This window comes from Papio anubis, chromosome 15, assembly GCF_008728515.1.
Source record: "Papio anubis isolate 15944 chromosome 15, Panubis1.0, whole genome shotgun sequence".
Taxonomy (NCBI): Eukaryota; Metazoa; Chordata; class Mammalia; order Primates; family Cercopithecidae; genus Papio; species Papio anubis.
The window spans coordinates 59,057,955-59,346,312 of NC_044990.1; the positions used below are offsets into that span (position 1 = coordinate 59,057,955).

A 288,358-nucleotide genomic window follows, 5' to 3' on the forward strand; every position below is an offset into this window, starting at 1 on the left:
GGTTCAAGCAGTTCTCCTGCCTCAGCCTCCTGAGTAGATGGGACTACAGGCACATGCCACCACACCCAGTTAATTTTTGTATTTTTAGGAGAGACAGGGTTTCACCATGTTGGTCAGGATGGTCTTGAATTCCTGACCTCAGTTGATCTGCCTATCTCGGCCTCCCAAAGTGCTGAGATTACAAGCACGAGCACTTTAAGGCTTACTGCACTAAATTCAATATTCCAGAGAGAGGCCCCTTCTCACTCGTGCACTAAGGAATTGTGACAAGTTTACCGTGGGAGGAATATAAAGTGTGAGAATCAAGTTGGGAGGAAATGAGGCTGGAAAAGTAAGCTGGGGACAAATCATGAATCATTTTGAGCCATGCAAAGAAATTTTGGATTTATACTATAGAGGCATAAGGGTTATTATGGAAGGCAATAACAAGAATGGCTTATTATTTGTGTTATTGTTTGAAGTTTAGTATATTATTCCTATATTCCAGTGTGAAATCTTAAGTATACAACTGGATGAATTTTTGCATGTATCTTTACCCCTCTAATCAGCACATAAGTCAAGATATCAAACATTTCTGGCACTCCAGAAGGCTCCCTCAGTCAATAGATAATTTCTTACCTCGTGGGTTAGCTCCATTCTGACCCCTAACTTATGTTAGTTTTGTCTGTTCTTATATCTGTATTTTCAGAAACATGCAAAATGTTTCTTATAGTGTTTTTCCATGTGTATTTGTTAGATGAATAAACGAATGAGAGAGAAAAGGACAAGGCAAAGAATCCAAGATTTCTATTCAGGAGGCTAATTTCATTAATCCATTTTTTTTCTTTCATTTGTTTAACTGATTATGAACTTGTCTAACTGAACTTCATCCAGGTCATAAGTTTTGTCTTTTACATGAGGATATAATTAAGATACTTAGTAAAATGATATAACGAAATTGAGATAAAGTATAACTATGAAATTTCTCTAAATTGCCATTTTAGGAATTTTGTCAATATATAATTTTATTTTCATAATTTGTTTATAACAAATCATTTGGGGTCTTTAATATACCCCTTCAATTACTGATAAATTGTCTATATAATGAATGGTGGAAATTTTTCTGAATTGTGTTATTTATATAATAATCTCTTTCATCTAGCAGTGTCTAGAACATAAGAAAAAACTATGAAACATGTTTGATGAAGTAAACTGAACTGTTGCAACTTAATCTTTTTTTATTTGAATTTTTAGTTGACAAAAATGATATATACTTATGGTGTACAATATGACGTTTTGAAATATATAGACATTGAGCAGTGGCTAAATCGAGCTAATTAACACATACATTACTTCATTTATTTTTTATAGTGCTGAGAACACAATCTGCTCTCAACAATTTTCAAGAATGCAATTCATTCATATTGACTATAGTCATGTTGTACAATAGATTTCTTATTCCTCCTAATTAAATTTTGTGTCCTTTGACCAGTATCTCCCTGACCTACCCTCTGAGTCCCCCCCTTACAACCTGTGCCCCTGATAATCACTATTCTAGTCTCTACTGTTTTTTTCCCTTTCAACTTTTGTTTTACGTTCATGGGAACATATGCAGGTTTGTTACATAGGTAAACTGTGTGCTTTGTATACAAATGATTTTATCCTCAGGTAGTGAGGACAGTACTCTCACCTTCTGCCATGAGTGGACGCAGCCTGTGGCCCTTGCCAGGTGCAGATGCCCAATCTTAACCTTCTGCAAGTAATTCCAGAGACCTGAATTGGGCTAAGATGAAAATGAGACAATGCACAGCAGTAATATTTAGAAGCAAATATCAGCGGAAATTGATGGTGTTTTGGGTGCAAGGAGTAAAGTGAGTGAGATAAATAAATAAAAAGATAATAAAAAGACATAACAAATGTCATGATACAGACAAGCAGGGAACATTATGTAAGTTGAGGGTAAGGAATTTAATCTATTTCAGGGACACTGGGTATGGCTAAGGAGAAGGAGGCATCAGATTTACTCACTTGAAGGCTGTTAAGAGGTGGGCCAGTTGCAGAATTTTAGTGGATTTTAGAGACAATGAAAGAAAGCTGCTTTTTAAGATCCTGGTTGTAGAAGGAGAACAATTGCTCTGAGGCAATGGCTAAAAAATCATGAAAAGCCATGGAAGGGATTTTTAATGTAATGGTAGTGAATAGAGACTATGTGCATCCTAAAGTGGAAGAACCATGAGAAAGTGAGAATAATGCACAGAAATGATGGGATCATCTGTGGATCGCCATTCTGGAGAAGATACATTTCAGGGTGCAGGGTATGAATAATCTGATTACTGCTTCCTCTGCTCCAGGGTAAACAAGATATGTATAGGTGCAGCTGTTGGTGAGGAAGCAAGAGTTCAGGAATGGGTTCATAAGGGACTCAAACTTTTTCTGTGATATCAGAAGAGAAATAATCTTCTGTGAGGTGAGAGCATGTTGAGACAGAGAACATGAGGGTGAGGACAAAATTTTGAAATGGCCATTCAAGGAACTAGGAGTGGGAGCTTATTCAGAATATATAATTGGATGACTAAGTCATTTTGAAAGAACATATGAAAATGTATAATATAAAGTTTTGTTGGGATGATCTAATAATCTATATGGTTGTGTGAGTGTGTATATATATTTAGATGTGCTGGGCATCCAGAGCAGTTATTTTGCCAGGATACATTGAAAGAAAACAAAAGTAAAGATGTGGAGGGTTATGAACCATTGAAGATGGGGAAGAAGGTGGTACCAGAATTTTTTTGGCAAGCAAAGACAGATAGCAAAATTTTAACGACCAAAAATTGTCTTTTTCTGAAAAAAAATAAAAGGATATTGGGGTTTCGTTGGCTGAAGTGAAACAGCAGTTGCAGGCTGACCATGGGAGCAGTTGTAAAAGTCAAGTGAAAGTCAAGTCTTTTCAGTTGAGGCAACCAGCAAACTCTAAAGGTCTTAGAAGGGTCATCTATATTAGTTGGGGGTCTCTCCAAATTATGACTGCTATAGTTTGGATATTTGTCCCCTGAAACCTCATGTTGAAATTTGATCTCTAATACTACAAATGGGAACTAATGGGAGGTATTTGGGTCATGAAGGCAGCTCCCTCATGAACAGATTAATCCCCTTCCTGGGGGAAGTCACATGAGTGAGATCTCGCTCTCACTCTATTAGTTTGCAGAAGAGCTGGTTGATAAAAGGAGTCAGGCACCTTCCCTCTTGCCCTTGCTTCTCTCTCACCAAGTGATCTCTGCACACGCCATCTCCCTTCACCTTCTGCCATGAGGGGAAGCAGCCTTTGGCCCTTGCCAGGTGCAGATACCTGAAGGGGTGGCCTGCCCCTCCACACCTGTGGGTGTTTCTCGTTAGGTGGAACGAGAGACTTGAGAAAAGAAATGAGACACAGAGACAAAGTATAGAGAAAGAAAAAGTGGGCCCAGGGGACCGGCACTCAGCTTACAGAGGACCCACACAGGCACCGGTCTCTGAGTTCCCTTAGTATTTATTGATAATTATCTTTGCTATCTTAAAGATAAGGGAGTGGCAGGACTAGGATCATTTTAGGGAGGAAATCAGCAGTAAGACATATGAACAAAAACCTCTGTGACATGAATAAGTTTAAAGGAAAATGCTGTGCCTTGAGATGCATATGCAAACATCTCCATAAACCTTTTAGCAGCATTGTTTCATCCTATCACATGGGAATAAACCTTGGACAATACCTAGCTTTCCTAGGCAGAGGTCCCTGCGACCTTTGGCCGTGTACGTGTCCCTGGGTAGTTGAAATTAAGAGAATGGTGATGACTTTTAACCAGCAAGCTGCTTTCAGGCACTTGTTTAACAAAGACACATCCTGCACAGCCCAAAATCCATTAAACCTTGAGTCACCGCAGCACATGTCTCTTGCAAGGACAAGGTTGGGGGCAGGGTCACAGATTAACAGCATCTCAAATACAGAACAAAATGGAATCTCTTATGTCTACTTCTTTCTATATAGACACAGTAACAGGCTGATCTCTCTTTCTTTTCCCCACAGATACCCAATCTTGAACTTTTGCAGACATCAGGATCATGAGCCAAATAAATTATTTTCCTTTATAGACTACCCACCCTCAGGTGTTCCTTTATAGTAAAACAAAGTAAGACAATGGCACTGAGGAAAATTTGCTTTTGAAAGCTTTTTTTTTTTAAAAAAAAAGACATTCTTTTTTTTTTTTTTCAGTGTCACGATTAGCCTATTACATTTAGCAATCAGCAGCATGGGTGCAAAAAAAACCTACATTAAAAATTTTGTTGGAATGCCTTATGTTTTCCACAAAGCAGGAACTAAAATAACCTGGTATACAATTAGTTACAAATATAGTCCTTGAGTCTTTTGCCCATACACATGAGTATTGTCTAAGGCATGTCTTTATGGCAGCTATGCCCTGCCACCACAGGGCTTGGCTGAGTTCACAAATCTGTTGTAAACTTAGCTTTCCTGTCACTTCTCTGGCTCTTTTCTCCAGCTAAACTTTGTTTCCTGACAGAAATTAAAACCTTCTGCCACTGTGATTAACTACTGCTGCTATTGGAACAATCATTGTAGCCACTATGGTTTTGTGGTTGGGCAAAGTTTTGACTTCCACCATTAAAGGGTCTAGAGCTTCTGCCCCCAAAGTTTTCTCCCCTCGTGGCTTCAAAATTTAAGGATTGCTTATTGTAATTGCCAAAATCCTTGTAGTTTCAACCACCTCTCAAACTGATCCCGTCATTATCAATTCCATTATAGCCATGCCCACTGTCACTATATCCACCACCACCATGATTGCTACCAAAACCTCCTTGACCGCTGTGGTTTCCTCCATGACTCAAGTTGTCATCCCCATCGAAATCACCTCCACAACTTCAACCAAAGCTTCCAGAACTACTTTGACCTCTTTGACTGGATAAAGCACCAACTATCTCTTGTTCAGACAGAACTTTTTTACTTCACAGTTGTGGCCATTCACAGGATGGTATTTCCAAATGACAGTCTTATCCATGGAGGCATGGTCATCAAAGGTTACAGAACCAGAGTCCCTCTTCTTGCCATTGCCTCTGTCAGTCATGATTTCAATCACTTTAATGCTTACATACTGTTCAAAATAATTATTTAGGTATTATTTTTCAGTGACTTCTTTAACGCCACCAATAAAGATCTTTTTTTTTAATTTTTAATTTTTTATTTTTTTACAGTTAAGCAGGCCCTTGGTGTTTGAGAATCTTCTCTTGAGACAACCCTCTTTGGTTCCACAACTCTCTCATCCACCTGTGTGGCCTTGCATTCAAGGCTGCATCCACCTCCTCCACAGTGGCATATGTGACAAACCCAAAGCCTCCCAAGCCTTTGGATCTCTTACTGCTGCGCAGTCCAGTAAGCATTCCACATTGCTCAGAATGGCTTCTCAGAATCATTGGTTGTTTTAAAGCCCAACCTTCAAACAGATGAAGAGCTTCCTCAGCTGTTTAGGCTCTTTGGGAGACTCTGACTTAGACATGATGGCAGTGGGAGAAGAGATTTAGAGATGGTTTCTCTGTGGCATTCACCAGTAGAAGGCTTGAAAACTTAAGTGTCAAAAAGTAAAACGTAATGCAACACTCCATGAAATGGTATTGTAAATCCTGTATTATTTGGCTTCCTGTGCCCAAGGTTCTCTTAAGTAACAGTAGGGAAAAATAGATTCCAAAAAAGGATGACAAACAAAAATAAATGAACAAATGAATGAATGAATAATGGTGGGTCTATGAGGGTAGTGGAAAAAAGAGAAAAGAAAGTTTTGAAGAGATTCTCCAGGGTTTGTCATGTTTGAATGTCCACTGCAGTTCTGCCAGCTCCTGACCAATGAAATTTGGCCATGCTAATGAATCAGATTGCTCATCAGTAAAATAGAGGTGATATTGCAACTATTGTATATGGTAGTAGTGACAAATATCACCTGTTACATACCTAAAATAGTGTATGGTAGTAAGTGCTTAAGAAATATTAGTATTTATTATCATTTTATTATTTATCTAACTCATAATTAAGATGACAAACACTGCAAAATGGAAAACAGTTCATAATAAAGCCATATATATGTATATATATACACACAAATATATATATCAGTATTTATAAAAATGTTTCCTTTAATCATGCAAATAATAGGGTCTTGGTAGGCAGTCTCTTTCTATTTTCCACAAATTCAAAGCATTGTTTTGAATAGATTCAAATAGATTTTTGATATCTGCAAGAATCACCAGCAACAGAATCACCAGGACACAACCTAGCATTTCAGAGTTAGAATCCTTCTGCTAGAAAGTGGAAGAAAAGGAAAGATGTCATTTACAATGTTGATTTTAGGGACAGCTCATTCATCTCAAAGAGATTTGGCTCCCTGCTCTCAGAAAATCTTGGGATTAGGCTTTTTTGTCCTCTTTCACAATTGCATCCTTTTAATAAAATGAATGTATCAGGAGAAGAAATAGTTATAACAGTAATTTTTAATTATTATTTAAGAAATATATTTCCTGGAAATAATTGCTGCCAATTTTTAAGGAAGTTGAGGCTCAGATTTAGATAAATGGAATGAAGAGACTGCTCTTAACACTTTCAACAAAGTTATAAATATGCATATTGCTGAAGATCTAAGATTATTTTTAATTCAGCAGAAAGAAACTGTACTGCATTTACTGCCATGACATGCAGTGCATCTAGAATTGGCCTGGATTAGCATGCCTTCCCTAGGCCTGGATTCTTTTCTTAGGAATGTTGAGGGGGATTCTGCTTACTGTGGGAAGAAAATTTTCCTTTAATGATGAATTTATCTACCAGATTTTTAAAAATACATATATAGTTTTGGAATTTGTTGAGTAGGTTGTATTCTCACTATTCTTGGTACACTGACTGTATCTCCCACATTTAGCCTACCACCTTACCTCTCAAAACAATTGTTACCATGTGCCCAAATAGTCTTTCTCCCAGTCATTATCAGTGTGTAAGTCATCTGAGAAGTGATAAAAGGAAGTCTTTAAAAACTTTAAGTTTTCCATTTTGAGAGGCTGAGGCGGGTGGATCATTTGAGGTCAGGAGTTCAAGACCAGCCTGGGCAACATGGTGAAACCCTGTCTTTACTAAAAATACAAAAATAAGCTGGGCATGGTGGAGAGTGCCCGAAATCCCAGCTACTCAGGAGGCTGAGGCAAGAGAATTGCTTGAACCGGGAGGCAGAGGTTGCAGTGTTATGAGATCACGCCACTGCACTTCAGCCTGGGTGATAGAGTGAGATTCCATTTAAAAAACAAAACAAACAAACAAAAAAAAAACTACGTTTTCATTTAGAAAACAGTTTTTCAAGAATGTTGTGTGATTTCTTTTTTTTTTTGTATTATGAAAGCAGATGGCCTTATGCTATAAGCACATAATCGTGACAACAGAATCCTCCTTCATCACTCATTCACTTAACAAATGTAATAGTACTTATTAAGCACCACCAAATATCAACATTGTGGTAAACACTGGGTTTACAAGGATGGAAAACTTTCTTGCTTTTGAGGAACTTAAGATATGGTTGGCTTCTAGTGTTGTAAGCAGAGAGGCACATTTGCAAATTATTTAAATAGATTAATATTCTTTAAGAACTTATGGCAGATCATCCATATACCTTTTACCCTTAATATTGTAAAAATTATATTATTTGCAATATTAGAGCTAAAAATATTTTTATACCATTGTTTTCTTAAACAAAAAAAGTTATGAATGTACACCTGATTATAATTAATTCAAAATAATACAAAACATACTGGTTAAAGGATGAAAAATCTTGCTTCTTATTTTTCTTTCCTTTTCTCTTCAGCTTTCTTGGCCAAAGGCAAAAACTACTAATGGTTTAGGTGTATTCTTTGCAAGATTTATTTAATGAGAATGAATGTCTTGGTGTGTGTCTTCTCATCCAGGAACATGAGATTTTGCTGCATTTAGATATTTTTTCTACTATATTTTCTAATTTCTTGTTGCCAATGAATGGAAAAGTTATTTTTGGTTTATATATTTTCACCTTTAGCAACATTACTATCTGCTTATATTTTTTCCAATATTTCTAAATTGAATCTCTATATGTTCTAGAGAAATATAAATGCCATCTATACATAATTATATTATCTTTATTTGCAGTGTTCATTATTTTCTGTTATTGCACCTCTTGGATCTCGGGAACAATGTTGAGAAGTAGTCATGGCATTTCAGTCAAGACTTGGTTGCAAATAGCATATATTAAACTTAGTTAAACAGTGGAAGCTAATATGAGATTCACACAGTTGCAGAAAGAAAAGTCATCGTAGCTTGGCCTGAAGAGCAATCAAAATTAGTAACTGAAATTCAGCCAGCACTTGTCCGAATAGCTCAATTTTTAATTTTCCCTCACTTTGGCCTCCGTTTCTACAGCTATTGACTTCCCCTCTACTGATGGGGACCATAGATACAGAGCTCTTCATGTGTCATATCTCAAAACTTTTGGCTACCACTTGGGATTGAATGTTTCTTCAGCTTCAGTTTGAAAACAATCCAGAAAAGAATAATGATTTTCTTGGCTTACCTAAGAGTTTTAGCCTTAAACAATGACCTAGAGATTGGTGGCACCCTTTACCCCTACCATATACTTGTCTTGCTGTGGGGAGAAATTCCCCACAGAAAAGAGTTATTTTCTAGATGAAAGGAATAGTGCTAAGCAAACAAACAAAAGATATTCCCTGTAGTGGATGTCCTCATCTTTTTGATGTCTTTAAAGAGAGGCCAGTCACGATGGCTCACACCTGTAATCCCAGCACTTTGGGAGGCCGAGGCGGGTGGATCATGAGGTCAAGAGATCGAGACCATCCTGGCTAACATGGTGAAACCTTGTCTCTACTAAAATTACAAAAATTAGCTGGGCGTGGTGGCGTGCGCCCGTAGTCCTAGCTACTCGGGAGGCTGAGGCAGGAAAATCACTTGAACCTGGAAGGCAGAGGTTGCAGTGAGCTGAGATCGCACCACTGCACTCCAGCCTGGGCAACAGAGTGAGACTCCGTCTGAAAAAACATAAAAAAAATAAAATAAAAAAAATAAAACAAATAAATAAAGGGATTGCAGCAAATATATGTTCGTGTAGTGTGATGTGTGATAATTGCTATAATTTTCTGGTTGATACATTTTATAAAATAAGGAATTGGTGTTAAATATGTATATAATGTGTTTTCAGCATTTGTCTAGATCTTTATATTGTACTTTAAAGTCTATTTTATTAGGCCTTCTTTAACTTACTTTTTAATGATGTTAACAATACTTTTATTTTCTTCATTTTGATGAAACCACTTAACTTGAGATCTACCCTCTTAACAAAGTTTTAATTGCACAACACAGTATTATTAACTATAGGCACAATGTTGTGTAGGGGATCTCTAGAACTTATTCATCTTGCGTAACTGAAACATTATACCCATTGAATAGCAACTGTCTCTTTCTTTCCACCCTAGTCCCTGACAACCAGCATTCTACTCTCTGTTTCTATCAGTTTGTCTATATTAGACATCTCATGTAAGTGGAATCATGTGGTATTTGTTCTTCTGTGCCTGGCTTATTTTAGCTAGCATAATATCTTCCAGATCTATTCATGCTGATGCATGTAGCAGAATTTCCTTCTTTCTTTTTGAAGTCTGAATAATATTCCATTGTATATATATGCCATATATTATTTATCCACTTATCTATTGATGGAACCAGGTTGTCTTTATACCTCGGTGATTGTGAATAGTGCTATAATAAACATGAGAAAGCAGGTATCTTTTTGAGATCCTGATTTCTTTTTTTTTTTTTTTTTGCTATATACTCAGAAGTGGGATTGCTGGATCATATGGTAACTCCATTTTTAATTTTTTGAGGAACCTCCATATTGTTTTTCATGTGGCAGCATAATTTTATACTCCCATGAGAAGTGCACAAGAGTTACAATTTCTTCACATCCTTGCCAATACTTCTCATCTTTCTTTTTTAATAATAGTCATTCTACAGGTGTGAGGTGATATCTCATGTCATTTTAGTATGTAAAAGGTTTTAAACAGGACGAAGTTTCTCTTGCTTTAATTCTTGCTTCCTCTGCTTTATTAGTTTTTCCTCATTTTTTTTCCTCTTCTCCTTACTCCTCCCTGTCCTCCTTTTTTTGGCCATTTCCTCCCTCTCCGAAGCTTGACAAACTATAGGTTTGGAAAAAAATCTCTTAAAAGATCTGTTCTGATAGTTGTTGGGGTAAAATTTAACCAATCATTTCAATCAAAAGGTATGAATAACTGGAACAATTTCTAACTTTTTCAGCTGTAAATTTAGTAGCAGTCAGAGACGAAGAAAGCTGCAACCTGGACCAGAACACATGAACTCATATTCCTCTTCTCGTCTTGTAAAAGCTGCAATCCTGTTGTGGCTCAGAGTCACCTGTAAAGTACCTATAGTGCAGGTGCTATAGAAGTATATCAGCTGAATAAAGCTGCTAGCGTCTGTTTAAATCATTTCAACTACTTTTTTTCCCACCTGACAAGCACAAATAATATAGTTTATAGTGTTCTGAGATTCATAGTGATGAAGATTATTGGCATTCCGGGAAAAACTCATTATTCTAATTCACAGCAGGACTGGATTTTTTAGACTTTATTTGTATTTTTGTATCTTTTTTTATCAATGGGATGGGACTACACTTTTTTTTGTAATACTAACCGTTTACATTTTGTAATACAAGATCTTGCCAACGTTAAAGGGTCTTCTGTATTTTCTGTCCTATGAAAGATTATATCATGGGAATTCACTACATTTTGATGTTTTTAAGATACTTGGAAATAAAGCTGTTGGGGGTTGATATATTTTTAAAGAGAGAGTTTTTAATCTTCTATGATTTTCTGGTCATATTGAGTAAATTTTGTTACTTCATATTTTCTTCAAAACTTGTTTTTGTTTCTGAATTCATAGATAAAAATTGCATGTAGTAATCTCCCATCATTTATGAAATGTTTTCCCATGTAGTTATGCTGCTTTTTTCATTCTTAAAGCTGTTTATTTGTGATTTCTTACTTTTTTGTGGAGGCAAACATTTGGTTTGTTACACTAAACTCTTCAAAGAAGCAGCTATTGCTTTTGTCTATTATTATTCTTCTTACTGTTAGATTTTCTACTTGATTTATTTCTGCTTTTATCTTTATTAACTCCTCTCTGTGAGTTGTGCCTTATTTTATTTTTCCTTGATCCTTTAATTTTCCTTGATCCTTGAATTGAATGTCTAATTAATTTTTTTAGTCTTTTTTGTTTTCCAAAGTATGTGTTTTGGATTATGCAAATTACTCTTAGTAGCACTTTAGCTCTATTCAGCAGGCTTTGATATGTAGTACTTTTCTAAGTAACTTATAATGTTAAAATTGATATTCTCTGTAACCCTACTGTTATGTTGAAGTGTATTTTATATATTTAAGAGGATAAATTTATTTTGTATACTCTTTGTTTTTCATTTCCAACAGCCAATATTCTGGCAAGATGTTTGAAGCAAGTGTGAGTCTAGTTTAAATGATCTTCCTTCAGTTTTGTGACACTTTATGTGAACTGTTACTTTGTTTTCTTTTCTCAATTCTCTTTGTTCTCTTTCTCTGGAACTACTATTATATGGATGTCCAAATTGAGTCTAGCTTCCATGAGAAAGCTTCTCATGCTATTTCACTCTTTTTCTTTTTTGACTGCCTTCTGGGGGAACTCCTTGGCACTATTACTAGTTAGCTTTCTAATTAAATTTTAGCTAAGTGCATTCTGCTGTTCACCTATCTATGATTTTTTTTAAAAAATTAAGCAATAATTTTTGTCATTTTAATTGCTTTGATTATTCCTTTCTAAATGACAGTGTTTCTCAGAATGCCAAGCTTTATCAAATTTCATTGTGGATACTCACCATAATTACTTAATCTTTAAAAAAAACTGGTTATGTGATTATTGAATATAGTAATTCTGTTTAGTATATTTAGTTATTTTATAACTTTGCTTTCCTAAAATACTCAGAGATTCATGATATAATTCATTTTGTATATAAGTATCTATGTTATTAGTTTTGTTAGATTGAATATTTATTATAAGCTTCAGTTAAAATTATGTTTGTTCAGTAGAAAAAAATTTTTCTAAGTTTGTAGTTATGTTATTTCTCTGCACTTAAAGTTGTTTGTTTTCTAACTTTTAAAAAATAAGATTTGGCATAAAATTTTCTGTGATATTAGACTCTTCAAAGTACCAGTCTTTGCTGAAAAATACCAGTACTTTTAAAATTGCTATTCGATAAAAGAAGCCTGGTTTCTCTCTCTCTCTCTCTCTCTCTCTCTCTCTGTCTCTGTGTGTGTGTGTGTGTGTGTGTGTCTGTATACATGTGCAGTGGTAATATGTCCTCTAGAATGGAGATTTCTAGTCTCTTATTTTGTTCATAAACTACTTGGGGCAATACCCTGACTCTCTAGATCGTGCACTTCGTTTATGGTTTCCTAGGCAATCAGAAAACTCAGTTCTGTTGATGTCAATATTTACCTGAGGAAATTCTGACATTCGTCACCATTAAGATATATCTTAATTTATATCTCTAGATGATAGCCATGATTCATTCATTTTCCTAACCATCACTGCTTCTGGTCAGTAGTAATTCTGGATTCTGGATATAATCTTCATCATCATCATCATCATCATCATCATCATCATCAATCTCTCTCTCTCTCTGTATACACATACACACACACACACACACATATATATATATATATATATATATATATCTCCATCCATCCATCCATCCTTGGGGGTCTATCTGCTTTGTGTGACCCAGGAATCTTCCAATCTTCCACTCTTCTGGTCAACTGAAGGTACCCTTCCAGAATTTCCAGTTCTGCTATTGCTTATTTCTGTTTCTTATATGTCTTTAATAATTTCAAAGAGATTTTTGCTAGAAGTAGAAGAAATTCATGTATTTATTTATCAATCTTGCTAAATGGAACTATACTTGATCTATATTTTTACCTAGTAAATATTTCCGTTAGTGATAATAATAGTTTTAACAAGTTCTGATAATACAAACGTTTTCTCAACATTTCTTAAATTACTTAAATTACTGCAAAGATATTTAACCTCATATGACTCTGGCTAAAATATTTATTATTCACTCCACCATGGGAATCCTTCTAAGGTTGACTTTGATTTTCTTAGACTTCTTAATAAAAGGGGTTGGAGAGATACTAGATGACAAATAAAATGTGGAAACTTTTTTACTTATAAATGATCCTGAGACTGTCTCGCTCCATCATTGTTGGCCAATGCTATGTTGGGCAAGTTACCAATCTCTGTATGCTTCTATTTGGCCATTGAGTTAGATCAAGCGATGCTCTTCAAAATTTAGCATGACTATGAATCATCTGGGTAAGTTGTTAAAATGCAGGTTTTGACTTGTAGATCTGAGATATAGCCTGATCATCTGGATTTCTAGTAAGCAACCAGGTCTTGCTGCTATTGTTCGGTGGGGCACAATTTGAGTAGCAAAGATCTAAGAAATAGGAAAAACTGAAAATAAATGCATTCTATTTCTTTCAAGCTATATATACGCCAATTAAATTGACCACCTAATAATATACAAAGAGTGCGTTACAATCTGTGACCCTCATTTCTCATCTGCCCATGCTCTCTCTTCTGTTCTCAGGGCAAGATAATCTCATACTATAGATGATATGGTCTGACTCTGTGTCCCCACCTAAATCTCCTCTTGAATTGTAATCCCCACGTGTTGGAGGAGGGACCCTATGGGAGGTGATTCGATCATGGGGGCGATTCCTCATGCTGTTCTTGTGATAATGAGTGAGTGCTCATGAGATCTGATGGTTTTACAAGGGGCTTTTGCCCCCCTTCGCTCTTCACTTCCCCCTCCTGCTGCCTTGCTTCCCTGTCACCTTCTGTCATGAATGTTAGTTTCCTGAGGCCTCTCCAACAATGTGGAACTGTAAGTCAATTAAACCTCTTTCCTTTACAAATACCCAGTCTTGGGCAGTTCTTTATAGCAGCATGAGAACAGACTAATACAGTAAATGTGACTGGTGATAAAGTAACATTAATGATATATCTTGGACCATAGTTTGATTTCAACTAGACTTACATTATAATTATATTCCTCCTCACCCAAGGGAGATCAGCCTAGATCTTATAGTGACTCTTAGTGTGTATTGGGAGAAAGCAGAAGGTGTGTTATCATTGTCTTATCCCATTGTACTATTGTCAGAGGAGGGGCCTGGATTTCTATGATTCCTCTCCCCCAAGAGGTTGTATTAAAGTAGGAACTTTATTGCCTATGGAGTTCTTACCTCTAAGGCCTCCCAGAAGGACAAGTGTCTTACTTCCTGTTGGCCCAGCAGCTTTAACTTTCTAAGTGACAGGTTTCACTTACCTTAAGATGCTTGATGGCCAATTTGGAATTATTATCTATTTTGTGATCAAAGTACTTGTTGTTAGTAAACTGACAGGATGTTTGTTCTCCTTTTTTCTTAAATCTCTTAACACCAGGAAACAACAAACAGAAAATTTGAGACATTCCATGTAAAACCCCATAACACTAAAGTCATAATTTGGAGTTTATATATTTACTTCTATATTGATGTGTATTCTTAAGTAATTTTTAGGCTTGTATTTTTTTATTCAGACATGAATTGTGAGTTCTTTTTTCCAGGGATTGTGTCATTGTATCTTTGGTACTACTTATATATTCAGTATGTTTTGTATACAGTAGGATTCATTTTGTATTTTTGACTGAGTTTTTTTGTAAATTAGTTTAGTAAATACTTTCAGAACACTCACTGCTACCAAGGCATACAAAGAATGACCACAGTAAATTCCGACAAATTGACATGCAGGATGATTATTTGACAATGATATTGATAGTTTTTCCCTCACCCTAAATGTCACAGAAAAACGTAGAGCATAATTGTATGGTAGTTGCTTCTGCTAGGGGTGTGTGTGTGTGTGTGTGTGTGTGTGTGTGTGTGTGTGTGTGTGTGAGAGAGAGAGAATTCAAAAGCAGATAACGTCTAGTGAGCTACAAGTAGCAGAGCTCTTGAAATAACTCTTCCTAAATTATATATCCTGCTTAAAATGATGAAATAAAATTTAAAATGGAGCCTCCATGTTTGTGGACACTTAAAGTGTGGTAATAAAAGCTAATGTGAGGTATCCAAGGTCATGGCAGTGAAAGGAAAGAAAAATAGCAGATAGCACATATGAAAATTACTTCAAGCAATAATATGAAATAAAAGAGAGAGTGACACATTTTTCATCGGGGAACATAAGAACCTACTAAATCCAGTAAAGTCCTTGAATCTTATCAAATTCAGCTTTCTAAAAATCTACTCAGAATATTTCCACATCTCACATCCTATGATGACTCTTTTGAGAACGCAAAAAAGTGGTTGCTAAAAATGTCATTCATTTGGATAATTCTTTTTTTCAAGTACTCCTTTACATTTGATGGCTCCCAAGTAATTGTCACGAGCATCTCTTCTACTATCAAAATGTCACGACAATGGATGATAAATTGGATAAAAACCTACCCTTGGCATAAAAGGAAGGTAAATAAACAGAATAGAATATACACATATCTCTCACCATTAACACCCATATCTGTTTTGTGCTGATTTGGAGCAAGACAGTTTTCTACTAAGCCAGAGTTGTCTGCGCTAATCTAAAGGGCAAGGCAAAGAAAAATGCAGTGACGGGTGGACACATTGGGAACTATAATGTTTGCTGGAATATGTCCTTCAATGAAGGAGTCCTTGGTCAAAGTCTCAGTTCCTGACTCATCAGCTTATTCCCTTAATAGCTTGGAGTCAATGATTCTTTCTGGAGCATGCAAAATCTGTCTATGGAGGTCAGTGCAAATGGAAGCATATGAGGAAATAAACTCCCACGCCTTAGTTTTTATTTTTTCTGGCTGAACATTTGTTCTTGTCTTAGAATCAGGAGAGCTAATATCACAGGAAGTAAAAGCTATTTCCTAGACTGGTGTATTGCCCAATACCACATCCTGAAGTGCTGAGAAGAGAAAGAACAGCTGGGAAGGTACTAGTGCCAGCTGCTAGAAACCTATTTCCATGATTTTTATGATCCAGAGTAGGAAATTGGGGATGTAAGAGCTGCATGGAGACTTACGCAATACAGGGACCATATTTTTAAAATATCTCTATAATTTAATCCTTGGTACATTGCCCAGCACACATGAGAGGTGCTCAGTAACTGTTACTGAATGTGAATCAATGATTTTGTATTCGTCAACCTGACCTTTCACTACCTGGAACAGCTAATGTGATGATAAAAACATGGAATATTGTGTTGCACACACTTTATTTGTTGTATAAACTCTAGGGACTCTTATTATTTAGATATTTACATCATAAGAAAAATCTACATCTTCTCTGACCTCAGTATCCTTCAAGGTCTATCTGAAATCTATAAAAATATTTTCTTTTTACATTTTCTCATTTTAAAATAATCTTTCATGTAGACTCATTACAGGCCTTTTGAAAACCTAAGCTAGTCATCTTCATTGATTTCTTCCCATTTATATATTCAGTTAGTTCTGAAAGAATCGGCATCACTCAGAATGATTTTTTTCTCATAGAAACACTTTACCTTGTTCACACTTATTATGTTTGTTTCATTAGTCTGTCTGTTGATACAACTTTCATATATTTGTCAAGAAAATGATACTCATTAATCTATATTTCTCAGCTTTTATGATTTTTTGAATTTGATTCATATTAGCAATTCCACAGTCCTACAGCATATTAGAAGTGGATAATAACTTTTAACTCTTAGCCAAGAGCTTCATATTTACATATTTGTATTTTTCAACCTCCTTTCATGGATATCATACTACTACTGTATGATAGAGTGAACCTTATACTCAGTCATATTTTTTTCAACTTCTTTTTATTTTTCAACGCATTTTGTTCCATAGTGATGGTGTCTTGCTATGTTAGCCAAGCAGGTTGGTCTCAAATTCCTGGCCTCAAGCTTCCTCCTGCCTTGGTCTCCCAAAGTATTGGAATTAACAGACATGAGCCACTGCATTCAGTCTATTTTTTAAACCCTTAACAAATATTTAGGAGTAAATATCTGTCAGATGTTTTTCTCAAGAAACACTAAGGCATGAAGTTGAGTACCAGTCTGCACTAGCCTATTCTGCCCATATTTCTTTTTATTTTTTAATGATACACACAAATGTCTGGCATACTAAATAGTTCAGTTACTTTTGTTGTTGGTCCTTCTTCACTGGAATGTAAGGGCCATGTAGGCAGGGACGTAAGACTGCTTTTTTTCATTGATTGTTATGTATTATATTCTAGAATCTAGAACAGTGTTTGATGTAAATAGTCCCACAAGAAATATTTATTTAGTAAATAAAGTGTCTTTTTGTTCTATTAATTTCTGAGCATGTCTTCTACATATTGATCATTGAATGTCCCCTGCTATCTTTTTCCTGTTGATTAATTGATTTTTTTTAGATTAGTTTTTGTATCTCTCTGTGCTTCCAGCTGGTTCTTTTCTCCCTTTCTTTTGAATATTTTATAGATTTTTCATAACTTATGTCATTAAAACAAAATTTCAAAGAGACTTGGGACAAAGAAAATAAATCATTATTTTATTTTGTCTCGTGTACCATCAGCATCTCGTAAGATTCAGTAAGTCTGTAAGCCAAAAAGTATTGCTCATTTCAGAAAGGAACTACTCTGATTCCTGGAGTAGAGTACAGTAGAAGAGTAGAGTGAAATAGCTGGAATATCAGCCACTACAGGATTGACGGAATCACCACTAGGCTTAACATGACAGCCATGCCTTCTCCTTGAGAACTTCTATCCTTTTTTTTGGAGTTTTATGTCTGGTTTGTAACATGTTTTTCAATCACTGCTGATAGTTTTAGACTGGTTATTTTCAGTTCAAATGTGTCACATAAAATGAAATCAAAGTTCTTAAACATTAACATCTACAAAAAGGGGGGAGATAATTAAAAAATAATGTATATAAATTCTCATGAATATTACAAAATTCTGACTTTTAATGCTTGGTCACTTTAAATGACAGAATTCAAAGTTGTAAAAAGAACCCCTTGACTTAATCCATTCAAAATCCTTTAAATATAAATCACCAGGATCTAATCAAATTGGCTTCCTTGCAAATAACTTGAGTTAGCCACTTAAGATTCAGCAGGATTACACTAAACCCTTGATAAGGATTTACACTCCCAAAGCACAGCAAAGACAAATAGTTAGAGTTAGACAAATTTACATGCATACCTAGAAGTAACTGATAATCAGGAGTATAAGCATGGGAAATAGATATTACTATTCGTTTCTTTGCCAATTTCTCACTATATTTCTTCATTCAAGCCAGAATTGCATTGCTAAAGATTCCACTGTGGCAAGTGAAAAGATGAATGGAATTTAGTTCTCTTTTGTGAGCTCTAAGAGGAAAGAGAAAGGACACAGTAAAGCTTTTATTGATCCAACTCCAAATCCAGTGTGTCTAACTAGGAAATTGTTCATTCAGATGAAAGCCAAAAAGCATCTCAGCCTTAATGTGGCTGAGACAGCAAAACCAATTCTGAACACAACAGCTCTGCTTAGTAAATGTTCAAAGGAGAAAAAAAGACCTTTATAAATTCATAAATGATATTAAGAATAAGAGATATGTAGCTTATACGTTATATCCCTTTTATGATATACCCAAAGTGAAATAAGTGTTTTTGCTGGTAAAATAAAAATGACTATTTTCTTTACCCATTAAAAAGAAAATATTATCTTACAAAAGCAATGATTCTTCTATAATGGTTATTTTGAATATCACAATTTATGCCTGTGACCTAATATTTCTTTCCAAAGACAGGATGGATTTAGTCTCCCTATTAATCATATTTCATCCCATTTCTATAAATTGTTCCTGTGCATATTTAAGAGTAAGTCTTCACCAATGTTTGGGTTTTTATGGGCTGATAATTTTACCTACTGCTAACTTCCAAAAAGAGCATAATGCAATATTTAAATGGTTTTTTTAATGACTCGTTCTATGAGTATTTTAAAATGATTGATTGCAAGATGCTATGAATAGAAAACATGCCAATAAACACATATTTCTTAATAGATTCCTTGGACAATGGATCAGAGTTTCTTAGTAATTGTCGATCTTCCATTATTAAAAATACATTGGCTCCAGATACACACAATATGGCTTGTTTCCATTGTATATCTCTTTGGTATTCACATATTGAATACCAAAGAGATAAGATCTTGATTTAGTTCTTGTCAATCAATATAAGCCTTTGAAAATATATTTTTCTAATAGTCACTCCTCATATTGAATATGTCATCTTACCTAATTTATGTTTTCATAGTAATGTACTATATTCTCTGATATTCTTCAGGCAATGTCTATTAGGGAATGGGGTAATCACAGAAAATCCTTTTCTGTATTAATCGTGAAATAGGTACAGCTTGGTAAGTATTTCAGATTTCAGTATAAGGTAACCAATATCACTTAAATCTTTGTCAGATGATGAGTTTACCTATACTAGCTGGAACTTGTTTTATAGATGCAGATATCTTTTTTATTTCAATGAATGAAGACTTACAAGCTAGATTCTGGAACGTTGTACCAATAAAAAAATCATAATAACTAATCAAAATGAAACACAGGCTTATATTGTATGCCATATTTATTTGCTTACTTGCATACAAATTTGAAAGAACAGATTATCTTGCCAGCTACTTAATCTAATGGTGTGTGTAAAATCATCAATATAATTGGACTGTATCTGGACTATTCTGAAATGTACATCTTGTAATCATTATTACAGTCGAAAGAACTGATTTGATTGCTGTTACTTTGTTGAAGATTCTGTGGCCAGGTACAATTGTATTCTGAGTCATTATAGAATGTAATTTTGTATTAATCTGTTAGGAGGTATGAAGTACATGTATAAGTTCATATTTCTACAAAAATTATTTTTTATTTTTGTGGGTACACAGTGGGTGTATATATTTATGGAATGTAATTTTATATTAATCTGTCAGGAAGTATGACATATGTATAAACTCATTTTTCTAAAAAAATTTTTAATTTTTGTGGATACATAGGTGTATATATTTATGGGGTGCATGAGATATTTTGATACAGGCATACAATGCATAATAATTGCATCAGGATAAAACGGGTATCCATCACTTCAAGCGTTTATCCTTTGTTTTACAAACAATCTGATGATATTCTTTTGGTTATTTAAAAATGTACAATTAAATTATTGACTATTGTCACCCTGTTGTTATCAAATACTAGATCTTAGTCATTCTTTCTAATTATTTTTTATACTCATTAACCATCCTCACTTTCCCTCACCGCTTTACTACCTTTCCCATCCTCTGGTAACCATCGTTCTGCTCTGTATCTCCATGAGTTTAATTGTTTTAATTTTTAGCCACCATAAATATAAGTGAGAACATGCAAAGTTTGTCTTTCTGTGCCTGGTTTATTTCACTTAACATAATGACCTCCCATTCCATCCATGTTGTTGCACATGACAGGACCTCATTCTTTTTGTGGTTGAATAGTACTCCATTGTATATATGTACCACATTTTCTGTATTCATTAGTCTGTTGATAGACATTTAGGTTGCTTCCACATCTTGATTATTGTGAATAGTTCTGCAATAAGCATAAGAGTGTAGATATCTCTTCAAATATACAGATTTCCTTTCTTTTGGGTAACCTACCAGTGATACTGCTGGATAAAAGGTACCTCTTTTTTTGAGTTTTTGTGAACCCCCAAAGTGTTCTCCATAGTGACTGTACTAATTTAGGTTCCTCGCAACAGTATCTGAAGTTTCCCTTTTCTTCACGTCCTTGGCAGCATTCATTATTGCCTGTCTTTTGGGAAAAAGTCATTTGAACTAGGGTGAGATCATATCTCATTGTAGTTTTGATTTGCATTTCTCTGATGATCAATGATATTGAGCACCTTTTTCTGTACCTGTTTTCCATTAGAATGTATTCTTTTGAGAAATGTCTATTCAGATCATTTGCTCATTTTACAATTAGATTTTTAGTTTTTTTTTTTCATGTTGAATTGTTTGAGCTTGTTATGTATTCTGGTTATTAATCTTTTGTCAGATGGGGAGTTTGCAAATATTTTCTCTTATTCTGTGGGTCATCACTTCACTTTGTTGATTGTTTCCTTTGCTGTGCAGAAGCTTTTTAACTTAATGTAAACCCATTTGTTCATTTTTGCTTTGGTTGTCTGTGCTTGTGGGGGAATACCCAAAAAGTCCAGAAGAACTCTGAATTACCAGAGACTTGATCTCTCTCCTTACTTTCTCCCAAATAAATAGAGTCTCTCCCTTTGTGCTGAGCTTCCTGGAGCTGGGGGAGGGATATAAAGTGCCCCTGTGACAACTGCCACTGGGACTGTGCTGGGACAGACCTGAACCACACACAGCACTGGGTCTCACCCAAGGCCTGCTGTAACCACTACCTGGCTACTGTCTATGTCCACTCAAGGTCCTAGGATTCTGCAATCAGCAGGTGGCAAAGTCAGCCAGTCTTGTGTCTTTCCCTTCAGGGACAAGCTTTCCTCTGCCCTGGGTGGGTCCAGAGATGCCGTCTGGAAAGCAGGACCTGGAGTCAGAAACTTTAGGAACCTACCTTGTGCTCTATTCTACTGTGGCTGACTTGGAATCCAAGCCAGAAGACAAAGTCCTTCCCACTCTTCCCTCTCATTTCCACAAGCAGAGGAGTCTTTTCCCAGGGCAACCCAACACAGGCCCATAGGGAGTAAGGCTAACACTGATGTTCACTCAAGGCCCAAGGGCATGAAAGTTACTAGGTCTGGGACTCACCCTTCCAACCCAGGGCAGGTCCAGAAATGCCCTCCAAGAGCCAATACCTAGAATCAAGGACCACAAGTGCTTGCTTGGTACTCTACCCCGCGGTAGCCAAGTCAGTACTTAAACTGATTTTTGTTTCTCATGAAGGTGCCTTTTTTGTGTAGATGGTTGTTAAGTTTGGTGTTTCCGCAGGGAGGACAATCAGTGGAGGGTTCTGTTGGGCCATTTTGCTCCACCTCATGCTCTCCATATATAAATTCATTTTAAACTTCATATTTAAATATTGGCATTTTAATTTCAAAATAAGTACTGTTTTGTTTCTTCAATTTCTACTTTATAGTTCAGTTGTGAGTTCCTATATCACTTCTTGCTCTGTTATTTATTTATTTATATTTTAAAATTTCTGGTTTTGCTCTTGCTTCTACTTGCAACATCCCTTTATACACTCTTTTGGGTTGTTACTTGCCAGTTCAGATGCTATCTTACCCAGGAAATATTAAAGTTCTATACTAGAGCCTCGTACTTTATTAGTTCGAAGTATTTCTGAGTAGCAGATCATATTTAAATGATACATCATTGTTCCTATTTCATCTATCCACTCCTCAAAGCCGGTGACTATTTTAATTAATATCATATCTCAGTGCTTATAACAAGGCCTGTCCATAAATATTGTCAGGAACTGTTTTATTAATTTTGTTTTTATTCCTTACTTTAACATCTTTATTATAAAATCAAACACAAATACAGAAAGCCATACAAAACACATATATAACTTAATGAATTATATTAAGTTGGGCACAATTGTAATTACCACCTAGGTTACAAAATCAGAAATGATACCAGCCGACCAAGAAGCTCTTTCACTTGCCCCATCTCAATCACAAAACCCTCATTCTCTCCCAAACTAACAATTATGGTGATCACCTTTTTGTTTTTCTTTATATGTGGTCACATAACTATTCATTCTTAGACTTTATAGTTTATTCTTGCTAATTTTAATTTGTTATGTTTCTTAATCTACAGGTTCCCCATTCATTTATTTCTTTTCCTGCAAATTATTTGTTCAAGAACCTAGGCTGTTTGACCTATAATGTTTCCCATATTCTGGTTCCGCTGATTTTAAACGTTTAAACATTTAAACATTCTTCTGTTCTCTGGTTCCTGCAAATTGGCATCTGAACCCAGAGGCTTGATCAGACTCAGATTTGAACCCTTTGACAGGTTTATAGTTGATGGTGTATTTATATGTAATTTCTGGTTTTCACATTTTTGCTTCTTATGTTCACAGTTATTGAGGCCCAATGCCAAGATTTGTTGATTTATCATAGGTTGAAAAGATGGTAGCATCATTTTTATTTGATTAAAATATGTAAAACTGCTTCTCTCTCTGTATATGTTACTCATTGATACATTTCATATAAGAAAAGCAAAATGAATGCTCTATTTTCTTTTTCATAGTTTTCTAGGTAGTGAATTTGTTCCTTATCCTCCAAAATTGGCCAGGGAGATGTTTAAAATGATATTGATAGTTCTACAAATAACTACATATTTAATATCCACCAGTCTTTACATCAAAACACTCTTTTATTCATTATCTAAAGTTCATTTTCTAGTAGATACCTCAGAAAGACCTCACTGCACAATAGTTTCTGAAGTCTTGCATGTTATAACAGATTTTCTGTACTCTTGTTCTTGATACTTAGCTTTTCAGCATGTAAGTTCTTCACTTGCTTTTTCTTTCCTTTGCTATACTGATAGCTTACTCTTTTTTTTTCTTCTTTAAAGCTTTTCTAATGACCGTCTTATTTTCTTTCTCTTATATGTCACTTGATCTTTTCCTATAGATGATCAAATAATTTTTACTGTTTGCCTTAGGAGCCAGTGATTTTATTACAATACATTTGAATTCTTGAAATCGATTTAGTGAGAATTAACACTTTTGAGTTTTATTTCCCATGAACATAGCATGTCACTTCATTTATCTGGGTCTTCTTGATTTCTTTTATCAGTGTTTTATAGTTTTTAGCATGTATAACTTGCACACGTTTTGTTAGGTTTCTATAAAAATATTTCATAATATTTGTTGTAATTGTAAATGGTACCATTTTAAAAATTCAATTTCCAATTATTTACTGGTAGTAGATTTTAACACAGTTCATTATTATATATTAACCTTTAATGCAGCAATGTTGCTAAATTCACTGATTAATTCTCTGAACTTTTTGTAAATTCTTTGAGATTTTTTAAATGTAAACTATCACATGCAAAAATAGAATTTTTTTCTTTTGAATCTGGGTGATTGGGTTTCATTTTCTTGCACTGTTGCATTACCTATGATCTCCAGTACAATGTCAAATAGGAGTAGTAAAATCAAGAACTCAGTCCCTTTCACAATAGCCACAGAAAGAAAAATACTTAGGAATACAGCTAACTGTAGAAGAAAAATATCTCTAGAATGAGAATTATAAACCATTGCTGAAATAAATCAGAGATCTCACAAACCAATGAAAAAACCATTCCATTCTCATGGATAGGAAGAATCAATATTGTTAAAATGGCCATACTCCTTTAAGCAATTTTCGGATTCAATACCTTTCCTATCAAACTACCAGTGGCATTCTTCACAGAATTAGAAAACAGTATTCTAAAATTCTTTTGGAACAAAAAAAAGAACCTGAATAGCCAAAGCAATCTTAAGTAAAAAGAACAAAGTTAATAGTATCACACTACCTGACTTCAAACCATACAACAAGTCTGCAGTAACTAAAATAGCACGGTACTGGTACAAAAATGGACACATAGACCAATGGAATAGGTAGAAAACCCAGAAATAAAGCCATAAACCTACAATTATCATTGACAAAGCCAGCAATAACAAACACTGTTCAGTAAATGGTGCTTGGATAACTGGCTAGCCATATGCAGATGAATGAAACTGGACCCCTTCTTTCACCATATAAAATGATCAACTCAAGGTATATTATAGACTTAAATGTAAAACCTAAAAATATAAAACCCCTGGAAGAAAACCTAGGAAATATCATTCTGGACATCAGCCCTGGCAAATTCATGGCAAAGACTCCAAAAACAATTGCAATAAAAATAAAAACTGACAAGTAGGACCTAATTTAACTGAAGAGTTTCGGCACAGGAAACTACCAACAGAGTAAGAAGACAACCTACAGAATGGGAGAAAATATTTGCATACTATGCATCTAACGAAAGTCTAATATCCAGAATGTATAAGGAACTTAAATCAACAAGGTAAAGACAACCCTATTTAAAAAATAGGCAAAGACATAGAATTCTCAAAAGACATACACACGGTCAACAAGCATATGGAAAAAAAGTTTAATATCATTAATTATTAGAGAAATGCAAATCAGTACCACAGTGAGACACTATCTCACACTAGTCAGAATGGCTATTACTAAAAAGTCAGAAAAATAGCAGATGCTGGCTAGGTTGTGGAGAAAAGGGAATGCTTATATACTGTTGTGGGAATGTAAATTAGTTCAGCCACTGTGGAAAGTTGTCTGAAGATTTCTCAAAGAACTTAAAATATAACTACCATTTTACCCAGAAATCCCATTACTGGGTATATACCCAGAGGAATATCAAGCATTCTACCATGAAGATACATGCACTCATGTGTTCATCACAGCACTATTCACAACAGCAAATACATGGAATCAACCTAGATGCCTTTCAGTGGTGGACTGGACAAAGAAACGCTGTTACATATATACCGTGGAATACTATGAAGTCATAAAAAAGAATGAAATTATATCCTTTGCAGAAACATGAATGAAGCTGTAGGTCATTATCCTAAGTGAATTAATGCAGGAACAGAAAACTAAATACCACATCTTCTCACTTATATATGAGAACCAGCCTTGCATATTTCAGAACAAACTCAACTTGGCCATGATATAATACCATTTTTATATATTGCTAAATTCAATTTACTAGTACTTTCTTGATTTTTGTATGTATGATTTTGAGAAGTATTGGTCTGTAGGTTTTCTATCTGTTGGTATGTTTGGTTTTGGTATCAGAGTAATTATGACTTCATAATGAGTTGGAAAATGTTCTCTCTGTTCAATTTTGAGTAAAACTTGTAGTACCCATTAAATACTTGATTAAAACTTGTGAAAGTTTGAGTAAAACTTGTATTACCCATTAAATATTTGATAAAATTGCCCAGTAAAGCATCTGTTTTGGGAATTTGTTGCCGTTGCTGTTGATAGGTTTTAACCATAAATTTAATTTATTTAATAAATATAAGATTATTGAAATTTTCAATTTCTTCTTGGTAGTTAGAATCTCTCAAAGACCTTTCAATTTAAGTTATTGTATTTATGGTCATAACTTTATCTATAATATTCCTTTATTTATCTCCTATTACCTGTAGAATGTGTAGTGAATGAGGATGTCCCTCTTTTATTTCTGACATTACTATGTCCATTCTCTATTTTTCTTGGTCAGTCGGTCTGGTATAAAGTTAATTGACTTTACTGATGCTTTCAACAGACCAGCTTTTAGTTTCATTCACATTTTTCCTATTTCTTTTTATTTTAGATGTTACTGATTTCTACTTTTATCTTTATTATTTCTGTCTTTTGTTTTCTTAAGTGTAACTTACCTACTTTTTAATTTGAGGAACAATTTTAGATAATTATTTGAGACATCTTTCTAATATAAATGTTTATGCTATAAATTTTCCTCTGAGCAATTCTGTAACTTCATCCCACAAATTTTGTTTAGTTGTATTTTCATTTTAAGTCAATTTTAAACATTTTCTAATTTTGGGGGGACTGCTTCTTTGACACATTAGTTATTTAGACTTATTTTTTATTTCAAAATATTTGACGATTTCCTGTCTTTGTTTATAAATTAATTGTATTCTGATGAGAGAACAAACTTTAAAATCAATTGCATTTTCCTTTTTTTGGCCGAAATGATTGTCTATCTTGGTGACTATTTTATATGTACTTGAAAACGATGTACATTTTTCTGTTGGGTGGAGTAACCTAATGTCAAGTAGCTTATTTGTTGTCTACTTATTCTATCAATTTCTAAAAGAGGAGTGTTGACATTGTCTTCGACTATAAATATGCTTTCACTCCTATAATTATTTTTCCTGTGTAATTTAAAGCTCTCTTTTTAGATGAGTACACAGTACATTATTTCTTCTTATTGAATTGTACCTTTAATCATTACGGCTTTGAACTGTGCCATTACAGCAGAGAACTGTGGGTTCTCTATTAATTTTTATGTGGAGATTGAAGAACTCTGTACTGTCTTTCCAGAATACTCCAGAAAGGTTTTTACATGAATAAAATGAGCAGGGATATTGTAAGCCTATAAGCTGCCTCTCTGAGAACTAGAGAATATATATTTCCTCTCACTGTGCACACATTTTCAGATACATATTTTTGTGAGAAGATAATTCCTTTGTGTGAATTAGAAACAAGTGCCTCTTTTTCTAAAGTACCCCTCTTCCATGCACACAACTTGGTGTGAAGCATCAGGCTAGATATTTGCTCCTGCTCAACCTGAATCTAGGTGCTCTTGTGCTTTAAAGAAACTGCCCAACCATGCATGTCTAAATGCAGTGGCCCTGGTGATTATTCCCAGTCAAGATATGAATAGTTTATGCTCCAATGTTATTTTCTCTGTGACAGCCTCATAATAATGATACATAAAGTATGAAAAGGAACACTAAGAAGTCTTAGGTGGGATCAAGCATAACATAAACAATGTTGTGGCCACAAATGAAACAGTAATTTATGAGAGTAAGAAAAATTCATGTATGGGCTGTACAACCAGCATCCTGTGGTAGTCAGGAAGTTACTCCTGCAGGGTCATATGAAGTAAGTGTTCTAAGTGAGATGGTAGATGTGAGCCAGGCTCACTGCATGAATACAACGATTTGGTTGGCAGTGTTCCCACCTCCCACCTGTGAAAGAAACTTGAAAAAAATTCTTCCAGTTGCTTTCTGGCTCTGTGGGCTACAGGAAATGGTGAGCCTGGGGACATGAGAGGAAATAAGTCAGGATCACCAACAGAATCTGAAACTTATTTGCTGCTGGCTCAGAGACTTGATATCTGCAATACCTATAATGTCATTACATGGCATAAAAGATCACACTTTTATTTTAAAATCTAGTCCTGGTCTGTGGATCTGAGGATGAATTTCTGTGACCCTACAGAAGTGTACTCCTAGTTTCTTCTGCTTGCCTCCAGATGTAGAGTACAGCAAGCTCTTAGCTTATGCTTATTTACCATTTTACAGCTTTATTTTGGGAACTTTGGGAAATTGTGTATGTGAATGGTATATTAAAAAATGATAATGGAATTATGTTTATGTAGGAAAATGTTCTAGTTCTTAAGAGATGCATGATGATGTATTTGGTATCATGTAACAATGACATCAAATGCCATGGTGTCAAGCAACAATGTCATGCAACATGGTGTTATTGCAGACATTGTTGCAAATATGAAACAATGTCTGCAACTTCCAGATGATTTAGTAGAAAAACTTATTATCTGTTTATCTATAGCTATTGGTCTAGCAATATCTATTTGTCATCTTTATCACCATCATCATATATCTTTTATCTATATACACAAAGATAAATACAGATGAAAGAATATAGATGTTTATTATAGTATTCTTGTGTAGATTTTAAAATTTTCAAAATAAAATGAATACGATAAGACAAAATAGGACCTGTGAGGTCTCTGAACATACTTTTTTTGTTTCCATTTTCTGGTCACAATCCTACTTTCCAGGATAACCTCATTAAAACCTTTGTAAATATAGTAACCTTCTTTTTCTATTGTCTCAGTGATATGAGAACCCCAAAATGACCAAGTGACTGTTTCAACCTTCAGTTTAATAAAATGGCCATTGTGTCCTCTTGGGCAAGTATTCGCAAGGGCGTGTAGTCCACCAACAGAAGACAAAGTTTAATGAGAAGAAGAAATGCTTTATGAATGGATCATTTGCGATTATAGTTACAGAAATCCTTGGAGCAGTGCAGCTTTATCATGAGAGGAACAACAGTGTACATCAAGAGCTGATTTAAAGCCTACACCACTAAAGGATCAAGCCCTCAAGGTCATTCTATCCAGACTAAACCATAACTAAATATTCAGTAGACTATTCAACATTTTCTAAGGCCAGCTATTGGGTAAATAAGCTCCACATCAGGATTTTATGGCCTCATTGCTTTTGAGAAAAAATAAATTTCTACATCAAAAATCACGTTGCATAGAACTAAAATAGCAATTAGAAATTCATTGATGGTAGTCTTGGCAGAAGCATTGCAAGCATGGGAGTCAAATTCATAACCTGAGTTTTGGTTTAGTGAAGATAAACTACCAACATTTCCCTGAAGGAAGATGTCCAACAGAATATAACTGCCATTGACTAATGCCTTCTGTGAAATTGTGGTTTAGTGTTAATCTCTGTTATTTGGTAGGCTGGATGATCAACAATGGTTGTAGCCAGATATCAATCAATCAAAAAAATCAATATTTTTATTTCCATGTATAATCTCCATCTGTGCCTCCATGGCTACTTTGTACATTAGTCCGTTGAGCAAGTGGCCGGGCTAGCTGGACAAAAAGCAAGTTGTTATTCACAGAATATATTTTTCCATCTGATGGATAAAAGCCTTTATTACAGTGGATGCCCATGGGTAAACATCTCACTGGACACAAATATTCTTACACTTTGTGCTCATTCCAAGATTCTATCCACACACTATTCTCCAGAATTCTATGTCACCAATTTGCTAATCTTGTTATTTCCACGTCCTTTGATATTTGAAACATTTGTTAGCCACTCCCCAATAATTGATATAGATCTATCTCTAGACTTCATTTATTTTAGATGAAGTGAACGATCAGTTATCTATCATCATTTTAGCTCATAAGGAATGTTTGCCTTCACTACTGTCTTTCAAGTCCACCACTGAATAACTGTAATGCTGCAGCTATTTGCCTCTGGCTGGCACCAGCAAAGGATCACAAGGACAAGAGGACATGTTGAGAAGTCATAGGTAATGGTTGTGGCCAAGACGTTGATGCAGCAGAAGTGAGTGCCTTGTGAACCTACAATACCTGCTTATGCAACATGCCTGTGCTTCAAGATTTGCTTGAATCAAGTCCTGTAAATGCCACTCTTTCTTGATAATGGGGGGCTGTTGTGCACATCCAAATTTATAAGTTGGTATTTCAGCCAACATCCAGTTCATAATAGGCATTTTAATTTACATGATTACTTAGTATAGCAGTGCCCACCATTTATCCTCTGTCAGGCATAGAAATTTTCAAGGAGGTGATGAAAACATTTGGAAACCATTGGTTTTGGAGGATCATAAAGGTCTGAGTGAAGGCAACTTTCACTGAAAACTGAACCTGCTGCAGAGGGTTTTTATTTTTTTTTGTTTGTACACATTTATGGGATACATGAGAAATTCTGTTACATGTATATAAAGCATAGTGATCAAGTCAGAGTATTTAAGGTGTCCATCTCCTGAGTATGATACATTCTTGCTAAGTATAGTCATCCTACTAAGCTATTAAACATTAAATTTATTCCTTCTATCTTACTGTATGTTTCTACCCCTTAACACAGTTCTTTTTATCCCCCTTTCTCCCCTCCTTAACCTTGTAAGTCTGTTATCTATCTTTCCACTCTCTACCTCCATGTGATGTAACTTTTAGCACCCACATATGAGTTAGAACATACAGTAGTTATCTTTTTGTGCCTGTATTATTTCGCATAAGAGAATGACCTTTAGTTCCATCCAAGTTGCTGCAAATAACATGATTTCATTCCTTTTGTGGCCAAGTATAATTCAGTTGTGCATATGCCATATGTTCTTCATCCATTCATCCATTAATGGACATTTAGGTTGATTCCATATGCTTGCTATTGTGAATAGTGTAATAAACATGCAACTGCAGGTATCCTTTTGATATATTGTTTTCTTTTCATTTGGGTAGATACCCAGTAGTGGAAATTCTGGACCAAATTGTAACACCATTTTTAGTTTTTTTGAGAAATCTCTATTCTGTTTTCCACAGTAACTGTACTAGTCTACATTCCCACCAACAGTGTATATAAGTTTCCTATTCTTCACATCCTCGCCAACATCTATTGTTATTTGTGTTTTTAGTAATGTACTTTGTTACTAAGGTAAGATGATATTTCTTTGTGGTTTGATTTGTATTTATCTGATCATTAATAATGAGCAGTTTTCCATTTGTATGTCTTTGGAGAGATGTCTATTCACATCCTTTGCCTACTTTTTAATGGTATTACTTGTTTTATTTTTTTTTTCTGTTGAGTTATTTGTATTTCTTGTATGTTCTGGATATTAGCCGCCAGTCAGATGAATACTTTGAAAATATTTTCTCTCATTGTACAGATTATCTCTTCAGTCTGTTGATCATTTCTTTTACTATGTGAAAACTTTTTAGTTTAATTCTTATTTATTTATTTATTTATCTATTTTTTTTTTTTTTTCCCAAGCTTTTGAGGTCTTAGTCATAAGTTCTTTGCCTAAACCAATGTCCAGGAGAGTTTTTCTTAGGTTTTCTTCTAATTTTTTTAATAGTTTTTGGTCTTACGTTTAAGTCTTTAATTCATTTTAATTTGATTTTTTGTATATGGTGAGAGTTAAGAGTCCAGTTTCATTCTTCTGCATATGGCTGTCCTATTTTCCCAGCACTGTTTATTGAAGAAGGTTTCCTTTTCTCAAAGTAAGTTCTTCTCAAATTTATGGAAGATCAGTGGACTGTAAATATGTGACTTTATTTGCAGATTCTCTCTTCTGTTTTGTCTGAATATTGCTTTGGGCAATATGCAGTGTGGTCATTTTGACAATATTCTTCCAATCCATGAGCATGGGATAATTTTCCATTTGTCTGTGTCACCTCGATTTCTTTCATCAATGTTTTGTAGTTTCCTTGTAGAGATCTTTCACCTTCTTGCTTAAACTTTTTTCTAAGGTGTTGTTTTGTCGTGATCGTAAATGGAATTGCTTTCTTTCTCAGCTACATCATTATTGGCATTGAGATATGCTACAGATTTATGGATGTTGATTTTGTATTCTGTATCTTTGTTGAATTTATTTATGAAATCTAAGAGTTTTTTTGGTGGAGTCTTTAGGTTTTCCTTGGTTTAAGATTATATTATCAGCAAAGAGGAACAATTTGACTCACTCTTTTCCTGTTTTTTATTCCTTTTAGTTGTTTCTCTTGCCTAATTGCTCTGGTTAGAACTTCCAGTTCTATGTTAAATAGGACAGGTGAAAGTGTACATCTTTGTGAAGGAACTTAAGGAACTGATTTTACTGTTTTTGTTGGTTTTCTTGTTAAGGAACTTAAGATTGGATTAATTAGGTAAAAAAATTATAGTCAAATATAACACACATTGTCTACAGAATTCAAAGAGGTCTACCAAAGACCCCTAAAAATTGAGTGCAAGATGTAACAACTTCTCTTAAATTATTTTACTGTAATAAAGTACATGACTTGTAATTCACCATTTTAACCATATTAAAGGATACAATTTAGTGACACTTAGTACATTCACATGTTATACAACTATCACCACTATTTAGTTCCATAACATTTTATATATCTCAAAGTATTTTCCAATTTTCTTCATGATTTTTAAAATTTGAAACATATGCTGTTTAAGAGTGTGTTGTTTCATCTTTATATATTTGTAAATTTTGTAGTTTTCCTTCTGATCTTATTTCTGATTACATTTGACTGTGATCCATAAAGATATTTTATAGTATTTTAACCTTTTAAAATTTATTGAGACTTGTATTTTGACCTCATATGTAGTATATTCTGAAGAATATTGCATTTGCACTTGACAGGAATAAGTATTCTGTTGTTGGATGACCTGTTATATATATGCATATTTCTGTTGGGCCTTATTAGGTTTTAGTACTGTTCAAATTCTATGTTTTCTTAATAAACTTGTCTAGTTGTTTTATCATTTATTAAAGTAGATTATTGAAGTCTCCAACTATTGTTGTAGAATTGTCTATTTCTCTCTTCAATTCTGTCAGTGTTTCTCACATTCATATATCAAAATACACTTTTATATATTCACAGTGGGGTCACCGTTTTAAGTTATATATAAATGTTATATTTGCTTATAATTGCTATATCTTCATAATGGGTTGACCTTTTTATCAATATATAATGCTTGTCTTTGTCCCTTGTTATGACTTTCAAGTTAAAGTCAATTTTATCATAGAATAGTCACCTGAACTCTCTTTTGGCTACTATATCCATCAAATGTCTTTTTCTGTCTTTCACTCTCAAATTATTTGTGTCACTGAATCTAAAGTGAGACATTTTTAGATAGCATGTAATTGGATAATTAAAAATTTCTTCCACTCTCTGCCTTTTAATTATAATCTAATCTATATTTATTTGAATTAGTTACATATAAGAACCGCTATTTTGCTATTTGTTTCCTATGTGTCTTATGTTGTTTCTATTCTTCATTTCCTCTCTTACTGCCTTCTCTTGTGTTTACTTGATTTTTTTTTTGTTATTAATCATTTTCATTCCCTTTTTATTTCTTTTTGCATATGTTTTTCATTTTTATCTTAGGAGTTTCTATGGATATTACAAATAACACATTAAGCTTATAACAATCAAGTTTGAATTGATATGAAGTTAACTTCAATACTATACAAAACTCTGCACTCAAATGGGATTGGAGGTACTACACAAAACCTTTAGTATTCCCGTAGTTTGGTGTTTTGTCACTTATCACATCTGCATTCATTGTGTGCCCAATAATTTCAATTTGTTGTTATTTTATGCTTTAAAAATCATATTGAAAATTAAAAGTAGATGTACAAATCTAAACTACAATAACACTGCCTCTTATATTTGTCCAAGTGGTTACCTTTACTGGAGATCTTTATTTCTTCAGATGGTTTCAAGTTACTGTTTATTGTCTTTTCATTTCAGTCTCCCTTTATCATTATTCTGTAGTATAGGTCTCTTGGTAACAAACTTCCCCAGCTTTTGTTTACCTACAAATATCTTAATTTCTTACTCATTTTAAAGAAAACTTTGTCAGATATAAAATTCTTCGTTGACAGTTTATTTCAGCACTTTAAATATACCATCCGACTGGCTTCTGTTATCCATGGTTTCCAATGATAAATTGGCTATTAATCTTATTAAGGAATCCTTGCACATGATGAGTCATTTCTATCTTGCTACTTTCAAAATTTTATCTTTGTCTTTATCTTTGCACAGTTTGATTACAGTGTGTTTTGTTGTGAATCTCTTTAGGTTTATTATGTTGGAATTTGTTGAGTTCATGAATGTGTAGATTCACATCTTTCATCTAATTTCATGTTTTCAGACATTATTTTTCAAATATTCTTTCTACTCTTTTTGCCTCTCTTTTCTCTCTCAGACTCCTATAATGCATATATTTGTCTGCTTGATTGTGCCTTATTGGTCCCTTAAATCTATTCATTTTTCTTTATTCTTTTTTATTTCAGCTCTTCATACTGGATCATTTTTATTGTCCTATATTTAACTGCTACTTTCTTTTATGTGATCAAACCTGCCTATAAACACCACCTCTTCTAGTGATTTTTAAAAATTTCAGTTTTTGTAATTTTCTACTCCAGAGTTTCTATTTGGCTTCTGTTTATAATTTTCATCTATTTATTTTTATTTTATATTTTGTGAGAAATCCTTCCCTTGTTTTTCTTTAGTTGTTGTCCATGGTCTCTCTTAGCTCCTTGAATTTAGATGTGGTTATGAAACATGCTTTAGACACTCAATGTGAATGGGAGTTATGTGTGACACTTCTAGGCCTCTAAGATCCAATGTACAATGGAAAGGGACAAACCTCACAGAATAATGAGTCGAAGTGTGTGGAGAACAATACACAAAGGAGCTGTGTTCAAGGAGAAGAATTTATCTGTTTATGGAACATTCTCCTCCATCAGGGTAATTGGATTGTAAAGTGTCTGCACAGTATATTTCAGAATTATGCACACTCTAATCTGTTTATTTCCTACCTCTCCTTTTTAGGACAAAGATTAATTTTTGAGGTCACCTTCTTACCATTTCTCTCTCTTTTTTTTTTTAATATCAGGAGTGTGCAGGCCAAAAAATCATGTCTTTTTAGTTCATTTTGTTGTTGTTGTTTTCATTCCAAGGCAGATGTCATGATGTTTAGTGGTGGGAATAGGTAACATTCTGATCAGGTAGCAGTGCTCTGTGAAATGGGAGACCAGTACTGAATAAGCTCTGCACCTGAGGTATTCTCTAAATAAATTGGGTGGCTTGGTAGTTCACAATTTTGCAAGTCAGGAAAAGCCAGTTTTGAATGTAATATAGAATGCCATGTATCATCTCCTAAGGGAAAGACTATCATGCATCATACAGAAGGCTTTCTCTGCAAACTTGACGCTATGACTAGATGGGACTTTTAGGCTATCCCCTTTGAGTATATTTTAAATGCAGGAAAGAGTGATCCAAATATTGGGGACTAGAAGCTTAGATTGGGGTTATTATTGTGGCTAATTACAATTATATTCCAGCTTTCCTTTGGTGTACGTGTTAAGATTGCCTTCCCTTTCTATGTGAGTGGAAATGATGTACATCTTTTAGCAGTCATTTCATTATTCACTATCATCCTATTTTCCTACCAAAATAATTGTGAAAACAAATGTTGAAGTGAGCATGTATCAGACTTATTCTTTGTATGATATGCATTGAATATTTGGTGTAATCAAGAAATAAACTCTTGTAGCATTAAAACAATAAGGATTGATTTATTTTGCACAGCATCTTAAGGTAATACTGGCATTTATAATATTTAAGGGTGAAATCTATTATCCAATAAATGCATCCAAATAAAGTTCTCAGAAAGGTATGGTAAAGGAGCTGGTGGTGAGCAATGAATATATTAAAAAAAAACAGAATCAAAAATAAATACTGCCAAAATTATGGCTTAAGAGGAGAAAATAAACATTGGAAATCTTGATAATATAAAAATAAGAACATAACATCTAACTAACATGAGATTGAGGAATAGCAAGAGAGTTCCTATCTTAATTTTTTTTTTTTTTACAGGAAGTGAAATAATGTATACATTAAACATGTTGCTAAAAATAGCTAACTTTATAATATTTAAGATAATATCTCTTGTGTTGATAAAACATTCATTTAGAGTTTGGAAATTATTTGTTTTTAATTAAGTTCCCCTTCTGTTAATTTCCTATGAAGTAAAAAATAGAATTTAATTTAATTTTTACTGTAATGACATGTGTACTGTATTTCAGGTCTTATAAGACCATGTTTATCCATTCCTTAGTCTTTCCACCTGTCTACATGTCTGCTTTCTGCCCATCTGTCCTTCTATTTGTGTATCCATCTAACTATACATAGTGATATAGAGATATGCCTGAAATGTTATTCATATTAAACTTATAGGTGGTATAATTTATAGTAATACTTTTTTAGATGTTTGTACTTTTATGTATTGAATGCCTTTTGTCTTTTTTTTTCCCAAGACTATAAAATTTGAAATCTGAAAATGAAAGACAAATTTCTTGACCTCAAGTACCTTACAGAAGTTACATAGTATCACAAGTTCCGGTCATGTTTTAGTTTCTCTTCCATAATTTTAACATGCTGGAAAAAGAGATTTTGCAGGGAAGCAGTAAGATCTGTTAGACAGGAACCAGATCTAGTGTTTTTTTTTTTTGAGACAGAGTCTCACTCTGTCGCCCAGGCTGGAGTGCAGTGGCGCGATCTCGGCTCACTGCAAGCTCCGCCTCCCGGGTTCACGCCATTCTCCTGCCTCAGCCTCCCGAGTAGCTGAGACTACAGGCGCCCGCCACCTCGCCTGGCTAGCTTTTTGTATTTTTTAGTAGAGACGGGGTTTCACCCTGTTAGCCAGGATGGTCTCGATCTCCTGACCTCGTGATCCGCCCATCTCGGCCTCCCAAAGTGCTGGGATTACAGGCTTGAGCCACCGCGCCCGGCCCAGATCTAGTGTTTTATGGTTTGATAGAATACATGGAAATAATACGAGAAGAGACTGGGGGGAGAGGTAGAAGCATGTTTGAAACCACATAGTAATTCAGACCTTGAAAATAACTATTCTCTAAGGTTTCAAGTTCTCTTCACTTCACACCTAATTTCTCAGTGAATACATCCACATTTTGAGTCATTGGACTCAGGAAATCAAATTATTACTAGTCTGGTGATTAAATTGCTCTATCCATCTGCTAGTATATTGTCATTATTCTTTGAGCTTTGCTTGATGATAACAAAAATTGTAAGTCACTTGTATTAAATCCAGGCAATGATTGTATAAAATCTTGTACAAAAAAAATGAATGCTTGAACTTGTTTTTTTTTCTGTCTTAAAAGCAAAACAAAATATGAAATGCAATATAATCAAGTTTAATATTGGAGTATATTTTCAGAAATGGTGTTGTCCAAAGATGTCTCCACACAGCTGGACTTTTTCTTGGATGCTCTTTTGGTTGACATTGAATCCACAGAGATTTCTGGCTTCATGGATGGCCAAACACTGGTAAGGTCATGATGTTCATTTAATTAGTGTGACTGAGTCTACTCCCAGAATAATTTTAATGTTTTAAGTGCACTTGTCAATCTTCTTTATTCACTAAGAATCTTTGTTATTTTAGGATAGATTATTTCTAAAGTTACAGAACAATAATTGTGGTTATCATCTAAAAAAGTTATTCTAAGTTATTTGTATGATATACACAAAATGATATGGCTGAAATAAAAAATATGGTGAAGTTATATTAGAATCTTATTCTCCTTTGCTTGCTGTATCATTGTTAAATAATATGAAAAGCAGCCTCATTGTAAAACCAGCCTTTCCACTTTATTAATATAAACAGAATTAAGCTTTATTTTAAAAAATCTTTAAAATATTAAATATTTAACTACTTAATATCTTTAAAATATTAAAATATTATTTGAATGCTTCCTATTTATACAAGGTAACATGTAGAAGGTCTTTCCCCTCAAAGCATTTGCCATCTAGCACTGTTTCTCCACGTAAATAACACAAACATGCTTTTTTCAAGCTCTCATAGTATTTTGTATCTTTTTTCAGAGTTTATTCACTCTTCATGGTGTACTTATTTTTTAAATAATTTATTTAATGTCCACCTTTACGGCTAGACTCTAAACTCCATGTGGATGAAAAGAGTGTACCTTTTGTTAGTGTCATATTCCTAGCGCCTAACAGAGTGATGAGCACATCACTGACATTCTGCATAGAATTAATTACTGACTCATGCAGACTGTGCGAATTGTTACAAGAGGTACAATCTAAAGAAAGAGTATTAGGGAGGTATACATTCCTGTGTGGATTCTGTGTTCATTTGGAAAAGTTGGTTCAGATTTAAATGACTTGAAATTGGAAAAGAGAGAGTGGATAGGCCAAAAAAGAATAGCATGTTCAATGTTTTGAGGCAATTCAGGAGGAATAAATATTTATGAAACAGTGAATTACTCAGGACCACTAGAACCTGTGTTAGTCAGGAAGTGGGAGTGTGGGGTGGCAGTGAGACCTTGAAAAGAACACTTGAGTCAGATTATTAGAAAACTTAAGGAATTTTAGGTTTTTATTTAATAAATGTTGAGAAATTTAGGGGGATTGTATAATTTTGGTTAAGTGGCTAAAATAAATTACATTTTAGTCATATATCTTCCCAATTTAAAGAAAGAAAACATTGTTTAAAGGCAAAATAAACTTTTTTAAGATCAGAAACTGTAAGTTTTAGCCTTGGTAAGTAGAGTAACTTCCATAGTTCCTAGCATGTTTTAGGCATTGGGCATATATTCCTGATTAGATGTTCATTTGAATTTGTTAACTGAAATAATATTCTGAAAGTGATGAAGTGATTCGTGCTTTGTACAACAGGTAGGTAAGATATAGGTAACTAAGATAGATAAGAAGACAATAATTTAACAGTCATTAGATGAATAAAAATTAATATATACACATGAACAAAAAAACAATGCACACACTTAACCACACACATATAGACAGGAATATACACAGACATACCCACAGAAGTACACATTTGCACATACAAGTACATGCACACGTACACAAACACACACACAGACATCCACACACATATGTGAGAAAGACAATAGGTAAAATATTAGGATCATGCTGTAGAAAACACAGACAAAACTCACAGAATATCAAGGAAGATAATATCAGAAGGGCAGACAAAGAACAGATGGAAGATAATTTGCAACAAGTTAAAAAATAATGAGTTCATTCTGTGTGATGAAGGGTTCATCCTAAGCAGATTATCACATTGTAGGCAGATTTCCCAAACTCATATTGTGCATTGCCAAATACTTACCCATCACACACTACCTACACTAGAATCTGGGCCTGCGGACAGTTGGCATATATTTACCAAATATTATAATGTTTACTTTTTCCCTTACAAAATCAAATGCCTGTTTTAAAGAAAAGGAAAAATATAGAAAAACAAGAAACACAATCCATTGCCAGAACCCAACATTAAGTATACTAACAGTTGGGTTTTAAAAACATTTTCATTCTAATTTTTAAATCTATACAACAGGTGTTTCATGCCAACTTGTTGGGGCAGCGCTCTCTGAGGTGGGCGGCTTCACAAGTGTGGTCCACTCCAGGTTTTAGAATTTGCCACTTGTTAGAGCCCGGTCAGCCCGAGGTGAAGGAGGAAAAAACGGGAGGAAAATGGCGGCCAAGGCCGCACCGGCGGAGACAGCAGCGTACGCAGGGAGTGGGGCCCCCGCCAGGCCGGGCTGGGAATAGAATCTGTCCCCAGCAGCGAGGCTGGCACTGATCCCCTCCCAGTCATGGCCACTGAAGTGTCTGTGCCCAACCGTGAGGCCGACGCCCAGGAGCCCGCTCCTAAGGCAATGCCGCTGCTGCCGCTGCGGGGAGCTTGCCCCGCAGCCTGAAGGCAGAGGGGCCGGAGCTGGAGGCTGAGGGGAAGCTGTCGGAGAGAGTGACGGATCTGAGACAGCCACGCCTCTCAAGAGTCTGACCTTACCCGCCTTTGCCTGCCTTGCCTCCGAAGCATCCCAGCTCCTGAGGAATGCGAGGAGACTCGGTATGCCTCCTGCCGCAGCACCTGGGGACTCGTGCCGCCGTCGGGCAGGGGCGGCGAGGCGGGGACTTCTTGGTGTCGCAGCTGACCCCGGGCTCGGAGGTGCAGGTCACGCTGCATTGAGGACGTGCTCATCTTGTCGTCCTTCCTCGGGTAGACGCTCTTCTCCGGGGTCCTCGTGGATCTGTTCAAAAGAGACCATGAAACATTTGGTGCCATAGCCCAACTTTTGGTGGGAAACATATACAGCTCTTCTGGTGATGCTGTTTGGGCTCGCATCCCTGTGACAGTATTTCCCAAAAGGGACTATAAAGATAACCCGTAGCCATGTAGCTTCAACCTCATACATTCCAAGAAGGGATGGAAGTCAAGTGTGAAGTGAATGGTACTGTTCCCAGTGACCTTTTTCCTGCCCTACCTCGTGTGCTAAGCTTGCCTGAAAGCCTGTGGACTTCCAAAACATCACCTCTTTCCCATGAAGGACCCCCTTATCCTCCCTGCTCTATCAGAATCCATCTAACCAATCAGTACCTCAGCCCCCTCCTCAGAAAATTAAGCTACCCAAACGAAGATATTTGGGGAAGAACCCACTTCAATAATCCCATTAAACTGTGACCTAGGCAAGTCGTATGTGATAAATGTTTAAAAAAAAAAAATGCTGTTGTTGAAAATAAAATTAGAAAAGGTAGTAATGCAAGTGACTGCTAAATATGACAGTAAAAAACGGAGATATGAAAATGTACCTACTGTGAACAAAAAAGTAAAAACTGGCCATAAAGTGGATGGAAAAACCCAAAATGAAAGCCAGAGAAGAAATTCTGTGGTTATGGTTTCAAATACTGCTCACAGAAGAGGCAGAGTAGTAAATGTTTCTGCTCAGGTAGATAGGTCAAAAGCTCAGTTAAGTACTAAAAATCTGCTCCTAGAGTAAGAACATGGATCATGCAAAAGCTCAGGGAATTGTCAAAAATTGCCAAGGAAAAGGCATAAGAGAAGCAAACTGAAGCCTCTACTCCAAAAATGCACATTCGAAAGTCCATTTCATGGGTCAATATCAGAATCCTAGTCAGGTGCCCTTCTGCCCAGGTTTCATTTAAAAACACAGAGGTACAGGAATGAAGAAAATGACTCTTCTCTGAAGACAGGACTCGAGGAAGTGTGGAGTGCAGAGATGGTCCCCAACTCCAGTCTTGCTGCACCTCTATGCGCTCACCAGGTAAAGGCCTTCTGAAAATCAGAGTCCCTGAAAAGGCCGGGAAGAGGCCAGCAGTGAGAGGTTCAGGACCCAACTGAAATGCATGCTCCTGGTGAACTGGATGAACCATAGACATTGGACAAAAAGGGCAGCAAAAGCATTATCTTTGGACTTAAACCAAAAGATATCTGACACTTCCCATGCATCAGTGTGTAGCATTGATAGCATAGATGATTTGAAATCATCCAACTCTGAATGTAGCTCCTCGGAAAGCTTTCATTTTCCTCCAGGCAGCATGCATGCACCTTCCAAATCCTCACTTCCTTCTCGTCAAAGGAAGAGGAAAATTTCAGTAATTCCTTGAAAATGAATCTTCCAAAATTGTCTCTAAATGCATCATACCACATGGCAGGACCATATGTGTTGGGGACATTGTTTGGGCCAAGATACATGACTTCCCTTGGTGCCAGCTCCTGTTCTTACTAAAGATAACGGCCTTTTAGTCCTATAGGAGGACTGTATTTTATGGTTCAATTCTCCAGCATTTTTTTTCTCTCTTCTGTACCTTTCTCACTTTTTAGAAAACTTCCAGACACACTTGAATAAGAAGAGAAGGGGCCTGTATTGCAAGGCTATTACAGAGGCAGCTAAAACTGCCAAGCAACTGACCTCTGAAGTAAAGGCTCTGTTGACTGTTTGAAACATAAACACAGTAAGGTAGGCAAGACCATTGGAAGTCGTCATAGATTTTCAGTCTGTTTAGGAATAATTTCTACTACATAACTTGGCCAAATTGGAGAGAGATTGCACTGAATTGGCTATTTTAAAAAATACTTACCTTATAGCCATTTTTAGACTCAGAAGCTTAAACTGAACATGTAATCAAAATTTTGTCTTAAGGAAGTGAGATTTTAGGAATATTTTTCAGTTTTGAAGTCTAAAACCATTCCAAGGCATAGAAACCATAGCCTCAAATTGAAATTGAATTTTCGTGACGACTGTTACTTGTTATTTGTACCTAATACCGTGTGTGTGTGTGTGTCTATGTAAAGTATAGCCTGTGACTATGGAACATGGACACAGGCTGCATATTGGGGATTGCTGTAAGGGCTGGTGAAGTGCAGGAATAGTGTGGATATTTAACGACTACTTATTTTTAATGTATTTTTATTTCAGTAGCTTGAGGGGTACAATTGGTTTTTGGTTACATGGATGAACTGTGTAGTGGTGAAGTCTAGCATTTTATTGTGCTTGTCACCTGATTAGTGTACATCAAACTGTTGGGGTGATCAGACCCAACACCAGGTCGTGGGGGCAACAAAGTTAGGCAGAGTCAAGGAATTGAGAAAAAAGACAGTTTGAGAAGTAAAGTGGGACCAGGGGGCCATCACAATTGTGGAGGCTGCGAAGGCTCCAAGCTCTGGGAGTTCATGCTATTTATTGGTAATCCAACAAAGAAACAGGTGGTGAGAATGTGGTGGTCAAAAGGGCAGGTGCACGATCTACAGCTGTGATGGTTTAGCATTTATATGGAACATGTTCTGCTACTTGAGATAATGGGAATACAATTGATCCAGGAGCCTAGGAGGGCTAGAAGCAAGGAGCCAGCAAGTCTAGACACATTCCAGAGGACATTATGCAAGCCCTGCCTTAACTTTCTTCCCAACACTCAGCTTTTTCCCAACATCAAACCCAACATGCAGTTTTTCAGTTCTCATTCCCTACCACCTTACCCACTTCTGAGTCTCCAGTATCCATTATACCAGTCTATATGTCCTTGCGTACCCATAACCTAACTCCCACTTATGAGTGAGAACATGCTGAATCTGGTTTTTGATTCATGAATTACTTCATTTATAATAATGTCCTCAAGTTCCATCCAAGTTGTGCAAAGACATTTCATTCTTTTTTATAGCTGAACATGGTGTGTGTGTGTGTGTGTGTGTGTGTGTGTGTATATATACACACATCACATATTATTTATCCAGTCATCGGTTGATGGGCACTTAGGTTGGTTCTGTATCTTTGCAATTATGAATCACGCTGTGATAAACAAACATGTGCTGGTGGTGTCTTTTTGATACAGTGGCTTCTTTTCCTTTGGGTAGATAATAGTGGGATTGCTGGATCAAATGGTAGGTCTACTTTTAGTTCTTTGAGAAATTTCAATACGGTTTTCCATAGAGGTTGTGCTAATTTACATTCCCACAAACTGCGTGGAAGCATTCCTTTTTCCTCACATCAACACTAACATCTATTGTTTTTTAACTTTTTAGTAATGGCCATTCCAGTTGGGGTAAGGTGGTATTTTTACGCTTTAATTTGCATTTCCCTGATGATTATTGATGTTGAGGAGTTTTTTCATGTTTGTTGGCAATTTGTATATCTTCTTTTGAGGAATCTCTAGTCATGTTCCTTGCCTACTTTTAAATGGGATTATTTTGTTTTTCTCTTACTGATTTGTTTGAGATCCTTATAAGTTCTGGATATTTGTCCTTTGTCGGATACATTGTTTACAAACATTTTCTCCCATTCTGTGGGTTTTCTGTTTACTCTGATGATTTTTTTTCTTTTTCTATTTTTTTTTTTTTGCTATGCAAAAGCTTTTGTTTAATAGGCCCCATTTACTTATTTTTATTTTTGTTGCCTTTGCTTTTGGGGTCTTACTCATAAATTCTTTGCCTAGGCCAATGTCCAGAAGAGTTTTTCCTAGGTTTTCATCTAGAATTTTTATGGTTTTAGATCCTAAATTTAGATCTTTAACCCATCTTTAGTTAATTTTTTATGTGGTGAGAGATAAAGATCCAGTTTCATTCTTCAATATGTGGCTGTCCAATTTTCCCAGCACTGTTTATTGAATATAGTATCCTTTTCCCAGGTTATATTATTGTATGCTTTGCCAAAGATCAGCCAGTTGTAGGTGTTTGGCTTTATTTATTGGTACTCTATTATGTTTCATAGGTCTATGTAACTACTTTTATACCAGTACCATGCTGTCTTGGTTACTGTAGCCTTGTAGTATAATTTGAAGTTGGGTCATGTTATGCCTCTAGATTTCTTCTTTTTGCTTAGGATTTCTTTGGCTATTTAGGCTCATTTTTGGCTCCAGATGAATTTTGGGATTGTTTTTCTAAATCTGTGAAAAATACTATTGTTATTTAACATTTTTATTAGAATTGCATGAATCTGTAGATTGCTTTGGGAAGTATGGTCATTTTCACAATATTGATTCCCCCAATTTATGACCATGGGATGTATTTCCATATGTTTGTGTCATCTATGATTTCTCTCAGCAGTGTTTTGAAGTTCTCCTTATAGAGATTGTTCATCTCCTTAGTTAAGCATATTCCTAGGTATTTTATTTTTTTCTAAATATTGTAAAAGGGATTGAGTACTTGATTTGAATCTCAGCTATGTCATGGTTGGTGTATAGCAGTGCTACTAATTTGTACATTGATTTTGTAACCAGAGACTTTCGTGAAATCATTGATCAGATCTAGGAGTCTTTTGGAGAAGTCTTTAGGGTTTCTAGTTACAAGATCATATCATCAGCAAACAGACTTTGACTTTCTCTTTCCCAATTCTGAAGTCCTTTATTTATTTCTTTTTCCTGATAGCTCTGGCTAGGACTTCCAGTGCTATGTTGAATAGAAGTGGTGAAAGTGGGCATCCTTGTCTTGTTCTGGTTCTTAGGGGGAATTCTTTCAACTTTTCTATGTTCAGTATGATGTAGGCTGTGAGTTTTTTATATATGGATTTTATTATCTTCAGGTGTGTTCTTTCTGTGCCTAGTTTGTTGAGGATTTTTATCACAAAACAATGCAGGATTTTATTGAATGCTTTTTCTGCATCTACTGAAGTGATCATATGGTTTTTGGTTTTAATTCTGTTTGTATAATGTACTTAATTTATTATCTTGTGTATATTGAATCATCCATGCATCCCTGGAATGAAACCTACTTGATTATGAAGAATTACTTTTTTGATGTGCTGCTGGATTTAGTTAACTAGTATTTTGTTGAGGATTTTCGCATCTATATTTATCAGGGATATTGGTTTGTAGTTTCCATTTTTTGTTATCTCCTTTCCTGGCTTAGTATCAAGGTGATACTGGCTTCATAGAATGAGTTAGGGAGGATTCCATCCTTTTCAATCTTTTGGAATAGTTTCAGTAGAATTGGTACCAGTTTTTCTTTGAATGTCTGGTAGAGTTTGGCTGTGAACCCATCTGGCCCTGGGCTTTTTGTGTGTGTTTTGGCAGTTTGTTTTTTCAATTACTGATTTGCTCTCACTGCTTGTTATTTGTCTCTTCAGGATTTCTATTTCTTTCTGATTCCAGCTAAAGAGGTTCTAAATTTATCCATTCCTGCTAGATTTTCTAGTTTTGCATAGAGGTGTTTATGTATACTTGAATGACCTTTTGTATTTCTGTGGTGTCAGTTGTAATGTGTCCATTTTTATTTGTTGCGGGAAGTCAGGGACTCCGATGGGAGGGACTGGCTGAAGCCATGGCAGAAGAACATAAATTGTGAAGATTTCATGGACATTTATTAGTTCCTCAAATTAATGCTTTTATAATTTCTTACGCCTGCCTTTACTGCAGTCTCTGAACATAAATTGTGAAGATTTCATGGACACGTATCACTTCCCCAGTCAATACCCTTGTGATTTCCTATGCCTATCTTTACTTCAATGTCATAATCCCATCATCTTCATAAGCTGAGGAGTATGTATGTCGCCCCGGGACTCTGTGATAATTGTATTAACTGTGCAAATTGTTTGTAGAGCATGTGTGTTTGAACAATATGAAATCTGTGCACCTTGAAAAAAGAACAGGATAACAGCAATGTTCAGGGAACAAGGGAGATAACCTCAAACTCTGACTGCCAGTGAGCCGGGTGGAACAGAGCCATATTTCTCTTCTTTCAAAAGCAAATTGGAGAAATATCGCTGAATTCTTTTTCTCAGCAAGGAACATTCCTGAGAAAGAGAATGCGTCCCTGAGGGGAGGCCTCTAAAATGGCCACTTTGGGGGCAGCTGCCTTTTACGGTCGTAAACAAAGGGATGAAATAAGCCCCGGTCTCCCGTAGCACTCCCAGGCTTATTAGGATGAGGAAATTCCTGCCTAATACATTTTGGTTAGACTGGTTGTCTGTTCTCAAACCCTGTCTCCTGATAAGATGTTATCGATGACAATGCATGCCCGAAAGTTCATTAGCAATTTTAACGTCGCCCCATCCTGTGGTCCTGTAATCTTGCTCTGCCTCCATTTGCTTTGTGATATTTTATTACCTTTTGAAGCATGTGATCTCTGTGACCCACACCCTATTCGTACACTCCCTTTCCTTTTGAAAATCATTAATAAAACTTGCTGGTTTTACAGCTGAGGGAACATCACAGAACCTGCCGACATGTGATGTCTCCCCTGGACACCCAGCTTTAAAATTTCTGTCTTTTGTACTCTTTCCCTTTATTTCTCAGACCACCCAATGCTTAGGGAAATAGAAAAGAACCCACGTTGAATATCAGGGGTGGGGTTTCCCTGATATCTATTTCTCATTGAGTTTATTTGAGTATCTCTTCTATTCTTGGTTAACCTAGCTAGTAGTCTATCAATTTTGTTTATCCTTTCAGAGAACCAGCTTTTTGTTTCATTGATCTTTTGTATTTTTTTCTTTCAATTTCATTTAGTTCTGCTGTTATCTTTGATATTTATTTTCTTCTGCTAGCTTTGAGTTTGGTTTGTTCTTATTTCTCTAGTTCCTTGAGGTGTGACATTTGCTTGTCAGTTTGTCAGTTTGTGATCTTCCAGACTTTTTGATGTAGGCATTCCATGCTGTAAACTTTCCTCTTACCACTGTTTTTATTGTATCCCACAGGCTTGATAACTTTTGTCACTAGTGTCATTCATTTTGATAATTTTTAAAATTTCTATTTTGATTTTATTTTTAATCCAGAAATAATTTAGGAGCAGATTGTTTAATTTCCATGTACATGTATAGTTTTGAGGGTTTCTTTTCGAATTGATTTCTAATTTTATTCTGCTCTGCTCTGAGAAGATATTGGCTATTATTTCAATTTTTAAAAATTTATTAAAACTTGTTTTGCAACCCATCATATGATCTATCTTGGAGAATGTTCCATGTGCTGGTAAGAAGAATGTATAGTTCACAGTTCTTGGGTAAAGTGTTCTGTAAGTATCTGTTAGATTCCATTTGTTCTAGAGTGCAGTTTAAGTTCAGTATATCTTTGTTGACTTTCTGCCTTGATGATTTGTCTAGTGCTGTCAGTGGAGTGTCAAAGTGCTCCACTATTATTGTGTTACTGTCTATCTCTTTTCTTAGGCTTAGTAGTAATAGCTTTATGAATCTGGGAGCTCTACAGTTAGGTGCATATATAGTTAAGATTATTAATATATTTGTGTTGAATTGATCCTTTTATTATTATATGACTTTGTCTTTTTTTTTGCTTAAATAATTATTGTTGCTTTAAAGTCTGTTTTATCTAGGAATAGCAATTTCTGTCACTTTGGTTCATATTTGCATGAAATATCTTTTTCCACCCCTTTATCTTGAGTCTGTAAGGATCTTTTACATTTTAGATTTGTCTCCTGAAGATAGCAGATATTTGGTTTGTGATTCTTAAAAATCCATTCTGCTAATTTGTATCTTTTAAATTGAACATTTAGGCCATTTACATTCAATGTTAATATTAAGATGTGAGGTTATGTTCCAGTGATCATGTTGTTACCTAGTGACTTTGTTTCCTTCATTGTGTTATTGTTTTGCAAGCCGTTTGAATTTTATGCTTCCAGTGGTTCCATTCTGTTGTGTTCCAACCTTTTGTTTCAAGATACGTAACTCCTTTTAATGTTTATTGTAGGGCTAGTCGGGCATTGACAAATTCCCTCAGCCTTTGTTTGTTTGAGAAAGGCTATTTCTTCATCATTTATGACACTTAATTTTGTTGGATACAGAATTCTTGGCTGACAATTATTTTGTTTATGGAGACTAAAGATAGGACCCCAAATCCTTCCTAGGCTTGTAAGATTTCTGCTGAGAAATCTGTTAGTAGTTCGATAGATTTTCTTTTAAAGATTACCTGATATTTTTGTCTCACTGCTCTTAAAGTTATTTTCTTTACGTCGACTCCAGATAGTCTGATGATTATATGCCTTGGTGATTTCTCTTTTTTTTTTTTTTTGCAACGAATCTCCTAGAAATCATTTGAGCTCCTTATATTTGAATGTCTAAATCTCTAGCAAGATCCAGTAAATTATACTCGATTATTATTTCAAATAGGTTTTCCAAACTTTTTGCGTTTTCTTCTCCCTCGGGAACATGTATAATTCTTAGGTCTGGCCAGTTTACATAATTCCATATTTCTTGGAGACTTCATTCACTTATTTTCAATATTTTTTAAAAAAATTTTTGTCTGGTTGAGTTAATTCAAAAGCCTCATCTTTGAGCTCTGAAATACTTTCTTCTACTTGGTTTAGTTTGTTTTTAAAACTTTCCACATCATTTCATAGTTTCCTAAATGTGTCTTTCATTTCCAGAAGTTCTATTTCTTTTTCTCTGAAATATCTATTTCTTTAAGAAATTTTTCATTCATATCCTGAATTGTTTTAAATATTTTTAATGTTGACTTTCACCTTTCTCTATATCTCCCTAAGTAACTTAATAACCTTTTGAATTCTTTATCTGGTATTTTAAATATTTCATCTTTATTTGGATCCACTGCTGGAGAGTCCAGAAAGATAATTCTGGTAATGTGAAAAACAGGGTTCTGTAACATCCCCTGAAGATCACACTAACTCACCAGCAATGGATGCACTAAGCTTCACAAATATGCTAAAGGATTAACTGAGAGTGACAAAACCAACATTTAAAATATGGATACAGTGGCTCACTCCTGTAATCCCAGCACTTTGGGAGGCCAGGTGGGTGGATTGGATCACAAAGTCAAGAGATCGAGACCATCCTGGCCTCATGGTGAAACCTGGTCTCTACTAAAAATACAAAAATTAGCTGGATGTGGTGGCACATGCCTGTAGTCCCAGCTACTTGGGAGGCTGAGGCAGGAGAATTGCTTGAACCCAGGAGGCAGAGGTTGCAGTGAGCCGAGATCCTGACACTGCAAGACTCCATCTCAAAAATAAATAAATAAATAAATACACTATTGTTTATTTAAACACATATAAATATAATCAATTCTATAGTGACACATAAAATACTTCTATGTGTATTCTCAGTAAGAAGGGTGAAAAACTCTTTTCTCTGTTTACATAGGCTCTGGCTTGGAGTAGGGAGGATAGTGGGATGCTAAAGACAGTACCTGAGTTAAGATTATTAGGATCTGATATGCAGGGTAGGTTTGATTGTAACAATTTCTCTCTCTTTTTTTTTGTTTTCATCTGAGAATACCTTGATTTTTCTTCCAGTCCTGAAAAATATTTTGCTGACTATAGAGTTCTGGGTTAGTAGTTTATTTTTTTTTCAGTTCTTAGAAAATGTGTCACTTCCTTCTAACCTCTGTGGTTTCTGATAAAAAAATCCATTGTAATTCAAATTATTTTTCCCTAAAGTGTAGTTTCTGTCTCATTGCTTTCAAGATTTTTCTTTGTCTTTATTTTCCAAAGTTTGAGCATTATGTGTTTTGCTGTGATTTCTTTGAGTTATACTGTTGTCATTCATCCAGCTTCTTGATTATGTAGATTTATTTCTTTTGCCAAATTTGGAAATATTTTTCACATATTTCTTTAAGTTTTTAGTTCCACATTCCTTATTCTCTTCCCCTAGAACTCTGATGACACAAATGTTAGCTCTTTTCTTTTTGTCCCACAAGTCCCTCTGACTGTGTTTATTTTATATTTTTAGTATATTTTCTTTCTGTTGCTCACATTTGACAATTTATATTTTCTATCTTCAAGTCCATTAGTTGTTTTGTCTTCCCTCTCCATTTTGTTTTTGAACACATCCATTTATATTTTTAAAAACAATCATATTTTTCATTTCTTAAATTTCTATCTAGTATTCTTTATATCTTCTCTCTCTTTGCTGAGATGTCCTTTTTTTTTTTTCTGCTGAGTCTTTATGTGTTTTAATTGGTCGAAGCATGTTCATAATTGCATATTGAAGCAATTTTATAATGATTGCTGTAAAGTCTTTGTCAGTTAATCCTAATATCTCTCTCATCAGCATTGACTTCTATTAATATTTTCTTCATTCACTTTGATAATTTTCTAATTCTTAAAGTAATCAGTGACTTTTGTTTGAAACTTGGAAGCTTTTGTTATTATGTATGATACTCTGGATCTTATTTAAATCTTTGTTTTAGCTGACTTCTTTGACACCACTCTTTCAGGGGACAGTTGGAGAGGGGGAATCAATGCTGTTGCTTTGTAAGTGCTGTTAGGTGAGAGAGGAAATCTAGGCTCCCTACTCAGCCTAATAACATCTGGGGAAAGTTTCTCATTACTGCTGGGCAGAGATGGGAATTCTGGCTCCCCAAGTGAAATCCACTCATACTTTTCTGGCTAAGATGGCTAGGAGTGCCTCTTTACTGCTCCCACATTCCTCTACTGACACCGTGGAGAGAGTGACCTCATTTGTCAAGGAGGTGGTGAGAATACTGACTCTCCACTAACCCCTTCAGGCACCACCCTCAGCAGATAGAGGAGGGGACACCTTATTATTACTATTAATAGATGGGAGTAGATAGCCAGATTCTTCTCTCTGACTTTGTTGATGAGGAAGGGGATAAGACTACCATTTTTCTTTTGACGTTTGGCTTGAGTCAAGCAGTTATTGCTGAAGGTGTCTTGCTAAGTTGCCCATTCTGTTTTTTTTCTTTTCTTTTCTTTTTTTTTGTTGTTGTTATTGGTGTTGTTTTGTTTGTTTAGGAAGAGTAAGATTTTTCTGTGGCTTTCATTTTATTTCACTTTTCCCGTGTCTGTTGGATTGCCAGCTTCTTCAGCTCCAAGTCTGGGATACATGTGAGGAACTCACCATCATGGTGTTCTTTGCGTCCTTATGTTCCTAGCTGCTAGCTGTTCTGACTTTTTTTTTTCCTATTTATCAGGCTTGCTCTGTTTGCTTTTGTGTAACAATGCCAGGGTTTTTAGTTGTACATTGTGGAAGAATAGGGAAATGTTTGCCTACTCCATTTTCTCACATGACAGAATTGGGCAAATAGATTTTGAGAAAAGAATTTGAGTTTATTAATGGAAAAGCAGAAGGCTGAAAAGTTACTTAGTCTGAATGTCAATTGAAACTCTGTGCAGAGATTGGTAATCAGTTATCTTCATTTTCACTCAGAATTATCAAGAAACATACTGAAAGCTGTATATTAAATCACAGTAACAATTATCTGACCAGTTTCTTTAAGAGGAATTTGTTAAATAGTCTTTGTCAGCAATTCCTACAAATAGAACAGGTTTTCATTGGATTCTGCTTAAATAATCCAAATCAAGTTGTAACTTGAAGAAGACTTTTAAGATATTTTTCAATCCTTTATTGATATAGGTAATAATAAATCTCTTAACATGTTATAAGTGTTAAATAGGCATTTAGTTGCTTTACTGAAGATCTTCTGTGTGGGTAACATTGCCTTTAAAGTATAATTTTAAAGGCAACTTGAGTTTATTTTATTTCCTTATATTTCTTTCAAAGGGTAAATAGTTCCAGCCCTAGAATAGAAATGCATAATTTCCTGGGACTCCTCAGATGAGTAGCCAAAGGGAGAACTGCTTGACTACATAAAATTTAACATATTTTTAAGCAAAATCATACATATCCAAATGTGGGTTCTGGCAGTTTGGGATGTCATGTCACTATGAGGAATTCCCAAAGGGACTCTGAAACGCTCATGGAATTACTGTGTTACAGCAGTAAACACAGTAGGCATAATTTCTCTATAGTCATAACAAAGTATGATCTGTGTGATATACTTTGTGTAGTAAGTAATACGAGTGTAATATAACAAGACTAATTTTGCTTAATTTTTAACTGCACCATGTGATAAAATATAGCCAAATTGTAATTATTTTCATGAAAATATAGATAAATTCCAACATTTAAAAAGCCTGTAATTTGTTGTAAATTTTGAAGCTATGCATGTGATGTGTTCTTGTTTATTATATATAATCAATTATGAGAAAGTTAAAAAATAACCAAATATTCTAGGAAATAATTGTCTTTTTGTGTGTGAAGAAACCAATCATCCAAAAAAATATTTCCAAGAAATATGTCCTGCCATGTTAAACTAAGCATTTGCATTGTTTAATTCAGTAGTTGCAAATCCCAGGTTCATGGACCGAGATTCTATCTGTTGGTGCACCTTAATCTGCTACTGTGTTCCACAGTTATTGAATATACCCTTATCTGACATCGTCCCTTAGAAAATGCAGCTTGTGAACACCAGATGAGAAAATATACTTGAATAACAGGAAAATCTAAATCTACTCATACTGGACCAGTAACACTAATTTTATTTTTTATGTCGAGAAAATTTGCACAATTAAATGGAATAGCTGAGGTTTGTATAAATGGTAAATACAATGAGACACTTAACAAAGTCTCTGGTCCTAATCTGTTATAGGCATCTGCCCCCAGAACACATCCACTTGTGTAAGATACTGTTTGCTTAAGTTAGTATCCAAAAGTGTAATACTATCCTTTTTAAAATTTTCCACATTATGTATATTTTCACTTTGCCTAACCCACTTGGCCTTAACTCACAGTTTAAATTAATATTCATTGAGCACATATACTGTCTAAGACAGTGTACTATTTCTACAAGACATATAGGGATGAAGTACACGCAAAGCCTGACTTCAAGAATTCCAGTAAGTGAGCCTCCAAACCCCACACCACCTTAGTGTACATTTATCTCTCATTCTAAACACAAAATGAAAGGAACCAGGAAAAATGAAAATCTATTAGCACTAAGAGAAGAGGCTACGCAATAGCTGAGTAGGTCTGGGTAAAGAAGCTGTTTTGGATTGATGAGAATGAGCCCAACTGATTCCCTTACAAGAAAGTCTAAACCACAGATCTTGTTTTAATCGTTCTGATAGCCTCGGGGGATTCCTAACTAGGGAATCCTAAACCCCTAATGAAATACTTTCTTAGACTGAAATGATGTTGAGCCCTGAATGGGTAATGCCATTAGGCTTGAGAATCTATTTGTTGCCATAGCCCATTACCAAGTGAATAATTGTGCAAGGGAGAATCACAAACACAGCTTGGAAGGAAAAAGGAGAAAAAAATAAAGAGAAAGGACACAAGTTATGTCCTTAACTTGACTAGTAGAACCTCAGAGGAAATATTCTTGGTGGTGTGAAATCTTAGACATTTTTTACTTCTTTGGTTAATTCCTAGGTATTTAATTTATGTGTGGCTATTGTAAATGGTATTTTAAAAAAATTCTTTTTCACATTGTTCACTGTTGGCATATAGAAATGTTATTTATTTTTGTATGTTGATTTTGTGTCCTGCAACTTTATCAGTTCTAGTAAGTTTCTTGTGGAGTCTTTTGAGTTTTCTAAATATAAGATCATATCACCTGCAAACAAGGATAATCAACTTCCTCCTTTCCACTTTGAATGCTCTTTCTATCTTTCTCTTGTCTGATTGCTTTGGCTAGGATTTCCAGTACTATGTTGAATAACAGCGATGACAGTGGTATACTTGTGTTTCAGGTCTTAGAGGAAAGGCTTTTAGTTTTTCTCCATTCAATGGGATACTAGCTGTGAGTCTGTTATATGTAGCTTTTATTATGTTAAAGTATGTTACTTCTAACCCCAGTGTTTTGAGGGTTTTTATCTGAAGGGATGTTGAATTTTATCAAGTGCTTTTTCATCATCAATTTAAATGCTCATATGGGTTTTGGTCCTTAGTACTGTTGATGCAATGTATCATCACATGACTGATTTGTGTGTGTTGAACCATCCTTGCATCCTAGGGATAAATCCCTCTTGGTTGTGATGAATGATCTTTCTAATATGTTGTTGAATTTGGTTTGCTAGCATTTTGTTGAGGGTTTTTGCATTAGTATTCATCAGATATATTGGCCTGAAGTTTCTTTCTTTTTTTTTTTCTTTTTGATATGTCTTTGTCTGGTTTTGGTATCAGGGTAGATACCAAATTCATAGAATGAATTTGGATGTATTCCCTCTTTTTCAATTTTTCAGAATAGTTTGAGTAGGATTGATATTGGTTCTTCTTTAGATGTTTGGTAGAATTCAGCAGTGAAACCATTAGGTCTTGGGCTTTTCTTTACTGGGAAACATTTTATTATGGCTTCAATCTCATTATTTGTTATTGGTCTGTTCAGGTTTTGTATTTCTTCTTGATTCAATCTTGGTAAGTTGTATGTATATAGGAATTTGTTCATTTCTTCTAGATTTTCCAATTTATTGGCATATAGTTGCTCATAGTAGCCAATAATAATACTTTGAATTTCTTCAGTATCAGTTGTAGTGTCTCCTTTTTCATTTCTGATTTTATTTATTTGGGCCTTCTCTCTTTTTTACTTAGTCTGGTTAAAGGTTTGTCAATTTAGTTTAACTTTTCAAAAGTACAACTTTGTAACAATTTTATCTTTTGTTTTGTATTTTTTTCAATTTCATTTATTTCTGCTCTGATCTTTATTATTATTTTTTTTCTCCTACTAGTTTTGGGTTTGGTTTGTTCTCGCTTTTGTAGTTCTTTAAGATACATCATTAGATTGATTTTTTGAAGTTTTTCTTATTTTTTTGTTGTAGGCACTTGTAGGTACAAACTTCCCTCTGAGTACTGCTATTGCTGTATTCCATCGGTTTTGGTATATTGTGTTTTCTTTATCATTTGTTTTTAGACATTTTTCAATTTTCTTCTTAATTTTTTCATTGATCCACTGGTCATTCAGGAGAATATTGTATAATTTCCATGTATTTATATATTTTCCAAATTTCCTGTTATTAATTTCTAGTTTTATTTCATTGTGGTCAGACAATAGGCTTGATACATATATTTTTAATGTTTTAAGACTTGTTTTATGACCTAATATATGGTCTATCCTGCAGAATGATCCATGTGTTGAGGAAAAGAATGTTTATTCTGCAGTCCTTGGATGAAATGTTCTGTAAATATCTATTAGATCCATTCGGTTTATAGTGCAGATTATGTCTGATGTTTCTTTGTTGATTTTCTGTTTGAAAGATCTGTCCAATGCTGAAACTTGAGGGTTGAATTCTGTAGCTATTATTGTATTGGGGACTATCTCTCTCTTTACCTCTAATAATATTTCTTTCTTTTTTTTTTTTTTTAAGAGACTGATGTTTATTTTCTATCAACCATTTTTCCATGTTGCTTAAGAGCCCGTGCAAGAACAGCTTAAGACCATTCAGTGGTTGCTCCTACCCATTCAGTGGCCTGAGCAGTGGGAGCTGCAGACCAGTCTTCCGTGGCAGGCTGAGCACTCCAGTCTTCAGTAGGGAACTGCTGAATAGGCACAGAGGGCACCTGCACACCTTCAAACCAGTCTGCAACCTCAGGCTGAGTAGCAGTGAACTCAGGAGCTGGAGCAGTCCATTCACCCTGAAATTCCTCCTTGGTCACTGCCTTTTCAGCAGCAGCCTGCTCTTCTTTTTCAATCTCTTCAGGATCTCTATAGAAGTAGAGATCAGGCATGACCTCCCACGGGTGTTCACGGGAAATGGTGCCACGCATGCGCAGAACTTCCCGAGCCAGCATCCACCACATCAAACCCACTGAGTGAGCTCCCTTGTTGTTGCATGGGATGGCAATGTCCACATAGCGCAGAGGAGAATCTGTGTTACACAGAGCAATGGTAGGTAGGTTAACATAAGATGCCTCCGTGAGAGGCTGGTGGTCAGCCCTGGGGTCAGTAACCACAAGAAGCCGTGGCTCCCGGAAGGCTGCCTGGATCTGGTTAGTGAAGGTTCCAGGAGTGAAGCGGCCAGCAATTGGAGTGGCTCCAGTGGCAGCAGCAAACTTCAGCACGGCCCTCTGGCCAGTATTCCTGGAGGATATAACATTGACATCAGCAGGGTTTTCAATGGCAACAATGGCACGAGCCACCAGCAGAAGCTTCTCCCAGGTCCTCTTCAGATTTATGATGTAGATGCCATCACTTTTCCTTTTATAGATGTACTGCTCCATCTGGAAGTCAAGATTGGTGCCACCTAAGTGGGTTCCTGCTGCAAGGAACTTAAGGACATCCTTCTCCTTCATTTGCAGGACATCAAGGGCTCCGGACATTGTGAAAGTTTCCCTTTAAGTTACGACGGGAATCCAGAACAACGCCATATGGACCCCTCTGTAGGTAGCGCGGAAAGGACCTCTAATAATATTTCTTTTATACATCTGGGTGCTCTAGTTTTGGGTACATGTATATTTAGAATTGTTATATCCTCTTGCTGTAGTGACATTTTTACCATTATATGGTGATCTTCTTTGTCTCTTCTTGTAATTTTTGTCTTGAAGTCTATTTTGTCTGATGTAAGTATGGCTACTCCTACTCTTATTTTTGGTTTCCATTGGCATGGAATATCTGTTTGTATCCCTTTATTTTCAGTTTCTGTGTGTCTATATAGGTGAAATGTATTTCTCATAGACAGCAGATCAATGGGTCTTGTTTTTTTTATTCAGTCAGTATATGTATTTTGATTAGAGAGGTTAGTCTATTTACATTCAATGATACTGATAAGGACTTACTTTTGCCATTTTATTGTTTTCTGGTTGTTTTGTGGTCTTCTCTTCCTTGTTTCTTTCCTTCTTGTCTTCCTGTGGTGAAGGTGATTTTCTCTAGTGATATGATTTAATTTCTTGCTTTGAAAATTTGTGTATCCATTATGTTTCTTTTTTGGTTTGAGGTTGCCATGAGGCTTGCAAATGCTCTTATAACCCAATATTTTAACCTGATAACAACTTGACACTATTTGCATAAACAAACAAGGAAAAAGAACACTAATAAAAACTCCATGCCTTAGTTTTATTTATTTATTTATTTATTTATTTATTTATTTATTTATTTATTTATTTATTTGAAGACGAGTCTTGCTCTGTCATGAGCTGGAACACAGTGGCGTGATCTCGGCCTCCTGCAACCTCCAGCCTCACACTGGGTTCCAGAGTGATTCTCCACCTCCAGCCTTCTGAGTAGCTGGGATTATAGGCATTAGTCACCACGCCTGGCTAATTTTTGTATTTTTAGTAGAGACTGGTTTCACCATGCTGGTCAGGCTGATCTCAAACTCCTGACCCCATGATCTGCCCACCTCAGCCTCCCGAAGTGTTGGGACTACAGGCATGAGCCCCCATGCCTGACCCCATGACTTAATTTTATCCCCTTGCTTTTTAGCTTGTTGTTGTTTCTATTTATATCTTATTGTATTGACTGTGTCTGGAAAAGTTATTGTAGTTATTATTTTTGATTGGTTCATCATTTAGTCTTTTTACTTAAGAGTAGTTTATATACCACAGTTATAGTGTTATAATATTCTGTGTTTGTAAAATACAAAATTCTGTGTACTTACTATTACCAGGAAGTTTTGTACCTTCAAGTGATTACTTATTGCTCATTAATGCCTTTTTCTTTCTGATTGAAGTACTCTTTTTAGCATGTGTTATAGGACAGGTCTGGTATTGGTGAAATCCCTCAGCTTTTGTTTGTCTGGGAAAGTCTTTATTTGTCCTTCATGTTTGAAAGATACTTTCACTGGCTATACCATTCCACAGTAAAAGCTTTCTTCCTGCAGTACTTTAAATATGTTATGCCACTCTCCTGGCCTGTAAGTTTTCCAGTGAAAAGTCTGCCATTAGACATATTGGAGTCATTGTGTATTAGTTGTTTCTTTTCTCTTGCTGCTTTTATAGTCAATCCTTTCTTTATCCTTTACCCTTGGGAGTTTGATTATTAAATGCCTTAAAACAGTCTTCTTTGGGTTAGGTCTGCTTGATAGTCTATAACTTTCTTGTACTTGGATATTGATATATTTCTCCAGGTTTGGGAAGTTCTCTGTTACTGTCTTTTCTTTCTACCCCTATCTCTTCCTCTACTTCCTCTTTAAGGCCAATAACTCCTAGACTTGCCCTTTTGAGGTTATTTTCTAGATCTTGTAGGCTGGCTTCATTGTTTTTTATTTTATTTTATTTTTTGTCTCCTCTGTATATTTTCTTTTTCTTTCTTTATTTTATTTTATTTATTTATTTAATTTTTGAGACAGGGCCTTGCACTGTCACCCAGACTGGAGTGCAGAGACACGACCTCAGCTGACTGCAACCTCCACTTCCCACGTTCAAGTGATTCTTGTGCCTTAGCCTCCCAGGTAACTAGGATTACAGGCATGAACCACCACACCTGGCTAATTTTTGTATGTTTAGTAGAGATGAGTTTTCACCATGTTAGCCATGCTGGTCTTGAACTGCTGGCTTCAAGTGATCAGCCTACCTTGGTCTCCCAAAGTGTTAGGATTACAGGCATGAGCCACCTCAGCTGGCTCCTCTGTGTATTTTCAAATAACACTGATTCTTGCTTCTGTTTGACCCATTCTGCTATTGAAGGACTGATGCATTCTTCAGTATACCAGCTGCATTTTTTTCAGCTGCAGAATTTTTGCTTGATTCTTTTAAAATTATCTCAGTCTCTGTTAAATTTATCTGATAGAATTCTGAATTTCTTCTCTGTGTTATCCTGAATTTCTTTGAGTTTCTACAACAGAGCTCTTTTGAATTCTTTGTCTGAAAGGCCACATATCTCTGTTTCTTCTGGATTGGTCCTTGGTGCCTTATTTAGTTCATTTGGTGAGGTTATTTTTTCTTGGATGGTGTTGATGCTAGAAGATGTTCTTGGTGTCTGGGCATTGAAGGGTTAGGTATGTATTTTAGTTTTCACTCTCTGTGCTTATTTATAGCCATCCTTCTTGGGAAGGCTTTTCAGATATTTTAAAAACTTGGGTGTTGTGATTGAAGATGTATCTCCTTTAGGGGACACTGGAAGCCCAGTAACACTGTGGTTCTAACAGACTCGTAGAGGTACTGCCTTAATGGTCTTGGACAAGATACAGAAGAATTCTCTGGATTACCAGACAGAGACTCTTGTTTCCTTCCATTTCTTTCTCTCAAATGTACAGTCTCTCTCCTTGTTCTGAGTTGCCTAAAGCTGGAAGTAGAGTGACACAAGCACTCTGTGGCCACCACCACTGTGACTATACTGGGTCAGAACTGAAGCCAGCACAGCACTGGGTTTTACCTAAGGCCTGCTGTAACCACTCCCTGGCTACTACCTATATTCACTCAAGGCCCTGGGGTCTATAATCAGAAGGTGGCAAATCCAACCAGGCCTGTGTCCTTCCCTTCAGGGCGCTGAGGTCCCTTCAGCCCCGGGTAGGTCCAGAGGTGTCATCTAGGAGTCAGGGACTAAAGTCAAAAACCTTATAATTCTATCTGGTGTCCTGTTGTATTGCAGGTGAGCTGACAAACCATATGATACGGTCCTTCCCACTCTTCCCTCCCCTTTCTAAAGGCAGAGGAGCCTCACGTTGTAGCCACTAACACGCCAGGAGGAGTACTGCCAGACTACTGCTGATATTCCCTTAAGGCCCAAGGTCTTTTAAGTCAGCTTGTCATGAATGCTGCCGGGCCTTGGACTCACCCATCAGGGCAGTGAGTTTTCCTCTGGCCCAGGGCAGGTCCAGAAATGCAGTCTAAGAGTCATGGAGTTGGGGACTCCAAGAACCCACTTGGTGCCCTACCGTTGTATTATTCAGGGTTCTCTAGAGGGCAGAACTAATAGGATAGATGTATATATAAAGGGGAATTTATTAAGGAGTATTTACTCACACGATCACAAGGTGAAGTCCCACAGTAGGTCATCTGCAAGTTGAGGAGCAAGGAAGCCAGTCCAAGTCACAAAACTTCAAAAGTAGGGAAGCTGACAGTGCAGCCTTCAGTCTGTGGTCGAAGGTCCAAGAGTCCAAAAGCTGAAGAACTTAAGTCTAATGTTTGAGGGCAGGAATCATTCAGCACAGGAGAAAGATGTAGGCTAGAAGACTCAGCCAGTCTAGTCCTTTCACATTCCTCTGCCTACTTTTATGCTGGCCACGCTGGCAACTGATTAGATGGTGCCCACCCAGATTGAGGGTGTGTCTGCCCCTCTCAGTGTACTGACTCGAATGTTAATCTCCTTTGGCAACACCCTCACAGACACATCCAGGAACAATGCTTTACATCCTTCAATCCAGTCGAGTTGACACACTCAATACTAACCATCACAACCCTCCTCTGGCCATGCTGGTACCTAAGGTGAAAGACAAAGTCCCCTTTTCCCTCTGCTTTTCTCAAGTGGAAGGAAGTTTTCCCCATAGCTACCACAGCTGGTTATGTGTTGAATCTCACCTGAGGCCATCAAGTCTCAGAGGCTCATCCAAGGCCCTTGATGTAGTCCCTGGGTATTGCTTCTGGCTACTCAGGGTCCAACGCTCTTCAGTTAGCAGGTGATGAATGCTGCCAGGACTTGGTCCTTTCCTTCAAGGCAGCTGATTCCCTTCTGTCTCAGGGAGCTAGGGCCTGAAACAGGAGCTTCAAGACTCCAACTGATGCCCTATCCTGCTGTGGCTCTGCTGTTATTCTAGATGTAAGGCATAGTCCTCCCAACTCTTCCCTCTCTTCTCCTGAGGAGGAAGGAAAGGGTCTCTTTTGGAGCTGAGCTGTGTAGCCTGGTGTTAGGGAAAGGGTGATGCCAGAACTCCCTTCTGTGCCCCACCTGGTTTCTCAGTATATCATGTGTACCCCCAGTCCACTGTCTCTGGGCCTAATTCAGCGATAGGACTCACCTAAGAGTTGCAGTTCTTACAGCCCAGACTGCCTTTCAAGTTTACTTGGAGACTCAGAGTGCTGTAGCCCTCTGTGCAAGGTTTGCAGGCACACAAGTTCAGTCTCCTGGGATCAGTGATTCCCCTCTGGCTAGAGCTGGTTTAAATGCTTCCCTTGTGGGCAGGCATCAGCTGAATTTGGTCCAGTTTCTTTTTCTGCTCTAACAGGACAGAAGTGTGTTCAATGCCTCATAATTGCTGTATTCTCCCTCTCCTGGTGCCCAGAGACGCTCTCTGCACCACCCCACCACTGTTGCCAGGGGTGAGGGAGGAGTGGCATGGACAATTCAGGACTGCTTTTCCTATCTCTTCAGTGCCTCTTTCAGTAATATGAACTTGGAACCAGGTACTATATGTGTTTATCTGATTTTTGGTTCTTATGAAGGTGTTATTACTGTGTAGCTAGTTGTTAACTTGGTGTCCTTGTTGGGGGACAGGCAATCAATGGAGCTTTCTATTCTACCATCTTTCTACTAGTTTACTGTTTAAATGGAAAATAAATAAATTGGTAGCCAAATAAAATCTTTAAAATATTCCAGTTTTAGGCCAAGCATGGTGGCTCACACTTGTAATTGCAACATTTTGGGAGGCCGAGGCAGGGGAATTGCTTGAGGCCAGGAGTTTGAGAACAGCCTGGGCAAAGACAGTGATGCTCTGTTTCTACAAAAAATAAAAAAATAGATGGGCATGGTGGTGTGTGCCTGTAGCTCTAGATACACAGGAGGCTGAGGAGAGAGGATCACTTGAGCCTAGAAATTGTAGGCTGCAGCAAGCCATGATTGAAACACTGCTGTCCAGCTTGGGTGACAAAGTAAGACTCTGACTAAAACAAACAAGCAAAAAAAATGTGTGTACACATATACACGTACACACACACACACACACACACACACACACGTAGGAGGATTTGGATGATCAAATGAAGTTAGGAAATGCAAAACACGTTTTTTTTTTTTTAATTTTACTTTAAGTTCTGGGATACACGTGCAGAACGTGCAGGTTTGTTACTTAGGTATACGTGTGCCATGGTGGTTTGCTGTACCTATCAATCCATTATCTAGGTTTTAAGCTCCACGTGCATTAGGTATTTGTCCTAATGCTCTCCCTTCCCTTGCTCCCCAAACCCTGACAGGCCTTGGTGTGTGATGTTCCCCTCCCTGCGTCCATGTGTTCTCATTGTTTAACTCCCACTTATGAGTGAGAACACATGGTGTTTGGTTTTCTGTTCCTGTGTTAGTTTGCTGAGAATGATGGCTTCCAGCTTCATCCGTGTCTGGGCCAAAGACACAAACTCATTCTTTTTTATGGCTGCATAGTATTCCATAGTGTATATGTGCCACATTTTCTTTATCCAGTCTATCATTGACAGGCATTTGGGTTGGTTCCAAGTCTTTGCTATTGTAAATAGCAAAATAAATATATGCGTGCATGTGTCTTTATAGTAGAATGATTTATAATCCTTTGGGTATATGCCCAGTAATGGGATTGCTGGGTCAAATGGTATTTCTGGTTCTAGATCCTTGAGGAATCACCACACTGTCTTCCACAATGGTTGAACTAATTTACACTCCCAACAGTGTAAAAGCGTTCCTATTTCTCTACATCCTCACCAGCTTCTGTTGTTTCCTGACTTTTTAATAATCATCATTCTGACTGGCATGAGATAGTATCTCATTGTGGTTTTGATTTGCATTCCTCTAATGACCAGTGATGATGAGCATTTTTTCATGTGTTTGTTGGCTGCATACATGTCTTCTTTTGAGAAGTGTCTGTTCATATCCTTCACCCAGTTTTTGATGGTGTTGTTTTTTTCTTGTAAATTTGTTTAAGTTCCTTGTAGATTCTGGGTATTAGACCTTTGTCAGATGTGTAGCTTAAAAAAATTTTCACCCATTCTGTAGGTTGTCTGTTCACTCTAATGCTAATTTCTTTTGCTGTTCAGAAGCTCTTTAGTTTGAATAGGTTCCATTTGTCAATTTTAGCTTTTATTGCAATTGCTTTTGGTATTTTAGTCATGAAGTCTTTGCTCATACCTATGTCCTGAATGGTATTGCTTAGGTTTTCTTCTAGGGTTTTTATGGTTTTAGGTTTTACATTTAAGTCGTTAATCTATCTTGAGTTAATTTTTGTATAAAGTGTAAGGAAGGGATCAATGTTCTGTTTTCTACATATGGCTAGCCAGTTTTCCCAGCACCACTTATTAAATAGGTAATCATTTCCCCATTTCTTGTTTTTGTCAGGTTTGTCAAATATCAGATGGTGGTAGATGTGTGGCATTATTTCTGAGGACTCTGTTCTGTTCCATTGGTCTATATATCTGTTTTGGTACCAGTACCATGCTGTTTTGGTTACTGTAGCCTTGTAGTATAGTTTGAAGTCAGGTAGCGTGATGCCTCCAGCTTTGCTCTTTTTGCTTAGGATTGTCTTGGCAGTGTGGGCTCTCTTTTTTGGTTCCATATGAAACTTAAAGTAGTTTTTTTCTAATTCTGCCAAGAAAGTCAATGATAGCTTGATGAGAATAGCCTTGAATCCATGAATTTTTTGGGGCAATATGGCCATTTTCACAATATTGATTCTTCCTATCCATGAGCATGTAATTTTTTTTTCCATTTGTTTATGTCCTGTCTTATTTCCTTGAGGATTGGTTTGTAGTTCTCCTTGAAGAGGTTCTTCATGTCCCTTGTAAGTTGTATTCTTAGGTATTTTATTCTCTTTGTAGAAATTGTGAATGAGAATTCACTCATGATTTAGCTCTCTTCTTGCTTATTGTTGGTGTATAAGAATGCTTGTGATTTTTGCACATTGATTTTGTATCATGAGACTTTGCTGAAGTTGCTTATCAGCTTGAGGACAAAACACTAAAATCTTATTTTGAAGATTCTCAAATGCTCATTGCAGTGTCTCTCAAACATATTTAACCTTAACCTTATGTGAATGTATATGCACATGTATACACTATGTAACATCTATCAATAATCCTCTCTGTCTAATTTTCTATATAAAACATCTTGCAAAATGCTGTAAAAATATCTGTGTATATTTCCCTTATCTGGGATAGAGCTACCCTTCTGTTTTTAATGTTCTATTTGCACACAGTTATTAGATATCTACTTGATATCTTTCTTGATATTGAATCTTAAATAGAAAATACTTGTTTTTCTATGCTCATAAGACTTCTGACATCAAATGTGTGAGTTTTCCACATCAAACAATTCTCTAAATTTCTTTAAATGACAACTGGATGTCCTACAATTTAATTCACTGCTAACACTAATTACCTGGAGTTAGCACAGACATCAAAGTTTAAGGGTTTAGTCCTATAAGGCTGCTCCCTCATGTCAGATGCCAATTTTGATTAGCAGGACCCAAGGTTTCCCACACCTGTGTCTGATTTGACTACAAGTTGGGCTTCTCACAACCCCCTCTTCATATTTGGTAATTTGCTATAATGTGTCACAGAACTCAGGGAAACACTTTACTTACAATTACCAGTTTATTATAAAAAAAAATTACAAAGAATACAAATTAACAGACAGATTAGTTGAAGATGTACATAGGACAAGGTCCAGAAGGGTTCCTAGCACAGGTGCCTCTGTCCCCATGGAGCCAGAGTTTGTCACTTCTCAGCACGTAAGTGTGCTTACCAACCCAGAAGCTCTCCCAGCCCTGTCATTTAGGCTTTTTTGAAGTTTCATTATAGAGGCATGGTTGATGAAATCATTGGCCATTGGTGATTGACTCAATTCTCAGCCCTTTTCCTCTACCCAGAGTTTGGGGCATGGAGCTGAAAGAGCCAACTTTCTTATCTCATGGTTAGTTCCTCTGGGAACCAGCAGCCATCCTTCAAGAGTTGCTTTATTAGCATAAACTATGATTGAAAGAGGTTTATTTTATATGAAAGGCACCCTTACCCTATCTTCCAGAAAATTCCAAAGGTTTTACAAGCTCCATGCCAAAAGCCAGGGATGGAGACAAAATATATATTTCTGATTATATCACAATATTATGGAACCCTTTGTTTTTCTGATGAGACATATTTTTCTGCTGAAAGGCAAAATAAAAGCATTCTTTAAAATTTTAGTATTTGAAATTTTACAATAACACTTTCTTGAGAAAGGAGAATTGGATTTCAGTGATGTTTCTAATGCTCAGTTCTTTTTGCTTCAACAGAAGAAAAAATAATTATCATGATGTCTCCATAGCAGACAGTGATTTATTATTGACATTTCTTCCCCTTATAAAGCATAACAGTTATAATCTCATATTAATACCATCTTCTTTGGAAATATGTATATCATAAGTTTTCTAATCTTATGGAGGTTAATATTAATACAGTGTAAGTCATGGTTTAAAGAAACTGTAGATTTGGTAGAAGCTTTGCTATTGTAATATCTATACACAGAGGTACCACTTTACTATTAGCTCTGAAGTGCTAACATTTAGATAGTAATTTTTCTGTATGCTACATCACGATTAAATAAAACTGATGACAAAATGAAAGAAGAAAATGTGGAATAACATTGTATTTTATATAAAAGTGATATCTCTGCAATCTTGTAAACACAAACCTTACTTATTTATTCTTTTGCAATACCAATAATCTCTAAGGCATACAGTGACATAACATATTGATACCTTTTGAATATAGTATTAGAGAGAGTTATGGTTTTTCAGTGTTATACTCCACATCTCATGCCATAGATCTTGAATTTTGTCTTTAATTGTTAGATTTATTTTCTAATTCGTTGAAATTTATATGATTTATACATGTATAGATTTTAAAAATCAAATTAATAGTCTCATAATGAGAAATAGCAGTCATTTTCCTCCTCTCTCACAACCCACTCATGTGCCTCTCTTTCTCTACAGAATCAACTACATTTGACTCTTCTACATGTTTCCCTGGTATTTACCTACATATTTCTACATTGTAAATCTATACTGATATTTATTGATTATATACATTTTCAGTTGATTTCTTGCTGTGAAAGATAAGGACTTAATTCCTTCTTCCCATCTCTACTTCTAATATATTTATTCATCAGTATAACTATATGATACATAGGGGCTAAAACAATAATCAGTCTTTAAATTTTTATTTTAAAAAAAATATGATTATGCAATATCACTATACCATAAGCCCCTTGAGAATAAAGTGTTTTATTGTTTTGTTTCCTAATGTATCTTAAGCAGTTGAAGAGTACTTAGAACAGAATACATGTTCCATAAATAATGAATTCATAGTTTACTCTTGACCCAAACAATCATCATGATTCCTTTTATAAATAACACTTTGTTTCTCAGATATTTATTTCTTGCATCGTATTTTATTGGCATGACTTTCTATACATGTATTTATTTCTTTTTTTAACTTGTACTTTTTAATGAACAGATTTTGTTTTTTTGAACAGTTTTAAGTGTACAGAAAAATTGAGCAGCTAGTACAGAGACCTCCCATATATCCCTCCCTCTTGCACACTGTTTCCCCTATTTTTAACATCTTGCACTAGTGTGGCTCATTTGTTACAATTGATTACCCAATATTACACATTATCATTAATGAAAAACTATAGTTTAACATTGTTTTCTTTCCCTATATTGTACAGTTTTATGTTTTTTTACAAATGCATAATGTCATTTATTCAGCATTAAAATATCATACAGCATAGTTTCCCCATTCTAAAAATCTCCTGTGCTTCATCCTTGTATTCATCCCTCTTCCCACTCCACCTGAACCTCTGTTAACCATGGATGGACAAACTTTTTAATATTGTTTTATCCAGGATGTCCATTGAAATCACACCATATGTACCCTTTTAGATTGGCTTTGTTCACTTAGTAATATGCCTTTAAGTTTCCTCCATGTCTCTTTGGGGCTTGATAGTGCATTTCTTTTGACCACTGAATAATATTCTGTTGTATGGATGTACCAGAGTTTGTTTATTCCTTCATCCATTGGAGGACATCTTGTTTTTTTTCAGTTTGGGTGATTATGAATAAAGATTCTACAAACATAAATTCTAGAAGATCTAAGGTTGCTGTTGTTGTTTTTCTGCAGATCTCCATCTCACTATCTTCAATATACCTCTCTAGTAAAAACAATTTTCTTGATAGATTTGCTTCTTCCCATTAACAAAGTACTTTCCTTCCTTTTTTCTTAGGATGGATTCTGTTTCCTGAGTTTTGTGTTTGTGATGTTTAATTTTAGTCTCAACTTTACTGGATCAAGGGTTTCCAAGATAATTGGCTAAACATTTCTGAGTGTGTCTGTGAGGCTGTTTCTGGAAAATATGAGCATTTGAAGTGGTAGAGAGCAAAGCCAATTGCCCTTCACAATACAGGTGGACATAGGCACCATCCAGTCCACTGAGGGCATGAATAGAACAAAAAGGCAGAAGAAGGGAGATGTTTTTCTATCGCTGCCTGACTGCTTGAGCTGGGACATCAGTCTTCTTCTGTCTTTAGACCGGAACTTACATCATTGGTCCTCTTATTCTTAGTTACACCACCAGCTTTCCTGAGTCTCCTTGCAGAAGGTAGATCATGTGACAGCATCCATAATTAAGAGAGTCAATTCCTTATTATAAATATCTTTCTATATATCTATACATCTATCTGTCTATATCTATATGTCTATCTATATCCTATTGGTTCTGTTTCTCTGGAGAACCCTAACTAATACAGTGTTCTTCTTTTTCCTTTGTTTGTTTTATAAGAGTATATTTTCCAGTAGCTTCCTAAGAAAGTATTTATGGAAAATACATATTTTTTATTGCATCAATGTCTGAAAATATCTTTTTTGTACTCTTAACAGTTTATCTGGATAATTTTTAGTTTCTTCTCTTCATGTATATTTGACTTGTAGTATTGCTATTGAGAATTCTGTTATTCATTTACCTGATATTTTGTGATCTCTCATTTTTTGTCTTTGTAAGTTTTTAGGATATCTTTTAATAACTAGTGTTTTGAAATATGTACAATGTGCCTTGCTTGGGTTCATTTATTGAAAAAATTTTCAATGAGAGGCCAGAATAATCTAATAGCATTTCTGGGGAAAAAATGTGTTGTATTTGTCCTTTGATAATTTCTTCCCTTTTTGCTTCTCTATTTCTTTGTATGTAGAATTTAGAAGTTAGAGCACCTGGGCTGATCATCTAATTCTATAACTTTTTATTTTCTATTATAACTTTTTCTGTTAACACTTTTTAAGATTTTGGATAATCTATTTTAGTTTTCTTTTTAAATTTTGGATAGCATATTTTTAATTACCAGGAGTCTTAATTACCTTTGATGTTCCATTCTATAGCTCTCAATTCTTTTTAGTATCTTCTTTCTCTACAAGGTAATTAACAATAGTTTTACTTACCTTTTTGTTCTTTGCCCAGCAATGTCTTTGTTTCATCTAAGTTCTTATTTATTCATGCCCATTTATTTAGTCTTTGAGCTATGTGTGATGAAGTATGCAACAAGTTAATGTGGATCAGGAACTCTGTGCATGTGAGAAGTGTTTGTTGACTTGTGGGATTCTCATCTGGGTGATTTGGTGGCAAGCTATTTCTTCTACTGGAGTGATGCTAAAATGTGTGTGTGTGTTGCTTTTGTTTTCAATTTCTTCAGATAAAAATTGTTTAGCTCTATACCTAGAAGGTTGAATCCTTCTTAGTGAGAGTTCTGGTAGGGTGGGGAAGGAAATTGTAGAATCTAATATTTAATATGCAAAATTTGTATTTTTTTTTTCTATTTTGAGACCTGAGCCACTCCTTCATCTTTACTTTATTTTCGTGTTGTTTAGGTCTCAGGCATGAAATTTCCCTTTCCTCTCCAGCACACAGTAGTTGAAAAGGGGCTAAAAGCTCTCTCTTTTCTTGAAACCCAGTTTTCACTGAATGTCTTTATATTTTCTGTCTTAACATTCTGCTTTCTCTAGATCTCACTCTTGAGTTTATCTGTAATTCTCTGTACGTTTGTTCACTGTTCAGTATTTTTTCCCAAACATCTCACTTTTGTTAATTCACTTGCTACTTGTTTCCCATATTCAAAAGTTTGTTATAATCTTTGGTCTACTGTTGTCTCTTCTTGTACCCTTTTTGTTCTCGTTAGTTTAAACATTCAAAAATTACTTTACCTTCATTTTAGTTAAGATTCAAGGGTTAAGGAATAAGCACATATAGGACAACAACAATGTTAAAATAAAGGAGGCTTTCTGGTTCTTTTTCTCAGCAGTCCTTTTGTGGTTCCCATCTTTCTTTTCTTCTGGACACAACCACTCTTATTAAATAGACTTAAACATCATCTTTGTCAATAAACTGCATAATAATATGAACTATTTTAAATTGAATGACATTTTCGACAATGAATGAACTCAACTGAATGTTATGAGACAGCATTCGAGGTAATTATTTAATTAATGAAAATGAAGTATTGCAATATTGAGGGACTTGAATACATGTTGATGGATACTATGGATAAGAACTATGTCTCAAAGCCAGCTCAGGGCAATTCACATTTTCAAAAAATGAAATGAAGTATTTTCATTGCTTTTTTTTTTTTTCTCTCTAGCTTTGCATCTTGATTGAAGCAAAGACATCTGTCTTTTCCCAGATAGCAAGAACTTTGGTTGCTGTGGCAACATATTGACTCGGGAATTTAAAAATAAAGGTGGCTCATTTCCAAATCATTTTTTCCCCCTTCACGAAAAAGCCACACACTGGTAAGAAACTTCTACTGGAGCCTTTATAATCAATAAACCTATTGTTTGCTGAAGGATTATATCCCAAAACTTGCATGTTAAGTAGGTGAGAATGTGTACATTTGGCTTTCATACACTTTTAAACCATAAAACACTGAACTACCTCATTTTTAACAAGTTTTCTTTCTCTCTCTCCCTCCCCCTTTTCCTTCCTTCCTTCCTTCTTTCCTTCCTTCCTTCCTTCCTTCCTTCCTTCCTTCCTTCCTTCCTTCCTCTCTATTTTTTGAAATTGTTATGCTGAGAACCTGGGTGGGTACAGAAGGAGGAGGGGCAAAGGCAGTGAAAGAAACCCTTCAAAGGCCTTTGCGGAGGCAGAGCCTGGTTGCTAGGGCTTGAAAAGATTGTTATTTGTAGCTAACACAAAGTTATTCTAAAATGCACTCAGCCTTAGAAGTAAACAAGTTCTAAATTTTAAAGAGAAGCATGGATTGAATCTTCTGACACATAAAAATAATCTTTTGACATTTTGGAATGCACATATATTTGTGCATTAAATTTCATAAAATGCCAGGGAAAAAAGAAGGGAGTTAATTTCTTTAAATTGAGGACATATACCTCAAATAACTCACATGTTTAAAAACACCTGAAGTTTTAGATTATTTATTTCAAAAATTTTATTTTCTTGTGAGTCTTGTAGTAATATAGAACTCATCAAAATCAAACCAGCATGATAGGAAAATAAATGTGTGATTCTACTTTAGTCTTATTTATTGACTTGTTTCCAAATCTAGAGCCTTGCGATTTGTTTACTTTTCATTTGTTTCACAAATTTATATAAAATAAATAATATTTGCTAGATGAATTAGACAGTTAAACTTTTTAAGATAGAAATTATTTAAGTTAGTTATACAATTATTCCAAATTGTGCTAGAGGACTGGGTGGGTATAATTTACATAAAACAAGTAATTTTAACATCACAATAAATTCAGTAAGAAAAGGAAACAAAAATGATGTTGTCTTTATTAACTATTAGCTGTATGATTGCAGTTAAATATTTCCAAAGCTATTTATTGGCCTAGAACAATATAATTAAATAATTATTTTTGAGAACCTCTTAATTTAAAAACTGGCATTTTGAAGTAATGATTAAATGTTAACACAGTGAAAATATAATTTTAATCTTTCTCCTTTTCACCTTTCTGGTAAGGATATAGGCTGTCATAATGCAATAAAGAATTTGTGATACCTCGTTAGGGATTTTTAAGGTAGAGAAGAATGGCAATATATTCTCCCCTAATGCATAAGAATTGTGGAATACTAAACTCACAAGCCCAATCTCAAAACTTTATTATTTTTTTTCCCAAGAAGCCCCTAATGAGTGCAAATGATAACAAAAGTTTTCTCCAGGCAAAGTTTAATGGATATAACAAGAAGATGCTTGCATAAAACACTAATTCCTACCAATGTTTCTACTATGAAGGAATTCAGTACAAATTCTTTAGGACCCGGGATCCCTGGTTATTGAAGGTATGGAGACCATTTATAATGATTTTCAGAAGGTAGAAAAAGAATTGACCATTTATCTGGTTTTGCCCTTCCTCTTTCTTATGTTCGACCCCATAGGCCCACTGTCTCAGGTCCTTTCTAGAGGTTAATGGCACTCAGAGGATCTAGCTTTATTTCTTTCATATTCACCTCACTATATGAATTTCCCATTAATGATTTTGTTTTTCTTGATTCTTTATGTTATTAGATCAGGGACCAAGCTGCTAAAGTAAAAGATACCAGGGAGAGAAGTCAGGAAAACTCACCCACTGAAATGAATTAAGAGAAAATGTATCTATACTAACTAGAGGTTCAGAAGGTTAAAGGCATTTAAAAAGTGCTGAACTTACTCTGTTAGGAAAATTTTCCAGAATTATAATGGATGGAAAAAAAATAACAAAACAGTCCCTTAAAGAACCTAAACTCTGGTAGCATTGGCATTGGCCATTTTACCAGCCAATCAGCCTCAGGGCATGGTGGAAACATTGGTTGGAAGGATACATTGATGTTTTGAAGACTTCAGGAGACACCAGAGAAGATATCATTTCACCTATACATCCTCCTAGTATAGAAGGCAATGATAATTGATCAGGACTATTCTGAGTAATGTCAATTCCAAATAATTCTGGCATTTAAAAATTTCCAAGATGTTTTTAATGTTCCAAGAAGCTTCATGTAGAAAGAAATTCTTACACATTTTTAACTGAAATAGACACACATGGAATAGAAAAAAGAAAGACATCCACCTGGCAACTGGCAAAATCAAACCAGTTAATCTATGAGTAAATTATGTCACAGTAAGATTACTTTCAAATCAAGCCACATCCTTATTTTTAGTGCTCTATTATATTTATCTTTATTTGCAAAGCTTTTTAAAATAGCATTATTTTCAAGACAGTTAATTTAAAAAATTATTGCTACCTGACATATCTTTGCATACTAGAATGCAAGTTCCTTTAGAGCAGAGAATCTATTCTTTTCTTCTTCTGCCTTCTTCACTCTCTTCTCCTTGTCTCTCTCTTTTTGCATTATGTATTTCCAGTACTTAGCATGGTGTCTAATATAACTTAGATGTGATTGTTAAATGAGGGAATGCCTTGAGAATGTGAGAAATCATTAAAAACTTCTGTACTCAGGGAGATTATGTATTTCGTTTTTATTGATTTAATTTCTTCAATAGGTAATAAATGTAGGAGGTGTACAGAAATCAGAAAATATTCTACTCATCAAGAATGTGGCAAGTTGCAACTACAAAATGAAAATAGAAACAGAATAGAAATATCAAGATAAGGGACAACTAAGAGACTAAGGAAATATGACAGGTGATGTACAAATTTTTTTGTATTTATTTGCTATACTGGTGCAAAAATAAAAATGGTTGTCTCACTCCTACCCTGGTATATCATCCATTAGTTGGCACCAGCCCCAAACTAAAAACATGTTTTATTAGTTTCTTGTGTTCCTTTCAAAAATTATATAAATTCAATCAAGTATAAGTACAATTTATATCTATCTCACATAGTTTGCTTTATTCAATTACTGTGTCTTAGAGATCTTTCCAAATTAGCATATCCTTTTGTATGCAAGCTGGAATGTTTCAGTTTATGGATATAACATAATTTATTTATAAGTCCTGCATTGATAGATACTTAGTTATATCAGTTCATTCTCGCATTGCTATAAAAAATACCTGAGACTGGATAATTTACAAAGAAGAGAGGATTAATTGGCTCATGGTTCTGCAAGCTGTACAGAAAGCATGATGCTGGCATCTGTTCAACTTCCTCAGGAAACTTAAAATCATGGTAGAAGGTGAAGGGGGAGCACTGACATCTTACATGGCAGGAGCAGGAGCAAGAGAGTGAAAGTGAGGTGCCCCACACTTTAAACAACCAGATCTCATGAGAATTTACTCAGCATCTTGAGGATAGCATGAAGGGGGTGGTGCTAACCCATTCATGAGAAATCCACCCTCACAATCCAGTCATCTCTTACCCGGCCCCACCTCCAACATTGGGGATTACAATTCAACCTGAGATCTGGTGAGGACACAGATACAAACCATATCATTTGGCCCCTGGCCCCTCCCAAAGCTTATATCCCTCTCACATTGCAAAATGCAATCATGCCCTCCCAGTAGTCCCCCAAAGTCTTATTTTAGCACTGACTCAAAAGTTCAAAGTCTAAAGTCTCATCTGATACAAGGCAAGTCTCTTCTACCTATGAGCCTGTAAGAAAAACAAAAACAACAACAACAAAAAAGAAACTAGTTACTTCCAAAATACCTGAGGTTATAGACATTGAGTAAACATTTCCATTCCAAAAGGGCAAAATCAGCAAAGAGAAAGGAGTGACCGGCCACATGCATGTTCAAAACCCAGCAGGGCAGTCATCAAATCTTAAAGCTTCAAAATAATCGCCTTTGACTTCATGCCTCACATTTAGGGAACATGGGCACTTGGATGTGCCATTGGCTTGACCATCCCGGGATGACCCAGTGAAGACTCTGTGTGGGGGCTCCACACACATTTCCCCTCCATACTGCCCTAGTAGAGGTTTCCTGTGAAGGCACAACCCATCTCAGCAGGCTTCTGCCTGGACATCCAGGCTTTTCAAATATATTCTCTGAAATCTAGGTGAAGGCTCCCAAGCCTCATCTCTTGCATTCTGCACACCCACAACATTAACATATAGAGGCCTCCAAGGCTTACTGCTTGCACTCTCTGAAGCAGTGGCTGGACTTATAACTGGACCCATTTAAGCCACAGCTGGGACTGGAGCTGGAGTGTTTGGAATGCAGGGAGAAGTTTCCTGAGACTGTACAGGGCAGTGGGACTTCAGGCCTGGCCCAGGAAACCGTTCTGTCTTCCTAAACCTGTGGGCATGTGGCTGTAGGGGCTGCCTCTTAGATCTCCAAAATGCCCCTGAGGCCTTTTCCCATTGTCTTGGCTATCAGCACTTACTTCCTTTTTTGTTATGCAAATTTAAAAGCCTGCTTGAATTCCTTCGCTGAAAATGGGCTTTGCTTTTGTACCACATGGCCAGGCTGCAAATTTTTCAAATGTTTATTTACATCCTGCTTCCCTTTAAATATAAGTTCCAACTTCTTTATTTGCTCCTGCATCTGTGTATAGGCTGTTAGAAGCAGTCAAACCACACCTTGGACACTTTGCTGCTTAAAAATATCTTCCACCAGATACCTTAGGTCATCATTCTAAAGTTCAAACGTTCACAGATCCCTAGGGTATGAACAGAATTCAATCAAGCTGTTTGTTAAGGCATAACATGGGTGGCCTCTGCTCCAGTTCCCAATAAGTTCCTTATTTCAGTCTGAGACCTCCTCAGCCTGGACTTCATTGTCCATATCATTATCAGTATTTTGATTACAACCATTTAATCAGTCTTTAAGAAGTTCCAAACTTTCCTTCATCTTCCTGTCTTCTTCTGAACCCTCCAAAATCTTCCAAACTCTGCCCATGTGCCTACACCACAAGGGCCCTGGGTTTCAAGAACAAAACTGGGTGGCTGTTTGGGCAGACACCAAGCTAGCTGTAGAAGATTTTTTTTTTTTTTTTTTTGTACCCCAGTGGTGCCTGGAATGCCAGCGAGATAGAACTGTTTACTCCCCTGGAAAGTGGGCTGAAGCCAGGGAGTCAAGTGGTCTTGCTCAGTGGATCCCACCACCATAGAGCCCAGCAAGATAAGATCCAGTGGCTTGAAATTCTTGCTGCCAGCACAGCAGTCTAACGTCAACCTGGGATACTTGAGCTTGGTTGGGGGAGGGGAGTCCACCATTACTGAGACTTGAGTAGGTGGTATTCCTCTCACAGTATAAACAAAGTCAGTGGGAAATTCAGACTGGACAGAGTCTACCACAGCACCGCAAAGCCATGGTAACCAGCCTTCCTCTCTAGATTCCTCCTATCCGGGCAGGGCATTGCTAAAAGAAAGGCAGCAGCCCCAGTCAGGGGCTTATGGATAAAACTCCCAGCTTCCTGGGACAGAGCACCTGGGGGAAGGGGTAGCTGTGGGCACAGCTTCAGCAGACTTAAACATTCCTGCCTGCCAACTCTGAAGAAAGCAGTGGATCTCCCAGCACAATGCTCAAGCTCTGCTAAAGAACAGAAGACCTCCTCAAGTGTGTCCCTGACCCCTGAGCCTCCTGACAGGGAGACACCTCCCAGCAGGAGTCGACAGACAACTTATACAGGAAAGCTCCGGCTGGCATTCGGTGGGTGCCCCTCTGGGACAAAGCTTCCAGAGGAAAGAGCAGGCAGCAATCTTTGCAATCTGGTGGTGCTACCCAAGCAGGCAGCAATCTTTGCTGTTCTGTAGCCTCTGGTGGTGCTACCCAGGCAACAGGGTCTGGAGTGGACCCCCAGCAAACTGCAATAGACCTGCAGAAGAGGGGCCTGTTAGAAGAAAAACTAACAAACAGAGGTAATAGCATCAACATCAGGAAAAAAAAAAGGACGACAAGCAAAAACTCCGTTCAAAGGTCACCAACAGCAACAACCAAAGTAGATAAATCCACAAAGATGAGGAAAAACCAGTGCAAAAGGGCTGAAAATTCCAAAAACCAGAATGCCTCTTCTCCTCCAAAGGATCACAGCTCCTTGCCAGCAAGGGAACAAAACTGGATGGAGAATGAGTTTGACTAATTGACTGAAGTAGGCTTCGGGAGGTGGGTAATAACAAACTCCTCCGAGCTAAAGGAGCATGTTCTAACCCAATGCAAGGAAGCTAAGAACATTGATAAAAAGTTAGAGGAATTGCTAACTAGAATAACCAGTTTAGAGAAGAACATAAGTGACCTGATGGAGCCGAAAAACACAGTACAAGAATGTTGTGAAGCATACATAAGCATTAATAGCTTAATTGGTCAAGTGGAAGAAAGGATATCAGAGATTAAAGATCAACTTAATGAAATAAAGCATGAAGACAAGATTAGAGAAAAAAGAATGAAAAGGGATGAACAAAGCCTCCAAGAAACATGGGTCTATGTGAAAAGAACAAACCTACATTTGATTAGTGTTCCTGAAAGTGATGGGGAGAATGGAGCCAAGTTGGAAAACACTTCAAGATATTATCCAGGAGAACTTCCCAACCTAGCAAGTTAGGCCAACATTCAAATTCAGGAAATGCAGAGAACACCACAAAGATACTCCTCAAGAAGAGCTACCCCAAGTCACATAGTTGTCAGATTCACCAAGATTGAAATGAAGGAAAAAATGTTAAGGGCAGCCAGAGAGAAAGGTCGGATTGCCCACAAAGGGAAACCCATCAGATTAACAGCAGATCTTTCTGCACAAATCCTACCAGCCAGAAGAGAGTGAGGGCCAATGTTCAACATTCTTAAGGAAAAGAATTTTCAACCCAGAATTTTATATCAAGCCAAAATAAGCTTCATAAGGGAAGGAGAAATAAGATCGTTTACAGAAAAGCAAATGCTGAGGTAGGTTGTTACAACCAACGCTGCCTTACAAGAGCTCTGGAAGGAAGCACCAAATATGGAAAGGGAAAACTGGTATGAGCCACTGCAAAAACAAACCAAAATATAAAGACCATCAACACTATGAAGAAACTGCATCAACTAATGGGCAAAATAACCAGGTAGCATCATAATGACAGGATCAAATTCACACATAACAGTATTAACCTTAAATGTAAATGGGCCAAATGCCCCAATTAAAAGACACAGACTGGCAAATTGGATAAATAGTCAAGACCCATTGGGGTGCTGTATTCAGGAGACCTATCTCATGTGCAAAGACACACATAGGCTCAAAATAAAGGGATGGAGGAATATTTACCAAGCAAATGGAAAGGAAAATAAAGCAGGAGTTACAATCCTAGTCTCTGATAAAACAGACTTTAAACCAACAAAGATCAAAAAAGACAAGTGCATTACATAATGGTAAAGGGATCAATGCAGGAAGAAGAGCTAACTATCCTAAATATATATGCACCCAATACAGGAGCACCCAGATTCAGAAAGCAAATTCTTAGAGACCTACAAAGAGGCTTAGACTCCAACACAATAATAGTGGGAGTCATTAACACCCCACTGTAAATATTAGACAGATTAATGAGACAGAAAATTAACAAAGATATTCAGGACTTGAACTCAGCTCTGGACCAAGCAGACCTAATAGACATCTACAGAACTCTCCACCTCAAATCAAGAGAATATACATTCTTCTCAGCATCACATCACACTTATTCTAAAATTGACTATATAATTGGAAGTAAAACACTACTCAGGAAATGCAAAAGAATGGAAATTATAACAATCTTTCAGACCACAGTGCAATCAAGTTGGAACTCAGGATTAAGAAACTCACTCAAAACAACGCAACTACATGGAAACTAAACAACCTGCTCCTGAATGACTACTGGGTAAATAATGAAATTAAGGCAGAAATAAATAAATTCTTTGAAACTAATGAGAACAAAGATGCAATGTCCCAGAATCTCTGGGACACAGCTAAAGCAGTGTTTAGAGTGAAATTTATAGCACTAAATGCCCACAGGAGAAAGCAGGAAAGATCTAAAATCGACACCCTAACATCACAATGAAAAGAACTAGAGAAGCAAGAGCAAACAAATTCAAAAGCTAGCAGAAGGCAAGAAGTAACTGAGATTAGAGCAGAACTGAAGGACATAGAGACACAAAAACCCCTTCAAAAAAATCAATTAATCCAGGAGCTGGTTTTTTGAAAGAATTAACAAAATAGACCACTAACCAGACTAATAAAGAAGAAAAGAGAGAGTAATCAAATAGATGCAATAAAAAAATGATGGAGAGATCACTACTGCTCCCCCAGAAATACAAACTACTATCAGTGAATACTATGAACACCTCTATGCAAATAAACTAGAAAATCTGGAAGAAATGGATAAATTCCTGGACACATACACCCTCCCAAGACTAAATCAGGAAGAAGTTGAATCCCTGAATAGACCAATAACAAGTTCTGAAATTGAGGCAGTAATTAATAGGCTACCATCTGAAGAAAGTCCAGGACCAGATGGATTCAGCCAGATTCTACCAGAGGTACAAAGAAGAGCTCCTCCTGAAACTATTCCAAACAGAAAAAGAGGAACTCCTTACTAACTCATTTTATGAGGCCAGCATCATTCTTATACCAAATCTGGCAGAGACACAATAAAAAAGAAAATTTCAGACCAATATCCCTGATGAAAATCGATGCAGAAATCCTCAATAAAATATTGGCAAACTGAATCCAGCAGCACATTAAAAAGCTTATCTACCACGATCAAGTTGGCTTCATCCCTGGGAGGCAAGGCTGGTTCAATGTACACAAATCAATAGACGTAATCCATGTTATAAACAGAACCAATGACAAAAACCACGTGATTATCTCAATAGATTCAGAAAATGCCTTTGGTAAGATTCAACATTGCTTCCTGGTAAAAACACTCAATAAACTAGGTATCAATGGAACATATCTCAAAATATTAAGAGCTATTTATGACAAACCCACAGCCAATATCATATGGAATGGGTAAAAGCTGGAAGGCACCCCCTTTGAAAACCAGCACAAGACAAAGTTGCCCTTTCTCACCACTCGTATTCAACATAGTATTGGAAGTTCTGGCCAGGGAAGTCAGGCAAGAGAAAGAAATAAAGGCTATTGAAATAAGAAGAGAGGAAGTCAAATTATCTCTGTTTGTAGATGACATGATTATATATTTGGAAAACCCCATTGTCTCAGTCCAAAATCTCCTTAAGCTGATAAGCAACTTCAGCAAAGTCTCATGATACAAACTCAGTGTGCAATAATCACAAGCATTCCTGTACACCAATAATAGACAAACAGGGAGCCAAATCATGAGCAAACTCCCATTCACAATTGCTACAAAGAGAATAAAATACCTAGGACATAACTTACAAGGGACGTGAAGGACCTCTTCAAGGAGAACTACAAACCACCGCTCAAGGAAATAAGAGAGGACACAAAGAAATGGAAAAACATTCCATGCTCATGGATAGGAAGCATCAATATTGTGAAAGTGGCCATACTGCCTGAAGTAATTTATAGATTCAATGCTATTTCCATCAAGCTACCATTGACTTTCTTCACAGAATTAGAAAAAGCTACTTTAAATTTTATATGGAACCAAAAAGGAGCCCATATAGGCAAGAAAATTGTAAGCAAAAGAAGAAACCTGGAGGCATCACATTACCTGACTTCAAGCTATACTGCAAGGCTACAGTAACCATAACAGCATGGTATTGGTACCAAAACATATATAGACCAATGGAGTAGAACAGAGGCCTCAGAAATAACACCACACATCTACAACCATCTGATCTTTGGCAAACCTGACAGAAACAAAAGATGGGGAAAGGATTCCCTATTTAATAAATGATGTTGGGAAAACTAGCTAGCCATATGCAGAAAAGTGAAACTGGACTCCTTCCTTATACCTTATACAAAAATTACCTGAAGCTGGATTAACGATTTAAATGTAAGACCTAAATCCATAAAAAGCCTCGAAGAAAACCTAGATGATACTATTCAGGACATAGGCATGAGCAAAGACTTCATGACTGAAATAACAAAAGCAATTGCAACAAAAGCCAAAATTGACAAATGGGATCTAATTAAACTAAAGAGCTTCTGCACAGCAAAAGAAACTGTCATCAGAATGAATAGGCAACCTAGAAAATGGGAGAAAATTTTTGCAATCTACTCATCTGACAAAGGTCTAACATCCAGACTCTACAAGGAACTTAAACAAATTTATGAGAAAAAACAACTCCATCAAAAAGTGGGTGAGGGACACAAAGAGATACTTCTCAAAAGAATACATTTAGGCAGCCAACAAACATGAAAAAAAAAAAGCTCATCACTGGTCATTGGAGAAATACAAATCAAAACCACAATGAGATACCATCTTATGCCATTTAGAATGGCAGTTATTAAAAAGTCAAGAAATAACAGATGCTGGAGAGGATGTGGAGAAATAGGAAGGCTTTTGCACTGTTGGTGGGAATGTATATTAGTTCAACCATTGTGGAAGACAGTATAGCGATTCCTCAAGAATCTATAACCAGAAATACCATTTGATCCAGCAGTCCCATTACTGGGTATATACCCAAAGGATAATAAATCATTCTACTCTAAAGACACACGCACATGTATGTTTATTCCAGCACTATTCACAATAGCAAAGACTTGGAACCAACCCAAATGCCCATCAATATAGACTGGATAAAGAACATTTGGCACATATACTCCATGGAATACTATGAAACCATAAAAAAATGGATGAAGCTGGAAACCAACATTCTCAGCAAACTAAACCAGGAACAGAAAACCAAACACCACATGTTTTCACTCATAAGTTGGAGTTGTACAATGAGAACATATGGGCATAGGGAGGGAAATATCACATACCAGGGACTGTCAATGGGTGGAGGGGCATGGGAGGAATAGCATTAGGAGAAATGCCTAATGTAGATGACAGGTTGATGGGTGCAGCAAACCACCATGGCACACGTATACCTTGTAACCTGCACATTCTGCACATGTATCCCAGAACTTAAAGTATAATTTAAAAAAATATAAGCCCTGATATACTACTTTTTGTCTGAATAATGCTAATAATATACAGCAAATATCTTAGTTGTTGTCTTTAAGCAGCAGAACCTGAGGCAAGTATAAAGGTAAGGATTTGATCTATTTAGAAGATGCAATTCAGGAGCAGTTAAGGGAAGCAAGGAAAGATGAAAAGGAATGGAGTCCATTGCATTACTGTGCTGGTAACTGCCCCTTTATCTACTGCAGAAGCATAGAAAGTCCCTCAATAGACCTGTGGTATGAAGGAATTCACCAAAGTTTATGGAAGAGAAGTTAACAGAAGGAAAAAGGAGGAGGGATTTATCTGCTTTACTGTGTCTCATATGAAGTTTCCTATTGTTTCATTCTCACCCCATAGGGATAAACTCCCTTTCACTGCACGGACTGCATAGTCACTCACATGGAGGCTACTTGTGAAGCCAGATAACACACACAGAAATGCTGAATTTTTTGGAGTCTGGCAGCAAACAACGAGTTTGCCAGTTCTGAGGTCCTAATCCATGGGGAGAAAGGAGACAATCAGCAGCACCTCAGAGAGTAAGAAAACCCAAAATAATTTTATTCTTTATGTTTGACTGCAGTACATACAAAGAGTTTAGCTTATTAGCTTTTCAGTGATTACCTAATATTAGCAAATCTCTCAGAGTAATTCATTTCAGGAACAAATTACAATAAAGCAATGCGTCTATATCCCTTGAAACAAACAAACAAACAAACAAAAAAAAGAATTTGGAAAAACTTGGCAGCCCTTCTGCATTTTAAACAAAAGTCTGTATGAAGAAAAATAGAACAAAAGTATATAAACATTATGTTAAAACTACTACAAACCAATAGTAATTAGCTTAATAAATATTAATGGTGTTAAGCAAGCTGTACAAATTGAATTGTTTTTGAAGTTATATCTGAATACAACAAATGAAGTAATATAAATCAGATATAAGGATTATTTTAAATTTTATATATTGTTACATACCTATGAAAATCTCTTAGAAATATTTTGAAGTTTATAGGGAGAAAAGCAACTAATTAAATTTAGAATTTATAAGACATTTGTATATCATAGCAGAATACATAATAAATATGTAGAAACCAATAACTTTCCCCAATGGTAGTAATAATCAGTTAGCAATAAAAAAGAAAAAATAAAATTTAGACCCCCACATTAAGGGCTAACAGTTTACAGAGTAAGATGCTGTTCAGTATATTCAAGGTACAGGGACAGAAGTAAGTATAATCAAAAGAATAACATTTTTCACCAATCCTGAGAAGATGAAAATTGTTGCGTTTATTTAGATTTTGTTTACACTGTTACATCTAAACAACTTCTTCATGAGAGTGAATGTACATATTGAACCTTTTTTGGTTCTTTCTTTAATAGCATTAAGTGTATTAACATCATTTTAAACAGCTGAACACACGTATAGTACTTTTTGTTGACCTATACTAACACATGAATACTGCAGAGCAATCCTAGGGGTAGTATGGGGGAAAGGAAGTAGAGAAATGCCTTCACTGCTCTCTGTGAAAAATAAATGTCTTCAACGTGATATGTTTTCTTAATTTTTTAAATTTTATAGGCCAGAAGAAAAGCTTAGATATTTTCATATTTATTATTGAATAAGTAGGGATTGAAATAGGATAGTAGCCATAATACCAATTAATTGATAAAGCCAATAAATTAATACTGCTAAAAATAGACTCTTACTCCTTTTAGAGTTTGTTTAGGCATTCCTAATTTCCACTTCTACCCTCTCAAATATCTGAATGTTTTCACATTCTTAAATAAGGAGCCAGTAGAAAACCAGAATCCTGCACCATTGAGTATAGAGTATTAAGGAATGAAAAAAATTAAAGGCACATATTAAAAGGGTCACAGCATAATCCCTAGAAGTGTTTAATTTTGATCACAACTGTACCCTGAAGACCCCAGGAAATGATATGCTTTTTCCCACCAGCAACACAGTCACTTGAGTATTTCTTTCACACCTCCATTGAAAAAAAAAAAGACCAGGCATGCAGCTTAATATTGTTATCTAAACCACACAGGGTAGTTTATATTTTGCACAGAAAACCTAAATAATAAGTCAAATTTATTTTTACAAAAGTAATTTATTTGTTCTACTAATAAAAATAATTATTGATCATTTGTGCCAGTCACCATGCTAAGCATTTAAACAAAATGATCTCATTTTAACTCCCAGTGACCCAGGACGTTACTGTCCTATTTTACAGATGAGAATAGTGGGGCTTATGGAAGTTGGCTAACTGTATACACAGCTAGGAAGTGGTGGCAATACGATTCAAATTTAGATTTAAGTCCAAAGTTTTAAGTTCTAAACTGCAATGCCACAATGCCTTTTGCATAGAAGACTTTTGACTCTAGAGAATTTAAGTCAACTCATTTGTTTACATCGTCAAAAATTAAAATTCCAGAAAAACTGGAATTTTTAGTATTGATGGAAATTCACTGTATAGATTGATCACCCTGCCAGAAATAGTTCAACAAGCTGACTATTTCTATGAGCTTCTACAACTGAAGAGAGGTCTATTCCTTGTAATACCCTTTTTTTTAAAAAAAAGAAAAAAGATCCCAATTTTAGGACAATTCTATTAGTGATGGTTAATTAAGAATAAAACTAAATTCTTAGTTACACAGAAATAGTCTGCCCAACTGAATAAAATTCCTGATATTTTTCTCTACTGAAAGAGTGTAAAAAACAAAGCAGTTAGCCCATTTCTTCAGTGTCATTTAAATTGCATTTATATGATAACTTTGGAGTGAAAGCGGAGCTCATGTATTAATATTTGGCCCTATGTAAATTAGACTATAAATTTAGTAAATAAATTATTCACTTTTCGCCATAGTTATATTTGTTATGGAAGAGAAATAATAGTGGATAACTTTTTGAAAAAACACTTTTCTTGATTTTTTTTGTATCTCTTGGACACTACCATACTTAGGAGAGCATTTATCTTCCTGCACACTAGAAAACTCATACCCAAAGAGAGGAGAGAAAAGTCACTTATAGCCCTCAAGCTGCAATAGCTGCAGGCTGATATGATGTCATTAATACATCTCAGAATGTCTAGTTTTTAAAGTAATTCTAACATGCCTTGTATACTGTGACTATATTTAAGAAATTGATTTGGACAACTCCAAAATCAAACATCTTGATAAGATGTATAAGTCAAGGATAATAGTTATTACTTCTTTAAAAATCTCTTACAATAAAAAAAAAAAACTATGTTTTTGGCACAAATTTAGTTAATGTGGCATCATAATTCATTTAGTCAACAGATACTTATGGGTTTTTTGCGCCTTTGTATATTGCATTGCACTATAATTAGGGGTCAAATATTGATTTTGTGATTGTTATTTTTCATGAAATAAGTAGATTATATTAAATAGTTGTTTTTAGTGTAAATAACACATTAAGAAAAGATAATGATGTAATTATAGAGCTATGACATTTTCAAGCTACTTTTTCAATTGAATATATTCTGTTCTTCTCTGAATCTATTACATTTGAAGCCATTTAAACAATTCTTTGCTTTTTTTCTTGTTTATTTCTTCATTGTAGTATCTGACAAATGATAATAACCAAATTAAAACCACTTGTAATTCCAAGCATAAATTAAATGAATGTATAGTTATGAAATGAATGTATTCTTCAGTTTCAGATTCGTTGAACTGAATAGAGGCTTCTACATTTTTTAATGCATTTTTTTTTTTTAGGAGTCTTACTGTTACCAAATTTCCAGTTTCAAATTTGTATGTTTAAGTTTTATTACTTAAGATTTTGTTGCCTTTTCTCTCTGCAGCTGCACTCTGAATTACTGTGTCAGTTCAGGCTTATAAATCCCAGATGAAAAGAATGAAATTTTTTTTTGTTATTTGCTTTATGCCAGTAGTTCTTAATCAGAGGCAATTTTCACCCAGGGGATGTTTGATAATGCCTGGAGACATCGTTAATTGTTACTAAAGTTGAGGAGGGAGGGAAGAGTTGCTACTGACATGATATAGGACTGGGAAGCTGCTAAACCTCCTACAATGCACAGAAGAATTTTCTGCATCAAAAATGATCTGATACAAGTATCGATAGTTTCACTGTTGAGAAATCTTCTATATATAATATCCTTGATTTTTCATTCTAAAATTTAGTAAAATGATGAGTTAAATTTAATGATTTTTGTCATGATTAGCATGGTGAGGGATGACATGAGCCTCAAAAGTCAAAGGGCTCTTCCCTGGGAATAGAAAATCAAAAGATGACAATAACACATGTGAAATAGTTTAAGTTTCAGTAAGTTGGAATTAAAACTTTCAGGTGTTCTTTAGAACAAAATCTTCGTTGTCTCCACACAACTGCTAGCTAAGTGCACTTAATTCCAATAGCATGAATCCCATGGCATGTGGAAAGATGAGAACGAGCAGTGTCCACTTGACTGGCACATATGTTAAACAAGATCTTAATGTTTTGTAAAAAAGAGGAGATTTTTATTAAGGCAAGGAGAGAATGTGAACATGATTGAAGAGGTAGAGCATACAGATTAAAGCTATTTGAAATGAAAGTAAGTTTGGGGAGAAAACAGTGAGTATTGTTGAGAGAGAAGTCGTCCTCTGTAGAAGGATAATAAGAACATGTAGCTTATTTGGGGATGGTCTTTCTGTGCTGCTCAGGGTGAGGGGTCAAGGGCTAAAGAAGGTTAAATGTTTCATAACTAAATAATGTCATCAAGATACAGAAAAATAAATTACTTGGATTGCGATACCAGCTTTTAAAAATTAGCTGAATTTTTCTAATTGATTATTTCAGCTCATAGTGGTGGATGACAGCAAATGAAGGACATTTTGGCAAGTGGCTCAGCATGAAAGAGATAATGGGCATAGTTACCTTGATTGTAACTGGAAACCTGAAAGATTCAATGCGAAAGCAACTTGTTCCATAACATATTTCTTGCACAGGTTGGCTTCATGATTTTGGCACCTTGAGGCAAGCAGGGCAGCTTGAGGGTGCTGGGAAGTTTAGGTTTTTTAGCTATTTTTTAAAAATGGTGACAGCTTTATGGGCTGGAAGAAAATGTTTATTGGGTAGAATTCTCCCTAAGTGGTTGAAGAGAATTTTAGACATTTATCTCTTCCTGGCATCATTCAAGTTTTTGATATCTGGGAATGGGGTAAGGAGAAAAGTCCAGTTTTAGGACTTGAATCAGAGACAAGGATGACAAAGAAACAGGGAGGGCTTCACCATAGGAAAGTAAGATTTGATAGCCTCACTCTCAGAAAGAAGAAGGAAGAGTGCTTAAATTTAGGAAAAGCACAGGGTTTGTGATCACACATCTAGTATTACATTTTGAACCAGATTATCCAATGAAGTGGACCAGCCCTGAAGCTCTTTCTCATATTGGTAGGATGTGACACTGGAATTAACCTTCAAGTGGTGCTCCAGGGGCAGACTGAACCTTAAAGGGGCATAACATGGGATAGGGTGGTTGGAGAGGGACTGATGTCTTTTGAATACCAATTAATTGCTAGACACTATCCTAAGTGCTTTTGGCATGCTATCAGATTAATGAGATACATTTTTTTAAGAGACATTTTACTGATGATAAAACTGAGAAGCAGTAAATGGCATTATTTACATGTCTAGCTTTTTGAAAAGACTAAGAAACTTATCTCTGGGAAAATAAGGCAAAGACTGACAATGTGTACATTGTTTGAAGGTTTCTTCCGCTTTAAAATGCTTCTAATAAGCCTGTTTGGTTTTTTTTCCCTTATCAGGAGGTTAACTCACATGAATTATTTCTTAGTCTGCTAATTATCCAGATAGTTGGTTCCTCTTTTTCTCTTTGTGATTAATTATTAGTATTTCTCTAGAGCTCACCTGGCTAATGTTCTTTTGTTTCTCTCATAGGCATCACGCTAATGTCTCCAAGTGGTCAGTGATGTGTGGTTTGTGCTATCACCTTTAGAAAATAAATCTTAGCTCAACATTCTCCAAACTTTCAGATGTTTTTCAGGACAAAAATCTTTACTGTTTCAACACAATTGAAAGTGAAGCACGCTTAATTTTTCTGTTTAAATATATATTCCAAAGTGACTCAATCATATAATAAAAGTGTTTCTGCAGTCATTAGTCATTTAGCAAACAAAAAAAAAAAAAAAAGAAAAAAGATAGAAAACATACATATTGCAGAGTAAGACATATTACAGCCATCAAATATTAAAAGGTTTGGTGTAAAATATTGCAGTTTCACAGTAAACATTTATATATAGGTAGCTACTATTTAAGACAGCTCAAGCTGAGGGATACATGGATGATCTTATTACATTTAAGTATATTCTTTGGATAAAACACTAAATATGTGATATATGCTTTATATAAAATACATAACTATTTATTAATACCAGAAAGAAACATGCAATAATTTTAGTAATGTACACACAAAATCTCAAAGAGGAACTATCTGGAGGAGTTTTAAATAACACTTATTGTCTGTCTATCATATTTTGAAGACTGTTAGCATAATTATTGTTGTAGTAATACAATTGTATTACAAAGTTTACTGATTCATTTACTCTTGGGAAAAACTATTCTAGGCACAAAGTTCTATATAGAATGAATTAACTTCATGTATTAGTCTCTTCAGGCTGCTATGACAAAAATAACATAGACTAGAGGTAGTTAATAAGCCAACCCTGTAAATTTGTTTCTCAAAGTTCTGGAGGCTGTAAATCTGAAATCATGATGCTGGCAGATTCAAAGTCTGTTGAAGACTGGCTTCAGAGATGGCCGTTTTTCATCATAATCTCACATGGCAGGGGAGGGATCTCTCTGGAGTCTCTCTTTTTATTATTATTATTATTATTATTATTATACTTTAAGTTCTAGGGTACGCGTGCATAAGGTGCAGGTTTGTTACATATGTATACTTGTGCCATGTTGGTGTGCTGCACCCATCAACTCGTCAGCACCCATCAATTCGTCATTTACATCAGGTATAACTCCCAATGCCATCCCTCCCTCTTCCCCCCTCTCCATGATAGGCCCCGGTGTGTGATGTTTCCCTTCCCGAGTCCAAGTGATCTCATTGTTCGGTTCCCACCTATGAGTGAGAACATGCAGTGTTTGGTTTTCTGTTTTTGCAATAGTATGCTGAGAATGATGGTTTCCAGCTGCATCCATGTCCCTACAAAGGACACAAACTCCTCCTTTTTTATGGCTACATAGTATTCCATGGTGTATATGTGCCACATTTTCTTAATCCAGTCTGTCACTGATGGACATTTGGGTTGATTCCAAGTCTTTGCTATTGTGAATAGTGCCGCAATAAACATACGTGTGCATGTGTCTTTATAGCAGCATGATTTATAATCCTTTGGGTATATACCTAGTAATGGGATGGCTGGGTCATATGGTATTTCTACTTCTAGATCCTTGAGGAATCGCCATACTGTTTTCCATAATGGTTGAACTAGTTTACAATCCCACCAACAGTGTAAAAGTGTTCCTATTTCTCCACATCCTCTCCAGCACCTGTTGTTTCCTGACTTTTTAATGATCGCCATTCTAACTGGTGTGAGATGGTATCTCATCGTGGTTTTGATTTGCATTTCTCTGATGGCCAGTGATGATGAGCATTTTTTCATGTGTCTGTTGGCTGTACGAATGTCTTCTTTTGAGAACTGTCTGTTCATATCCTTTGCCCACTTTTTGATGGGGTTGTTTGTTTTTTTCTTGTAAATTTGTTTGAGTTCTTTGTAAGTTCTGGATATTAGCCCTTTGTCAGATGAGTAGATTGCAAAAATGTTCTCCCATTCTGTAGGTTGCCTGTTCACTCTGATGGTAGTTTCTTTTGCTGTGCAGAAGCTCTTTAGTTAAATTAGATCCCATTTGTCAATTTTGGCTTTTGTTGCCATTGCTTTTGGTGTTTTAGACATGAAGTCCTTGCCCATGCCTATGTCCTGAATGGTATTACCTAGGTTTTCTTCTAGGGTTTTTATGGTATTAGGTCTAATATTTAAGTCTCTAATCCATCTTGAATTAATTTTCGTATAAGGAGTAAGGAAAGGATCCAGTTTCAGCTTTCTACTTATGGCTAGCCAATTTTCCCAGCACCATTTATTAAGTAGGGAATCCTTTCCCCATTTCTTGTTTTTCTCAGGTTTGTCAAAGATCAGATGGCTGTAGATGTGTGGTGTTATTTCTGAGGACTCTGTTCTGTTCCGTTGGTCTAGATCTCTGTTTTGGTACCAGTACCATGCTGTTTTGGTTACTGTAGCCTTGTAGTATAGTTTGAAGTCAGGTAGCGTGATGCCTCCAGCTTTGTTCTTTTGACTTAGGATTGTCTTGGCAATGCGGGCTCTTTTTTGGTTCCATATGAACTTTAAAGCAGTTTTTTCTAATTCTGTGAAGAAACTCATTGGTAGGTTGATGGGGATGGCATTGAATCTATAAATTACCTTGAGCAGTATGGCCATTTTCACGATATTGATTCTTCCTATCCATGAGCATGGTATGTTCTTCCATTTGTTTGTGTCCTCTTTTATTTCACTGAGCAGTGGTTTGTAGTTCTTCTTGAAGAGGTCCTTTACATCCCTTGTAAGTTGGATTCCTAGGTATTTATTCTCTTTGAAGCAATTGTGAATGGAAGTTCATTCCTGATTTGGCTCTCTGTTTGTCTGTTACTGGTGTATAAGAATGCTTGTGATTTTTGCACATTAATTTTGTATCCTGAGACTTTGCTGAAGTTGTTTATCAGCTTAAGGAGATTTTGGGCTGAGACGATGGGGTTTTCTAAATATACAATCATGTCATCTGCAAAGAGGGACAATTTGACTTCTTCTTTTCCTAACTGAATACCCTTTATTTCTTTCTCTTGCCTGATTGCCCTAGCAGGAACTTCCAACACTATGTTGAATAGCAGTGGTGAGAGAGGGCATCCCTGTCTTGTGCCAGTTTTCAAAGGGAATTTTTCCAGTTTTTGTCCATTCAGTATGATATTGGCTGTGGGTTTATCATAAATAGTTCTTATTATTTTGAGATATGTTCCATCAATACCGAATTTATTGAGCATTTTTAGCATAAAGGGCTGTTGAATTTTGTCAAAGGCCTTTTCTGCATCTATTGAGATAATCATGTGGTTTTTGTCTTTGGTTCTGTTTATATGCTGGATTACGTTTATTGATTTGCATATGTTGAACCAGCCTTGCATCCCAGGGATGAAGCCCACTTGATGATGGTGGATAAGCTTTTTGATGCGCTGCTGGATCCAGTTTGCCAGTATTTTATTGAGGATTTTTGCATCGATATTCATCAGGGATTTTGGTCTAAAATTCTCTTTTTTTGTTGTGTCTCTGCCAGGCTTTGGTATCAGGATGATGTTGGCCTCATAAAATGAGTTAGGGAGGATTCCCTCTTTTTCTATTGATTGGAATAGTTTCAGAAGGAATGGTACCAGCTCCTCCTTGTACCTCTGGTAGAATTCAGCTGTGAATCCATCTGGTCCTGGACTTTTTTTGGTTGGTAGGCTATTAATTATTGCCTCAATTTCAGAGCCTGTTATTGGTCTATTCAGGGATTCAGCTTCTTCCTGGTTTAGTCTTGGGAGAGTGTAAGTGTCCAGGAAATTATCCCTTCCTTCTAGATTTTCTGGTTTATTTGCGTAGAGATGTTTATAGTATTCTCTGATGGTAGTTTGTATTTCTGTGGGGTCAGTGATGATATCCCCTTTATCATTTTTTTATTGCATCTATTTGATTCTTCTCTCTTTTCTTCTTTATTAATCTTGCTAGCAGTCTATCAATTTTGTTGATCTTTTCAAAAAACCAACTCCTGGATTCACTGATTTTTTGGAGGGTTTTTTGTGTCTCTATCTCCTTCAGTTCTGCTCTGATCTTAGTTATTTCTTGCCTTCTGCTAGCTTTTGAATGTGTTTGCTCTTGCTTCTCTAGTTCTTTTAATTGTGATATTAGGATGTCAATTTTAGATCTTTGCTGCTTTCTCTTGTGGGCATTTAGTGCTATAAATTTCCCTCTACACACTGCTTTAAATGTGTCCCAGAGATTCTGGTATGTTGTATCTTTGTTCTCATTGGTTTCAAAGAACATCTTTATTTCTGCCTTCATTTCATTATGTACCCAGTAGTCATTCAGGAGCAGGTTATTCACTTTCCATGTAGTGGAGCGGTTTTGATTGAGTTTCTTAGTCCTGAGTTCTAGTTTGATTGCACTGTGGTCTGAGAGACAGTTTGTTATAATTTCTGTTCTTTTACATTTGCTGAGGAGTGCTTTACTTCCAATTATGTGGTCAATTTTGGAATAAGTGTGATGTGGTGCTGAGAAGAATGTATATTCTGTTGATTTGGGGTGGAGAGTTCTATAGATGTCTATTAGGTCTGCTTGCTGCAGAGATGAGTTCAATTCCTGGATATCCTTGTTAACTTTCTGTCTCTTTGATCTGTCTAATGTTGACAATGGGGTGTTAAAGTCTCCCATTATTGTTGTATGGGAGTCTAAGTCTCTTTGTAAGTCTCTAAGGACTTGCTTTATGAATCTGGGTGCTCCTGTATTGGGTGCATATATATTTAGGATAGTTAGCTCTTCCTGTTGAATTGATCCCTTTACCATTATGTAATGGCTTTCTTTGTCTCTTTTGATCTTTGATGGTTTAAAGTCTGTTTTATCAGAGACTAGGATTGCAATCCCTGCTTTTTTTTGTTCTCCATTTGCTTGGTAGATCTTCCTCCATCCCTTGATTTTGAGCCCATGTATGTCTCTGCATGTGAGATGGGTCTCCTGAATATAGCAGACTGATGGGTCTTGACTCTTTATCTAGTTTCCAGTCTGTGTCTTTTAATTGGAGCATTTAGTCCATTTACATTTAATGTTAAGATTGTTATGTGTGAACTTGATCCTGCCATTATGATATTAACTGGTTATTTTGCTCGTTAGTTGATGCAGTTTCTTCCTAGCCTAAATGGTCTTTACATTTTGGCATGTTTTTGCAATGGCTGGTACCGGTTGTTCCTTTCCATGTTTAGTGCTTCCTTCAGGGTCTCTTGTAAGGCAGGCCTGGTGGTGACAAAATCTCTAAGCATTTCTTTATCTGTAAAGGATTTTATTTCTCCTTCACTTATGAAACTTAGTTTGGCTGGATATGAAAGTCTGGGTTTAAAATTCTTTTCTTTAAGAATGTTGAATATTGGCCCCCACTCTCTTCTGGCTTGCAAAGTTTCTGCCGAGAGATCTGCTGTTAGTGTGATGGGCTTCCCTTTGTGGGTAACCCGGCCTTTCTCTCTGGCTGCCCTTAAGATTTTTTCCTTCATTTCAACTTTGGTGAATCTGGCAATTATGTGTGTTGGAGTTGCTCTTCTTGAGGAGTATTTTTGTGGCGTTCTCTGTATTTCCTGAATTTGAATGTTGGCCTGCCCTGTTAGGTTGGGGAAGTTCTCCTGGATGATATCCTGAAGAGTGTTTTCCAACTTGGTTCCATTTTCCCCCTCACTTTCAGGCACCCCAATCAGACGTAGATTTGGTCTTTTTACATAATCCCATACTTCTTGCAGGCTTTGTTCATTTCTTTTTCTTCTTTTTTCTTTTGGTTTCTCTTCTCACTTCATTTCATTCCTTTGATCCTCAATCGCTGATACTCTTTCTTCCAGTTGATCGAGTTGGTTACTGAAGCTTGTGCATTTGTCATGTATTTCTCGTGTCATGGTTTTCATCTCTGTTAGTTTGTTTATGGCCTTCTCTGCATTAATTATTCTAGTTATCAATTCTTCCACTCTTTTTTCAAGATTTTTAGTTTTTTTGTGCTGGGTATGTAACTCCTCCTTTAGCTCTGAGAAGTTTGATGGACTGAAGCTTTCTTCTCTCATCTTGTCAAAGTCATTCTCCATCCAGCTTTGATCCGTTGCTGGCGATGAGCTGTGTTCCTTTGCAGGGGGAGATGCGCTCTTATTTTTTGAATTTCCAGATTTTCTGCCCGGCTTTTTCCCCATCTTTGTGGTTGTATCTGCCTCTGGTCTTTGATGATGGTGACGTACTGATGGGGTTTTGGTGTGGGTATCCTTCCTGTTTGTTAGTTTTCCTTCTAACAGTCAGGACCCTCAGCTGTAGGTCTGTTGGAGATTGCTTGAGGTCCACTCCAGACCCTGTTTGCCTGGGTATCAGCAGCAGAGGCTGCAGAAGATAGAATATTGCTGAACAGGAATTGTACCTGTCTGATTCTTGCTTTGGAAGCTTCCTGTCAGGGGTGTACTCCACCGTGTGAGGTGTGGGGTGTCGGTCTGCCCCTAGTGGGGGATGTCTCCTGGTTAGGCTACTCAGAGGTCAGGAACCCACTTGAGCAGGCATTCTGTCTGTTCTCAGATCTCAACCTCTGTGTTGGGAGATCCACTGCTCTCTTCAAAGCTGTCAGACAGAGTTGTTTGCGTCTGCAGAGGTTTCTGCTGCTTTTTGTTGTTGTTGTTTAGCTGTGCCCTGTCCCCAGAGGTGGATTCTACAGAGACCTGCAGGCCTCCTTGAGCTGCTGTGAGCTCCACCCAGTTTGAGCTTCCCAGCTGCTTTGTTTACCTACTTAAGCCTCAGCAATGGCAGGCGCCCCTCCCCCAGCCTCGCTGCTGCCTTGCAGTTAGATCGCAGACTGCTGTCCTAGCAATGAGGGAGGCTCCGTGGGCGTGGGACCCTCCTGGCCAGGTGCGGGATATAATCTCCTGGTGGGCCCGTTTGCTAAGACCCTTGATAAAGTGCAGTATTGGGGTGGGAGTTACCCGATTTTCCAGGTGTTGTGTGTCTCAGTTCCCCTGGCTAGGAAAAGGGATTCCCTTCCCCCATGCGCTTCCCAGGTGAGGCGATGCCTCGCCCTGCTTCAGCTCTCACTGGTCTGGCTGCAGCAGCTGACCAGCACGGATTGTCCGGCACTCCCTAGTGAGATGAACCCGGTACCTCAGTTGAAAATGCAGAAATCACCTGGCTTCTGTGTGGCTCGTGCTGGGAGCTGGAGACTGGAGCTATTCCTATTTGGCCATCTTGCTTCACCCCGCCCCCCTGAGTCTCTTTAATAAAGGCACTAGTCCCATTTATGAGGGCTCTGCCATCCACATCTCATATGCCCCACCTCCTAGTACCATTACCTTCAGATCTGGATTTGAACATAAGAATGTTGAGGAAACACATATATCCAGTTTATTGAATAATCTTCCTTATGTTGAGGAAACACATACATCCTTGTTTTTACCCAGTAAGAACAAGGCATATAATATCTGAGATAGGCTGGGTTTTAGAGACTCTGTAGACAGGGCTGGGGACTGTGGAGAAGTGAAAGCACATGTCTGATCAGTGGTGGCATTAGTTACTCAATTCCTAATGATTTTTGCCATTTATGAATAGGGAAGCAATGTGACAGATCTCTGCTTTTTTCAAGCAAGATCATAGCTTGATTTTTTTTAATGTGAAATTTTCTTATTTTTAAAAGTTGTTTCTAGTTAAAACTATGTATCTATTTCCTATTTTCCTTTTTACTTTATGTGAGAAATAAGTATAATATTTCTAAAATGTAAAATTTTATATCATCTTTCTTCTTGACAGAGATTGTATATTGTTTTACAATTCATGATGTCTACACTCTTAATTTAAATTTATACTTTCCTGAAATCATAACCAGTATGCATTTGTAGTGAAAAAATACATGTTTCTGGGCCAAAAATTATAATGTGTTAATACTGAATGTAGTATGAAACCTGTATTAGTTCGTTTTCAAACTGCTATAAAGAACTACCTAAAACTGGGTAATTTATGAAGAAAAGAAGATTAATTGACTCACAGTTCTGCATGGCTAGGGAGGCCTCAAAAAACTTACAGTCATGGCAGAAGGCAAAGAGGAAGGAGTTACGTCTTACATAGCTGAAGCAGGAGGAAGAGAGTGAAGGTGGAAGTGCCACACACTTTTAAATAACCAGAGGTTCTCCATGGGGACTCTGACCCTGCAGCAGCCTTCTGCCTGAACATCCAGGCATTTTCATGCATCCTCTGAAATCTAGGTGGAGGTTCCCAAACCTCAACTCTTGTCTTCTGCATACCTTCAGGCCCAACACCACATGGAAGCCTCCAAGGCTTGGCACCCTCTGAAGCAATGGCCCAAGCTGTACCTTGGCCCCTTTTATCCTTGGCTGGAGCTGGAGCAGCTGAGATGCAGGGTGCCATGTCCTGAGGCTGCACGGAGCAATGGGGCCCTAAACCCAGCCCATGAAACCATTTTTCCCTTCTAAGCCTCTGGGACTGTGATGGGAGGGGCTGCTATGAAAATGTCTAAAGTGCCCTGCAGACATTTTCCCCATTGTCTTGGGTATTAACATTCTGCTTCTCTTGTGCAAATTTCTGTATCCAGTGGCTTGAATTTCTCCCCAGAAAATGATTTTTTCTTTTCCACCACATGGTCATGCTGCAAATTTTCCAAACATATACTCTACTTTCTTTTTTTGTTTTCTTTTTTTTTTTTTTTTTTTTTTTTTTTGAGATGGAGTCTTGCTCTGTCGCCCCGGCTGGAGTGTAGTGGCTTGATCTTGGCTCACTGCAAGCTCCACCTCCCGGGTTCATGCCGTTCTCCTGCCTCAGCCTCCCAAGTAGCTGGGACTACAGGCGCCTGCCACTACGCCCGGCTAATTTTTTTTTTTGTATTTTTAGTAGAGACGGGGTTTCACCGTGTTAGCCGGAATGGTCTCAAATCTCCTGACCTCGTGATCCGCCCATCTCAGCCTCCCAAAGTGCTGGGAGTACAGGCGTGAGCCACCGTGCCCGGCCTTACTCTACTTTCTTTTTAACATAAGTTTCAATTTCAGACTGTCTTTTTGTGAACACGTATGACTGTATGCTTTCAGAAAAAGTCAGTTCACATCTTGAATGCTTGCTGCTTAGAAATTTCTTCTACCAGATAGCCTAAATCATTTCTCTAAAGCTTAAAGTTCCACAGATCTCTAGGGCAAGGGCAAAATGCCACCAGTCTTTTTGCTAAAGCATAGCAAGAGTCACCTTTATTCCAGTTTCCAATAAATTTCTCATCTCTGTCTGAGACCACCTCAGCCTGGACTTCATTGTCCATATCACTGTCAGCATTTTGGTCAAAACTGTGCAACAAAACTCTAGGAAGTTCCAAACTTTCCACATCTTTCTGTCTTCTTCTAAGCCCCCAAACTATTCCAACCTCTTCTAAGCCCCCAAACTCTTCCAACCTTTTCCCATTATCCAATTCCAAAGTCACTTCCACATTTTCAGGTATCTTTATATCAATGCCCCATTTCTGTCAGTACCAGTTTTCTGTATTAGTCCATTTTCATACTGCTATGAAGAACTACCTGACACTGGGTAATTTATAATGAAAAAAGGATTAATTGACTCACAGTTCCACATGGTTGTGGAGACCCCAGGAAACTTACAATCATGGCGGAAGGCAAAGGGATAGCAAGTCATAGTGGCAGGAGAGAAAGAGAGTAAGGGGGGAAGCGCCACACCTTTAAACCATCAGATCTTATGAGAACTCACTATCACAAGAACAGGATGGAGGAAACTGCCCCTGTGATCCTATCACCTCCCACTAGGCCTCTCTCCTGACACATGAGAATTACAATTCAAGATGAGATTTAGGTGGGGACATAGAGCCAAACCATAACAACACCCATGATGGGAAAAGTTGGAATTCACTTAAAATTTTGTCAATAATCATACACTAGAATTTCTCATTTCTAGTGTATCATTAATTTCTCAAAAATAGTTCAATTTATTGAATCAACTACATTGTTGATTAAAAGTATACCAAAAGGAGTTTTGAAAATGCAAAATATATCTACCTGCTTCTTTTAAAAATTACCCTTGTGAAAAATCGAACAAGAAACACAATAACAAATGACGTATTTGCTACAATTTGTCAAGATCTATAATCCCCCCAAGTTTAAAATGGAAATGGTAAATGATACTACAAAGCAAAAGAAGGTCAAAAGTAAATTTTTACAGAGCATGATCAAACCAGATGCTGATTTATTTTAAAATCATAGAAAATTAAATAGTGAGCATAACCCTGGAACATAAAGCTGGGGAAAAGGGCTGGACACAGGTAGATTATTTGAAATTTTTTATTGGAAGAAGTTAGACCTTCAGGTACCTTTATCATATGCATTTAGATTGCTTGCATGTTTTCCTTCCTTAGGAGAGATTATATATTTTATCTAGGGAAATTTCACTTGGATTACCATAAAATCAGTTTCTCTAGACAGAGAGGAGGATAGACATAAATGTCTAAGTAAAAATATGAAGTCATATAAATGTCTATATCCTAAACATTAAGACTTATAGCTCCCATTCCACACCTATGTCACATTTGCTGGTAGCCTGGCAATACTCCAGACTGGTAATTAAAAGGTCCTTCTCTGAAGAAGTTTAATGTTCCAGATAAAATACCTCCACATTCTGATGTTTAGAAGTTTCCAAAACATAGGTTGGACATCAGTTTGTTGCCCATTGACGGCATATTCCATACTCTTAGAACTTGTACTCAGCTTTAATGCCTAATTTATGCATGTAAGTTGACAATAAATGGTCACCAAAAATACGAGAAAAAAGGGGTCCTATCCCTTCCACTCGATCACATTAGAATAGAATGCAGAGTGCTGTGCTTCCAGTGGAGGCCAGATAAGTTTCTACTGGACCAATCTCTCATTGATATAACTATATACTTTGGACAAAATATTTTTAAAGCTATCCAAGGGTATTAGAGAGTAAACAAAAGCAAGAAGATACTACAGAAGACTTCACACTTGGAAGAAAGAATGGTACGAAGTAATTTCCCGTTTTTAAAAATGTCTTTGTGCTAATTTCAGGGTGAAGTCTGCAGTAAAGGGTGATTACTTAAGACTGTATGTTTTAGAAAGTTTTTTTTTTTTTTTTCTGTGTAAAGATTTTTATTTTTAAGGAAAGGTAGAGTTGAATGCCCTTCAGTGAAGCCAGGAAGTCCTTTTGGATAAGAATTTGGAAGAAAAAAATAAATATAATGTCCTGTAAAGAAACTGTTATGTTTGCATAGGTATATAAATGATAAAGAAGTTAATTTTATGAAAAACTAACTTTATTATTTAAATCAAGTAAACCACTATATATTCCTGTGCACCATACTCTTCTCTAAATGCTTCACAAATATTAAATCATCTAATTAACCCTATGAGTTGGACAATCTTAAATATACATCTTACACATGAACATATGAAAGTACCAAGAGGTTAAATAACATCCTCAAGGTCTCAAAACTAGCAAGTGGCAGAGCCCTCTTGGGTTCCGTTATGAATAGATAATCTAGTCAAACAATACTTCCTTCTCAATTTCTTTCATAATATTAATATATTGTACAACTTGGGGCCATGGCAATGTCTCAGTGCAAAGATTATGAACAGATTCTCCTTCACTCAAAACTTTGATTTGCCTAGACAAGGCTCTTTTATTTTTTGGCTTCAAAACTACTAAATTCGGGGGCATATGACATTGCTAAAGAAAAATTACCCAATGATACCTGCTAAACCATGGTAAGGGAGACTTCATTCAGGACCATGGGGATAGGTATAGGGACCACTGCAATAGGGTCTTGCAGTTGGGGAGTGTGAGTTCAATTCTGAATACAGTGTGGGCAAGTGAGAATTTATAGACAAGGTGCAGACTCCAAGATCAGTGGATGGAAAATTACTAAGAGGAAACTTCAAGGATAAAGGGGATTCTGGTTAAACTGACCTAACAGAATTTTTGCTGAAAACAGGCTGGAGTGATCAGATGGTGGATATGAAGAACCTGATTAGACATTGAGGATGATCAGATACCAAGGATGGGGCTCTGGGGTTCTTACTAAACTAACTTACCAAGATTCTTTCCTAAAACTGAGTTTTACAAGGAAGTATACAGATGGGCCTAGGAGAAGTTTCAGAAGCCTGACTAATGTATGGCCAAGCAAAGAATCTTTGTTGATATTTAATTAAAATGCCAGACTCTTTTCCATGCTAGGTCTTATCACAAATGTACTCTGCATTTGTTTTGTATATTATCACTTTACACTGAACTTGGGCCAGTGACCAGCCTTGGCAGGAGCAAAGGGTTGGGTTCCTTGCGTGACCTCTGTAGACCCACTAGGCACTTTGCTAGCGCATCTGCAAGCAGAGCCCTCTCCCTCATTCATCTTAGAGTTCACCAGCCTTTCATAAGCTTTCCTTTTCTCAGGCCTTAAGAATCTCCCAGATTTCTTTGATTGCTAGTCCCTTTCTGAGAGTCGCTTCTCCACCTCTTCCTGCCTTTTGTCTTTCCCTTTCTTTTTTTTTTTTTTTTTTTCTCTTTTTCTTTTCATCTCTTTCCTCACTACCCTTCACACAGAGACTTAAAGGTTGCCCCACCACTTGGCCCACTGCCAACTTAGCAGTTCTCGGTAATACACTAGGTTTCCAGACTGTTTGGTTCAACTGCTTTATTTACATGTATATATTTCGCCCCCCCCGACCCCACCTCCCCCCTTGGGAGAGCCCTTTGTGGTGAGAAAAGTCAAGTTTATTTTTGTACAGGGTGAATGTTTCACAACCTTCTTGGTAATACAAGATTTGTGTAAAACACTTTAACTCATACAGATTCTATATTTCCTTGGCAGGGAGAAAATGTATAAAATAACAAAGGTATCCTATCCCTCATAATAAACACAATATAAAAATCATGTAGTAAATCACAACAAAATTATACAGAGAGAGAGAAAGAGAAAGAGAAACTTCAGACTAATTTGGTATTAAAGTTATAGATTAACCTTAAGGAAAGTTAACCTGAATTTCTGAAGGCCTATAGTCTAATGAGAAAAAGGTCTGACACCTTTTAAATTTTTCCATATAGTCTCACCTTTTATATATTTTTAACACTAAAATACCTCTGGATAAAAATACACATGCATTCTATTTGTATAAAGTACTTTTCCCTTTAATGAATGCTTGCAATCTACAATGATAGGCAAGTCAGGTATAATTTTTCTCTTTGTTATTGCACTCAAACACTCATGCAAAAATAGTAAAATGTTTTATTTTTCTTTTTTTCCTTTACTGAAATTGGTGGCTTACATCATACTGAGGGGCCCACATGAATATTTGTTTTTAAATTAGGACCATATTCTCAATTCGCTACACAATAAAGGGATTATACATTTAAAAGAACTGTATGCAATCAAGAAGAAATTTTAATTAATCACAAATAGAACTGGCCCAATGGAAATAATTTGACCCGACAGTTTGAGGTTTGATCAGCACAACACAGAGATTAAGAAGACTTTTGACCTGAACAGAGTCAGAGTTGGTTCAGTCTGGAACTTTAGAAAGGGAACACTAATGGGTTCAAATCACACAATATCATTGTTTCCCATAATGCTACCATCCCATTAGCAACCAGTGAGAAACTTGCTTAGTTTTCTGTAGAAACCATCCAATAGCATATATAGCTCTGGTCCACAATGAAGCAACAGAGATTATGCCACAACAAACTATACTCTTTCTCTCATGTTCTCTATGTGCAAAAACTGAGCCAGCTCCTTTGAAGCACTAATTGACTGTCGGTATCAATTAGGGGCCTGACTGCTTTCTAACTTACATTTATGTCTCCACAGTAACCACGTTGGTATTTGGGGGAGATTGGGGGTACTTACTGAAAAGTTCTTAAATATGTACAGCATAAAAGAATAACTGAGATTTTGGAAAAGCTAGTTAGAACAGGGCCCAGCAATTCTTAATTTTTAACAGCGTCTTTGTGTTGAAAGTTGAAAGTTTTACTAAAATGGAATTCTTTATTAGAGTAGCAATATCAATATATAAATAAATGAATTATACAGCAAAATATCAGCCCAAGAGAAAGAAAAAACTTAATAGGAGCACTGAGAGTAAAGAACTCCAATGATGACTTCTGTCATAAGACGAATGGATAAAGAAACATGACATAGAGTAAAAGACAGAGTATGTGATGGGAAGAATTTGACTCTAATGCTAGAGAAACCTGAGTTTGCTTCTTGCTTGCCACTTGTTAGCTGGTATAACTTTTAGAAACTGAGTCCCAGTTTTCTCATATATTAAACTGATATATTGATGTCACCTTTGCAGGTATGTTGGGGGAAATTAAATTAACTAAAGCATATAGAAGACAATGAATCATTTCTGACATAGTAGGTGCTCTGTAAATATCAGGTATTATTATCGTCATCATGTCAGGACCTGGAAAAGAGAAAATACAAGTATAATATAAATAATGCCTAACACTGAAAATAAAAAACTCATCACTTTGAAAAAAAAATTGGTAGACTTATTCTGTTACCTCACATACCAAACTAAATCCAATGCATTGAAGTTATGATAAGAAATTAGAAGAGTAAGTGCTTTTCTAACAATCAGAACAGAATGGAATCTGAAATAAACCTGACTGTGGATAACCACCTATCAGATTGTTAGAGATAGGATGATGCCTATATTGAGATAAAATGGACCTAGAGTTTTTATTAACCAAGATATTTTATAGTTATAGTATTTCTCATTAAAAAGAAATCTATGGATTGGTGGACTTCCTGAAATTATTATAGGATAAATATTAATAATTAGTTCACAGCTATATTGCAATGACAGAAAATACACTTACTAATCTATAAGAAATGAAATTGGTATAGAATTACAGTAAACAGGGATTAAAATATCTGGGGTACTTACTATTATAGTTTGATATTTGGGAATTATACATGATATGCATCAAGGAATAGTAGCAATTAAACATTCAGCCATCAAAATGATGAACAAATAATATTTAAACATAGAGTTTATACAGTTTCCAGATTACTAAAATGAAGGGATCACTGAAATTTTACTGAAAGCAAATTGTGGCCCTTGAACATTGGTTAATAACAATTTTCATGTTATATTATTAGAGTTTTGGAAAAGATCGTTCTTTAGAAAATCTGTAAATGGCACAACAATATGTCTATTGTAAACAAGAAAAATACATAATTGCATTCACTCTATGACTAATTGAAAACTTGTGTGATAAGCCTGTTTAATAAAACTTTACATAATCAGAAACAAGATACATTATTCTCTTCTTGCTCTGCTATGAAGAAATACCTGAGACTGGGTAATTTGTAAAGAAAAGAGTTTTACTTGGTGCATGGTTCCACAGACTATACAGGAAGCATGTCTGGGGTGGCCTCTGGAAACATACAATCATGGTGGAAGGCAAATGGGAAGCAGGCACATCTTCACATGGCTAAAGCAGGAGGAAAAGAGAGATGAGATGACAAATGTGCCGCACACTTTTAAACAACCAGATCTTGTGAGTACCTACTCACTATCACTAGAGCAGCACCAAGGGGGAAATCCACCCCCCATGATCCTATCACCTTCCACCAGGCCCCACTTCCAACACTGGGGATTACAATTGACATGAGATTTGGGTGGGAACACAGATCCAAAAACAAACCATATCACAAGATGTTTTTGATCCTGTTGGTAGGAAACAACCACAAGGTACCAGTGCAGATTATTTCTTCACTTCAGAGAGAACACTTCAGTTTAGGTTCTGAAATTAAGCATGCCATTTTCATATAACAAATGCATAAGTAAAAATTTACCCTGAACCATCAATGATTCAATCATTAATGATTCAATCATTAATGATTCGGTCAATGATTCAATCATTCACTGATGATTATGAAAGCAAGAGGTAGGGTGCTTTAATATATGGATCATGAGACTAAGTGGTAAAAAGTAGGTTCTAGTCATGATTCTGACACTCGTTAGGTCTGACATTGGGAAAAATCACCTAAAATCTTTTATTGCAATTTCTTCATTCATTAAATTACAGCATTGGGCTATATAATTCCTAAGGTCCTCTCAGATTAGAAATTTTTCTAATCTCAAATGAATAAATCTTTGGTTACAATCCATTATCCTAACTAGGATCAACTGTTATTAATTGTAATATATTTGTACAGAGATATGTAATTTATTAGAACTCCTACCGAAAATTCCTAACTCCAAAAATGTTATATTGTGTTTCCCTGCCAATGGGGGAAGGGGATCAGAGCTTGGAAACAATTTCCTTTATAATCAAAAGCTTTAGGTTTCTCTAACTCAGATATTTTAGTTAGAAAATTGGTGAAGCCAAATCTCCAGTCTGATTTCCTTGGCTTTGCCAAAAGGATAAAGAGATTCACTGGGCAAGTCGGTAGTGTCTTTTCCCCAGGACTGCTGTAAAGCATCATGATCTTTGCTATGTAACTTCTCCTGAACCCTTCTTTAAAATACAGAACCTACTGACTTCCTTAAGTTTAAGGTCAACATTACTCATTGAAGCAACTCCAGATCTGAAGAGAGTTTCCCAAATGCAAAAGTTTATCTGGGAGAAGATAGATATTTTTAAACATAATTTAAACATTACCTCTATGTTGTTCAAGACTGTGATATATTGATTTCCTCATTGTACTTTTTTGTTTATGGGTAATAGAGTCATTGAGAGAAAGTATTCCTAAACAAAGAGAAAATAAATAGCAATGCATAATAGCATAGAAAAACTTACTAGTATTTTATGGTTGAAAGATATCTTTTTTCTCTAAAGTTCTGGCTTAAATTTTTCTTAGTATTCGTTAATTTCTTCTGATTTAGAATTACTTTGAACTATACTTCACTATAGCTTCCTTCTACAAGACTCAGACAATGCATAAGATTAATAAAAATCTGCTTATTACACTTTCACATGTCCAAACCCAAACCAATTGCGGGTAATAGTAAAGAAACATTGGTATTGACTTAAAAGACTCATAGTTTACTCTCTGAGTCTGGGGACATTCTCATTGTGTGCGAAGACCCTGGCTTTGCAAAAGAGGGAGGATAATGAATTAAATTAGAAGGGAATAAGATGGGAATAGTTCTTAGGAAATTACCTGATAGATTTGTTTCTCAGTTGTGCAAACCAGAGAAAGAAAACCTGTGGGATAATTGGTATAAGCAAAGAGCATTACCATCATCCATCTCCCATTCTGAAAACAATATGTAGTTTCAATGGAAAAACTATTCTCTAGATCTGTGCTTCTTAAATTAGTTACACAATTATAAAAGAAAGCATGATTCTTTGAAGTTTAGATGAAATCTTCTGATTTCATAGGATATTGTGAGCCAATTATGCTATTACTGTTCATATGTCTATAATAGCATAGGATATGCTCTCAGGAACACAATGTATACTATATTTATGTAGTCAATATAATTAGAACCCAGAGAACCACTTAACCCATATTCAATGGTCTTAATGCCTAGAATGTGGTTTCTTTTACTCCTGCAGAATAAAACATAAAAAATGTAGAGCTTCAAATTTGTTTAACAAAGGGAGGATGTGGTTAATCTTTTAAAAATCATGTATGTCACATATTTTCTGAATTTTATAAAGAGTATTAGGCAGTGATTAAATAAAAGATTGACTGCCACTACTTTATACAAATTGAATGCAATTATTCAAACCATTCAGTAACATTAGCAGTAGAATGTCCTGTTTAGAGAGCTTTATAAACCAAGCTCAGGCCAGGTGCTTTAGCCGGCCATGTTCAATTTTCAGCCTCTGGTTGTGCACTTATACAATGCATGAGAATTAGTTGAAAGGATTAATATTTTAGATATTCAATATAGTTTTGTAAGTTGATTTGGCAAAGGACTGTATCACTTTATATTGAATTTACTTGCATTTTGGTATTGTGAAAACACATAAACATCTCAACATATGTTAGTAAAAGAAAAGATAGAAACAATGGTTTTATACCTGGCACTTAGAAGCCATCACATATCTGAATAAGATATCTGAACCCCATTTTTAATGAAATTTTAGCATGTTATTTTGACACTTCATGTATTATCCTCAGGGCCCCCTCCGATGTGAACTGCAGCTGCATTAGAAAAATCCCATATTCGCTGATAGCATCCCACATCACATGATCAACACGTATTTCTCTAATATTCTGCCTCAGGTACTTCTCAGGGTTCTGTTCAGCCCATATGGAAATGCAGTCTGAAAGCTTGGAGGGACAATTTTCTGTAATATTCTATGTGGGTCTCAGCTGACAAGATGTAAAAGGCTCAACCTTGTATTGACTCTTCTGCTGAATCTATCTTACTATCCCTGTTTCTTCACTTATTCTCCCTTAGTTTGCTTCCATATAAACTACGTGCTTGTTTTAAGCTCCATTTTTTTCATGAATGCAAAGGAATATGAAAACTTTTTAAAACTTATAATATTAATTATTTATTCTTTAAACATTTATTGAACCCCTATAATGTGCTAGACCCCGTGGTAATTCCTGGAAATACAAGGAGAAAAATGATCATTTCCTGTGAGATCAGGTAGAATATAGCCCAATAGTAAAACATGATACTAAGTGAAATCGTCATTTAGGGCTATGATAGACCCTCCATGGAGGCACACAGGATGGGAGTGCCTTTTTTATAAAGTAAGGGGGAGAATTTAGGTATAGTGGAGACTACATAAAAGGAATTGAGACTTGAATTAATATAATTCTAGGGCATGGAGCAGGAGAAGGCTAGAAAAAGAAGTCAGAGAAAAGTTAGAATATAAAATAATCTTACATGCTTGTCCCAGGAAATTTAAGAAATTTTCTAAGAGTGTGGGAGAACCTAGAAAGGTAATTTGGAAATAGATAATCAAGTATATTATTTCTGGGTTTGTTAGATAAATGAGAATAAGTAAATTAATCTATTCTGTGATCCTAAGTTGTTTTAACTAAAGACCAACATGTATGTTGAATGTATGCATTAAAACCTGTGTACTAAGGTTTATTACCTAATGGAATAAAATAAAGAGCTCAAACACAACTTATTTTGCATTCTGAATGGATTAGGGTAGCTGAATAAAGACTTCAGAGCAGGCACTTTAACGACTTTGGTTTCTATGCACTAATATGTCATGTGGACATAGCTATTAATACAAAAAGAAGACAAACATATCCTTTATAACAGTGTATACATGCTCATCTACCTTTTTAGGCAAGAACAATTTCCAAGGCTTGATTGCCTTCTAGAGAAGACATTTTTACCTTAATTTAACCATAACACCTTGGAGAAAAGTTTCTTGAAGATGTATACCTATGTGATGGGCATGTTAGTATGTCTATGTGTGTCTATGTGTGTCCAGGAGAAGAATGTGAAAACTGTAGACCATGGGAAATATGAGATAACATACCTTTACCACACAATGGTGGAGGGACCTCAAAGGGGAATACACTTGGCAGTCCATTCCTCACAAACCTCAATCCCCATGTGTTCTCATTTCAGACTCCAAAACTCAAAACTGTGGAAGTTGTAATACCGTGTGTTTCTGAGACAAGTTTATTTTTCTGGATGAAAAAAGGGTTGTCTGGCCTATGCTGTCACATCTCTGTTGGTAATGCATGGAGTATCCTGAGGGATTTGGAAGTTTAAATCATGAAAAATTGAGGGAGGAAGATTAGAGCAGAGTTCAAGACCAGGAACGCTAAGGAAGGGGCACAGCATTGTGGGAAAGGATGTGAGAATCCAGCAGAAGTGCTTAGTACAGGCATGGACCACTGTGGAAAGTAAGGAGTGACAGGGGCTGGACATGGTCGTTGATGCCTACAATCCCAACAGTTTGGGAGGCCAAGGCAGGAGGATCTCTTGAGGCAACGAGTTGGAGACCAACCTTGGCAACATACTGAGACTTCGTCTCTATAAAAATTTTAAAAATTGACCAGATGTGGTGGCATACGCCTGTTGTCCTAGCTACTCAGGAGGCTTATGTGGGAGGATTGATGGAACCCAGGAGTTTGAGGCTGCAGTGAGCCATGATTGCACCATTGCATTCCAACCTGGGCCACAGAGCAAGGTCCTGTCTCTAAAAATCAAAATTAAAACAATAAGAAATTTTTAAAAAATGACAGGCAGGTGCCAAGATATGTGAAGCTCCTTTGATTTTTGGTTACAATTATTACTCTCACAATTATATATCTTTATTATTTGCCATGCCAGCTCCTTATTGGTCAGTTGCTAACTCTAATAGACAGGAAAGATTAGAGAATTCTTTACATAAGGCCTCACATATAATTGCTGCTCATTGTATGTTAGTGGCATCAATATCTAGCTTAGTTATCAATTAAAATAAGTTTGTGATATCTACGTGCAACAGATAACCAAAATATTCTTATCCATTTAGCAGCTAGGCCTCTACATTCCTTGTGTCACTCTGTGCCCTTGCAGCCACAGTGTCAAGGCCTATGGCTGCTCATGGAGTGCTGACAGACTCGCATCCAGCAAGTCTTTGTCCTTTCATACTTAACACATAGAAAGATGATATTAAATGGATAAATCATATGATTTTAAAATAGTACAAGTCCAGTTTAACGGGAAGTGTTTTCTTGAGGAAGCTTTATTCTTAAAAAATTTCAGTTATAGACCATTCTTTATTGGAACTTATACATTCCTTTCTATAGTTATTTTGGGAACAGATAATTTTCTTTCGTCACTTGAAGTGACTAGGGAATGAAATATTATACTCTATTTAGCATAACTAAATTAAAAGTGGTGGAACTCTTGGAATGACAATAAATAATGTCTATATGTATTGTCCATATGTGATAGTCATTAAATTCTGCAAGCAAACCACTAAGGCACAGTTGAATGAAAACACATTTTAATACTTACTCAACTCCTTACTGTTGTGAAGCTGTGACCTGATACCTTCTCTATTATATCCTAACGTTTTTAACACCTAACTCAGAAGAATGCTTTGGTAATATAAGGAAACCAGTTTGAAATAGTCATGGTTTAATAAATGATGCTGTCTTCTAACTTCCATTTTTGTTGAATAATTTATTTAACAAGATATCTCTTTATTATGTATTTGTCAATTTTCTTTTACTATGGTAACTATAATTTGGATATCAAAATATGTAAAATTCCTAATGTATTTAATAAGATCTATTGTTTTGCTAAAATCATTTTCAATTTATATATTTCTTATACAACAGACCACACTACAGCATTGAAATTTATACATAGGTAGCGTAAAGCCAGAATAATAAAACGAAGGTGAATATTATTAAATGAGCAATATAGAATCCAGATTTATTCAATATAATTCCAGAAGACTTTCTTTTGGAACAAAAGATGGCAAATTTTCATGATTTGGTTCATGTTATGTCTTAGACTTGCTAATGTAGAAAATTTGAATATATGATTTGTCAAACATTGATTGTATTGTTTTAGCATCTCATAACTGGAAATTTGACAAATTGAAATGGTAGTTGAATATGACTTTGATAATGGATTGATATTTTATATCAAGACGTTATTGACTCTTGCTAATAATTAAACACCCACATGCAAGATACTGCTTTAAGCACTGTAGAAGATATTTTTGAAAACCAAACCTAAGACATTAAATAAAATTGAAATGACAAAAATCAAGGTTTAACGGAAAGATACCAGATTTGCAGAAGTGTGGATAATTGTAATCACATATGTATTTAGTATAAATTTTGCTTTCACTGATCTATTTTTTTAAATTTTACTTTAAGTTCTGGGATACATGTGCAGAATGTGCAGGTTTGTTGCATAGGTAAATGTGTGCCACGGAGGTTTGGTGCACCTGTCAACCTGTCACCTAGGTATTAAGCCCTGCATGCATTAGCTATTTGTCCTGATGCTCTCCCTCCCCTCCCCTTCCCCTGACAGGTCCCCGTGTATGTTGTTCCTGTCCTTGTGTCCATTTGTTTTCATCATTCAGTTCCCACTTATGAGTGAGAACATGTGGTGTTTGGTTTTCTGTTCTTGTTTGTTGAGGATGATGGCTTCCAACTTCATCTATGTCCCTGCAAAGAATATGATCTTGTTCCTTTTTATGGCTGCACAGTGTTCCGTGATATATATGTACCACATTTTCTTTATCCAGTCTATCATCGATAGGCATTTGGGTTGGTTCCATGTCTTTGCTATTGTGAATAATGCTGCAATAAACATATGTGTGCATGTATCTTTATAATAGAATGATTTATATTCCTTTGGGTATATACCCAGTAATGGGATTGCTGGGTCAAATGGCATTTCTGGTTACTTGAGGAATCGCCACACTGTCTTCCACAACAGTTGAACAAATTTATGTACCTATGGGTAGGATCTATTAAAGCCAATATATAAGCTCATTTCAAATAGGGAAATTCAAGCCTTCAGTTTTCTAAGCGGGAAAGCCACACTTTTAAGATAAAAAATTACTTTTTCAGAAATCTCACAGGAGTTGGAGACAGTGACGCTATTTTGGAAGGTATAACAATTACTGTCACAGAGAATGATTTTAATTCCCAATAGATGTGGCATTAACACCTTCCATGAAACATAGCAACTGTTTACACCAGTGCACAGCAACAAAACACAACAAAAAGCAAGAACTTGCTTCAAGGTTCAGATCTTTTAAACTATTTTAAGCAAGTTGGATTCATGGAAGTCATTTGCTTGGAACAGTTCTGTAAATGGCAAATAAAACACTCAGTACACATTTGAATTGCTTAATCTCAGTATTTGTAGTCTGAACTATGGATTTTAAAAAGTAGTTTGGTATTCCCCATCCTACCAGATTCATTGTATATTTACAGCCAGATATAAATTATTTTTTTCTTTTATTTTTGAAGTCATAATTTTTAACTAGTTTCTAAGTTTATATTTGAAAAGAAAATAAACATAAAAACTTAAAGTAAAAAAACATGACTAACTCTGCCCTTTGTTACCAAGTCCCATATCGCATGGTCTGATGGAATTAATGGCTGTTCATGGTACACACTCCAACCCCATTTACAGCTTATAGGAGGCCCTATGGCTAAAGGTGTCCTGAGAACTGCTTGACAAGGAAAACCCAAGGTATCTAGACTAAGGCAGAAGGTTGGATGAACTTTGATTGTTTATTCTTGGGCCATCTTTCTCCTTTCCTCTCTGTTCTGTGTCTTGAACACACCCAAAATTCTTCAAGTTGGCCCTGTGAAGACATTATTGCCACCACAAGTGGACACGAATACTGCAGATTCACTGTGAACCCACTGTCATTAGATGGACTGTGGGCATTGCTTCCGGAACCACTTGGCAATTATGTCAAAACCGGGACATGACTGTGACTGCTGCTACTGGCTTACCAGACTGAGGTCTATAAATCCTTGGTTTCCTTGCCTTACCTGTTTCTATTCTAAAATCTGTGAAGGGTGACTATCTGGCAGCTGATTTCATGCATTCTTGCCTTCCCTGTGTAGAAAGTTACAAAATATCTTGCATTTTCAATTTCAGTTGTGGGAGGTGTTCTTAGTCTTTTAAGGTTGGGGATTTCCTAGGCACAGAAAAATGCAGCCTAAGATAATAAAAAATGTCCACTCTACCTCTTTTGTGATAGAGTGGAAAAGAATACTGGACTGGAAGTCAAAAGACAGACTTTACACCTAGCTTTGGTCACTTCCTTAGTGGTTTAACTATAGTTAGTGTTATTATTTGAGATCTTGTTTTTATTATTATAAAATGAGATTAAAGCACATAACTTTCTAGCTCCCGTGTGATACCCTTCTATTACTGATTCTACCTTATCTTAATCTGATGTGCTTGTGTACTCCTCCTATCGGTTTCTGTGATCTTTAAGAATGACCGTACATTGAGAATTTATCACTAGTGACTTGGTAAGTGAAAGAGTGAAATTAATATTAAAATTAATATACTTACCTAATTCCCATCCATTTTTACTATGGAAATAAATTTTCAGAGTACTCGAGAAATATAATAGACTGTTTTTTTATTTTAAATATTTACCTAAAGTGTTTTGTTTCATAGATATGAACAATATCCAAGAAAGACACACCATTGTCTGGAATGAGCCATCAGAATTGAGAAAGAAACAGAATGAATTGTTTTGTACATAAATTTCTATATATTTTTTTGTGTAATTTACCTATGTAACACTTAGTGTCTGTCAGTGTGATGGGGAAGATGGAGCTTACACTTGTATGACTATTAGTGTGATGGGGAAGATCGGGCTGAATCTAAAAAAAAAAAAAAAAAAAAAAAAAAGACCTTACCACTTCTCTCTGTAATCTTGCTAGGGCCCAAGGATGGAAAATGCATAGAATTTAAGGCAATAATAGTACATACTACTTTGTGCTGCTCACATGTAGGTTTCAAAACCAATAATTATAGCATGATTTTCCTGGACTATCTACTCTGTTTTTCACACATGAATCATTAGGAGATGTGGGGAACCTCCAGGATTTTTATCCTGCCCATCCATCTCCACCTTTGGTTTGCTTTGACAAGATTTGTGAAAGGGACTTCAGAATCTTAAGCCAATATCTTACTTATGCAAAGGTAAATCCTTGCGTTAGAAATAGATTAAAACCAAAATGTCCAATTAATGAGCATCTAAATTTAGTGGTGATAGGAGATTTTTTCTTAGAATCAAGATGACTTCCCATTAAAAGAGGCATACGTTTTTAGATTTTAGATTTTAGATTGGCAGTGTTAGACAGATCTGAGTGTTACAGGACTGGCTGTCCAGATTCTATTTCTTCCCTCCCTCCCTCCCTCCCTCCCTCCCTTCCTTCCTTCCTTCCTTCCTTCCTTCCTTCCTTCCTTCCTTCCTCCCTCCCTCCCTCCCTCCCTCCCTTCTTCCTTCTTTCCTTCCTTCTTTTTCTCTTCTTCCTTTCTACCTTCACTAACTTACAGGAGCAAAAAAGGCAGCTTTGGCAGGATAAACATTAGGAAGGGCTTATTGTGGTCCACCCTGAGAACCATTCTATAAATTACTCCCAAATAAACTCTTGTTTTGTGTGTGTGTGTTTGTCAGGGAGTGGGGCAGGGGTGGAGGGCAGTGAAGAGAGGATGAGAAAGGGGATAAATGGAAAAGAATGAAAACTGTAACCATAGTAATCTGTTTGCCTTGTCTCCAGAGCATCTAAAGATGCTTCTATGGTTGTCTGTCCTGGCTAAAGACTCCCAAATAGTATTAGGTAAGTGTGAGTTCAGATTTTAGCCACAGGGCATGAATTAACCCACAGGAAGTGCAGTAGAGTTAGTTAACAAACAAAGATAAATGGAAACTCATGCCTGTGTCACATAAATAATTTTCTGCCTTAATATCAGATAGAGGAAAAACTCAACCAAGTTAATACAAACCCCAAAACTCATCCTTCATGGAACCATCCAAATTGGAGTCAAGTTTAATAAGAGACAGAGGAAAACTGCCAGAAATAAACATGCCAACGTTGTGAGTGAAACAAAAACTATGGTTGAGATTTTTGGAAAGTGGAAAAAAAAAAAAAAGTGAGGCACTGGATCATTTTTTTACACAAAATCAAACATTTGATATTGCACACAAATAACAATCCATCTGGAAGGGAGGAAAAGGGAAGATCAATGGCAACATGTTTTTCCTTTAAATAAAGGAGAAAGACGACCAATTTTAAAAGCATGTTGAAGTTTACAAATACTATCAAGACATCCATTTAAAGAGGTTAGTGGTAAAGCTTTCCTAATACAAGGATATTATTTGCGTAGAATAATATTTGCCCTTCAAGTTATAACAGTTAACTCACTACCCAAAATATTCAAATTTGAGGAAATGAAAGATTTATAGAAGGAGCACAGTTAAAGTTGATATTGATCCACACAGAACAACTTGGGCAACAAATACAGGTAAAACTCGAATTTGGACAGGACAAATTTCTATTTCAGGTATATGTTGTAGAGGGTTTACCAGCTGAGCAGATGTGCAAAAAGGTGTTAAATTCAAAGAGAAAAGTTAAAAAAAAAAAAAGGCACTATGAAGATTCCAAGTTATAATATTCTTGCTTGTCAGAACAAAATCACTGGTACTGAGCATTGGAATTTACTGTATTGTTCTGAAATTTACCTTAGAAGCTCAAGTGTTAGTTTTAATGATTCAAGGTTAAACCTCTTACATAACTCGTTTGCCCTATCTTGCTGGTTACCTTCTGTCATGAGCCAAAGAAAGTAACCGAAGATGAATGAAGCACCAGAGGAAATTGAAAGGGTCTCAAAAGCTCAAGGAAGAGCTGACGTAATTCTCCTCCTTTCCAATTGTCATAATGCCAAGTTCAGGTTAAGGGTGAAAAGAAGGGCAGAATAACACAAAAACTTGGTTTTAATTTTCCTTGTCAGAAATAAAAATAACTTATTAATAAGGTAATAGTGGGGCAGAGGTGAGGAGAGAACCATGCCATTTAGGTGTTGGTAAGAAGAAATAAGAAAATACAGTATTTCCTAATAATTCATTATACAGGGGTAAAATTTTAATTAAGCAGAATTATTAGAAACTTTACTGGATTTACATTTTTATTAACTGTGGCTTGGGTAATGTGTATGAATATTTTGCATATATTGGCATAGGTTTTTTTTGGTAGAATTTCAGTGTTACTCTATGTGGAGTTTCATTAGGTAAAGACTTTTAGCATTCATAGTTGAAAACACAGGTAATATTTAAAGGAATCATTGACTTTTAAAAGTGATACTTTGATAAAATGGAATTCTATACTCTAGAAAAATTGTGTGAAATAAAGACAAGGTGAACATATCTAAGACTGAGAGATTTAAACAAGTGCAGTGGAATCTAATGACTTTTGAGGTAATGTTGAGAAAATTTGTGATATTACTTTCAAAAGCTCCACCTTATTTCACTCGCACTTTTTTTTTAATGTTTACATTCACGGATACAAATCAGTTTTGTTACATAGACAAACTTGTATCATGGGGATTTGTTGTACAGATTATTTGATTATCCAGGTATTAAGCCTGGTAACCATTAGTTATTTTTTCTGATCTTCTCCCTCTTCTCACTCTCCACCCTCTGAAAGACCCCAGTGTGTGTTGTTCCCCTCTACGTGTCTATTTGTCCTCATCATTTAGGTCCCACTTGTAAGTGAAAACATGTGGCATTTTATTTTCTGTTCCTGTGTTAGTTTGCGAAAGATAATGGCCTCCAGCTCCATCCATGTCCTGGAAAAGACATGACCTCATTCTTTTTCATGGCAGCATAGTATTCTGTGGTGCATATATACCACATTTTGTTTATTCAGTCTATCATTGATGGGCATTTAGGTTGATTCCATGTCTTTGCTATTGCGAAGAGTGCTTCAATGAACATACATATGCATGTGTTTTTATAATAGAATTATTTGTATTCCTTTGGGTATATACGCAACAATAGAATTGCTCGGTTGTATGGTATTTCTGTCTTTAGGTCTTTGAGGAATTGCCACACTGACTTCCACAATGGCCGAACTAATTTACACTCCCACCAACAGTGTATATGTGTTCCTTTTTCTCCACAACCTTGCCAATATTTGTTATTTTTTGACTTTTTATCAGTAGCCATTATGACTAGTGTGAGATGGTATCTCATTGTGTGTTGATTTGTATTTCTCTAATGACCAGTGATATTGAGCTGTTTTCTCTATGATTGTTGGCAGCATGTATGTCTTCTTTTGAGAAGTGCCTGTTCATTTCCTGTGCCCACTTTTTAATAGGGTTTCTTTTTTTTTTTCTTGTAGATTTGTTTAAGTTCCTTACAGATGTTGGATATTAGACCTTTGTCAGATGCATAGATTGCAAAAATTTTCACCTATTCTGTAGGTTGTCTGCTTATTCTATTGATAGTTTCTTTTGCTGTGCAGAAGCTTTTTAGTTTAATTCAATCCCATTTGTCAATTTTTACTTTTGTTGCAAATTGCTTTTGGCATCTTGGTCATAAAATCTTTGCCTATACCCATGTCCTGAATGGTATTGTCTAGGTTGGCGTCTAGGGTGTTTTGTAATTTGGGTTTTACCTTTAAGTCTTGATTAAACACTGTTATTTCGTAATCTTCTCATTATCACAAATAATAAACATTCTACCTGCATAAAGTCCGGACTTTGCTCAAATAGACCCTTTACTCTGTCTCTTCACAGTTCCTCAAGCCTTTTTCAGTCTTACTCCCTAACAAATCCCCTATCAAGTAGCTTTGTTTTATCCAACATACCAATATTTGGTGATTTCTTCAGGCTAGGCAATATCCTAGAGACTGAATAATTTGCTGGAGAAATTTGTGAAGCACAGAGGTAGATTCCAATGAAATAAAGGCTTGCTTATTGAAATGCTGTGAGATGGATGGTAGGAGTAAACCCTGTTTTATAAAGTAAATTAGATGCAGGCAAGTTTGGAATTAAAGAATGTCATAGGAATGAATGGGTCCTATTTGAAGACTTGACGGGCTCTTTTTCATTTCTCGTCTTCCTCCCCTACTCTGCAGGATTCTATTTATGTCCCCAGCCCTTCTGTGACATACTCTTTTCCCTTGGTTTCCATGAAGGAACACTCTTCAAGTTCTGCTTTGACAAACTGCATTTAAATAATTTTTTACCTTTTATTTCCTAACTCCTTAAACACATGCATTTCCCCAAGTCTTCTCCTTGCCCATAATCTCATTCAATATTAAGAATATAACTAAAACTCTATCAACTCAATTTGCTACAATCTTAAATTGAGCATGTAAGTTTTCCAGGCAACCCAACTCTTTTTATTTCCATCCTCTTATTTATCCAAATTCAACTTGAAAGCCTTATAATGTCTTACTCTGTTTGGCTCTCCAACATGATTTAGTGTAGTTTAGCATCAGAATTAGTCAAGTCTGCAAAAAGTTTCTTAAATATTTCTCCTTATCTTCAAAATCCAGTGCTGCACAGTCTTGTTTGGCCTATATTATTTAGTATTATTTTAGGGCATGTCACCCAACATCAATTTCTCTCAATAACCACCCCGATCCTTTGTGTTTCATTTTACTTGTAGTTTTAAACACTTTTCCTAAAGTTTGAGTCAGATATTGTCATTTCACTGTCCCCAGCTAACACAGAACAGACTGTGTAAAGAGATTGGTAAAGGCTAATCTCTTTGGCCCAGCATGTAAGACCCTCCATTGCTCTGCCAAAGTTCATGGCATGATATTTTATATCATAGTATTTGTGCACATGTCTTTCATATTCCCAAACTATACTAGTTTCCTGGAAGACATGTTCCATATTTAATTCATCCTTGTTTTTTTCCAGGTAACATAATGCCTGCCTTGGGTTGTTACCTAAGATGCTTGTATATGTTTGTTGAATAAACAATTGTGTTTGAAAGTCTGAGACAAAAGACCCCTCCATCTTCACTTTCTTCTCCCCTTCATTTCAGTAGAAGAGTACATGTCTTAAAGGAGTGTCTTTTTTTTAAAAGGGTAAATTTAGTGATTGTCTTTAATTAAATATATTTCTTTTGGGGGGAGGTGAATGGTAGATTTTTGTGAGATAGAAAGGTCTTTCTAATTTAGCCTTCTAAATTAGAATTTGGAATTAACTTTCAAGTTAGGAAAAATGTATATGTTGGCTAGGTGTAGTTAAAGTAGGGCAATTAGCACAATATTTCAGAGGGGGCGAAAACACTGAGGACTATTCTGAGAACCAAACTACAATTACTGAAATCTCCATAGGGAAATGTTTCCCAAACTTCAAAAGAATGATTAATGATAAGCTTTTTAATTCAACATATACATAACTTGGATTGCTGATATGCAGCTGAAATAGATATAAGGAGATTCATTTTATTACAGTGGATTTTTGGTTTATAAACAAAAATATTAAAAACCTTTGGAGAAAAAAAGTTGCTTAAAATGCTACAGATTTTATGAATTCAAAACCATTTCTGTCAAATTTTCCAATATGTGTTATATTAAGGCCAATATCCTTACCTCACTTTCAATTTTCTAAGGTTGTTATATCTAGCTTAAATATAATATTTTGAATTTCTATGACTTAGCCCATATTTAGAAATAGCTCTTTGCCTACAAAAATAGACTAAAAAGGTAATTGTGCCCTTTAAACTTTTAAACAACTCTATCCTGGCTTTTGTTTAAAATTGTGGAAAAAGTCAGAATTAGTACTTTTTTGGTACAAAGCTCACACCTCTTACCCATTTGCTAGTTTTAATTTTGTTTTGTTTTGTTTTCTTTGAGAATATCAGAAATACTTGGCATCAATTTTGTGAATAACTTTCCAGATGTTGCACAACTAGTTATCGGTATAAATGTGCTTGCAGTATTTAATTGGTGCTGTTAATTCTACTCAGGATCCTGTTTATTTTCCTAATTGCTGCCAGACATTGAACGGGTGGTTAATATATTAGAAACCTCCTGTTTTCCTGAACCTTTGCCTTACCCACTGGCAATTTTGTTAGGGAGAAAAATCTGCTTTTCATTTACTTTTCCTACCTTGAAAGCCCTTGCATAAGCTCTAGAAATATCATTTCTGAAGACAGTACTTGAACAATGTTTTCCACTTGCATCTTTCTGCATGACAGTACCACCTCACTTCATTTATTGTAAATATGTGATAAACTATTATTACATGCATATTATATAATAGTATTATTCTCATGATAAAAAAGGTACTTTTAAGTTTAATAATTTAACATTGTCAGATATTGACTATGAGCTATCCTCAACAATAACAAAGATTTAGAAAATAAGGGTCCTGTAAGTGGTAGGGCATGAAATATGTGAAGTGATCAATGAAAACACAATAAGATAGATACTGTAGTAGACATGGCCACAGGACACTATAGAGCACAAAAGAGATGAGGCAGAGTGACTCTCAGAATCTTGCATCTTGTAAAATTTAATGAGATTTTTGTTTCATGTTTCACCACATAAATAACTGAGAAATTATGTAGTAAGGGATCATTTTGATATCTTATTTTGAGCACACTACTTATTTCTGTTTATTTTAATGTTTTCTTTCTTTTCTTTTCTTTTTTTTTTTTCAAGACAGGATCTTACTCTGTTGTCCAGGCTGGAGTGTGGTGGCTCCATCATAGGTCATTGTGATCTCAAGCTCCCAGGCTTAAGTAATACTTCTGCATCAGCCTCCCAAGTAGGTAGGATGATAAGCATGCACCACCATGTCCTGCTAATTCTATTTATTTTTTAATTTTTGTAGAGACCAGGTCTCGCTATGTTGCAACATAAAATATTTTCTAAAATAAAATGATTACTAAAATAAAGCGCTTTCTAATTTTGAAGTAGAACCTCCAGTTTTTTTAGAAAATTTTCTTCTGCCTTCCACTCTCTTGCCTCTGCCAGATAGTTTCCTCAGATATTAAAAAATAATAGATCAATAATGTTTTATTTCATATACTGTATTTAATGTCTTTTAGTCCTTTTTCATTCAGGAAAAGGGATGAAACTGTAATTACATACTTGGCTGTACACTTTGTGCATGTCCAAGCTGTACCAGTGGGTTCAGTGCTTCCTCAAGATTTTGGAAATAGTTGTCTTTTATTAGAAAAATTTTAATAAATTATTAACCAACTTATCACATTTGATTTTTTTTTTTTTTTTTTTTGAGATGAACTCTCACTCTCTCGCCAGAGTGCAGTGGCCATGATCTCAGCTCACTGCAACCTCCACCTCCTGGGTTCAAGTGATTCTCCTGCCTCAGCCTCCTGAGTAGCTGGGACTAACAGGTGCGTGCCACCATGCCTGGCTAATTTTTGTACTTTTAGTAGAAACAGGGTTTCACTATGTTGGCCAGGATGGTCTCAGTCTCTTGACCTTGTGATCCTCCTGCCTCGGCCTCTCAAAGTGCTGGGATTACAGGTGTGAGCCACCGTGCCTTGCCCACATTTGCTTTCTTAATAATTTATTGTAATTATTTTCAATGGCTCTTTCTGACTTTCTATGATCTAATATGTTCTCCATTCTTTTATTGTAAGTAAAATGTTTTTGCCACCCCTGTGACCTTATGCCTAATTCTTCATCCAGTTCCCCTTCTTTCTAGGACAGTGATACTATTGCATCCCTCCCCCATTACCACTTGCCATTTCTTATTGCAACCCCAAAGATAGTCTCCATTTACTATTGCTAGAAATCTCCCAAACCTATCTTTTCGCTGATCATTTAATTCTATGACCTAAGTCCTGTCATCTTTCTGGAATTTTCACTTTTTATTTGTAAGAATGGGGTTGGAATTGTTTGACACCTGGAGTTCATTCTGTATCTAAATTAATCTTCAGGAGAAAAAGGTCAGCAAAATGGCAGAAAAGGACTTCTGGTACATATCCGCCCACAGAAACATCAATTTAAACAAGTACCTATGCAAGAAAATACCTTCACAAGAGCCAGGAACACAAGGCGAGAGATTACAGCACCTGGGTGTAGAACAGAAATCAGAAAAGACACACTGAAGAGGGTACGAAGGACAGTTTTACATTACCCATGTCTCTCCTCTCCGAAACCCAGGCACAACATTGTGGAGAGACATACCTTCCTATTTGGGGAAAGAGAAAGAAGTGAACACTGGGCTATCTATACTTTAATACTGGACTATTCCAATAAAACCTATCACTAGGCAGGCCCTCAGAACCCCAGACTCCAGGCTGATATCAGTGAACTGAGCCTTCAGGTCTGCCCTGGCACCAGCCCCAGCCCCAGTCTCTAGGTCTGCCTGGCAGACTTGATGAAAACTTGAAGGGTTTTTCTTGAAGTTCTGGAACAAGACAAAGATGCCCACTCTCACCACTTCTATTTAACATGTACTGGAAGTCCTAGCTGGAGCTGTTAGGCAAGAGGAAGACATTAAATGCATCCAAACTGGAAAGAAAGAAGTTAAATAGTCACTGTTGGCAAACAACATGATTTTATATATAGAAAAGCCTAAGGACTCCCTGAAAAAACAAACGAACAATTAGAACAAATAAATGAATTCAGCAAAGTTGCAGGATACAAAATAAACATACAAAAATCAGTAGCATTTCTATAAACTAATAGTGAACTATCCAGAAAAGAAAACAATCTCATTTCCTATAGCTAAAACAAAATAAAATAAAATGCTTAGGAATAAATTTAATTAAGAAAGTGAAAGACTTGTACAATGAAAACTATAAAACATTGATAAATTGAAGAGGACACAAATAAATTGAAATAAATTTATGTTCATGGATTTGAAGAATTAATGTTAAAATGTCCACACTGGCCAAAACAATCTACAGGTTCAACGCAAGTGTAATCAAAATTCAAATGACCTTTTTCATTGAAATTGAAATAGCAATTCTAAAATTTGTAAGGAAGCAAAAAACACCCTTGAGTAGCCAAAGCAATCTTTACAAACAATAGCAAAGCTGGAGAAATCACATTGTCTGACTTTAAAATATACTACAAAGCTGTAGTAATAAAAACAACATGGTGCTGACATAAACACAGATACATAGACCAGTAGAACAGATTAGAGAGTGCAGAAATAAATCCATGCATTTATGGTGAATTGGTTTTTGGTCAAGATGCAAAGAACACACAATGAGGAAAGGACAATCTCTTCCATAAATGTTTTTGAAACAGTTGGATAGCCACATGCAGAAAAATGAAATTAGATCCTTATTTCGCACCACATACCAAATAAACTCAAGATGGATTAAAGACTTAAAACCACAAACTGTAAAACTATTAGAAGAAAACCTAAGGAAAAAACTTCATGATATTGATACAGACAATGATATTTTGGATATGACCCCAAAAGTACAAGCAACAAAAGCAAAAGTAAACAAATAGGATTGCATCAAACTAAAAAGCTCTTTGCAACATATATCAAAACAAATTGAAATTCCTATGTCAAAGAGGTATCTGCACTCCCATGTTCACAGCAACATTATTCATAATAACCAAGATATAAAATCAACCTAAAGGTCCAACAACAGATGCATAAATAAAGAAAGTGTGGTATATATAAACAGTGGAATTATTCACCCTTAAAAAAAGGAAATCCTGTCCTTGTGTCAACATGGATACACCTGGAGGACGTTATGTTAAGTGAAATAAGCCTGGCATAGAAAGATATATACCATGTGATTTCACTTTTATGTGGAATCTAAAAAAGTTGAACTCATAGTAGTAGAGAGTAGAATGGTGGTTACCAGGACTGGGCAGTGGGGTGCTTGGAGTGATGTTGGTAAAATGATATGAGCTTTTAGTAAGAAAAGAGGAATAAGTTTAAGAGATCTATTGTACACATGGTGACTATAATTAATAACAATGTATTGTATCCTTGAAAATTGCTGACAGAGTATATTTGAAGTGGTCTCACCACAAAATGTAATAAGTATGTGATCTAATGTATGTTAAGTAGCTCAATTTAGCCATTCCACAATATTTGAGCTTTGAAAAATGTGAAGATGTCTTAATAGAAATAGAGATGTTTAAAAGAAAGAGTGGAGGAAAGAGAAAACCAGACTTAAACTTTCTATCACTAGGGAGAGAGCACCCTATGTGTGTGGAAATACACATATTTCAAAACATCATGTTGTACATCAATATATAGTCTTTTGTCAATTTAAATAATAAATTAAAGATTATTCTTTATCCTATGTTACCTTTCTTTCCTCTTTTCCATAAACTCATTCTATGGAGCTAATGTAATGGATACTTCTGTTAGAAATGCTGTCATTTTCAGTAATCTCAATAGCTGAATACTATATTTCCTAATTTAATGAGTGGTTTATTAATATACTAATAATTTATAATTAACATTATTTTAAATTATTTTTTGATTATTTCTTAGTAAACATCAATCCTTTTAAATAAAATATTTCTACTTGATGAAAATAAATACTTTTATCTATTTTTGTTAGGTTATCCTCCCTCCTGTCTTATTTCTAAACTCTTGGTAGAATCCTACCATTATTTCAGAATATAATTTTTACAGCCCTCCTGTTTTTATTCATTGTGCTAATTAGATTTTCAGAGCCCCGTATTTTTGTGTTATGATTTAATAAAAATATACAATCTTTCTCTTAAACACACACATATTATACAAGTCTTACAGAGGCATATTCAGGTTGTGCTTTTTTTTTTTGCAACAGTAATAATCTTTAATATAAAATAAATCACTTCCTTTCCCCTGCATATGTCAGTGCTTACCACTTGTGTCATTTTCTTCACACCCTTTCACTGTAGAAACAGATGTTATGTGCCAACTGGAAGAAATAGTGCTAGCAGGCATATGTAGACCACCTGGCTACCTGGACAGAGTTTTACATTCCCATGGCTGAATTTTTTTCCCTTTTGTGATTCACTTTGCCTTGCTTCGTGTTCAGCCCTTTAATAATTTCCAACAGCCAAAATCAATTGACTTCATGCAGAGGAATTACAGAGGGAATGGGATGGATTATATCACAGGACAACAAGCCATGGTGATCCTTCCCCATTGAACATTTAGCCTGAAGGATGTTAAATACCTTTTATGTCAGCAAAGTTCCTTCAGAGTGAATATCTATTTATAGATGCAATTGCAGAATTTTCCAGAGGAATAAGATATCTCTGATAATGTCTTGTGAAAGTTGTTTTTAATGTATATGTGCCCAACTTCCTCAATAATGGAATCTATTTGTGTTTTGTATACACAATATGAGCCTCCTCCAGAGCTCCCTTCCTAGTGATAGAAAGTTTAAGTCTGGTTTTCTCTTTCCTCCACTCTTTCTTTTAAACATCTCTATTTCTGTTAAGACATCTCATTTTTCAAACTTCAAATTCTTAGTCATATTTCAATTATTTCTCCTATGTTCTCCATATCCAATTAGTCACCACATTTTAAAAAATTGTTTTCATTTTATTTCTTACATATATTATTGGTTTTTTTCCAGGCATACACTTGTAATTCTCTAGTAGACCTCTATCCAGTTTTGTGCCTGTTCAGACTACACATTGATGCCATGATCTCAAAGTTCAGCTCTGATATTTTATTGTTTGAGATAGAGATGTACATTGTTTGAGATGTACGGTAATACAGTTAAGAGACTCCAGGGTGTTTGAATTCTGACTCCATTATGTGTACCTTTAGGGGAGTTACTTAAACTCTCTGTGCTTCTGCATTCCAAATATAATACAGGAATAATAATAGTGTCTCTCATAGAGTTTTCTAGGGTTAAATACGTTGATATATTTTGAGTTTTTAGAATAGTGCCTAGCACATACTAAGCCCTACATAAGTCATTTCTAGTATTATTTAATGCTATAAATAGAGTCTCATTGGCTACAGGACATCTTAATGGTATAGCCAAGATTCTTTGAGATTTGTACAGATATTGTACTCCAACACACAGAGTTGAGTGTCTGGATTAGGGAAGATGCTGACTAAAAATGAATTGAGTTTTAGGATACCAAGTGGCTGTTTAAACAATTGATAGAAAAATATAATGCCAATAAATACTTCTTTGGACTCTAGACAGAAATCTTTCTTACCAGAATGTGGAAACTGCTCATCGTATTTATAGTGGTTTTTCACTATTGATTTTGGTAAAATAAGGCAGGACTGATCACAGTTTTATTGAATCATGTTTAATATGATAACATAACAGTGTATTTCAAGTATGTATGTATTTGCCTCTCCTACTACATTGTGGAATCTTAAAGATCCTGGCCATATAATGGTCCAGGCCATTTAATAATAGATCCTGGCCATATAATGAAAGAATGTATGGTTAAAAATCATAACAAGAGTATGCTTAAGTAAATATGCAATTCAGTGGTTATGAAAATGTTAACCAAATTTTCATTATTTCTTTTAGTTAGAAGAAGATTTAAAGCATAATGCATAATGTATAGAGTGCCCATATTGATAATGCCTCTATCGAACATTTGAGGAAGTAGTCATTTATGTCTTACCTTGCTAATTAGCTTTTACTTACTCTCTTATAAAGCATCTTGATGTACACTTATTCTCAAGGTGCAATGGAATTGATAGTGAAGGGTACTGAACTGAGGCTTTTTTTTTTTCTTAGTGGGGATTAAAGCAAGATTTGGGAGCAAGGATAGCATAATGACTATAATTTAAGCTACTGCATTGGTCCTTATGAAGTGCCTGTACATTTAACAGTCCATATGGTAATTACAACTTCCCTAGAATGAGTCAGGGTTGTTTATGCTTTCATAAATCAGGCAGCTGCAGCAGAGCAGACAGATTCCATATTAGCACTTCCTCCTAAGACCACGAATATGCTTAAAAGATTTTAGCAAATTTCTCTTGAATTCAAGTTGTTTGTTAAAAGTGATAGTTTTATGAGACTGCCACATGGAAAATGTCCTCCACTCTCAGATTTTCCATTTGTGATATAAATCTACCTTTATTACCATTTTTAGAGGCATTAAAACTGATATAATAACCCCCAGCTGAGTCTGATAAAAGGAAAGCTTAATTTACAGGTAAGGTATGGTTATATGAAATGACAGCTAGGGAGGTTATGAGTAAGAGCTGAAAAAAATGCACATTAATTGGTTGATAATATATTTCCTGCACTCAATCTTCTGACTTTACCATGTGGGAAAAATTCTCATTGTAACAAATGCTAGCTTTCCAAATACTTCCTTTAATATAATGTTTTCAAATTAAATAAAAATACATGTAACGTTATCTGTGTTTGAACTATCTTTTATTTAAAATAATACATCTTGAGGTGAGTGTTTATAATATTTGAAGTGAAGAGTATATAAATATACATATATGTATTGTCATTGTGTGGGATTTAATCATGTCACCTTTGGGAATTATTTTATATCTCAAGACTCAGTGACATCAGTCATAAGATGAGAGTTTCCAACTATATTATATTTTTTTAAGTAAAAAAACTTAAACAGTTGGAAAGAGAGGTAACAGTGTATATCAGAAAACAAAGATCCCCGTTGAAAGAAAAAAAATATGGTTAAAAAGTAAAACATTTAGAGTGTACTTAAATGAATAAGAAATAAAGTGATTTTGAAAATGTTAACCAAGTTCTTTTCTTTCTTTTTTCAACCTGGGAAAGAATCTGAAACACCAACAGTTTGATTTCCCTTCATTTTATATGTGAAAAACTGAAAAGCATAGAGGTTAGGTGAATTTTCTGAGGTCATTTATTGACGAACGGTAAAGCTAGACCTTGAAAGCAGCTCTCCTGACTTCAAGGTGATCGCTCTTTCCATGACTTCATTTCAAGACTGGGTCTGTATTATAGTAGATTTGAGATAGGATAAATCACTTCTCTGAGAAATTAGTGAAATAGTGGTCAGAAAAGACTAATAAATAATGTGTGCAAAATGTCAAACTGAATAATATACATTATTACTTTCCCAGAAAAATAATATTCTAACATATATTAACTAGTTTTTAATTTGGTCCATTCTTATATGCTTTATTTTCAAGTACATTAAAATTATCCAAATGTTTCTACCAAGTGCTGTAGTTAAGTATGATACATTCTGATTGAATCAGGCATAACATGTGCTATACTTAGGATACATATCCTCCTCTGTATTGTCGTGGTCTTACTGAATGTTGATTAAAACTCTAAATGGAATGATTATTTCAGCATTGATATTCTAAATTGACTGTATAGTAAGAAGGTAAGTGAAATAAATGCCTTTAAGGGTACAGAGTTGGCCAGGTGCAGTGGCTCATGCCTATAATCCCAGCACTTTGGGAGACTGAGGCACGTGGATCTCCTGAGGTCAGGAGTTCAAGATGAGCCTGGCCAACATGGCGAAACCCGGTCTCTCCCCAAAACACAACAATTAGCTGGGCATGGTGGTGCGTGCCTGTAATCCCAGCTACTGGTGGGGGCTGAGGCAGGAGGATCACTTGAACTTGGGAGGCGGAGGTTGCAGTGAACTGAGATCATGCCACTGCACTCTAGCCTGGGCAACAGAATGAGACTCCATCTTTAAAAAAAATACAGAATTTTGGAGGAAGAACTTTAAGGCAAGAGAGAAACTTCTAGAATGCTTTCTAGTTATTGAAAGAACAGTTTGATCCTGTGCTGGTGTGGCTTGTCATCACTTCTTTTCTCTCTTTCTTTCCCCTTAGTCCAGTCCACTTACTGTAGATTCTAAATGTTCATGTCAGGCCATCCATGGAGATAAATGCATCCTTACCAGGGAGCATATAAAAACTTTCTCACTAAAGCAAGGGTTGTTTACCAACCAAGATATTTTTTGTTATTATCACTTTGAATCTATTCTCCTGCTTTCTTTACCTTTCCTTTTTCAACGTGTTCAAAGCTCTGTTTCCCAAAGGACACTGAAAACTTCTTACCCTACCTTGTGGTATCTATGGACATCTATCTCTTCACAGTCTCCCTGGCTCTGAAGCTTTTCCTGACCTTCATGCTGTATGTATTTCTCTATGTCTAGCTTTTATTCTGGACAACTCTTCTTGTCTCCTTTGACTAAGCGTCTGCAATCCTTGCCCTAAATTCACAACTGGCTGCGTTCCATGATTCAACAAAGCATTATTGAATATTTTTTTCTTAAGGGAGTTGAGAAAATAATTGTAATTGTAATGACCTATATGACATAATAATATTTATATTTTGTAATCATAATAATATGTTGCAATAGTTTTACAAGTACCTAAGTATTTAGCAGCTTATTTTTTAAAATGACAGTCATTAATTAAGCACTTATCATGTGCCCAGCAGAGTACAATTATTTTATGTGTATTTCTTTTTTTTACATGTGTCATTATAATATTACTTATAGATATCATGATCTTGATATCTCAATTTAGAATAATGAAACTTGGAAGGATTAAATCATTTAGCTTAAGTTTACAGCTATCAAGTAACAGAGCTAGGATTTGAATCCAGGTATGCTGAACTCAGCTACATTGGGCTATTGTAAAATATTGTGGTACCACTGATGGAAGTTTCAGTTATAGTACAAATTTACATCTAGATATTGGGCCTAGTTTGAGAATAGTGATTATTAGTGAGCTCTGGTAGCTACAGCGGATCCCTGTATCTTTTTGCTTCATTTTTAGGTGGCTGTTATGACACACTGTTAACAATATTTATTAATGATTAGAAGTATTCATTCTATGTTTCAAATATTTATGAGTCCATTGATATACAAATATGTAAAAACTGAGAGATATGTTTTGGATTCGAGTCCCTGTCCAAATCTCGTGTCAAATTGTAATCCCCAGTGTTGGAGGTGGGGCCTGGTCATTAGATCAGGACTTTAGATCATTAGATCAGGGGGTCATTAGATCAGGGGGTAGATTTCCCCTTTTGGTGATGTTCTCATGGTAGTGATTGAGTTCTCACAAAAAATCTGGTTGTTTAAAAGTATGGGGCACCTTCCCACTCTCTTTTCCTCCTGCTCCAGCCATGTAGGACATGACAGCTTCTCCTTTGTCTTCTGTCATGATTATAAGTTTCCTGAGGGCTCCCCAGCCATGCTTCTTGTACAGCCTGCAGAACTGTGAGGCAATTAAACCTCTTTCCTTTATACATTACCCATTCTCAGGTAGTTCTTTACAGCAATATGGGAACGAACTGATACACTGGATTCAGACTTATTTTCTATATAGCATCTCCTATGAAAGGGTGGATTATTCTCATTTTTCAATTGTTCTTTGATCAAGGATATTATGTGGGGTTTATGAGCCCTCATGAGTTTCAGGTGTTATTTGCATCACCCCCATCCCCAAATATGTGTGTGCATGTATTCTGTGTAAATTTCCAATAGATATATTTATCTGGAGATATGTTCATTTATCTATATGAATATGTGCTCATATTAGTATATTCTTTTTGTTGATGTATTTGTCAGAATTTCAAAGTGGTCTGAGTTCTCAATTATGCTTTGATCCAATAGCCCAATCTCTAAAAATCTACAATTAGGTAGGGAGAAATAGGTTCCATCATAATGCTTTTTAGGTAAAATCAATAGTCAATTTAGTAAAAAATAGATCATTTAGCCCCATTTGTCTTTTTTATGTGCAATCATAGAGTAAGAAATTGCAATAATTGACTTTTGAGATCTTTCTGTGGACATACCTTGTTCAAACATCCAGAAATCTTGCTTAGAGGAAATGAGATTGTGAAAGTGGAAGAAAGAAATCATTTTCTACCTCCTCTACTGCTAGACCTACGTTGTGTTCTGTCTGTACATTTAATCAGGCCCTTGCAAGTATTTAGATTATTCTTAGCCTTAGTTAAATCTTAGACTGAGCAACAGAAATTTCAGAATTTGATTTATCAGATGTTGAAGAAAATGAAATTGCTCTACACACAATTTTGTTTCTTTTTGCTCCTTCTAGCATACAGTAGTGAAAGAGGAGAGTAGATTTACAGTAGGTACAAAGAAAAAAGAGAAAGGATGATTTTCTCTTTGCTGACAGGCCAAAGGACTTCTATGAATAGAGATTAGATTTTGTTTGCTTTCTTAATTACAATGCAATTATTTTGATAACTAATATTTATTGGGCTCTTTCCTTGTGTCCAGTTATTGTGATAATTCAATATATGTTATTAACTCCCTAAAACAGCTATTTGAGGTGGTGCTATCATTTTACAAGTAGTATAAGCAAGATTGCACAAGCAGTAAGTGGCACAACCAAAGTCTGTTAGGTATTCTTATCCAATTCTCTTCTTCATGTTCTTCTGCAAATCTCTTGACCTGACCTGCTTACAGTGTCTGCTATATACATAAACAACAAGTAGTTGTGTGTGTGTGTGTTGCAGGTTTTTTTTAAATGCTTGCTAGCTTAATTTGGTTAAAATTAAGAAAAAGTTTGAGTTTGCTATTTGCATGGATTCCAGTAAAGATATAAAGAATTGCTTTGTGAAGTCAAGAAATGAAAATCATCCTAAGCAGGCAGAATTTGGAGTAAAAAATGCAGAACTAGAGGTCACCATGATAGTCCAGATAGGTTTCAGTATCATGGTCAGTTCCACAGTCTCACCTTCAAGTTTTCTTCACAATGATGCTATTCAATTAGACGAAATATATGAACTTGTTACTCTTATTGTAATTTATCAGGAATATGGCTGTCATATATCTATGACTGACGATAAGGAAGATTTGAGTAAATTAGTTTTATATATATATATATATATATATATTTTTTACTAAAGAAAACAATATAGCCTAATTAATAAAGTATGAGTGTTGAAAAGGATGATGCCTGGGTTCAAATCTCTCTTTGACAGTCATTAATTGTGAGAACTTCAGAACTTACTTTTAAGCTCCTATTCTTTTAACCCTCTATTTCTTTGTCCTTAACATGGAAATACTCTAGCTAAATAAACTTAATAGAATTGTTGTAAAGGTTAAATTGGCTGCTGTATAATATGAGTAAGGTTATTCAGGGCACAAAGTAGGAATAGGCTTTCATAAACGGTCATTTTGTTGCTATTATTATTGTTTTATTTAAATAAATGCACTTTGATATAAATTAGGTAATTAGTGAGTTACATTTGGTTCCAGCAAAAAATGAACTTCTGGATTTAAATAAACCAGACAATCTTATTTACAGTTTTTGAGATATAAAAATAATTACTTTCTTAATCTAAAAATATAAGCTCTATCATTGACATAAATAATGAGAAGCATCACATTTGAGTATTTGAGACAGAAGCAAACACTTTGTATCTATTTAAAAATGAATACTTAGTTTCCACATGTAGTTTGATATATGTTTAAAAGCATTTTTTTTTCTTTTTAAAGCTAATCAGAACTTTGATTATAAAATTTTGAAAGCCTTTCTCTGCTTTGAAGGACATTTCCTAAATTTTGAAAAATTATTCTCACTTTGGATATAAAATCTCTCATTTGATTCTCAAATTTTCAGAGAAATGCTTTCTTCCTCTTATTTTTAAATAAGCAATTATACAGATTTTTTTTTTTATTCTAAGGCCACCCTGAATCAGGAGCAGCATTAGAAAGAGAGGATATGACTCCCTTCCACCAAAAAAACAAAACAAAACAAAACAAATATAAAACATGGATTGATGTGAGGGCAAATTCACAGCTACATTGGATGACAGAAGAGAGTGTGGAAGTGCTTCTGAACAGGGAGGTCAGGATGACACCACACACTTGGAACTCAAAAGAGACCCACATTCACTTAGTAGCATTAATCTGAAAACCTATGGACGTCCATGTGTCAGTGGTTGTGGAAGTCTCACTCTTGTCTCACAATGTTTTTCATATAACATACTATGATTTGTGAACTACTTCAAATTCATCAAGCCTATAAAATATCTTTAAATCTCTATAACATGCTTTGATTCCACCGCATACAACTGTGCCCACTTTTTTCTTAAATGTAATGGGGGATAAAATGGAAAAAGAAATACTCTCTCCTTTTGGAAGCAAAAAACTTGAATCGTGACTTTAACCTTTCAGCATGTCAGTTTGTCTCTACGTCAAAGGGTTGGTAATATATCCCATATTTACTTTGTTCTTTTGTTGATGTATGTGCTCTTCAAATGTGAAAAGCTTTTGCAGCCTGGAATGTTGCTAATTATCATAATCTCTCAACTGGACAACTTCTAAAAGCTTCCTAACTTGTTCTCTGCCTCTATTCTTTCTTAATTAAAACTATTCTGTACACACAAACCCAGGGTTTATTATTATTATTATTATTATTTTTTAAACCATGAGTCATACTTAGAACTTTGAAATGCTTTCCCATTGAGAATAAAATCCAAAATTATTTTCCAAGTATTAGGGCTACATATAATCTGAGGTGTACCCACATGCCAAACTTACTGTGTTAAGCTTTGCTTATATGCACCAGCTACACTATCTTTTAGATTCCTCAAAAAACATCTTGGTCACCTTTTATTTTCATGTTCACTATTATTCATTGTCTATATCCTTCACTAAAATATAAAATTCCCAAGAACAGAAAATGTGTGTATCTTATTCCGTGCTCTAATCCAAGCACCTAAGACAGTGCCTGGCACATAATAGATGCCAAGTATGTGTTAAATGAACTTGCTTTCTGCATACATTAGCTCCTTTTAGAAATTAAATAAAAAATGAAGAACAAGCTCAAGTATTTAAAAAAATTATATATACATTTTAATTTATCTATTTTGAAAAGCTTTAAATTTGTTTAATGGGTGTCATTCTGGTATTGTACTATGGTTAATTGCCTTCATTTTATCCATTTGTGTTACACAGTATGATATGTTGATTTGGTGTGCTGCTCTTATTTATTCATATATAAATTGTAACCCCAAAATATCAACAGAATACACAGAAGAAAAGTTATAGCAGAAAGCTAGCCCATAAATATAAGTAGAAATACCACTGAGTTCTATGCCCCAGAGTTCTATGAGAAAGTTCTGAACTTTTGGATGAAGAAAATAAACAGCAGGAGCAGAACTAGAGTGGACATTTTATTTGGGTATGCCTGGAGTTCATTCAAATATATACAATTATTATTTTCTATTAACATTTATTTTCTTTTAAGTTTTAATAGTTTTAAGCTTCTTAGCAACTTAGAGCTTTAATTATATCATAAGCTTAGACAAATCTCTTTCCTTTTTCCTAAGAAAAATCATGACATATCTCCAGTCAGGTATTACTCCTGTTTTACATTCACTTTTCAACAAACTGGGATAGAGATGATAGAGAGAAGGAGGGCAGTTGCAATGAGAAAATAGATGCATTTTGTTCTTATGATTTTCTTTGATTCTCTCTCAAGACAAGATATTAAATGACCTTTGGTTCATATTCTAATTAGTAAACTTATTCAGATAAATAATTGCTCACTTAAGTAAACAATATAGTTAAAAGTATTCAAAATCATAGCTCAATCAATAAAAGTAAATAATGATATAACAAAATAATATATCAAACACTTATTTAATACTATTTTTAGGATATTCTATAAAGTCCTTTAATTCTTCTATTTAATAAATGAATTTAAATTCACAACAATTCTATGAGAAGTACTATGTTTATTCCTGTGATTCCGTTGAAAAATAAATGGAGCCTCAGAGAGGTTAAATAAAGTTTCTATGCTAGTAGATGAAAGATTGGGTTGCAAATTAGGGAAGTCTTTCTTTCTCAGCCTATAAAAATGAATTTCCTCAGGACTTGATTTTTCCTGCCTTCTCTCTGTATCCTTATTTTAAGACTAATCAGCATGTGGTTTACACCTACTGTGATGGATTGCCATGGTTACCTAATTTAACAATACAGTGAACTTAAAAAGAACATTTCTGTAGCCATTCATTTCTAGGTGGCTTTGACTGAACATTTAAAAATATAGCACAGAATAATACTTATCACTGATACATCATTTGTACAAAATGGATCTTTCAGATTTAACATGCATTTATATAAGTAATTGTAGGTGCTGATAAAAGGCAATTTATCAATATTAAGTCAATCCTTATTACAACATTATGAATGGATACTAATTATTATCCTCATTTCACTAATGATTCCAGCTGATGTTATAGATGCGTATGAGAAAGCTAATGCTTTGGCTTGATTCTAGTCTGAGAATTCCCATCATACTCAACTAGAATTATTCCTCTCGAGGATTTTACTGAGGTATTATCTATGCTACAGTTAATTATTAGATTTTATTCTGATTTGTGCAATTTAAGTCCAGTTAATAATATTCATGCATCTTTGAGTAGAAATCACACACTGGAATGTAATTCTAGAACATTTCTACAGTGGAAGCCTTTGGATGTTGAGTAAGAGAGACCTCAAAAAAAGCAGTTGAAGTAGTTAACCACTGCCAAGAGTAAAGGTGTGTTCTTATGACACAAACACAGGTTGGGTGCAGTGTGGCTTACGCCGGTAATCTCAGCATGTTGGGAAGCCAACGCAAGCAGATTTCTTGAGATCAGGAGTTCAGGACCAGGCTGGGGAACATGGCAAAACCCTGCCTCTACAAAAAGTACAAAACTTAGTTGGGTGTGGTGGTGTCTGCCTATAGTCCCGGCTACTCGGGAGGCTGAGATGGGAGGATCACTTGAGCTTGGGAGGTTGAGGCTGCAGTGAACCATGATTGCACTACTGTACTGCAGCCTGGGTGACAGAGTAAGACTTTGTCTCAAAAAAAAAAAAAAAAAAAGACAAAAAAAAAGATAAAAGATACAAATACAGCTGATCATACTTGCCTTGGATCCACATTCCAAGTTACCCAAACTGTGGGCCTTTTTTGCCTTATTTATTTTATGCTACATGAGATCACCAAAGTCATCTTTATTTCAGTGTGTGTATATGTGTGCATACATATACATGCACATACATACAAGAAGGATACATTTCTGAGCATCTCTTCTAATCATTTTGGGCCTTATGACTACTCCTGGCCAATGGACAGAAGTTGAATTTGACATGTATCATTTCTAGATTAAGCAAAATGGAGCAGATTAGAAATACCCATTCATTCTTTTCCCTTATTGCAGTGATTCAAAAGCCAAATGCTCCAAATACATAGGTAAGAGTGTAAGCCACCTGGATCCCTAAACCACTGCTTGGACAGGGGCTGCCTTGCATCAGCACTGTGTACAAAACATGCATTTATGTGTTAAACTACTGAGATTTGAGAGCGCATTGATTATTACAGCATAATTTTATCTGCCAAGGACTCACTGGAAAGCAGTTTAGATTGTTTGAACTGAGTGAATTTAAGGTAGGAAACTGGTTACACAGACTAGACAAAGGAAGGAAATTGGATACACAGACTAGACAAAGCAAACAAGACAGTAAGGCAACCCAGAGATTAGCCACAAGAAGCTGCTACCCTTGAAAGAGAAGGACAATGGGAGAAGACGGTATTGACTCAGAAGCCAAGCCCATACAATGAGAGCTGGAACCACTGCAAGGCCTACCTGATGGAAATTAGAACAATGGAGGAAGGGGCTATCTAGTGGCAACTTGTAACAGATGTAACAGAAAGCAAAAGTGATGGGACAACCACAGTTCTCCCTTCTTCTCCTTCCCTAATCTTCTGTCCGAGCTTTTCTTTGTCTTCTCCTGTCAAGAATCCAGAGGAAAATGGAGCTAGGGAATGTTCATGCAATATAGACCAATGCAGGGGAGAGGCTTGAAGCAAAGTGTGAATCTTAAACAAAATGACTGTTGATTGGCACAACAGCCTAGACTAGTTTGGTTAGTAGACTGGCTTTGTGGGAAAGAGCAAAGAGAAAGTGTGAATTCCTCAGGTCTAAAGGATTAATCCTTCTATTTGTCAAAGTGAGAGTGCCAGTGATGGTACTGTAGATCAATAAACTCACTTATTTCTTGATTTTGGCAAATTCTTGGTGGAGAAAGGAAAGGGAAGAAGAATGTTGGTATGAGCAAAAAGTGGAGTATATTTTAAATGTTTCCTAGGCACCAATAGCTTCCCCAGGTTTTGGTCTTCTCTTTTAAATCAATGGGCTTAATAGTTATGCCTGTAGTGAACTAAGAATGTGGATATTGCTGTTGGAAGAAATTATCAGGGAATCAGAAAACCAGATCTTGAAGGGATGTGGGATTGCTTCCTGTGGCAGAGGCTATTGGTTTGTACCCAGTTTTATTTGGATTGACATTACATTTAGCTAAAAAACACATGTTCCAACTGCCTAGCAGCAAGTTGAGACTGTGTCATTAAATAGTTGTTAGTAAATTTAGGAAAAATGCTTAAAGAGAACTGACTTAGCTGATAGACATTTTTATTACTTTTTTTTTTTTTTTTTTTGAGATGGAGTCTCGCTCTGTTGCCCAGGCTGGAGTGCAGTGGCGTGATTTTGGCTCACTGCAAGCTCCACCTCCTGGGTTCAAACCATTCTCATGCCTCAGCCTCCCAGGGATTACAGGTGTGTGCTACCACGCCTGGCTAATTTATTTTTTTTAATTAATTTATTTTATTTCATTATTATTTTATTTTATTTTATTTTTTAGTGGATATAAGGTTTCACCATGTTGGTCAGGCTGGTCTTGAATTTCTGACCTCAGGCGATCCGACCGCCTCAGCTTCCCAAAGTGCTAGGATTACAGGTATGAGCCACCATGCCTAACAACATTTTTATTCTTATATTCTTCCCCTTTCTTGTTATTTGAAATGCTGAATTTACATTTAGAGCTCCAGTGGCCCTGTTAAACTATAACGTGAATCTCACGTATAGGTGTTATGTAGTAGAATGATATATCAGAAAAGGAGAGGAAACCTGGGTGCTAGATGAATACAGAGCCAGCAAAGCTACCTAACTGCATTCCTCTGGAGGTCTGTTATGTGAGCAGTACATACGAATGTTTCAACTACTATTATTATTTTTGTTGTTGCATGCAGCCTAACTTAATCATTACAGTTTTTTTTCTTTTTCCTCCTCCAATAGCTTCTATTCATCTACCTAAATCAATGAAGAAAAAGCATAATTCAAGTGATGAAATATTTTACCCAATGTGACTAGACCCACATCTGTGGTGTATGTGATACCTGCCACCAAGTTGAGGGATTATCAAATGCACTGTATGGATCCTTTACAGAAAAAAGAATGCAACAGGCTTGCCTTTGGATATTCAGCAGTCAAGTCTTGCATATTAACACATTTTTTTTTCTTTCCACATGTCTCTTCCTGACTGACCCTATAAGAGTTCGGAGATGAGGGTTAATGGACTGACTGGTGATGGAAAAGATAGCTCAGAGATATTTTAAGCAGGCTGCAAGAATCTCCCAATTTCGTCCATCACAAATCCATCATTGATCCTGGATGCAGGCTTCAGCTGGCAAAGGAAAGGAAATACAGAGTTCAAAGCAAGGTGAGGAGGCTCATGGCCAAAAAATCCCATATGCAGAAAACTACTTATGGCCTACCCCAGCCCATATGGAAGTTCACTGCTTTTACCATTTAGAGTTCCCAAGAGACCCTGTCTGGAAGGAGAAATAAATCCCTATCCCCACTAACACCAGATCCTGCTTACTGCATGTGGGATATTACTCAGCAGGCACAGCTGCCTTTGCAGTTTTATATAAACATCTGAGGCCTTTTCTAAAGCATGAATCTCACTCTTTCTTTTGGAGCACTTTCCTCCTAATTCCAAATTCCCTGCACATATATCATCTACAGAAACTGGGCCAACTGTAAATCATGTTAAAGGGTGAAAAGAGATGGTATTTGGGCCAGAATACAGGATGTCAAATATTTGAATCTTTCTCTCAATCCACTCTGCCCCAACTGCAATGTGCCTGAGAGATATGTGCACAGAGGGCAAACAAAGTGAAGGCATATTCTTCATCAGTATGTGGCTTTTGCTCTGAATCCCAATGTAATATCACTTCCTCAGGCAGTTACTAAATGGAACTGGCCCCAGATTCTCACCTGTCAAACCAGTGGGAGCAGATCCCACCACTGCAGACTTAGGGTTTAACTTTGCATCACAAACCTTCCACCCATTAGGATGGAGGCCAAATAACAATTTCTGTCTTTGACAATGATCCATTCTTGGTGGAAGAAGGATGAGTGAGGTGAAGGCAGGGGCCAGTCTCATTTGGCTGCTAGATGTGCAAATAATAGAACAGGAGCATTAGCTTTCTGTAAGAGGCCAATGTGAAGATGTTGTATTAATATTATTTATATCCCCTTCTTGAGGTATGAAATCTATTCACAGTTCATTAGAAAAGCTCCTTTAGCCTGCTTGATATCCATTCTCTTTTACTAGTTACAGTTCCCTGATTTTCCTTACTCCTAGCTTTATGTGGTTAAATAGAATCAATCCTACATTCAGAAGAACAAATATGATCCATGCCCAGGCAATCAAAGTATTTCATTCCTCCAGCTACAGTGACTTAAAGATGGCAATGAGACCCAGTGGAAGCCAATGAGTCTCAATTTTGGAACTTTCATTAGAGCCCTTGAGAAAGCAATCACATTTTCAAGGAGGGTTTCTGCAACTGTTGGCAGACATTTTATCATGGTTAAAGTCTTCCTGAGAATAGTGGCAACACAGTAACAAAATATCCCTAAATCTTTCAGTTTAATGAGGAAATTGTTTCCTTATCCTCCCTCCCTCCCTTCCTTCCTTCCTTTTTTCCTTCCTTTCTTCGTTCCTTCCTTCCTTCCTTCCTTCCTGCTTTCCCTCCTCCCTGTACTATTGTTGCTAAAGCACATTCAAGTTACATTTTTGTTGCACTTGTCTAATAGACTCTTTTTCGACATTTGCTACATGTCATGTTTTCCAGATGAAGTGCCTATTCTGCTTATATGTTAATTGAACATAGCTGGAAAATGTCTTACATCTTTTATTCATATATGCTGTTTTGGGGGTTGATAGGTTATATTGGGCTAATGATCCAGAGTCCAGTCTCAGTAAGCAAAGCCGCTGTGATGAGCTCTCATAAACGTGAAACTGCAGTTCTGCAGCATTAGCAGATTTCAGGAAATTTACTTGGAATCTATTATCCATTTATGGTTTTGCCATTCCATGAAAATAATGTTATCTTTGTTCTTTGAAATTTCTTCTATTTGACAGCAAAACTACCCATGTATTAATGTCATTTATTAATTGACATTTTTTCAACATAGCCCAGAGGATTGGTTTGTTTCTATTAGTGGTACAGCTTTTGGAAGGTGTTTCAGATATTTTGAGGCTCCCTATTGGGTCATTCAATTCAATTCTCCCGTAAATTACAGTTTATTTTACCCACTCTATAAGAAGGCCGCGACTGCGGACAGAGCATGAGTATTCATACTACTTTTCTCAGGCTATTGAACTTAGAGTTGGCAGGACATCTAGCCATCACTTAATAGAATGTCTGCTACTGAAATGTTGCAGATCCATGCTTCGAGTGAAAAAGTGAACCTTAAATATGTGCTTGAAGCTTTTCAGTGAATTGAAACCAAGAGTTCCAAGTTGTAGATGTATCAAGTTTCATTATTTGCTAGTCTCAAGCTGGCAGACTGGAGGGTTCCTGGCAGGCACTGTCTTCTGAATAAAATGCTCTCTCCAGGCTAAGCATGAAGCCATCTGTAACAGCTTAAATTGCTTTCTTAGTCACAAGGACAAAGTAATGGTGTGAGTGAAACAATTATTGCAAACCCTGAAAACTTGCTTTTGCCTCCAGAGCATCCTACCTGCTGGGGGTGGGGTGTTGTTGCATTCTGTTCTCCTTGTCTGAGAGCTCTCCCCTGCCTTCGTTCTGGCACTAACTGTCCCTACAGCACTCTCACAAGGGGTCAGAACTACCCTTTTATTTTGTAGAAAAGCTTTTCCTGCAGACTACCCAAAATTTGTAGTAGAAAATCAACCAAGGCCATATTATTTACTCTATGGCAAACAGTCTGGAAATTTATTAAGCTTTGAGGGTAGGTCTCACACTTTCGAACCCTGACAGATAGGCTAGAGCCATCTCTTAACTCTCCATGAAGCCTGGATTTGTATTAGTAGGCTAAATTACCCATTTCCACTCTTTCTATTCCCAGATACTTCTCAAGGGATCTAAAACTTCATCAGGTTAGAAAAATCACACCAAGCACCATATGACTTTTCCATCCTCTCTAATATTTCTTCATATTTCATATATAAGGTGTCAACACAGCCCCATGTAGCCCCTCATCACTGTATTCAAGAACCCCGAGGATTTACTGTGCTGGTGGACATTTGCATTCTCTATATATGACAGTCCCCTGACAATTTACATTTTTTTTTTTTTTTGATGTGTGATGTCCTATTATCATCCATTTGCAGACATGAGAAAGCTGGAATCACACATTATTTTAGACGTAGTAAGTTATGCTTCTCTAGTATATTATCTTTTGCAAAACAACACAAGTATAAAGAAATACCAGGACAAGTTTCCTCATCATTGTATAAGTTGGTAATATATATTTTTTCTTTTATTTCTCCAGGTAATTTCTAATAGAAACTATGTAGGCTTTGCATATTTCTTTATTCCAGCAAAATCTGACCTTTGCTACCCATTCTCTTTTCTCATAGTTTATTGTTAAGATTACATAGCATCCTTCACTTCTCCAATTTGACTCTGGGAAACTCTGTTCCCAAATTACCAAGTATCTGAGTCTACACCTACTTGCCCAATAGCTTATCATGACTAATGACTGTGGATGATGTGCCTGAGGACGAGGTGGGCAAATCTTTTGAAGAGGCTTTTTCCAATTGGCACCTGCCTAAGGCATCTGCTGTGGTATCACTTTTGGATATTTATTGTCAGTTTGCTAGAATCCAGCTGCTTTAAATACTTTGGACTCTCATTGCTTACTTGGATTCTGGGGCTTAACTCACAAATTTCTGTTGGGTGCAAGGGGGTTAAATCTCACTAAGATGTATCTCTATTTTTTTTTCCTCACAAGCCTGATTTGCTTTCCTTCTTTATCTCTCTGACAAATTCAGAGGCTTTATTTTCCATGCTATCAAAATCAGTGCTGGTCCACAATATTTTCATTCATAGTTTCATCTAGAATATTATCTTGTTTCTTTCTATAGCTAAGATAGCACCAAAGAGGCTTTGTCATAGTGAAGAAAATTGATATCATTGAAATTATTATGCTCAGGTTAGCAGGAGTCAAATTCATTTTATGACTTTGATCTTCACACTTGAATGAAAAGAAAAGGTACACATGCTCTACAGCTTCAAGTAAGTGCATTGAGTTATATGTCTAAGAAAATGAAAGATTTATCTTTCCTGGAATAAGAGTTACCATAACTTTGGTGCCTATTAAATGCTGAGAGATTGATGTAAATTGGCTAAAGCAATCTTTATAGGAACCTGGTGAACACTGTTACCATTTTGCTGCTGAAGGAGTTGAGATTCAGACAGGCTGATATACCATTGTCACTGCATGACTATTTGTCATCCTCTATTAGCTCATCAAGTCTGCAGATTTAGAAATAACATTTTATCCACAGAGAGAATGGGTCTCAGGCTTTGTTTTTTCTTTAAGTGTGCTTTGATTCACTCATTTTATTCACCCACTCATTCAAATATAGTTACTTAGTGCCTCTTATATAGCAGATTGTACTAGGGCAGATATTCAGAAAAATAGTTCTTAAACTTTAAAGAACATCAAAATCATATGTTAAAAATGCAAATGTTCAGGATTTAAACCTACTAAATTAGACATTTTTGGGGGAGGAGGAAGAGGTAAATCTTAGATGATTATAGATTACCATTACAGGATAAAAAATATAATTCTTCTGTATCAGATAAAATTATTTTATTAATTAACATTTTCAAATCTCCTAAACCACTTAATTTCACCACAGCTCTCTGAGAGTATATAAGAAATGTAATATTTCATTTAATATGACATATGAATTCATATTAGTTTCTGACCTTTGTGAAATATATTAGCTGATGTCTTTGGTGTGTCAACCAAGTCCTCTAAAAATATAAAAGCAAGAAGGAGGAAACTACATGTTAATTAAAATTTAGTGAGAATCAGACTAACGTCCAACTGAAAAATTCTGTAATACTTGTGTCTTCAAAAGTTTTTAGGGAAAGAGAAAGTTCTCCGGAAAACAAACAAACAAACAAACAAAAAAAACAAAACTTTTTTCCAAAATTTTATGCTTGGCTAAACTAGCTTTTAAATGTCATGGCATATTTTAGACATATTTAGAAATGCAAGGTAAGACAGCTTCCTGTTATCCTTTCTGGGAAAAAATTACTTGTGTATGTACTGCATGACTAATAGAAAGAAATCCCAAATTAAGAAAATATGTTACAAAAATAGATGACCATACAAAGAAAGCTTCAGGAGCTACCTGAGTAGTACAATACTCATCACTCGTTGCATCTCAAGTTTTTCTTCTGGAGGAACCAGACTTCCTCGCAATCAAGGGGCACAGGATTTGTAAACTGACTTACATTAAAAAATGGGTCAAAATAATAAGTTTCCACTATGGTAACTCCACTCATTAGACTTATAGTTTTGCTTGTTTTGATCATATTTGTAATGATATACATTATTCACTTTTAAATATATTTTATTGTTAGTAATTAACCACAACCAGAGATCCTTGAAAATTAGAAACTCTGTTTCTTCTATTACAGTAGTCTCTTATTATCTGCAGATTTGTCTTCCAGGATTTTAGGTACCTGAGGTCAACTGTGGTCCAAAAAATATTCAATGGAATATTCCAGAAATAAACAATTGATAAGTTTGAAATTGTGTACCATTCTTAGTAGCATGATGAAATCTCATGCTGTCCCACTCTGTCCCGCCCATAACTATGTCCAGCGTATCCACCTTGTATATGTTCCATACCCATTAGCAACTTAATAGCCATTTTGGTTATCAGATCAACTGTTAATGGTATTACAGCCCTTGTGTTCAAGTAAACTTTATTTTCCTTAGTAATAGCCCCAAAGTACCAATAGTAGTAATGCTGGCATATTGTTATAGTTGTTCTACTTTAGTACTGGTTACTGTTAAAGTCTCACTATGCCTAATTTATAAATTAAACTTAATCATTACTATGTACATATGAGGGAAAAAAAACCGTGGAATACATAAGGATCCATAGTATCTGAGGTTTTAGAAATTCATTGTCTTAGAAAATATCTCCTGGGGATAAAAAGGATTACTGTATCATGATTTTTCCCAACAATCTCTGATGATTGGATGCTTATCTTAGTCTTTTCAGGCCATTATAACAAAATACCATAGACTGAGTAGCTTAAATAACAGACATTTACTTCTACAGTTCTGGAGACTGGGAAGTCCAAGTTCAAGGTGCTAGAAGATCCAGTTTTTGGTGAACTTCCTTGCTTGCAGATGGTCACATTATGGCTGTATTCTCACATGGGGGAGAGAGAAAAAAAGAGAGAGAGCACATGAGAGAGGGGGAGAGAGAGAAAGAAAGAGGTAGTATATTCTGTTTTCTCTTTGTTTTCTCATAAAGACACTAATCCTATCATAGGGGCTCCAGCCTCATGATTTTATCTAAACACAATGACCTCCCAAAGACCTGGCTTTCTAACACCTAATATTGAGGGTTAGGACTTCAACATACACATTTGGGTGAGGGCATACAAACATTCAACCCATGACAGTGTTGCTGTCTGGACTCTGCCTCTGTAGGGTTCCCCGTTTCTACTGCAATCAATAAGAGCAATTCCAGATCAGCATTTCCCACTGTCATTTCCAGCTTGTGCAGGATAGCACCACTGACCTTTCTAAGGACCCTGATGCTCCCCTCGTCAATGTATTTCCAAATGTTTCCATGAAGGAAGTATCCTCTGGTGGGGCAGAAAGCTGTCTCTAAGCTATGGATAAAGGGAACATAGTGGGGTAGAGGAGAAAAGAGGAGCTCAATGAAAGCTGGAAATGTCAAGGAAGGGTCAGTCAGCTCCAGTCAGCTAGAGATTCTGGGCCAGTCCAGAAGAATGTGGGATGGAGTAAGTCAGCCTCTCATTTCCCCTAGTGGCCAAATTCAACCAGAATCTAGCTGACCATTGTTTTCTTAGAACACTGGTCTAGGCAAAGATTTTGTGACTAAGACCTCAAAAGCACAGGCAGCAAAAGAAAAATAAATAAATGGGATTATGTTAACCAAAAAAGCTTCTGCACAGGAAAGGAAACAATTAATAGAGTGAAGAGACAGCCTGTTGAATGGGAGAAAATATTTGCAAACTATTCATCTGACAAGTGACTTATATTCAGAATATACATAGAACTAAAAATACTTAATAGTAAAAATACAAATTATTCTATTAAAAGGTGGCTAAGCACATGAATAGACATGTCCCAAAGGAAGACAAGCAAATGGCCACTAGTATATGAAGAAATGCTCAACATCTCACTAATCATCAGGGAAAAATAAAATCAAAACTACAGTTTAATATCATCTTACACCAGTCAGAATGCCATATATTAAAAAGACGAAAAATAATGGATAATGGTGAGGATACAGAGGAAATAAAAGTCTTATACATTATTGTTAATGTGATTCTAGAACAGCCACTATGAAAACAGTACAGTGAATTCTTAGAGAACTAAAACTAGAACTATCGTACAATCCAGAAATTCAACTACTGGGTATTTATCCAAAGTAAAAAAAAAAAACCCTGCACTTGCTTGTTTATTCAGCACTATTCACAACAGCAAAGATATGGAATCACCCTAAGTTTTCATCAATGAACAAATGGATAAAGAAAATGTGATATGTGAGTGTGACTGTGTACATACAAGTGCATATATGTGTGTGTGCATTCCCTTGTGTATGTATATATGTACACAAATAGTATTACATTAATAGTGTGTACATATATACATACAAATAGTATTCCCTTGTGTGTGTACAAATACATATATATATTATTGTTAATGTAATACTAGAACGGCCACTATGAAAATAGTACATATATGTAAACACACAAGGGAATACTATTTCGGCATAAAAAAGAATGAAATCATGTCATTCGCAGCAACATGGATGGAACTGGAGGTCATTGTGTTAAGTGAAATAAGCCAGGCACAAAATGACAAATATTGCCCTGTCCTCACTTATATGTGGGAGCTAAAAGTGTTGATCTCATGTTAGAGTATAGAATGATCTCTTTCAGTGGACAGGAAGAATGTGTGTGTTGGAGGGAGGGATAATGGAAGGTTGGTTAATGGATATAAACGTATAGTTAGACAGAAGATGTAAGTTCTAATGTTCAATAGCAGAGTAATATGACTATAGTTAGCAACAATGAATTGTATATTTCAAAGTAGCTAGAAGAGTTGAAATGTTCCCAGCATACAGGAATGGTAAATATTTAAGATGATGGATGTCACAAATACCTTGACTTGATCATTACACATTCTATGCATGTAACAAATACATGTTCCCTATAAATAAGTAAAATATTATGCATGAATTAAAAAAATGAAATAAATTTCTAGGCACAGTGCCAATGAGAAATATGTCACATAGACAAATTACACTTCCCCACCCCCCCCTCCTGTTAACCCTAATTTTTTTTCCAAAAACTTCCTATTTTTTTCCACAGTTATGAGACAAGAGACAAAACTGTGCTGTTTCATATGCAAGACTTAGTTCACAATCAGATGGCTGTTTTCCTAGTAAATATGTTTTTCACTCCCCTCAAACCATTTAACTCTTTCTTGTCAGCTATGTTGAAGTTAAAAATCACAACATCTTAAAAATACCAACTATGTAATTTCTAAAAGTTATTCATGGCACAGCTTGTCTTTTAGATCATAAAAGAAATCAGTTAGTGGCAATTCTGTTACATTCTAGACCTTGGGTTTCGGCCTTATTTAAGTCACAGCTTTTTAGCAATTATTACAGTTCTTTTTCCTATATTCAAGCATGAGATGAGATGAATTTTAATTTCTGGGGCCTGGACAGTTAATCACTTCTAAGGCAGAAGAATAGGATCTGGAGGCAGGGAACCTAAGGCTGTTTCACACCGACTTCCTAGAACTAAAATGAAAGGAAAATCCTAACTTTTCATGCCTAAGTAACAGAAGGACCAGAGGCTACTCCCTTTGACCTTTTCGCCGGGCAGATGAGAAATTGGCTGTCCACAACAAATCAGACTGATTGCAGGTGTAGTCTTCTTTTGCAATTTTGTAATTTCACTCCAGCTTCTGAATGGCTGCTGCCCACAACCAATCAGACTGATTTCAGGCGAGTCTTCCTTTGCTTAGAAGTATAACTTTGTAACTTCACCCTAGCCTCTGATTGGTTGCACAGGAGCGTGACCTTTGTAACTTCACTTCAGCCTCTGGTTGGCTGCTTTCTGCAACCAATCAGACTGATTGCAAGCTACAACTTCATTTACATGAGATAAGCATTAAGTGGCCAATGGGAAATTTCTAGAGGGTATTTGGACCCAAGAAAATTCTGTATCTGAGTCCTTGAGCCGCTGCTCGCATCCGGTCCCCTCACTGTGGAGTGTGCTTTCGTTTTCAATAAATCCCTGCTTTCATTCTTTTGTTGCTTTATTCTTTCTTTGCTTTTTTGGGCGTTTTGTCCAATTCTTTCTTCAAAATACCAAAACCCTGGACAACTTGCAGTCACGACCCTCTACCGGTGACAACTTCCTTACATGTTCTTTAGATTCTGTGGTAACAGCTCAGTTAAGTTGACGCACCAGTCACTCTTAGGACCTAAGAAGGAGGGAGAGGGAGTTCCCATCCTCAGCTACTGGGGGCCTCCCCTGGCCGGTGGCACTGTGACCTCTGTTGAAGCAGAGGGAGAGAGAACCATTAGACTCTGTAAGGGACAACTCAGCTGGAACTACTGAGGATTTTATTTGCAAATTCCTTGAGACACACATCCTGCAATAAAATGTATAAATGCCACTGAGGATGTATCTATTATGGATAGTTATTTTGAATTCACATAAACACTCCTGACCTTATGCTTTTCTGACTAATGTGATGTGTGTGTGTCTGTGTGTGTGTGTGTGTGTGTGTATGTCTGCTTTTGAGTCCTGGCAAATATTAATTTTGTTTATTTTTTATTTTCACTTTCAAAGAAGAACTAGAAACTGGTTATATGAAAGATATATATTGTTATGTGTTTAGATTAATAATGTGAATATGAGTGGTAAAACACCAAATGAGTAATAAATTTACAATTCTCATCACTGTTGAGGCATTTGCCACATACATGCACTTCAGCTGGTTACTATTTTAGTTTTCTCCTCTGTAAAATTGGAATAATAAGGTCCTTGCCTCATAGGATTGCTATAATTGTTTGGAGAGATAGTGCTGTAAAAATTTTAGCTCAGTATCTGGCACATAGTAATCCTCTACATTATTATTATTTTATTTTTTCTTATTTATTATACTTTCATCATCACATTGTGATTCCAGTTGTGCACATCTTTGTATCAATGAGTATATTTTCTCACACCAGGTTTTATAATCTTTCTTCAAATTTTCTTCACGTTTTTTTCAATGTGTTTATCTTACTACTATTCTAATCATCAAAAACAATAATAACAGATTGTCTTTTTATATAGAACATTTTCATATTTTCTCTCATTCTCACTACAACCAAATGAACCAGATATTATAAGTTCTTTTTCTTTTTTTGTTTTTGAGATGGAATCTCACTCTGTCAGCCAGGCTGGAGTGCAGTGGCATGATCTCGACTCACTGCAACCTCCGCCTCCCAGGTTCAAGCGATTTAACTGCCTCAGCCTCCTGAGTAGCTGGGATTACAGGCCTGCACCACCATATCTGGCTAATTTTTTTGTATTTTTTTTTAGCAACAGGGTTTTGCTATCTTGGCCGGGCTGGTCTCGAACTCCTGACCACAGGTCATCCACCTGCCTTGGCCTCCCAAAGTGCTGAGATTACAAATGTGAGCCACTACCCCTGGCCCTTCTTTTTCTTTTTAATAAATAAGTATAAGTGACTTTAAACATTCATTCTTTATTCTTTCATTTTTAAAGTTTCTATTATTCACATTTTATGAACTATTTTATGGTCTTGCCCAACATTGTAACAAAGATGTGGCATTACTAATATTTGAACTCTTTTCTTCTGACTCCAGTACCATACACTTCATTGCCTATTAAATAACACTTGGGCCACTACAAAACTTTGCCAACCCTCTTCTTCATGACCACATAATCTCAACTTCTTATCAATTTTAGGGTAGATTGCTCATAAACTATTTCAGACCGGTGAGAATCTATGACTTTTTAATTATCTCCCAACATGATTTCACAACTTTTCTAGGATCTGTGTTTTCATATAATGCTTCAGAGCTCCCTCTATGACAAAATGACTACATTCATCTATAACCCTCATGCTTCAGTCTAAGCGAATATGCTATGCCAGATATAGAGGCAGGCAAATAAAGCAGGTGAGATTTTAAAAGGCTGGGGTGTCGAAAGAGTGTTTCTATTTTAGCACCAAAGAAAATGAGGGAAGGGGCCATATAAAAATTGAGAAAGAGAACTCCAGGTGGATGGAACAGCAAGTGCAGAAGCTCCTAGGATGTGTGAAGGGTCGTGAGAAGAGTCGTGTGTTAGGAGCGGAATGGGTGAGGGAGAGTTTCAGCACAGATCAGAGAGTGAAGAGGGAAGAGCAGATTTTGTGGCGTCTGAGGACCACTGGGAGGATTTTTGTCTTTCATTTGGAGATGTGGAGCCTTGGCAGTTTTTGGGCTGAGGAGTGGCATGATCTGACTTTAGCTTTAAAATGTGAGGGCAAGGGTAAAAAGAGGGGGCCACTGTCTCTCCAGGGGTAACTTTCCCCACACCTTCAACACTTTTGTAAATATCTCATCTTCTAACAATTTTACAAAACAATAGAAACAAAATAGTTGGTGGACTTCTCAAAGCTGACATTGTGGCTTTTTAGAAGAGTTTTGGATCAATTCTTTTGTATCTTTATAGACCTCTTAAATCTAGGAAACAGGACTCACACCATTCACTGTTAGTAATTCTTTGATTTTTAAAATATTTTACCCTTATTGCTATTTATTGAGGACATTATTGGCAGATATACACATATACCCATATGTACAATATCTATCTACCTATCTTTGCAATATCTATGCAAAGCATATATATACATACATATACATAAATATATACATATGTATACATTTTGTAAGTTAGTAAATCTGCATTTTGTAACAGAAACATATGATAATCTCATAATAGACAGTGAGGTAATTGGAGAAATCCTCAAATACTGCAACTATCCAATTATAAAGCACTTTGAGAATAGGAATCTTATCTACCTCATTTTTATATTCCTCCTTCTGTAGAAAAGGTCTTTGTACAAGAGCTACTTTCAAAACAGCTATGAAAGTCTTTTCATTAATTTGCGAATAAAATCCGGTAATGATAATAAGAAGGACTCAATTTTGTATTGAATGCCTACCAAGTTCACCAGGACTCTCCTTTTTCCAAAAACTATCTCCAATCTGTAGGTATACTCTAGCCCACACCACACTGCCAAGTCATGTTTTGGCAAAATATGATTCTGGCCCCTCTTTATAATTAATTGGGCCAGGAGTGAGTACCTGAGGGTCAAATGTAGTTTATTTCTCATATTTAGAGTTAAGACCAAAGGAAGACCTATAACATGGAAGATCATGATCCATCTGCACTCTTAGTGAGAGAAGCAAAGAAGTTATCTTAGAAAGAAAATAATTGAAGCTACTATCATATAGTAGATGTGCACGGGTAGTGAGTAGTTTGACTTTACGACTTTCTCTTTCTAGAAACTTAAGAGGCACTGACTTACTCCAAGAGAATTTTTGTATCCTTATATGGAATTATTTCTTTCTACCTAAACTAGCTCTGGCTGATTTCTGCTACCTATCTTAGTAAACATAACTTTTCATTCTTCCGACACATTTAAACATTACTAGGCCCAGCAATATTGGTTTAATGACAGATATGGTACACAGGATTAAATCAAACTTTACTAAAAGCCAAATAGATTTGATTTAGTACCCCTTTTTAAGAGGCAATTTCAATGCATGAATAGTCAATTAATTATAATGCTTGCACTGATTATTTACAAAGACATTTGGTTATTATCCAATACTCTGCCCTTGTCTTTCTGTAGACTGTTTTTTCAAAAATAAATATTATGATCTTACAAGAAGCACTTAAAATATTATGTATTTCTATGCAATTGTTATCCTATTACATTTAGGTAAGAATAAAAAAAAAACACCAAATGTTAATTTATAATACTGTGTTATAAGTGGATTTCAAGTGAAGACTGGAATAATATATCAAGAGTTTTTTATTAGTTCATGAAATCTTCAGTTTAGTGAGGTTTAAATAAGGACATGAAAATATTTAGAATTGTAAGTAAGTTATAAACAAATAAATGGTCTACTCCTAGAAATCAGGAGTCTAACTGGAATTATTGACTGTCCATGGAGAGTCAGGCTGCACACATTTTGTTCTGTAGTTACAGGGTTGTAAGCAGTTTCTGTATAGGTTTTTGTCTAGACTTATAAAAACTTTCAATAAAGCCATGGAGACATACATCAATTGCTTTCTGTCTCATGGAAAAAGTTGTAGAACCGAAGTCATGCTACTTGCTATAAAGTGGTTTCTGAGTTTGTAGCCTTTCTTTTGTGCTTAATCTGAATCAAAGAAAGAAAACCAGGAGCTATGACTATTAATGACACAGTGAGAGAGTTGTCTAGAAAACTCGTGTTGAGCAAGGTTTTTATCAACTTTGAAAATAAGTGAAGTAATTGGTTCATAATAAGAAACATCATTATGGAGCAGACAATCTAGCATTCATTCATTTTGTGGTACTACTTTCATAACTAGGAAAAGTTAAATTTTAATTGCAATAAAATATTGAAAACATGATGAAGAGTTTATCAGTCAACTTAAGAGATCTATTCTCTATAATTTTATTATTGTAACTTTTTCACGATGCATTTTTAACTGATATATTATTGGATTTAAGATAAAACCTGTACGCTTGAAACATTTAAAGTAAAAGTTACAGACACAAGAAAGTTATTTCCATATCTTAGAAGACCTTTCACTTTACCTGTTGCCCTTATGCCTTTATTTTGTTGGGATAGTTACAATAGTTATAAAATACTTGAGCCTTACTAGTCACCAGGATTGGTTAATTTGCCATTTTTTAAAAATGCTCAGATGAATGGAAATCAGAGTTCAGAAGAGTTGGCTTTGCTTCCTCTTTGATCCCTAATCCCACAGTGTTGGCAGTGAAGACATAACAGAGTTTACAGAAGAACTTAAACAGGCCTTTGTATGAGGGATGAAAACATAAGGATTTGTTTCAAAGAAGGGAAGATCTCAACCAGAAGGCTGTGAATGTTTATGAAGAATTTTCAGATTAAGAACATAGGCAGGTAAAGAATTAGAAAATACAAATTTAAAATTAGGAAAGTAAAAATAGCACAGCATGCAATATAAAATTACTAAAATGGAATTTGCTTCCAAATTCTGGATCAGGGTAAGAATGTTTAGATGGATAGCAGTAGAGGTGAGAATTGAACACCTTATTCCAGATCAGTTTCCTAAACAAGCTCTTAAGGACAAATAAGCAGGAGAAATTATTAAAATCACAACAATGTGTGGGCCAATTGTAACGGCCTGGTAAGCTAGCCTCAGTCAAATCCTTTCGGTTTATCTGGATTGGAAGGTGCAAATAAATTTGCAGGACCCTGACAACCAACTTTGCATCTTATATAAATGACATATTTTCTCCTTTGCCGTCCTTTGCACAAGGTATGGAAAAAATATAAATGTAAATATATGTATATATTAAACATAGCTAAAATTCATTAAAATTAAAAAAATATTTCTTGAGTGCCTAACATGTGTAAGGCATTATGTTAGATGTTAGATAAGATTCAAGGAAATCTACTGTGTTGAACAATATAGACTCCAGAGGATGAACCAGACATTTAAACAAACACTATCACAGACTTGATAGTACAGAGAGCAAGAAAGCCATCAATGAGAAAAATTCAAGAAACTAGTCTTAAGTTTCAAATAAGAAAATGGGAATTCCACAGATAAGACCTTTTTCTTAATGTCACTATAATAGTGCAGTCATGACAGTTCTACTGACAAAGTTTCTGAGTTTGTCACCGGCTGTCAACCTCAGATTATATTTACAAAGTCAATTAAGTTGTCTTATTAGAAAATTCAATCTATCTTAACCATTTATTAAAATGCCTGAAGTATTAGGTAATCAATCATTTCCAATCAAATGGCTACTACCCTTGTGTTGTATAGACTTAACAAAGCTACTGCTGGCAGTAATTTTATAACAACTGATTACAAAATAAAAAAGGATTTTTTTTCTCTTTATAAATTTTTGACATTTTTATTTCTGTGGCTCAGAAAATATTAATCAATAGAAACTTTTTACATGATGCAGACTATTGAAAACTTGATTCAAACTTATAATACTAAAATTATTATTAAGGTCAAAAGTATTGACTTATTTAGCAGAGTTCATATGTTGTAAAGGAGTAATCAATTTTTATATCATTATCCCCTATAGGAATTATACATTCTTATATCATTAACTAATTCAAATAATGGTTTTCCTGCTTTTTCTACACAATACTTTTCAAATATGAGAAACACAATAGAAAGATTGTTATAAAATACGAACATCACCTTATATAGATAAACATAAAGTTAAGTAAATTGTTATGCTTATAGCACTGACATAACTAAAAAATGAAAAAACAATTATAAAAACAAGAGTAAGGTTGACAACATTAATTTGTTGACTGATGATGATGGTATGCTTTGTTAAAATTACAATGTAGAGCTGAATATAATGCTGACTGTTCCTGTGTGGATATTTTGAATCTGACATACATAAACTAGCACGTCATTCATAATGAATAAATTCTCATACAGCTTTTCTCTCTTCAAATGTCTTTTGAATTTGTGAAACATACTATGGTACTATAATGCCATTCAGATATTACTTAGAAAAACATCTAAGTTATCTGGTAAGTCCTTATCTGTTCTTTTATTGTTAGTATAAATACTGACCAAAGCAAATGTATTTATTAAATTCCCATGAAAGTGAGGTTAAGGGGATAGAAAATGACAGAAAAGGAAGCTTTAAAGGAGAGACCAGTGAGACAGGTAGACCAGAATACCGAGAGAATGATGTTTCAGAGTCAAAGCTGTTTTAAGAAGGAAATGAATAATAACATCAAACGTGACTGAGGAGTCACATAAGAGGAAGAATGAGAACTGACCACTGCATTTGTAATAGGGAGGTCATACGGCAAACTCACAGACATTCTAATCAGGTGTTTTGACCTAAACAACAGCCACTGTGGTTGGTGTTTTGGGGTTTGCTCATCAACCTTTTTCAGTACATCTTCAGTTTCTCAAAAGTTTATGGTCTTCAATCTCTATTCTCTAGAACGTCCTTCCTGGCAACGCTTCTCCTCCTAGGAAGGGAGCTGAACCTCACTCCCTTTTGGACACATTGTCTCCTCTTATTAACTGTGATGTTCATTCTTTTGGGTTACTCTGCTTCTGCTCCTCAGCCTCAGGTGTTAGTTATTCTGTCCATTTAGTTCCCATTATGGATGGTCTTACTTGCTTTCACTTTATTTGCTATAATAACAATGTCTTCACTTTCCTCTTTTTTTTTTTTTTTTTGAGACAGAGTCTCACTTTGTCACCCAGACTGGAGTGCAATGGCATGATCTCAGCTAACCATAGTCTCCACCTCCCAGGTTCAAGCGATTCTCCTGCCTCAGACTCCCGAGTAGCTGGGATTACAGGCATGCACCGCCTGTAATTTTTTTATTTTTAGTCGAGATGGGGTTTCACCGTGTTGGGCAGGCTGGTCTCGAACTCCTGACCTCAGGTGATCCGCCCAACTCCACCTCCCACAGTGCTGGGATTGCAGGCATGAACCACCATGCCTGTCTTATTTTCCTTATTTTTGAGTCACATCATGTGTCTCTTTTTATGTTGCTGCTTTAATTTGTCCATCCTTTGTATGTGTGGTTGTGGTAATGGTCATTTGATGGATTCCATCAAATGCTTAAGATGGTTTTGTGTTTTTAAGGTCTGACATGAATTGGAATACTTGCATGCAGAATCACCTTTCAACACTGACTTGGCAGTTCTTACACAGCTGGTTCTAAAACTTAATCAGCTTTTAAAGAATGAAAGTCTTCAACTGGGGGGGAACATAAGCAATTGTGTCCATGATGAATCTTATCTGCTTTCTAAGGAGGAACTCAATCTGTCTAGCAGCTAGTTTCCTACTGAACAAGACTCTTTAAAAACCAAATATCAAAGAGTAAACTAAATTATCTACATTTTAAAAGTCCAAGTTTGCTGAAACAATGCTTATCACCGCTGCTAACATGTTTATAGTGGGGGGTCTTGGGAATGATAGTTGGTTCAACGGTATTTTACTTCTAAAACTACATGTTGCTTCTTAGTCAGAGGTTTCCTGTTAAAAAGAAAAACAGGATGCTACTATTTTTAAAAAGTTTGGAGGAAGAAGGGAAGGGAAAAACTCTAGCCACACATGTGAAACTGTGTGTATGTAACACACAAGACATACAGTGTAGAATTTTTAAAAATTTTTGCATGTATTATCCCATTTTATCCTCATCGTAGTCCTTTACTATAGATATCTGTATGGTTTTTTTTAATATGAAAAATGAGGCAAGCATTTATTAAGTTTGTAGTATCTTCCAGACCTTCAATGGTAAGCACAGTTTAAAGCAGATGCAGATAAAAGGTCACACTCACACGTTAACCAAATTATGTGGAAGTTCAGCGTCAAAGAGATGCAGATATTTACTACAGATGGATAGCTGTCGAAGACAAGGCAGAGCCTTCGCCCAAGTCCTTTACTGTTTTTATGTATGTGGCACATGATGACAAGCTGTATGGATAAAATGGCTCCAAGAAGAAGCGAATCAAATATGCAATTATGTAATTTTTAAATTAATTTGATAGTTAATAATTGAGGACCTCTTTTATGGTAGTAGGCACAGTGCTATGATCTTCACTACTCATTTAAAAGCATATACAGTGTTGTTTAACCAAGGGAATAAGTTCTGAGAAATGCACCATCAGGCGATTTTGTTGTTGTGTGAACATCACAGAATGTACTTACACTAACCTGGTTGGTATGGCCTACCGCACATCTAGGCTATAAGGTATATATAGCCTGTTACTCCTAGACTGGAAACCTGTGGTACCTGTTACTGTGCTGAATCCTGTAAGTGATTGTAACACAGTGGCAAGTATTTGGGTACTAAACATAGACAAGATACAGTAAAAATAGGTATAATAGATTAAAAACTGGTACACCTGTATATGTGCACTGAACTACAAATGGAGCTTGCAGGACTGGCAGTTTATCTGGGTGAGTCTGTGAGTGACTGGCGAGTGGTGAAGACCTAGGACATTACTGTGCACTACTGTAGACTTTCAAAACACTGTACACTTAGGCTACACTAAATTTATACAAAAACATTTTTCTTCAATAATAAATTGTCTTTAGCTTACAGTAACTTTTTAATTTAGTAAAGTTTTTAATTTTTGAAATCTGTGTGACTCTTGTAATTAAGCTTAAAACACAAGCACATTGTATAGCTGTATTTTATAAAAAATAAATTCCAATGTATAGTTTACTTCATAAAATGAAACTATGTTGAGTGACTAAACTGTGCAGAGTGAGGGATGCTGAAAGAATAACTCAAATATATTAACTAATACAGATTAGAGGAATGTTTTATCGATATATAATATAAATGTATCTAAGAATGTGACTCAAAAGAGAACTTCCATCCTTCAAAGATTGGTTTAAACACCATCTCCACTCAGAAGCCTTTCCTGAGCCCACCTGGATTTAATTTCTTTCTTCCTAGTGATTTATCCTACCTCTGGTGTGACAATGACTACTTTTTATCATGCCCTATCTCCCACACCAGACTGTGTCATTTTCTAAAGTACTCTCTACCTTATCTAGAATTGTGCTTTATGCAACAGAAGCATTAAGTACTTCTTTATAATTGAAAACAGTGCATAGAAATGTATTTGGTATGTACTATTATTGCAAATAATATGGTAAAAAATTATTGCTAAAATGTTTCTCTTAATGCAGAAATACATATTTTTAACGTATTTTGCAAAAATTTTTGGTTTTTGCTTCAGCGAGCAAAAAATGTGCAATTAAAAAATTCTATTTTATAATTATGGCAGTAATATTTTAGCCAAATATATGATAAATGGTATCAATATAAAATATAGACATACACTGACTAATTATAAAATATGTCAAAATAAGGCTGGATATAATTAATTATTGGAAGCATAGCACTTATTGATGACAAGGTATCCTCTGTGGAAAGTATATATTAGAATTATTCCCCAGAAGACCTCACAAGTTGACACTTATCAGCTTAATGAAATTATAATAGTGCAGGGTATGACTGTCAGCTCTAAAAGTTCTGACACAGGTAAAATATGTGTTTTTTTTTTTTTTTTAAAGTACCATATTATACCATAAACTAAGACCTCAAGAGTGATGTATTATATCAGAATCCAAGGAAATTAATTTGTAATGCTAAATTGCAATTATCTCTATTTTCTTGCATGGGCCCTTCCAACCTCAATTTCTCTGACTTTTCCCTTAAATAGAAAACATTGTTGTTATTTTTCTAGGATTGGGGTATTTCACTGGCTAATATTAAAATAAAAAATTAGAATCAATCAGAAAGGCGAATCAAATTCATCTTTCCTTCCCATTATATAGACTTCCTGGCTTCTCATAAAATCTTCAATGACAATAAGAATTTTGAGATGAGCTTAGTGTAGGTTGAAAAATATATAAAAGAAAACATAATTTAAAGTGTGAATGGAAATTACTTTTTATTGTACAAACAATTATCTTTTTTCGCTATTAAGAAATGGAATTATTTCTGATATTTAGTAATGAGTTACACTACTTGCCTTTATGTGGACTAAATATTGTTACTTTTATGCATATTTAAAAGTGGGACTAGGAAAGATTTGCATTGTAAGTTAGGGTTGATGCTCCTAACAATTTTATACTAATGTTTTCGTGATATATATATTTTTTACCTTTAACAACTGTGGTGTCAATTTAATCATGTCAATAATCATTTTAAATAATAAAATTTCATTTTTGTTTGTAAGTTAAATAAATGAGATAATAAAAATACAAGATTATCACACCAAATTTACCATATCCTTTGTGTTTTTAAATGATATTTAGTAGTTGCTTCAATTTTTTTCTCCCTTTCTATATTTAAAGAATATAGTTTGGGCTCGGGAGCCTGATGGTCCAGGTTCATATTCAGATGGCTCCACTAAATAAACTAGTGACTTCGATTAAGATACTTAAGTTATTAAGATACTTCATCCTATTTTCCTACATGTAGAATAGGGAAATAATAGCCCTCAACTCACTGGGTTATCATGTCCCAAAAAAGGGTCATGATGAAATGAGGTAAAACTTATAAGCTGTTAGTATAATACCCACCATAATCAATAATAAATATTAAAAATTCTCTATTTCTTATTTGTAAGCTAAAAATAGTAGAAGCAGAAAAAACTGTCCTATTAAATTATTCTTTATATACAGGATAATTTAACAGAGTTTACTTATTTTTCTCTCTCAATGTGGTAAAAATTGGTGTATATTCTAAGTAAAGCATTTTTATAATTATTGCATTCTTCATTATTTAAATCACATAGAAGCAACTCATAGCAATCTCATACTGTCCAATCTAATATTTGAGAATTTAAAGATTTCAGTAATCTGTTTTAATTTTTAATCTTTCTTTTCTTGTTTTAGTTGATTCTCGGTCTATCCTTTGTTAGGACATAGCAAGCAGAAATTCTCAGACAGTCACACACTTTCCTATTGTGGTTCCTTAGTTTTCTTTTCTTTCTTTCTTTTTTCTTTCTTTCTTTCTTTTTTTTTTTTTTTTTTTGAGGTGGAGTCTTGCTTTGTTACCCAGGCTGTAGAGCAGTGGGTGATCTTGGTTCACTGCAACCTTTGACTCCTGGGCTCAAGCAATTCTCCTGCCTCAGCTTCCTGAGTAGCTGGGACTACAGGTGTGCACCACCACATCCAGCTAATTTTTGTATTTTCAGTGTAGATGGAGTTTCGCCATGTGGGTCAGGCTGGTCTCAAACTCCTGACTTCCAGCAATCCACCCACCTCAGCCTCCCAAAATTCTGGGATTACAGGTGTGAGCCACCGCATCCAGCCCCCTTATTTTTCTTATACACTTTGGTTACTTTCCATGCTGTTGTTGGTCCTCTCTATTGTTTTCTGCCCTTTTGAAAAATGTTATTAGATACAACTATTGACAATATCGATGAAATTTAATAAAAATTTATTTTGGCAAGTTAAAAATCTTTATGAGTACATTGGAGGTCACCGTCATTTGCTTTTATCATTTTTAAAGCTAATCCTTAGAGTCTATAAAAAAACTCATTTGTTTCCAGCTTTTATTTGTGTCATAACAATATTCTTACCAAAGGCAGTGAGTGGTTGCAGTTAAATGGTATGGAGGTATTAATAAGAATAGGTACCATTTATTAAGAATCACATGGTAAGCACTTTGCATTGATGCATGAAATTTTCACTACAACCCTAGCTACTTTACAGTTGAAGGAACTGAGATTCAAGGAGTTTAAGCTGTAATCACACAGCTGGGAAGTGACTGAGCAGGGAACTGGACTCAGCTTTAACTTAAGATTTCTTTATTAATTAACTAAGCCAGTGATTCTCAAATTTGGAAATTTTCATTCCTTAAACAAGGAGTAAAATTGTTGTTTCTGTGAAAGCGAAACAAACCTTCCCATTTTTGCAGTGTTATTTAGGGTACTGGTGTGTGTGTGTGTGTGTGTGTGTGTTTATATATATATGTATTTATATATACATATATACCTGTATATATGTGTTTATATATATATGTATTTATATATACATATATACCTGTATATATGTGTATATATATATACATATATATGTGTGTGTGTGTGTGTGTGTCACTAGAAATCATTGCCAGTGCCAAGTTATGAGGACTGTATCATGATGTAAAGAAAATTTTGTTCCAACTTGGTCTAGTTTCCTCCAATTTAAGTAGTGACACTTGCAGCAATTTGCCCTTCCTCAGTCATTAGAAAAGGGAAAGAAGGAAAGAAAAGGTAGGAAAGGTAAGGAGGTGAAAATGTAAAATGAAATAAATTAAAGACTGAATATGCCCCTTTCCCACCCACTCACCCATTCACCATCTTCCTTTTTCCATCTATTTTCAGTAAGATATGGTGGTATATTTACATAATTATTTAGATTGCCATATTTCTAGAACATATTTAGATGCAGAATTTCTTCTGTATAAATTTTCCCTGCTGAAGGTTAATGCATGACTTGTTTTCTTAAAGTAAAACAACTGTGGTTGCAAATTTGTAAGGGTAGGTTGATAGTTAAAAACATAAGCACAATATACTATTTTCTTACGCAACAAATTCATTCCATCTTCACTGAATGTGAGCACAAGAATTGCCACATTTATAGGAATAATCCCCAAACTAAAAACTCTATGTCTATAAATAAATAAGTCTTTTTTTAAGGTAGGCAGAGACTCAGCAAGTATTCTTGAGGATCTGCAGCATGAGGACATGCATGGACACTGATCTGTGTATCTGTGACATTGAAAATCATTGCCAGTGTGTAAGTTAAGAGATCAGGACTATATCATGATTGTAAATAAAATTTTGTTCCAACTTAGCCTAGGTTCTGCTGAGTCAAGTTTAGTGGCACTTGTAGCAATTTCCATCCATCAACCATTACAAAAGGAGAAGCAAAAAAATGTATGAAGGATAGAGAGGGAGGTGGAGATGTATTATAATATTCTGTTAACAATTGATTTGACTGGTTATGCTATTTCATAGGCACATGTAAAGAATCTGTTTATAGAATGTGAGAGCCATTACTTTGAGGTTCCAGGCAAGGTCATCTTTCTTCAGACTGGAAGGGCATCAACAGTTTGCAGAGTTCCTCAGCTCTTTGGTGCCCTCATCACCCCTTGTTCCGTTGTCTATTTCAGTCAGTCTGCTAGTCTTTGGTCTTCATCAGCTTCATTTTACAATCTGGGACATTCACAAGAGAAGATGCAGGCATTGTGGAGAGGGTTAGGGGTTGGAGAACATTTGAGAAGACAAAATTCGGGAGTCAGATTTGGCAATGTCCAGAACATAGCTAAATATTCATGAGTGTTTTGGATTTCATTATTGTATTTATTTACATTTGTTTTTTTCCCAACACCTCTAGTCTCTACCATAACAACTTCCAGATGACATCTTTTGACTGAGAGTTTGTAGCCTCTTCACGCACAGGCAAATAGGTAGAATCTAAAGTCACTTTGCTTATTAATGACTTAATGTTCGAAAAACAAGTGCTATTAATAAAGAGGATTTTTTTTGGGGGGGGGGGAGATGCCACAAGTGGAATGCTGAATCCAATACCCTGACAGGAGACACTTAGTCTTCCACAGTGACCCATTTTGAGTTTTATATGCATTCCTTGAATTGTGAAGTCAAAAAAAAGTTATGTACACATTTCAAACTATTCATATTTTAATTGAGAATTGTGTTGTGATATTCTGTTAACAATTTTACTGGTTATACTATTTCATATATACAAGTAAAAGTTATATAAACTACTGTTTTACATATTTTTATGTATATATGAGGAGGAATAGGTTTTTAGAAGATGAAAATACTGTTTAGAATTCTGCTAAAGTACAAGAGGCTTCTGTCTTATGTAAATTAAGAGACTTAAAGCTGAGTTCATACTGAAATGACTCATTTGACTTGTGCAACCAAATATTGGAGCATGTTATCTACAAGGTTGAGGTGTGAACTGAAATATGAAGTTTGACCTATAACTTGAAATGTTTTCATCCATGATACTGAAATTAAGTAGTGTAAATTAGATCAGCTAAGTATTATTCTACTGTATCTATATGCCATAAACATGTGTACACATCTATGTTGAAGACCTATTATATTTTATAGAAACTGCTATTAAAATAAAATCTTAATATGCTGTAATGTAAGCCACCCTGGTTTACATTTACATTTTTATTTTCCTACTTCCAGTTTCCAATTCTCCATTCCTTTAAACACTTGGAGAAAAATAGAGAAATGCAAGATTTTTGTTCAGCCATTATAGCCCAGATGCTTTTTATTTGTATTTGTATTTTTATTTTTATTATACTTTAAGTTCTAGGTTACATGTGCATAACATGCAGGTTTGTTACATATGTATACTTGTGCCATGTTGGTGTGCTGCACCCATCAACTCATCAGCACCCATCAACTCGTCATTTACATCAGGTATAACTCCCAATGCAATCCCTCCCCACTTCCCCCTCCCCATGATAGGCCCCGGTGTGTGATGTTCCCCTTCCCGAGTCCAAGTGATCTCATCGTTCAGTTCCCACCTATGAGTGAGAACATGCGGTGTTTGGTTTTCTGTTCTTGCAATAGTTTGCTGAGAATGATGGTTTCCAGCTGCATCTATGTCCCTACAAAGAACACAAACTCATCTTTTTTTATGGCTGCATAGTATTCCATGGTGTATATGTGCCACATTTTCTTAATCCAGTCTGTCACTGATGGACACTTGGGTTGATTCCAAGTCTTTGCTATTGTGAATAGTGCTGCAATAAACATACGTGTGCATGTGTCTTTATAGCAGCATGATTTATAATCCTTTGCGTATATACCCAGTAATGGGATGGCTGGGTCATATGGTACTTCTAGTTCTAGATCCTTGAGGAATCGCCATACTGTTTTCCATAATGGTTGAACTAGTTTACAATACCACCAACAGTGTAAAAGTGTTCCTATTTCTCCACATCCTCTCCAGCACCTGTTGTTTCCTGACTTTTTAATGATCGCCATTCTAACTGGTGTGAGATGGTATCTCATCGTGGTTTTGATTTGCATTTCTCTGATGGCCAGTGATGATGAGCATTTTTTCATGTGTCTGTTGGCTGTATGCATGTCTTCTTTTGAGAAATGTCTGTTCATATCCTTTGCCCACTTTTTGATGGGGTTGTTTGTTTTTTTCTTGAAAATTTGTTTGAGTTCTTTGTAGGTTCTGGATATTAGCCCTTTGTCAGATGAGTAGATTGCAAAAATGTTCTCCCATTCTGTAGGTTGCCTGTTCACTCTGATGGTAGTTTCTTTTGCTGTGCAGAAGCTCTTTAGTTTACAGATGCTTTACGTATGTTAATATTACCTAAATAAATTCTCAAAGCAACTCTGATACAAAAGCAACCTGACTTTTTCAGGTGAGGAAATTTAGACACAAGAAGAATGATAAACATGCTTCTTCATATCACTAATATGTTTACGACTTGGAAATAGGAATCAGCCTCACATGACTCCAATAATGGTGATATCGTCTACTGATACAATCTTATTTTAAAATCTCTGATCAAAATTTATTTCCTTCATTTAAAAATCTGATGACTCTTAACTCCTTATTGTTATAAAGTTAAAAATCCTTAGCATGACATTTAATATCCTCCTTAATCCAGCTCCCTCTGTATTTTTCTAGTTGTCTCACTTCTTTTCTTCTCCTGTCTTTTATGTATTCAGTATGGACTATTTTGCTAAACAAGACTAGTTCCCCCCGCTCCTTTAACAATCTGTGCTGTTCATTCCCACTGAAATTTTTTTCTCTTCCTTTATACATATTTCTTGATATTTTATATCATTCAAGTCCTAGAATCAATGCCACCTCTTCCATGAAGCCTTTCCTCCTGTCTCTTAGTCAAGCCAACTATCGCTTGCATCTCTTGTTTGAAACTTACGCAGTCTGCTCCTATGCTATAGTTATTTGTGCATCTGTCTTAACTCCTTTATCAGGTTCTTGGAAAAAAGAAACTCCCGTTTGTATTTTCCACAGTGCTTGGTGTAACTCTTGATACATAGTAGATGTTCAATAATTATCTCTTGAATGAATGAATTAAAGTGATTGACAAATGAAGAGAAAATTTAGATTTTATGCTTTGTTAGCGAGGTTCTTTTTTTGTTGGTTCTCATAGAAATTTTCAGAACTGCTAAAATGAGAGTGGCTCACGATGGAATCTCCAAATGTGATTCTCAGGATAGGTCTGGAATAGTAATAGGTAAAACAACCCACTTGTACACGCATGGAAAGCATTCCAAAATGTCACAGATCCTGGATTTAAAAACAATGACGATGACATTAATATGGAAAACACATGCCGTAATTAAGGATGTATATGCTTGTGTGCATGCACTGTGTTATACTTTTCTATTGGATTGATATAGCTACTTACCAAAGAATAGAACCATTTGTGACACAGAATGTTAAGATAATTTGTCAGTAACACATGCATTGCTACAAGTTATAACAGTAAAAAAAAAAATTATTATAAATTAAGGCACCCATGGGTCATTCAACTCAGCTGGCAATACACCTGAACAAAAAAAAGGAGTGCTAGACTTAATCTCCAAGCCTGTCATTTATTTCTTTCGCACAAAAAGTATGGGACACAGGTGGTCAGAAGTCAAAGATCATACTCTGCTTGAACGCTCCATAAGGCACAGTACAAATGTATGAGACCTGCTGGGTGAAATCAAAAAGTCACTGGAATGGGGTGCAATTTTAGTGACCCAGGTCAAAGGTCATACTGCTTTTGGTGTTATACAAATGTTTGACAGATTAAATACCCACCTCCTAGGGATAACAAATAGGCCATGGAGCTAAAAGTATTCATAAGCATTAAAGTTTCATTCAGATTTCTCCTTATGAAGGATGTAGGTCATGTAAGATTAGTAATACGGTTATAATAATTTTTCCCATTGTTGAAAAATTATACCCTGGCCGATGTCTCTGAGTGTAATTGCAGACCTAGAAAAAATAAAAAAAAAAGTGAAGAAGAAAGGCAACAGTGACTAGAAATATTGAAGATTAGAAAAAGAAAAAAGAGAGAAAAAAAGCAACAGTTATGTCCAGACCCTTATTTTCTTTAAATATAGCAATACCTGTTAAAGCATTTTTTCATGTTTTGTCACTTTTTTTTCTTTCATGTAGGGTCATTTTATCGCTAATCCATGTAAATTATTTTGCTGATATTCAGCATTTTGTATAGTTCAATACCTCTAGGAAATGAATATGCTTATAAAGATATGTTTGGCAAGTAATCTGGAGGTGTTACCAGGACAATGAAATAAGTAATGTATGGAAAAGTGCTTTATGCATATTGTAAAATGCTCTGAAATTAAGCCAGTTTATTATTTAACACAGTTATTCTTTATCCTTATTTTAACTCTTGGAAAAATATGTACACAAAATTAGTTTCTTCTGTAATGTGCTTCTACGTTTTGTAGTACTCTTTTACAATTTGAAAATAGTAATTTACCTTCCTTTGTAGTTTTATCTAAATAAATGGTGCAAATTATGGTGACTCAGAATCACCTGGAGGGCTTGTTAAAACACAGATTGCTGGGCCCCACCCTACCGTTTCTGATTCATTAGGTCTGGGTGGGTCTAAGAACCAGTATTTCTAACAAGTGCCTACAAGATACTGATGATTGTAGGCTAGAGACTGTACTTTGGAAACCACTGATTTAAGTATTGTGCCATCATAGTAGATTAAAAAGTGAAATAACTCATTTAATCTAGATCTGTTCAAATATAATATTTTATGTATTTTATGACTTGTTGATGTAATGGTAATACTTTATTTAGTGTTCACTTTCATCTGGATACTTTATAAAAATGTAGATTCAGAATTTGTCTTTCTTCCCAAGCTACGTATCAATGTCAACATTGTTTTCTTTAATAGTCACTCTTAGAAGATCCCAAAACCATTTCTTAAAGAGTATTAATTAATTTACTTGAAACCTGTTAAGTTCACTATCAGTATCATTGTCATTTTTCTTTGACATAGAGATAATGATGATCACATTTCTACCAGAAAGAATGTGACTAGAAATTCCAGGCATTTATTTTATGAATTGAATCATGTTTGTCTGCCTATACACTTACATATTAACTGCTGTTTCAGGATTTTACTATGTGTAACTTCTTTTTTTATCGTAAATGGTAAAAGCTACTTCTGTCTCCAATGTTTAATTTTATGTTTGTTATTATCTGCTTTTATTCTCAGAGGGCAATGCCTTTGTCACATAGATTTTATATCTTTTAACAGTAATCCAAAGTTACTCTGGTTTTAACATATAACATGGAAAGGGCTTAGAGAAATTATGCCAAAATAATTTACCTGTTATATTCACCTGTAGAGGTGAGATGCATTGAATCTGTTGTCAATAGTAGACTCTGTATACCAAAATAACTTACTTATGTTGTTTTATACCAAGAGGTAGAAAGAAAGATGGTGGACATGTAGGGATATAGGATGTGAATGTGTAGAGGACTATGTGCTCGCAAATGAGACGTTCCTGATAAGTCTTGCTCTTGCAAACGAAGCAGGGCGTTGGGGGCTTGTTTATGTGTAAACATCTTGAAAATCCAGAAAGTCAGGGAAGGGTCAGAAAAACAACAATGTGTCTTGTGACTTGGCAACATTCCACAAACGACTGTATAAAATAAAGCAGAGTGTGCCATTCGAGGCGGCCGCCATGTTTGTCTTGTCTTGTGTTGTCTTGTGTGTTCATTCCTTTGTTTAGGAAACATGTGGACCCCAACAGAATGAGACACAAAACCCTTAGCAACATATCAAAATGCTACAGGAAGTGTTAATTTTGGTTTAGTTTGCTATATTGATTTTTCCCTAATTTTCTCCTCTGATAATGTAGTTTAGTTTGAGGCCATTTCTCTGTTGATTTTTTTTTTTCTAGGTCAGGAGATAGAGGAAAGCACATAATAGTCTTGGTGCCCATATTTTTCCAATTTATAGTAATTCTCACCACACCTCATTGTAGATGAAAACTTCAAGTTATTTCAATAATCATTTCAATAATTATTCATGTTTAAGATATTGATTTGTTAAATTCTTCTAGGCTTTTTACTTACACACACACACACACGCACAGTGCTTTCAGTCTTAAAAAAAAAAAGCAGGAAAGGATGACTAACAGACAAGTCAAGAAATATGGTAAATATAAAAATATATGCTAAAAGCACATTGTGCTTAGCTTTGCTTTTTAATAATCCCTTGGAAACCTAGGCATGACATCCATTATTAGATTTTCAAATTTATTTTTATTTTTAGCATAATATATATTTATGTAAAATATAGAGATAATACAAGTGAATATTCATATTGAGAATAAAATAAAAATATTGAGAATAGAGGCAATATAGAGAAAGCATTATGTAGGACATTGGTGTGAGTATGAGAAGTGGTAAAAACAAAGCAAAACACAAAAAGTGCAGATGCATTGTACATTTTTTTCTCTTCTGAAATGTTAAACATAATTATGACCACAAATATGATAAAAATGTTACTCTCTGAAAATGCTATCAAATAAGACTCTGTATGCCTCAGTTCCCTCAGGCTCACTTTCTTCTGTAAAATTCACATTCAGACCCTTATCCATCCTGTTGAAACTGTGGGTGCAATCCTATTCTACAACCATCTGTTAACAAATCGACTGACTTCATTTGAAGACTGAATTTTTAAATAAATCGTTTTATTTCATCTTTGCTACTGCCATGACCATGAATTTATTAAAATCCTCTCCCAAATGATTTAAATTTCAGACTTATCTAGTATATTGAAAAAAGTTTTTTCCCATTAAAAATTATGAGAGAGGAGGAGGAGAGTGATAATGATGTGCAGAGGTCTATGTCTGTGTTTGTGTGTTTGTCTGCATGTGTATGTTTGAATGCATGTAATCAGTGATACATTCAGTACTACTGGGAGAAAGTCAGGGGAAAATTGCTTGTGAGGAAATTCCCATCGTCTCATGGGAAAGTCTATCCTGAAAACAAATGATCCTTCTTTACCAGTACTATTTATTGATACTGTGTATTTATATTTAACTCTAATATACATCCATTGTTTACATTATAGTTTATTTCTTATTCAGTCTTTTTATACGTTAGTCTATAAGCCCTGATTCATTTTCTTCAGCAAAATAATTAAATTCCACATTATACATATAGGACATATAGGGTCTAGGCAATAAATTTTGACTAACTAAATTGTTATCCCATTTCAGTCTTGCAGTTGTATTCTCTAAAGGGGAAGAGAGTTTGGTATTATATAACGAGATCTCTTTTCCAGGCCAAAGAAATATGTAGATGGGATAAACTACATGATAGTAATAAATAACATATAAAAATAAATGCAATATTTGGTAATATTCACACCAAGAAATTTCTCTGGATTCACTCATTTTCCTACTTCCAGTCATTTAAGCAAATGGAGATTTTTTTTTAAAAAAACTGAAAGTTGATGTTAAAACTGACTCAAAAATAGTGTAATGGTATCCAGGTTAAATATTCCTAAGACAAAATAGGGCATTGTTTTATTCAGCACATTACTTAAGATATAGCAACTTCTAATAAGGAAGTTCCCTGTGAATGGGTAAAAGAGATTTTTCAGTTGATGTGCTTTCATAAATCAGCTCTGCAGACATTGAGTTATGCTTTTCAAAATTAGGCTAAGAAAATGAAATCTTCCTAAGTAGTAAGTATATTGATTATTGTTTATCCTATGTAATTTTCTGAAACTGCCAAATAGGGTTTAAATATCTGAATCTTTAATTATCTTTTCCTATTTTTCTGCTTTTATGGGTTGTTGCAAAAGAATGCATGCTTTGCAGAGCTGAGGAAAACAGAATTACAGTCACACCAAGCAAGGGCCAAGATGTGGTCAAAACTTTGAGTCAGCACAGCCTGGAGTTGTCTATCTCCAGTTGAATTGTTATGTATGGGATGCATTTTCAAAAGGTAATTGTCTCCTGTTGGTGGTCAGCAAAGCATGGTTCATTTTTTTTCCAGAAAGATAAAGTTTATAATACTTATATTTCTTTAATCTATAGGATAAGTTGAAGACATGGTCTATTTACAAACTATGAAATTAACCTGGAGTTATATAAACATGTCAAAAGAGGAAAGAAATTTACACTGGAGCTGTAGTGAGACATTCAGGTTTGGAAGCAGAAACAGAATTAATGCAGAGAGACGTTGCCATTGATAGAGCAGTCCACATCAGGAAATCTCTGCTCTTGACAGCAAGAAAAGTTCTCTAAGTAAGTAAAGACACTTATCCTATGTGATCCATTTTCTTTGTGTTTTCCACGTGTCCTGGTTCTGTAGTTTTGGGTTCCTATGAGACCCGGTCCCATTTTGGCACTTACTGTTTTCCTCCTATTCACACAGATTCTGATGTGAAATTGTACATTACTTGGAGTAATTTAATGAAGATTCTTCCTTGCCACTAAAAGACCATAACTACAGCAAAGTTCATTTACTTTATTATCAGTGGTTGCTTTTTTAAAAAAGGTGTCAATATTCTGCCTAAGTGCACTTTATTTTAACTTCAATATACTAATAGATTAGTATATTAGGGATATACTAATATACTAATTAGTATATAGTATATAATAGGGATATACTAATAGATTAGTGAACAAAAACAAATCCAAATCCCCTTTTAGAATTATAGTTTATGAATTTATTTTAAATTGTCTTCAAATTTAAAACATAATAATTACTGATTACAACATTGGATCAGTCATGCGAATATTCTGTGTCTCTACATTAACTTTGCAAAGTTTGATTGAAATATCTTATTATAAATGGCTGAATCATTTACACTAACCTGATGAGGCGAATTGTTACGAATGAGCAAGTAACAGACCACAAATAAAGGAACATTAATGTTGATAAACGAAGGGTTAAACTAAGTAGTCATTGCATAAGGTATGTAAACCCAGAGTTAAGTGAATTGCCCAAGGAGCTTGGCTGAACATCTCTAACTAAAAGGTCTTCTATTTCAGTCCTAGCACCAGAGCTTGTTAATAAGGCCATCAAGTCCCTGAACGCTGAGGGGTGCAATAACATGCAATCTATGGATCAGAAGGGGGAGAAACAGGTCCTTTCTATCTCCTTTCAGGAGCTTTTAATGTAATTGGATTTAGATTCATACTTACAATCCCTTCACCATATGAAAGCTGCCTGGAAGAGCAATTAAGTGTATGGGCTCTCCTATCTGCTTTAGTGGGGAACAAGCTCTGCCATAGAGTGATTTTGTAACTTTAAAACTGTACTTCCTTTTCCATGTCTAAAAAACATGCAGCCAAGAAATAAGCCAATTTGAAGAGTTAAGTAAGAATCAAGAGAGGGAAACATAAATGTAAATTATCTGATGCATGATAAGCACTTACTAAGTAACTAATATGAGAAAAATATGCAATATATATTCATATTTTTTATATATATATATATATATATAATCTATCTAGTTATTCACCCTCCTATTTATCCATCTGCCTTCTACCTCATTACAAAAGACATTCAATGTGGACAAAACCATTCCACCAAAAGAAAGCACGTAAGTCTTTTTGGAAGTTATTAGGGTGCTCAGGAATTTTTAGCAACTACCTGAATTTGATGCTATATGTCCTGGACTTTTCTCTAAAAATGACATATACATGACTTCATGTGAAAGCCATGCAGAGATAAAAACACATACTTGAAAACTGGAATAAATTAGAATTTCTTCTCCCTGTGTAATGTCTTCTTAGTGGAGTAGAGCACGTTTTTTTGAGCAACAGCACCCAGGTTTGTAAGACATCAAACTAACTGCTTCATTAGGCCTATTCTTCTCATGGTAATTTTGGCAGGATTAATATGCCATGAGCTACTCAGGAAGGAAAGTAAAATGAGAAAGTACAGAAATAGCTACTTTAAACTGTGGCTTAAGAAAGAGGTAAAGCCCAATAAACTTGGAGGTTAGTGAGAAGTGGGCAGATAATTCTGCTTGGTGAAAATCATCATTGACCAAATAGGCATCATGAAATTGTAATTCCAAATAGGCATCATGAAATTGTACCTAGATACATGAGTTTAGATATTGAATGAAGACATAAAATATTGAAAGAAGCAGCAAAATTCCAAAAAAATTTTGTGGATGTAATGTACTGCTATTTTGGGGGGTTTTACATGTTTTTCATGTTATTAGCAACCCCAAATGAATGGATTTGCCTCAGAGCCACACTATAAATCATCATCAGAGTTCATTGTGATCGTTTCTATTTATTAATGCCTGTGATCCATACTGAAATGTCTTTCTGTGCTTACTTACTCATCTTTCTTTGCATTCCACTGATCATCAATCACAAAAGCAGCTTGGCCATTTCTCTCTGTCTTGCCTCAGTGAACTCCTACTTTCCTTGATTGTTAACCCCTTGCTGGAATGTACATGGCCTGTATGCCTCTCTGGGCTTCTATTCAACTCTCCCAATGGGCCTCTCTTCCTGTCACTGAGCTGCAAGGCAATATTTTCCATCTGTTGAATGAAGAGCATGACACAGGCAGTTTGATATGGTTTCAAAAACCACAGCAAACCAGTGATGCACAACTCACTTTTATTCCACAAGCCTGTGGGAGCCCAAAAGGATGAGAGGCCTTTCTGCTAGGCTGAACACAGAGCTTGGCATTCAGAAACAAATATTCCTCCCTGAAACACTCAATATGCTTCATATTCAAGCCAGAAACATTGTGCGTTAGAATAATCTAAAGATGAATCTAGTCGGAAGTTATCTTGAAATGTGTGAGCAAGCTTCTCTTTCATACACCAGCTGTTTTCTTTCCATCAAGTGTTTGCTGGGTGGGGGATCAGCCTGTTTTTTTTTAATGCAGTAGCAAGAATGTTTTGTGTGTTCTGAAAGAACCTATGATACCTTTCAATGTAGAAGGGAGAAAAAATGGTTCATCATGAGTTCAGGGAAATTTTGGAGTCTCTAATAATATCACATCCTCAAATTTGGGAGCATATTTTCTTAATAAAGCATGTTGAAAAATTATTTCATGGTTACTAGTTCCCAATGTCAGACTGTGACAGAATTGTTAAAATAGCATTGCTATGGGTATAAAAGAAAGTTCACAAGCATTTTGTAATGTGCCACAGGATTTATAATACATTTTAACATATATGATTTCCTATTTTATCCACTCAAGGAAAAAATTGTATTGTTGGATATTTTTAATAGGTTCATTAGCCTTAAAAATCAAAATAAGGAAAATAATCTTGGTAATGGGAAAATGTTGTTTAATGATAGTCATTTAATTAAAACATGTTAATTGCTATAAGCATATCAAGAATCAAATTATAATTTCTGGTGTGGTTTTCAGAACTCTTATGAAGTCCCAGACTTACTCTTGTCAAATAGTATAATTCATCCATGTTAAAATATCCAAATATTCTAGCATCTTGTCTGCTGTTCTGTCTGTCTGAAATGCCCTTTCCTATCAATTTTCTATATTACAATTCTAACCACTACTAAAGATACTTTCTAAAAACTAATTTTAAAGATAATTACGTTTTTAAAATCTTCCTTAGCTAACTGGTTCTTTCCAATCCTCACCTCTAGAAATAATCACATTTTAATTATTTGATGGTTTGAATAGCACTTACATATCACTTTTGACAATGCAGTTTGAAACTTCAGTGATAGCTACCTCTTATTGAACATGCACTGCTTTTAGACTCTGCTAGATGTGCTACTATCCCTACAATTTTTTTGAGACTACTATAATATTATCATCTCCATTTACAAATAAGGAAACAGAGTTCAAGAAACATTAATAAATTTGCTCAAGTTTACTTAATACTCATTGGTGAAACTGGGATTTGAATCCAAATGTACCTGACTAAAAAGCACTTTTTTTTCCTTTTTCTGTTCTAGTTTTGTGGATGTTTTTTATGGACATGCACTGATAGCAGGGCCTGATCTTAATCCTTCTAGATTTCAACTCATCTACTTCTGCACTGGGCTTTACTGCACTAAGTTGAATCTGTAAAATCCTAGCCTAGTTTATTAGAAAAATGGAACAAGTATCTATTTAGATACTTGTCTCAGATTCTACCACTTTTACATATGACATAATAATTCTAATATATATAGATGAAATACTCAGGCATATGGATTTTATGTATGCATGTGTAGGTGTGTGGTATTAAAATCCACAGATTTTTTTAGACAAAGATAATTTATGTTAAACACCTGTCACTCACATTTTCTCGAATTTACTGAATTCTTAATGCTCATTTTGGTGGTTAAAGCAAGTCAGAATTTTTACCTGTTAAATGTTCTTTATTTTATTTTGGTACTATTTGGTTAGTTGCTTTTTCTTAGAATTTCCTTAATTTTTAAAATTTGTCATGAATTAATTTATAGAAGGTAGGTGTAATTTATTTGCCATGAGCATTGAACTTTGTTTCTTGAAAACAAATAACACTAAGATCTTTAAGATTCTACATGTATTTATGGAAACTATGAGGGTGGTGGGAGTAACTTAGAAACAGTGACAACTATAGCCTTTGAACCAAAGAAATATTTAAAAATTTTCTCTATTCAACATCTATGCCAGCATGTGTTGCCTCTTAGGCAATAAACAATTATGGTTACATAGACACCTAACACATTATTTATCCTGTTAAAGTTTGGTTTTAAAATCTTTGGCTATGCCAATTTCAATGTAATTTAGGAATGTATATATGTAATATAGGGTATATATATGTGTGTGCATGTGTGTTTGTGTGTACGTCTTTAAGAAAAAAAGTTAACTTAATTGTGCAAAGTCCACACTATTTTGGTTCCTCTCTTCTTTAAAAAGTGATAAAACTTACATAGGCCATCAACATTGAGTATTCTTACAAGTATAGATTTATAACAGTGTCATTTGGTAATAAAATTCTTAAGTATAAGATGCAGTCTATGCCATAAAAACATCTACAGTCTATTTGTGTATTTATGTGATTATTGAGAGAGAGAAAACATTTCTCCTGGCTCCAGTCTTTCTTGTTTCCAAACCGTCCTTTATTGTCAATTCGAGAAATTTTTCTAAAACACAAACATTAATATAATCTATTCCTGCTTAAAGTTCTTCATGAACTCCATGACTTCATGATAAAGTTCAGATTTGTTGGTTTAGCAATCCATATTATTTTTGACACAGTTCCTGCCCACTTCTCTAGCCTTAACATCATCCTAAATACACTCTTGATGACAAGACATACTTCCTTTGGTTTCCTGAATTCAACATATTATTTGGGAAAATCTGGAGACATTTAGTGAAGGAAGTGATGTTTAAAAGGGCTCTTAAAAGAGATCTGGAAATTGACAAGTGGAGCAAGGGGCAATGGGTGCAGGTGTGCGTGGTATGAGGTGTTGAGCGTTAGGACTGAGGGCTGGCGCGAGCAGAGGGGAAGATGTTGGTAGTAAAGGGGAGAGTTTCTTAAAAGAGTAAATGGATTGTGAGTTAGAACCTAGATGAGGGGGAGGGGAATTGTTTTCTAACTCACAGATTGCCACAACCCATTTAGAGTTGGAAGGGGCCTCAGAAATCAAGAACAGGGGATGAAGAATAAGAAGAGAAGAAAGGAGAAGGAGGAGAATAAAAAGAAGTAAAATAATAAGAAGGAGAGGAAACAAAGTAAGCTTAATCCTTTAATAGAATTCACCTTTACAATTTCATTTCATATTAACATTATTTCAGCAAAAATATGTTTCTGTTAATATGAAATTCAGCTAACTTTATTACACTTTTGGATACTAGTTACCTCCCTAAAGGCATATAAATCATTTCACATTTAACATTGTGAAGCAATGATCATTACACATTTAAAACTCAACAGTTAATAAAGTTCCAACTATTTGTACACTTAGTGCTCATGGTTAAATGTGTATCATAGCAACTGAAAACCACAACCCTATTTTCTTATTTTTAATTGCCGAACAGTGGTCTAGCATTACATAGCTCTATACCTCCCAAAACTTCTCCAACACATTTACAAAGAGCTTTGAGAGAGAACAGAAGAAAAAGTTGATTGTCATTACTCTTTTGAAGTTCAGTCTAAAAACAAAAGATGAGTCAGAAATAATTTATTTCTGAGCCAGCTTCCTATCATCATTAATGAAGTTATCTTTTCTCCATGAGTTAATAGTCCATTATTCTGATTTAATAAAGAAAGTTGATGATTTTAAAGACACTGTTTTCATTTGAGGCTAGTAAAAAGTAGATAATAAATTATCAATAGACCACAAAAATGAATGTATAAACCTACTGTGCTGTTTTTATTGTGCTTTAGACTTCTTAAATTCTTGATGTATTAATTATCAATTGAATATTTACATTAAAATACTTTTTCTAGGCTTTGAAATTAAATTAACATTGTAAAATAAACTGATTTTGCTGTTTTTAATTTGAAGTGAATCTTTTTTTATATTAAGTAAGATTTTGTTAAATATATCAATTTACAAAGAAAATCTAGAAATAGACTTTAGTAAAGTTTTGAAATTATAATTTTTATCAGCTTTATTTTTTGGATTGTATTTACAAAATGCTTCTTGATAAAATATAAAGTGTTTTTGTACAAAGACTGAAGAGTAGCAATCATTCTCCCTTTTTTACATCTTTGAACTTTTGCAAAATCTCCTTTGATTTTGTCTTTTAGAGTCACCATTCGGTCAGTTTAACTGACTTGGTGCTACATTTTTCTATCTAATATAATAGGCTCACTTCTATTACTTGAACTGAGCAGAAACAACTGAGTATACAGATAATAATATATTATTCCTATGAATTCAAAGGATTGGTATCATTTATACAATAATTCAAAAAATAATATCTCAGAAGAAACTTAAGTCACTCTTGTTATATATTATGTTTTTAGGCTTTCTTTTTAATTGTTTATGTTTGCATATTAAAACCTTTCTGAAAAACAGGTGCAGGGAATCAAATTCCTCATTACAAATTTTGTATTCCATTTGCCCTTTTATTCTTTATTTAAGATACATGCCTCCTGCAGAATTGTATGAAAAACCCACAGGCCTCTTGATAAACTCCTTCTTAGATATTTTAAGCAGGAAACTTCTGTGGTTTGAGTGTGCACTCAAAAAGATGATTTCATCCAGATTTTGTTTTTAACGTATTTATCACAGTGTCTGTAGGGTATAAAGACATAGTTGTCCCTTTTGCTTTATAGGCTTATTATAATTTGTTACATGTTGTAATTAATTACAGAAAAAGTATAATTCCTTAGTGGAAGTTTGGCCTTGGAATTGTAGAAATAAAGCATAGCAAACTTGCTTACATTTTGTAATAATATATTCATTTAATACCATGAATAATCCAAAGAGTTCGTATTATTTGTTAGGTAGAACAGTTAGCATATCACATCGAACTCACAGGATACTCATGAAACTCAGAGGGTGAATCCTTCAACTTATGAAAAAGAATTGGTTTTCGTTTAGAAAATTTACCCTCATAAATGCAACCAGTAGAGTTATTGCATATTGAATTGTCAACTAACTCTAAAATGATAAAACATCAAGGTAATGTAAAAGCATATTTTTAAAGTCAGTCAAACATGTATTTAATACTATGCTGCCTTCTCTGAAAAACATGAAAATTTGCGATCTCCTTTAAGTGTTAAGTTGTATGCAGTGAAAATAAGCAGATAACAATATATGACAGTATCACTTCAGGTGCTAAATTTTGTATAACAAGTTGTCAGTTATAAAATAATTGTACTGAAAAAAGATGATAAAGCTGTTGCATAGGAAAATGAAATATTTAAGATTTCTCAGAAAATAAGTGTGAAAGTTAGGGTCAAATTTATTAAGTCCCTTCATTTTCAGTCTTGCCAATATGTCAAACTGTTTTTATTTTTTTAGAAATATAAATTCAAACAATAGTATGCATATTCTGTGGATTATGTCTGGATGACTCCAAAGAAGAGATAGTGCATTTACAGGACTGCAAAGATGGGAACGATGAGTTATTAGCCTAATTCACATTCTGTGTAAGTCATAAGGAAGGCTAGTTGTTGTTCATATGTTTACATAGTCTCCTTTGAGAGTCACCTAAGGCAACAAATGTACTATTTTTTTTCCTGTGTTATGGTGTTATTAATCTTAGCGATACAAAATGATTTTTATTACTTCTAAATCCAATATATGTACAGAGAGTTTGCAAATGATCATAATCTCTTTTATTATGTGGTTCATGTGATGATGATTTTAGGTCTCTGTTTTGCAATACTTTGTGCACAGGTTTCTCCTAAAGCATAAAGTCTAATTAATGACTAGAACATAGACTATTATTATTGAGCATTTACCATACACATCACATGTAAGCACCTCAGTTCTACCTCCCAACACTAAAGAGCTATAACAATGTTCCTACAAGAGCCATGAGACTGAAAGTCGTCCCATCCAGGAATCACACTCTGTAGTCAATGTGACCATTCACAACAACACTTGGATGTGCTTCTTTAAACATCCTACAGAACATCTCTGCTTCAGTTTCCTCCTCTGTTGACTAGACATAAGACCACTTGTTGGTAAAGGGCAAAAAAAAAAAGAAAACACACATGTGAAGACTAGTAGGAAGATAGACTATTAAGCTACTCCTACAGGTTTGAAACTTCGGCTGATTCATTTTATTGCTATCTTTATTTATATGAACTATATGTCCAAAATCAACAATATGCTAGTTATTGGTATGAGGTAACCTTCCATAATCCATAAAGATTAAGGTCTTCTACAGTGTAATATCTTATACTGCTGCCAAAGGGAGTGTCTGAAAACATAAAACTGATCATGTCATCTCTATGTTACAAATACTTTAATAGCTCTTCTTAGCATAAAAGAACAATTCTAAACTCCCAATCAGGATGTGTAAGGGCCTTCTAAAACTGGATTCTAACTTCATTTGTAATTTTATTTTCTACCACATCTCCAGGTACATGCCGAGTTTCGCTCGCACTAATTATTTGTAGCTCCTAACCCAGCACATTTATTCCTTCACTTACATTTCCGAATTCCAAGAGATCAGGGATTATGACGTACCTGTTTTCTTTTCTTCACCCGCCTGAGCAATTCATGGTTATAGAAGACTTTAAGTCGTTGTCTGTTGCATGAACTCTTAGTGTTTGGAGCTCATAAAGCAGTATCACATACATCATCTCATTTAATTCTCAACAACATTGTGAATTAGGAGGGCAGGAATTATATTTTGCAAGAAACTGAGGTCGCTGGAGAGTAACTTGCTCACCTGAAATCTCAAAGCTGGTGAGTGGTGTAACCAGGGTTCTGCCACCTTTTCATTAATTCCAATGCATTTTTCATTAACATTAATTTGTATTAATAACAAAATGCAAACATAGAAAAGTCTTTAATACTAAAATTTTTTAAGATCATTCTGCTTGTTTTAGATACTAATCTTACTGCTAAGGGGATATTCTAAACATAGGTAATCTTGTGTTGGATAATATACTTCAAACAATAATGAGCTTTTTCTGGCTTTTGAACCAACAGTGACAAATTCAGCAATGTGTCAATGAAGCTATTAGTGCAGCACTTTCACTTATTCCCAGCTAAGCTTATGATGAGAACAAATAAACTGCCATTCATTATGGCAAAAAGAAAATTGATGTGGCATATACAGTGTCAGGTTGAATATGGGATCCTTCTTTTTGTCCTAAATTATATTTTCATATATTTTTCAGAAGATTCAGGAAGTTGATTTTCAGGGCATTTGCTTATACAATCCCACTTGTGAACAATCATTTCTTACCTTAATATGTCCATAACATGTGACTAGTATGATATCACTGGATATTGGGACATCATGGTTAGTTTTGTATGTCAACTTGACTGGACTATGGGATGCCCAAATATTTCATCAGACATTTTTTTCTGGGTGTGTCTGTAAGAATGTTTTTGGATGAGATTAACAACTGAATCAATAGACTGAGTAAAGCAAAGTAGATTGACCTCTTTATTGTGGGTGACCCTCATTCAGTCAGTTGAAGACCTGAATAGAACCAAAAGGCTGACCTTCCATGAGTATGGGCAAACTCTTCCTATCTGACAGCTTGAGCTAGGACATTGGCCTTTTATTGCTTTCAGAATCTAAATGAAACATGGGCTCTTCTTGGGTCTCAAGCCTGCTGGCTTTCAGACTGGAACTTTATGCCAATGACTTTCTTGGTTCTCTGGACTTTAGGCTTGGACTAGAGGTACACCATCAATGCTCTTGAGTCTCCAGCTTGCCAACTGCTGCTCTTAGGGTTTCGTAGCTTCCATAATTGTGTGAGGCAATACCTTATAATAGGTGATGTCCCTTTTTTTCCTCTTTCCTTCCTTCCTCCTTCCTTCTTTCCTTCCATTCTTCCTTCCTTCCTTCCTTCCTTCCTTCCCTCCCTCCCTCCCTCCCTCCCTCTCTCTTTCTCTCTTTCCTTCCTTCCTTCCTTCTTCCCTTCCTCCCTTCCTTACTTCCTTTTTCCTTTTCTCCTTTTCTTCTTTTCTTTTTTCTCTCTCTCTCTGTCTCTTGTGTGTAACTCCCCCGACCCCACACCCCCCGCCCCCCACACAACACATTCTGCATTATATTGGTTCTGCGTCTCTGGAGAGCCCTGACTAGTACAGGGGCTCACTGTTATTATGTTTTACTCCTAAATAGTTCCTTTTCTTGCTCCTTCCTTGCAGTTCTAATTGAGGAAGCATAAACACAAGAGTTGAAAACATAGTGGGACTTTATGATAGCTGGGCAAATTTGGGAAAAAAAATTGCCCTCTGAGTTTAGAACTCTTATTTTTTCCCACCAGTGAATTCTGATCTAGAACGTTCCATAAAGCTGGTATATTAGTTTCTTAGGACTGCCATAACCGAATATCACAAACGAAATGGCTTGAAACAATAGAAGCTTGTTGTCTCACAGTGCTGGAAGCCAAAACTCTGAAATCAAGCCTCAGCAATGCCATGCTGTCTCTGAAACCCATGGAGGAATCCTCGCTTACCTCTTCCCAGCTTCTAGTAGTGTCTATCAGTCTTTAACATTCTTTTTACACTACGTAATTCTAATTTCTACCTTCATCAAAACATAGTATACTTCCTATATATCTTTGTCTTCTCATGACCATTTGCAGAGAGAGAGAGAGAGAGCGAGAGTAGTGAATGTGACAACATAGTTTCTACTTAACTAATTTTGAGTTACTATGAGGATAAACTGAAAATTAATTTAAAGTGTTCCCAAAGTGTTTAGCATACAATAACAAGATGTCTATAAATATTACCTCTATAAATGTTATCATTACTCCAGTATCTGTGATGTTGAGTTTGTGTGGTTATGATGATTTTTATCATTCATTTGTTTAGTTAGTTCACTAGGGGATTGTTACATATAGATTCTCTCAAGTGGGTTGGAAAAACTACATTTATTCAAGTAAAATCATGGCCTATTGTAAAATGTCATTGATGACTTAATAGAAGGATAAATGCTTGCTGTATTGTTAATTGATCAATTAATTTCACAAAAATTATTTAGCATCTTGTGTTCATTGATGCTATTCATTTACTCTTTCTGCAGACAAATGTTTGCCACCTGCTCTGTGTCAGCAACCCATAAAGTCAGCACCTGTTCCTTCAAGGAACTCTCTATCTGGTGGTATTCCAGATAGAAATTGATTGATACATGAGTAATACATACTTATTGATACATAACTGAATCAGTAATTATTACATAAGGGGCCACATCTAAATAGAGTGCTTTGAGATAGAGATATTGTACATGCCTAAAATTCTAAAGGCTTGTTTGAGATAAATAAATTTAAAACAAGAGAAACATGAAGAGTCAAGCAGGATTTTTTTTAAATATGGAAGATTTTTTCTGACATTTATAGACTTCGGAGGCAAAAGGCAAGAATAAAGACTACTTTGCAGTTGTAATGGTGATTGAAGGAAATGTATGGAGCCAAATAATGCAGCAGATGGAAAGGTGTAAAATCTGATACACAAATGGACAGGTTGATTTTAAAAAAGAAAAAAGATATCTCATTCTCTATGATAGGTGGGAGTATAGATACATTTGTAAAGTTGGGGTAAAATTTGAATTAATTCGGGTAGTGATGATTTAAGTTTTCTTCAAAGGCAATTTTCTATAATGAGGCTAGGAAGAAATTTGAATAGAAGTCTTGAGGAAAAGTTTTGAGTTTTGGAATAATTTTTGAGGAAGTAGAAAGAAAACTTTTTAAGGAAATTCAGTCATTGTTGAGAAATATTAAATCCTCAAGGTGAGTTGACAACTACACTTTTATTTTAAGGCAAATCTGTGTATTTAAGAGAATTTCTGAGAAGTGTTCAGACAAATCTGTATATTTGGAATAATTTCTTTAGAAGTATTCGGGAACTGAAGCATGGTAGTATTAAAATTCTAAGATTAGTAAGTCATATTGTATACATTTATATTCTTAGCTTCTTAAAAATATTTGCTGCTGAATAATTTTTGTGATTTTTTAATTGTTGTTAATATAAAGTTGAAATCTAATTTGTTTTTTCATTTACTTCTGCTCCAGTCACCTATAAGCCATTCATTTAGTTAGAAATTCTCAAAGAAATGCGACTTTTAACCTGTAGGGGTTCTTTCTGTCGTTGTTCGAATGATATGTCTTATGAGCCACCATCACTGTGTTCAGTATGTGTTGGAGAACTCTTACCTCTAGATCTCTTCTCCTTACTTTGACCCAATCATCTATTGAGAATGAGTGAATAAGAAAGTATTTATCAATATGTCATGAACGTAAAATGATGCAAGCAAAGGGCCCTTTTGTTCAGTGAAACCTCTACCAATTGGCATTGTGATTAGTACATTTTTATCATTAGTTCCATACTTTTAGTCCGTTCATACAATTCAAATACAGAAAAAAATGACTTCAAGTAAATGTTAACAGATGCTTTTACCTTTGTTTGTTCATGTGTGTGTTTGTTTTTGGATCTTTCCCCAAGAGCATACATTTACAGTAAGGAAAGGTAAGTGAAGCTCTGATAGCTGTACCAGAGACTGGGAGGAGAATAGAGAAGTGAATGAGAACAGAGAAAGGAATTAGAGACTTTTATTATAACTGCCAAAGCTGTAATCTGCTACTTCTTCTGATAGCCATATCTCTAGACAGTGGCTGTTCACAAAAGTAAAACAATTCAATTTGAGGTGTGGAGAAGATCAGTTATAAATTAAATCTGGAATCTGAATTTATTAGAAGAAATATTGAAGCATGTGACAGTAACTGGAGTGGCAGTAGTGTGAGTATAAAAGGGTATTAGTGCTGTCAGAGCATGTTTAGACATTGGAAAATGTAGGTCAGCAGCTTAGAAAGGCACTAAGTTGGAGACAAGTTTGGAAAGTATTTACATAAAGATAATCTCTGTCATTCGGGTTATGGACTTGTGTTGTTTACCACTGGAGGGAGCGGAGTACCAAAAAAAAAAAAAAAAAGCCATTTAATATAATGATTGAGGGGTGCGGTGGCTCACGCCTATAATCCCAGCACTTTGGGAGACTGAGGAGGGCAGATCACCTGAGGTCAGGAGTTCAAGACCAGCCTGGCCAACATGGTGAAACCCTGTGTCTACTAAAAAATACAAAAATTAGCCAGGTGTGGTGGTGCACAACTGTAATCCCAGCTACTTGGGAGGCTGATGCAGGAGAATCACTTGAACCCAGGAGGTAGTGGTTGCAGTGAGCCAAGATTGCACCATTGCACTCCAACCTGGGCAACAGAGTGAGACTCCATCTCAAAAAAACAAACAAACAACAACAACAAAAACATAGTGGTTGAGAACTCAGGCCTCAGACTCTGATTTGATGTCAAATTACCATTTCAAGAAGTTATATTTAACCCTGAACAAGATACGCAACATATCTTACCCTTGGTGTGAGCATTAACATAAAGATAATAACTATACTTATTTCAGAGAGTTTTAATTGAGGGTTAGATAGAATAATACATATAACATGATTAGCAGATACCTGCCTGACATTTACTATGTGCTCAATAGATGTTAGTTAATATTATTATTAATGTTATCATTATTACTTTATATAATAATGTATCTCCATTGGGTACATAGAATACTTGATAAAAATATGAGGGGAAATTTAATGATTCTTTGAAAAAATGTGCTAGAGTGACAGGTCAGCACCTAGTGAATGCTAGTATATTCATGGCATATCCAAAATTCAGTTCAGTGAAAAAAGGAAATCCAACCTCAGTGTGGAACAACTTTCAATCTCCAAAATCAATTTTTGTGAGTATGGAGTGATAATCTTTTACCCATGTTTTTCAGAGTGAGAGCTTTACAAGAGCGTTGTCTAATAGTTAAATCTGTTTAAAAAGATATTTCTGTAAACATGCTGAAGTGCTTCCTGTCTCTGATTAGTTCTTGCTGAATGACATGGTATTGCACAGTGTGACTGCCTGAAACTTAAAATACAGGAAGCTCTAGATCATTCTTAATAAATAAATCATGTCTGTTCCTGCCATCATTTCTGCTAACGCTTTTGTAGAAGCCAAGGTTAGTGTTGTGATAAACTATCAATAATTAGGAACAACCAGGTCAGTTATTTGGTACCTTGATGTAACAGCAATATCTGTTCCTGTATATTTTTCTTTTTTTTAATTAATTAATTAATTAATTATTATTATACTTTAAGTTCTAGGGTACATGTGCATAACGTGCAGGTTTGTTACATATGTATATTTGTGCCATGTTGGTGTGCTGCATCCATCAACTCGTCAGCACCCATCAACTCCTCATTTACATCAGGTATAACTCCCAATGCAATCCCACCCCCCTCCCCCCTCCCCATGATAGGCCCCGGTGTGTGATGTTCCCCTTCCCGAGTCCAAGTGATCTCATTGTTCAGTTCCCACCTATGAGTGAGAACATGCGGTGTTTAGTTTTCTGTTCTTGCGACAGTTTGCTGAGAATGATGGTTTCCAGCTGCATCCATGTCCCTACAAAGGACACAAACTCATCTTTTTTTATGGCTGCATAGTATTCCATGGTGTATATGTGCCACATTTTCTTAATCCAGTCTGTCACTGATGGACATTTGGGTTGATTCTAAGTCTTTGCTATTGTGAATAGTGCCGCAATAAACATACGTGTGCATGTGTCTTTATAGCAGCATGATTTATAATCCTTTGGGTATATACCCAGTAATGGGATGGCTGGGTCATATGGTTACATCGAGTTCTAGATCCTTGAGGAATCGCCATACTGTTTTCCATAATGGTTGAACTAGTTTACAGTCCCACCAACGTGTAAAAGTGTTCCTATTTCTCCACATCCTCTCCAGCACCTGTTGTTTCCTGACTTTTTAATGATCGCCATTCTAACTGGTGTGAGATGGTATCTCATCGTGGTTTTGATTTGCATTTCTCTGATGGCCAGTGATGATGAGCATTTTTTCATGTGTTTGTTGGCTGTACGAATGTCTTCTTTTGAGAAATGTCTGTTCATATCCTTTGCCCACTTTTGGATGGGGTTGTTTGTTTTTTTCTTGAAAATTTGTTTGAGTTCTTTGTAGGTTCTGGATATTAGCCCTTTGTCAGATGAGTAGACTGCAAAAATGTTCTCCCATTCTGTAGGTTGCCTGTTCACTCTGATGGTAGTTTCTTTTGCTGTGCAGAAGCTCTTTAGTTTAATGAGATCCCATTTGTCAATTTTGGCTTTTGCTGCCGTTGCTTTTAGTGTTTTAGACATGAAGTCTTTGCCCATGCCTATGTCCTGAATGGTATTTTTCTTTATTTTAGAACACTGAAGCATGTTTTATTAAAAAATTAGTTCCTAGAATGTATTTATTCTTGTAACCATTGTTTTTTTCTATGAGACAATGGAACATCCATAAAAAGTAAACTAGTTTTAAATAGCAAAGATAATCCTGTTGTTTTAGGCATTAAATTCTCTAATTACTATTAGTAATATTTGATTGAATGCCTTATATTGAAAATGTCATTACTTGCCATACTTCTTGGCTGTATCTACAATACTAGTAGGAAAAGGTGGAATCAGCTGGAAACTATAAAAAATTAAAAAGAAAAAATTTTTGATTCTTTATATTTTCAAAAAGAATGCAGTGGTCAACTCCATTCTGGGAGATGAATAGGTTATTATTAAGGAATGGACAAATCAAGCATATGATTAGCAGTTTATATTCATTTAATATAAATTTGTATTAACTTAAAAAACATAAATCTCATATATGCACTTAGTAATAGTTTCCCTTAAAGAAATGTAAAATAACTAAATACAAAATTGGAGTGCTTTCACTTTAAAATCACTTTAAGTGCCTATTCTTATTCTCCTCAAAGTCATAAGTTTGCTAAGTGTCTGTTTTAGTTTTGATTTCCACCAAAATGCTTTTTCATTTAGTAAGTATCTATATATTTTTGGGAAATTTTGCTTTGATACAAATGTATTCACATAAAAATTTAATAAACATAGGTATGAAGTAAGCACTACACTTTTTATGGGCATACTTGGCTAAATAATCATGTGATCTTTATCCTAAAGAAATTTTTATTAAACTAGGTAAAACAGTTAAGTGAATACATTTTTTTTTATAATATAGTGTGATAATAGCTATGATAAAGGCATTTATGGGATTCTAGGTGAGCACAGAATGGGACAATAAAATCGTGTAGAGTGGTGATAAAAGTATAATTAGAATAGAGATTTTAAGAAGCAAATAACAGGATATTATACTAGAGTGTTAGGTAGGCACCTGATTACAAATTGCCTTGTTGGTTAAATTAAAGGGCTTGAATTTTAACTAGAAAACTAAGGAAAATGTATTATATAATTTTAATTAGAAGTAATATGCAAACAGAAATGCACTTTTGAAAATTTACTCCCATCCTGGCACATGAGAATGAGATTGGAAGGCAGGAGACCAGTTAGGAGGTTGCTGCTATAGGTTAAGTGTGGATTTCTGGGCTTATATTGCAGTTTGTAGTGATAACAAATGTATGGAGGAGTTGATATGCTTGACAGATCCTTAAAGTATAAATTCATAAATCCTTGGTAAGGTGGATGGTGAGGAAGAGAGAAAATATATTAGCACACCTTTATTTTCCCCAAATTGTTCTTCCTTAAAAATAGAAAGACACTGGCTGGGTGCAGTAGCTAGCACTTACAATCCCAGCACTTTGGGAGGCCGAGGTGGGCAGATCACTTGAGGCCAGGAGTTCGAGACCTGCTGGGCAACATGGCAAAAACCTGTCTCTACTAAAAATAAAAAAGTTATCCGGGCATGATGGAGCATGCCTGTATTCCCAGCTACTCAGGAGGATATGACATGAAAATTGTTTGAAGCCAGAAGGCAGAGGTTGTAGTGAGCTGAGATTGCGCCATTGCATTTCAGCCTGAGTGACAGCGCAAGACTCTGAAGAAAAAAAAAAAAAAAAGGAAAGAAAGACAGACAGACAGATATTTACATATTTGACAAGAATAATTGAAAATTGCTGTATATATTATATTTAAACGAAATTGTAGATAATACTCAATATTTGAGTATGTATGTATTTATTTACATGACTTTTAGTGCAAACATTATAAATAGTTAAGAACGCTGTATTATTTTCCTGTGGCTGCTTCAAAAATCACCACATACTTGGTGAATTAAAACAACAGAAATTTATTCTTTTATAGCTCTGGAGTCAAGAATTATGAAATCAGTATCAGTGGGCTGAAATTGAGGTGTCAGCAGTGCCATGCTCCCTCTTAAGGAGCTAAGGGAGAATTCGTTTCTTGCGTCTTCCAGCTTCTGAATGCTGCTGGTATTTATTGGTTTCTGCCCACATTACTTCAGTCTTGAAAGCCAACCATCTGAAAATCTGTCTTCACTTTGCCTTCACATTACCTCCTCTTCGTGGGTAATATGTTTCCCCGCCTTTCTTTATAATGACACTTGTAATTGCATTTAGGTCCCACCTGACATCCCAGAATAATCTCCCCATCTGAAGATATTTAAAGGTTTCAGGGATTAGGTCCTAATATTTATTTTGACAGTGGTTGGGGGGAAAGCATTAACCACTTACTAAAATGCCTGTTGTTATATAGTTAAAAGAGTAAAATATCTAGACTAGCTATATTTCTTTGCATCAAACATCAAGTATACACTGATAGGATTTGAAAAGAAAGAGCTTGAATTTTTTGGAATACTGTATGAGTCCACTTATAAAAAGCCCCTAGAAGAAGCAAATTCATAGAGACAGAGAGTAGAATAGAGGTTATCAAAGGTCGGCGAAAGAGGATATGGAGAGTTATAATTTATTGGTTACAGAGTTTCTGTTTGAAATGGTGAAAATGTTTCGGAAATGGATGATGTTTATGGTTGCACAACATTGTGAAAGTACATTTGCCACTGAATTATACACTTAAAAATGGTTTAAATTATAAATTTCATGTTATTTGTATTTTACCACAATTTTTAAAAAGCTTATAGAAAAAATTATGTTTTGCCTTGTTAAGAAAAAGCTGACCCAAATGTCAGAACACAGAGACATAGTCTTAAGATCAAAAATGACTCAACTTTTTCTTTGCCCTTTGGCTCAGTCTATAAAACCATCAACATTACCCCAAATGGATATTTTGAGAGTTGATTTTGTGTAAGAGATCCTGGGGGCAAGACAGAAACAACTGCAAAACAGTAAGGCAAAAAAGTATGAGTAGAGACAAAAACAAAACAAAACAAAACAGAACTGACACCACCTTCTGCTCCTAGTAAGATTACAAAACAAATTTTAAAAACCTGAAAAAAGTATGATGTTAAAAAAGCTAAGGCAATCAATTGGATGACATTACAAATATAGAAAGAACTGAGCAAAAGTAGTTTAAAATACATATGTGTAGAGGATGTATACTTCTGGCCATTATGTAGTAATGGGTACTGTGTTTGCATTTTCTTTTAAAAGACTAAGAAAAAAAAATATCCACTGATTTTTCAGACGTAGGATAACAAGCAAAAAGAGAATAATTCTTAAAGGAAGGGAAATAATTGGGATAGGTACCCCAACATTTTGCTGAGGATGGTTTTCAGGATGCAATGCAGGCAGGGAAAATCAAGTAGAGCCTGTCTGTTCCCTGGAGGTAAAGATCAGAATTTGGAAAGATCAAACTGCTAGAATTTTGGGGGCAGCATAGTGGAGGGAAAAAAATGAGCTACATCAACGAGGCTTCAAAGATCTCCAGAAAGTTCCCCTTGAATTTTTGGCTACATACTAATCTACAAATATTAGTGAGAACTATCCAAGGCGAAAGGGAAGAATGACAATAACAAAAATGCTTCATGTGAAGTTCGACGCAGTGGCTCACACCTGTAATCCCAGCACTTTGGGAGACCAAAGCGGACGAATCACTTGAGTCCGAGAGTTCAGAACCAGCCTGGGCAACATGGTGAAACCCTGTCTCAACCAAAAATACAAAAATTAGCCCGACATGATGGTGCATGCCTGTACTTCCAGCTACTTGGGGGGCTGAGATGGGAGAATAGCTTGAGGCCGGGAGTTGGCAGTGAGCCTAGGAGACAGAGTGAGACTCTTTCTGGAAAAAAAAAAAAAAAGAGAAAGAAAAAAAGAAAAAAGGAAGGAAGGAAGGGAGGGAGGGAGGGAAGGGAGGAAAGAAAGAAGAAAGCCTGGCCCCATAGAAAATAGTACACCAAACAGTCCCTTTCATAATGCATTTGGATATTTAGATATTAGGTAAAGTCCTCAGAAGTCTATCACATTAGTTATTCAGGAAAAATCAAGCCAGAAAACAATGAAGCATTATCTTTGAAGTACTGAAAGGGGAAGAAAAACCTGGTTTTTTGTTTGTTTGTTTTACATTTTTATTTTATTTTATTTTATTTTATTTTATTTTATTTTATTTTATTTTATTTTATTTTTGAGACGGAGTCTCCCTCTGTCACCCAGGCTGGAGTGCAGTGGCATGATCTCCGCCCACTGCAAGCTCCACCTTATAGGTTCACGCGATTCTCCTTCCTCAGCCTCCCGAGTAGCTGGGATTACAGGAGCCTGCCACCATGCCCAGCTAATTTTTGTATGTTTGGTAGAGACAGGGTTTCACCAAGTTAGCCAGGATGGTCTCAATCTCTTGACCTCATGATCCACCCACCTTGGCCCCCCAAAGTGCTGTGATTACAGGCATGAGCCACCAAAATTGGAAAAATAAAAAATTGAAAGTGAAATAGTTTCCTGACAACAAAAGAAAATTAATCATCAGCAGGCCTATGCTAGTATGTTTATAAATTTGGTCAGGCAAGAAGTAAATAATACCACATAAAAATGTGGAGCTACAAATAAGAATGAAAGCTCCTTTCTTTCCACCAAGAAAGCTAAATATTTGGGTAAGATACAAGAAAACTATGAGTAAATTAATCATACTGTAAGCAGAAGTCAGGAAAAAAAATAAAGATAACAGAAGTAAATGTAAAAGGAATACTGAAAAATGAGAAAAATTAATGAAAACTAAATCTGATTCTCTGAGTAAGAAAGTATAATTAATAAACCTATATTCAGAATAGTTGGAACAAAAAAAGATGACACAAATTACCAATGTCTAAAATAAAAGAGACCTCACAGGTAGTAAAAAATTACTAAGAGAATATTATAAACAGTTTGTAGTCGATAAATCTTACAACTTACAAGAAATAGATAAATTCCTTGAAAGAAGTAAACTACCAAATGCCACACAAAGAGATAAATAATATAAATAGTACCTTGTCTATTAAATAAATTGAATTCATAATTGAATCCTTTCAATCTAAAATACTCCAGAATCACGTGGCTTCACTTGCGAATTCTTCCAAATATTTAAAGCACCAATTCTACAAAATTCTTCCAGAAAATAGAAATGATGAGAACACTCTGTATTTTTACAAGGACAGCATTGCCCTAATACCAAAATCAGACAAACCCATTCCATGAAAAAAAATTGTCCAATATCTCTAATGAATATAAACATAGAAATCTTTTAAAAAATGTAAGAAAAGCAAACCCGTAAATAACATATTGTGATGGGCAGAAAATTGAATCTCCAAAGATGCCAATGTAATAATCTCTGGGATCTATGAATATGTTACCTTGCATAGCAAAAGAGATATGATTAGGCTGAATTTTTTTTTTTTTTTTTTTTTTTTTTTGAGACAGAGTCTTGCTCTATCACCCAGGCTGGCGTGCAGTGGCATGATCTCAGCTCTGCTTCCTGAGTTCAAGTGATTCTCCTGCCTCAGCCTCCCGAGTAGCTGGGATTATAGGCATGTACCACCATGCCCAGCTAATTTTTTTGTATTTTTAGTACAGATAGGGTTTCATCATGCTGGCCATGCTGGTCTCAAACTCCTGACCTCGTGATCTGCCCACTGCGGCCTCCCAAAGTGCTGGGATTACAGGCGTGAGCCACCGTGCCTGGCCTAGGTTGAAGATTTTTAAATGGAGAGATTATCTTGGATTATTTGATTGAGTCTGATGTAATCAGAAGGGTTCTTCAAGGGGGGAAGAAAGAGGCAGGAAAGAAAGAGAGATGGGAGCGAGGAAGAGATCAATAGAGAGAGAGAGAGACAAAGAGAGCTGACTAAAGAATTGTCAGAGAGATGCAAAGTTGTTGGCTTTGAAGATGGAAAATAGAGATCGTGAGCCAAGGCATGAGTGGCCTCTTAAAGTTATGAAGGGCAAGGAAATGAATTCACCCTTTAAGCCTCCAGAAAGGAACACAGCCATGCCATCACCTTGAATTTAGCCTAGTGAAGCTGATGTTGAACTCCTAACCAATCGACAAGTTTGGGTTGTTTTAAGCCATTAAATTTGTGGTAAATTTTAATAGGAACAATACAAAAAATGATACAGAGTTTTAAAAATTATGTTCCAGTCACATATGTGCCAGAAATATAATGTTGGCTCAACATTCAAAAATTAATGAATGTAGTTTATCATATTTACAGACTAAAAGCAACAACTGCAACAATACATGTAATCATCTCAATTGTTATGGAGAAAGCATTTAATAAATTCTAACCCACTGGATATGAAAGTTCTGGGCAGAAATAAATCAATTAAAGGGGATTGAACATCAGCAATGTGGCAGAATAGGGCTTTCTAGAACTTGTCTTTCTGTAGAAATATCGATTTGAACAACTGTTCATGCAAGATAGTTGTTCAAATGGATATTTCTGCAGAAGGAATAAAGAAAATGCAAGAAAATACTTTCACAAGAGCTAAGGAAGCTAGATGAGAGATTATAGCACCTAGGTGTTGCACACAAATAAACACACACATTGAAAAGGGTGGGAGAGACAGTTTCACACTATCTGTGTCACCCCTCCTCCAACCCCATGCAGCACAGCATGGAGCCAGATAGCTTTCATGTGGGGGAAGGAGAGGAATGTGAGTACAGGACTTGGCCTTGAATCCCAATACTTAGCTCACCCCAGTAAAACCCAGCACCAGCCAAGCCTCTACAGTCTCGGGCTCTAGGCCAGTGTCCATGACTTGGCCTTCCATGGTGCCAAGCAGGATCCCCAAGCCTCAGTCGCCAGGCCTGCCTGGGGTGTTGGGTCTCCAGGCCCCCTCCAGCATCAGAAACACAATGGAAAAAGATAAACAAAGCTAAGAGCTGTTTTTTTAAAAAATATATAAACAAAATTAACAAACATCTAGCTAAACTTAGCTTTTAAAAGGAGAAGAATCAAATAAATAAAAACAGAAATAAAAGAGGAGTCATTATAACTGAAATAACAGAAATACAAAGTTCATAAGAGATTACTATGAGCAATTATATGCCAACAAATTGGATAACCTAGAAGAAATAGGTAAATTTCTAGCCACATACAACCTACGAAGACTAAATCATGAAAGAAATAGAAAACCTAAATAGGCCATACTAAGGAGGTTTAATCAGTAATAAAATGTCTCCCATAAAAAAAAAAAAAAGATCTTATGACTTCATTGCCAAATTGTACTAAACATTTACAGAAGAAGTAATAACCATGCTCAAATGCTTCCTAAAAATTGGAAAAAAAAGATCAGAATAATTTAAAGAGGTGAGCATTTCTCTGATACCAAAGCCAGACAAGGACACTGTAAGAAAAGAAAATTACAGACCAATATCCCTCATGAACATAGATGCAAAAATCCTCAACAATACACTAGTAAACTGAATTCAACAGCACATTAAGAAAGGTTGCTCACCTTGATCAAGTGGCATTCATCCCGTGAATGAGAGGATGGTTTGACATATGCAAATCTATAAATGTGATACACCACATCAGTAGAATAAAGGGCAAAACAAATATTATTCTAACAGATAAAGAAAAAGCATTTGACAAAATTCAACATCCTTTCATAATAAAAACCCTCAACAAATTTCATACAGAAGGAAAGTCCTTCAACATAATAAAGGCCATAGATGACAAGTTCGCAGCTAACTTCATGCTCAACAGTGAAAAGTTGAAAGCATTTCCCTAAGATCAAGAAGAAGACAAGAAAGATCACTGTCACCAATTCCTTTCAACATCATAGCAGAAGTCCTAGCCAGAGCAATTACCAAGAGAAGATATAAAAGGCATTCAAATTGGAAAGAAATAAGTTCAATTGTCCTTATTTGCAGACAACGTGATCTTATATGGAGAAGATTCTAAAGACTCCACCAGAAAACTCTTAGGAGTAATAAACAAATTATATAACATTGCAAAATACAGAATCAACATCATATAAAATCAGTAACGTTTCTACACACTAATGACAAATCACTTGAAAAAAATCAAGAGAACAATTCCATTCACAATAGCTATAAAAAATTACTAAGGACTAAATTTAAGCAGGGAGTTGAAAGACATGTGCATTGAAAACACCTGTGAAAGGAATTGAACAAGACATAAATAAATGAAAAAGTCTGTGTTCATGGATCAAAAGAATTAATATTGCTAAAATGTCCATACTTCCAAAGTGATTTACAGGTTCAATGCAATCTCTATCAAAATTCCAATGACATTTTTCACAGAAAAAGATAAAACCATTCTAAGGTTTGTATGAAAACACAAGGGACCTCTAAGGGCCAAGACAATCTTGAGTAAAATAAACAAAGTTGGAGCCATCACGCTACCTGACTCCAGGAAATAATACAAGCTGTAGTAATCAAACCAATATGATACTGGCATAAGAGCAAAAACAGATAAATGGAACAGACTAGAAAGCCCAGAAAGAAAACCATACATTTATGGTCAATTGAGTTTTGATAAAGCTTCTGAGAACTCCCAATGGGCAAAGGCCAGCCTCTTCAATAAATGTTGCTCTTAAAACTGGTTATCCACATGAAAAAAATAAAATAAAATTGGATCCTCATCTGAAGTAAGAACTGAAATTATAAAACTATTTAAAGAAAGCATAGAGAAAAATTCCATTGCATTGGTCTGGCCAATACTTTTTTGGATATGGTCCTAGAAGTATAGACAACAAAAGCAAAAATAGACAAATGGGATTATTTCAAACTAAAATTTTTCCAGGCAGCTAAAGCAACAATCAATAGAGTAAATCACATTGCCTTAACCTACAAAATGGGAGAAAATATTTCTAAAGCATACATCTTATAAGGAGTTAATATTCAAAATATATAAGGAGCTCAACTTAATAATAAGAAAACAAATAACCCAATTAAAAATGGGCAAATAATCTTAATAGATATTTCTCAAAAAAAGACATACAAATAGCAAACCATTGCTCAGTAGCACATCAGTGAACAGGTGTTCAATATCACTTATTATCAGATAAATGCAAATTAAAACCCCAATTACATAGCATCTCGCACCTGCTAGAATGTCTATTATTAAAATGATGAATGATAATAAGTGTTGTTGAGGATGTCGAGAAACAGGAACCTTTGTACACTGTTAGTGGGAGTGTAAATTAGTACAGTCATTATGGAAAACACTATAGAGATTTTTTAAAAATTAAAAATATAACTACCGTATGATCCAAGAATCCCATAACTGGGTATATATTCAAAAGACATGAAATCAGTATGTCAAAGAGATGTCTGCACTCCCATATTCATTGCAGCATTATTCACAGTTGCCAATATTTGAAATCAATCTGAGTGTCCATCAGTTAATGAATGAATTTTTAAAATGTGCTATATATCCATAATGGAATACTCTTCAGCCATCAAGAAAAGGAAATCTGTCATTTGCTATAATATAGGTAAACCTGAGGGACATTATATGAAGTAAAATAAGGCAGGTACACAAAGACAAATACCACAGGATCTCACTTATTATGTGGAATCCAAAAATGTTAAACTCATAGAAGTAGAGAGTAGAATGGTGGTTACCAGGCGCTGAGGTGGGGAATGTTTGGAGAGATTTGGTCAAATGATACAAGTTTTCAGTAAGATAGGAGGAATAAGATCAATATATCTATTGTATTATATGGTGACTATAATTAATAATAAAGTATTTTGTTCTTGAAAATTGCTGAGAGATTTTAAGTATTGTCATAATAAAATGATAAGTATGTGAGGTAATACATATATTAATTAGCTTAATACAGTCATTCCACCATGTATACATATCTCAAAACATCATGTTGTACATGATAAATATATACAATTTTATCAACTTTAGAAATTTTTAGAAAGAAATAGAAGGGAGTTTTGTCAATTCAATAATGCACATCTACTAAAAATCTGCTGCTACACTTGGTAAAATGTTGAATTCTTTAAGCTCAAGGTTGATACATAAGGCAAGAATGTTATCTCTCACAACTTCTAATCAGCATTGCACTGGAGGCCATAGCCAGTGCAAAAATACCAGGTATTAAAACAAAACATCATATACTTTGGAAACGAAAGGATAAAATTGCCTTTATTCACAAATGACATAGTTATCTATATAGAAAATCCTGGCCGGGCGCGGTGGCTCAAGCCTGTAATCCCAGCACTTTGGGAGGCCGAGACGGGCGGATCACGAGGTCAGGAGATCGAGACCATCCTGGTTAACATGGTGAAACCCCGTCTCTACTAAAAAATACAAAAAACTAGCCGGGCGAGGTGGCGGACGCCTGTAGTCCCAGCTACTCGGGAGGCTGAGGCAGGAGAATGGCGTGAACCCGGGAGGCGGAGCTTGCAGTGAGCTGAGATCCGGCCACTGCACTCCAGCCTGGGTGACAGAGCGAGACTCCGTCTCAAAAAAAAAAAAAAAAAAAAACAAAAACGAAAATCCTGAGGAATTTCTTACAGATCTAATAAGTGAGAGTGTAGCAAGGCCAGGGAATATAGGTTAAATGTAGGAAATGGAAGTGTATTACCATATATTGATGATGAATAATTGGAAATTAAAAAACAAAAAAATTAAAAATGGCTAACATATTGGGAGAGATGTAATCACTGAAAATTCTCATTTGAATAGTATGTATTTCAGAAAAAATGAACCATTTACAAATGAAGACACCATAAAAATTAAAAAATAAGAAATAAGTTAAAACTGATTTTAATATCTGATGAGATAAATATCTAGAATATATTCAGTTACACACACACACAAATTAGAAGGACAAAAGCATCAAGAGAACTCAATACAAGGTTAGGCAGATGATGCAAACATACAACTCATAGCAAATGAATTAAACAAGACCAATAAACATAGTGTAAAATATCCCATACTACTGGTAAACAGATAAATGCAAATAAAAGCAATATAATACCATATTATACTCATTAGATAGACAAAATTTTAGAAGAGTTGGCATGTATATGAAGCAATAGAAAGTCATGACTCAGGGTGATTATTGGTAGCTTGTAACTGTTGAAGATATTTACTGATATAATTTAGCTTTCTAATTTTACCTATAAAACCCTGACTCTAAGACTCTAGCATATGTACAAAAAAGAACAAGCCATATGCATGATTACTCATTGAAGGATTGGTTTGGTTTTAATAATGAATGTGAAAATGTATGATATTATTATACTTCAGATATCCATTGACCACAGAGAGGATAACTAAAGTGTAATATATTAATGCAACACATTAATGTACAGCAATTATAATAAATGAACAAGCAATATGTATATTAATTGGGGCAAATCTTAATGGTATAATATGTAGTGCCAAAAACAAGATGAAAAATAATACATACAATATTACAACATTTAGATATGTTTAAAAGTATTCAGTATGCAACTCAATATTGTTGATAGCCACATAGATATATAGTAAAAATATAAAAAGTACTCTTCAAAATGAGAATCACCAAATTAAGATTACTGAGTACCTCAGAGGAGAGATATAGGGAATTAAAATTATGGAGGAATAGACAATTAAAAGATTATTTAAAAACCCGAAACAAATAAACAACATATAAAGGTGTCCTGAACCTGGGTTGATTCGTAAAATGAAGTTTATAGTATTTTTCTCTACACTTTTCACTATATTTGAACTATTTAATGATAAAATAGACCAAAGTAAAGAGAAACTGCTGTTGTCTTTATCAACAAGTTTAAGGTTGATTTTTGGACTTTATTAATTGTGTAATTCATACCAATTACAACTAAGTGAGACAGCATCGCGTGGAAGTGAAACCTATTCCTGTTCAATCTATTATTTAACTGTTTTATGAAATCGGTCCCACTGAGAGTTGTCTAACTGTAAAATTATAACACTTGAGTGTTCACAACTAAATGTGACTATATTAAATTTAAGTCACTTTTTGCACATAAGCTGTTGCAGCTACCTAGCTCCATTTGCACTTATTTTAGAACTCTTCAGACTAAAGTTCAGAACTTTCTGTGAGCCCATCAACTTACTTTCTCCTGTCATTTAAGACAAGGGAACCTGGTTGCATATAAATAGTTTGTTGAAAATTATTTTAATATATGTTATAGGAAGCACTTTATATGTTTATGTTTTTATCTTGAGCCAAGCTTCTGTTATTTTGCTATTTCCAATGGTGCAATGTATGGACATTATTAAATTGAGAAAACACTTTTATCAAAATGTAATCTTCATCATAAAATTTACTGCTGGGAAGTTCCTGTTCCAGAAACCAAAAGATAATGACTGCATGTGGAATATGCTTTTTATTTACTTTCAGAATAATTTTTGAGTAAATCAGTTAAGAAATGTAACATTCAATTTTATCAAGATGTAAGATTGCTATACTTGTTTCATTTGATACCTAGTGACACTACCATGCTCTTTAAAACTTTGGACACTTTTGTTTTAATATTCTTTTATCTCCTTATTCTGGGACTTTTCATCTCTAAGCTGGGGATAATAATATTTACATGATTTTGGAAAGCTTTGTAGTATTCTGATCCTCATAATAGCAATCTTCTTTATTAAAAGAAGAAATAAAACAAAAGTGTGAAAGTGTTATCTAGGCATTCATTGAATAATTTGGGCCTTTTGACCTTCCATTTAATAGTAACATATACATCCATAATTAGTCTCTTAATTTGGCAAATTTTTTTTTGTATGTGAGAAATGTGTTCTTTCATTTTATTTTTTATTTATTATACTTTAAGTTCTGGGATACATATGGTATCCCAGGTTGGTTACATAGGTATACATGTGCCATAGGGGTTTGCTGCACCCATCAACCCGACAGCTACATTAACTATTTCTCGTAATGCTATCCTTCCCCTTGCTCCCAACCCCCGACAGACCCTGGAATGTGATGTTCCCCTCCCTGTATCCATGTGTTCTCCTTGTTCAACTCCCACCTATGAGTGAGAACATGTGGTGTTTGGTTGAATGACCAAGTCTCGCTCTGTGACCTAGGCTGCAGTGGTGGCATGATCTCAACTCACTGCAACCTCAGCCTCTAGGGTTCGAGCGATTCTCCTGCCTCCACCTCCTGAGTTAATTTTTGTATAAAGCATAAGGAAGGGGCCCAGTTCCAGTTTTCTGCATATGGCTAGCCAGTTTTTCCAACGCCATTTATTAAATAGGGAATCCTTTCCCCATTGCTTGTTTTTATCAGGTTTGTCAAAGATCAGATGGCTGTAGATGTGTGGTGTTATTTCTGAGGTCTCTGTTCTGTTCCATTGGTCTATATATCTGTTTTGGTACCAGTACCATGCTGTTTTGGTTACTGTAGACTTGTAGTATAGTTTGAAGTCAGGTAGCATGATGCCTTCAGCTTTGTTCTTTTTGCTTAGGATTGTCTTGGGTATACGGGCTCTTTATTGGTTCCATATGAAATTTGAAGTAGTTTTTTTTCTTTTAATTCTGTGAAGAAAGTCAGTGGTAGCTTGATGGGAATTGAATCTATAAATTACTTTGGGCAGTATGGCCATTTTCACAATATCGATTCTTCCTATCCATGAGCATGGAATGTTTTTCCATTTGTTTGTGTCCTCTCTTGTTTCATTGAGCAGTGGTTTGTAGTTCTCCTTGAAGAAGTCCTTCACATCCCTTGTAAGTTGGATTCCTAGGTATTTTATTCTCTTTGAAGCAATTGTGAATGGGAGTTCACTCATGATTTGGCTTTCTGTTTGTCTATTATTGGTGTATAGAAATGCTTGTGATTTTTTGCATGTTGATTTTGTATCCTGAGACTTGCTGAAGTTGCTTATCAGCTTAAGGAGATTTTGGGTTGAGATGATGGAGTTTTCTAAATATACAATCATGTCATCTGCAAACAGTGATAATTTGACTTTCTCTCTTCCTGTTTGAATACCCTTTATTTATTTCCCTTGCCTAATTGTCCTGGCTAGAACTTCCACTACTGTGTTGAATAGGTGTGGTAAGAGATGGCATGCTTATCTCGTGCCAGTTTTCAAAGGGAATGCTTTCAGCTTTTGCCCATTCAGTATGATATTGGCTGTGGGTTTGTCATAAATAGCTCTTATTATTTTGAGACACGCCCCATCAATACCTAGTTTTTGAGAGTTCTTATCATGAAGGGGTGTTGAATTTTATCGTGCTGTCTTTTCTGCATCTAACAAGATACAATCCTGTGGTAATCTGGTTCATGTGATGGATTACATTTCTATTAATTTGCATATATTGAACCACAGCCTTGCATCCAGGGATGAAACTGACTTGATCATGGTGGATAAGTTTTTCAATGTGCTGCTGGATTCAGTTTGCCAGTATTTTATTGAGGATTTTTGTATCGATAAATTATCGATTTCAGGCCAGTGGTCCTGAAATTTTGTTATTGTTGTTAAAGCCTCTGCCAGGTCTAGGTAGCAGGATGATGCTGGCCTCATACAATCGCTAGGGAGGAGTCCCTATTTTCATTGATTGTAATAGTTTTAGAAGGAATGGTACCAGCCCACTTTTTGTAGCTCTGTAGAATTTGCTGTGAATCTGTCTGATTCCTAGGCTTTTTGTTTGGTAGGCTATTAATTACTTCCTCAATTTAAGAACTTGTTATTGGCCCAGGCATTTGACTTTTCCTAGTTTAGTCTTGAGAGTGGGTATGAAGGGGTGCTCCGCCCTCCACACCTGTGGGTGTTTCTGCTAGGTGGAACGAGAGACTTGAGAAAAGAAATAAGACACAGAGACAAAGTATAGAGAAAGAAAAGCCAAGCCAGCTTGCCAGAGGGACCCACGCTGGCACCGCCTCTGAGTTCCTTAGTGTTTATGGTAGATAATTATCTTTACATTCAAAGAGATAAGGGAGTGGCAGGACAATAGGATCATTTTTAGGGAGAAATTACAGTAAGACATAAGAACAAGGATCTCTGTGACATGAATAAGTTTAAAGGAAAATCCTGTGCCTTGAGATAAACCTTTTAGCAACATTGTTTCATCCTATCACATGGGATAAACCTTTGACAATACCTAGCTTTTCTAGGAACAAAGACACACATCCTCATGCCCAAAATCCATTAAACCTGAGTTACCACAGCACATGCCCCTTTGGCAAGGACAAGGTTAGGTAGGGGTCACAGATTAACAGCATCTCAAATACAGAACAAAATGGAGTCTCTTATGTCTACTTCTTTCTATATAGACACAGTAACAGGCTGATCTCTTTCTTTTCCCCACAATATGTGTCAGGAATTTATCCATTTCTTCTAGATTTTCTACTTTGTTTGTGTAGAGGTGTTTATAGTATTCTCTGACTAGGTCAGATTGATAACCCAGCCCTTTCAAAATGCTGAGGCCCTAAGCAGAAAACTAAATAAAGGGATGTACTGCACCTTTATGCACTGTATTTAATGTTTACTGGACACTGATGTTTGATATTTATTTGTCATTCTGGGTAAATCAAACTTAAAACATTTTTATTCTTGTGAACAATATGATTTTGGTTTTTTTAATACTCAGAATTGTTGATCACTTTAGTAGCTTTGTCTAGCTTAGAACAAAATAATTTTCTTGGGATGAAGTTAGACCATTTCTGCATTCACTTATTTATGGAGTATGTAAGTATTTCCAGTACATCTGAGAAGTAATAATCTATGTTATTTGCACCCTTTCTAGAGGAAATACTCCCCAGAAAACCCCTTGTTATTAAGGTATATCCCTGTTAAGATATATCCCTGTTAAGAAATAAGATTTCACATATAATCCACAATTCTCAAGCACAAATATGTGAACTATTCAAATACATTCAAAGGACAAACAGATAATTTTTGGAATAAAGGATTGCTATGAGCCTGTTTGTGTGCCCCCAGAATTCATATATTGAAGCTTAATCACCAATGTGATGGTAATAGGAGGTGGGACCCCTTGGAGGTGATTAAATCATGAAGGTAGAGCCCATGAATGGGATTAGTGCCCTTACAAAAGAGGTCCCAGAGAGCTGTGCTGCCTCTTCCAATACCTGAGGATGAAGTTAAAAGGCATTATCTATGAATCAGGAAATGGGCTCCCATCAGACATATAATCTGCCAGCCCCTTGGTCTCAGACTTCCCAGCCTTTAGAACTGTGATAAATACATTTCTGTTGTTTATAAGCTGACCAGTTTATGGAATTTTGTAATGGCAGCCCAAGCAAATGAAGATAGGGCATGAATAGACAACATAAATGTGGGGTATGAAAAGCAACCCTGTATGAAAAGACCTATTCATAAAAGATAAGTGTCTTTTCAAACTGTGTTTTCCACACTTGGCTTCTATTATGCAGTAAAGATACCTCAAGAGGTTTTTAAAAATTCTCTGAATATGCACCTTACCTCAGACATAGAAGATAAAAATCTCTGAAGTAGAGATAAAGATATTTGTATTTTAAAATACTGTGCCAGCTATTTTGGTGCATAGCCAAAGTTGGGAACCCACTAACCAAATATATAATCTGGAAGATAATCTTATTTTTGTCAAAACCATGGGATTATAAAACAATTCTCATCACAATCATAGGAACATTTCCTAGAAGTCAGTTGCAGTCAGGCCTGTGCCAAACACATTTTGCATGAAAGTGCTTGTGTCTGCTGGGTTTCTAGTATATTGATTGACTCATGTTTGAATAATTAGCAAAAATAATTGCATTTTCATATATAAAATGAATTTTGATCAGCTGCAGAAAAAGAAATGTATATCAGCAATAAATATAGAATTTTGTAACAATAATAAGCACTATTACTTATGCAGTGTTTACTTTGTGCCAACAATATACTTAACCTCAAAGGTCACAGTTGGCTGTGTAGGAGATCCACAAAATAGCAAATAGGAATCTGGATTTGTCCAAATAAAATATATTATCTTGGCTATTTCTGGTTATCCACTTCATCTTTTCACCAGTCTGTTAGTGAGATGTTAGTAAACAATAGAATTATGGTGTAGAATTATCATATGTCATTTACAGTTTCAGTATATTTACATTGGTTCTGTAATGGTTTACTCCTGCTTGATTAACTTAACCTTCCTGTAAGTTATAAAGGACCCCAACAGGTCATTATTAAAAAGAGTTATCTAACCTAAGCAGACTTCTCTAGCATATTAGTCATGCACAGATCCTGATATAGAAAACCAGATAAGAATATTCCTTACAAAATAGTTTCTGAACAGTGCCCACTATCAATTGAGTGTGCTCCATTTTATATCAATAAAGAAACCTTGGGGTTTTCTAAGGAGCAATTGCCTTTCTACCTGTCCCCTTTTGTCTTTCAGAAATCCCAAGCATCCTGAAATGGTTCTTGTTTCCTTTCATGCATAATTCTGAGAGGATTACTAATTGCCATAACCTATAAATGCAATGTTTTAAAAGTATAGGTAGATGCATCTATCATTGTCATTTATTTTTATAAAATTCCTGGAGACATAAGGAATGATAGGAGGACGATGACAATGTTGAGGATGACAATGATGATGATCATGATGACTACAAAAAAAGTAGAGAAAGAGGGAGGAAGAAGATAAAGTGATGATCGAGAAGAAAAGGAAGAGAGGAGCATAATCTTAGAATTTTTAATTGATTGGTTATTATGAACCAGGTGTAAATTCAAGCATTTTATGTACTCTATGAAGTAGTACTGCATTACTTCCATTGCCATATGCAGAGCCAGTTATGCAAGTGACTCTAATCACAAAACTTAAAAAAGGGATGCTAGATCTCAAACTAATATCTGCTCAGATTTCAAAGACAACTTTACTAGAATTATATGCTTTTGGAAAAAATAGATAAACAGGAGTAGAAAGCTCAATTTGAAAAAAAAATTATATGCTAGTAATTTCAGTCTCTGTACAAAGCAATTCTATGTATCTGCAGTTATGTTCACTTTTCTTTTTTTTTTTTTTTTTTTGCATATTCTTTTTTTTAATTCTATTTATTATTATTATACTTTAAGTTGTAGGGTACATGTGCATAACGCGGAAGGTTTGTTATTATGTATACTCTGTGCCTTGTTGGTGTTGCACCCATCAACTCAAGCCATTTTACATCAGTACAACTGACCATTGAATGACAGCGATGTCAAACTCATCCTTTTGATGCATGCATAGTATTCCATGGTGTATATGTGCCACATTTTCTTAATCCAGTCTGTCACTGATGGACATTTGCTGATTCCAAAGTCTTTGCTATGAATAGTGCTGCACAAACATACGTGCAATGTGTCTTTAGAGCAGCATAATTTATAATCCTTTGGGTAAGGCAATTGTGCAATGGGATGGCTGTCATATGGTACATCTAGTTCTAGATCCTTGAGGAATCCCATACTGTTTTCCATAATGGTTGAATCTGCTTACAATCCCCACCAATGCGTAAGTGTTCCTATTTCTCCACATCCTCTCCAGCACCTGTTGTTTCCTGGACTTTTTAATGATCGCCATTCTTTTTTTTTTTTTTTTTTTTTTTTTTTTTTAAATTTATTATTATTATACTGTAAGTTGTAGGGTACATGTGCATAACGCGGCAGGTTTGTTACATAGGTTTCCTTGTGCCTTGTTGGTGTGCTGCACCCATCAACTCGTCATTTACATCAGGTATAACTTCCCAATGCAATCCCTCCCCTCCCCATGATAGGCCCCGTGTGTGATGTTCCCCTTCCCCGAACCAAGTGATTCATTGTTCAGTTCCCACTCATGTGAGTGAGAACGGCGCGGTGTTTGGTTTTCTGTTCTTGTGGATAGTTTGTTAAGAATGATGGATTCCCAGCTGCATCCATGTCCCTACAAGGACACAAACTCATCCTTGATGGCTTGGCTAGTATTCCATGGTGTATATGTGCCACATTTTCTTAATCCAATCTGTCACTGATGGACATTTGGGTTGATTCCAAGTCTTTGCTATTAGAATAGTGCTGCAAATAAATATAATGCGGTGTAATGTGTCTTTAGAGCAGCATAATTTATAACTTTGGGTATATACCCAGTAATGGGATGGTTGGGTCATATGGTACATCTAGTTCTAGATCCTTTTGAGGAATCGCCATACTGTTTTCCATATAATGGTTGAACTAGTTTACAATCCCACCAACAGTGTAAAAGTGTTCCTATTTCTCCACATCCCTCCAGCACCTGTTGTTTCCCTGACTTTTAATAATCGCCATTCTAACTGGTGTGAGATGGTATCTAATTGTGGTTTTGATTTGCATTTCTCTGATGGCCAGTGATGATGAGCATTTTTTCATGTTTGTTGGCTGTATGAATGTCTCTTTTGAGAAATGTCTATTCATCCTTTGGCCCAATTTTTGATGGGTTGTTTAATTTTTCTTGAAATTTGTTTGAGTGCTCTTTGTAGGTTCTGATATTAGCCCTTTGTCAGATGAGTAGATTGCAAAAAATTTTCTCCCATCTAGGTTGCCTGTTCAATTTTGATGGTAGTTTCTTTTTGCTGTGCAGAAGCTCTTTAGTTTAATGAGATCCCACTTGTCAATTTTGGCTTTTTGCTGTCATGCTTTTTGGTGTTTTAGACATGAAGTCTTTGCCCATGCCTATATGTCCTGAATGGTACCTTACCTAGGTTTTCCTCTAGGATTTTTATGGTATTAGGGTCTAACATTTAAGTCTCTAATCCATCTTGAATTAATTCTCAGATAAGGAGTAAGGAAAGGATCCTGTGCTTCAGCTTTCTACTCTATGGCTAGCCAATTTTCCCAGCACCATTTATTAAATAGGGAATCCTTCCCCATTTCCCTTGTTTCCTCTCAGGTTTGTCAAAGATCAGATGGTTGTAGATGTGTGGTATTATTTCTGAGGACTCTGTTCTGTTCCATTGGTCTATATCTCTGTTTTGGTACCAGTACCATGCTGCTTTTGGTTTACTGTAGCCTTGTAGTAAGGCTTGAAGTCAGGGTATGGATGCCCAGCTTGTTCTTTGACTTAGGATTGTCTTGGAGATGGCTCTTGGTTCCATATGAACTTTAAAAGCAGTTTTTCCAATTCTGTGAAGAAACTCATTGGTAGCTTGATGGGGATGGCATTGAATCTATAGATTACCTTGGGCAGTATGGCCATTTTCACCATATTGATTCTTCCTATCCATGAGCATGGTATGTTCTCCATTTGTTTGTGTCCTCTTTCAGCTCTACCCGGCAGGGTTCTTGTAGTTCCTCCCGAAGAGATCCCCATCCCCGTAAGCTGGACCCTGTGGGCACGATTCTGGAAGCACCGTGACCTGGGTGTCCATTCCCAAGACTGGCCCTGCTGAGCCCTGTTACCGGCAAGAACGCCAGATTTCGCAACATGACCTGACTTTGTCAGTTGCCATCAGCCATGAGATTTGGCTGAGACAATAAGTTTTCTAAATATACAATCATGTCATCTGGTAAACAGGGACAATTCTGACTTCTTCTTTTCCTAACTGAATACCCCTGATTTCTTTTCTTCTTGCCTAATTGGGTTCTAGCTTTCAGAACTTCCAACACTATGTTGAATAGGAGTGGTGAGAGAGGGGCATCCCTGTTTGGTGCCAGTGTTCAAAGGGAATTTTTCCAGTTTTGCCCATTCAGTATGATACTGGCTGTGGGTTTGTCATCATAAATAGCTCTTATTATTTTGAGGTAATGCCCATCAATCGTAATTTATTGAGCTGCTTAGCATGAAGGGCTGTTGAATGGTCAAAGCCTTTTCTGTATCTATTGAGATAACCATGTGGTTCTTGTCTTTGGTCTCTGTTTATATGCTGGATTATATGATGATTTGCTTAATGTTGAACCAGCCTTGCATCCCAGGGATGAAGCCCACTTGATCATGGTGGATAAGCTTTGATGTGTTGCTGAACTGGTTTGCCAGTATTTTATTGAGGATTTTTGCAGACCATGTTCATCAGGATATTGGTCTAAAATTTCTTTTTGTTGTATTCTGCCAGGCTTGGTAATGGATGATGTTGGCCTCATAAAATGAGTTAGGGAGGATTCTTTCTATTGATTGGAATAGTTTCAGAAGGAAATGGTACCAACTCCTCCTTGTGCCTCTGGTGAATTCAGCTGTGATCCATCTGGTCCTGGACTTTTTGGTTGGTAGGCTATTAATTGTTGCCTCAATTTCAGAGCCTGCTATTGGTCTATTCAGGGATTCAACTTCTTCCTGGTTTAGTCTTGAAGAGTGTAAGTGTCCAGGAAATTATCCATTTCTTCTCTAGATTTTCCAGTTTATTTATGAGGTGTTTATAGTATTCTCTGATGGTAGTTTGTATTTCTGTGGGGTCGGTGGTGATATCCCCTATCATTTTAATTGGCGATTTGATTCTTTCTCTTTTCTTTCTTCTTTATTAGTCTTGCTATGGTTCGTCAATTTTGTTGATCTTTTTCAAAAAAACCAACTCCTGATTCATTGATTTTTGAGGTTTTTGTGTTCTATCTCCTTCAGTTCTGCTCTGATCTTAGTTATTTCTAGCCTTCTGCTAGCTTTCGGAATGTTTGTTTTGTTTCTAATTTTTTTAATTGCGATGTTAGAGTATCAATTTTAGATCTTCCTTGCTTCTCTTGTGGCATTTTTAGTGCTACAAATTTCCCTCTACACACTGCTTTAAATGTGTCCCAGAGATTCTGGTATGTTGTATCTTTGTTCTCATTGGTTTCAAAGAACATCTTTGCTTGCCTTCTTCATTTCAAGTATGTACCCAGTAGTCATTCTAGAGCAGGTTGTTCAGTTTCCATGTAGTTGAGCGGTTTTGATTGAGTTTCTAGTCCTGAGTTCTAGTTTGATTGCACTTGTGGTCTGAGAGACAGTTTGTAATAATTTCTGCTCCTTGTACATTTGCTGAGGAGTGCTTTACTTCCACCACGTGGGTCAATTTGGAATAAGTACTATGGTGCTGATAGGAAGAATGTATATATTCTGTTGATTGGGGTAGAGTTCTCTATAGATGTTCATTAGTCTGCTTGCTGCAGAGATGAGTCTCAATTCTGGATATCCTTGTTAACTTTCTGTCCGCTGGATCTGTCTAATGTTGACAGTGGAGGCGTTGAAGTCTCCCATTATTATTATTGTATATGGGAGTCTAAGTCCTTTGTAAGTCTCTAAGGATCTCTGTTTTCTTTATGAATCTGGGTGTCTGTATTGGTGCATATATATTTAGGATAGTTAGCTCTTCCCAGTTGAATTGGATCCCTTTACCATTATGTAATGGCCTTCTTTTGTCTCTTTTGATTTTTTGATGGTTTAAAAGTTTTATCAGAGACTAGTATTGCAACCCCCGCTTTTTGTTCTCCATTTGCTTGTGTAAATCTTCCCTCCATCCCTTTATTTTGAGCCCATGTATGTCTCTGCATGTGAGATGGTCTCCTGGAATACAGCAGACTGGATGGGTCTTGACTCTTTATCCAGTTTGCTGTCTGCTGTGTCTCTTAATTGGAGCATTTAGTCCATTTACATTTAAGGTTAAGATTGTTATGTGTGAACTTGATCCTGCCATTAAGGATATTATTAACTGGTTATTTTGCTCATTAGTTGATATGTTTCTTCCTAGCCTCGTATGGTCTTACATTTTGGCATGTTTTTGAGATGGCTGGTGCCGTTGTTCCTTTCCCCATGTTGAGTGCTTCCTTCAGGGTCTCTTGTGGGCAGGCCTAGTGGTGACAAAATTCTAAGCATTTGCTTATCTGTAAAGGATTTTATCTTCACTTATGAAACTTAGTTTGGCTGGATATGAAATTCTGGGTTGAAAAATTTTCTTTTAAGAATGCGAATATTGGCCCCCACCTCTTCTGGCTTGAGAGTTTCTGCCGAAAGAGATCTGCCAGAGTCTGATGGCTTCCCTTGTGGTAACCCGACCTTTCTCTCTGGCTGCCCTTAAGATTTTTCCTTCATTTCAACTTCTTGTGGACCCAATTATGTAAGTGTCTTGAGTTGCTCTTCTCGAGGAGTATCTTTGTGGCGTTCTCTCATTTCCTGATTTGAATGTTGGTCAGTTCTACTAGGTTGTTCTCCTGGATGATATCCCGAAGAGTGTTTTCCAAATTGGTTCCATTTCTTCCCCTCACTTTCGTGGCACCCCAGTAATCAGACGTGATTTGGTCTTTACAGACCCATACCTCTTGCAGGCTTTGTTCATTTTTCTTTTTCTTTTGTTTCTCTTCTCGCTTTCATTTCATTCATTTGATCCTCAATCGCTGATACCTTTCTTCCAGTTGATCGAGTCGGTTACTGAAGCTTGTGCATTTGTCACAGGCTTCTCGTGTCGCTTTTCATCTCTTTTCATTCTCATATGACCTCTCTGCATTAATTAGTCTAGTCATTAATTCTTTTCCACTTTTTCAAGATTTTAGTTTCTTTTGCGCTTAAAAATGCATCTCTCCCCTTTTTTAGCTCTGAGAAATTTGATGGACTGAAGCCTTCTCTTCATCTCACAAAGTCATTCTCCTGGCCCAGCTTTGATCCATATGCTGGCGACATGAGCCTCTTTACCGGGGAGACATTTTGTTTTTGAATTTCCAGCTTTTTCTGCACTGCTTTTTCCCCCATCTTGTGTGGTTTTATCTGCCCCTGGTCTCTTTGATGATGGTGATGTACTGATGTTTGGGTGTAGGTGTCCTTCCTGTTTGATAGTTTTCCTTCTAACAGTCAGGACCCTCAGCTGTAGGTCTGTTGGAGATTGCTTGAGGTCCACTCCAACCCTGTTTTGCCTGTATCAGCAGCAGAGGCTGCAGAAGATAGAATATTTCGAACAGCGAGTGTACCTTGGTCTGATTCTTGCTTGGAAGCTTCCTCCTCAGGGGTGTACTCACCCTGTGAGGTGGGTGTCAGGACTGCCCCTAGTGGGGATGTGTTCCCAGTTAGGCTACCAGGGGTCGGACCCTTGAGCAGGGGAGTCTGTCCCTCTCAGATCTCAACCTCCTGTTAGAGATCCACTGCTCCTCTTCAAAGCTGTCAGACAGAGTCGCTTGGGTCTGCAGAGGTATCTGCCGGTTTTATTGCTTACTGTGCCCTGCCCCCAGAGGTGAGCTCCGGCTGGTGAGACAGGCAGGTTTCCTGAGCTGCTGTGAGCTCCACCCAGCTCCGAGCTTCCCAGCAGCTTTGTTTACCTACTTTGCCTGAGCAATGGCGGGCGCCTCCCCAGCCTCCTCGCTGCTGCCTTGCCGCAGATCACAGACTGTTGTGATAGCAATGAGGGAGGTCTGCGGGTGTGGGACCCTCCCAGCCAGGTGTGGGATACATCTCCTGGTGTTCCTGCTTGCTCAAAAGCCAGTGCATTGGGGTGGGAGCAATCTCGACTCTCCAGGTGTTGCAAAATCCCAGTTCCCCTGCTGTAGTGCGTGATTCCCTTCCCCTTGCGCTCCCAGGTGAGGCAATGCTCGCCTCTGCTTCAGCTCGCTGGTCGGCTGCAGCAGCTGACCAGTACCCCCATCTTCCGGCACTCCCAGTGAGATGAACCCAGTACCTCAGTTGAAAATGCCTCAAATCACCGGTTCCTCTGTGTCGCTGGCTGGAGTTGAAGACTGAGCTGCCCTATTCGGGCTATCTTGTTCTCACTCTATGTTCACTTTCTTTTCAAGATATTTAGTAGAAAAGTAAACTGATAGTGATATTTGATACTCATTTAACTGCATTTTCAGAATAGTGAATATATGCCTACTTAATTAAAACATTTATTGTGAATAAAAAGATACTAGGTTTTCATTTATTTTTATCATGCAATATTAAGTATTAACATTAAAAACAATACTCATGACACCAAACATCTCACCATGCTGTGTTAAAAGACATTATAATTTGAAGTTAAGAATTAGAACATTTATAATATTACAGCTTTTGGAGTGATAACTGTAGTTTGAAGAATAGTACTAATACTTAAAATTTAAAAAATACTATAAAACAGTCATGATAAGGTTTTATGATATTTTATCCTTGAGAAGTTAGATCTTATATACTTAGCATGCCTTTTTCATATTTTGAAAAATCTATTGTTCCAAAGAGCACCTCTTTAAGACAAGAGAAACTTTTCCCTCTCAAATAGTTCTAGTACTGTATCATTAAAAAGTAATTGGACCTTAAGTTAAACCTTTTAATTTCTTGACTATCATTAAAAATTTATAATTGGAATTTTTTGTATTATTCTTCCCTTAGAGTCCACAGATATACATTTTGGATATGTCACCTAGAGATGATGTAAGTGTTGTCAAGTTTCCTATCCTGGATTTTATGTTCTTCAGGATGAGAAACAAAGTACATAATTTGGCAAAAAGAAAAGTGATTCTCCTTTTGCCTAAGAGACAAATGTTTTAGTGATGTGCACAGTGAAAACACTACAAATTCCAACTGATATGTGATGCTGTTCTAAATGTGGGAGGTAGGAATGTCTGGGGAAAAGGAATTGTCTGTGGAGGATGGGTGGGTCTGAATGAGTAGGAGTTTGTTCCAGAAATCTAAGAACAGATGGAGTTTGGATTTGAAGCATGACTTAGATTCGAATGTGCATCCAGAATAATCCACTGTTTCTCTATTTTTTAATTTTCCTAGTTGAACTTCCACCTTTGATTTTTTTGTGGGCTAATGTTTTTTCTAGTGCTACTGTTGAACTTTGCCTGAGCCATTTTTAAAAAATAATTATTCCTTTAATTATTTGATTACATAATTTCTTTTTCAAAATACAAGTAGAAATGGAAATGTATCCTTTTTACATGTATAGAAGAGTTATCGGACTTTGAAAGGTCCAAGTGGCACAGCATTGCAGCCTGGACTAGCAGGAGAGCCTCATTTTTCTCTGGATCTCACAGAAAGTTGGCAGACTTTTTAGGGTCAATTTGATAAATGGGCCTATTATAAACAGTGTACACCAAAGTGGTATATGTAACCTTTCAAATCCAAAGAGTGTACATATGTAAGATAAAGTTCAAATGCCACTAACTTTTTTCACCTTGAAACTAACTAACCTACAAGTCTGAACTATTGTTTGCTAACCACTGTACAGAGATATCAGGCTTCAAGATTTATCTCTTTGTTCAGAAATATAATTTATAAAACTCAATAGCCAGTTAAATTACTGATGTATCCACACATGCATAATAGATCCATACATGCATAATAGATCCTTTGCCCTGTGTTGATTTATAATAGGAGTCAACAGCTAATTAAACTTATAATAACTATCTGACATATACTGAGAATAACCATAATCTATACCAGCCAATCAGCAATTTAAATAAGAATGTAATAGGAATCCCAATCCTTGAAGATTTAAAAATTTAATGATGGCCGGGCGCGGTGGCTCAAGCCTGTAATCCCAGCACTTTGGGAGGCCGAGACGGGCGGATCACGAGGTCAGGAGATCGAGACCATCCTGGCTGACATGGTGAAACCCCGTCTCTACTAAAAAATACGAAAACTTAGCCGGGCGAGGTGGCGGGCGCCTGTAGTCCCAGCTACTCGGGAGGCTGAGGCAGGAGAATGGTGTAAACCCGGGAGGTGGAGCTTGCAGTGAGCTGAGATTCGGCCACTGCACTCCAGCCTGGGTGACAGAGGGAGACTCCGTCTCAAAAAAAAAAAAAAAAAAAATTTAATGATAACATTATTGATTCCTTCAGGAATATAATCATTGCTTTTAGTTTACTATTTTTAAAAGCTGTGAATTGTCAGTGGTTGCTTGTATCTAAATTGCTTTGACTCCCCGAATGGAAAAGGCAACATGGGAATTGTGTCAGTACTTAAAATATTTTAGAGAGATTGTTTCTGTCCAATATGGCCAACACATATAGTAAATGTGTAACAAAGACTGGGTATTTTCTACATAAGAAAAATAACTGGACAAAATAAAATAAAAAGATGCTTCTTAAGATATTTGACATCAGACAATAGAGGACAATCCTTGAGAGAGAGGAAACAAATGAGGCAAGCTCTGTGATTGCCTAAGTTTACTGATTTGAGAGAATTTCCAGGCAACAGAGCAAGTAGAGGAAACCTAGGTAGAGCTTGGCATACTTTTCCATGTTGAGGAGACTTTGCTAATCATCCAGGAAGAACACGATTTCTAGAGTTCACAAGACAGTGTTGGAGATGAGAGCTGCAAAGGGAGACAGCTCTGGAGATCTGTAGAAAAACCCTTCAAGCGTTCATCAGAGTACTGATCAATGCAAATGTATGAAAACTAGCTGAGGCTTGGGTATGAATTACCTGAAAGGATTAGAATAAATAACATGAGGCAGGATGCGGTGGTTCACGCCTGTAATCCCAGCACTTTTGGAGGTGAAGGCGGGCAGATCATGAGGTCAGGAGATCGAGATCATCCTGGCTAACACGGTGAAACCCCGTCTCCACTAACAACACAAAAAAATTAGCCCGGCGTGGTGGCGGGCACCTGTAGTCCCAGCTACTCGGGAGGCTGAGGCAGGAGAATGGCATGAACCCTGGAGGCGGAGCTTGCAGTGAGCCGAGATCGCGCCACTGCACTTCAGCCTGGGCGACAGAGCAAGACTCTGTCTCAAAAAAAAAAAAAAAAAAAAAGTATCAAATTACTTCTCAGTAGCATATATGTGTCCCGTAACAAATGTTGAGACTATAAGATTACAGAAATATCCAGCACTCAACAAGGTAAAATTCACGGTGTCTATTGTCCAATGAAAAATTATCAGATAGGCAAATAGGCAAGAAAATACAATCCCTAATGGGGAGAAAATTAAATCAGTTGATGCTCATACAGATGTTAGAATTGGTATAAAAGGACACTAAAACAGTTACTACAACTTTATTTCATATGCTCATAAAGGTAGAGAAAAAGCTGAATATGTTAAATAATGACAAAAAGGATATAAAAATGTAATCAAACGTCTAGAGTTGAAAACTATGATGTCTGAGAGGAAAAAAGCACTGGATATTATAAACAGCATATTATATATTGCAGAAAAAACAGTGAACTTAAGACACAGGAACAGAAACTACTTTAAAAAACACATAGGGAAAAATACTTACTTAAAAAAATAAACACAGCATCAACAAGCCTTGGGACAACTTCAGACAACCTAGTAACAATTGTAATTGGAGGCATGAAGGTTGTCAGGTAGGTGAGGGGAAGTGTTAGAAAAAATAATTGAAGATATAATATGAGAATTTCAAAATTTTCTGAAAACTATAAATCATGACTGCAAAATGTTAACAATACAAAATTTTATACATACATCATACATATATAAAGCACAAACAAACTTTTATATATACATCAAATATTTATAAAATTTATATATTAATTATATATATACACATATATAATGTACCTTGGTGTATGTGTGTGTATACACACACACACACACAGATACAGACACACACACCAAGCTATATCATAATCAAATTGGTTCAAACCAGAGGAAAAAAGCACATTATTTCTAGAACAAAGGTAAGCATGATAGCAGGTTTTTTTGTGCAAGCAATGCAAGCAGTGAAACAACTGAGCAACACATTTAAGTAATTGAAAGAAAAAATCTTTCTAACTAGAATTATATACCCAGCCAAAATATCTTTGACAATAAAAGTTTTAAAAAAGTTGAAATAATTTGTCACCAGCAGGCCTGAATAACAAGAAATCTTAGTTTCTCCGTAAGATGAGAAATTCTCTTTTTATTTAAGTTAATGTAGAAAACAATTGATGACTTATTCAAACATAATAATGTATTGTGGGGATTATAAAAATATAAAAATATAGAGGTAAAATATCTGACAGTAAAATAACTGTACAAAGACTGGGAGGGAAAAAAGGAAGTATATTGTTTTAAGTTACTTCTATGTGGAATGAAATAATAGCACATGAAGTCAGGTTATGAAATTTAAGGTGTATAAAATAAACTCTAAAAGGCCCACTACAGAAACATGACAAAGTTATAGCAAACAAAGGAAATAAAGTAAAATGAAACCACAAAAATATTAACTTAAAAAAGGCAGAAAAAGGGTGTAAAAAGGCTGAAAAAGAGGGAGAGAGGAACAAAGGACAGATAGAACAAATGGAAAATAAATAGAAAAATTTTAGATATAGAATCATCACATTAAATGTAAATGGAGCAAAAATGTCAGATAATGCCAAAATAGATAAAATGCAAGACTCAACTGTAGATGCCTACAAGAAATCTTTAAATAAGGTGCACATATGTAAATCGTGAAATGATAGAAAATTATATATCATGATAACATTAATTTGAAAAAATCTGGAGAAGCTACATTAATATCTGACAAAGAATATTTCAGAACAAAGAATATTACTAAAGATTAAAGATTGTAACTTTAAAATGATAAAGGGATCACTTAAGAGGTCATGGCAAACCTAAATGTTTATGCAACTAGTAGTAGAACCTCAAAATACATGAAACCATAATTGATAGAATTTCAAGGACAAAAACAAAAATCGACAATTATAATCAGGGATATTAACACACTTAATTAAATTGAGATCTCAAAAATTATCTGGAAAATCAGTAACCATATTTAGGACTTGAGCAGTAGTATTAAATAGATTAACTTACTTGACATTAATAGAATACTTTATCAAAGAACAAGATAATACACCTTCTTTTTAAGTCGTCATGGAATATAATGTATATATTAGGCCATAAAATAAATCTCAATAAATTTAAAAAGATTCAAGTCAGATAAAGCTTTTCTTACCAAAATGAAGTTAAAAATTATTAAAAGATCTCTGGAAAAATCCCTGGTACTTGAAAACTATATAACACACTTATAAGTAACCCATTTGTCAAATATATTTTAAGTGGAATAGAGTATTTTTAAAAATCCGGGCATATGAAAATTTGTGGAATGTTGCTTACTTGGTCATTAGAGGGAAATTTGTAGCACTAAGGGGCTGTTTTTATGTCTATATAAATGTCTTGAATTAATGACCACAGCTTCCACCTTAGGAATCTAGAATACAAAAATAAATGATACCTAATGTAAGAAGAAGAAAATAATGACTATTAGAGCGAAAATCAATAAAATGGAAGACAATTTAAAAATACAGAAAAATGATGAAACCAAACTGAATAGCCCTATACCTATTTGAATTTGCAGTTAAAACATTTATATAAAGAAAACTCTAAATGATTTTATTACAACAAAACACTTAGAAAGATATAACACCTTTTCTATACAAACTTTTTCAGGAAATTGTTTAGGAAAGAATACGATTTCAGCAATGTCCTCTCTTAAAACCAAAGACATTACAAGAATAGAAACTGCAGACAAATATTCTTTTTAAACATAAAATTGTACAAATAAAATGTATAAATATATTAAAAAGGCACTGGGTGCGGTGGCTCACGCCTACAATCCCAACACTTTGGGAGGTAGAGGTGGGTGGATCACCTGAGGTCAGGAGTTTGAGACAAGCCTGGCCAACATGGCGAAACCCCATCTGGACTAAAGATACAAAAATTAGCTGGGTGTGGTGGCGGGCACTTGTAATCCCAGCTACTTGGGAGGCTGAGGCAGGAGAATCACTTGAACCCAGGAGGCAGAGGTTGCAGCAGTGAGCCAAGATCGTCCCACTGCACTCCAAGCCTGGGCAACAAGAGCAAAACTCCATCTCAAAAAAACGAAAAAAAAAAAAAAAAAAAAAAAAGAAAGGATAGTACATCATGACCAAATAAAGTTTATCTCAGGAATGCATGAACAGTTTAGCTTTAAAATATCAAGTAATATTAACCACCATATGAACAAATGAAAAAAAGTAACACCACATGATTATCTGAGAGACAGAGAAAAAGCATTTGACATTATCAAATACAAATTCCTAATGTAAAACTCACAGCAAAATGGAAATAGAAGAGAATAATTCTCAACTTGATAAAGGGGCATCTTTGAGAAACCTACCGCTAGCAAACACCATCCTTACTAGTGAATGACTGAATATTTTTCCCTTATTATCAAAGGAATGTCAGGATTTCTTCTTTTACTACTTCTATTAAACACTGTACTAGCCATTCCATGCAGTAAGACAAAGAAATATCAATTTTTTAAATGGGAAAAAATGAAATATAACTATTATTTAAGATAATTTGATCATCTATATAAATAAATTCTATGGAAGCTATGAAAAAAGCTACTAGAACTAATATGTGAATTAATATATTTGCCACATGTAAAAGCAATATAAAAATTTAGTGTTTATCTGTATACTGACAATGACCTATTCAGGAAATTAAATTTAAAAATATCATTTAGAATAGCATAAAAATGTGATAAATTTGAGACAAAAATGACCAAAACTATGTGAGACCTATACCATGAAATCTATAAACACTGAAAAGAGAAAAATAACCTAAATGGAAAGATACATTGTGTTTATGAATTGAAAAACTCAGTACTGTTATAGTGTTAATTCTCCCCACATGGATTTATAGATTCAGTGTGATTTCAATCAAAATTATACTTTAAAATTAATTCGTACATTTAACATACAAGGAAGTGGAATTACCAAAATAAATTTTAAAAAGAAGAAGACAGGTGGAGAATGAATACTTCTGATTCCAAAATTTATTATAAGGCTGAATTAATCAAGAGATAGATAAATATACCAATGGAATGGAGTGTCTAGGGCTAGACATATGCATACACAACAGCTGATTTTCAACTACAGTCCTAAGTTCCTTTAGTGGAGAAATGACAGTATATTTAAAGAATAATATGAAATAATTGGATAAGCATACACAAAAAATAAACTTAGATCTTTACCTCACACTACATAAAAGGTATATCAAAATGGGTGATAGAATTAAATGTATCATCTAAAATTATAAAACTTCTAGAAACATAGAGATAATTTTTTGTAACTTTTGTTTAATGAAAGGTCTCAGATGTGTCAACAAAAGGTCATCTATTAAATTTTAAAAAATGAAGATTCATAAAAATCACAAACTTCTGCTCTGAGACACATTGAGAATGAAAAGATAAGACACGGGCTCTGACATTTTGCAAATCACAGCAATAAAGTACTCATACTCAGAAATCTCAAAATTCAACAGTACGAAAACAAAGCAATTTTTTAAATGGGCAAAGCATCCCACCAAGGAAGACATACAGGGGACAAATAAACACGTTAAAAGATACACTACATAATTAGTCATTTGGCAAATGCAAGTTAAAACCATAATGTGGTATGCTTACAAACCTATTAGACGATCATTTCATACACCTGCATTGTGGGATTGCAGAGAACAACCATCAAAACTGTTTCAAAGAGACTTGCACTGCTTTGTGTAGTGTGCTTCTGCATGCTGTGATGAGGGTGTTCTGGGCTTACCAGTCTGTCAGCGTTTGGATGTATGTGAATGGGTCCCACAGATGTATCTTCTTGCACTTTTTGTATCTTCCAACTTTGTTTTTTGTTTGTTTTTTTGTTTTGGTATTATTTATTTATTTATTTATTTATGAATGAATGACAGGGTAGTGGTCTTGCCCAGGCTGGAACTGGAGTGGTAGTGCCACAGTCATAGTTTGTTGCAGCCTTGATCTCCTGGGCTCAAGGGATCCTGCTGCCTCAGCCTCCCATGTAGCTAGGAATACAGTTGTACACTACTCTCCTACATTTTTTTAAAGAAATTTCAGGTATCTCCATTGAGGTCAGGACATGCCAGTAATTTTAAGTCAGGTTTTCAGTCAATCAAACCATTGACTGTTAGGTGTTCAAGTTAGCACACTGAATTCAGAAATGCTGGTAATTTTACCTGCATTGATAAATTCAACCTAGTCTAAGATTATAGTCCTTGCTTATTGGTCTAACATTCACAGATTCTTTTTTTTACATCTATTTCCATGCTTTTGCTAAAACAAATTGCCAATAATATACACACTTTTTACATAGATATTTTTTCCTCTAAGTTTTAATTTGAACTTTACTCCAGGAAAAGGCTGGAATTAGATTCTAGTTATACATGTGAAAATAAAGCAGGGTGGTAAACTGAGGCACAATTATCTTGCTTTCGCAGAGTAAATGCCTTAGGCTTGGTCGTTACAGAAACTTAAATAAAGTAAGGACTAACCTATCAGCCAGGAGAGCAATTGTTACTTCTTTCTGCTGGCAAGAGCTCAGTAGAATTTAGTGGTTGATAGTCATTGGTTTGATATAATCTAATCTTATAAATATTCTATTTCTCAGTTTACCCTTTTTCCTAATTTCCCAAGTTCAGCTAGTATGTTTGTAAATATTATTAATAATCAATTGTTCAACCATTTTGCCTTTTCAGTTCTGCTGCAATTGATAAAGCTTATTATTGAATGGTCTTGGACAAGGGCTTCAGTCTTATTTTCATTCTTTAGGCCCCATACTCAGTTATTTAAAAAAGGAAGCCAGTACCAGAGTCCTAGAATTTCAAGATAAAAATTTTATTCAATCATAGCAGCTATTGAATCAAGATTTATACTTCATGGGCACAGGAGTTCACAGATAATAATGCACTGTTTTGACACTGTAGGTCAGGGACTGTTGTCTTACTATTCTTCAATTGTAGCTATTCCACAGTATTCAGATCCATCCATATCAGATTAACAATCCTAAATTCCTAACATTGAATGTCTAATACCTGCAATGACTTTACAGGATCAATATCCTTTAGATAATTTTGGAAGTTGCAAAAAACTGGTAATTTGCTGGCCAGTTTTTTTTTTAAAAAAAGGGAGTTAATTAAAGAATACTGAATATCTAGCATGATTAGTAGGAAGATTAGAGGAAAAACAAAACAAAATTTGAGGCTAAACTTGTAGATAAACATCTAAAATTATGCTGCAAAACCAACTTCATAGGAAAATGATTTCTGGGGCTTCTTCTCAAAAGTAAATGTCAAGAAATCAACTGACCACAATGCTTCTATTATTACTATCAGTACCAATATCACCTCTGGATGGCAAATCTGATCTTAGTGCCTCTACTTTCAAGTCTGGAATTCCATATTTCAGGTTTACAGAATGGAAGAGGGTATATGATGTGATTAATCAACCTTTGAAACATGAGCAAGTGCTTCAAAGATGGTTAGGAAAAATAAACTTTTGCCACCCTGGTCCCCAGAGCCCACTCACAATTCTCATTTATAAAGTTAAAAACTGTTCTGGGTTCTTGCATTTCCTTCTATAATTTCGTATACAATTAAACACATTTTAAAACATAGGTAGTGTCATATTGTTTAAAAAAAAGATAGTTTTGCCCATAGTACACCATATTTACCCTACACATGATCCACTCTATTTTTCTACGAGTAAATAGGATTTCCTTATCATACATGTATTCTTAATTTAGTCGAAAAGTTGTAGAATTTAAGGCTATGACAGAAATAGAGAACTAGTTATCATCTAGAGATTCTGTATTTTAAACCAGTGATAATACGCGATTGGACTTGGTATTGTTTCCCTTTTGTAAGGGTAGGAACATATTTTCAATTGTCTGAAACTTGAAAATATTATGTTAGGAAGAGAGCGCATAACTATTGAGTAATCAAAAGAACAGAGTATAATGGGTACTTGTCATATTTTGGCCAGCTAAGTTCTGAACTACATTCCTGTTTAGAGAAAACCTTTGTATGTTGGTTTTAGTGAGTGGAGAGCAGATAATCCTTCCTCTTACTCCCTGGAGCTATGCTTTAGAAACACAACCTAGGCTCAGCCAATCATTTACTCCTGATATGACTTAGAAATTTGAGAGTGCTTAAAATACATAGGAAAATTTGGAATTTATTCACAATGACAGAAATGGAGTTGAGATGTTGTTGATCACAGCAGGAAATGTCATCATAAGAATTTTGTAAATGAAGATTTAATAAGTTCATGTGTATAAACCACTTAGAACATTGCCTTCCACAGAGCAGATCCTAGGTAAGTGTTTATTATTAATAAGTGAAAGAATATTTCAGGTTTTACCAAAACTACAATTAAAAGCATTTTACTAGCCTAGGGATTCAAATTTAAAATCTCTCCTTGTTACAGTAATTTTATGCCTTTGTAGCTTAGTTTGTATTTGCTTGCATGTGAAATAAATATTTTATTAAATTGGACGTTCACATTAACCAATGAGTCAAAGTATAACTAACCTTCAGTAATTTACTCTTGTGAAGGTCACCACATGATTTATCACTTTGGACGTTTTGTGAGTTTTGAAGGTAGACTTGCAATAATGAACACAGCACTAGTGCAACACACAGACAACTTTTCTCCATTAATCATCTCATTGGGAAGAAAATAAGAGCTGGTGTGTGGTTCTTAATAACCACAAAGCCAAATGCAATAAGTCTGGTTACTCAAATGTAGCTGATCTGTTCAATTTATTTCACCACATTTAGCTCCTGACCTAATTGGAGTCAGTCCTGGAATATTGTGCAATGCTTTAGGAAGTCCAGGTTGGGGAGTGCTGGTCACATAGTACACACAATCTACTGTTTTACATTTTGTTTCTAGGATTTCTGGAATTCAGTGTACTTGAGTACTGCCAAAGTGTGTCCTCAATTAAGATAAATATGTTTTATCCTTTCTCTCTCTTTCTCTTTCTTTGTCCCTCTTTTCCTCTCTCTCTATGTGAATAGTAAAAGGATTTTGTTTTTTTACTTTTTCTTATATGTATTTTATATGTATTTTTTATTTCAACAGCTTTTGGAGTACAAGTGGTTTTTGATTACATGGATGAATTTTATAGTGGTGAAGTCGGAGACTATAGTGCACCTGTCACCTGAGTAGTGTACATTGTACCCAATATGTAGTTTTTTAATCCATCACCCCTTCCCTCTACACTCTTGAGTCTCCAGTATCCATCATACCACTCTGTATGCCTTCGTGTATCCATGGCTTAGCTCCCCATTATAAGTGAGAATATACAATATTTGATTTTCCATTCCTGAGTTATTCCACTTAGAATGATGGATTCCAGCTCCATCCAGGTTACTGTAAAAGACAAGATTTTGTTCTTTTGTGTGACTGAGTAGTATTCCATGATGTATATATACCACATTTTCTTTATCCAATCAGTTGATGGACACTTAGGTTGGTTCCATATATTTGCATATGTGAAGTATGCTGAGATAAACATATGTGTGCAGGTGGCTTTTGATATAACAACTTCTTTTCACTTGGGTAGATACCCAATAGTGGGATTATTGGATTGAATGGTAGATCTACTTTTAGTTCTTTGAGAAGTCTGCATATTGTTTTCCATAGAGATGGTACTAATATACATTCCTACCAACAGTATATAACTGTTCCCTTTTCACCACATTCATGCCAACCTTGATAATTTTTTGAAGTTTTATTAATGGCAATTCTAGCTACAGTAAGGTAGTATCTCATTTTAGTTTTAATTTGCATATTTCCCTTATGATTAGTGATGTTGAGTATTTTTTCATATGGTTGTTGGCCATTTGTATATTTTCTTTTGACAAACGTCTATTCATGCCATTTGTCCACTTTTTGATTAGGTTATTTTTTTTCGTGGTGATTTGTTTGAATTCCTTGTATGTTATGGATATTAGTTCTCTGTTGGATGTATAGTTTGAAAATATTTGCTACCATTCTATGGGTTGTCTGTTTACTCTAATGATTATTTCTTTTGCTGTGCAGAAGTTTTTTAGTTTAATTAGGTCCCATTTATTTTCGTTTTTGTTGCATTTGGTTTTGGGATCTTAGTAACACATTCTTTGCCTATACCAGTGCCCAAAAGTGTTTTTCCTAGGCTCTCTGCTAGACTTTTTATGGGTCTGGTCTTAGAGTTAAGTATTTGATCCATACAGTGTTGACTTTTTCAGATGGTGAGATATAGGGAACCAATTTCATTCTTCTACATATGGCTATCTTGTTTTCCCAGCACTATTTATTAAATAGGATGTCCTTTCCACAAGTTACGTTTTTGTATGCTTTGTCAAAGATCAGTTGGCTTTAAGTATTGGGCTTTTTTCTGGGTTCTCTATTCTGTTCTATTGGTCTATGTATATACCTTTATGCCAATGCCATGCTGTTTTGGTTACTACAGCCTTGTAGTATAATTTGAAGTCAGGTAATGTGATGCCTTCACATTTGTTCTTTTGGCTTGGGATTGATTCAGTTATTTGGGCTCTTTTTTGGGTTCCATATGAATTTTAGGACTTTTTTCTAATTCTGTGAAAAATTATGTTGATATATTGAAAGGAAATGCATTAAATATGTACATTGCTTTTGGCAGTATGGTCATTTTCATGACACCAATTCTTGTGGTCCATGAGCATGGGTTGGGAAATGCATTAAATATGTACATTGCTTTTGGCAGTATGGTCATTTTCATGATACTGATTCTTGTGGTCCATGAGCATGGGTTGCATTTCCATTTCTTTGTGTCATCTATGATTTCTTTCAGCAGTGTTTCATAGCTAATCTTGCAGAGGTCATTTACCTCCTTGGTTATGTGTATTTGTAGGTATCATTTCTTTTGCAGCTATTGTAAAAGGAATTGAGTCGTTGATTTGATTCTCAGGTTGGTTGTTAGTGGTGAATAGGAGTAATAACTGATTTGTATACATTGATTTTGTCACCTGAGACTTTGCTGAATTCATTTATCTAATCTAGTAGTCTTTTGGTGGAGTCTTTAGGATTTTCTAGGTGTATGATTGTATCATCAGCAAACCGGCATAGTTTGACTTCCTCTTTTCCAATTTGGATTCACTTTATTTCTTTCTCTTGACTAATCTCTCTGACTCGGACTTCCAGTCATATGTTTAATAGAAGTAGTGAAAGTGGGCATTCTTGTCTTATTCCAGTTCTTAGAAGGGATGCTTTCAACTTTTCTTCATTTCGTATGATGTTAGCTATGGGTTTGTTTTATACAACTTTATTATTTTGAGGTATGTTTCTTCTATGCCTAGTTTTTTGAGGGTTTTTATCAGAAAGGGATGTTGGATTTTATTGAATGCTTTTTCTGGGTCAGTTGAGATGATGATATTATTTTTGTTTTTAATTCTGTTAATGTGATGAATCACGTTTGTCAACTTTCGTGTGTTGAACCATCCCTGAGATGACAACCACTTGATTATGGTGAATTATCTTTTTGATGTCCTAGTATGTTGTTGAGGGTTTTTGTATCTAAGTTCATCAGGGACGTTGGTCTCTAGTTTTGTTTTTGTTGTTGTTATGTCCTTTCCTGGCTTGGGTACCAGGGTAATATTGGGTTCATAGAATAAATTGGGGAGGAGTCCCTCTTTCTCAATATTTTGAAATAGTTTCAGTAGGTTTGACACCATTTCTTATTTGAAAGTCTGGTAGAATTTGGCTGTTGTTCCATTTGACTCTGGCCTTTTTATTTTTGGAAATTTTTGTATTACTGATTCAATCTTACTGCTTGTTACTGGTCTGTTCAGGATTTCTATTTCTTCCTGGTTCAAGCTATGAGTGTTGTATGTTTCCAAGAATGAATCTATTTCCTACTTTATTTACCTTTTTGAAGAACCAAATTTTTGCTTTATTGTTCTTTTGTACTTATTTGGTTTGGTTTCATTTAGTTCAGGTCTAATGTTGCTTTATGAGTCTGGGATCTCAGAGTTAGGTGCATATATATTTAGGATTGTAATATCTTCTTGGTGAATTGATCCTTTTATCATTATACAATGACCTTCTTTGTCTTTTTTTTTTTTACTGTTGTTGCTTTAAAGTCTGTTTTATCTAATATATAAATAGCTACTCCTGCTCACTTTTGGCTTCCATTTGCATGAAATATTTTTTTCTTTTTCCATGTCATTACCTTGAATCTAAAATAATTGTTATGTGTTAGGTGTGTCTCCTGAAGACAGAAAATGTTTGGTTGGTAATTTGTTATCCATCTGGAAATCTGTGTCTTTTAAATGGAGCATTTAGACCATTTACATTCAATGTTAATATTGAGATGTGAGGTACTGTTCCACTCATCATGTTGGTTGTTAACTAGGTATTTTGTTCTCTTCATTGTGTTATTATTTTATAGGCTCTGTGAGTTTCATGCTTTTAAGAGGTTCTATTCTGGTGCATACCAACCTTCTGTTTCAAGCTTTAGAACTCCTTTTAACATTTCTTGCAGGGCTAATATAGTAGTGACAAATTTCCTCAGCATTTGCTTGTCTGAAGTACAATGTATTTTTTGTTATTTTATGAAATGAGTTTTGCTGGATACAAAATTCTTGGTTGGCAGTTATGCTGTTTAAGAAGGCTAAAGATAGGACTACAATCTCTTCTGGTTTGTAAAGTTTCTGCTGAGTACTTTTTTATATATTTATGAAAGAAAAAAATATTACCATTAGATGAATTCTAAAATTTGTCTCAATTTTTATACTAAATAGTATACTCTTCATTTTATAGATGAAGAAACTGAAATCTAAAATTGGTAGTGACTTGTCCAAGGTCAGATGCATAATAAATGGCAGAAATGTACTAAAATCTAGATTTTGATGCCATAGCTAATGTACCTTTCACAATAGTTACTCACTTTGTTGCCTCGTAACAATGGACACTTTATAGCTCATCACAATGAAGAGTAATTTCAATATCCTTGGATTTCCAATTCTACTTTTTGACTCTAATAGCAATAAAACGGATATTATTTTATAGTAAAAAACACTATAGATGAAGCTCATTGAGCCCTGATAGCTCCTATTTGTCAATGTTAATGTAGATTTATTATTAATATGATTGCCCTAATGAATATCTGTTAATTGTTGTCAAAGCCACATAATGAAGAGCCTGTAATGATTTGTATATTAAGCTGAGTCCAGGTTCAACGAACATGTCTAATTCATTTTAATACAAACTGCATCAGTAGAGTTGGAGCCATGGATTTTCAATAAAGCATGAACTAAAGCCAGTATTAAAATTTTTAAACATAATTTGTTTATGTAATTGTATAATGTGCCTTTTTCTTATAAGTTATAACTATTAACTTGTTCATTTTTTGAGGGTATACCTAAAGCATTTGCCACATGCAAGACAGGATTTGTAAGAATAATATTATTAAGTATTATTCTAAAATTATATTTTACTACTCTTCCCAGTTTAGGGATATAGTGAGTACTAATTTTATTCCTGTAAATTTTGTTTTAGCATTTGGGGATATTTCTACTCACAAATATTTACTTCAATAATTATGTCCTTGTGTATTTTCTGGTAGTTTTCTGTGACTCAACTCTTTGAAATTTCTAAACTTAAGAACATTTTGAGAAAAGCACCATTTTCAATTTTATAAAGATAAGCACCTGCTTGTTTGGAAGCTTATGAAAATCTTACTCAAAACTTTTTGCTTGGTGGAGATGTGGAGCAAGATGGCTAATAGAATCCTGGATTGACCGTCATCTCTGCAGGAATACCACATTGAAAAACCCTCCGCACACACAAAAAAAGCACTTTCAAAAAAAGCACTTTCATAGGAACCAGAGATCAGGTGAGTAGTCAAAGTACCTAGTTTTAACTTCATATCACTGATATAGTCACTTAAAAGAGTAAGAAAGAGAGTCTTGAATTACCAATACCTCTCCTTTCCCATCCCCCTGGCAGTGGTTGGTTGTTGTGGAGACAGAATCTTTGTACTTGGGGAAGGGAGAGCACAATGATGGTGGGATTTTGTCATTGAAACTCAGAGTTGCCCTGTCACAACAGTAGTACCAAGCAGAATTCAGTTGTCCCCCACAGAGGGAGCATTTAGACCAGCCCTAACCAAAGGGGAATCACCCAACTCAGTGGTCAGAATTGATTTTTGGAAAGCCTTGCCACAATGTGCTAAAGTGTGCTGAGATCCTAAATAAACTTGCCATGCAGTCTGTGCCACAAGGTCTGTAATTCCTGGGAAAGTCCAAGTGCTGAGCTGGGCTCAGAGCCTGTGGTCTTGTGGGGCACATAATCCATTGAGACACCAGCTGGGAGAGACAAGGGAGTTCTTGCACCACCTATAACCCAACCCAAGGCAGTGCTGCTTGTAGGTCCAGGAGTTACTCCTTTGTTCTGCTTGAGGAACAGAGAAAGGAGAGTAAAGAGGGCTTTGTCTTACAGCTTAGAAATCAGCTCAACTACAGTAGGATAGGACTCCAGGCAGAGTCCTGAGGCCCCGATTCTAGCCCCTAGTTTATTGGCAATATTTTTATACCCACACTGGGTCAGAAGGAAATCTGCTGCCTTGAAGGGAAGTACCTGCCCTGGCAGCATCATCACTTACTGACTAAAGAGATTTGGGGCCCTGAATAATCAGCAGCAGTACCGAGGATGTACTCATGGTAGTCCTTGAGTAAGACTAAGAAACATGCCAGATTCAGATGTAACACAGAACATTTTTAGCTGTGATGGCTATAGGGAGAGACCTGCTTGAGAAAAGAGCAGCAAGAGTAAAGGGGAATTTGTCTCGAAGCTTAGGTGTCAGCTTGGCAACAGTGGGGTAGAGCAAAAAGAGAACTCTTGAGGTCTCTGATTCCAGGCCTTAGCTCTTGAGTGACATCTCTGGGCCGCCTTGGACCAGAAGGGAGCCCATTGCCCTAAAAGGAGAGTACAACCCTGGCAACATTCACCATAAGCTTAACAAGGAACCCTATGGCCTTCAGTGGACATTGGTGTTAGCCAGGAATACTCACCATAGCTCAGGGACACTGGTGGTCATGGAGAGAGACTCCTCTGCTTGTGAAAGTGGAGGGAAGAGTGGGAAGGAATTTGTCTTACGGCTTGGATGCCAGCTCAGCTGCAGTAGAATAGAGCACCAGGTGGAGTCCTAAGGTTTCTGACTGCAGGCCCTGGCTCCCAGATGGCATCTCTGGACCTGCCCAGTGTCAGGAAGAACTTGTCACCCTGAAGGAAAGGACACAAGCCTAGCTAGCTAACTTTGCCACTTGGTAATTGTAGATCCCTCAGGCCTTGAACAAACATAAGTGGTAGTGAGGTAGTGATTACTGCAGACCTTAGGCAAGAACCTGTGCTGTGCTGGCATCAGTTCTGACCCAGCACAGTCCCAGTGGTGGTGGTCACAGGGGTGCTTATGATACACCTCCACCAGCTCCAGGCAGGTCACCATAGACAGAGAGACTCTTTTTTTTTTTTTTTTTTTTTTTTTTTGTGGGGAGAAAGTAAGGGAAGAGTTTCTACCTGAAGTTCAGAGAAATTGTTTGGATCATATCCAGGACCACAAAAGCAATACCTCTATGGGTCTGCAAGATCCCTAAGTGTTAGTGGGCTTGGGGTAATTCTGGGCTTTCTCTAATGCAGAAATGGCGTCACTGACCAAAAACTTAGATCACAAAACTCAAGTCACTTTGAATACCTGGAAAACCTTTTCAAGAAAGGAAGGCATAAACAATCCCAGACAATGAAGACTACAATAAATATGTAGTTCTTCAATGCACAGACACTGATGAACATCAGAAGCATCAAGTGCATCCAGAAAAACATGACCTCACACAATAGACTAAATAAGTCACCAGGGACTAATCCTGGAGAGACAAAGGTATGTGACCTTTCATACAGAATTTGAAATATCTATTTTGAGGAAACTCAGTGCAATTCTCAATGACACAGAAGAAATTCAGAATCCTATGAAATAAATTTTACAAACAAATGGGTTTATTTTATTTCATTTTTTTTTTTTTGAGATAAAGTCTCACTTTGTCACCCAGGCTGTAGTGCAGTGGCGTGATCTCAGCTCACTGCAACCTCCACCTCCTGGGTTCAAGCAATTCTCCTGTCTCAGCCTCTTGAGTAGCTGTGACTAAAGGTGTGCGACACCCTGCCCAGCTAATTTTTTATTTTTAGTAGAAATGGGGTTTCACCATGTTGGCCAGGGTGGTCTTGAACTCCTGACTTCAAGTGGTCTGCCTGTCTTAGCCTCCCAAAGTGCTGGGATTACATGAATGAGCCACCATACCAGGCCTGAAACAGTTCTTAAAATCAAACAGAAATTCTGGAGTTGAAAAATGCACTTGACATAATGAAAAATGCATCAGAATCTTTTAACAATATAATTGATCAAGCAGAAGAAGGAATTAGTAAGCTTAAAGACAGGCTACTTGAAGACAGGAGACAAAAGAAAAAAAACATTAAAAAGAATGAAGCACATAAGATCTAGAAAATAGTCACAAAAGGGCAAATCTAAGAGTTACTGGCCTTAAAGAGGAGTTAGAGGGAGAGATAGGTGTAGAATATTTATTAAAAGGGATAACAACAAACTACTTCCCAAACTTCGAGGAGATTTTAATATTCAAGTACAAGAACGTTACAGAACACCAATCAGGTTTAATGCAAATAAGACTACCTAGGGTTATTTAATAATCAAACCCCAGGTCAAGAATAAAGAAAGTATCCTAAAAACAGCAAAATAAAAGAAATAAATAACATATAATAGAACTAAAATACATCTGGCAGCAGACTTTTCAGTGAAAATTTTACAGGCCAAGAGAAAGTGACATCATATTTTTAATGTGATGAAGGAAAAAAGTCTTTTATCCTTGAATAGTATAACTGATGAAGATATTCTTCAAATGTAAAGATGAAATAAAGACTCACCTAGACAAACAAAAGCTGAAAGATTCACTCAACACAAAACCTTGTTACAAGAAATGCTAAAGGGAGTTCTTCAATCAGAATAAATAGGATGTGAATGAGTAGTAAGAAATCACTTGAAGGTGCAGAACTCATTAGTAATAGTAACTACACAGAAAACACAAAATATTATAACATTGCAATTGTGGTATGTAAAGTATTCATGTCTTCAGTAGAAAGACTAAAAGATGAACTAATCAATAATAACTATAACTTTTGAAGCCATAGACAGTACAATAAGATAGAAACAACAAAAAGTTAAATAACAGTGGGATAAAGTTAAAGTATAGAATTTTTATTAGTTTACCTTTGCTTGTTTGTTTGGTTATGCAATCAGTGTTATCATTTGTTCAAAACAAGGGATTTAAGATATTATTTGCAAGCCTCATAGTAACCTCATATCAAAAACATACAACAGAAATGCAAAAATAAATACCAAGATATTTAAACATACCACTAGAGAAAATCACCTTTACTAAAGGGAAAACAGAAAGTAAGGAAAAAATAAAGGGAAGATTACAAAACAACCAAAAAACAAATAACAAAATGGCAGGAGTAAGTCCTTACTTATCAGTGATAACATTGAATGTAAATGGAATAAACTGTGTAATCTAGGAGTGTCCAATCTTTTGGCTTCCCTGGGCCACATTGGAAGAAGAAGAACTGTCTTGGGCCACACATAAAATACACTAAGACTAATGATAGCTGAGGAACTTAAAGTCACAAAAACTCATAATTTTAAGAAAGTTAAAGAAATTGTGTTGGGCCGTATTCAAAGCCATACTGGGCCACATTTAGCCTATAGGCCACAGGTTGGATAAGCTTGCTCTAGTCAAAAGACATAGATTGGCTGAATGGATAAAATAACAAGATCCAATTAGCTCTTCCTTATAAGAAATACAATTCACTATGAAGATACACAGAGTAAAACGAAGAGATGAGAAAGATATTCCATGTCAATGGAATTTTAAAAAGAGCAGGAGTAGCTATACTTATATCAGACAAAATAGATTTCAGGACAAAAATTTTGAAAAGAGACAAAGAAGACAATGATATAATGATAAAAGGGGTCAATTTAGCAACAGGATATAACAATTTTAAATATATATGCACCCAATCCTAGAACACCCAGATAGATAAAGCAGAAATCAGAGCTAAAGAGACAGATAGGCCTTAATACAATAGCCAGAGACTTCAACACCCTGCTTCAGCACTGACGATTATCCACATGGAAAATAAAGAAATACTGAACTTAATCTGCACTATTGACCAAATGGACCTAATAGATATTTACAGAACATTTCACCCAATGGCTACAGAATATGCATTCTTGTCCTCAGCAGATGGATCATTCTCAAGGATAGACCATAAGTTAGGTGACAAAACAAATCTTAAAATATTCAAAAAAATGAAAATTATATTAAGTATCTTCTCTGACCACAATGGAAAAAAACTAGAAATCAGCCAAAAGAGGAATTTTAGAAATTATAAAAACATTTGAAAATTAAATAATATGCTCCTGAATGACCAGTAGGTTAATGAAGACATTGCAAATAAACTTTAAAAAATTTCTTGAAACAAATAATAATGGAAATAACATCCTGAAACCTGTGTGATACAGTGAAAGCACTAAGATGACAGTTTATAGTTATAAGCACATACATCTAAAAAGAAAAATTTCAAATAACATATTAGTGCATCATAAAGAGCTACTAGAAATCAAGAGGAAACTAAACCCAAAATTAGTAGAAGCAAAGAAATAATAAAGAGCAGAGCAGAAATCAAATTGAAATGAAGAAAACAATAGGAAAGCTCAATGAAATGGAAAGTTGGATTTTCAAAAGGTAAACGAAGCTGACAAACTTTAGCCAGGCTCTATTAGTCCATTCTTCCATTGCTGTAAAATACCTGAGATTGGATAATTTATTTAAAAGAGAGGTTTAATTGGCTAACAGTTTCATAGGCTATATAGGAAGCATGATGCTGGCTATCTGTTTGGCTTCTGAGGAGACCTCAGAAAACTTACAATTATGGTGGAAGGTGAAGAGGAAGCAGGCTTGTCTTACATGGCCAGAGCAGAAGGAGACAGAGTGGGAGGTGCCACATACTTTTAAAGAAGCAGATGTCATGAGAACTCACTGAATATATAGTACCAAGGTGGGGTGGTGCTAAACCATTTATGAGAACTCCACCCTCATTACACAATCATCACCCACCAGGCCCCATCTCCAACACTGGGAATTACAATTAGACATGAGATTTGGACAGAGACACAGATCAAAACAGTATCATTCACCCTGGCCCTTTCCAAATCTCATGTCTTCTTCATATTGCAGAATAGAATCATGCCTTCCCAACATTCCCCCAAAGTCTTAACTCATGCCAGCATTAATTAAAAGTCCAAATTACCAAATCTCATCTGAGACAAGGCAAGTCCCTTTTGCCTATGGGCCTGTAATCAGAAACAAGTTAGTTACTTCCATGATAAAATGGAGGTGCAGGCATTGGGTAAATACTTGCGTTCCAAAAGGGAGAAATTGGCCAAAAAAGGGGGGCAATAGGCATCATATGAGTTGGAAATCCAGCAGGGTGGTCATTAAATCTTAAAGCTCCAAAATAATCTCCTTTGACTTCATGTCTCACATGCAGGGAACACTAATGCGAACAATGGTCTCCCAAGGCCTGGGGCAGCAATGCCCCTGTGGTTTTGCAGATGTCAGCCCCTGTGGCTGCTCTCATGAGCTGTCATCCAATACCTGCAGCTTTTCCAGGCTCATGGTGCAAGCTGACAGTGAATCTACCATTCTGGGGTCTGGAGGATGGTGGTCCTCTTCTCAGCTCCACTGGGCAAGTGACCCAATGGGGCCTCTGTGTGGGGTCCCCAACCCCACATTTTTCCTCCACACTGTCCTAGTAGTGCTTCTCAATGAGGATTCCACCCCTATAGCAGGCTTCTGCTGGGACATACAGCCTTTTTCATACATCCTTTCAAATCTAGGCAGGCTCCAAAGCTTCAGCTCTTGCACTCTGTGCACCTGCAGGATTAACACCACGTGGAATCCTCCATACCTTTTGACTTGCACCCTTTGAAGCATCACCCCAAGGTGTACCTGGGCTCCTTTTAGCCAGGGCTGGAGCTGGAGAAGCTGGGAAGCAGAGTGCAGCATCTTGAGGTTGCACAAGACAGCAGGGTCTTAGGCCTAGTCAACAAAACTGTTCTTCCCTCCTAGGCTTCTGGGCCTGTAATGGGAGGAGCTGCTGCAAAGGTCTCTGAAATGCCTTTGAGGGCTTCTTCCCATTGCCTTGGCCGTCGGCATTTGCCTTCCTTTTATTTATGCAAATTTCTTTAGCCTGCTAGAATTCCTCCCTAGAAAATAGATTTTTATTTTCTACTACATCTCCAGGCTGCAAATTTTCCAAACTTTTATGCTCTGTTTCCCTTTTCAACATAAGTTCCAGTTTCAAGTCAATTCTTTGCTCACACATACGAAGATAGGTTGTTAGAAGCAGCCAGGCCACATTTGAACACTTTGCTGCTTAGAAATTTCTTCCACCAGATAGTGTAAATTGTTATTTAAAGTTCAAAGTTCCACAGACCCCTAGGGCAGGGGCACAATGCCTCCAGGCTCTTTGCACAACAAAAGTAACTTTTGTTCCAGTTCCCAAAATGTTTCCCATTCCTGTGTGAGAACTTCTCTGCCCAGACTTTATTGTCCACATTACTATCAGCATTTCTGTCACAACCATTTAACCAATTACTAAGGTTCCAAATTTTACCTCATCTTCCTATCTTCTTCTGAGCCCTCCAACTCTTCCAGCTTCTGCCAGTTACCCTGTTCCAAAGCTGCTTCCACATTTTCAGGTATATTTATAGCAATGTTCCACTTCTCAGTACCAATTTTCCATATTAATTAATTACCACAATGCTATAAAGAAATACCTGAGACTGGGTAACTTATAAGGAAAAGAGGTTTAATTGGTTCATGGTTTCACAGGCCTTACAGGAAGCATGATGCTGGCCATCTGTTTGGTTTTGGAGGAAGCCTCAGGAAATTTACAATCATGGCAGAAGGTGAAGGGGAGACAGGCTTGTCTTACACGGCCAGAGCAGGAAGAGGAGAGTGTGGAGGTGCTACCGACTGTTAAACAAGATCTCATGAGAACTCACTCACTATATAGTACCAAGGGGGAATGGTGCTAAACTATTTATGAGAACTCTGCCCCTGCCAGGTCCCACCTCCAACATTGGGGGTTATAATTTGACATAAGATTTGTGTGGAGATGCATATTGATACCATATTACAGGCTAACTAAGAAAAAAAGAAAATCTAAATAAATAAAATCAGAGAAAAAAAAGGAGATATTACAACTGATACCACAGAAATTCAAAGGGTCATTAGAGGCTACTATGTGCAATTACATGCCAATAAGTTAGAAAACCCAGAAGAAATGGATAAATTCCTAAACAAATGCAACCACCAACGTTGAACCATGAAGGAATTCAAAACCTGAATAAATCAATAACAAGAGTTTGAAGCCACAATACAAGGTCTTCCAACAAAGGAAAGCCTGGGGCCCAGTGAATTCACTGCTGAATTTTACTAAACATTTAAAGAAGAACTATAAAAATTCTACCCAAACTATTCTGAAAAATAGAGGAGGGAATATTTCCAAACTCATTCTAAAAGGCCAGTATTACCCTGATACCAAAACCAGACAAGAACATATCAAAAAAAGAAAACTGTAGGACAATACCTCTGATGAACATTGATGCAAAATTTATCAACAGAATACTAGCAAAATGAATTCAACAACAAATTGAAAAGATTATTCATCATGACGAAGCAGAATTTCTCCCAGGGATATATTAAATTAGCCATATGTATATATATGTAGTATTTTGTAGTTGATTTCTTGCACACACTTGATGTTTGTTGTAGTCTGTTCTCATAGACTGTAACTACCTGAGACTACTTGAGACTGGGAAATTTATGAAGAAAAGAGATTTAATTGACTCACAGTGCTGCAGGCTGTACAGAAGGCATGGTTGGGATGGTCTTAGGAAATGTACAGTAATGGTGGAAGGGTGAAGGGGAAGCAAGCACTTTCTTTGCATAGCAGAGCAGGAGGAAGAGAGCCAAGGGGAAAGTGCTATGCACTTCTAAACAACCAGATCTCATGAGAACTCACTCACTATTGTGAGAACATCAAGGGGAAAATTTGTCCCCATGATGCAATCACCTCCCACAAGGTTCCTTCTCCAATACATGGGAATTACAATTCAACATGAGATTTGTGTGGGGACACAGAGCCAAACCATATCATTCCACCCTGACCTTTCTAAATCTCACGTCCTTCACACATCTCAGAACACAATCATGACTTCTCAACAGTCCTCCAAAGTCTTAGCTCATTCCAGGAGTAACTGAAAAATCCAAGTCCAAAGTCTCATCTGAGACAAGGCAAGTCCCTTCTGTCTGTGAGCCTGTAAAATAAAAACCAAGTTAGATACTTCCAAGATACAATGTGAATACATGTATGTGCTTCTATTTCAAAATGAAAAATTAGCCAAAACAAAGGGGCTGCAGGCCCCATGCAAGTCCAAAACCCAATAGGACAGTCATTAAATCTTAAAGCTCCAGAATAATCTTCTTTGGCTCTATGTCTCACATCCAGGCCACACTAATGCAAGGTGTGGGTTCCCAAGGCCTTGGGAAGCCCCTCCCCTGTGGCTCTGCAGGGTACAGCTCCCATGGCTGCTTTCACAGGTTGTCCTTGAGTGCCTGTGGCTTTTCCAGGTGCTTGGTGCAAGCTGTCAGTGGAGCTACCATTCTGGCATATGGAGGATGGTGGTCCTCTTATGACAGCTCCACTAAGCAGTGCCCCAGTGAGGATGCTGCGTGGGGTCTCCAGTCCCTCATTTCCCCTCTGCATTTGCCTTAGTAGAGGTTCTTCATGAGTGCTCTGCCCCTGTAGCAGACTTCTGCCTGGACATTGAGGCATTTTCATGCATCCTCTGAAACCTATGTGCAGGCTCCCAGGCCTCAATTCTTGTGTCTGTGCACCCACAGGCCCAAGACCATGGGCAAGCCACCAGGGCTTGGGGCTGGAACCCTCTCAAGCATTGGCCCAAGCTGTACTTTGCTGCCACTCCCCCCTCTTTTTTGTAAGATGGAGTTTCACTCTTGTTGCCCAGGCTGGAGTGCAATGGCACGATCTCAGTTCACTGCAACCTCCACCACCTGGGTTCAAGTGATTCTCCCACCTAAGCCTCCTGAGTAGCTAGGATTACAGGCGCCCACCACCACGCCCAGCTAATTTTTTTTTTTTTTTTTTTTTTTTTTGTATTTTTAGTAGAGATGGGGTGTCACCATGTTGGCCAGGCTGTTCGCAACTCCTGACCTCAGGTGATCCACCTGCTTCGGCCTCCCAAAGTGCTGGGATTACAGGTGTTGAGCCACCATGCCCAGCCCTACTTTGGCCCCTTTTAGCCATGGCATCTGGAGCTGGAGCAGATAGAACACAGGTACCATGTCCCAAGGCTGCATAGAACATAGAACAACAGGACTCTGGGTCTGGCCCATGAAACCATTTTTCCCTCCTACGCTTCCAGGGCTGTGATGAGAGGGGTTGCTGTAAAGGTCTCTGAAACACCTTGGAGGCATTTTCCCCATTGTCTTGGCTATTAACATTTGTCTCCTCTTTACTCATGAAACTTTCTGCAGCCATGAATTCCCACCAGGAAAAGGGTTTTTTTTTCTACCACATGGCCAGGCTGCAAATTTTCTAAACTTTTATGCTCTGCTTTTCTTTTAAACATATGATCCAGTTTCAGACCATCGCCTTGGGAATGCATATGAGCATACCCTGTTAGAAGCAGCCAGGCTACATCTTGAACACTTTGCTGCTTAGAAATTTCTTCCACCAGATACCCTCAATGATCTCACTCAAGTTCAAAGTTCCACAGATCTCTAGAGCAGGGGCAAAATGCCACCAGTCTCTTTGCTAAAGCACAGCAAGAGTGACCTTTATACAAGTTCCCAATAAATTCTTCATCTCCATCTGAGACTACCTTAGTCTGAACTTCATTATTCATATCACTATCAGTATTTTGGTCACAACCATCCAAAAAGTCTCTAGGAAGTTCCAAACTTTTCCTCATCTTCCTGTCTTCTTGTGATCCCTCCAAATGATTCTAGCCTCTGCTCATTACCGAGTTCTGCTGTTGCTTCCACATTTTCAGTTATCTTTATAGAAATGCTTCACTTCTCATACCAATTTTCTGTATTAGTCCATTCTCACACTGTTATAAGGAAACACTTGAGACTGAGTAATTTATAATGAAAAGAGGTTTAATTGTCTCGCTGTTCAGGCTGTACAGGAAGCATGGCTGGGAGGCCTCAGAAAACTTACAATCATAGTGGAAGAGAGTGAAGGGGGAAGTGATACACACTTTTAATCAACCAGATCTCATGACACCTTGTTCAGTATCACAAGAACAAGAAGCATGATATCCTCCCCTGTGATCCAGTCACCTCCTACCACATCCCTCCCCCAACATTGGGGATTACAATTCAACATGAGATTTGGGTGGGGACATAAAGCCAAACCATATCAGTGTTCAATAGGTATTTATTGTTTTATTAACATATCTTTGCTCCTTTACCTACTTTGATAAATAAGTGGTGTCAGACTCTAGTTGCTCAAGAAAAAAATATGCTGCTTGATACTTATTTCTGCCATAATTTTATTACCTCTTCATATGTAAATAATCACTAAATCCCATGAATTCTAGCTCTTAAAATATTTATGGAACTTTCTTATTCTCTACACCCCCACCAGTAGCACCCTCATCTAAGTATCCCTCTTCTCTTTTGTGGACAGTGGCCTCATGAGTGATCTCTCAGTACTTGAGGTCAGACTGATACTTTAAAAATAAAAATGTGGCGACCTTCCTAGTCCTTTGACATCTCAAATGATTTTCTTCCCTTTTAAAAAAATTCTTCAATACTCACATGGCTTAGACATTCTTTAAGGTCCTACTTCCGCTTATCATCTCTTAAACCACTCCCCTCTAGGTACTTATTTCCCCCCTCTTATTTTCATATGAGGGTACTCACACATACTCTTCTTTCTGCCTGTATTCTTCATCTTCCTCTGATTCCCTCTCATGTATAGCTTTTCCTTTAGATAATTTTCAGTGCTACTTTTTTACTCAGTCTTTAAACTAATTAAGTCTCATTTTCATTGCATTTTGTCCCTTCTCTTTCTGATATTGATAGCACTTACATTAATTGCTTAATGTGTGCCTTCATATTAGACCATAATCTTTAAGAATTCAGGAACCACTCTGTTCTGCCCACTGCTATGCCCCTAGGTCTATCATAGAGTAGGTGGATGAGCATGAATTAAATGGTTGTTTTCACGGAATGGTTAAAGTGAAAAGTTACATCGAGGGTTTTAAGAACTATTTGGAAAAGACAAAAGAGCAGCTAATATCAACAACTTTCTTAAGGATACTGGATAACTTTCTTAAGGATACTGGGCAATGAATGGGATGTTATCTTGAATCGTGTAGGGTTAAAAAAGTTGTTTTTCTTTTAAAGAAAAATGACAGCTTGATCATATATAAGGAAGAAAAAAATTATCTAATTAACTAGATTGAAATAAAGATTTAAGAAAGAAAAGAGATAATTGAAGTAGTATCTTACTAAGAAAGGCAAAAAGATAATAATTTACTGTCATCACTTTCATCATTATCATCATTATTAGAATAAACAGGGTCAGAACAGGGTCATTATTAGAATAAACAGAATGAAGTCTTTGGGTTTCCAAATAATAATAGCAATAGTTTGTTAAATGTATATTATCTGACAAAAACTTGCTAATTATTCTTTACTACTCTATGAAGTAGAAATTTTTACCTCCATTTTAGCGATGACGGCATTGAGACTGCAAAACGAGGAAATTTGTCAAGGTCATGCTGTGTCAACACAAATTATCTAAACTTGGTTGTCCTGACTCCAAATCCAAAGCATCAGAGCAAGATGCTGTTTCTCTGGGGGAAAAAAAACAATTCTTCAAAAGCAAAGAAAGAGAAATGCAGTTTTTTTATTCTTTTGAGTCAGAGAGGAGGACAATTGTGTAAACTTAGGTTGGGATGGTTTTAATTTTCTCAGTAGGAGGTGAGGTTATGTGCTAAGAGGGAGGAAGGAGGGCTGGTATTAGGGACTTGAGCACAACGGAAACATTTGGAACAGCTGCAGGGAGGAATGCAATGGTTAGTCAACAAGTGATAAATAAAAGAATTGCTGAGATACAATGAGGGTCCAGCTGAGGTCAGTTGAATCACTCACTATTGTTTAGTAATTTGATTCAGTTTGTGAATATGGGGAGAGGAATTGGGCAACCGGAGTTATTGAAATGTGAGGATTGGTAAGGTGGAAATCACAGAGGAACAGAGAGGAAGGAGGGAGACTTCGTGGCTTGCAAGTGCATTAGTGACCTGATTAATTTTGTGAGTCTTGGCAGAGGGAAGAGGAAGGGTGTGGTTCAGAGTTGAGAAGAGCACATTAGTAAACTACTGGAGATTATGATAGAATTGATAGATCACAAAGAAAGGAAGACATGGAAGAGGTAGCTAAACCTCAACCAGAGCAAGATGTTGTTTCCCTAAAAAAAAACGAAAACAAACAAACAAAAAAAACTCTTCAGGACAATGCAAAAGCAAAGAAGGAGAAATACACAGGTTTTTTTTTTTTCTTTTGAGTCGGAGAGGAGGACAATTTTGTAAACTTAGATTGGGATACTATATATAATTCTCATAAGATATCATGAGTTTGGTATTTTTATTTCCATTTTATATGTGAGGAAACTAAAAGTTAGGTAAATTTAATACCTAGCAGAGAATTTTAATCCTCCTGGTTGTGAAAGAGAAAAGATTCAGGGACAGACAGTTGGGTAGCAGGGACTATACTCACATCCAATGAGCCTATTGACTTTGATGAGGACCAAAGAACCCTTTTGTAACATGTGTTTAAGTGGTTTATGTGGTTAAATTACTTTATTTAAGATCCATTAGTAAAAAAAAATACATATTTTCTTATATGTAATTCTTATGAAATCCAAGTGTACTACTTCACACATTTCAGGTCATGCAAGCTTTCTCGGGAAGGTACACACCTGTTAATTGTTACTAACACCCTCAGACATATTTTATTGGTTAGGCTATAGTGCTGTTGATTTTCAGTTCTTGCAGCTGGATGAAGCTGCACATTTTTGAATGCCTGAAATTTGACCTAAATGGTGTTGACATTACAGTGACTGTGAGTGATGGAAAAGGAAACAAAAAATCTTGGATTTTTTTCCTCTACAGAGACCTCTTCTCCTCAAATTAATAACAACAACAGACTTAGAAAATATCTCTTGAATTGCAGACTGCAGCCAGCAGTACAGCTGCATAGTTATGAGAGGCTCATGGGGACTCCTGCCTTTCAGGCTAAATCCTTCCACTCATAAAAGTACCCCTGTTGTTTTGTTATAGTGTCCTCTATGCTTGTTATTTTATTTTTTATAAAAGTTAAGTGTTGTGTAGAATATCTCCAATGCCTAACATAGTTAACTTTAGGAATCTAAATTTATTTTGCTGTGATTTAAAAGGAACAGAAATGGGAAAATATAATTGAACTCAATAAGTATCTATTGACAAATACATTAATAAGTAAAGCATTAGGTTTCTAGAAAGATTCCATAGGGATTGAAGCATAATCTCTCTTCTCAGAAATGGTGTGGTTTAGGGATATATATAGGCATTTAGAGCAATGAGTATAATGTGAATCATGAGGCTGCTTTTTGTGAAAAGCTTTTGAGAAAAGTTTTAGTAATATAAAGAAAGGAGAGATGGTTTGTGATTGTCATTGAACTTATTATTGATACATAAGATAAGATTTTGATAGGTAGGTATAAGAATAAAAAGCAATCCAGATAGACAGCATCTCAGTATCATAGGCAGCAAAAAAGTGAAGAGAATTTTCATGAAGTAATTGAGACTGCTCTGAGTAGTAGCTCATGTCATATTCAAAGAAACGTGAATTGAGGGAAAAAAGTTGCAGGAAACCAAAGAATGGTCAATTGAGGCCACGTTAGACATCTCTGTAATACATAGTTAAGAAGCAGGAACAGCATTCTGCAGTCAATGATGGACAGTGAGAGATTTATGAGCAAGTCATGTAACACAGTATATTTCTTTATTTTTATTTTTTTTTATTTATGTATTTTGAGACGGAGTCTCGTTCGGTTGCCCAGGGTGGAGTGTAGTGGGGCGATCTCGGCTCACTGAAAGCTCCGCCTCCCGGGTTCACGCCATTCTCCTGCTTCAGCCTCCCAGGTAGCTGGGACTACAGGCGTCTGCCAACAGGCCCAGCTAATTTTTTGTATTTTTAGTAGAGACGGGGTTTCACCGTGTTAGCCAGGATGGTCTCGATCTCCTGACCTCGTGATCCGCCCACCTTGGCCTCCCAAAGTGCTGGAATTACAGGCGTCAGCCACTGCACCTGGCCATATTTCTTTATTTTTAAAGCTCTTTATTGAATCATGATTGATACATAAAATGCTGTCGATATTTCATATATACAACTTGGTATGTTTCGAAATAAGTAAGCACCTGTGAAACACAGCCACAATCAATGTAATAAATGTACCCATTACCTCCAAAAGCTTCCTTTCTCCTGCCTCAGCCTCCTGAGTAGCTGGGACTACAGGCGCCCGCCACCACGCCCGGCTAGTTTTTTGTATTTTTTAAGTAGAGACGGGGTTTCACCATGTTAGCCAGGATGGTCTCGATCTCCTTATCCTCTTCGTAAATGTTAAATATGCAGTACTTAAGACAGAGGTTAATCATAGGTCCTACATTGTACAGTATATCTTCCTAACTTACTCGCTTATCTGAAACGTTATAACCTTTGATCAACACCTTCTCATTTCCACCTACCTCAGCGCCTGGCAACCACCATTCTACTCTCTGCTTCTGAGTCTGGCTATTTTAAAATTCCACATATGACTGAGATAATGCAGAATTTGTCTTTCTTTTCCTGGCATAATGTCCACTAGGTCCATCTCTGTTGAATAATTGATCCTATTTAATGAAAAAGATTCTGAGTTAAGGAAAAAGAAGAGAGGTGATCTAGTCACCTTGTCACTTCTCCTTCTGTCAATAAAACAGACCTGGTACCTGACTTTCCCACTAGCAGCAACACAAAAGCTGGTGTGTTGGTGTGTGTGTGTGTGTGTGTGTGTGTTCATCGAACACTGATGGGACAAGACCGAACTAATCCCACAGAGAATAAAAATGAAATGAAGAATATCTAGAAGCTATAAAACCATCCAAGGTTGCTTTTGCCTTCATAGTACTGAAAAACAAAAAAAGCCTAAATAACTTGAATTTCTGCTCTAACAGGTGTTTGGGAATGAGAGTTAAGGAGATACAGTCTATGAAGGTTGAGGAGACCAAATAAGAGACTCCTCGTATAAAGCTAGAAAAGTGATTTTTATTGGCATGATGAAGATAAAAGAGAATAAAACTAAGGAGAAAGTTACAGCAAAATCAAACAAATAATAAAATAGCTAAAACCTCTGTTAAACTTGGCATTTGGAGGAAAGAAAAACAGTCAGCCCTCACTTCATGTTGTGTTCATACAGCTATCTCTGTGGTAAGAAAAACTTAGTAATTCAAGAGATTTTAGGTTGGTGGTTTCTTCTTGCAACAAGTGGTCCCAACTTTAAGAAAATAATTCTAACATCTAAAAAAAATTTAAATAATTTTACTCCCAAATCAAGCATAACTTTGATAAAAATGACTAGAGCAGATTAAGAAAAACACATCCCTTTAGGCCAAATAATATCAAAGAAAATTGGCACTGTCTAAAAAAATAATGATTCAGAATGAACCAATTGCATTTACCCCAGAAATGAAAGCATGAATTAATGCAGGAGATACTTTGTTATTACAAAGGTTGGGTATTCACTGATTTATGTATGTATGCATTCCTTCATATCAGTGTCTGTATCCATAGAGATATTATATAGACATTGAGTACCTATTATCTTTAAGATTCTGTGTGAAATATTTTATCATACATAAAAATGGGTGATTGGACTCTATACTAAAAGATATTATATAATCTAGTAGCAGGGAAAAAATTGATTAGTGTAACTCAACATGCATGTTAGGAGTATTTATTGTTTCCTGACACTTAATTTCTCCTTATTCCATATATATACATTTTATATATGTATATATATGCAATTTCTATCTAAACATAGGCATTCCAAGAAATATATATTTTTAAATGTGGGCATGTGCTTTTCAAGAATAGTACACTACATTCTCCAGACTTGTTTGCAAATACATGCTGCCGTGGGGCTAAATTCTGGCCAAAAGGCTGTGAAACAGAATGATGTATATAATATCAGTTTTCTTAAATGATAAGCAGCTTACCTGATTTCATTCTGTTTTCAATTTATGCTTACAGAAATGTTGAAATTATGTATAATACCCTTAGAAACAATATAAATATAAAGCCACAACAACGCAGAAGGAGTGTGGAGCACATTCTGTACAAAACTTGCACTCTTCATACCTGGCCTGTTAAATAAAAGTAAACTTTGATCTTGAACCTGTTCTTACTTAAGACTATTTTATGGTTGCTGAATCTATATCCTAATATACTATATTAGTTTAATAAGTAAAATCTATATAATAATTTCAGTAGATAAAGTATTTAGAATGTTTCACTAAAAGATTATCAAATTGGGAATGGAAGAAAATTTTATATCCCAGTAAAAGGCATAAAAGCATCTGCAGCATCCATGATCATATTATAATTAAGATGAAATAATATTAGCATCCTCATTAAGAATTTGATGGATTAAAGATCATCATAAATTGTTAGTCACCCTTTCTATTAAGAGCTGGTTCTTTCTTCTTTCCTTCAATCTCATTAGGCTCTGTGAAGAATATGCCAGAAGTGATGCTGCACCAGTTTCTGAGCCTAGGCCTTAAGAAATTAGCAGCTTCCACTTCCTATTTCTTGCAGTACTTTCTCTCGGAGCCCTGGTCATCAGATAAAAAGTTTAAGGATACTGAAGACAGCTTACTGCGTAAACCATGTGTAGGTACTCACATTGAGTCTCAGATAAGCCCAGCTGTTCATTCATTGCTGGCAAAACTCCAGGCATGTGAAGGAAGCCATTATGGACATTCCAGACTAGCCCATCTAATAGCTGAATATTAACGAGTGGCCACAAATGCAGATACATAGAGCCAAGAATCACACAGTCAAGTCCTCAATATACTCTTAAGAAGAATAGAAAAAAAGTGCCTTTACTTGCCAAATAATTCTTTTTAAAAAAATTCACAGATTTTATTAGTTGTCACAGTTTTAGATTCATGGGAAAATGGAGCAGATAGTATGAAGAGTTCCCATATATTTCCTTTTCCGTATGCTTATGTAGCACATTTGTTGTAATTAATGAATCCATTATTAACTAGAATTCTTTGTGTTGTATAGTTAAATGGATTTTGACATGTACATAATGCCATGTATTCACAATGAAAGTATCATATAGAATAGTTTTACTGTCCTACAAATTCCTTCAGTTTCCACTCCCCTCCCCACAACCCTCACCAGCCCCACTAATCTTTTTGCTACCTCTACAGTTTTTGCCTTTTCCAGAGTGTCATAACATTGGAGAAATGCAGTATATAGTATTTTCAGATTGGCTTCTTTTACTTAGCAATATACATTTAAGTTTTCTCCATGTGTCTTCCTGGGTTGAAAGCTCATTGATATGGTTTGGCTGTGTCCCCACCCAAAATTAAACTTGAATTGTATCTCCCAGAATTCCCACATGTTGTGGAAGGGGCCCAGGGGAAGGTAATTGTATCATGGTGACTGGTCTTTCCCATGCTATTCTCATGATAGTTAATAAGTCTCATGAGATCTGATGGGTTTATCAGAGGTTTCCACTTTTGTTTCATCCTCATTTTTTCTTGCTACTGCCATGTAAGAAGTGTTTTTTGCCTCCCACCATGATTCTGAGGCCTCCCCAGCCATGCAGAACTGTAAATCCAATTAAACCGCTTCTTTTTCCCACTCACGGGTATGCCTTTATCTTCAGCGTGAAAATGGACTAATACACTCATATGTTTTAATCACTGAATAAAATTTTCCATTTTATGAATGTACCACAGTTCATTTTATGAAAAATACATTCCATTTTATGAATGTACCACAGTTCAGCCATTCACTTATTGAAGGACATCTTGTTTGCTTCCAGATTATGGTGCTTCAGAATAAAGCTACTACAAATTGTGTGAAGGTTTTTGTGAGAACCTAAGTTTTCAACTCAATTAGGTAAATACCTAGGGCATAATTATTTAATCCTATACTTTAACTATGCTTAGTTACGGAAGAAACTGCCAAAGAGTCTTGCAAAGAAACTGAACCATTTTGAATTCTCACCAACAATGAAAAATAGTTCTGGTTGCTCTGCATCTTCACTAAAATTTGACATTGTTACTTTAATTTTTTGCCATTTTAATACACGTGTAGTAGTATTTCATTGTTTGAATGTACGATTTCCCAATGACATGATGTTGAGCATCTTTTCATGTTTGCTACATACCTAACTTCCTTTGTGAGGTGTTTGTTTGGATCTTTTCCCCATATTTAGTTTGAACTTTTTGTTTTCTTACCATTAAGTTGTGAGAATTATTTGTATACTTGGATGCAAGCCCTTTATTAGATTAGTGTCATAAATAATATTTCAAATTCTGCAGCTTGCTTTTTAATTCTCCTAACAGCATTTTTTCAGAGAAAAAAGCAATAAAGTTCAAATTGTCAATTTATATTTGTCTATGGTCCATTTTGAATCTTTCTTGTTGGAAAGTATAAAAACTAAATCTAAATTCTTTTTTTTTTTTCTTTTTTGTCAGTAGATGTCCAATTGTTCCAACATCGTGTGTTGAACATACAATTCGTTCTTCATTGGATTTGTGTCTTGGTCAACAATCAGTTGAGTATATTTGTGTGGGTCTATTTCTGGGTTCTGTATTCTGTTCCACTAATCCACTTATATATTTATTAGCCAATATCATGCTATTTTGACTATTATAGCTTTATACTAAGTCTTGAAGTTGGTTAGTTCAGTCCTCTGACACTGTTCATCAGTATTATGTTGACTGTTCTACTTCTTCTGCCTTTCCATATAAACTTTAGTGCAGCTTGTCAGTATCCACAAAGTACCTTGCTAGAAATTTGAATGGGATGGCCTTGACTCTACAGATCATTTGGGAAAAACTGACATCATAACAGTATCAGGTCTTGGTATCCACAAGTATGTACTATCTCTCTATTTATTTAGATTCTTCATTTCTTTGATCAATTTTGTAGTTTCTTCAAAAAGATCCTGAACATATTTGTAAGATTTATTCCCAAATATATCTTTTGTGTGTGTGTGTTTGTGTGCTAATGAAAATGGTGTTTTATTTTTAATTTAAACTCCAATTGTTCACTGCTTGGTATATAGACAATCGATTGACTTTTATATAATAACCATGGATCCTGTGACTGTGCTATATGTGTTTATTAATTCCAGATTGATTCTTTGGGATTTTCTGTATGGAAAATCATGTTATTTGTGAACAAAGGCAGTTTTTCTCTTATTTCATTATCTGTATATCTTTATTTCTATTTTTTATATTAGTGCACTGGCTAGGACCTCTGGTACAATATTGAAAATAAATGGTGAGGAGACAGTCTTTCTTGATCTCCAATTTAGGGTAAAAGCATCTAATTTCTTGCTGTTATGTGTGATGTTTGGTGTAGGATTTTTGTAGGGGTTTTTTTTTGGTTTGTTTGTTTTACTTTAAGAAAATTCTCCTCTATTTGTAGTTTGCTGAGAGTTTTTCCCCATCTTTTTAATTGACAAGTAATAATTGTACATATTTATGGTGTACAAGATTTTGTCTTGATTCATGTATACATTGTGTAATGCCCAAATCAAGCTATTTAACATATATATTACTTTACATGACATTTTGTGTGTGTGTGTGGTGAGAACACTTAAAACCTATTCTCTTAGCAATTTTCAAGTATACAATATTTGTTACTAATTGTAGTCCCCATGAGGTACAATAGGTCTTTTGAACTGAAATTATTTTGCCCTTTGAACAGTATCTCCCCAATCTCTCCTGTCTGTAACATTTGGTAACCACCATTTACACTCCATATGTAAATGACATCATACATTATTTATCTTTATGTGCTTGAGTTATTTCACTTAACCCAGTATCCTCCAAAGGGCACCAAGGGCAGGATTGCTTTTCATTTCTTTCTTTCTTTCTTTTTATTTCTTTCTTTTCTCTTTTTTTTTTGGAGACAGAGTCTTGCTCTGCTCCCCAGGCTGGAGTACAGTAGGGTCATCATAGCTTACTGCAACCTCTAACTCCTGGGTTTAAGCAATCCCCCCACCTCAGTCTCCTAAGTAGCAGTGACCACAAGTGCACACCGCCACACCCAGCTAATTTTTGTTTTATTTTATTTTTTTGTAAAGACAGGGTTTCACTAATTTGTCCAAGCTGGTCTCAAACTCCTAGACTCAAGCAATCCACCTACCTTGGCCTAGCAAAATACTGGAATTACAGGTGTGCACCACCACATCTGGCCAGAATTTCCTTCTTTTTGAAAGTTAAATATTATTTCATTGTGTATGCATACCACATTTTAAAATCCATTCATCAATTCGTGAATGCCCAGGTTGATTCTATTTTTTTGGCTATTATGAATGGTGCTGCAATGAACATAAGACTGTAGCTGTATCTTTGACATACTGATTTCATATCCTTTAAATACTTATTCAGTAGTGGGATTGCTCTGTCATATAGTAGCTCAATTTTTAATTGTTTTGAGGAATATATTGTTCTCCATAATGGCTGTACAAACTTACATTTCCACGGTGTGCAGAAGTTTTATTTTTTTCACATCTTCACCAACACTTATTGTATTTCATCTTTTTGATAATAGCCATTCAAATAGGTGTGAAGTAATACGACATTGTGTTTTGAATTTGTATTACCCTGCTGATTAGTGATGTTACCTGTTAGCCATTTGAATGTACTCCTTTGAGAAATATCTATTCAGGTCCTTTGTCCATTTTTAAAAATTGGGAACTTATTTTCTTACTACTAAAGTGTTTGAATTCTTTATATATTCTGGATATTAACACCCTATCAGATATATGATTTGCAAATATATTCTTCCATTCTGTAGGTTGTCTGTTCATCCTGTTGATTGTTTCTTTTGCAGTGATGAAGTGTTTTAGTTTTATGTAATCTAATTTATCTATTTTTGCTTTTGTTGCTTGCATTTAAGGGTCATATACAAAAGAAATCATTGTCTAAACCATGTCATGAAGCTTTCTTCTACATTTCCCTCTGGTGGTTCTGCAATTTCAAGTTTTAAATTTAAGTTTTTAATCCAGTTTTATCTGATATTTGTGTATGGTGTGAGATGAAGATCTAATTTCATTTTTCTTCATTAAATGGTTGAACGCCATTTGTTGAAGAGATTATACTTTCCCCATTATTTGTTCTTGGTATCTTTGTCAAAAAATCAATTGACTGTAAATGCATGAATTTATTTCTGGACTTTCTATTCTGTTCTGTTAGTTTATGTGTCTGTATTTATGGCAGTGTCATACTCTTTTGATTACTATAGCTTTGTAGGAGACTTTGAAGTCAAGTAGTGTGAAGCCTTCTGCTTTGCTTTATTGCTCATTATTGCTCTAGCTATAAGGGTCTTTTGTGGTTTCATACAAATTTTAAGATTGTTTTACCTATTTCTGTGAAAAATGTCATTTAAATTTTGATAGGAATTGCAATGAACCTATAGATTGTCTTGGTAGTATGGACATTTTAATGATATTAATTCTTCTAATCCCTAAACAATAGGTATGTTTCCCTTTATTTGTGTGTTTTTCAATTTTTCTACTTTTTTTTTTTTTTTTTTTTTTTTTTTTTTTTTTTTGGGGCGGGTCTGCTCATCGCCAGGCTGGAGTGCAGTGGCGGATCTCAGCTCACTGCAAGCTCTGCCTCGGGTTCCACGCCATTCTCCGGCCTCAGCCTCCCGAGGTACCTGGGACTACAGTAGCCGCCCACCCGCCAGCTAGTTTTTAATATTTTCTAGTTTTTTTGTTTTTTTGTTTTTTCTTTTTTTGATGAAGCTCTTTTACCTCCTTGGCTAAATTTATTTGTAAGTTTTTTTTTGTAGCTATTGTAAATGGGATTGTTTTCTTGATCTCTTTTTCAGAGTTTGTTGTTAGTGTATAGAAATGCTACTGATTTTTGTACATTGATATTATATACTGCAACTTTAGTGATTTGACTAATTAATTTATTAATCTAACCATTTTTGATGGAGTCTTTAGAGTGTTATATACACAGTCATGTATCCATATAATATTTCTGTCAACAACGGACTGCATATATGATGATTGTCCCATAAGATTATATTGGAGCTGAAAAATTCCCCTTGACTAGTGAAATGGTAGTGTTTGTAACATCGTAACCCAATGCATTACTCATATTTATGATGATGCTGGTATAAACAAACCTACTGCACTGCCACTTGTAGAAAAGTGTAGTAATTATGTATAGTACAGAACATTTGACAATGCTAATAAGTGAATGTTACTGGTTTATATATTTACTATACCATACTTTTATGGTTATTTTAGTGTGTGCTTGTTCTACCTATTTTTTTAAAAGTTAACTGTAGTACAGCCTCAGGCTAGTACTTCAGGAGGTATTCCAGAAGGCATAGTTATCATATGAGCTATCATCTCCTGCTGGAAGCTCCGTGTTATTGCCCCTGAAGATCTTCCAGAAAGACAACATGTGGAGGTGGAAGACAGTGATATTGATCCTTACTCTGGGAAGTCTGGCCTAATGTGTGTGTTTATGCCTTAGTTTTTAAAACTTTTAAAAGTTTTTTTTTTTTTTTTTTTTACTTTGTAAACCTTTAAAAAGTAAAAATGGTTTAAAAAGTAAAAAAAAAGAAAAAAGAAAAAACTTTTAAAATAGAAAAAGTTTATAGAATGAGAATATAAGGAAATAAACAATTTTTGTTAAACCAGTACAATGTGTTTGTATTTTAAACAATGTGTAATTACAAGAGTAAAAAAAAAATCAAAAGTAAAAGTAAAAACATTACAGTAATCTAAGGCTAATTTATTATTTAAGAAAGACATTTACAAAATAAATTTAGTGTAGCCTAAGTGTACACTGTTTAGAAAGTCTACAGTACTGTTCAGTAATGTCCTAGGCCTTCACATCCACTCATCACTCATTCACAGTAATTTCAAACTCAGAGTAACTTCCAATCCTGCAAGCTGCATCCATTGTAAGTGCCTTATATAGGTGTTTTAGTTTTTACCTTTTCAACCATAATTTTACCGTACTTTGTTTAGTTATGTTTAGATACAAAAATATTTACAATCGTGTTATTATTGCCCACAATATTTAGTACAGTCACATGTTATACTATTTTGTAGACTCAGAGCAATAGGCAATACCATATATTCTGGGTGTGTAGTAAGCTATACAATCTAGATATGTGTAGGTACACTCTATGATGTCTGCACATGACAAAATCACCTGATAATGCATTTCTCAGAATGTATCCTTGCGTTAAGGTACTGATTATGGTATAAAGGTATGCTGACCATAGAGACAATTTAACTTTTTCCTTTATAATTTGGGCTTTTTTTTTTTCTTGCCTAATTGCTCTGGCTATGACTTCTAGTACTATGTTGAATAGAAGTGAGGAGAGGGTACATCTTTTTCTTGTTCCTAATCTTAGAAGAAAAGTTTTCAGCCTTTCATCATTGAGTATGATTTTAGCTATGGGCTTGTTGTTTATAGCTCTTATTGTGTTGAGTTCCATTTTACTATCGCTCTTTTGTTGAGAGATTTTTTTCCCCTAAAAGAATATTAAATTTTGTCAAATGTTTTCTCTGCATCTGTTGATCATATTTTTTTTTCCTTCATTCTGTTGATGTGGTGTATCAATCTATAGATTTATGCATGTTGAGCCATTCTTGTCCCTGTGGAATACATCTCAGTCGATCATAGTGAATGATTTTATTTTATTAATGTGCTATTGAATTTGGTTTGCTAGTATTTTATTCAGGATTTTTGCATCTATGTTACTTAGGGATATTGGCCTGTAATTTTTTTTTTTTTTCTAGTAGTTTCTTGTCTGGCTTTTGTATCAGAGTAATGCTGGCCTTGTAAAATGAGTTTGCAAGTATTATCTCCTCTCTAATTTAATGAAAAAATGAGAACATGATTAATTCTTCTTTAAATGTTTGTTAGAATTCAGCTGTGAAGGCATCAGATTCTGCCTTGTCTTTGATAGAAAACGTTTTATTACTAATTTAATCTTCTTACTCAATCTTAATCAGTTTGACTTTTTTATTTCTTCAGGATTTAGTCTTGATATGTCTAGAAATGTATCAGTTTCTTCCAGGTCATCCAATTTGTTGGCATATAGTTGTTCATAGTAGTTTCATGACTTTTGTATATGTATAGTTTTTATTGTAATGGTTCCTCTTTCATTTCTGATATTTTAAACTTGATTTTTCTTTTTTTTTTTTTTAGTTTAGCTAAAGGTCTGTCAATCAAGAAAATAATTCTATGTTTTTGATTTAGGCATAACCTTCCCCTTTGTCAGCATCCCCCACTATAATTGTACATTTGTTGCATTGATGAACCTATATTGACACATCATAATGATCCCAAATTTATAGTTTACATTAGGGTTCACTCTTGATGTTTTACATTTTATGGGTTTGGACAAATGTATAATGACATGTACCCACAATTACAGCATCATACACAGTAGTTTCACTACCCTAAAAACACTCTGTGCTCTGTGTATTCATTCCTCATTCTTCATTAGCTTCTGAAAACACTGATCTTTTTATTGTCTCCATAGTTTTGCATTTTCCAGAATGTCTTATAGTTGGAATCATATAATATATAGCCATTTAATATTGACTTATTTTACTTAGTAATAGGCATTTAAGTTTTCTCCATGTCCTCTGGCTCATGTCTGTAATCCCAGCACTTTGGGAGGACAAGGAGGACAGATCGCTTGAGCCCAGGAGTTTGAGATCAGCCTGGATGACCTGGTGAGATCACTGTCTCTACCAAAAAAAAAAAAAAAAAAAAAAAGTTCATCTATGTCTCTGATAGCTTACTTTTTTAGTACTGAATAGTATTCCACTGTCTTGATGTACCACAGTTCATTCATTCACCTATTGAAGAACATCTTGGTTGCTTCCAAGTTTTGGCAATTATAAATAAAGCTGCTATAAATGACCATGTTCTGATTTCTGTGTGAACATATGTTTTCAGTTTTTTTTGGGTAAATGCCAAGGAGCATGACTGCTGGATCCTATGGTAATAGTGTGTTCAGTTTTGTAAATAACTGCCAAATGATCTTCCTAAGTACCATTTTGCATTCCCACCAGCAGTGAATGAGAATGCTTATTGTTTCATATTCTCTCTAGCATTTGATGTTGTTAACTTTCTTTAGTTTTAATGGAAACTTTTAAGTGATTTCATTTTTGTTCATCTCTTAGTGTCAGTCATTCTTCTTTTTAAATTTTTAGGTGTTTGCTCTAGAGTTTTAATTTACATGCACAACTAATCTAACTCCACTCAGTGTACTGCAGGTACTTTATAACAGAGTCTTTCCGATTTCTCCCTCCTCTCACTGAAAACATTTCCATCATTTATTTCATGTGTTAAAATCACCTAATACATTGTTACTATTTTTCTTTAAACAAGGGGTTATCTATTCGATTAATTTAGAAAAATAAACATGAAATATTTCAACTTTATTTCATCTCTGATGTTCTTTCTTTCTATATATAAGTACACATTTCTGACCTATATGTTTTTTCTTCCCCTGAATAACCTTTGTTTGATATTTCTTGTACGGGAGGTCTGCTAGTAGAAAATTACCTTAGTTGTTCTTTTGAAAAGTCTTTATTTCTCTGTCACTTTTGTGGAATAGTTTTCCTGGATGCACAATTTTAGGTTCATTTTTTTTCTTTCAATACCTTATATTACTTCACTCTCTTTTTGCTTGCATGGTTTCTTATGAGAAACTGATGTATATTTCTTATCCTTGTTCCTCTAACTAAAGTGCTCCTCATACCTCTGGCTCCTTTTAGGATTTTCAGTACTTTGAGTATGATATACCCAAGTGTAGATCATTTGGGCATTTATTCTTCCTGGTGTTTGCAGAGTCCTGGATCTGTTGTATGGTATCAGTAATTAAATTTAGAAAATTTTCAACCATTATTACCTCAAATGTTTCTTGTTCTTATTTCCCTCTTTCTTTTCCTCTTATACTCCCATACACATGTATTACAACTTTTATAATCATCATACAATATATTATTTTATTTTTATTTCATTGTATTTTTTCTATTTGCATTTCAGTTTGGGAGGTTTTTATTGATGTGTCTTTCAGCAAATGGATTCTTTATTCATCTATCTCCAGCCCAATGCAGAGACCATCAAAAATATTCTTTATATTTCTCACATAATTTTTTATTTCTACCATCTCCTTTTCTTTCGTTGTTTCTATCATTCTACTTACACTGTCTACTCTTGCATACTGTCTAATATTTTATGAGAGATCTTACTTTATTTTACTTATTTTAAATTTTTTATCTGATAGTTCACAAATGGTATCTTTCCTGATTCTGGTTTTGATGCTTACTTTGTCTCTATAGATTGTGTTATTATTTGCATTTTAGTATGACTTGTAAATTTTTGTTGAAAGTCAGGCATGGGAACTGAGAAAATTAGGCATTTTGTAAAGTTTCATGTTACCCTGGCTAAGAGCTGAGCTGTGTTTCATGTGTAGTGTAGCCGTAGGTGCCAGAGACTTTAGCTTCATTGTTGTTGTTGTTTTTTCTTCCCTGTTGTCTTTGAATTTCTTTAAGAATTCTTTCTTAAATAGAGTCTGTGTCTTATAGTTCTCTCAATTGTTATCCACTGTTATTACACTGGTGCTCCATTATTGTCTCCAATGTCTTGATTCTGATAAGGTAATCTCAGCTCTGACTATGTGTATTCACCTCTTGCTAAATCTGGAGTCAGTGAATTTCCTGCTAGGCCTATAAAAAGTCATTGATTTTGAGCTTGTTCATGTTTGTGCTCATTGTGAGGATAGGAGTTAGGAATTTCAAGCTGATTGAATGCAGAGCTGAAATTGTAAGCCTCCCCAATGAACATATTTTAGGTCAGCATAACTTGGATACCAAAACAGACTAGCATAATAAAGGAAGGAAATTTATAGGCCAGTCTGACATACAAAATTGTTAGATATAACAAAATAATTATTATTTTAAGTTATGAAGTTTTAGGATAGTTTGTTATGCAGCAAGAAACAGCCGAAGTATTGCTGGACGCGGTGGCTAATGCCTGTAATCCCAGCACTTTGGGAGGCTGAGGTGGGTGGATCACTTGAGGTCAGAGTTTGAGGCCAGCCTGGCCAACATGGTGAAAGTCTGTCTCTAATCCCAGCTACTTGGAAGGTTGAGGCAGGAGAATTGATTGAACCCAGGAGGCAGAGGTTACAGTGAGCCGAGATCGTGTCATTGCACTACAGCCTGAGTGACAAGAGCAAAACTTCATCTCAAAAAAAAAAAAAAAAAAAGAAAAGAAAAAAAAGAAACAACCAAAATATCAACTACATAAAGTTAAGTTACAGTTTGTAGAAAGTCTGGCAAAATTACTGGACACAAATCAATATAGAAAATCAATTAAGTTAAAATTTTATTTAACAATGATGATGAAAGACCTAATTGATGGAGAAATACATCGTGTTATTATCTGTGAAGATGCAATGTTCTAATGATATTAATCTTCTCAACTTGACCTATAAAATTAATACAATCTCCATTAAAATACCTTCAGTTTTTGGTGGAAATTGCCTTGTCAATTAATAATGTTTATGGAAGAACAATACGAAAAATAAGACTCACACCTACAAAAACAGGATAATGTTTTGGGGCTTTTCTTACTTGACTTGGCAGAGGTGATGACTTTGTATCAGGCTTATATATAACAAGTAATTTATAGGATTGAATAAGGGAGATGTAGGAAGGAGTTGGCAGAGTACACTTAAAAGACATTGGTATTGCGTGTTCAATTCAGCCAGCAAATTCTCCCTGCCACCCATGTGAGTGGATGAACTTCATCCCACCTTAATTGCTAGGAGAAACCTGAATTTCTACAATTTGTTTTCCAAAACTTCACAAATACAAGGATTTTTTTTTTTTTTTTTTTTTAGGTTTGCTAATGCTTTTTTTTTTTTTTTAATTTATTTATTATTATTATACTTTAAGTTGTAGGGTACATGTGCATAACGTGCAGGTTTGTTACATATGTATACTTGTGCCATGTTGGTGTGCTGCACCATCAACTCATCATTTACATCAGGTATAACTCCCAATGCAATCCCTCCCCACTCCCCCCTCCCCATGATAGGCCCCGGTGTGTGATGTTCCCCTTCCTGAGTCCGAGTGATCTCATTGTTCAGTTCCCACCTATGAGTGAGAACATGCGGTGTTTGGTTTTCTGTTCTAAATACAAGGATTTTTTAACACCAACTTACTACAGTGAATACTCAAGGTCACTAAGAGGTAAACATAGCTTTTATGGACAAGGAAGGAGAAAAACCTTTTTTAAAAACTTTGGTCTTATGAGGTCACATTAATAGCCCTTCCAACCTTAAAGCAGAGATCTTAACTCCTGTCTCAATGCCACAATGTTTTAATATCTTTATAGAAACCTTCATGTAGGAAACTGAGAAGAACCACCTTTTCCCTTTCCCAATGTATTATTTACTGCCTTCTTTCCAAAATGAGGAACACAGTATATACTGCAAATAACACTGAATTAAGACAAGTTGGAATAGTGGAAGGTGGGAAGCAGGTTGGTTCTTTCCTAAATGATTTCAGTATCGAGGATTTCTTTTTCCCATTAAATTGTATTAGTTCAATTTTATAGAAACAAAATATTAAGATAATTGTTATGTTGTCAGAATTAAAGAATATACTAGAAGGAAATGCATATACTATTTGTATTCAACATTTTAAAGTTGGGCCACAACAATATAGAGAATCTGAATGGCCACATCTGAAAAATGCAATATTTAGAAATCATTTCAAAGGTAGTTGGCTGTTTGTAAAAGAAAGAAAGTAAAATTCACACTCTTCCTTTTTCAGTGTCAGACAATTTTTGATGTGCTGAAAGAAACTAGATTCAGTACAATTTACATGGATTTCTCTGTATTTTACATGATTCTTGTTTATTATTTCTCTGTTGGTTTAAAACAAACTTCACCTATTTGTAGACAGAGTTTTCAACTCTCCTCCACCTGTTTTTTGGCAGATTACCATATTGACATTTATGGAAACTTGCTTTCTTCATTGATATTTGTCAATTTATCACACATCAAGGGCTTTTATTATCATACAATGGTACTGTAATTGAATTCAGTACATATTACTAAAAACACTTTTAAATAATTTTAAGGACTATTTCATAATTTGGTGCTTAGATAATTTTAAAACTGAAAAACACTTGGCAAATGCATTCACATTTGTTAAAATTGACCCCAACCCCATACATCCCTAACCAAGACTGAATAAATATTCCAAGTGTCTTCATAGCAGGTCATGGGGTCATTCCAATTGGAAAATAAGAGTTCAGATGCTATTTCCTTTACCTAAGCTAATTGCAAACAAATGTTCCTTTTGTCAGGAAAAAAAAAGAAAAAGAAAAAAAATTAAGCCCAGTGGGAAAGGTCTTTCTATGTTTGGTGCTAGTTTTTGGTAGCCTAGGTCATCCAAAGATCTCATTTTTCCTTTTGGTTCTCCTCAGTCAGGATTGCCTGGGCAAAATTTTTTACTCGTAATCCAGCTTCTATTGTTTAATTTATCTGAAGCATATATAAAACTAGCATTCATTTTTGGGTGCTAGGGATCATAATGCTCCTTATTATAGAATTTCCCATATCTGTTGGCCAGGAAGAAGTAAACACAGCAGGCCCAGAGCTCAAATTGCTAGCCTGATAGGCTTCTAGAAGGACCAAAATAACAATGCAGAAGTCACAATGAGGAAAATACCGAGTTTACTAATGGAACTGCCCACACAGAAAAGAAGCCACTCTGAAAAAGTTGAGTTGAGCCCTTAAGCTGTATAAGGAAAGAGGCTCAGCCCACTAAAGAAAGAAAACTCAATAAATGCAAAGAACAAGCTGTTTTATTCTTCATTTCATACTTGCATTACCAAGTGCCTATTCTGAGCTTGCTTTCTGTTTGAAAGACCTTGAGGGTTCAAACACTGTATTAATTGGTAAAGTTAAATCACTTACCCACTGCCTTTGCTATAACACCCACATTCTCAGCATAACCATTGGCCACCTGTACTCAGCATGTTCTCACACATGGCCATTAACTCTGAAAACTAATGCAAGCCAAACAAAGCCTGAGGAATAAATGGGTTGCCATAAGAAAACAATTAAAAAGTCACCTGTTGTGAAAAGACATATTTAATCAAACCTGAGCAAAGAGACCACCCAAGATTAAACAGAAATTTTTCTACAAGTCTAGTATTTACAATACAGGTGCATGTTTGTGAATGAGTGATTGTGATGAAAATATATTTACTTGATTTGTTTGAACACTCAGAATAAGTGTTCCTGATGTAATAAAAATTTACCTAGTTTGTGTTTTATAATACTACGGATCTATTTTTTCTTCTTTGAAAACTAAAAGTAGATTACATTTTACACAAATCTGATAATTAATGATATTAATGAGTAAAATATCTGATTGCTAATTAGATAACCCATTGTATTCATTCAGATTTGTGGGTATAAATTATGCTAAAACTTGAAAGATGAATTCTTAAAAATAAACAATCATCGAGATACCTGTATGTAATTTCCAAATCTTCTAATTGCTTATTTCTTTCTTCAAGATAGGTTTCTTTAAGCAGTCCTTTAGATTTACAACATAGACATTTTAAACATATATATGTTAGAAAAAATAAAATTATTGCATCATGTTTTAAATTTCTGTTACTAAAATTTAAATTTCTAAAATTAATGGAGAAAAGCATCCATCATATGATTCTACAAGAAGGACTAAAATATTATTTGTGTTAAATGTTTTAGGAAGAAAATAATCACACATTTTCACTCATACATGAAAATTCACATTAAAAAACAGAAGATGCATTTGTTACTAAAAGAAGAGTAAATTTTTCATATTTAAAAGTTGTAGGAGTAAAACTGTATGATGAAAATGGTAAATCATAATTGCCTGTATCCCAATAATCTCATTGGTACCTATTTTTAAATACCTTTTCTTGGAACACATATTATGCCAAATTTGAATGTTTTGCTTGAAATTTACAGAAACACAACTGAAAAAATATTTAGACCTGAATTTCTATGTCTGTAAGAAGAGATAAATAAATATTATTTTGTTTAGAGTCAATATGGTATGCAAAGTGACTAAGGACATAGACAGCCAGGATCAAAACCTGTCTACAACTTGAACTGTGTGACTGAAGGCCAATTTCTTAAACTGTGTCACATTTTATCTGTAAAGTGGGTATATATTAGCAACTACCTGATAGACTTGTGAAACTATATTATTTAATGTAAGTCTAGTTGCCTCCTTAGAGCAGTAGGCAGCGCATCAGTCTCATAATGTAAGTCAAGTGCTGGCATACATCAAATACGATTTGTTTATTATCAATAATGTTGCTACTGTTTCATATTTCACAGGTTTCTGATGATTTCAGGAGATAAAATATGTAAAATCTCGTTGTTCATTTAAAAGAAGTTCCTTATATAATTCATAATTAAATATTAAAAATGTTTTTATTATTTTGAATTTGAATTGGTTTGTCAAAAGCAAAATATAGCTGTAAACTTAATGCTTAATGAATTGTATTTTAATAAATTTACTACAAAAGAAATAGCAAGAGTTGGCAAATATTTGTTTGTAATTTATAGTATCACAAAAATGCAAATAAATGCAACAGAATAAATGCTTTATAGTTCTACGTCTATTATAGAGCCTTTTTTGGCTACCAGGGTCTTTCTTTTATTTTCCTCCACTTTATATATATAAGATATGTATGGGCATAGTAACATAGTATAGCTATTCCACAGAATTTAAACTCAGTAGGTCCAAAACTGCCTTCATAAATGTTCTTTCTTTCTTTTTTAAAGAGACAGAATCTTGCTCTGTTGCTCATGCTGCAGGGCAGTGGTGTGATCATAGCTACTGTAACGTTGAATCCCTGGTCTCTAGAGATCCTCTCACCTCTTCCTCCCACAGTGCTGGGATTACAAGTGTGAACCACTGAAACTTGAAGGTCTTAAACTTTCTTCTTTCAAGTTTATCTACCCGGGCATTGTTTAGACTAGATTTACCTATTTCTAAAAATTGATATTGTTCAAAAATTACTATTGATTATCTTGTGTATGCCAAAGATATTTCATTCTTCAATTCTTCACATCTACTCAGTTACATGTTCCTATGAATTCTACCCCCTAAATAGCTCTTGAAAATTATCTGTTATTTTCTTCTTCATGCTTTGGTTCAGGCCCTCATTATCCTTTGTACTGAACTATTATAATAATCATAGTTTTGTACTTGTTTTCTCAATCGTTGTTCTTGGCCTCTTAAATCTGCTTTCCACTTTGTCCATTCCCCTCCATTCCTTTTCCTTGCCTTTTCTTCCCTCACCTTCCCACACTCCTACAATAAGAAACTGCTTGCCCTTCTTGGGAAGTGCTAGTAGCTTCTATGACTTCATGCTTTCGGATTGTTTCCTCTGCCTAGCATATAGTTAGTTATTTTTAGAGACAGGGGTCTTCCAAGCTGGAGTGCAGTGACACCATCATGGCTCACTGCAGCCTTGACCCTCTAGGTTCAAGCAATCCTCCCACCTTCCCTCCCAGTAGCTGGGACTACAGGCATGTGTTACCACAACTGGCTAATTTTTATTTTTGTTATATTTCTATGTTGCCCAGACTGGTCTCAAACTCCTGGACTCAAGTGATTCTCTTCCCTCACCCTCCCAAAGTGCTGGGATTACAAGCATGAGCCACTGTGCCCAGCCCATGTTCTTCTTTCTTTAAACAATGAATTCTACTCATTATTCTTATATAAGCCAGATCAGGGTCACACCTTTTGAGACATCTCCTTTGACACCCTGGAATAAATGATTCCTTCTTCCTCTGTCACAAGACAGTGTCATATACTCCAGCTGTAGGATTTACCACATTCAGTTGAAATTGTTTCTATTTTGCCACCGTTGAACTAAAATCTGTATTTGGTAGATAATTAGAATTTGTGTTTGATTTTTAATATATGTTATCCCACTTCAATTTTTTCCAAACAGAAATTATTTTTTAATCTACCATTTATTATTACAATTACTTTATTTAAAAATACTATTTTTAGGCTGGTCGCAGTGACTCACACCTGTAATCCCAGCAGTTTGGGAGGCCGAGGCGGGCAGATCACCTGAGGTCAGGAGTTCGAGACCAGTCTGGCCAACAGTGAGAAACCCTGTCTCTACTAAAAATACAAAAATTAGCCAAGTGTGGTGGTGAGTGCCTGTAATCCCAGCTACTCAGGGCACTGAGGCAGGAGAATCGCTTGAACCCAGGTGGCAGAGGTTGCAGTGAGCTGAGATCGTGCCACTGCACTTCAGCCTGGGTGACAGAGTGAAAATCTGTCTCAAAAAAGAAAAAAAAAATTATTATATCGAAAGTTGGAACTATATACTCAGAGTAAAAAATAACATTTTACCTAATTTTCAGTATGTATAACATTTTGACTAAGTTATTTTGTTTGGGTATTTTTGTTATTTGTTTTCCTTTTTGGTTACTATTTATGAATAATATTATTTTGTTTATCTGCTGTCATAAAGTCATATTTTTCTCTTCTGATACTTTTATTTATATATGTGGCTCTGTTGCATTTATTATTTAATAATTACAGGAAAGGAACAGGTAGAAATGTCTAACTTCCAAAAGGGAAAGTAAGAAACACTTGAGATGTGAATGGCAGCTGTAGTTCTTATCATGCTTTGGAACACCTATATTCTTATCTTAGTTTTAATAAAGAGTACGGATACTTGTTTGATCTTTTCTTGTTGAAATACATCCATCCATAATTGTGGAAAAATAGAGCTTCTTTTAATTTTGTCAAAGATAAGTAATATAAGCTAGTGCATTAAAAGCATTCTGGCCTTTTCAGATGAATCAATAAGAAGAAGAATGATAATCAGAACACTAATAAAAATAGTAGCATTATCATAATATATTGTAGTATTATACCAAAAAACCCTGAGTTTAATCAAAATTCATATAAGGTTCAAAGAATAATTTTACACTATTAGACGATTATCTTGTTATTATTAGTTGTAAATACTTCAGAATAAGAGTGTAGTTGAATAGAGCATTTAATAGAGATCAGCTGTGTGTTTTCTCAAATGTGCCTTTTTGACAGAAAAGATATATTTCAAGGTTTTGGTGTCTTTTTGGAGGATTTTCTACCACATATTTTTCTTGATTTCTAATTTAAAAATACTCAAAGTCTACCAGATAATTCAAAATAAGATAAACGTTAAAATAAAAGCCGTTGCCTTGCTTTTCCTTTGGCTGTGAGCAGAAGGATCAGAAGTGGCTGCTGAGACCACCAGCGAAGAACAGCTGTCTTATGAAACAGCAGGAAAGAGTGTTCCAGGAAGGACAAGAGGAACCCTAAATAGAGGGTTTAACATGAAAGCGTGTGTGTCTGGAGAGCTAAAGGCAAGATGTCTGTGAACTTCTGAAACTGGTAAATAAGATGGCATGGCAATGTAAAAGAGAAAGCACACCAAATATAAACCAAACACAGAAATGTTCAAAGGAAATGCAACTGAAATTTAGAATATTCTTTAACTTGAGTATTCCTAACCAAACATTTAGTTAAAAAAAAAAAAAATCAATAAATATTAAAAAGTCACCCAACACTAGTATTTCCTTTAGGTAACATTTTCATTCACACTGGCAGGCAGCAAAATGAATTGAATTTATTAATTTCTTATTTCTAACAGTAGTGCCTAGTGACTTGGACCATCTACATTAAGCAAAATCTCTGCCTCTGCCCACTCTACCCTTGCCATTGAGCTTTTTTTTTTTTTCATCTCTTCCTAAAATGCTGCTCAAAAGCGTCATCTTGGCTGGGCGTGGTGGCTCACGCCTGTAATCCCAGCACTTTGGGAGGCCGACGCGGGCGAATCACGAGGTCAGCAGATCGAGACCACCCTGGCTAACCAAGGTGAAACCCTGTCTCTACTAAAAATACAAAAAAATTAGCCGGGCGTGGTGTCGGGCATCTGTAGTCCCAGCTACTCAGGAGGCTGAGGCAGGAGAATGGCGTGAACTCGGGAGGCGGAGCTTGCAGTGAGCCGAGATCGCGCCACTGCGCTCCAGCCTGGGCGACAGAGTGAGACTCTGTCTCAAAAACAAAAACAAAAAAGCATCATCTTCCTAATGCTTTCCAAGATGACATTCCTTCTGTTATGGGCAATCCAAGCATTTATTTTTATGTACCTCTGTCCAGCAGCCTCTGGTTCTGATTGTATTTCTAATAAATCCCTGTCTCCCATATTTTCATGTGTGTTTGGGGCTTTTTAAAATCTCCTTTGCTGAATTTCAGTTTGTCATTGGATCAAATGGTTTTATGTGGCCATTTTCCTTGAAGAAATACTGCACCGGGTGCAGTGGCTGAGGCCTGTAATCCCAGCACTTTGGGAGGCAGAGGCAGGAGGATGGCTTGAGCCCAGTAGTTAGAGGCTGCAGTGAGCTATGATTGTGTCACTGCACTCCAGCCTGGGGAAGAGAGCAAGATCCAGTCTCAAAAAAAAAAAAAAAGAAAGAAAAAGAGAAAAGAGGGAAACAATGCATCTTTTTGTTTGATTTGTGTGGTCCCATGATTTTCCTGAGGCTTGTGCGCCTTTTATAAAAGGTAGGTCCCACAATCCAAAGAGCTTGATGGTTTAGTTTATGGCAGAAACACCTCTTCCATAGATATATCTTGTCATTGCTTTGTCCTTAAAAAACTGCATAGATACACGCAAATGCATTTTTATCCATTTTGTATTACTTTCACATATACTTATTAGGCAATGTTTATGAATTCTTTCAATAAATATTTATTTTGTCTCTCCCATGTGGCCTTCCTTGGTTACTGCATCCAACAGTAATAGCTCCCTTCATGAAACTACCCTGCCCTTAAGATATGTGCTATGTTATTAGGCAGTAAGATCCCTGACTTGTGTAAGGGAAGAACTCCCACTTCAGAAATTATGAAGAGCTTTCCCAGGCTCATAGTCATTGAATGAGATGATGTGTATAAAGCCCTTAGTATAAAGCAATGGCTCTGAATGTTAGCTGTTATTATAGGTAATAGTGGTAATTAGTTCTACTTAATCTATTCATTTGTGATGTTTTTATCTCCCTAATTAGACTCTATTACCCTTTATAGCACTTACTGAATTTTTACTATCTAGTGTTCTGTTTGCAGCTTTGCGAAGTGGACAAAGTATTTGCTAATAGTTTGATTGATGACAGGAAGGCAGAAGGCAGGGGTAAGAGAGGAAATATAAAGAACCAAAAAACCCTAACAAGGCAGAAAGTCTGTGGGATTCAGATGGTCAAAGGCGGGAATTGGGTGGAAGATGGAAGCTGCTGGAGAAGTTTTCCAGAAATAATATCCTAGAAGAAAGCTGAAAAGTCTATTCTTCTGACAGTTTCTGGCTCAAAGCACAGTTCTGCAAAACAAAACAAAAAAAAACCCTAAACATTGTTTAGTCCTAAGACTGAAGTTTTGATCTTTTATTTTCTTATATTTCTATGTTTATCTACTACATACAGAAGGATCCATAATTATAATACAAAAGATTAAGTATTATTGTTCTTTTGAAGGCGCACGGTCCATTACCAGAAAACAATATTAATGGAAACTGCAATGCACAGTTATAGTCCCCAAAAAATCTACAAAATAGATTCCAGGAACATTACAATAAAATGTTAGACAAAGTGGGAACCAGGAAGGGAAATGAGTTTTAACAGAAAGAAAAGAAGTTTACAACCTCTTGTGGCTCAAGGGAGAAAAAGCTCACCCACATTGCTCTCTTTAAGTGTTTTTCCATGTTTAACTAGCTTCATGGAGATTCCCATATGGCTATTAAAGAATTATATTATCAAATAGAAAAATAATAAGTATATTAAAAACAGTATATAATCATGCTATTAGAAAGGAAGGACCAGGCTGTGAGCACATTATATTTAAGAGTTCAGAAGAGTAGGTACTCAATAAACGCCATGCACAGGATAGGCTTTGAGAGCCTACTTTCTAAATCTAATATATAACTAAATAAATAATGCAGCTTTGATAACCTTCAAAACAGAAAGTAAATGGTCCATTAAGAGAACACATTAAGAAATCTTATTGACTCAAGCACAGATCCTTCAAGTGCCCATTATTAGCCAAATGCATGCATCAATAGTTACCCACACAGAAAACAGTCTTGTTAAATACACCTCGGGCCATAAATTGCCATTCTTAGTCAGCTATTGACCCAATGTTTCCAATGAGAAACTTTTAAATTCCAATTTTTGCTTTAAACTTGCCTTTTTTACATGGCATAGCTCATTTTCAGAAAGTAAAAAAAATCAGCAATTTTTAAAAAAGCAAAAGCTAGTATCCAGGGGAAACATTCTTGCCTGGGCCACTGCTCACATCCATACTGCCCCATGAATGAGACAAAGTAGGAGGCTTCTTTTCAATTACATTGTAACTCTCAATAAAACAGCATTCTAAAAGGAATCATTCTAGTCATTTTCTACCAAACTCCAAGGATACAAAATAGATTTTCTTGTTCCCTTGATGTATCCTGTACAAAGATGTTATCTCTGCTTCCTGAATGGACTGTATTTCATACAGACTTGGAAAACACATGATTAATCCAAATGTATTGGTTTTTAACTAGATTCACAAGTGGGCTGCCTAAATTACATTGTTTTCAGCTTCTGATCATGTAAGTAAGCAAAATTTTTCAGTCTGGGTTTCAGGCACAGCTCCAAAATAAAAGTTAAAACTCTGCACTTGATTGCCCCTAGCCTTGGAAAACAAGGCTGCTCCAACTACTCTGGCTCATAGACTCTGGCAAGAGTTTCCTTAGTCGAACATAGATCACTAGCCACAATCTGTTCTTCTTTCTTTAATTTTACTGATTAAATTTTAGCTCTACCTTTTTGATCTGTGTTTCCTTGAGTTTGTTACAATCTGGACTTCCTTTTCCACCTTCCTTTTCTCGTATTGTTTTTTTCTCCCTACTCCCCTCAAGCCAGCCTTTTTTTCCATCTCTATTCTTTCTCTTGTCATAGTTTTTCTGCATTCATACCTATCACCACTTCAGGAGGCTTCTGTAGTGTGGATTAACTAGCAATTATTAATACAACTCTAAAAGATAACTTCCAGCTTGTTTCAACTTCAGCATTCCACAACCTCATTTTGAATCAGCAAATAAAGGATGGGTTTTTCTGTGTCTGCCAAAAGAAGGTACATGTAATGCACATTTAATTTGAGAACGATTTAGGCCTCATGTAAGTCTTTATTCAGATGTAGTTGTTCAGCCATTTATACATCTGGGAATGAATTCAGTATGTGTCTTGTAGAACCTGTTTGAAACAAATTTTAATCTCTGAAACTTACTTTTTAAGGAGGAAGTTGAAAATTATCTTTTCTTTTAGCTGAAGGGGCAAGGTTAGGTGAATATTGTGTGAAGAGCATGAAGATAATGTATCTGAAACAATATCCAGAGAACAAAAAGAGGAAAAGGAGAAAATAGAATGGAGGAAAATAAAGGAGAGAAGACAGGAAAAGAGAAAGGAGGAGAGGAAAGGAGGGGACAGGAGGAGAGAAGGGGAATCTAGGAGTAGCATTAGTTTTTCAGGAGCATTGTTAATCATAGTTGCTGTACAGGTTATATGTCAAACTTTTTGAAATCCTTATTCTATAGCTAGAGAACTAGAGAAGAGCGTCCTCTCTAACCGCAGAGGAAGGAATCTCTATTTTTATAAGTTAAGGGAGAAAAAAACCTTAGCCAGTGATATATAATAAAGTAATTATAATTTGTTATGATTAAACCAAACATCTAATTTAATGTAGCTGATTTAATTAAGATATTAATATTTGTAATAAAAGGTTATTGTTTTATGAAGTCTCATTCATAGAAACAAAACAGCAAATAAATGAATAGTCATCAATAGAAAATGGCTGTGTAAAAATAGTCCTTTTGTATAATGAATTATTATGCAGTCACCATATTAGGGTATTTCCATGAGTTTATAATAAGTGAGAAAATAGAGAAAAATTATATAGTAATTATTGTTTTTGTAAATCAATAAAACTACCCCATATATGTGTATGTATATATATGGATAAGAAGATGTGTGCATATATGTATATATATACACACACACATTATATATATACATTGTATATGTAGTGTGTGTGTATGTATATATGTTTATTATTATATATGCCTAGAGGAAAACAGAGAATAATATCTACTAAATAGATTTCCTGATTTGGTGCTGGGTGATGGATATGATTGCAAGAGGATGGGAGAGAGAACAAGAACCAAACAGGAGATAAGCAGAGAAGAGTTGGGTAGTCATCGGATAAAAACAAGTATGTAGATAGAGTGTAATTAAGCATTTGTTTCCTAAGTACAGTTTATTATTTTTATAAAAAACATATTATATGTAAATGAATTCATGAATGTCTCCGTATAGAAAATTTAGTCTTTTTAAAAAAGAAAGAAGAGAACGTTATTCACTGATTCAGTTATCTTGCCATTCCATCCAACCACTAAAATCAAAATTATGCATTTAGAGCTGTACAAACAAGACATGCACATATGCCTTCATATAATTCATCTCATCTCCTTTCTTTACAACTACACCACGAGATGTAAACTTACATTTTAGTTTGCAAATCTCCAAAGGGCACAAGTAAAGCTAGATGTCAAAACTCTACAATGGCTATTCAAACATATGGGAAATGCCATAGTAACTAGATCATGGGTTTGATGAAGAGGCAGCTCCTTGATTGCAAAAATTAGACTAGCAGTAGGAACATGGGTAAATAATTTTAAAACTTGAAGAAAGAAATTTGTATCAGGTCAACAAACACAAACTATTTTTGTTGTATTAATAAGCATATATTAATCATTAACAGTTTATAATTTTTCAAATGCTTATTAGGCTTTTGACCTTTTGTACCTAGACAATTTTCTTTATGTTCATCTTCTGTGAAATTATGTGTATTTTCCTTTTGTATGATATTTTTAAATGGAAATTTTATTCTTATTGAATGTGCCCAATTTTAATGCATAATAATTGATGAATCTTAAATCTTAAATAATTTGATGAATCTTAAACTCTAGCAGTCCTTTGTCTAGCTCCTGCATGCCCTGATTTGGGCCACTCTAAAATCTGTTATCTGTCAATTTAGCTGTTAAGTTTAGGATTCACCTCTATATATCTAAATGGTATGTTAAAATGACTATATTTTGAGTTTTCATTTTACACAATATCTAATGAATTCCTATTATACAAGATACATATTTAGTTCACTTTTACCTTATTTCTACCCGGTAAATAACCTAATACTAATTCTCCCAATATTCTTTTTCTTTTTTTCTCTGAAAGCCAATTTATTAAGAAACTAAAGGAATAAAAGAATGGCTGCTCCATAGACAAAGCAGCCTCAATATTCTTATGTAACAACTTTAGTTTGATCAATATTTTATCTTTATATTTTAAAAACTGTATTTAAAAACTGTATTTTAAAAACTCAAATTTAAACTATTTAAATTTGAGTCTTTCAACATGATTCTCTGGCTTTTACATCAGTCTTTTGTTTCCTCTAAAGTTAACAATTGTTTTTATTCTGCTTGATTTTGCCCGTTCCTGGTGCTAATTTATCAACAAACTCCTCACTGCTGATGTAAAACTTAATTCTATAATGGTCAATTTATTTAGTGCATTTTTTTTTTTTGAGAAATCTTTCATGGGTTCTCCTGTCTGATCTCACCTAAACTGATTTCTGTCTGAGCATTGATGCATAGCTTCATCTTGAAGCTTTCCTTTACCATAAATCATTGTCACTCTGTAATAGTGGATCTTCTATTTCCTGAAAACTGTGGCTTCTTCCTTGGTATGCTTCTCTTGGGAGCACATCTTCTTTTAGCCTCCTTTAAAAGAGCGCAAGTGAGATGATCTTTGTTATGCTGACATGTCTGAACTTGATCTATACTTATGATTAATAGCTTGATGGAGTGCTGAAGCTGAGATTGGGGATAGCTTTTCCTCAGAATGTTGATGATGTTTCCTTTTTGCTTGCCATCTAGTGTTGTTATTGAGAACTCTAGCATTGTAATCAATCTCCTCATTTGTATGTAAACGTTTTTCTCCTGCTGGGAAGCCTTTGGGATCTGTTCTTTCTACTTGTGGTTCTATAATTTGCCTTGATGTAGCTTTGTCTTCTATTACTATTCTGAGCATTTAGTGAGCCCTTTCTATTTGAAAGCTTATGCTCTCAGTTTGGAAGTTTTCCTCGATTACTTCTTTAATAATTTTCTATTTTTTTCTTTTTCTATTTCTGAATCTTCTTGTAGTTAGATTTTGCATGCTCCATATTGAGGATTTTGGATGCCCTTTATTGGTAATTTTTAAACATTTTTATTTCCTCTTTTTATTTATCATAATACCTAGTTTCTACTATAATTCTTTGACAACTTCTAACCATTTTAGTTATTTTCCAATAGAAAATCATAAGGCTTTTGTTTTTCTCTGATTTTTAAAATTACATCCTAGTTTTTCAATGCAACTTAAATTTTCCTTATTTCCGCAATAATTTTAATAGTAGCTGGTATTGTGTACAATTTTCTTTTATTTCCAGAATTTCTTCTGTTTTCTCCAATTTTTACTTTTTTTTTCATTGGTATTGGTATGTCTTTCATGCGCATGCATGTCTATCGACCCTTGTGCATCCATTCACTTTTAAGAATGAGGTGCTAAAATGTTACATTGGGGCATTTGTTTGGAGTAGGGCAAAACATTTCAACAGGTGGTTTTCATGTCTACATAGTAAAATAATCAAATGTGGATGTAAATATTTTATTGCAAACCCCACACATATTGGTATTTGTGAGTCACATTTCCTAGGCCAGATTCGCCGAAGAAAACTCCAATTTCCTGCTTGGCGCTTAGAGGAGGGGAAGATATAAACTTGGCTTATAGCATTCAGAGATATCAGAAGGGACAAGTGGCTGGAAACCACTTAATACAGAGCTTTTCCATTGTAATCACTATCCACCTCCACACCCTCACCTAAAACTGGTGACTAATTATTTAAGAATGTTAAATGACTCTGATTATTTAAGAATGTTAGACAATAGCATAGTGAGAACCTGCTGTAAGCTAAATATTTTTAACTGCTTTCACACAAATTATCTCAAGTTTCATATTTAAAGTAGATAGGGCCAGGTGCAGTGGCTCATGCCTGTAGTCCCAGCACTTTGGGAGGCTGAGGTGGGTGGGTCACTTGAAGCCAGGAGTTCAAGAGCAGACTGGCCAACATGGCAAAGTCCCATCTCTACTAAAAATACAAAAAAAAAAAAAAAAAAAAAAAAAAAATTAGCCAGGCATGGTGACACATGCCTGGAATCCCACCTATTTGGGAGGCTGGGACATGAGAATCACTTGAACTGGGATATGGAGGTTGCAGTGAGCCGAGATCCCACTGCATTCTAACCTGGGCGACAGAGTACAATTAGGTCTCTAAGTAAATAAATAAAGTAGATAGGTAGTTTTTCCATTTTATACATGATGAAAATGATGTTTCATGAAGTTAGTAAATCCCACTATTAGTGTGTTCAATGTGACCCATGAAGCGAATGAAGAAAGTCATTACATGTTTGGTTGCAGTCTTTGCTTATACTTTTGTTACTGTGTCCAATGTTATAAATTAAAGCAGAAATCCAAGAGTTTTTACCTATAATCTGTTCAGAAGATATGATCCTAACTTTGTATGCAAATATTAAAAGTTCTTGGATAGAAAAGGAAAAGCTCTTCTCACCTTTTTCAGTCTCATCTAGTCAGATCATGTTTTTCAGTGTAAAGCAGTTAATATAAATATAGGATGATCAACCAAGGAGATATGAGCTGCCACAATATTGATAATCTACATCATTAAGAAATCCTTAATTCAAACAAGTACTTAATGCTTTTTTCAATATTTTAGCCAGATAAGCTTGAGATTTTCCTGTCTTCCTGGAATACTGCTGATTCTGGTCAGGTTTCTATAAGATTCTTCTTGGTCCAATTTCACTACTGGGACTTAGGTCAACCTAATTGTTGTAATTTTAATGATTCTAGTTTACTTGTCTCTGGCTAGTTCAATGTGCTGTAAATTCTCCCAGAGATGTCAAAATGAATGAAAACTTCTCCAATTATTTTTGTAGACCAAATATATCATTGGCACCCAAATCTGACAAAAATATTACAAGAAAGAAATATTGATGATCAATATATGTTACTAATATTGGTGCAAAATACTAAATATTGTATTAGCAAACAGAATTCAAAGTCACATTAAGAGAATCATACATTATTACCAAGTTGAATATATTATAGGAATTCAAGGTTGGTTCAATATTAGGAAGTCTATTATATCTCACATAATAATAACATACGAAAAAACTTCATAGATGCCAAAAAAAGTTTCCCCAAATTACACTGATTCCTGATTTTTTAAAAAGACTCAAGATAATAGAAAACTTTTCTGGGTGTGATATAATGCCTATATTTAGTTTTAAAGTTTATTACTTAGTGGGGAAACAAGAGCTATTTCCACTAAGATAAGAAACAAGGCAATGATGCTCATAGTCTCCAATAAAATAGTTGAATATAAAATTCGCTTGTTAAATTAAATTTTTGGAATCATATAGTTCCAAAAAATAAGATAGTACTTAAAAATGATGATGCCATGTCAAAGAAACTCAGGAGCCAATTAATAGCTTTCATACACACAAAAATAACCAATTTGGTGTTATAATGGTAAGAAAAACTTCATTTATATTGGCAAGAAAGGAGAGTACAAATTTAGAATAAACTAAATGAGAAATAGGCAAACCTATATAAGATTAACTTTATTCCTGAAAGGGTGGACTGCCATTCCCATCTGGCAATAATAAGCTGCCCTGTCCTCTACTTGCTGGAGTGCTAGAGTAAGTCTTGTGGTGAATCAAGACTTTTGCCACCACCCAGCAGGAATGAGGCCACCCCCTTTGTGGTGTCAGTGGAAGCCACACAGGAAGAAGTAACAAAGAGTTTCTGTTTCAGCAAGCCTGAGAGGTATCAGTGATTGCCTGGTTGAGAGCCAGAATTGTCACCACACCCATGAGTAACAAGGAGCTCCCCACAAACTTGTGTATCAGCAAAATCAGACTGGGGAACCTAAACTTTTAACTTAGTAAAGAAGCAGCATTCCTTTTTCTATTGCTGGAGTGGTATCAAAAGAAGACAGCTAAAACAGGTTAAATAAGATTCAGAAATCCGTAAAATATTAATCAAAATATATGATTCAATACAAATTACCCATCTTATGAAGAAACAGGAAGATCTCAAATAGAATAATAAAAGACAAGCAATAGATGCCCACACCAAGATAACAGAGGGTTTGGAATTATTTGAAAAAGATATTAAAGCAACCATCAAAAAATTTTTAATGAGCAATTACAAACACACATGAAATAATACTGTAAGCAAAAAATGAAAGATATAAGCAAATGAAAGTTTTATAAATAAAAAACAAATGGGATCAACATTAGAATGGATGGGACAAAAATAATTATTGAACTTGAAGACAGAATAATAGAAACCTAATTTGAACAACAGGGAAAAAAATAGACTGAAAAAAACACTTGAACAGACCTTTAGAGATCTGTGGCATTACAACAATAGCTCTAACATTTGTGTCGTCAGATTTCCATAAGGAGAGGAGGAACAGGGAATGACTGAAAAACTGCTCAAAACAATAATGGCAGAAAACTTTCCAAATTTGCCAAAAAATATAAGCATACATTTTCAAAAGCTGAGTGAACACCAAACAGAATAGATTGAAATCCACACCAATGAACATCATAGTCAAACTTATGAAAACTAAAGGCAAAGAAAAAAACCTTGAAAGCTGTGAGAGAGAAAAGATACCTTACCTAAAAGGAATCAACTGAAATGAGTGGACTTCTCATCAAAAATCACGGAAGCCGGAAAGCATGTGGCTCAACATTTTCCAAGTGCTGACAGAAAAGAGCATTTAACCACAAATCCTACATTCAGGAAAAAATATTATTCCAGAACTAAGGAAAAATCAAGGCGTTCTCAGATACAGAGAAACTGAAAATGTGTAACCAGCAGACGAAAAAGAATAGCTAGAGGAAGTTATTTCAACTGAAAAAAATGTAAAAAATGGAATTTTTTAATATCAAGCGGGAAGAAAACTATGGAAAGAGCAAAAATATGTGCAAATACATTCCCTTATCCTCCTAAATGTATTAAATTATGTTTCATGGTTGAAAAATTATGCCACTGACATGCTTTAAAATGTATAAGAAATATTTAAGACAATTATGATCGGAGGAGATAAAGGGAGAGTTAAAGGAATCGGATTTCTATACTTCATTCAAACTGGTAAATATATTGTGGATAATGAAAGCTTATTTCTTGCTAGATGGGGTAGACATTAAAATAAGGAAGGAGGCAAAGCCAGGATGACCCTTGTGGAATTGTACTGGAACCAAAAAGACCAATATGTACTCATGGTGGTTTTTCTTTTTAATTTAAATATATACAGTTAACTATGGGTCTAACTGTGTATGCATATGCGTGCTTACATATATTTATTTTTGGGCTTACATTATTCTTAAAAGAATTGTCCCTAAAAAGCCATGTGCAAATCTAATGCTGAGATATTCATTTATAAATACCATTTTCCAGTAAATGGAAATAGGTGATTCTAGGTCTGAGGCAAGAGGAGAAAGCACAGAATGAGTCTGAAACATCAATCATATAGTTCCAGAAAAGAAGAAAGTACTTTAAAATGATGATGCCATGTCCAAGGCACTTGGGAATCAGCTTCAAAAAGCAACCAGTGGCCAACTCTGGAACATTTTTAGCCACAAAATAATGGTGCTACCAATGTTTTCATTTTTGGTTATAGGGACAGAGTTGTGCTATGTTACCTGTGAGCCACTGTGCCTTGCTGATAGTATGTTTTATGGCCCATAGACTGAAGTAAATGTCCATTAGATTGCACTGATATAAATAATGAATAGATAAATATATGGTAGAGGAAAAAAAATAACTATTTTCAATAGTAGCATTTCAGTATATAAATACAAAAATAATAATTGAAATTAAAATCACCTTTTTGGCTGGGCAGGTGGCTCACGCTTGTAGTCCCAACACTTTGGGAGGCCAAGGTGGGTGAATCATGAGGTCAAGAGTTCAAGACTAGTCTGGTCAAGACGGTAAAACTCCACTTCTACTAAAAACACAAAAGTTCGCTGGACGTGGTGGCAGGCACCTGTAATCCTAGCTATTCAGTAGGCTGAGGCAGAGAATTGCTTGAACACAGGAAGTGGAGGTTTCAATGAGCTGAGATCATGCCACTGCACGTCAGCCTGGGCAACAGAGCAAGACCCCATCTCAAAAAAATCACCTTTTTTTGTTTGTTTGTTTGCAGACATACACTGTAATCATTGTAGTCAAGAATTATCAATGTGCACCAAAATTAGTTGGGGAAGGTGTTATAGAGACAGGATATTTGCAATATTTCAAAGTATCTGCCCATGAGATACTTATTAATTAAAAGTGAAAATACAAATATTATGGGACAGAAACTTGGCAACCCTCATTTTAACAGTTATCAAATGTAATATCACCAATAATGAGACATGTCATCCTATATCTAATATGAGGCACTGAGAAGGGTGCATCAAATTTCTGTGGTCCTCTTGCCAAATATGTATGACTCATACTCAAGTTGACTGAGGAGCAATGTAAACTGAATGCAATGAAGAGTACTGGATTAGATATTAGGCCAGTATAAATAAATTAGTGAAACAATTGATAAAGGTGAATAAGATCCAGATGAATCAATATTATTATATCAATGTTAATTTTTAAATTTTGATAATTATACTATGGCTATGCAATGTTTAGCGTTTGTTCATGAGTTGAGGAAAAGGTTTCGGGGAACTCTTCATGCTATATTTGCAACTTTGTATAAGTCTGAAATTATTTCTAAATAAAGTTAAAAAGACAAAATTAAATAAAATAACTAGTGTGACTTCTGTCTCCTGATTGTTCATCAGCTATGATTTTAAATTTGTTGGTATAGTATATATTAAAACATTTAGAACTATATATAAAGATAATTTAATACACTATAGAATAAGTTCATTATTCTGTGTTTGGTTTGCCCTTAAATGATTTTAAGTTAAAATGTCCTTAAACATTTATTACCATTGTTACATGATTAACTTTTAAATTCAAATTTAGATTTATCTGTAGTCTATAATTTTAAAAATCTGTTACTTTTTCCTGTCTTTTATGTCAAATTTCAATAGTTGAATAAAAACCAAGAACAGATTAGTAAGTACTAAAACAGCATGGGCCCTTATCATTGTATCTTTTCCAAATAAAGTTATCCCAGTATATAATCTTTACAGGCAAGCTCTGTTTGGCAAAGAAACTATGTCCAAATGTTTGTGATTCAAACATACGGTAAATTATAAACAGTGTAGCAACTTCTCATGATTGGCAAAGAAGAACGCATATTGGGGGTTTTTTTTAGCATTCCAATTGTTTTATTAACATTTATCTTCAATTAGGCATTTAGTGCATGAGAAGGCAATATTGCAATTGAGATAAAATATATACACTTAATGTTTTCTGTAAGGATAAGACAAAGATAACATCGTATTTGATAATTTGAACTGGTTGGAATTTGACCAATTAGAATGAATAGCTTTGCCTGAAAATCTTTATCTTGATGGTCAGAATTTAGATGGGTAAGCTGCCTGATTAATTCCAGATTTCAAATATTTTCATTCCAAATTTTCTTCCTGGCAAGGTAATTGCCAGTAATAATATAGATGAGTACAAATGTTTTTGGAAAAATTTATGTTGTTTAGGGTTAAAAATAAGTTCATGATATTTAAACTTGGTCAACTTAAATGATTTTAAAGTATTTGGTAAACTTTGTCATCTTCTAGTTTCTAAACATTTTTGGAAATAATCCTTGCAAGGTTTTGTAATATTCAGTGTTCTTTGGAAGATGAATTCCAGTTGGCTGTATTTCATAGCACCTGCAGCTTTCGGAAATAACTAAGATTTTCAGTTGACATGTCCTAGATATTAATTTATGTTGTAGGTTAAAATGATTAAATTTGCGTACTTGTGAGGCAAGCTGCCTTTGTTAAGAAGAACATTTAATGATGAAGAACAAATAAAGTAAACCAGTGATTTAAATCTCTATTTAAGAGAGAAAAATATATAAAAGTAATGCTTGGAATTTGACTTTAGCTGTTAAAGAAAAAAATGAATTACAAGAAAATGTAGAAGCATGTATCTTAGCTTATTTCAGTGTGGTTGTTTCATAACCTAAAAAAAAGAAAATAGCATATAAAGTATTGCATGTGTAACAAAGTGTTATTTTGTTAAATTATTCTTATGCAAATAAGGTTTGCAACATATACTAAAGCCTCATTATTTCTTGTGTTTTCTTACTGAGAGTTAGAATAAACAGTGAAAGATTAAACACAGGCTTCAAGTTGCCTGTGGTTTGATCCCAAATTTTAAGTGTTCATTGAGAAAAAGAGTTCTCTGAGGTCAGACACAGGAATGATACAGATTTAATTATGGTTTTGAGTCAGAGTCCCTAAAAGAAGAATGGTCCAACAATGAGCAGGATAATAAATCAATAAAAGATTGGATTACAGTGTCACAAACCAATAATAATATTTTGCATGTGACCATATACCTAGATCACTACTAAATTTAGGTATTACTTGAATATTCGAGGATATCCAGGGTTGGCCTGGGGGTTTAAAATGCATGTTCCTCATTGAGGGTTTGGAATGGGTTAAGGGTCTTTTAAAAGATATTTGGGGGGTTTGTCAAGTCCTGAGTTTCCCTGAGTTTTAAATGCTTTTAGGAAATAGCAATTGGCTCACTACAGATGGCTTTAGGAAAAAAACAAAAAACAAAAACAACAACAAAAAAGCATTTTAAATATGTAGATCTTAGACACTAGACCTGCCTTAGAATAGAGGAAAAAATGGCTAAAAATGACAAATTTAAGTGACAAATTTTGAACTTTATTGACTTGTCCATTTACTGCAAACCTAGAAAGATATAAAAGAAGTTTGCTGAAAGGATGGATAGAAGCACAGATGCTGTTAAAGGGCAATTGTGTCCTTAGAAAAAGGAACATTAGTTTCCAGAATATTTGTGGAATAAGAGAAACTGAGGAAACACTGAGGGATATTTGAGAGGGACTCATGGAAATAGGTTCTTCCAGGGAGGCAGGCACTGTTTTCTATTGGTCACCAGTCTATTTCCTGAGCATAATTGAGTACTTGCCCTTAGATGATATTTAGCAAAAATTTGTTTTAAAAAAGAAATGTAATCACTCCCTCCTCAATCCTTCTCCTGCACTTTGCAGCTAACCTCAACTATAGTACATGATGTTATAATATGTTGAATTTTCTCTTTCTTTCCTTCTTTTCTTTTCTTTTCTTTTCTTTTATTTTCTTTTGAAACGGAGTTTTGCTCTTGATGCCCAGGCTGGTGTGCAATGGTGTGATCTCAGCTCACTGTAATCTCTGCCCCCCGGGTTCAAGCGATTCTCCTGCCTCAGCCTCCCAAGTAGCTGGATTACAGGTACGCGCCAACATGTCTGGCTAATTTTTGTATTTTTAGTAGAGACAGGGTTTCACCACATTGGCCAGGCTGGTCTCAAACTCCTAACCTCAGGTGATCCACCTGACTTGGCCTCCTAAAGTTCTAGGATTACAGGCATGAGCCACTGCATCCAGCCCAATATGTTGAATTTTCATGTAGCATGCTGTATGTTGAGAGAGAATGGAATTTGGAGTTGGAGAGATATGGCTTCAGTCAAATTCTATTCACTAATATCTTGATAATTTAGGAAATTTGCTTAACTCTATTGAGCTTCAGTTACCTCATCTGTGAATTAGGAATAATACCAAAATCATATACAAAAAGTTTAGCACAGTACTTAAAATAAAGAAGAATGAGTATATTGAATAGCATGAATGATACATTTGGAATATAGAATATAGAATATAGAATAGAATAGAATAGTTACAAATCTAAAGTAATATATCTGCTGAAAAACTTACCTGAATAAACAGGTTGCTTTAGAAATGAATCAAATGGCAAGTTCACTCATGATTGATGGCAAAATAGGTAGGTGCTGGAATTCACAATTAATGAGTAGAGGAAACTGTTATAGCCCCTAACAATGATAAATATTTAGGAGTTATTTGGGCTAATAATTTTGAGGTAGGACAAATTCCCTTTCCAGCAATGCTGAACAAAGTAGATTGTCTATGTCGTTGGTTGATGCTTAGTGATCCACTCCTGGGGCAACACCAGAGGCCTAGACCTGGAAACTAGATTGTACCAACACCAAAGCAGAATTTCTGTCCTACTGGTTCTCCATAGACAGGGAGAGAAGGAAAACTAGCAGGAGAAATTTTGGAGTCCAGTAGATCACTGCAGAATCCTGAATCTGAAGAGTGACAAATTGAGAGAGACTCAGAAAACAGTATTCAAATCTAGCAGTCATCATAAGACCAACAGATAGAAAACTGGAGCAAGGATAAGAAATGGGTTTTGGGTGAGAGGGGAAGACGAGAATGGCAGGTAGATCAAGGCTGTTGATAAAGTTCATGGTTCGTTTGTGTTGGGCTCAGGAACAAAAGTGAGAGTAAGTTTGTAAGTGACATGAAAAAGAATTGGAAATACTGTGTAATTAAAATTGCGGGGAAATCAGAAAAGAAAGCAAATTTCTAAACACATATAGAATGCCTTGTAATTTAGTTTCATATTCTCAACACATTTGGCAGAGTTTCCTGCAGAAAGGCAAATCTTAAAAAGATATACAAAATCGGGGGAGAAAATTTATTGTTCAAAGAGACATTTTAAAATATGGCTGGCCTTAAAATGTGAAAGGCACATTGAACTGAATTTGACCTTGGCAATTGTAATAAAAGATGAATAGTTTTGCAAAGATAGAATTTTTGTTTATCTAAATTAAATGATAAACATTATTCTTCTTGAAGTCTGCCTTATCCTAGATCTTCAATTTTCTGTAATGAAGGATGTCTTCAGATATTTTTATCCAAAGCTTTTTCTTCATTATTTTGAATACTCATTTTAATCTTCATTCACTAAGGAAAATTAATGGAATGGGATGGATTCACTCATAGTTAGATATGTATATGTGCAATCTTTCCTCATTATAATTTTTACAACTTGAGTATGTTTATAACTCACAGAGTATATAATTTTTATTTTCTTACTATATCTGTTTTCTTTTTGATTATAAAAAATGTCTCAAAGGATAAAATTAAATATATGTTTGTATATAAAAAGCAATTCTATGCAATGATTAGTCTCCCCATTACCTAGAAACATTTTTTATGCTGACAATTGATGAATCTCATGTTATGGCTCATTAGTAAACTTAGGTTGAGTTCCAAGTTTTCAGACATACTCCCAAAAGTCATTCAGTATAAACATATATGTACTTTACAGCATTTGTTGTGGTAGGTCTGAGGATATTGCCAATGATTCTGGTCTTATTTAAGAAGGCTCTGCAACTTGGTGTGTCATTTGAATCCCACATACATAAGGAGCATAAAAGTCAACCAAGAACATAGCACTGTGGCATATCACATGGCAAAGAATGGTATCCCTGGGATTCTCAGCCCTCATTCTATCAGCTGATAGCCCAAACTTCAATGTTGATTTTTAGAAGAAGCCTAATGCAAAATTTCAAAGGAGCAGATAAGTGGAAAGTCTCATCCTATTTGCTACCAAGTCCAGGGCTGTTTGCCTTCCTTTTTGGTCAGCTTGTCCAACAGGTTGCTGTGGTGGGGTATGTGGGATGCTTTTATGAAAGAGGCACTACCAAAGTCAAAGAGCTGTTAAGTGCAAGAACTGAGATATGAATCCAGGCCTCCTGACTCCAGTTCCTTAGCCAAAATATATACTAAAGGTATTAAATAGCTAATCTTTTGCAAGACAGGTAGGTAAATTTGGGTTTGAGTCAATAATCAAGAAAGTGCCCAAGTCTTGTTCTGTTTTCAAAGTAAAACTCCCTTTAATGACAATAGAAATGTAACTTTATACTTTGTACTTTGAATTCAGAGGAGGGCTCTGAGTGGGCATTCCTGTTGCCTGATCATATTTCTTGCTAATCTCTTAATACTTATAGATAGAAAGCCAAAAAATGTTAAGTGTGTGCTAATAGGTTCCTAAAAGGATTGGCCCTTAACTTTACATATTAAGCCTTTGCTTATCTTGTCCAAAACCTCAGTTTTGTTGGAATTCTAATAACTAACCTATTCCCCTGTGCAGATGGTCATGGGAGGAAGTTCTTCCTCCCTTGACCAAAGTAATTTATTAGTTTGTTGACAGATTACACAAGGCTGGGTTTTCTGCTTATCAGAGTTAATGTCTCAAATATGCCTGAGGAGTGTGTATTTTGTACTTGTAAGGTCATCATGTTGCCACAAGCTCTAGCCTGTTTGTTTGAACAGGGGCAAGAACATGCACATAGATCACTCAATAAGCATAATTGTTAAAGGTATGATGGCTAACAAAGATAAACATGGTCCCTGAGGAAGAGGTCATAAAATTCCCAGCATGTCTTCTAATGCCAACACAAATTTTAAAAAACCTATTTGATTGTTTGGCTTTACTTTTATATATATGTAAACAGTTTAGTTAACTTCCTTATTATGCGTTTGTATCACAATATAGTTAATACATACAGAATTGTTTGTTAGTATTAACAAGTAGATTACCTGAAATCATCACATCTACTATTCATGAAATGTATCTAAGTTTTTCTTAAAATTATGTATATATTAATGCCAGTGTAAATAGATGGTTTCAGTATTCCAGAGAACTTGTTTAAATTTCCTATTAGAAAATGAATATCTACGTCTATATGTCCCAAATCAGTGAAAATTTCTGAGGTCTTTTTTATAGTTTTAAGATTTCAGATTAAATGTTTAATCATGCCTCTTCACAAAAAAATTAAAGAATAAACATAAAAGTAAAAAGAGTAAAAAATTTGAGAGTAAAAGTAAAAAATAAAAAATTTCATCTGATTATAAAATAAATTCAGATAAAAATTCAACTATTATCTGAGTGGCTCCAAAAAAATCAATGATGACTTTGTCAACAACTCAAGAATATCAGAGTTGTGAAGACAAAACATAGAAAAAAATATTGATTTTTATATTGAAGAGATATTTCAAGATAACAGGTACTAATTATCATTTTTCCTTTTTAAAAAAATTTAGAATGCAAAAATTACGATTGACTGAAGAATGGCAAACAATGACTTGGTAGTGACTGAAGTAAGGAAGTGCCTCACTTTTTGATCAAAGCATTACCTGTTTTCAAAGAACTATGTGGTCTAGAAGGCACTCAGGAGACTAACTTAGTGACCAGAGCAAAAAAGGTTACTTATGGTTCTGCCTTGTGACTCTTCATTATCAGCACATTCCAGAAACTCATCCCTTGCTTTTCCTTTTTAATTTCCTATATTCTTTCATAGTTTTAAAGAACAAGTCTCACTTTGTAGTTTAAGATTGTAAAGCTATTTTATCTCATTGCTGTGAAGAATGCTATTTGTTGTTCATTTGTTAAATATTATTTTACTTTTTAATAACAAAACTTTAGATTTTTTTTTTTTATTTTTCACTTCTTTCATTTTATACCTCTTCTTTAAATCTTCTCCTTGGAAAATTTGTATTCATTTTACTTTATCTCATTATATTTTTCCTATATTATTTTATTTATTCAATATACTTTTTGTCATCTACTTTACTATTTACCTTTCTTTTTACCTTTTACTGTATTTTCTTTATACTGCTTATGCTCTTTGATTAATTTTATAGTTTAATTTCTGACTTTATATTTTTTTTTATTTTATTGCCCCTTTTTATAATGGCTATAATGGGATAGCAGCAGAGGAAGAAGTAGTTCAGAGCACTTGTTTATTCTTTGAAAAAAAGTTATGTGGCTATAATATACTGGGCACAATATTTGTAAAAAACGTAAATTATTGAAGAATCATTTACTCTGTCTTTAAAACATGAATCTGGTGCAGTTTCTCTCAGCCGTTTCTTTGGGGTTGAGTGCCCCCATAAAACCAAGTAAGAGATTGTTCTCTCAGGACCACTTGAGGGCAGGTGGTGCATGCAGAGGTTTTTAAACTGCACTTTCCTGATTGCTGACAGGAGAGCAGATTCAGGAACACCCATAAGGGACCATCGATAAGCCTGCTGACTAGCATGAATTTCCCAACTTGTGTTTTCTTCAAGAAGACTCCCAGGACAAATCTCTTTCAGGAAGTCCTTCATGGAAGTAGTTGTTCTTCTGAGTAATAATTTTGTTTTATATGCATTGTGAATGACAAAGCTGACAGTTTTCCCTCTTTGTCTTGACTTTTGGAATAAGCACAGCCCAATTTGTGGCTTGCTTCTTGCAATTTTGTAGCAGGAGTTTATAGGATAAACTTAGTGTACTCAAATTCACTTTTAGCTGCCTTTTCTTTCTTCTTATATTCAGTTTGCACTAATTTCTTTATTAATAAATATCCCTTATTTTGTTTTCCTCCTTTATGCATTTTAAAAAGGTTTAAATTAGTTTTAAGAGCAAGGCAAAGGCTTTTTTCTCATACTATAAAAAGATTTTAACAGATTGCATATTTTTGAGCAGAAACTATGTTCCATCTGCCTCCACTGGCACTGAATAGTACACTACCTGTCACAAAAGAGTGTGAATTCTGGTTTAATTGATTCCAGAGCAGTTCTGTGTTTTTATTGTCACATAGAAACCAAGTGTTTAGGATTCATATACACCCCCAAGTCTGATCACAGGCAAATCGTGCAATGATCATTGTTTCTAAGGTTCATATTTATTGAGCTTGTGTGCTCAGGGGGCTACCCTAAAACTGATTATGTCTTCCATTCCTCTATCTTCTCTAACAGCTAAAGATCTATGATTACAAGGCATTTCTTGCCAAGGCATTGTCTTTCATAAGTTAATAGACATTCACAGGCTTTTTGCCTACTTATGATTGTGGGATTTCCCTACAGCTTACTCTGTTACCTTAGAAAAAAATGTTAAGTATCTTTCCTAAGACTGGATATTTCTTAGATATACATATAGTAAGGAATAGACTGTTGCAAATTTATGGGAAGAGATGAAAAGAGGGCAGATATTACAGAAGTCTCCATCAAGTTATTTAAACAGTAATACACTTGAACTCTTCTTATAAAGTAAAATTATGTCTTTATTATCCTGCATATACCAAAATGTAGTTCTGTATTTGGGGAAAGATTAGATTAGAACTAAAGGGCACATTCTTCAGGAAAATGTCTGACATATAACCACTTGCTGTTCCTTATTTGTGTATTTCTCTATATCAAATTTAAAGAAAGATATAGAGAAGTTACCCACATAGACTTTGTATAGTGAGGAGATTCCTCCCTTCATCCTGAGCACAGCAGAATGGAGACTGTCAATGGGGCCACAAAGGAACTCTTGGGAATGAGCAGATAAACACTTTTTCCTAAAAAAAGAGTGATAAATTATCTATATTCTTCAAAATGCTTTTTAAATTTGGTTGAAATTTTAGAATTTTTAAAATTCTGACAGTAGTAAAATGCCGATTGTTAGAGGTGTTCCTGTTTTATGCGTTTGGTTTAGGTTAATACTGTGTTACCCAATGTGACTAATCTTTGAATTATTAATGTAATGTTCATAATTTTTGCTAGCAGCTCACCCAGAATGGTCAACTCTTTGTTATTGTGTACTATTTATCACCTTTTCTAAGATATTATAGTATTTACTATTTTGATACATTTTCAAATATAAATGCTAGTCTCTAAAGCAATGTTTGTTAAGCCATATCTGTTAGACATTACTATTCTAATATAGATCTTTTCCCATTAGATTCAAAACAACTCGAGCTTCCTTTCCAACAGAAGTCCCCACTACCATTCAAGTTACCATGTAACTTGAAATGTATTTACTGTTCCTTTTTGATGAACAAAAGAGGTCCAGTTTCACAAATGCTTATCAAGTTCAATGTTAGGTGATATTCTGTATTAGGCAAAGACAAATAAAGTGAGATTACAGTGTACTGGGAGAAACATACGTATACAAATAAATTATAATGAGATTTCTGCTTTGGGCCAAGATGGAGTAAAATAAACAAGATTTACCCTCATGACTAAAACAACAAAACAAGAAACAAAAATTATAAAGCAATGGATCTCGACATTGCCTCTCAAGCACCAACGACAGTTATGTGAGCGAGACAGAAAACAAATGAGGTGAGTTCTATGATTGCTGTAGCCTACAGTTTCTGGAACTTAGGGCAGAGGGAGGACCCAAGGAGAGCCTAGCAGTCTCCCTGAGTTGAGAAAATGAATCTGAAAACTCAGGGAAGTCAAAACACCTAGAGTTTGCAAAGAAAAGTGTGGGAGAGGAAAGAAAACCAAAGAGAGAGAACTGCAGAAATTTATCTCACAAGTGTTCAACTGAAGGCTGATGAGTTCATGTGTGTAAGGAAAGCAACCACCTTAAATCATTAAAGGTGACAGTGTCCCAGACTTGTAAAGGACCAGCAGTAGTGCCAGTTTCCAATACCTAGCAAAGAAAACCTCATAATTCACAGAATATCAGATAGTGTCCTCAGAAGAATATGCTTCAGTAGTGGAAAACATTAACTGATGAAAGGCTATGCTCATTCTTCTTAGGAAAGCATTAAGACAAAGACTCCAAAGAGTGAATGCTTTCCAATTAACTTAAAACACCTTGTAGAACAAAAGAATTAAAAAATATCCTGGCCCAAATAAGATAAAATTCACGATGCATGTAATAGAAATTATGAAGCTTAATATAAAGAAGCAAGGAAATGTAAGGCATAATGAAAAAAAATTCAATTAAAAATGATTCAGAAAAAAGGGGATGGAATCAATAAAGAGTGAAAGAATAGTTTTTACAATTATATGCAGTATGTTCGAGAAGCTAGGAGATAGATTGGACATGTGAAGTGCAGACATGAAAGAGGTAAAACTAAAAAATCTCAAAGTCTAAAACAGATAACAGTCTGCATTGTCTAAGAGAAAAATACAATGAGTAAAGTTAACAGTATTTTGCAGAAGAAAAGCATAGTAAATTTCAAGACATAACAATAGAAACTATTCAAAAGGAAATACAGAAAAAAAGATTTTAAAAAATGAACAGAGTATCAGTGAACTGTGGGACAACTCAATTCAGCCATTGTATGTATACTTACAGTCAGAAAATGACAGGGTAGGGTGAGGTGATGGAAAAAAATCTGTGAAAAAACATTAGCTTAATGAGAAACATAAATTCAAGGTACAAGAAGTTCATGGAAGCCCAAACACACGTACACGTACAAATAAAGAAAATGACACCACAACACATCATAATCAAATTGCTTAAAACCAATGATTAAAGATAGTCTTTAAAGGAGCTGGAAAAAAAAGATTCATTATAGAAATAGAAACAAAAATTAAGACATCAAATTTGTCATTAAACAATGAATATTTAATGACTGGATCAATATCTTTAAAGTCTTTATCTAAAATTAAAAAAATAAACACATCAGCCTAAGATTATTTATCCAGCAGAAATATGTTTCATAAATAAAGAGAAAAAAAGAAAAAGACTATTTCAGACATACAAAAGCTAAGAGAATTTATAATTAAGGCATCTGCCCTACAAGAAATGTTAGAGACCCCAAAGTAGAAGGACAATGATATCAAATGGAAATTTGTAATGACAGAAAAATGAACATTAGAAGTGGTAAAGAAATGGGTGACTATAAAGACTAAGTCTCATTAATAGATAACTGAGTATTCAAAACAAGAATAAATAATGTTTCCTGTTATTTATAACATATTGAAATAAAATGCATGATTGAAATACCTCAAAGTCCATGCAGGGTCAAATGGAAGTATGTTATTTTAAATTTCTTACTCTGGGAATGAACTAGGACAGCATTACATGAGAGTGGAGTGGTAAGTTAGTGAGGTATACTATAAACCTCAAACCACCAACAAAATAACACCACAAACACCTACATCTGCTAAAAGCAGCAGAGATAAAGTGAAATACAAATAAAATTCAGGTATCTGAGGGGCTGGGCTGCTGCATGACTTGGCACAGCTGAAGCGCCAATCGTCCGGCAGGACTTCACCCCACTAATTCCTGTCAAGCAGCTTCATGGGCACGTTGGCCAGTGAGACACCCCTGTTGCTCTCTTTCTTCCTGAGCTGTTTCTCTTCCCTCTGGTTCAGTTTTCTGAAAGCATGGAAAGGAGAGGGTCTGGGGACACCCCACACCCCTTTTGTGTCTGCACATGGCAGGTGCCACTACCACTCTGGGCTTCATCATCCCCTCTATTCCTGTCTTCAGTAAGAGGCAGATGTTCATTTTGCGGTTGAATTGGATGCTGCTGTCAAGATGTTCTTCTGTATAAGGTAAAGTTAGGGGAGATAGTCACCATCCTTCCTACCAATGCTTTAACATGAAAAGAGTAGAATATAAGAACATTTGTTTCACAGTATGAGAAGGTCAAGATAAAATTAGGCCTCCTTGGAGGCATTACTTCCAGAATACTCAGGCTCTTATTTTTGGCAGACAGCAATGATTATGAAAGAATTCAGGAAGGGGCAGAAGAGCTACAGAAAATGCTTCACAGAGATAAGCTGGGAGATACTGTGCTGTTCCTTTTTACAAACAAAATTTGCCAAATGCTGTGGCCATCGGTGAAATGACACACAAATTCAGTCTCTGTGCAACAGAACACGGTATATTCAAGCCACTTGTGCTACACAAGGCACTCTTCTGTATGAGGAACTTAACTGGCTGGCAAACGAGCTTTCAAAAGATTCAATGAAACTGGATAACTAACCAAGAACATGTTTGATAGAATTGAAACTAGGCTTGTTACAACAAAAGTAGTTTGCATCTTGGTTATTATACAGTCTCTGGAATTCCTTAGGCAGACTATTACAGCATTTAAACTTATTTCGTTGCCAATGATTGTTTACCAGGTATAATGTTGCTATTTAGCAGTATACTTGGTTTTAAATAAATTCTCCTAGGAAAAAGTATCCTCCTTTAATTTTATAACCCTAAATGCCTGGCTATTGTGAAACCTTTAAATAAACCAATTTGAATGCTTTTTGAGCCCACAGCAATTTTTTTTTTTTTTTTTTTTTTTTTTTTTTTTTTTTTATTGAGATGGAGTCTTGCTCTATCACCCAGGCTGGAGTGCAATGGCACAATCTCGGCTCACTGCAACCTCTGCCTCCCGGGTTCAAGCAATTCTCATGCCTCAGCCACCCAAGTAGATGGGATTACAGGCTCCTGCCACCACGTCCAGCTAATTTTTTGCTATTTTGTTTGTTTGTTTGTTTGTTCTGGTAGAGACAGGGTTTTGTCATGTTGGCCAGGCTGGTCTCAAACTCCTGACCTCAGGTGATCCACCTGCCTCAGCCTCCCAAAGTGCTGGCATTACAGGCGTGAGTCACTGCATCCAGCCAATAAATAATGTTTTAAATTATCGCCTTGGTACTTTACTGATACCTTTATCATTTATTAAATGAGACAGTGTGCTCATTTAAAAGTATAGCATTTTGTTTGTATTTATTTATCTCCCTTGCCAAAGAAGATTTTTTTTAATACTGCTTACACCAGCCAGGAAAATAGTCCAAAACACTATTCAGTTCTCTTGCTCTGAGGAACTTATTTTTTACCGCATATTGACTCCTTACTTCCTTCAGCCAAACTAACTTTGAATTTGATAGCTAACTAGTTCTGTGATGATTGCAAAGAGTTCATATTGAGGTGGTTTTTAATATTTAACAGATTGTGTTCCTTTATATTGTATCTTTTTAATGTTGAGTGTTACTTGGTATCAGTCTAACTCTTTGCCTAGCTCTGCTGATGTTTATTTTTATTGGCAAATATATCTTCATTAAGAGTTTTTAGAAAACTCATCAAATTCAATAAATACGTTTTCTCATAACCCATTTGGAATTACTCCCAACATAATGATTAGAATATTTAAAAAATTAAAAATAAAAATGAAAGTTAGTTAATAAAAAGGAAAGTAAAAAAAAGGTAAGAGCAGAAAGGACAAAGAGGAAACAACATTTCCTCTTTGTAGATTTAAATCCATTTCTTTCTTTTCCTTTTTTTTTTTTTTTTTTTTTTTTTTTTTTTTGAGACGGAGTTTCACCCTTGTTGCCCAGGCTGGAGTGCAATGGCGTGATCTTGGCTCACTGCAACCTATGCCTCCCAGGTTCAAGCGATTCTCCTGCCTCAGCCTCCCAAGTAGCTAGGATTACTGGCATGCGCTACTACCCCTGGCTAATTTTGTATTTTTAGTAGAGACGGAGTTTCTCCATGTTGGTCAGGCTGGTCTCGAACTCCCGACCTCAGGTGATCCACCCACCTCAGCCTCCCAAAGTGCTGGAATTACAGGCGTGAGCCACCTCGCCCAGCAATCCGTTTCTAATAGATAAAAATGTTTATGTTATATTATTGAGTGCACAGATATTTATAAATGTCAGGTTGTGATAGTAGGACAGATCTTTTAACAATAAATTGTTCATTCTCTCCTGACTTTTAAAGTGTCACTATAATTATATCTACTTTATTTTTCTTTTTTTTTTTTCAGTATGTCTTTTCTTATTCCTATATATTCAGGGTTTTTCAGAATCTCACATTCAGAGCAAATGGATACATTTTGTTTTATTGTCTGTTTTTTTTTTTTTTTTTTAAATAGCTGACTGGCTTTAAAATTATTATCATGTGTGATGTGCATTTTTTTCTAAACATTCCACATATGACATAGGTTTTCTTTTTTCTCTTAAAATTTTATAAGTTCCACAATTTGCCCTCAAGACTGTACTATCAATCTAGTTAATTTTATACAGTATTTATTAACTCTAAATGTCAGCACTGATAATAATAGGATTTTCTTTGGCACATTTGTTTCTCCATTTTTCTGATGAGTTAAATTTTGTTAATTTTCTCAGCATCTCCCTGTATGTCTGTTAAGTAGTTATATGATAAGTAGTTTTAAATTATAGCTTTGAATGCTGTCTATAAGAAACACAATGATAAGTGTTTATATGTCTCATCATTCATTATTTTGTTTAGCTATTATTCTCATATTTATTTCCATTATTAGTTCTACAGTTAAATGTATACTCAATGCTCACCACCATTTGTTTTTGTGTAATTAACCGTTTATTTTTTGGTTGTTTTTGTTTTATATCAATAATTTTTTCCCATAAGGACTTATGAGAAATGTGTTCTTCCCTATAACTCAAAATTAAAAAAAAAAAAAAAAAGCCAACTACTAACCCTAATAAAAAGTGGGTTAATGACTCGAATAGAATTTTCTTCAAAGAAGACACACAAATGGCCATCAGGCATCACTAATCACAAGGGAAATGCAAATCAAAACCATCAGGTGATATCATCTTACAGCTGTTAGCATGACTGTTATTAAAAAAAACAAAGACAAGTCTTGGCCAGGAGGTGTAAAAATTGGAACACTTGGACACTTAGTAGAAATGCAAAATGGTGCAGCTGCTATGGAAAAGAGTATGAGGGGTCTTAAAAAACTAAAACTACATTGTGATTCAATAATCCTACTTTTTGATATTTATGCAAAATAATTGAAATCAGGAACTTGAAGAGGTATTAGCATTACTATAATAATTCATTGCAGCACTATTCACAATATCCAAAATGTGAGAAAAATGTAAATGTCCATGAATAGATGAATGGATTGAACATTTTTTGTATATACACACAATAAAATACTATAGCCTTTAAAAGGGGGAATTCTTCAACATGCAACAACTTGGATGAACTTTGAGGGCGTTATGCTTAATGAAATAAGCCGATAACAGACAGGTAAATACTGCATGATTCTACTTACATGAGGTATCTAATATAGTCAAATTCATAGAATGAAAGAATGGAATAGTAATTACAGGGGATTGGGGAGGGGATGTTATTAATCAGTGGGCATAAATTTTCTGTCAAGCAAAACGAATGAGCTCTAGAGAGCTGCTGTGCAACGTTGTGCCTATGGTCAACAAAAATGTACTCAAGAATTTGTTAAGAGGGTAAGTCACATATTAAGTGCTCTTACCACAATACAATTTTAAAAAGGAATGAAAAAGTTTAAAATGTTTATTTAACTTTTCTGGGAACTGAATCAGACCTCCGATTCTTCTTGAGAGTGCATAGCTGAAGAATCTGTTTTCTCTTCCCCCCCTACTTATTCGAGTATGGAATAAGAGATGACTTTTTTATTAAGCTCACTAATGGGTTTGTATTAGAAATTCTCATCAACCTGAAGTTCTGAGAGCTTCTGATAGGCTCTGATGAGCAAATTATCATCTTCTTTCCCCTCTGTCTTCCCTACTCTGTACTTCAGCGACCCTGGCATTTTCTCACCTTCTCACTCTCCACTCTTCTTGCTTACAGCCTTCTCTGTTGTTATTTAACCACAGAACAACTGTGCTGAAGCCCTATCCCTTATAGTAGAAAGGGAGAAGGTTGTGATACAGACATAAGGATGCATAACTATTTAAGAAGTATTGGCGTTTATATGCTGAGCTAAAATATCTATGAAGATATAATGGAAAGGAAAACAAATGGAGCAATGATCCATAAGAAATAGAAGAATGTAGGACAAACAGTGCCAATGGGTGACCTTGCATTGAGCCACAAGATGGATACAATCTTTATTTTATTATTTTATTTTTATTATTATACTTTAAGTTCTAGGGTACATGTGCATAACATGCAGGTTTGTTACATATGTATACTTGTGCCATGTTGGTGTGCTGCACCCATCAACTCGTCAGCACCCATCAACTCGTCATTTACATCAGGTATAACTCCCAATGCAATCCCTCCCCTCTCCCCCCTCCCCATAATAGGCACCGGTTTGTGATGTTCCCCTTCCCGAGTCCAAGTGATCTCCTTGTTCAGTTCCCACCTGTGAGTGAGAACATGCGGTGTTTGGTTTTCTGTTCTTGCGATAGTTTGCTGAGAATGATGGTTTCCACCTGCATCCATGTCCCTACAAAGAACACAAACTCATCCTTTTTTATGGCTGCATAGTATTCCATGGTGTATATGTGCCACATTTTCTTAATCCAGTCTGTCACTAATGGACATTTGGGTTGATTCCAAGTCTTTGCTATTGTGAATAGTGCCACAATAAACATACGTGTGTGTGTGTCCTTACAGCAGCATGACTTATAATCCTTTGGGTATATACCCAGTAATGGGATGGCTGGGTCATATGGTACTTCTAGTTCTAGATCCTTGAGAAATCGCCATACTGTTTTCCATAATGGTTAAACTAGTTTAAAATCCCACCAACAGTGTAAAAGTGTTCCTATTTCTCCACATCCTCTCCAGCACCTGTTGTTTCCTGACTTTTTAATGATCGCCATTCTAACTGGTGTGAGATGGTATCTCATTGTGGTTTTGATTTGCATTTCTCTGATGGCCAGTGATGACGAGCATTTTTTCATGTGTCTGTTGGCTGTATGCATGTCTTCTTTTGAGATATGTCTGTTCATATCCTTTGCCCACTTTTTGATGGGGTTGTTTTTTTCTTGTAAATTTGTTTGAGTTCTTTGTAGGTTCTGGATATTAGCCCTTTGTCAGATGAGTAGATTGTAAAAATTTTCTCCCATTCTGTAGATTGCCTGTTCACTATGATGGTAGTTTCTTTTGCTGTGCAGAAGCTCTTTAGTTTAATTAGATCCCATTTGTCAATTTTGGCTTTTGTGGCCATTGCTTTTGGTGTTTTAGACATGAAGTCCTTGCCCATGCCTATGTCCTGAATGGTATTACCTAGGTTTTCTTCTAGGGTTTTTATGGTACTAGGTCTAACATTTAAGTCTCTAATCCATCTTGAATTAATTTTTGTATAAGAAGTAAGGAAAGGATCCAGTTTCAGCTTTCTACTTTTTGCTAGCCAATTTTCCCAGCACCATTTATTGAATAAGGAATCCTTTCCCCATTTCTTGTTTTTCTCAGGTTTGTCAAAGATCAGATGGCTGTAGATGTGTGGTGTTATTTCTGAGGACTCTGTTCTGTTCCATTGGTCTATATCTCTGTTTTGGTACCGGTACCATGCTGTTTTGGTTACTGTAGCCTTGTAGTATAGTTTGAAGTCAGGTAGCGTGATGCCTCCAGCTTTGTTCTTTTGACTTAGGATTGTCTTGGCAATGTCAGCTCTTTTTTTGGTTCCATATGAACTTTAAAGTAGTTTTTTCCAATTCTGTAAAGAAACTCATTGGTAGCTTGATGGAGATGGCATTGAATCTATAAATTACTTTGGACAGTATGGCCATTTTCACGATATTGATTCTTCCTATCCATGAGCATGGTATGTTCTTCCATTTGTTCGTCCCTCTACACACTACTTTAAATATGTCCCAGAGATTCTGATATGTTGTATCTTTGTTCTCCTTGGTTTCAAAGAACATCTTTATTTCTGCCTTCATTTCATTATGTACCCAGTAGTCATTCAGGAGCAGGTTGTTCAGTTTCCATGTAGTTGAGCGGTTTTGATTGAGTTTCTTAGTCCTGAGTTCTAGTTTGATTGCACTGTGGTCTGAGAGACAGTTTGTTATAATTTCTGTTCTTGTACATTTGCTGAGGAGTACTTTACTTCCAATTATGTGGTCAATTTTGGAATAAGTGTGATGTGGTGCTGAGAAGAATGTATATTCTGTTGATTTGGGGTGGAGAGTTCTATAGATGTCTATTAGGTACACTTGGTGCAGACATGAGTTCAATTCCTGGATATCCTTCTTAACTTTCTGTCTTGTTGATCTGTCTAATGT

General features: G+C 35.5%; 1 protein-coding gene, 1 long non-coding RNA gene and 1 pseudogene across 2 annotated transcripts; 2 read left to right on the plus strand and 1 right to left on the minus strand.

Moving 5' to 3' along the window:
• Positions 1-36,979: 36,979 nt before the first annotated feature.
• Positions 36,980-224,811, plus strand: LOC101019605. The gene is made up of 8 exons (XR_002518445.2): positions 36,980-37,575; positions 69,776-69,926; positions 72,632-72,773; positions 81,421-81,599; positions 135,576-135,742; positions 166,244-166,386; positions 166,479-166,688; positions 222,531-224,811. It is a non-coding gene; the product is annotated as an uncharacterized LOC101019605 (long non-coding RNA).
• On the plus strand, positions 40,469-56,663 carry LOC110740411 (annotated as a pseudogene).
• Positions 55,650-56,674, minus strand: LOC101018782 (40S ribosomal protein SA-like). Its single transcript, XM_003913978.4, has one exon. It carries the CDS (start codon positions 56,601-56,603, stop codon positions 55,716-55,718), a length of 888 nt encoding a protein of 295 aa, XP_003914027.2. The 5' UTR covers positions 56,604-56,674; the 3' UTR covers positions 55,650-55,715.
• Positions 224,812-288,358: the final 63,547 nt, after the last annotated feature.

Coding starts and splice junctions, on each gene's coding strand:
- LOC101018782 (XM_003913978.4), bottom strand. CDS start 56,603: ATGTCCGGAGCCCTTGATGTCCTGCAAATGAAGGAGAAGGATGTCCTT.